The 288,358-nt window shown below is 37.8% G+C and overlaps 1 protein-coding gene and 2 pseudogenes across 6 annotated transcripts; 2 read left to right on the top strand and 1 right to left on the bottom strand.

The window, feature by feature from the left end:
• The first annotated feature begins 37,068 nt into the window (after nt 1-37,068).
• On the top strand, nt 37,069-38,291 carry LOC142441105 (elongation factor 1-gamma pseudogene; annotated as a pseudogene).
• A 7,465-nt stretch (nt 38,292-45,756) lies between these two features.
• LOC142441104 (V-type proton ATPase subunit E 1 pseudogene) lies at nt 45,757-46,386 on the top strand (annotated as a pseudogene).
• A 46,593-nt stretch (nt 46,387-92,979) lies between these two features.
• Nucleotides 92,980-226,538, bottom strand: GABRG2 (gamma-aminobutyric acid type A receptor subunit gamma2). 6 transcript variants are annotated; one of them, XM_075543188.1, is made up of 12 exons: nt 226,432-226,538; nt 190,934-191,085; nt 189,249-189,316; nt 186,397-186,617; nt 184,173-184,255; nt 178,726-178,863; nt 169,286-169,324; nt 103,841-103,846; nt 102,849-103,001; nt 96,823-97,028; nt 94,671-94,694; nt 92,980-93,255 (listed from the first exon to the last, which is right to left on the bottom strand). In XM_075543188.1, exons 1-12 carry the CDS (start codon nt 226,536-226,538, stop codon nt 92,980-92,982), a joined length of 1,473 nt encoding a protein of 490 aa, XP_075399303.1. The 6 variants fall into 6 exon arrangements, with proteins under 6 accessions (XP_075399303.1, XP_075399304.1, XP_075399305.1 ...); XM_075543189.1 differs by lacking the exons at nt 103,841-103,846; nt 169,286-169,324; XM_075543190.1 differs by lacking the exons at nt 103,841-103,846; nt 169,286-169,324 and having other exon boundaries at nt 102,849-102,998.
• Nucleotides 226,539-288,358: the final 61,820 nt, after the last annotated feature.

The following is a 288,358-nucleotide window of genomic DNA, read 5'->3' as shown; positions in this document are numbered from 1 at the left end:
GCAAGTGCTGCACTAATGGTGCTTCTTTCTTTATGGTCCTGGCATTTCCTTTTCCCGTTTCTGAGATGGCTCACTATTGTACCTAACAAAATGGTTTATACATCCTATGTGGCAGTTACATAATCTCCTGTCAACTTAAACAAAGGGGTGGAGTCTAGCCTGTTAATCAGGTCATAGCCAGTGCTACCTCTGTGTGAGCATGACCTTCTCCTGAGGAGTCTGAAAAGTCTTGTTTCCCTCTCTGGATTTCTCTCTCTCTCTGTTTCACATTCCTAATGACAAGCCACATGGAGTGACACTGATGGCAGCCATAGCCTGGAGATGCTTCCACCACCATTGGATCCACAGAATTCCCACCCACTGGCTTGTGATCTTCCTGTCTTCTGCATCATTGCATGCATTGCATGAGTCAAAGAGGAATTTATGGACTAGTATCAGACATATGGGCTAATATCAGAATTATGATGGACTTGATCTAGACTGGGCTGGGGTGTTTTCTTAATGTATAATTACTCTTTGATATAAAGTCCTCTCTTATACACATGAGTGCCTCAAGATTTGTTACTCTAGTCATCCGGGACTAACACACCCTATTTGCATACTACCAGACATTTGGTAGGACTTACAAAGATGTAGAGACGAATCATAAGTAGGTAATTTCACTTTGGCATGACATGCATTAAATAAACACATTCGCTTTTAAATAATTTTACCTTATTTGTAAGACTAAAGCCTAAAATACTTATAACCCTTAAAATAGGCAAATTTCTTAATGTTGAAGTTACTCTTCTTTAGTCAAATTGGAAAGAGTTTTAGCTTTTCAAAATTTACATCTACATACATGTATTATATTAATCTATTAAAATGCAAATATTCAAATAATATAGTATTTCATGTAAATATTAGAAATACAGATATGTTACACACCCTCAGCATTTCTCAAGCTGAAAGAACTAAAGGAAAAAGTCAGTCCTCAAATTTAATATTGAATGATTGCATGGGGGGAGAAGTGATGGAAAACAAACGAAACCCACCTCCCTTGAAGAGTTGATTCTGACCCACTATGATCCTGTGCAATGGATGCTAGATATTGTAAAACGTGACAGGAGTAGTTAGTCTCATCTTTATCCCATGGAATGGAGTGGTGGGTTTGTTTAACCACCAAGTTTGTGGTTAGTAATCCGGGGCTTACTCAACAGTGTCTCCAGGGCTCCTTATTAAATGGTGCCATGAAAAGAAAATGTAAAGGAAAACAAAATCACAATGTAGAAAATATTTGGTCAATATTCAAACATTTAAAAAAGTACATATGATCAAGGACTGATGGTACTGAAGGGAGAAGTCCAAGCTGTACTAAAGGCACTAGTGAAAAACAAGACTCCAGGAGCGGATGGAATTCCAACTGGAGTGTGCTAACAAACCCGAGAAGCAAAGAAAGCACTCATGCTAACCTCTCCCAGCTACCTGGCCAGCTGACGGGAACATCCATAGTATACCTATTCCAATGGAGATGACCCAACAGAATGTAGAAATATTTGAACATTATCATAAATATCATATGCAAGTAAAATCTTGCTGTGAGTATTTAAAATTTTGCAACAGTACATCAGCAGAGACATTAGATATTCAAGCCAGAATCAGAATAAATTGTGGACCAAGAAATATGGCAGCAGAAAGATCTTTCAGGAAAATGAAAATATACCAGAAACTTGTGTTTTATTGACTGTACAAATGGATTTGACTTTGTGGATCATAAGCTGTATATAACATTGAGAAATGGGAATTTCAGAATACTGTGTTCATGTGTAACCCATACGTAGACCAAGAACATTTATTTGAACAAATCAAGGGTGCGTGGGTCAAAATCATCAAAGGTGTGCACTAGGGTTGGATTCTTTCACCATACTTTCCCTGTATGCTGAATAAATAATCAGGGAAGCTGGATATGCAAAGAGGAATGTTTCACCAGCATTTGAGGAAAAGTTAATAATAACCTGTGTTATTTATATAACCTTTTAACTCCCATTCATGCTAACACAGAATATTGAAAGCACCATGGATTTCCAGAAAAGTAAATAAAAGCATCTTGCAAGAAATACAACTAGAAAACCCTTTAGAAGAATAGTAAGACTTTATCTCATGTATTTTGGTCATGTTATCAGGACAGATTAGTCCCTTGAAAAGGCCATCATGTTTAATAAAATCAAGGGTCATTAAAAAAGTAGAGGATTCTTCAAAATTAATATAGTGGCTGTAAGAATGGGCTCAAATATAACAATTTGGCGATGTTACATGATGAGACAATGTTTTGTGCTGTTGTACTATGGGTGGATGACAACTCAAAGGCATCTACCAATAGTAACTAATGGCAAATTCAATTCAAATCTATTTAGCCTCATGGACAGCAAATAACCTAGATGACAGAGAATGTACATGTCATATTGAAGTAAAGTAAAAGTGATATATAGTGAATTCTGTATTATGCAAAATTGAAATATAATATTAAGTTTCTATAGACTAGATGCTGGAAGATATGCCACCAATATACCAAATACCAATAGTGGAGAGGTTCTAGCCACACTTCTAAGAGAAGTCTAAGACGGATGACATGAGACCTCCAACTGAAAATATCTGCCACTGAAAACCTGTGTACAGCAGCAGAGCCCTGGGTGATAAAGGCTGTAAGAGGAGCTCTTCAGGCTAGAAAGCACTAAAAATATGATGTGGAAGAGCTGCCTCCTCAAAGGAAAGTCAAACTTAATAACATAGTGACGTAACAGACCGTTGTTTGCTGACGTTGTTGTTGTCAACTCATAGTGATCCTACATACAACAGTGTGAAGCTGCCTGGTCATGTACCATCCCCATAACTGTCATTATGTTTGAGCTCATTGCTGCAGCCACAGTATCACCCTTTATGCTGAGAGTCTTCATCTGTTTTGATGCCTCTCTACTATGGAGTTGCTATGAGTCATAATTGACTTGACAACATTGAGTTAAACATTTTTTGAATAGTGTGACTCAAAAAAGACAGAAAAAACCCAAAGCTGTAATAATCCCCTAATTGAATATGGAATTTATTATGCATGAATCTATAAAAATTGCATCTAAAAATGTTAGGGAACACATAAACATCCATAGCTTACACTACAGTGAGCTAAAATGGATGGGTGTTGGTCATTTAAATTGGATAATCATATGGTCTACCATGCTGACAAGGATAAACTGAACAAGAACAGCATTATATCTATCAGTAATAAGAACATTTAGGTCCAGTTGTTAGGACTTTGGTCTTCTTTACATTGAGTTATAATTAATGCTTAAAAATGGATTTCTTGATTTTCATCTGCAAGTGCTTCAAATACTCCCACTTTCAGCAAGCAAGTGTGTCATCTGCATATCGCAGGTTGTTAGTTAATAAGCCTTCCTCCAATCCTGATGCCATATTCTTCTTGAAGTCCAGCTTCTCTGATGATTTGCTCAGCCTAGAGATGGAACAAGTATGGATAAAACCCTGACACACACCTATCTTGATTTTAAACCCTTTAAGATACCCTGTTCTGTTCACACAACTTCTTATTGATCCATGTAGAAGTTCCCTGTGAAGACAATGAAGTGTTCTCGAATTCCCATTTGTCACAAGATTACAGATGGTTGGCTATGATTCACACGGTCCTGTGTCCTTTAATAGTCAATAAAATAAAAATATACATCCTTTTGGAATTCTCTAATTTGAGCCAAGGTCCTCTGACATGAGAAATGATATCCCATATTCCACGTCCTCTTCTGAATCCAACCTGAGCCTCTGGCAGCTCTGTCAATAGGCTAACATCTAGTAAAAGTTTAATGGAAGACAGTAATAAGGGATCTGCGATGCATTTCCTTTGTTCTCCCCCTTTTCTGTTCCTTGCACCTGAGTGATGCTTGCTTGTGAGGACCAGCACAACGAAGCCCTCTTAACTTCTTTGTTATTTAACCCAAATGCAATTCTTGGGGAATTCTTGCGTGATGCAAATTATTAAGTACTAACCACAAGTTTGGCATTTGAGACCTATCAATCTGCTTCCAAAGGGTAATCTAAACTCAGCAAACTCCCGGCCATCAAGTTGATTCTGATTCATAAAGAGTCTATATACTGTTTACTACACTGTACATCTTTCCAGGAGCTCATGGTTGTGAAGCATGGACTTTATTATCAGCAGCTCAATTATTCCAAAATATCGCAGCAATTAATAATTCTGTGAGTCCTTTAAAAGTGCACCATCGGATCCACCTGCATTCAAATAGGAGGATATTCATATGGTACTTTGTGATTCTCAGTTACTTCACCCACAAACATGAATAACAATGGCAAACAGATACATTTGTTTCGATGACCAATACTGTTGTCTTGTTAGGTCCCTACAAGATAGTTTCAATTCCTAGAAGCCCTATGGGAAAAAAACAAAAAACTGTCCAGTCCTGAACCACCCATACAACTATCATGTCATGATACTTGTCTACTCTTTTACAATACCATCATTCAAGTTTCCTAATAGAAAGTTTGAATGTTTTCTTCTTTACTGTTAGCTAGTCAGAGGCTGGCAAGGGGAGAGGAGGTGGTGATGGCAGGGCTCTGGTAGAAACTTCAGCACAAAGGAAAGGTATCGACATCATGCTGCATCTATCTCCCCAGGATAAAGTAAGGTGACGTGCAGATGAGACACTCAGTGCCATCAAGAGCGTATGCCAACTCATACCCTACATACATGCTCTTGTAATTAAAAGAGATGCGAGATAGTGAAAAGAATGGGTGGAAAAAGGATGATAGCAATGCCCCAGGGATGGCTGAATGTTCTCTTGGGTTTTAGAGCTGATACAATAGCATCACATGAAGCCTGGGGTGCTGGAGTGCTGGCATGTACATTCCTGGAAAGAGGAAGTACACTATAGAGGACCAGCCAATAGCAGAAGACGCATACGAAAAGCAGCCTAGGGTGGAAAGTCCACCCTAAGAAGAACATAAGCTCTGGCTATCATTTTGCCAGGCATTTAGACTAGCTAAGGGCCCTTTGGACTGACTTCTTTTTCAAAGTATCTCCTACAATAAGCACTCATTTTGTTCAAACTTTTCCTCTCACTTTCTCTGAATTTTATCACTGGACTGAAATCTTTCTTGTCAACAGGACCAGGAAGGAGAAGTGTAGAGGCGTGAAACTCTGAACCTCTTCCCAGTAACACTTTCTCTATCCCGCTTTTTACTTGTACTGGTCTCCCAATTTATCTGGACATACTTAACGTCCGACAGAAAGATCTAGGCTATTGTAGCTATCAGATTCCTGCTTCTTACATGGCTATCCTGTGGTTTAAAGAGTGTTCCCATGAGGCAACAGTGAACATTTTAGTTGTAAAAAAAAAAATCTCCAAGTTTAATTACATGAAAGAGCTATTGTAAAGAACATGCGTCGCAATTATCTAACAAATTCTTAGCAAAATCAGGGTAAACGGAACATTTGCTCATGTGTCTTGTGTGGAACGTGTTTCAGCAAGTTGCTACCGTCTACAACTTTCACTCTGAAGAGGCGTCTGGCCATATTCACTGTACTTGAGAAGAGCATGATTTTACCAATAGCACAGTGTTTCACAGTGTTATGGTACCTACATTCTCTTCACATGTGAACCTCTAGGATGAACAGTGACCTGGGGGTTCTAACCTTGAAGATATTTGGTCATTAAGGCCTATTTTGCTTGTTATTTGAGTAACCACCCAAAAACAAGAGCTTGGCTTTGGTTTCTAATTCATTTTTCTAAAAACAACCTATTTGGGAGTTACATAAAAACAAAATCCTGTTGATTCTTAGAGTGCCCCTACAGGACAGCGTAGGACTGCTCCTTAGGCCTTTCATCTGCCATCTTTGTAGAGTTGTAAAGTTTCAAGCTGTAATCTTCATGAGAGCTGACTTCTTCATCTTTCTCCTGCTGAGCAGATGCTGGCTTCAAACTGCCAATCTCTCAGTGTTCCACTAAGGTGTAATTCCTTAAGTTTGGGATTTAGGTGAGGCTAATCTTGCTGGAACTTTTTATATTCGTTTTTTTCTTGGTACATACCTCTGCTACAACTCTACAGTTTCTACAGCTCTCTCTCTCTCTCTCTCTCTCTCTCTCTCTCTCTCTCTCTCTCTCTCCCTCCCTCCCTCCCTCCCTCCCTCCCTCTCTCTCTCTCTCTCTCTCTCTCTCTCTCTCTCTCTCTCTCTCTCTCTCTCTCTCTCTCTCTCTCTCTCTCCCTCTCTCTCTCTCTCTCATCCCTCCTGGCTGAGGAATTTGGAGGTACCTTTCTTGGCCCCAGCTCTCCTGATCATCTGGGCCTATTCTTGACATAGACACCCCTATTACTCTCAGGCAAGTGAGTTTTTTCTCTATCTTATTATCTCTGTTCTTTGCTATTTAATGTGTTCATTTAATTATACTCACTCTCACTGTAATGGACACTAGCAGATATAATGCACTCCCCCCTCCCTTCAAACTTACATCTCATTAGAACAAATTTAGCAGGTACCAATTGCTATCAAGTCAAGTAGACTGATGACAACCGTATGTGTATCAGAGTAGAACTGTGCTCCATAGCGGTGCCATAGATTGCTTTTGCAGAAAAAGTTCAGCAAAAGTTGCTTGCCAGGTAACTATAGCTGACTTCAAACTACCAATGATTCCACTAGGAGTTTGTCTCAACCAGGAACACCGGAATTCACTTTTTGTAACACCTTCCTGGGGGCACAGTTGTTTTGTGTTGGGCGGTGAGCCAAAAAGTCTAGTTAGAAACCAGCAGCCACTAGCAGGAAAAAGATGTGACTTTTATTCCACTGACTAGTTCCAGTCTCAGGAACCCACAGGAGCCAGGAGCAGTTCTATCCTGTCTTATGGGGTCACTATGAGCTGGCAGTCACTGGCTGGCCATGAGTTTGGTTGCTTTTTGTTTTGATATTTGTGGTATCTTTCACTGTCTCTTGAGAAAGTGTACAAATTGATATTGGAACATTGGTACTAAGACCACAGAGCCACTTCTTTAAAATGTAATTTCAGATGATTCCCTCCTACTTCTGTTTCCAAGAAAGTGATTAACATAGCTCCGGTCTGTTATCTTGCCATTATAAAGGTTCTGAAACATGAGGAGTTTTATCGTGAAAGCATGACGATAACGGGTTATGTCCTCTTAGCTATGCAAAGCAAGTGCTTCCCTTCTCTTTAGCATAGTGCCTGTGGGCACGATCACATTCTGGTTTAATGTTTATTCAATAATAAAATTTGTCTCACTTTTCTATGTTTGTGGAAAGTATTTCTGGGTTGGGAGTAGATTTTGTTTTTAATTTTATTTCCCGTGCTTGACTACTGTATGATCCTTGGATGTAGGAACTGTATTTTTCAAAAGACCAAGAAATTGTTTAGCATTTATTCAATGAATATTTATTAAAAGTTTAGGTGAAGGTTTAATAACAGGCTTCTGGCCTCCAGCTTACGACTTAGGTTAAAGAAATAAGATATTAGAATGATTTGCAGAGGCTCTGCACTGTTTATAATGCCCATTTGTTCCTTAATGTCTAAACCAACAGTGCCTCCCCCTCCTGTCCCTTTCTCCCATAGAAGGCCTGGCTTCCCTGTGGGATAAGCATTGGATTGGTAACCACAAGGTCCCTGGAGAAAGAGAAGGCTGTTTGCTTCAATGGAGATTTACAAAGCCTCTGAAACCCCACAAAGGATCCCTATGAGTCACAATGGACTCCCTGGCAATGGGTTTGGTTTGGGGGTGGGGTGGGAGAGGGTTTTCTTCTCCCAAGCCTTTGTGAAATGTCTGAAAACAATTGAATTTCATTGTAAGCCAGAGGCTGCTCCTTGGAGCTAGTGGGTAGAGAACAGGGATGCTGGTGCTTAATATAGTTCCACCCTGTCCTATCGGATCACTATGAATCAGGAGAGACTCAGTGGCAATGAGTTTTTGGTCTGTAACTTTTAGGCTTTCATAAACCAAGTACTTTAGAATTTAAGGTCTTATAAATAAAATAGTGACCATGAAAATTTTCCAGCTCTTGGAGTATAACGAGTATTTCAGCAATCGTCATACATAAAAATAAAAAGTATAATATCTAATATCATAAAATAATAATAATTTATAAATTATCAAGGTTTTGGTTCATGAGGGAGGGGGAGTGGAGAGGGAGGGGAAAAATGAGTAGCTGATACCAAGGGTTCAAGTAGAAAGCAAATGTTTTGAGAATGATGATGGCAAAAAAAATGTACAAATGTGCTTGACACAATGGATGGATGGATGGATTGTGATGAGTTGCATGAATCCCCAATAAAATGATTTAAAAAAAGAAAATCAATTAAAAATAAATAAATCCAATAACAGGGGCAATTACAAAGAAAAAATAGTTGCAATTATTGTCACCACATTACTAATAATAAAAGCAAAATGAAAACTACCTATTTTAATTGATTGTTTATTATGTGCTTTATGGTTTGGCTCCTAGGAAGCAACTCTAAGATGGATATTAGGGCATAGAACATCTTTTGGGATGTGGCAGCTAGATAATTTCATGTCAGCCTGAAGATATATAAAAGTGTAAAGGTGAAGTTTAGCCTGTCAATCATGTCACATCCTGATGGTGACTCATTGTGTCCAAAGCTTTCTCATAAGGAGGTACCCGGAAACTTCCTTTTTGTCTCTCTTCCTTCACCTTCCTGCTGGCTGACCCTGGTTGCTGCCAGAGTCCTGAAAATGTGTCCATCACCATTACATCCACAAAACTTTGTACCTTCCGGCCTATGATCTTCCTGGATTTGGTATCATTTAATGTGACTGCATGAGTCTGGCAAGGGGCTTATAGATTAATATTGGACTTATTGACTTAAGTTGGACTGGGCTGAGATGTTTTCTCAATAAATAATTATGTCTTATATATATATAATTATTTCTTATACATATGAGTGTTTCTGGATTTGTTTCTCTGGACAACCCAGTCTAACATAGGGATAAACATTTGAAAAAGGAAACATGCAATTCTGAGTAGAGGGAAAGGAGAGCTGTTTCGCAGTGTCAGCATATCTTTCAGAATTCCCTTGAGTTGAGGAAAATGAGAGTGGACTTTTATTTATTCTGTTGATTATTATTCCTTGGATCTTCTTGGAAGGAGATAGGACCTGGTGACTTCAGTCTCCAGTGAATGATTGCTAAGAGGAAAAGGGGGAAAAAGGCAGCTCTTTCCAAAAATTAGTTGAGGTGATCCATTCATCATTCTTCCCCAACAATGCCCCTTACCGGCACCTGTGATATTGTATGAGAAACTAGCCCTCACATCTAGCATGAGTTGTCTTCTTTACTCCAGGCCATAGTTGAGATGCTGCTGATGCTCAGTTCACTCAGACTCACAGCAATCCAGTGTAGAACAGAACAAAACACCACCCAATCCTGTGTTATATTCACAATCATTATGATTAAGCTCATTGGTGCAGCAACTGTGCCAATCCGTTTTCTTTGGGTCTTCCTTTTCCCACTGTCCATTCATTTTATAAAACATGATGTCCTATTCCAGAGACTATTCTCTGTTGATAACATGTCCACCGTACATGACACACATTGGTTATCCTTGCTTCCAAGGAACATTCTGGCTGCATTCATTCCAAGACAAATTTTTTTGTCCTTTTGTGAGTCAATGGTAATTTCAGCATTCTTCACCAGGACCATAATTCAATTGAATTAATTCTTCTTCAGTCTTCCTTATTCAATGTCCACTTTCAAAGGCTTTGAAGAAATTGAAAACACTATGGTTTAGGTCAGGTACATTTTAGTCCTCAAAGTAAGACCCTTGTTTTTCAACACTGTAGCGAGAGCTTGTGCAAAAGATTTATCAAATATAATGAATCATTGGAAGTCTTGACTGCTGCTTTCAAGAACATTGACTGTGGATCTACGCAATATGAAACCCTTGACCATTTTAATGTTCCCCATTGATCGTGATGTAAACAATAGGTGTAGTTGCGAGGGTTTAGGCTTTCTTTACATTGAGTATTAATCTATATGAAAGGCTACAAGTCTTCCTCTTCATCAACAAGGGCTTCCAGTCTTCCTCACTATTAGTAAGCACATTGATATCATCTACATATCATAAGTCATTAATAAGTCTCTCTTCTATCTAGATGATACCATCTTCTACATGTAACCCAGCTTCTCTGATGATGAGTTCAGCATAAAGATTGAAAAAATATGGTGAAAAGATGCAATCCTAATGCACACCTTTCCTGATTTTGAAACATGCACAATACCCTTGATCTGGTCACACTACTACCTTTTGATAAACATACAGGTTCTACATTAGCACAGTGAAGTAATCTGGAATTCCCATTCTTCTCAAAATAACTCATAGTTTGTTATGGATAACCCAGTCCAAAGCTTTTGCATAATAAATAAACAACAAGTAAACATCTTGATGGTTTTCTCTGCTTTCATCAAGGGTATGTCTGACTTCTGCAAAGGCACCCCTTTTCCATGTCCTCTTCAGAATCCAGTTTGTATTTCTGACACCTGTCTCTCGATATAGTGCTGCAACCATTGGTGGATTATCTTCAGCACAATTGTACTTGCATGTATTAGGAATGATATTTTTTATAATTTAAACATTATAATGGGTCACATTCTCCAGAAGAGGTACAAATACGGATCACCTCCAGTCAATTGGCCCAGTAGCTTTCTTGCTAATTTCTTGGCCATAGACAAATGAATGCTTCCCCTGCTTCACCAGCTCACTGATACATTCCAAATGGTAGTCTAAAAATCCTACATCCTAGTTTGGGGCCAATGTCTCCTTGAAGCTGGAATTTTTTCCTTCAGTACCATTGATTCTTGATCTTAGAAGGCAAAATGTTGAGACTTGTGTCACATACTTTGAACATGTTATCAGGAGAAATCGATCCAATATCTGGGAAATCACATCATGCTTGGTAAAGTAGAATGTCATTGAAAAAGTGGAAGATCCTTAAAGAGATGGATTGACACAGTGGCTGCAACAGAGGACTCCGGCATATTGATTGTGAAGAGGCTGCAGGACCAGGTCATGTTTCATTCTGCTAAGATCTCTCTTTGTCAGAACCAACACAACAGCAGCACATAACAGCAACAGAGGGATTCTAAAAGGCATATCCTCTACCACCATGGTCAGTCAGCAAGCATCATAGGGAGCATGTCAGAATGCAAATTAATGGACCCTGGTCGCAGAACTGTTGGATTAAAAAGGCAAGGATGGCTGAGTTATCTATAATTTTTAGGAGACCTTTAGGTGCTTCTGTCCCTTGCTTTCTTTTGAAAACTATAGGAATGATTATGACATGGGCAAGAAGTTTCTAACTAACCTTTTTATGCTTAGGTTTGCATTTATTTGATAGCCCAAGGCCAAGTTCCCCAGCCAACAGAGAGGGAAATCTAAGTTTAACATTGCAGGTTTGGAAGCTCTCAGGGCCCTAGTGAAATAATGCTTCTACTCTGGGCTTCTCTGACTCACAGTGACCCTTCAGGACAGGCTAGAACTGTTCCTGTGAAGTACCAAGATCGGGTAACTTTAAGGTACTAGAACTCTGTTCTTCACCCTCTGAAAAGTCACATTTTCAGAAACTTGCAGGTCAAGTTCTATCCTGTCCTGTAGAGTTGCTATGAGTCAGAGCTGACTCAATGGCAGTGAATTTGGTTGGGTGATCAAATGTTTCCATAATGCTAGGCCTTACATGCTTAAAAATTCTCAGTTTCTTTGTTCTGGTTTCAAATAGGAATTTTGTATGAACTCCAAGAAGCTAGGTGACCTTCAATGGGTAAAAATGGAAAAGGGGGTTATATTATCTCTCTAACTCTCCCTTAGGTTTTACATGAATATCAAAGAAAATCACATAAAGTCATTTATAAACTGTGAAGCGTTCTGTCATCATAAAGTAGGATTACTAATAGCATAGATTTTTATTATATAGAGTTTTTTTAGCTCATAGGAAGCAAAATTTTTTGCTTGATCTATTTATTTTTTAATTTTTTTTATTTTTTAACATTTTATTAGGGGCTCATACAACTCTTATCACAATCCATACATATACATACATCAATTGTATAAAGCACATCCGTACATTCTTTGCCCTAATCACTCTCAAAGCATTTGCTCTCCACTTAAGCCCTTTGCATCAGGTCTTCTTTTTTTTCCCCTCCCTCCCCGCTCCCTCCTCCCTCATGAGCCCTTGATAATTTATAGATTGGTATTTTGTCATATCTTGCCCTATCCTGAGTCTCCCTTCCCCCCCTTCTCTGCCGTCCATCTCCCAGGGAGGAGGTCACATGTGAATCCTTGTAATCAGTTCCCCCTTTCCAACCCACTCTTGATCTATTTATATGGAATGTTTGTAGGACTAGTTCATGAAAAATAAGAGTTTCTTCAAAGAACAAATATTGTATGATCTCACTATGGACAAACATGTACAGACGAAATCTATTACCAGTTCACAGGAATGTGATAGAAGAGGAAAATGAAAGCAGTTGTTTAGGAAGTAGTGGGCTTCAGCGTATGATGAGAGGAACTTTGATATTGATTAAGGGTACCCTATGAAAATGTTGAATGGGAAAATTGAGTTATGCATTCTTTTACAGTAATAAAAACAGTGTCTACTGTGAATGTTTTCACATTTTAAATGAGACGCACACAGAAAGAATAATAACACATTGCAACAGCAACAAATATTAATACTTCTTGTCTTATTTAAAAAATATAGCTTCCTAGCTGACTGTTGGAACAGAATCTAAAGCTTTTAATAAGTATCTAACTTAGAAGATCTCTGGTCTTAGGGGCACAGCATTCGTTTCCTCCAGGGCATTCAAAAAGCACCAGTTGGGAAAGATGAGGAAAGGGCTAAAAGGTAATCTCATCATATTGTTAGAATTGCAAGAGGGTTAGGGAGACCATCCGAGAAAATGAAACCAGTCTCTGTAGACTCTGCAGTCCATCTTTGTACTCACTAGACACTCCAAAGGGTCAGATATTTTAACAGCATTAACTGATGCTGGTCCTAGGAGGGGTGTGCTGCGGGACAGTTAGTTGCTACTAGAGACGAAGACAGTGGTGGGAATCAGTCAGTTTGCAGCAGAACTGATACCTAAGTTTTCATTGAGATCGGTCAAATGCTTGTTAAAATGACACCTGTCATCCGGGTTTCCTCAGGTGGGCAGCTGGGCAGGTGCTCAGTGTGTAAATCACAAATTTACATTCCTGTGTTCATTGTTATCTGAGCAGCAGCGTATTCTAATCACCTGTAGTAATGCTCCTTCTGTCCATAGGTATTAAAATTAGATGGGACAGTGTGTGTAGTATTAATTTATTAATTTCATGAAGCTTGTTATACTTTTGATGAAATACTACATTTCTATTCCCTTGCTTTAGTAAACAAACATATAACATAAAGAAAAAATGTGCCCAACAACCACAGTGCGGCATACTGTAATTTGTTTCAGTTTTGTATCATGCCCCAAATTCCCACAAGATATTATGAATGAATTATTCAATTTCTGAAAATGTCCCAAGAACTAAAAATTATTGTCAGGACAGTTGCTTTAAGCTCAGCAGAAGTGGAAAGGAGCTTTCAAAGACGAAAAAGGAGTTGCCTAAGTTTGCAACCCATCAAAACAATGACGATGTCTTAGTGGCGGGGGTGGGGAGGGAGGGGAACAATGAGGAGCTGATACCAAGGGCTCAAGCAGAAGGCAAATGTTTTGAGAGTGATGAGGGCGACATATGTACAAATATGTTTGACACAATGGATGGATGATGGAATGTGGTAAGAGTTGTATGAGCCCCCAATAAAATGATTTTTTTAAAAGGATGATGTCTAATTTGCCTACTGCTAAACAAATGGGCTCCTAGCGCTACATTGAGAAAATGTATATGGATAAATTACACAGACCATGATACTAAGATAAAAATGAAGAATACTGCAAGAGAAGATGCCAATCAAGAAGTAATATGGAAATATCTTAAATAACAGTTTTATTTATTTACTTTTTTCATTAATAATTTAAAACTCTGTCTTCTAATCCAGATGTGTGTACCTCTTTTGTGGGGACCTTCTACTCCCACAAAGAGTTACAGTCTCAGAAACTCACAGGGGAATTTCTATCCTGTCTTTGGGGGTCACTTGAGTCGGCATCAACTTGATGGCAATGAGTTTTTCTGCTTGCTTTTAGTTTGAGCAAGAAATTATAAACTAGCTTTAGGTACATTGTTTTTTAATATTTGAAATAGTCATTAGGGCAGCAAAGGGGTTGATAGATTGTTTTAATTCCGCCACTCATCCAAAGTATGATCTTGATTCTCTTGACCACTAAATTGAATTCTTTTGTTATGGCTTCAAAAATATACAGCCTAAAACTTCAATATTCCTTTCTACAAGGAGGCTAAATTTAACGAGTTTTTTAAGAGGTAGAATAAAGTGGAAGTGATGGTATATGACCTGAAAGGGGTCCTACTAAGTATGAGAACAAGCTCATTCTCTTTCTCTTGAATATCATGCTACAGGACATGCAGCTACCAGGTGGTGAGCCACCCTGTGTAAAGGCTCACATGACAAGGAACTGAAAATTTTACCAACCACCTGTAAGAACCAAGACCTGCCAACAACCATCTACCTTCAAGATAACTACATTCCCATCCTAAGCTTGACTGAAGCCCTGAGTCAGACTCATTCAGGTAAACTGCGCCTCGGATCCCCAGAAAGTTTGTTGTTTTAAGATACTAGATTATGGGGAAACTTGCTATGCAACAAATGCTAGCTAGTATAAAAATAGCTTGTTACAACTTCCATCGCTTAAATGGTGGTTTTCATTTAATTCATTAATTTAATAATTCACCTAATTCTCAGATGACTGAGGAAGTGTTACATGTAAGACATGAGTAAAGATCAGCACTGATTCATATCTACTTTACAGACTCTTTCTTACTACAAACCTTTCTTACTGAGAAACTTGAATCTTCCAAACTGCCTATTTCTTAACTGAAACTTCATAGCTTCTTTGAACTGCTTATATAGTGGATGTAGTGGGTGTACTTATAAACACTTAGGATCTGACTGTGAACAAGACAGGTCTCCTTCTTCATTCTGCAGTTTGCAACTTACCTGATTTTCTCCTACTTCCTACTGAATTTCAAGAAATCCGAAAGTTATTCTGATATAAATTATATATCAAATTCCACACACCTCCATTTTCTCCCCCCCACACACACACACATTATTTTCTGCAAGAGCAGAAATTATTGATAAATGAAGATGAGTGTTAAATGATGATGGGTATTACAATCTGCATTTTATTTTCAGAATGCCCTTCCCTTATTTTTATTACAGAATCAATGCAGTGATTCATATTTATCTTGTAAATCACCAGAACAAAATATATTACATGAGTATGAACACACTATTGTAATAATAATAAGTTTGATTGTCTTAGCAGTGCTGCCTGTAGTTTCCACTCTCTCTTTTTCTGTTTCACAAAGGTTAACTCTTAGTTATGTATTCATATGAATATATGTGTGTTCAATGGTGAAATACAGTGGTGAATTCTAACATTGACATTTTTGAGTTATGATGAATCACATCTTTTATCATCAGTGTATCTGGAATAAAGAAACTTCTTGTAAGGAAGGTACAGGAAAATGACTGCAGGAAATATAGGAAAAATGAGTTATGTGACTATGAACACATAATATGTGTTCAGGGTAACTTGAAAGAAGAGATCAGTGAAAATATGTCAGAAATCATACCCCTACAGAGGGGTCACAGGGAAGAAATGAGTCAGTCAGGGGGCAGTATAGCCCCAGTGAAACATACTACTTTCCTCTTGTTCTTTGGTGCTTCTTTCCCCCAACTATTATGACATCAATTCTATCTTTCAAATCATTTTAGACCAGAACATGCACACTGATATCAGGGACTCAAGTGGAAAGAGAATGTTTTGAAAATGATGATGGCAGCATAGGTGCAAATGTGCTTGACACACTGGATAAATGTATGGATTGTGATAAGAGATATAAGAACCCCCAATAAAAGTATCAATTATAAAACGAAAATATTTCAGAAACAGAATCCATATATAAGAATGCTGAATTCACAATTTGCTGTCATCAATGTGGACCAACTGAGAGATCACAAATGAGAATGTGTATATCATAATGGATTCTGAAGAGGAAAGAAACACTTAACAAGAAGTAATAAGGAAGAGGAAGAAGAAAGTCCTCATGTTTCTGTGTTCATCAATGAAAAGATTACCTGGAGTCATATTCTATACTAAAACAGTTTTTCTTGGTAACATTTGCCTGAAAATTTTGCTAAAGGTGGAAAGCAGATATGGAAAACAGTGAGACATTACCAAAAATATAAAAATAATTGTAAAAGTTGACCACTCTCATTAGTAATCTGATTAGAAATACAATATCCTTTCCCAGGGATAATACAGATGATTCAGGACATTTTCCGGGGTAATCCAGATGACTCGGGACATTCCACTGCAACTGACCAAATGACAACATTTTTTAATGCAGATATATGTATTTAAATATATCTTGAATTATATGTAATGTTTTCAACCTCTAAAGACAACCAAGTTTATATTTATAAAGATGACAGAAGACAATCATAAGGAAAACTTTAAATAAACAAATGATGTTTATTTAATAGTAGGACTGACTTATGACAGAATACTTACAGGGGAATCATGTCATACTGGGGACTCTGTGGTGTTTCACCTCTTGAAGATTATCTTAAATAACCAACAAGAGTCCAGTAAGCTGGTTAGTTGTCATAGGGCCATGTTCCATGTTTATCATAATGCCTAAGGAGCCCTTGAGGCACTGTGAGTTATGTTTTGTACAAATAATGACGTAGTTTGATGTTTAAACCCACCTGATGCTCAACAGGAAAAAGATCAGCCTGTCTGCTCAAAAAACATTTCAGTTTCAGAAACCCTACATAGAGTCACTGTGTGTAAAACAAAACAAAACCCAGCACCTTGGTAGTGGCTTTGGTTTGGGTTATCATAGTGCCTAATAGGCATCATGAATCCAGTAATTGTTCAAAGTCACAATTGTTGAGCGAGGTAGTCAAGGTCACACAAAGAAAAAGCAAAAAGATTTATTCAAATTGTACAGATGATTCTTAATAGATTCAGGATAAAAAAAACCACTATAGCCTCTACAACGTTTTTCCACCAGAAGGTAAATGACTGCCCTTGGGAGCTCAAGTTGCTTTCTGGAGGAAAGCAGGTAAAAGGGGATGCATTGATATAGACAACCAAATCAAACAGCAAAACTGTACAGACTGGAGTGCAGTTGTCATCTGGTTCCAGCTTATCCATGCTGCTTTGGAAAATCACAATTTCATTTCTCCAAAGCTCATAAAAAACTAGAGCCAGACGGTACAGAAAGTAGTTAAAAACAAACTAGACTGTTAGAGTCTGCAAAGGGTGTGTCCTCTAGAAAAGTAGGATGCTTTCATTTCCAATGTATTCTTTGCAAACTGTTTCCAGCAGATAAAACTTATATTTTAAAATATTTACTTGATGAAAAGGCTATTTCAGAATTCCTCTCAATGCTATTTACTCAATCATTCATTCACACCATCAGAGATTCTGTCAGAACACATCAGTTTCCTTTAAGCAAGGCTATGACATGGAACGACTTATTCTAATCATGCTCACATTCAATTTGACAGGTTTAGGATATCGGTGTGTCCATTGTACCATCAGATAATTAATTTACAACCAAACATTTTCTTGGAAGTTTTGACAAATTCTCACCCTCTTTTAGCCTAATATGTGCATAGCAAAAAAAGCATATATAAACACATAATAGTTCTCTCTGGATAGTGTGATATCAGAGAATCAAACACAATTTATTTTATAGAAGAGGAAAATAGCATAAAGATTCATGGAAAATAGCATAAAGATTCTTTAAAACTCACAGAAAATTGAATCCTAAATCTTACCATTCTTTTGAATCCTATTTTTTCCTCAAACAATAGATTACATTAATTGAAGTTGGTTATGTTGGCATTTTCAAAACGCTTTAAAATGCTATTTTAAATGGTAGAATAATAATTATTTGAAACCCCACTGGGATAGTTCTAGCCATATCTTTAAATAATCATAATAACCAATGAAGGATATTAGTGAACATCCTGCTTTAGTTGTTCAATTGGTGGGGCTCTTAATGATGTTATTATCACCTCATGGCTTGACTATAGTTTTGCCTTGAGGACTCAACTTGTATGATATAATATCATATAAATACACTATGAAATAAAATGATCTACATTTCGTGGAAGAGGAGAATGTGCTAAAGAGCAGTCAAGAATATCGTTTTAGGTTGTTATGAAGAAGATTTCTCTCCAGGAGAAGGCCTTCTAAGAATTTTCTATGTACACCATTATCTACCTCTGTAGATCCTTTTAGAGAGATAAAGACGCAGATGAGTGCTTAATTATTTGCTGGAGAACTAATAATTTCTTAGATGGTCTTAGAATATTTTTCACAAAGTCACCATCAGAAACATATTTCAGTGAATGTTATCAGTCAGCTGCCACTCATGCTTAAGAGAATAAGATGCTAGCCATCTTTGTGCCACCTTCATGATGATCTGCTTGTTTAACTCCATTGTTGTTGCTATTGCGTCAACCTATCTCATTGAGAACTTTCCTCATTTTTGTTGGTCTTCTGCTAAATATGATGTGTTTTTTTAAACAATTGTTCTTTCTTGATTAGGCATCTAAAATTAGCGAGTCATAGTCATGCCATACTCACTTCCAAGGAGCATTCTGGTTGTATTTCTTGTAAGATTGATATATCAATTATTTTGACAGTTGACACAATTTTTCATCAGAATCACAGTTCAAATATTTTTTTATTCTTATCTTTTTCATTATCTAATTTTTGTGTTAAGTACAATGCTGCCAGTGATAGGATTATATCCATCCCCCCTTTAAGGAAATCCAGTAAATACAAACATAATTCAAATTTATTGACCAACCACAAAAGCTAGTGATAAAGGAATGGAAGAATTCTAGCAATAACTTCAGTTTGGAAATGACCAAACATGCCATTAAAATGCATTAGTTATTATTGATATTTGGAATGCAACATTTGGAAACAAGGAGGAAGGAACAGTAGTTAGAAAATATGTGGTGGATAATAGAAATGAAGCTGGGTATTATATGATAGAATTTTTCAAAATCAATTACTTATTCATGGAAAATACCTTTCTCAACAACACGGAAAATGACTATATACATGGACTTCTCTGGGTGGAATACACAGAAATCAAATTGACTAAAAGCCCAATGTCAACAGCTATAAGCAGGCCAGGACTGACTGTAGAAGAGAGGATCAGTTACTCATATGTAAGTTCAGAATAAACCTGAAGAAAATTAAAACAAATCTATGAGATCCAAAATATAACCTAGAGTCTATCCCACAAGAATTTTGAGACCATCTCAAAAATAAATGTAATGCAGTGAACACTAATGGCAGAAGACACAATGATCTATGAGAAGACATCAAACTATTCCTGAAGAAAGTAAAAGGTTATTTTTTTAAAAAGGAAAGGAAAAATCAAAATGGATGCTAGGAGACCTCTGTAACTTGCTCTTAATTAAAGAGTAGCTACAGAAAATTGAATAAAAGATGAAGTCAAAGAGCTAAAAAGAAATTTCACAGGTCAGCCTAAGAAGAAAAATCCAAATATAATGAACTGTCCGGTCTTAAATTAGAAAACAAAAGGGAAGAACATACTCAACATATGTTAAAGTGAAATAAGGCTAGAAAAAATTCAAGCCTTGAGTTGAAATCTTGAATATGCTATGGAAAAATATGGACTAGTGCAGAAAGCATCAAAAGAAGGTGTAAAGCATGCACTGAGTCACTGTACCAAAAAGAAGTAGTCGACATTCCAGCCCTTGAAGAAGTAACATGTGAGCAAGAACCAATGGTGCTGAAGTAAGACGTTCAAGCTACACTAAAAGCATGATCTAACAACTCTGCACCAAGAACTGATGGAATAATAAATGAAATATTTCAACATGCTGTTAAAGACCTGGGAGTGCTCACTCATCTATAGAAGAAATGTGGAAGATATATATTTGCCTAACTGGATGAGATCAATATTTGTGCCCATTCCAAAGAAAGATGATCCAACAGAATGCTTGGACTATACAATAATAGCACTGATATTGCATGCAAGTAAAATTTTGCAGAAAATCATTCAACAGTGATTGAAGCAGTACATTGGAAGGGAATTTACAGATGTTCAGACAAGATTCAGGCGAGTACTTAGAATCAGATATAGCATTACTGATGCCTGATGGATCTTGGCTGAAAGCAGGGCATACTAAAAGGATGCTTACTTGTGTTGTATTGACACAAGTATAAAAACATGAACTCTATGAATCATAACAAATTATGGATAGCCTTGAGAAGATTGGGAGTTTCAGAACACACCATTGTACTCATGCAAACTTGTTCATGGATCACGTTGTGTGAAGAGAAGCAGGGAATATGGCATGGTTAAAAATCTGGAAAGGTACGTATCAGAGTTGTTTTGTCTCACCATCAGAAGTCAATATATGCTGAGCAAACCATCAGAGAAGTTGAATTATATGAAGAAGTATGTGATATTATGATTTGAGGGAAGTTTATTAACAACCTGTGATATGAAGAATATACAATATTTCTGTGAAAGTGAGGAGGACTTGAAGCATGTGCTAATGATGATCAAGGATTTACCTTCCATATAGATTACGAGGCAATGTAAAAATCCTCACAAATGGACCAATAAGTATCATCATGATACACGGATAAGAGATTAAAGGTGTCAAGGATTTTACCTTTTGCTTCAATCCACAAACAATGTTAAGGGAAGCAGCAGTAAAGAGATCAACCGATGTATTGTATTTGGTAAATCTGATGTAGAAGACCTCTTTAGAGTATAGAAAAGCAAAGATGTAACTTTGAGAACTAAGGTGTGACTGACATAAGCCATGGCATTTTTATTGCCTCATATGCACGTGAACCGTGGGCATTAAAAATGAGTAATAGACATGCATTTGAATAGTGGTACTGTTGAAGAATATTGAAATTACCATGAACTGCTAAAAGAATAAAAAATTCTGTCTTGGAAGAAGTAGGGCTAGATGCAAGGATGACAAGACTGTGTCTTACATAATTTGGATATGCTGTCAGTGATATCTATCCTTGGGGAAGGACATCATGCTTGGTAAAGTGCAGGGACAATGAAAAAGAAGGTCCTCATTGAGATGGATTGAGGCAGTCGCAGCAATAATTGGCTCAAGCACAGGAAATATTTTGAGAATAGGTCAGGGTTGGGCAGTATTTTATTCTTTTATGAATAGTCACCAGTGGTTGGAACTGACTTGAAGATACGTTACTATAGCAACACTTTTTCCATACATATAAGCAAGTTAAAAAGAACATAACTTGGAGTAGACATACCTAATAATCTTTAAAAATGTAATCATTTTATTGGGGACTCTTACAGATTTTATCACAATCCAAACATACATACCTTGCATGAAGCACATTTGTACATTTTTACCATCATCATTTTCAAACATTTTCTTTTTACTTGAACCCTTGGTATAAGCTCCTCATTTTTCTCCTCCCTCTTTCACCCTTCCTTCTTCATGAACCCTTGATAATTTATAAAATATGTTTTCACGTCTTACATCGACCACTGTCTCCCTTCACCCCCTTTTCTGTTGCCTGTCCCCCTGGGAGGGCTTATATGTAGATCATTGTGACCAGTCACTCCTTTCTCCCCCCCACCTCTCCCTTCCCCTCCTGGTATCGCTATTCTCATTATTGGTCATGAGGGGTTTATCTGTAGTAGATTCCCTGTGTTTCCAGATCTTATCTGTACTGGTGTACATGCTCTGGTCTAGCTGGATTTGTAAGGTAGAATTGGGTCATGATAGTGGGTGGGGGATGGGAGGAAGCATTAAAGAACTAGAGGAAAGTTGTTTGTTTCATTGGTGCTATACTGCACCGTGACTGGCTTGTCTCTTCCTTGTGACCATTCTGTAAAGGGATGTCCAATTGTCTATAGATGAACTTTGGGTCTCCACTCCATGCTCCCCCTCATTCACATTGATATGATGTTTTGTCCTGGGTCTTTGATGCCTGACACCTGGACATCAGGTGTTGTTCCATTAACACCTCGTGATCACACAGTCTTGTGTCTTTCCATGTGGACATTGTTGCTACTCATCTGGATGGCCACTTGTTTATTTTCAAGCCTTTAAAACCCCAGAAGCCGTATCTTTTGATAGCCAGGCACCTTCAGCTTTCTTCACCATATTTGCTTATGCACCCATTTTGGCTTCAGTGATCATGACAGCGAAGGTGAGCATCACAGAATGCCAGGTTATTAGAACAAAGTGTTCTTTTGTTGAGGTGTACTTGAGGAGAGGCCCAATGTCCATCTGCTATCTTAATAAGCAACATAAAAATATATGTACATAGATATATTTCCCTATTGTTATATATAAATATATTTACATATATACATGCCTGTATTTAGAACTCTATAAATGTCCTTTGCCTTCTAATTCTTTCCTCTATTCCTTTTACTTTCCTCTTGTCCCACTACCGTATTTGGTCTTCATTTGGGTTTAAGTAATTCCTCTTGGTTACATTGCTTTTGATCAAGGCCCACCAGGCATCCTATGCCCTCCTCACCATCAATTTTAGATCACTTGTCTTTCCTTTGTCTCTGGGTTTGTTGACATAGCCCTTTCTTTTCCCCAAATCCCCCTTTCCCATGTCCTCCCAGAACCTTTGATCCCATTGTGTTATCCTCCTGATTGTTTATCCTGCCTATCTTATGTAGATAGACCAGAAGGGACAATAATAAGCACAAAAACACGGCAGAGCAAAAGAAAACAACACAAGAAAGCAAAAAAAAAAAAAAACAAACCAAAAAACACCCCAAAACAACAACAAAGATAACCAATGAAAAATTAGAAAAGCATATAAATAGATCCTGTTTTGTTCATTGAACTTTAGGAGTATTTCCTGGTAGAGTCTGATGTGTACAACGCTCTGGCCAAAAAGTTTATTTTTGATATTCTGCAGGACTTCCTTGCTTTGCTCCCCTTGCTCCCCTGTTGCACGACCTTAGTGTTTTGCCCTAGTATGGTGGGTCAGATTGGGCACACTTCCCACACTGTGCCTCCAGTGTTGTCTCCTGCAGCACTATGGGTCAGGGAGGGAAGTTGTGTTAATTTCTGGTTTTTTTAATTGGGCTATCTTTGAGGATATTGGTTGTTTTCATTTGCATTTCTCTTATGGCTAATTATCAGGACCATTTTCTTTTTTTTAACATTTTATTAGGGACTCATACAATTCTTATCACAATCCATACATACATCAATTGTATAAAGCACATCTGTACATTCTTTGCTCTCATCATTTTCAAAGCATTTGCTCTCCACTTAAGCCCTTTGCATCAAGTCCTCTTTTATCCCCTCCATCCCCGTTCCCCCCTCCCTCATGAGCCCTTGGTAATTTATAGATTATTATTTTGTCATATCTTTCCCTGTCCAGCATCTCCCTTCACCCTCTTTTCTGTTGTCTGTCCCCCAGGGAGGAGATCATATGCAGATCCTTGTAATCGGTTCTTTCTTTCCAACCCACTCACCCTCTACCCTCCCAGTATCGCCCTTTACACCCCTGGACCTGAAGATATCCTCCCTGGATTCCCTGTGCCTCCAGCTCCAATCTGCACCAGTTACATCCTCTGCTCTATCCAGACTTCCAAGGTAGAATTCGGATCATAGTAGTTGGGGGGGGGGGGAGCATTTAGGAACATGAGGAAAGCTGTATTCTTCATCGGTGCTACATCGCATCCTGACTGACTCATCTCCTCCCCTAGACCCCTCTGTGAGGGGCTATCCAGTGGCCCACAAATGGTCTTTGGGTCTCCACTCTGCACTTCCTCCTTCATTCACTAAGGTAAGATTTTTTTTTTCTGATGATGCCTGATACCTGATCCCTTCAATACCTCATGATCACACAGGCTGGTGTGCTTCTTCCATGTGGGCTTTGTTGCTTCTGAGCTAGATGGCTGCTTGTTGACCTTCAAGCCTTTAAGGCCCCAGACACTATCTCTTTTGATAACCAGGCACCATCAGCTTTCTTCACCACATTTGCTTATGCACCCATTTTTCCTTGATGATCGTATCATGGAGGTGTGCACCCAATGATATGTTTTTTTGTTCTTTGATGCCTGATAACTGATCCTTTCAGAACCACGTGATCACACAGGCTGGTGTGTTCTTCCATGTGGACTTTGTTGCTTCTGAGCTGGATGGCCACTTTTTTATCTTCAAGTCTTTAAGGCCCCAGACACTATCTCTTTTGATAGCCAGGCACCATCAGCTTTCTTCACCACATTTGCTTGCTCACCTGCTTTGGCGTCAGCGGTTGTGTCGGGAGGGTGAGCATCACAATGCCAATTTAATAAGAAAGTATTCATGCATTGAGGGAGTGCTTGAGTAGAGGCCCAAGGCAGGAACATTTTCTTATATGTTTATTGGCCATTAGGATTTCTTCCCTTGTGAAACATGTGTTCAGATCCTTTGCTTAAAAAAATCTTTTTTTTTGTAAGCTAGCAGAGTATTGCAGATTTTAGTAATAAGACCTTTGTCTGATGTTTCATTGCTAAAGATGTTTTCCCAGTCTGTGGGCTCTCCTTTTGAATTCTTTTGATGTACACAGGTGCTTTATCTTCATTATATCTCACTTGTCAATTTGTGCCTCCTCTGTGTTTGTGTCCTTCCCCATTTCCAATACCCTATGTATTCCCTGCACCAAAGTTCTCAGATTTGTCCCAAATCCCCCATTGATGACTCTAATAGTTTGGGGTTTTACTTCAAGGTCTGTGATCAACCTTGAGTTTATGCTCATGCAGGGAGTGGGGTAAGGGTCTTGTTTCATTTATATATATATATATATATATATATATATATATATATATATATCCATTTTTTCCAGCAACACTTGTTGAAGAGTGCATCTGCTTCCCATTTGATATGTTGGGGGCCTTTGTCAAAGATCAGTTGTCATGTGTTGATGATTTTATTTCTGGAATTTCAGTTCTTTTCCATTTTTCTGAGTATCTGTCATTATACCAATACCACACTGTTTTGGCCACTGTGGATTTATAATATGTACTAAAGTCAGGTAAATCAAGCCCTCCCGCTGTGTCCTTCTTCTTGAGGAGTTCTCTGCTAATTCTGGATTTCTTCCATCTCCACATGATGTTGGTAATCAGTTTTTTTCAGTTCTTTGAAGAAAGAGGATGGTATTTGTATCAGGATAGCATTAAACTTATATAGTATCTTGGGCAAAACTGACATCCTTACTATATTGAGTCTTCAGTTCCACGAGCAGGGAATATTCTTCCATTTGTAGGGGTTACTCAGTTTCTTGTAATAGTGTTCTGTAGGGTTCTCATTCAAAACTTTTGGGTTTTTTTTTTTTTAGCCAGGTATATCCTTTGGTATATAAAATCATATTGCTTTTCAAGTATTTGTCCATGTCTTCCAAGTTGTTGAATTCATTGGATTACAGTCCTTCATAGTACTGTGTAATTATCCTTTCAATTTCATTAGGGTTTGTTGTAATGTCTCCGGTTGCATCCCTCATCCTTGCTATTCATATTTGTTCCTTTTTTTCTTTGGTTAGGTTTGCCAGTGGTCTGTTGATTTTGTTAATCCTTTTGAAGAACCACCTTTTACCTGCATTCATTTTTTTAAAATAGTTTTCTTGATTTTTATTATTTCTTTTCTTTTACTATTAGTAGGAGTGTCCTGTTGGCTATGCTCTAATTACTGTAAATTTTGTGTCAGCATATTAATCATAAGTCTCTCTTCCTTTTTCATGTGTAAACATATTGCTATTAAATTTCCTTTGATAACTGTCGTTGCTGTGTCCCTAAGGTTTGGCTATGTTTTGTTCTCATCCTTGTTGGTTTCTAGAAATTTCCTATGTCCTCTCTGATCTAGGCTAGTACCTATTCCTTTTGTAATAGAGTTATTCATCCTCTAATTGTATCCCCTTGTTTCCTTAATCATCCTCTTTTTGATTGCCAGCCTTATGGCATAGTGGTTGAAAAGAGAAATCTGTATGATCTCTATGTGCTTGATTTTATACAGATTCAACTTATGCCCCACCAAGTGGTCTAAATTCAAGTATGTGCCATGTGGGCTTGAAAAGAATGTGCTTTTTTTGTTGTTGCATTTGGGTGGAGAGTTCTGAAAGTATCCATAAGATCAATTCATATAAATTTAATGTCAAATCTGTAGTCTCCTTGTTCAGCTTCTTTTGCTCTGAAGTATCTTTCTTAGAGATACTTAGAGTGGTGTATTAACATCACCTACTAAAATTGTCGAGCCTGTGATTTATTTTTTCATTTTCTGAACCATTTTCTTGATGAATTTTGCTGGTTTCTCATTGGCCATGTATATATTTATTATGCTCAGTGGTTCTTGGAATGGGTTGTGTCTTCTAAGCCAGTCTTCTAGCCTCTATCTTTTAATGCCTGACTTAAGTCCATTGATATTCAGGGTTATTACATCCATCTGTGGATTCTGTGACATCATATTGTAACTTTTGTGTTGGGTGTTTTCCCTCCCTTTTTTAAAAGTGTGTTGTGCTTGTATATGTGTGTATGGTTCATTCTTGCCTTCTTCCAGAGCCAACCCTATCTTGGGGGCTGTTTTTTCTTTGTTTTCCTTTGGGTTGAGATGTTCTATGTGACAGTTTCTTATTTGTGCGTGGTGAGTGCTGTTCTACTCATGCTGGGTTGGTAAGGATCTTTTGTAGGGCTGGTTGCTTTTAACATATTCTTTGAGTTTTTTCTTGTCTGGAAGACTCTTACTTCTCCAAGTATCTTGATAGATAATTTGGCTGGGCAGAGTCTTCTGGGTTTGCATTATTTTCCTTCAATTTTGGAAACATGTTACTCCATTCTCTCCTCGTTCATAGTGTCCCCTGATAACTCTGAGCATATTCTTATTAGGGTGCTTTTATAGGTGACTGCTTGTTCCCTAGCTGCTCTAATTATTTCCTCAAAGTTGAATAGTGTAGCTATTACATGCCTTGATGACAACTTGGGATTCATTCTAGCTGGTATTCTTTCAGTCTCCTGGATGGTTTCCTATTTTTCAGTCATTAGGTGGGAGAAATTTTCCTCTAAGAATTCCCTCATTATTTTTTCCATTTACTTATTCATGTTTCTTGTTTCAGTAGTCCAATTATTCTACTGTTCTTTCTCTTCATAGCATCAGATATGGCTCTCAGGTTTTCTTTAGCTTCTCTGCTTATTGTATTGGACTGCCTTTCCCGCTTGTTGAAGTCTGCCTGGTTCTCCTCTAGGTCACTGGTGTGATAATCTGTCTCCTCAAGTCTACTGGTAAAGTGTGTTAATTTGCTGCTGGCTTTTGTTATCTAATTCCTTAGATCTTGAATTTCCCTTGGATGTGTGGCCTTTATCTCCCTTATCATTTCATTATTTTTCTGTATTTCTTCCTTCATACCCTGTATGACCCTAAGCAGCATTCTGAAGATTACTTTCTATGACTGATCAACATCTGCTTCTTCTGTGCACATTGTTAGGTTCAGAACTTCTCCAAACATTGCTTTATTTTGTCCTCTTTTTTTTTGTTGAGGTTGTTGGGGCTGGTTGCTGTTTGTGTGTCATTTTAGAGCACCCCAGTGCCATTTTCCAGAGAGTGGAAGAACACTGGGCTCTCTCTTTGGCACTCATAGAAATGAATCTTTGAACTGCCAGCATCTAACTGCTCTGAGGGTTGAAGGGGGGCTAGTGGTCTACTGCTTTATTCTCCTGTGGTTTCATTCTTTCCCTAGCCAACCAGAATTCTGTTATTTGGAGGGAAAGTTGAATGGTCCTCTCAGGGGACGCTGGTGGGGTGGTTGTGAGCCCATTAGGTTGGCGGTGCATTTGATGATCTTACAAGGAGCCATGGTGGTGTAACCTACAGTGTACAGTGTTCCCCCAGCCATTTGAAGGGAGTATCATCCATACATTTGGGGTTCAGCGAAGGTTGGTGGGATTTCCCCAGCTTCATGTAATGCTGTAGAGGGTGGGCAGGAACTCCCCCAGGTGGATTGAGAGTAGGCAGAGTTGCCCTAGGCAGAGAGGGGTGGCCTGGAGTTTGACAGTGGTGTGTGAAAAGAAAAAAGGGGGAGGGAGAAAAAAACCTGAGCTTTCTGAGACTGTCTCAGGAAAGGAAAGAGAGAAGAGAGAGAAATAACTGAGTCCTGATCACCTAACTGTGGGCTGAAGGGGGTTGAACCCTGCCTAAAGGTGGCAGCAAGTTGTGGTTTTGTTGAAGTAAACCCCTTGGCTGGCAAAGTATCCTGGTGCTGGCCAACACTATGGGGCTATGGCTAAACCCCTGCCAGCCTCTGCAGTTCTAAACCAAAAGTCCACAGCTCTTCAAAACCTAATGTATCTGTAACTCCTGATCTTTGTGATGCTCTTTCTATGACCTGGAAGAATGGAGTTTCCCTGTGAGTGGGTTTCCTGTCTTGGTTTAGGTGCGTGTTACTTGGTTGCAATCTTTCCCAAACTCAAACCCAATTATCAGAGTGACATAATAGCTTTTCAAAATATTAAAGAAATATTTTGCAAAGATTTGATGAATGCAATGCATTTTTAAAATTTCATAACTGCTGTTTCTATGCATATTAATTGCTGGTCTACTTAGAATTAATTAATTGACAGCTTCTATTACCTTATCATTTATTTTGTTGTTGTTTATAAATCCAATGAGGAATTTTTCTTTATTTACTTTCTAGTTAAATTCATTCTGATTGTAATCTTTAAACTTCATCAGTCAGGGCTTCTTGTATGTTTAAGTTTTGGCAAACAATGTTTTGTAATCTAAATTACAGATTAAGTGAGTAAATCTTCTAATTCTGATGTAGTGACTTCTAAAAGATAGCAGCATTCATTTTACAGGTTCCTGGTATCAGAATTTTGTGCCTAAATATGACTCTGGAATATCTAAAATTCTTTACATCATGTAACAGTCTGTATCAGAGGGATATCCATGCCTTAACAACCAAATTAAAGTACCACCTTCCATCCAGTTACTTCTTGGTATTGACACCCCAAAATAGCTGTAGACATTGAAAAATTATCGTGGTTGATGAAAATCAGCTAATCCACTAACTGCCATTAATTGATTTCAGATTTGTAATGAATTTATGAATGTCAGATTAGATTTATATATTGTAGGAATTGTAATGGTTGCTTATTTTTCCCCCCAAATAAACTGATTTATCTGTTTTCAGCGGTATCTCTTGGTGGTTGAATGTTTCAACTTTTAGTTAGCAGCTGAATGAGTTAACCTTTTGTGTCATTCTTGGATATTGGTTGAGCACAGACACTCACGAAGTGACCCACAGCTGGGAAGCCCTGGCTTAGATGAAGAATACCCTTCTTTAGGTGCTCTTTCTTTTAAGGGTTTCACAGACAAAAACCTATTTCTTTTCATTTATAGGCCAGGATCAGACACTATATACAAAAAACGAAAATTAGTGTCAAGCAGCCACATTAGTATTGGTGACAGAAGGACACTAGGGTCAGGAACCAATAGTATGCAATATATCATCTTCATTAAGCAAAATAATTAACACTAGCTATCAACACAGAAAAATACAGAAATAGCAGTTTAACACAACAAAAAAGACATTTCTTCTTCGCTTAATATCTTATGTAATCATGAATTTTCTCCCACTTTGGGAAAAATATATCTCATGATAGAAAACATGAAGTATGGAAGAGGCACACTGACTATTTTTCTTTATAATTATGTGTTTTATCTATATTCACACATAAGATTCCATAAGAAATACAAAGGACACCTTATCATCCCTTACTCAGCTTCCCCAAGTGCCACATATTACACAGTGCCATTATCAAAGATTTCCGGTGACACCGTGGGCCAGGCATTTCACTGCTAAATTCTAGTTCAGTGGTTCAAACACACCAGCCACAACCCAGAAATAGATAAGACAGTTCCTGTAAAATTAACAGTCTAAGAAACCTCATCTCAACTCAAGCTCAGCATGCTTCCATGGACTCAGCATACTCACAGTGACCTTGCAGAGCAGGGCAGATTTGCCTCTTTGGATTTTACAAGAGCAGAAATAAGTTTTTGGAAGGTCTTTCTCTCTTGGAACCCTATAGAGTGTCATTATTGGTTGAAATGAACTTTATTACAGTGACTTTTTGGTATAATTAATTAAGATATAGTATTACTGTAAGATATGGTATTAATGCAACTGCTTATTAGATGTCTAACAGTCTGTAGAGTCATGTCTTTTTCTATTACTCTCTTGGTCTGAATTGACGGATGTTTTCTGCTTAAAGTTCATTGATGAAAACTCATTATGTTACCATCAGATATGGCTAGCATTTCTATCTCCGAGTTTAATCAGCAGTCAAATAGTTGTAGTTCTACTGCTTTCTTGCTATCTGAAATTTGCTGGCTTTATTAAGAATCAACTTTATCCTTTTCATTTGTCAAATGAAGACATTAGGTTACAACTTGAGTATGTTTATAATTCAAAATTGAATTATATAGATGAATGTTATAATGAACACTAAAAATTGGCTTTTACTCTCTTTATATGCATGCGTATATATGAGAGTTAAATTTATGACCACAGGCCATTCAAGGTTTCATATGCAGCTTGATAATTATAAGGATGCTATTATAGCAGCACTTGATCTGCCACCTATAGAAATTGAAGATTCATTAATACTTTTCCAGTTTCGGAGTCATAATGAAGTATAAAGAATTTCATTTTAAAAATAGACTTTTAAAGAGCAGTATCTTAAGATGGGTTGACTAGAGAAGCAAATCTGGGGACAGTCATATATATGTAAGAGTACTTACATATCAAGCAATTATAAATTACTTCTTAATTATAAATAAAGAAGTATATATAAATCAAGCAAATAGTCCAGTCCAGCCCAGATCAAGTCCATAAGTCTGATAATAGTCCATAAGTCCTTCTTCAGACTCACACATCCATATGCAATGATGAAAAATTCAGGAAGATCACAGGCTGGTGGGTACAAAGACTTGTGGATCCAACGGTGGTGGATGCATCTCCAGAACTCTCACCAGTCTCCATTTTCCAGGACTCTCCTGATGAGGAGGGCATGCCCACAAGGGGGCACCTTTGGGCTGTGACTGGATTGGCAGGCTGGACTCCACCCCTGCACTTCAAGTTGAAACAAAATTATGTAACTATCCAAGTCAGAGAATATAGAAAATGATTCCTATTTTTCAGAAGGCAGGGATAGGTCTATGTAAAGAGACTAATGTTCATTGTTGGTTACAAGTTAGAGGAGGGAGGTAGGGTAAATAAGCTTTAGATCAGCAGTTCTCAGCCTGTGGGCCATGACTCCTTTTGGGGTCAAACAACCCTTTCACAGGGGTCTCCGAAGACCATTGGAAAACACATAAATATTTCACAAGATATAATTGCATATTGTTTTGTGATTAAACACCATGCTTTAATTATGCTCCATTTGTAACAATGAAAATACATCCTGCATATCAGATATTTGCATTATGATTCATAACAGTAGCAAAATTGCAGTTATGAAGTGGCAACAAAAATAATTTTATGGTTGGGAGTCACCACAACATGAGAAACTCTATTAAAGGGTTGTGGAATTAGAAAGGTGGAGAACCACTGCTTTAAATTATGAATATTTGTTATGACTGGTGACAGACAAGGTGAAAGTCTTTCTCTTAGTGTAAAGGAACACAGAATATTGCAATAGTCCTAGAATTTCGGGTGTCATTCTTATAAAAATAGATTATTGAGAAATTAAGTAAGTGCTATATTTAGAAAAATTTTAGCGTAATATAATGAATAGCATGTACTAGGATTTAGAGACTACTATTATTTCAAATTCATTTTTTCCTGTATATCTATTATTAGGATGGCCATAATAGAAGATACCTCTTCTACCAGTAGTTCATTTATACCATTTAGGAAATGGAAATTATGCATGAATTTTTATTTTTTCCATTGATTAACTAAATTTATCCATGAGAATCCTTTAATAAGAGCAAGAATGAACTGAAGAAAAGTGACTTAACTACATTGCACATAGCTAGAAAACTCAATCCTTAAATATCCTTCTTATCACCCTTGTCACATGGTCACCTACAATGAGATTTTACACCGTGCTTTGACAGTAATCCTTTCAGAAATGATGTACATAGTTCAAAAGGAGTTGTAATTGAGCAAATGAGGAGATTTACAACAATTTATCTATTATGTAAGCTGTGAGAATGAACTATAATTTCAGAAAGGACAATTGAATAATCCCTAAGAATTTTATTCAATGAGTCAACACCCTATTGTTATATATTTTTTATTGCCAGTTGAAACATTTTATAGCTTTATAACTAGAAAAATGGCCAAATACATAGTTATTTTATAGGAATTACAATACTATATTCACATGCTTTTTTTCAAATTCATTAATATATTTTCCTTTATTTGTAAAGAGGAAAATAAAATTTTGGGCTATGTGGCCAAATTATAAACAAAGAAACAATAATACTCACTGTGATCTGAAAATTCAAAATACATTTGTTTTCCCTGAAATTGTTCTTCACAATTGAATTACACTTAGTGAAACAATTCAAAGCTTTCAACCATCTGGTATTACATTATTTAGAGTGAAATGAATATAGTTGTCTTCTGGAAACTTAACTATTTGGTTCTTCTGAAACAGTATAGAGGTTCTTAGAAATACATGATTTTAAGAATATGATATGCAAAATTTCAAAGGAATAGGCCATGTATCCAAAAGGTCTAATTTTATTTACCCAATTTACCCATGTAAATAAGTTTGAAAAATAAGTTCTGTGAATAAGGAAGAACATTGTTGTTAATTTTAGGTGTCCTTAGTTTCTATAACCCAAAGTGGCCCAAGAACAATAGACTGAAACACTGCCTGGTCCTGTAACATCCTCACAATTGCTATGTTTTTAAGCCCATTAATACATTGACTGTATCAATGCATATTGTTGAGAGTATTCCTCTTTTTTACTATTCCCACTTTACCAAGCATGGAGTCTTTTTAAGAGGCAACATTTCTGTATCTTTTCTTTAAAGAAGCATTTTAACTGTACTTCTTCCAAACCAAATTTGTATATTCTTTTGGAAGGCCATGGTACCTTCAATATTGTTCATCAACACCATAATCAAAATGCATAAATTCTTCCTCAGTCTTCTTTATGTAAGGTTCAACTTCCACATGCATATGAAGTGATTGAAAATACTTTGGCATGTTTCAGGTGCAACTTGCTCCTGAAAATGATATTCTTGTTCTTCGACACTTTAAAGAGGTCTTGTGCCACAGATTTTTACAGTAAAACATGTTGCCTGGTTTCTTGAGTGCTGCTTTGATTTGCTTTGATTGTATTGTTAATAAGCCTCCTTCAAACCTCGATGCCAAAGCATGCTACCATGGTCAGCTCCACTCTGAGAAACCAGCTCCTTTTCAATTACATTCCTCAGGTCCTCCCTCTCTCGAAGCGGCTTCCCTCTCTCTGCTTCAACTTCCTGTTGACAAGACATAATTGAGACACGCTGAGACCTGAGAGCCATGGAGATGCTTCCACTGCCAGTGGATACACAAGACTTTGCACCCACTAGTCCGTGCTCGTCCTGCATTCTGCAGCATTGCATGTGGCTGCAATAATCTGAAGAGTGATTTATGGGTTGGTAGAGGGCCTATGGACCAGTATCAAACCTATAGACTTGGTTAGGATGTTTTCCTGATACACAATTACTCCTTGATATGAAGCTTTCTCTTACACATATATGTCATTGGGTTTGTTTCTCTAGTCACCTAACACACTGGACCAATAGGTAACATAGTAAAAGATGGAGAAAAGCTTGAAATTGTCAAGGATTTTTCTAATCCTACTTCACAATCAATGCTCATGGAAGCAGCAGTCAAGATACCAGAAGACGTGTGGCATTAGGTAAATCAGTTACACATGACTTCTCTAGAGTATTGAAAAGTAAGGATATTACCTCGAGAACTAAGATGTACTTGACTGTGGAAATTTTGATTGCCCCCTGTGCATGTGGAAGTTGAACATTGAATAAGAAAAGTCAAAGAAGAATAGATGACTTTGATTTGTAATGCTGGAGAAGAATATTGAATCAAGCAGGGACTACTCACAGGACAAACAAATTTGTCCAGGAATTTTCTGACCAAAGTGCTCCTTAGAGACAAGGATGACAAGACTTTGTATTACATACTTTAGATATACGAGTATTGCCAGGAAAGACCAGTTTCTGAAGAAAGACATCATGCTTAGTAAAGTAGAGAGGCAGCTAAAAAGAGGACCGTCCTCAAAGAGATGAGCTGACACAATGACAGCACCAATGGGCTCTGGTGAGGGATTGGTTGTGAGATGGTGCAAGACTGTGAGTTGTTCCATTCTGTTGTGTGTGGTGTCACTGTGACTCAAAGCTGACTGGATGGTGCCTCAGAACAACAACAGCATTGTCAACGAGTTCTGTGTGGTCATGCCAATGAATTATCAAACTCAGCACAGCTGTAAAGTAATATGAAAGAACAGTCCCTGTCAGAAGAGGTAAAGGATGCAGTGTGGATGCAGGTGCAGCTCCTGCCTCATGGCAATGGAGAAACAAGAGGAGGCCGCATATGGTCCACCATTGCTGCTTTTTGCAGTGTAGGTGAACAGAACTTAGTCTGAGCACAGAGAAGAATCAGACATCAGTTTGTAAAATAAAATTAATGAAAAGAAAATCCCTATCAAAGCAGCATGAATTCTATTAAAATTGGGGCCAATGATTACTTGTATAAATAACAGCCAACACAATATACATCTCATTTGGCTCACCTTATATAATTTATCCTGAAAAAATAAATTTGGCAAACTTTCTACTTTTTGGGTGACAATCATTGTGCCTATATTAGAACAGTGCATGTGATGGAAATTTTAAATAAGTAGGATCAATATACTGAAGTATTTTTTCCATGAATTCTAGCTTCAGATGAAGCATGATTCTACCAGCAAAACTGGAAGAAAAAAGTGCAACCAATGCTTATGGAAATTGTGTTTGAGAAATCAAATGATATATTGCATTAGGCAAATCTGCTGCACAAGGTCTCTTCAAAGTATTGAACACCTTGAGGATCAAGGTGCCGCTGACCAAAGCCATGCTATTTTCAGCCACCTCATATACTAGTGAAAAGTAGACAATGAATAATAAACAGTAAAAAAATAAAGTATATGAATTATAACACTGGTAATAAATATTGAATATTATATTGAATATTGAATAGTTACCATGGACTGCAAAAGAAAGAAAATATTTGTCTTGAAAGAAATATATTAAGAATGCTTGTTTGGAAGCAAGAATGGTGAGATTTCTTCTCACATACTTTGGAAATGTTATGAAGAATGACTAGTCTCTTGTAAAAGGACTATGTTTGATCGAGTGTCAGTATAAAAGAAGATGACTTCAGTGAGATGGATTGGCACAGTTGCTTCATCAATGAGCTACAATACTGCAATGCTGGTGAAAATAGTGCAGAGCTGGCCAGTGTCATGCTGTGTACAAAGATGCTGTGAATCAGAACTCAGTCAAGACAACTACTACTATTACTAATTACTGCTACTAATACACCAGAAGAGAATTGTATAACATTTGAAGATGAAAATGAAATTCTTCCTTTCAGCCCCCCCGCCCCTTTCTTCCCCAAATTCCTACTTGAGATAGTTAATGTTTATTGTGCCAACATGGCCAATGAACACATGTGGGACTAATTGGAGGGCGGAGAAATTAATGGCTAGGTAAGCTTCGCCTTTTTTGTCTCTTTCTCTTTGACCAGCGGACCAGTGTGCGGCTGCCTTGCTTGTTCTGTGTCTCAATTTGCAAGCTACACTACCTGTGGGACACCTAACCTTTGGACTATGTTGCTAATTTGAGGTTCCTTCAAGACCTCCTTTGCCACACAATTGGAATTTACATCTCTTGAGCTGGGGAATGTTGAACCCTGTAATCTGGCTGACTGTTGGTGACCTAACTGTGCCTAGATAGCCTGAATTGCTCTACAAAGGACTACCTGGCAGCCCTCAAGACTTGAAGGACTGCCAGTGTCTCACAGGAGTGAGTTGCACTGAGCCATTTGTACTGCTTTATAATATAATTAACTGTTTTTTTCTTATATTATATGTCTATCTATCTGAATAAATATATATAAAAGTATTAGTATTCTGGTTTTGTTTCTCAAGAGAGCCCTAACACACTTCTTTAAATGCTACATTAAGATTATGGCTCTAAGACTGTGGTGAAAAAAGCAGTTAGTTCCTAGTTATGAGAAAAACATAGTGACTGGATCCTTAAAGGCTTGTCTTAAAACAAACATCCATATACGTGATATCTCATGTAAATCCATGAGGCAAGAACATGTAAACCTTTGAGATCCAAGGATTGTAAATAATTAAATCCTTTACCAAAGGAGGGTATTGCATTAGAGTTTAAATTCAGAGCGCCATTTATGCAGAAAGCTAGAGATGGCAGTGAAAATTCAAAATCTACTAGCAAACTCTGTATGCGCATTAAATCTCAAGCGAATTCCCTAAGACTCTTGTCCAGATATGTGGATAATTTTATCCTCTGACAGAATGCATTGGAAAATTGATCCTTGCACATATAGTTGGCTTAAATTTTATCATCTTACCATTTGTTTCCCCTTTTGTAACATTTTTATATATTTTTAGTTTAATTATTTTCTGCTTCTTTGTGGATTGGAGTTTATCTGTAATTTTAAATAACTCACTTGAAATAAAATGTGGGATAAAAAGTTTTTGAAAGATTACTACTCTTCTTTTTCTCTGCGGAATCATCATGGCGACTGGGACCCTATACACCTATCCAGAAAACTGGCGGACCTGCAAGGCCCTCATCGCTGCTGGGGCTCAGATCCGCGTGCTCTCAAAACAACTCCACCAACCGCACCCCTGAATTCCTCCGCAAATTCCCGGTGGGCAAGGTGCCAGCCTTTGAAGGTGATGATGGATTCTGTGTGTTTAAGAGCAATGCCACTGCCTACTATGTGAGCAATGAGGAGCTACGGGGAAGCGCCCCAGAGGCAGCAGGCCAGGTGGTGCCGTGGGTAAGCTTCGTGGACAGCGACATAGTGCCCCCCAGCCAGTACCTGTGGGCATCATCCATCACAACAAGCAGGCCACCCAGAACGCCGAGGAGGAGGTGCGGCGAATCCTGGGCCTGCTGGATGCTCACTTAAAAACCAGGGCTTTCCTGGGGGCTGACCGAGTGACCCTGGCTGACATCACAGCTGTCTGCACCCTCTTGTGGCTCTACGAACAGGTCCTAGAGCCTTCTTTCCACCAGGCCTGCCCCAATCCCAACCGCTGGCTCCTCACCTGCATTCACCAGCCCCAGTGCCGGCCGTCTTGGGGGAAGGGAAGCTCTGGGAAAAGATGGCACCTTTTGATGCTAAAACGTTTGCTGAGATCCAACTTAAGAAGGACACCCCTCGGAAAGAGGAGGCGCCGGGAGGAGAAGCAGGAGGCCCAGGCGGAGCGGAAAGAAGAGAAGGCCGCGGCTCCTGTCCCTGAGGAGCTGAGCCCAAGGCCAAAGACCCTTTTGTTCACCTGTCCAAGAGTCTCTTCGTGCTGGACAAGTTCAAGTGCAAGTACTCCAATGAGGACACCGTCTTGGTGGTGCTGCCGCATTTCTGGGGGCACGTTGACAAGGAAGGCTGGTCCCTGTGGTATGCTGGGTACCGCTTCCCGGAGCAGCTGACCCAGACACTAGTCACTGGAATGTTCCAGCGACTGGACAAGCTGCAAAGAATTCCTTCGTCAGCGGTATCCTCTGGCCAACCAATAGCAGCAGCTCCATTTGGGGGGGGGGGGGGTCTTCGGAGGCCAAGAGCTTGTCTTTCTGCTAAGTCCAGACTGGCAGGTGGACTATGAGCTGTACACTTGGCGGACACTGGATCCTGGCAGTGGGGAGACACAGATGCTGGTCCGAGATGGATTCTCCTGGGAGGGGGCCTTCCAGCACATGGGCAAGCCCTCAACCAGGGCAAGATCGTCAAGTGAACGGCCTCTACCTGCGCTGTAAGGCGATGGATGGGGGATGGAGGGGTGTCATTAAAAGAAGCTGAGCAGTGAAAAAAAAAGATTACTGCTCTTAAGATTTTAGTATAAAGTCTTCCATGTATTTTTAAAATTGTAGTATTTCCATATTATCTCATTATCAATTTAGTTATTTATATAGATACACATGCATATGCTTTTTTAACATATGAAATATGTTTGTGTATGTATGAGAGGATTTCCAAAAGTTTAAAAGACAGAGAAATTTTCTAGGATCTGTTATAATATTTTGTTGTTAATTAGGTGAATGTTTACATAGAACGTCAACAATTACACCTTAAGTGATTCATACACATTATGTTTCATCCATTTGCATCTCCCGAATGTCTCACTACTTATGTCATTCTTTCCCCTTGATTCATTCCACAATTCCTTCTCCTTTAATAAAAGTCTGAACTGTGTTGCTGGGCAAATGCTACCCATTTGACTTTAAATAGTTCATTATTCTAGCATGAGTTGGGTGTGTGTTCAGTTCCAGACCTTAAGGCTGAGTAACAGCTACAATCTAGGGGAGTCCACACATTTCTTGGAAGCTATTGTGTGTGTGTGTATGTGTGCGTGTGCGTTTGTGTGTATTTTTCACTAAGACTATATGATGGATTCTTTGATTTCAGATGACCAGGAACTTACATCTATGTCGTATCTTTAAGATATGTGTATTTGTTCATTGAATGGATTTGCCATGCTTATAATATTCAATACCTTCCTGTCATTGTTGTTAGGTGCAATTGAATTTATTTTGCCCAATAGCCACCCTATGCACAAAAGAACTCAACAATGCTCTGCCCTGCATCCTCCCCATAATCATTAAGTTTCAGTTAATTTTGCAGGCCTGATGTCAACTCATCTCTTTGACAAGCTCTTATTTGCTGTCCTGCTGACCCTCTTTTGTCACTTTACCAAGTGTGTTAGTCAGGGTAGACTAGAGAAACAAATCCATAGAAAATCATGTATATAAGAGAGTTTTACATAAAGGGTAAGTGTACATTAAAAAAGCATCCCAACCCAGTGCTGTCCAAGCCCATATGTCCATTAACCCATATGCCAAACACCAATCTAGAAAGCCCTCCTCAATCTCACAAAACACCCACAAGTGATGCCAACTGCAGGAGGAAAGCCAAATCAGTGAGCATGTAAGTATCTCAGCACTGGAAGGGGTCTCCACACGGCTGCTTGAGTACCCAGGGCTGCATCGGGGTAGGTCCATGCAGCTTCTCTTTGGGGATATCTTTCAGGAAGTGAGCTTTGCCAGCTGAAGCAGGGAACTGGCTAAGGAGCTGCACTCTGGTCCAACCATCAGAGAGTAAGAGACCTGAGAACCAGAAACGCGAGACTCACTGAGCCATTTATCTCACCTCCTTTCAATTAATCCCACATGTGTTTATCGGCCAGCTTGGCACAATAAACCTTAACTATCTCACCAAGCGTAATGCCCTTTTCAAGGGTTTGGGCTCTCCAGATAGCATATCCAAGGTATGTGAAACAAAGCCTCAACTTCTTTGCTTCCAACGACCATACAAGGTATACATCGTCCAAGATAGATTTATTTGTTTTTCTGTATGTCCATGGTATTTACAATAATTGTCACCAACACCATAATTCAAATGTACTAGTTTTTTGGTCTCCTTTATTCATTTTTAGACTCTCACCAGAATATTAGGCTATAGAAAATTCTATGGTTTCAGTCAGGCACATGTAAACCCTGAAAGTAACCTCCTCAATCTTCAATATTTTAATAAAGCTGATTGCAACAGATTTTTCCAGTGCCATCCATGTTCTGATTTCCTGAATGTGAATCTAACCAAATTAATTTTTTGAAATTTTCTTATATTATATCATGATTTTGTCTAATCATGTTGCTCACTAGCAGCAAACAAGGGTGTTTCAATCTGCATACTCAAGATTGTTAATAAGCCTTGCTCTAATCGTGATACCACATTCCTCTTTATGTAGTCCAGCTTCTCAAGATTGTTTTCACAGTTTCTCAATTGAATAAATATGATGAGAGCATTCAATACTGGAGCACATTGGTCTTGATTTTCAGCCCCCTTTATTCTGTGCCTCTTCGTCCCTGCATAGAGTCTGCATGAGCACAATGAAGAAGTCTAGAATTGACATTCTTCTCAACGTTCTCCATAGTTTCTGTTATCTACTATTGCATTACTTTTGCAATGCTTTTGCATTGACAACAGAGCACAAGTAAATATCTTTCTTGTATTCTCTATTTTCAGCAAAGGTTGTATGATGTCAGCAATTATATTTCTTGTTCTATGTCCTTTTCTGAATTCACTTTCAATTTCTAGCAGCTCTCTGACTGTGTACTGCTAGAACCATGTTGAAAGATATTCATCAAAATATTACTTGTAGGTGATATAAATGATAATAACCAATACTTTCTGCATTCTGTTGGGTCATCCTTCTTTGGAATGGGTACAAATATAGATTACCTCACTAATGACTATCTATACAAATTTACGTTATTAACAAAATCAGGGCCACATGTGGAGAGATAGTGAGTTTTTTTTTTAATGAGGCTCTTATGGCTAAAAATCTATAACTTCGACCAAATAACTATTCCCTGCCTGGGTATGCTCCAAAAGAAGATCATGATAGGATTCATCTGTGAGTAATTGTGAACAGGATTCCCTGGAATGTCATCTTGCAGTGTAAAATGAGCCCGCTGAGAAGCAGAAGGAAGAACCTCATTACCAGTAAGAGCCACGAGTGGAGCGAGTCCTCGGGACCGGAGACTCAATCCTGCACAGTGAACCTCCAGTATCAAGAAGACAGCTGTGCCATTAGATGAGCAGCCACACAACCCAGAATACGGAGCCAAGTAATGAACTTCCCAGACTGTGGAGCAAGTAAAGCTGAGTGCTTTTGTGCAGGAGATTGGCTTGTAAAGTGGGGTGTCTCTAGGCACTTAATTGGAAAGTAAGACTTTCCGATCCACCGAAGTGGAGCTGACTGCCTCTGGGCTGAGTCTAATTGGAGGAGGGACTCTGGGCACTTAATTCAGTGAGTTGGTTTTGCTTACTAATGGATCCTGAGGGGATGGGGTTGACAGCAGATTGATATGCCCCTCTGGGTATTTATTAGCAGACTTGAAAGAACTTTCTAAAATGCCCCATTAAAAAAACTCAACCCTTCTTATTTCTCACTATCATTACAACATGTTAACTTTTAAAATAAAACCTTTAATCATGAATTTTGTCTTTAAGTCCTACATAGCACTTAAATTGGTTATTAGAACTCAGATAACTAAAATAGAGGACATAATAAAAGCAATATAATACTAGAGTTAATGTAGAGAATATTAATGGAGACATGTTAATGAAGAATGTTAATGAAGACAAATCTTTATGCACAGATGTAAACATTATGTTATGCTGAAATAGTAGGTTAATCAATTGATTAATCAGAATACATATTCTAGAAAGATATAATTAGGCATATAAATTTGTCTTATAAGAAAAAGGTAAAATATAACTTGGTGGGAAAATAACTAATTAAAAGCATTTTATTATAAAATAGTGCTTTGTACTTAAAACTTCTGCATATGTAATAAATTAAACTAGGTCTTTTATATAATATTAAATTCCAAATGTATTGTCTTAATTAAAATAAAACACTATAAAACTATCACAATGCAACAGAGAAATAAACTACAATACATAGACTTGTTAGAAGAAACATAAGCAATCTTTCTACTAGACATGATAAATATGCAGACTAAAATGCACATACCTGCATGCAAATAGGATCAAAGGGAAAGAAGAAAAATGAATACCCGATAAAAAGTTTTAAGTCCTGGGAGTATTGGAGTGACCATAAACATATGAAAGGTTCTAAACCTCATGACTTAAAATATAAATTTGAATAAAGTAACAATTTCATATCCAAAAGATTAGAAAATATTAATATAGAAAGAGTACTTATCATCAAGATTCTCAGAAAACCTATCACGGTGAAAGTGTAAATTGATGCATTTACTTGGAAAAGAAGTTTGTCAGTATGTAAATGGGAATAGGTTGAGCCTGATAACCCAGCGTTTCTTTCATGATGCACGCTCACTGCAGTCTCCTTGCATTCACTCAAGTTCAAAAAGAATGGCATGTAAGCTCAAAGGATTCATGGAAACACTGAAACCTATTCACAAATATTCTTTAGTGACCATTACCTCCTCCTCCAATGATCCTTGTGTTTAATCTCCTTGTTTGTGAGCTGAAGTTTATATTTGTATGTAATGCTCACAGACAAGCAGATCCTTTAAGGGACTGACAAAACTTAGACAACTCCAAGCATTTGCAGAACAAGAAACAAAGGTTTGGGAAATACTTTTCATAGTTTAGTGGATTTCTAAGTGTGAGATAGTTAACCAATAATATTTCAACATTCTCTAAAATGTCAGTTAAAAATAAACATGTGAAAACCTTGTCCCAGGAAATACATATAAATAAAAGTGGAATTTGGGCTTCCGTTGTCATCCATGGCTTTCTGCAAACCTCTGATGCCATTTTATCCTTTAGACATTTGTGTCAGTTCACTTCCTTGGAGACACTCTCTTAATGAGACGCATGGCACACACTGCAAGACCCTATGCCCTGGGAAGTGGAGGGGCCACGTGGAGACCCCTGCCAGTGCTGGGATGCTTCTATCACCACTGGATCTGAAAGACTTTCTAGACACTGGCCTGTGATTATCCTGCATTCAGCATCATTATATGTGTTTTGTGAATCTGGAGAGGACTTTAGAGAATGGTACCAGACATATGGGCTAATATTAGATTTATGGGTTTGGGCTGGACTTGGTTGGGATGCTTTCTTAATGTAAAATTATTCTTTATATAAAACTCTCCCTTATTCAAATATGAGTTTCTATGGATTTGTTTCTCTAGTATACCGCGACCACATCCATCTTCAGAAATTCGGATTGTACAGATCTGAGTTGGTGTCCTGAAATTGATACAATTTTTATTGTGTGTCTGTGTATGTGTGTGTATGTATTGTATCACTATTTCCTTCAGTCTTTTCCAGCTTCATCTTCCTGTTTATATTGCAGGTCTTATCAATTACATTATAGTCATTCTGAGAAATCACTAACACACTTTATCACATCACATTGTTTTTCTCAAACTCCTCCTTCTCCTCCTCCATTTTCTTCTCTTCTTTCTTCTCTCTAATTATGATAAAAACTGAGTTTTTCTCCAGCCAGGGCACTATATCTCACACTCCATTGAGCCTTCCTAGGGTCTTGGATCATTGATGATCTGATATATTATTAATCTATTTCTGTTTCTCTTCAAGTTGCTATTCTCTATTGACTTATCTTTATTTAAAATGTCAAAATTCCTTTCATCTTTAAAATATGAAACTATAATTTGACTGTTTCTGACCTTCTGGAGCTAATTTTAAAAACATTTTCCCCTCCATTTACAATAAATGTCTTAAATAAATTGAGCACGATTGCTGTCTCCATATTTTCCATAGAGATTCAGAAAAGCACAATCTGGTTCTGCATCTCTCAGAAGATGGAATGCTTGTACATAAAATCATCTTTTGTTTGCAGTCATTTCAATAGAATATTATCGGGCTCAGTTTTAGTTAACCTTTGTGAAAAATGTGCTTTGTTGGTAAAGCTCTTCTTTCAGTACAATGCATTTGCTAGGTTAGGGGTTTGGTTGTGAAAAGATGTTGATGCTGCAACAAAACTTCTGTTTTCTATATCCTCCTGAATCTTATTCATTCATTTTCTCCCTCTTCCTTACACAGTCATCGTCTTCCTCATTCTAAACACATTGCTTAAGTGTTTTTTCTAGGTTTATGCATTGAGTGATTTTTGTTTACAACCTGGTGTTTGCATAATGATTTAGAATATCTTCTAAATAGTAATATCTTTATTAAACACAAGAATCATGACATTTGAGAATTGACAATATACCAGCCTCTCTTCTAAACCAAGAACATTCCAAGATCAGCTTAGCTACCATGTCCATTTTAAAGCAGAGCCAAATTAGTGCTAGAGACATTTAATAAATCACTCAATCCGCACAGTTAGAATATATGTATTTGGAAACCAATGTCAGATTCTCATCCATTTTCCTTACTGTTTATAATGAAACCTATGCAGAGCAAACACCTAGAGCAGCAACTCCTCACAAACACCTAGAGCAGCAACTCCTAAAATGGCATCTTACATTTATTTCACTGTTTCAATGATGGATTAATTCTCCACTATGTAAGAAATTGTGCTTTATTTTTTAGTTGCTTTACAGATGATACCTAGTAAATGAAAAGTTATAAGTATTCTATTTCCTTAATAATTTAAAAATAAAGAGTTCTCCTTAACCTCACTGTTGAAAACACCATTAATACTCCCAGAATCTAGGGTACAGTATTCTCACTTGGGTCCATGTCGAGAATCATGATCTCTCCAATCCTTTTTCCACAATGCCATCTGAGGGATTTTTGGAAATAAAATCTAATTATGTAACACCCTTGCTTGCTTAAAATGTGCCAATATCATTCTATTGCCCTCCAGATAAACTCTAGACCCCGTACCAGCGCATAAAACATCATTTTATCTATGACTTCTTTTTAGAATCAATTTATTCTAAGCTTTAACTATTGGACACTGAATAGGTCATACTCTATCTTACTTCAAAAAGTTAAGAGATATTATTTTCCTTTGCTTAGTAATTTTACCTCCTCCCCTCATCAGTAGAAGACTCTGCTTCAACCTACATAGTTCAGTCCAGGGGTCATTTCCTATTGAAAGTCTCTTATACCCACCAAGATTACCTTAAGTCCTCTCAGAACCCGTGTTGTTGTTCTCATCATACCTTTCTCACTCCAGAAAAAGAATGCGTTTACTTGCCTGTCTCTGCCACTGTACTTGATGTTCCTTCATGAGTCAGCATCTTGAACTCTTCTCTTAGTTTAGTTTTTTTCCAGAAACAGAGCACAGGGGAAGAATTTAAGTGTAAATAATTTTTAAAGTGATTCCAGTATGTATACTCCTGGTGAGGCAAGGCAATGAGATAGGAGAGAATATAAAGCCTTTGCAATCCTCCTCATTAAGTGCATTTACCCTAGTGATAAGATAATCTTTTATTTTTAAAATACAATGTAATATTTATAGTGAAAAAATTTAGTCCTATCAGATCATAAAATCTTTTTTTAAGCTGAAATTTTCATCATTCTTACAATGGTGGCAGACTTAACAGTTATGCTGGATGATGCAGCTTTGTGAATTGAAAAATAAGACTCTTGAGAAACCGGAAGTCAGTGTTATAAAGCGAAGGAAGCCAAGACCTACGCTGACTTTTCCCTGCCTTTCCTTTCCTTGCCTTTCCTCCTTCAAGCCAAAGCCTGAACTTGTCTCCTGCCAGCCTAGCGGCGCGTTCGCCATGGCCCTCAGCGATGCTGATGTGCAGAAGCAGATAAAGCACATGATGGCTTTCATTGAACAAGAAGCCAATGGGAATGCAGAAGAAGAAGAGTTCAACATTGAGAAAGGTCGCCTGGTGCAAACCCAGAGACTTAAGATCATGGAGTACTATGAGAAGGAGAAGCAGACTGAGCAGCAGAAGAAAATCCAAATGCCCTATTTGATGAATCAAGCACAACTAAAGGTTCTCAGAGTGAGAGATGACCTTATCATGGACCTGCTCCGTGAAGCCGAGCAGAGACTCAGCAAGGTGGTGAAAGATACGACCAGGTACCAAGTGCTGCTGGACGGACTGGTCCTCCAGGGTTTGTGCCAGCTGCTGGAGCCGCGGATGATTGTTCGCTGTAGGAAACAGGATTTCCCTCTGGTGAAGGCTACGGTGCGAAAAAAGATGTGGATGTCCAAATCAGGAGACCTACCTGCCTGAGGACACAGCTGGTGGCGTTGAGATGTGTAACGGGGACCATAAGATAAAGGTCTCCAACACCGTGGAGAAGCGGCTGGACCTCATTGCCCAGCAGATGATGCCCGAGGTCCGGGGAGCCTTGTTTGGTGCTAATGCCAACAGGAAGTTTTTGGACTAAGCCTTTTGAAGACAGAGTTCACTCCTCCGCAGATACCATCTGGAAGTTTCCAATATTTGAAGAACCAAGATTATCTGTGAAACCTCTCTGCTGTTCTAATATTCTGTATCAATGGGATCCCCTACTGTAGCCAATGCCCTTGGCCTCATTGTTCCCAATAGGCGCAAGTTTCGCTTGAAATGACGGAGAACCAGTCCATCCAGAAACTACATGCTTTCCCTTGGTTCCGCAGGAGGGTGGGGGTCAGATGACAGCTGCGTGGACTTCACCGGACCCTCTGCTCCCTCAAGACCCCCGTCTCCTGTAGAGGGCCGGTGTAGTGTTTTCTGCCTGCAGGTCTGTGTACTTTCAGGTTAAAACGCATCTGAGGCATTCATTTCTTCACCTAGAGCAGCTTCACCGTGTGACCTAGACGGGCGGGGATGTTGTCCCCATTTGTAATGTGACTTAAAAGCTAAACCATGAATATGCTTTATTAATTAAAAAGGTTTATGTGGGGAGAAAAAAGACAAAGAATACTCTTACTTCTTGGAACCCATGGGGCATCATATTTACCAGTTAACAAAAGACACAAAATATTCAGTAAATGTTATCTTTAAAATATTCTGCTGAGCATATTTCTCATTATGGTCTTGAAAATTAGTACCAGATTTAAATTGAAATCTTCATTCACATTCACAAAACTACTTTCAAATTGTAAAAGGTAAACTGAGTGATTTGACTCATGGCAGTGCTATTTTTATTGACAGAGAATGCCTCCGAGATAGCAACTACTGCTCCAGGAAGAACTAGTAACCATAGACACAGCTCAACAGAGCCAACACCTGAGTGTTCACTTCCGTCCCATGACACTGTCCTCAAAAATATGGTCAAAGTTATCTGACCCCAGGTAAGTGCCCATAAGAAAACGTCAACCACACTACACTTATACTGTATTTGCTTTTGAATCATTGCGTCTTCATGATGTAACTGCACCTCCCAGACTGCGTTTTGATATGGAAGCAGACTTTTAGATGAAATTAAGAGACTGAAGAAAATATTTGCTTTCTATGGAGTTTATGATAGACATCAAAATATCTATAACTTTTGGAAAATGTCATGTGTACGTGACTGGGATTTTAATATGCTAAGGCATTCCTGGAGCCCCCATAACATCTCTGTCTTTAGTCCACCCACTCATTCAGATTGGGAGTCCCGGATGGTGCCAGTGGTTAATGTGAAGAAAGAGGCAAACATTTCCTGGTTATCTACATCCCAAAATATCAACACTTCAAACCCTGTGAAGTCTGTACTACTCTGATACACATAGGATTGTGTGAGTCAGAATCAGCAGAAACCAGAAAAGCTTTGTGCATAGTCACATAGAAATCTGTTCAACCAACATCCTGGTTGCAATGAAAGCTCTGGTTTCCACGTTGAAAGTCTCACATCTAGGAAACCACACCGTTCCAGACAAGCCAGGTGGTTAGTCACCCTGACACCTACTCTCCTTTCAGTTATGGACTGAAGAAAGCTAGGAGGCAGGAGCTTGGTGGAGTGGATATCTCAATGTTTTGACAGTTTTTAGTGCTGTGTGGACAACAAAATTAGCACTAATGACTCAAAAACCCTCAGAGAAACAAATGCAGGCATTGGCAGTGAAAGATGAGGTTGTGTGTACTTCGTATAGACAAGAGAGCAGAGCAAAGACATATACTTTGACTACGCTATCAAGAGTGATCAGTTCTAGAGACGAATGTTTGGTGCTGACCAGCTGGTGCTGACTGAACGTGACAGGACAAATCATCACCAAGGCCTTTGTCATTGTCACAATCATTGTTGTGCCTGAGCCCATTGTTGCAGCCACTATGTGACTCCATCTCCTCAAGGGCCTTCTGTTTTTTCACTGCCCTTCCCTTTACACACGCGTGGGATCTTTCCTAGGGACTAGTCTCTCCTAATAACATTACAAAATTAGTGAGACAAAGTCTTATCATCCTTGCCTCTAAACACCATTCTTAGTATACTTCTTTCAAAGTAGCTCTTTTTTTTTCCCTTCAGTTCATGGAGCTTTCAAAATTTGTTGCCAACATCAGAGTTCAAATGCATCAATTCTTTCAATTCCTGAAAATAATACAGATTGGGTCAGGCTCACCCTATTCCTCAAAGTAACACTTTTGCTTTTTAAAGCTTTAAAGAGATCATGTACAGTATATTTACCTAACGCAATGTGGCTTTGAGTTTTTGACGACCTCTCTCATAAGCATTGCTTGTGGATCCAAGCAAGGTGGAATCCTTGACAATGTCAACCCTTTCTCTGTCATCTTATTACCTATTTGTCACATCAGTTGTACTGAGTTTTGTTTTCTTTACATTGAGTTGTAGTCCATACAGAAAGATACAATCTTTGATCTTCATAAGCAAGTACTTTAAGTTTTCCTCATTACCAGCAAGCACAGTTGTATTATCTGAATATCCTAAATTGTTGATAAGCCTTCCTCCAGTACCGATACTGTTTTCTCCTTATATAATCTAGCTAGTCCGATGATTCGCTCAGCATATAGATTGAGCAAATATTGTGAGAGGATGCAACCTTGAGAAATGCCTTTCCTGATTAAAAACAAAAACAAACAAACAATATTCCCTTGTTCTGATTACACACCTGTCTCTTGGTCCTTGTATAGATTCCACACAAACATAAGGCAGTCTTCTGGAATTCCCATTTTAGTAATATCAAGGCTATCCATAATTTATTATGATTCACAGTATAGTCAGTGAAGCACAAGAAAGCATCCTTGTGGTCTTCCCTGCTTTCAGCCAAGATCCCACCATTTGACAGAAGCAATAATGTCTTGTTTTACGTCCTTTCCTGATAGAGCCTGAGCCTCCTGCAAAGCACTGCTGCAACCATTTGATGATCTTCAGCAAAATTTCCTTCTGTATTATCTCAGTGATATTCTTCTTCAACATGAGTATTTTATGTTTGGCACAATTATTTGGGAATGGGTATAAATGTGAAACCTTTCCAGTCAGTTGGCCAAATAGCTGTCTTCAAATTTCCTGGAATAGGTGAATGAGTGATTCTTTTGTTTCATCAGCTGGTGGAAACATTTCAGATGGTGTTCCATCAACTTCTAGAGCCTTGTGTTCAGTTAATTCTTTCAATGCAACTTGAGGCATTCTAGCAAGATGGCATGTAGGTAAGCAATATACAATGGGGGTTACCTGGCGATCAGTGAACTTGGTTTACAAGAGGATGAGTGGTGGAATTCTGGTGAATGAAAAGACTCCTGTGAGAACCTGAGTGCTTCTTTCAGACCAGGAGGTGACCTTGACCCCCTCTCCCCCCATGTAGCCTTCCTCTGGAGTCCTGTGGATCTGAGAGACCTGGTCCCAGGTTCCTTGGCCTCCGGTGGCTACACTACTTTGGACCCTACCATGGCCACCACCCCCCTAAGCCTGATCACTGCACCTGGAACTTGCCAGTTGCCCTACTAAGTACCCTACAACAGTGACTGGACCCCACACAGCAACTGTCTGCCTATGGCTCTCCACCATGAGCAGCTCCCTTCTCCTGAGGTTCCCTATCCTCACATGGTGGCAGGTCCCACTGCAAAGCTCAGGTCCCTCTTGCCACCCACCCTTAGTTCTAGTGGCCATGGCTAGACCTATCTGCAGTCTCCATGCATTAAGTTTAGTCACTCGTGGCTGTGGCAAGAGACCCCACCATTGCCTAACCCTCCCCACCCAACCCTGCAGCAATGGCGGATTCTCCTACCACAGCCTGGTGCCCCTGTTCACAGCAGCAGCTACCTCCACTGTTGCCTAGCACTACAACCTGTTACAGTGGGGTTTTTCCAACTGTCTCCCAGCACTCCCACCTGTAGTAGCAGGACCCTGCCTGCCTTTGCCCAGCACCTCTACCAATGGCAGTTAGGATTTCCCCAGGTAGCCTGGCATCTCCAGCAGTGGCAGCAGGGCTCTTTTCTCCTTCTCCAAGCACTCCCTCCCGTGGCAGTGGGTCTTCTTCCACCTTTGTCCAGCACCTCCACACAGAGAAATACTCACTGCTTGCAACTGCACTGCCCATGTACCCTGAGAGGGACACCAGATCTGTCCTCCAAATAGGGAATCACATCTGTCTAAGGAGAGTGTGTTATTCTGGGTAAACTAGAGAAATAAATCCATGGACATTCATATGTGAACAAGGAAGAGTTTTATATACAAGAGGAATTGAACATTAGGGAAACATCGCAACCCAGTCCAGTCCAAGGCCGTAAGTCTGATATTTGTCCATATGTCTCATACCAATCTATAAAGTCTTCTTCAGACTCACGAAACACATGCAATGGAGCCAAACGCAGGATGACCACAAGCCAGTAGGTAGGAAGTCTTTGGATACAGTGACGTTGTAAGCATCTCAGCTCTGACATGGGGCCTGTCTCTCTGTGGCTTCTCCAGCATCAGAGGTCTGGTTGCATCCATATGGCTTGTCCGGCTCAGGGAACTAGGGTAGTTCCATGTGTCTTGTCAGCTGCAATGTCTCTTAGGGAGTGGCAGAAAGATATAGTGTCTCCTGCCTCCAGAAAGAATACCGGATTTCCCAGAATTCTCAGGAAAAGGCCAGGCCCACACAGAGCTCTCATTGGCTATGTCTAGATTGACAGGCTAGACTCCACCCCTACACTCTTAATCTTCAAATTGACACCAGATTAGGTAACTATCACAGAGAGTAAAACCCTAGTGGATAAAGAAGTAGCCAGACCACCCAATGCAGTTGGCTATAGAAAATCCATAGAAATATTCCCATTAGTCTCACAAAGAGAGAGCCCAGGGTTCTTTGACTCCTTGGAAAATGTTGCCAAATCCCTCCAAAATGACAAGCAAACAGCAATCACCCACAGACACATCAATTGAGAGAGAGAGAGAGAGAGAGAGAGAGAGAGAGAGAGAGAGAGAGAGAGAGAGAGACTGAGAGAGAAAAACAAAAATCCTGAATGTAGTGATGTCATAGAACAAACAGAAGTTGAGCTACCACAGAAGAAATCTACAGAACGCTGCTTGGAGTCATACAGGATATGAGGGAACCATTACAGAAAAAGGATGAAATGATAGAGGAGAAAAAGGTCATGCACCAGAGGAGTATACAAGAGTTAAGGGTCAAGCACCAAAGGGAAATACTAGAATTAAGGGATGATGAAACAAAAGCAAATAAGTTAACAGGCTTTACCAATAGACTAAAGCTGAATATCGTACCAGTGACCTTGAGGATAAATAGGCAGACTTCAAAAAACTGGAAAAACAGTCAAATGGGGTAATCAAAGAAACTGGGGGGGGGGGGTCAGTGAGGGGGACAACCTGAGAGCAACGCCGGAGGCTGAAGAGGAACAACTTTAAAATAATTGGACACCAGAACAAAACACAACAAAGAAGTCAATGGGAAAAATAGTGAGGGGACAGTTAGAGGAAAACTCCCCTAACATAATGAATGAGAATCAGGCATCCATTCTGGAAGCAGAGAGGACACCAGCTAGACTGAATCGAAGTATTAATTTGCCAAGGTATGTAATAGTTAAACTATCCAACTTTGAAGAAAAGGAGAAAATCATGAGGGCAGCTAGGGGGAAAAAAAGGCAGTCACCAATGAAGATACCCAAATAGGAATATGCTTAGACTTATCAGCAGACTACATGAAGAAGAGGAGAGAGTAGAATAACATTTTACAAAAGTTGAAAGAAAACAATGAGAACCCAAGAATCCTCTATCCAGCCAAATTACCTAAGATAGATGGAGAAGAGACTTCGGGACTAGGAAAAACTCAAAGAATACATTGAAAGAATCCCAGCTGTACAAAAAGTCCTTGCTGACCCAGTGTGGTCAGAAGAACAACACTCACTGAGCACGACTAGGAGACCACACATAGAGCAGCCCCACCCAGTGGTCAAAACATTGAAAACAGCCCCCAAGACAGCATCGGCTCTATGGAGAAAAGAAGGCAAGAATGAACCACACATTAATTCACACAATGCACTGATAAGAGAGCTAGCAAGCATTTCAGTTTGCCCACGAGTTCTCTTTAACAGTTCTGTCCTAGAACAGAGCTCCTTCCATGTTCCAATTTTTTCCAGCCTCATGCAAAAACCACTAGTTCAAAATTCAAAAAGCCAGATTTCAGGTTTTTCTTCAATCTATCATCAGCCCTCTAGACACATCTCTTCATCTTCCAATGCCTTGAGCACTCGAGACACTGGGTGGGGCTTACCCTTTTAGAACCTTCTTTGCAGGTATGTGTCCTAACCCATTTAAATTCCATTTTAATGGTTGAAGGCAAGTAGTCTTACAAACGCTATTTTTACTTCCCAATAATTTCTATCAATCATTATATCAATAAAAATAGGCTGAAGGAAATAGTATAAACCTAGGTGGGCTAGATCCTAAACTCAATCTTAAAACAATCAAATTCTATCCTTATCTAAACTTAGCCCATATGGCCTTAGACCTCTAGTTGCATCGCCTCAAGCCAGGGCGGGACCTTATGTCAGTCATGTTGACACCAGTTAGCCATTTTCACTAAGCAACATGGTCACAGAGAAGTTCAAGCAGCAATTTTGCCACTAGCTCCAGATTCACATTTTTCACAATCATTTTCACCATTTCACATAGGATTAACTAAAGAGAATTTCTAGGGATCATAGCTGTAAATTCGACATTCTTTCTAGAAATCAACCCATTAAGCTGCATGGCCATATCTGACCTCTGGCTAACCACAGAAGAAAAAGCACCAGGCAGAGGTCAAACATGCATCCATTCTCCATCTTCATTTGTTTTTCTAACACCACATTCCCAAGGTACCATAAAATATTAGTCCAGGTTGCCTAGAGAAACAAATTTATAGACACGCATATGTATAAGAAAGAGTTGTATCTAAAGAGTAATTGTATATTAAGAAAATGTACCAGCTCAGTTCAGATCAAGTCCATAAGTCTGATATTAGCCCATAGGTCTGCTACCAGTGGGTGGAGAGTCTTATGGATCAAGTGGTGGTGAAAGCATCTGGTATGCTGTGCTCTCCACGTGGTCTCTCCAACTCTAGGACTTTGGTTCCATCAGAGTAGCTGCATGTGTCTTGTCATCAGGAATGTGAAGCAGAGAGAATGTGTCTGACTGCCAGTGAGATATTTATCTCCATCATGCCTCCAAATGAGGTCATCAAACTGCAACTTGATTGACAGGTTAGACTCCACCCCTTTCTCAAGTTGACAATAGATTATGTAACTGAAATAGGCCCTAATGAAATTAAATGGCTAATTACACAGTACTGTGAAGGCTTGTACTCCAATGAATTCAACAACTTGGAAGATATGGACAAATACTTGGATAAGCAATCCCTTCCTAGACTATGCAAGATGGATGTCAAGAACCTCAACAGATGCATAGCAATAGAGGAAATAGACTAGGTTATTAAGCAAATACCAACTAAAACATCCGCCGGGCCAGATGGGTTCACAGGAAAATTCTACCAAGGATTCAGGGAAGGACTGAAACCAATCCTACACAAACTCTTCTGAAGCATAGAAAAAGGTAGCAAAACTCAAGCTCTTTCTATAAAGCTAGCATAAATCTGATACCAAAAGTAGTCAAGGATCCCCCCAAAATTGAGAACTATATAGCAATATGTCTAATGAACATTAATGTAAAAATTCTTTAAAAAATATTGTCCAATAGAATACAAAAGTTTTTTAAATGATTAATTCATCATGAACAAGTGGAATTCATACCAGGCATGCAGGGATGTTCAACATGTGAAAATGCATCAGCTTTATTTGTCACATTGATAAGAAAAAGAATGAAAATCACATGATAATATCAATCGGTGCAGTAAAAGCATTTGACAACATCCAACACCCATTCCTATTTTAAGACACTCAAGAAGATAGAAATGGAAGAAAAATTCCTCAATATACTACAAGCTATATATGAAAAACTGACAGCCAACATGGTAGTCAATGGAGAAAAGATGAAAACAATCCCACTGAAAAAGAGGAACAGAACAGGAATCCCCCTGTCCCCACTTCTATTTAACATCAAACGGAGGTCTTATCTAACAATCTATGGCAAAGGAAAGACATCAAAAGTATTCATCTGGGAAAAGAAGAAATGAAATTATCATTATTCACAGATCATATGATATAATATATGGACAACACCAAAAGATCCAAAAGAGTAATGCTGGAAGCGATCAAGTAATATGGCAGCGTGGCAGAATACAAGATCAACAAACAGAAGTGTTTTAGACTGCTATGTACATCGGAGGAGACTGGAAGATGAGATCGAAAAAGTAGAACCCTTCACAATTGCCAAGCACAAATTGAACTGTCTAGGGATTTACCTAACCAAAAGAATAAAAGATGTGTATGAGGAGAACTACAGAACACTATTACATGAAACCTAGAGTGACTTCCACAAATAGAAGTTTATCCTATGCTAGTGGATCAGAAGACTTAATATTGTAGAGATGTTAATCCTACCCAAGGCACTAAACAAGTTTAATGTTATCCCAATACAAGTTCCAACTGACTATCAAATTCATATGGAGAGGGAGGAAGCCCAGAATTAGAAATGAACTCCTCAAAAAGGAGGACAAATTAGGAGGGCTTGCTTTACCTGATTTTAGCACCTACTACTGTGACTACAATCTCAGTGGTCAGACCAGCATAGTGCTGGTATAATGACAGATATTCAGACCAGTGGAAAAGAGCTGAAAACCTAGAAATTAAATCATCAACATACAGACAACTGATCTCTGATAAGGACCCAAAAAATATCAAATGGGAAGCAGATGGTCACTTCAACAAGTGGTGCTGAATAAAATAGACATCTACCTGCAGAAAATTGAAGTAAGATCCTTACCTCAATCCATGTACAAGAATAAACTCAGGATGGGTCACAAACTCTGAGGTAAAACCCACAAATATTAGGGCCAGCAGTGAGGCAATTGAGGCAAACCTGAGAACTTTGACACAGGGGATATATTGACTATGAGAAATACAGAGGGATGCAAACATAGAGGAAACACAAATCGATAAATGGGATATACTGAATAAAACAGCTGTGTACATCAAAATACTTTGCCAGGAGAGTAATGAGAGAGCTCATAGACTGGGAAAGCAACTTTAGCAATGACACATTCGACCAAGGACTATCACTAAATGCTACATTACACTTCTACCCTACAATAAGCAAAGCAAAACAAAACAAAACAAAATTCATTGGGGAGATGGGCAAAAGACCTGAACAAAAGTTTCCCAAGGGCAGAAAGCCAAATGGCAAACAAACATGAGAAAATATTCCTGATCATTAGCCATAAGGGAAATTCCAATTAAAACAACTATGAGATACCACCTAACACCCTCAAAGATAGCTAAATTTAAAAAAATAAAATAAAACCACAAGTGTTCGAGGGAATGTGGTGAGATCGGAATCTCAACCACTGCTGGTGGCTTTGTAGGTATATGTAGCCATTAAAGAAATTGATATGGCGATACCCAAAACAAATGGAAATTGAGCCATCATGTGACCCAAAAAAAATCTCCCTACTGGGTATATACAGAGCATGTACATTGATACAAATATGAGCTCTCAAAACACAGAATCCAGGACAGATGAACCCCCAAGACAGCGGAGAACTGGGTGAGGAAGATGTCGGATGGTGTAAGATATGATAAAATAATAATTATTTATAAATTATCAATGGTTTGGGGGGCAGGAGGAGCAGGGAAGGAGGAGAAAATGAGGAGCTGATGCCAGGGGCTCAGGTGGAGAATGGGTGTTTTGAGAATGATGAGGGCAACATATGTACAAATATGCTGGAGACAAATGATGTATGTACAGATTATAAAAAGAGTTGTATGAGCCCCTAATAAAATGATTTTTTAAAAAGAAATAACTTTATATACAAGAACAATTTAATATTGAAGAAACATCCTAGCCCAGGCCAGACTGAGTCCATAAGCCCGATATTAGCATATAAGTCTTGTACCAATCTATAAAGTCTTCTTCAGACTCACAGAATACATGAAATGACACCAAATGCAGGAGGATCACAGTGGCATTAGTGGGTGGGAAGTCTTGTGGATCCAGTGGCATTGTAGGCATTTCAGCGCTGGCAGGGATAATCCATATGGCTTCTGCAGCTCAGGGCACTATGTAGATCCATGTGTCTTCTCAGGTGCAATATTCTCCCAGGGAGTGAGTAGAGAGCATGTGTGTGTCTTCCTCCTCTAAGGAGAAATACAGGATTTCCCAGAATCCTCAGGAGAGGCCCATATCCACCCAGAGGCCTCATTGGCTATGACCTGATTGTCAGGCTAGGTCCACCCCTTCACTCTTAATCCTCTCAAATTGACAAACAATTACATAACCACCACAGAGATGAACTCAGTTTCCACAACAGTGAGCTTAAACAATGTTTGTCAGAATTGTGCAGGACTGGCAGTATGCTGCTCTATTGTACAGGGGTCTCCAGGAATTGGAACTGACGTGGTAGTGCCAAGCAACAGCATCAGTAACATTTTCTGTAGGCTTGTTTGCATGTTTCCTGTAGTGGTCACACTTCACTGTGTCTGGCACATAATATAAGCTCAAAATAATGATTTTATTCTCTTCTCACTATGGGACAATTTTCTATTACTGAATACATGTTTACTAAATATATTTGAATGCATAAATAAGTGAAAAGAACTCAAGTGAACAAGGTAGATTGCTTTCAAGGTTCTTCTCAGTGATGAGTGTCCCAACTCTAAAAATAGTTATCATTTTAAAATGCAACACACACCATTTCCTCTAGAAGGCATCACTTATGATCTCTGCATAAGCACTGAGGAGCACACAGCACATTGTGTCGTCATTATTAACCAGTTCTCATTAGGAAAGGGGAAGTTGTGATGTGCTCTCATGAGTCTCAAAGCAGAGTGTTGTGACTAACTGGGGAAAGGCCACCATGCCCCAATTTTTAGGTCCTGGTATTTCAAGAACATTTTAAATCACACCGGGATGGTGCACCATAGATTGGCTTTGCTAACTGAACTCCAATAATGATGGAAAAGTAAAGAAAACCCACACTTTGGAGCGATTACTCTGGCACTCCACATGAGCACTTTCTGTATTTTTTAAAAAGAAAAGGAACTGAAAGTGGAGGTGTGGGTGTGCTAGGGGTTGAGTCTACAAATAGCTCCCTGAAATACCATCTGTAACAGGAAGGGTCTTGAGGAAAAGAAAAGGGAAAGTATTTTAACAATAGAAAGTGGATGTACTTGACTCCAGGTTTTTAAGAACATTTTGACATTTAAGAAAGTTTTTTTTTTTCCTTTCTCTTTATTTTTTGCTTTCATGAGCACTGTGGTCTAGTTTCTGGGTGGTGATTTTTAGACACACTTTCTTGGTCTTTAATAAAAGCTCGCTTCCATACTGACCTCCTATTTTGAATGTCAAGTTCTTTATTTGAGTAAAAGAGTCTTGGTGTTCTAGTGTAACCCCCAACTGCTCCACAGGAGAACAAATAAGTCATCTCCCCCTGTAAAAATTTATACCCTCAAAACCATGAATCAAAAATGAGTTGATAATAGTTGTTTGTTTCATCATAGTAAATTAATTTTCCCCCTTTTATTCCTACTTTGGCATTTATACAGCAGTTCTTGGGCAACATAGCATGGATTCACCCGTCTTACATGTTACCACTCAACACCTTGCACCTCAGTGACCAATTAAAGGCCCTCAGTGACCAGAGGAAAGTACTGCCATGTGTCCAGAAGCCCGAAAGGCCCTGAAAATAGTTAATCAGCCCTTGAATGAGGCAGTGCTTTGCATTACCAGCCTGAGGGACCTTTGTTAGCTTGGGTGCTACCAACTAAAGGATTCCCCATGGGAGCCCCTTTTCAGGAGAAAACAGGAGTGGCATTTTGGGTTCACATGGCCTACTCCACCTCCCCCACTGTAGCCCCCTTTTTGGACAATGTTTTTTATTATGGCAAGAAAGGTATTGAATTCAGCTAAGCATCCCCTTGGCAAGGAAGCTGATGCGCTGGTCGTAAATGTTTTTTAATTTAATGACATATCCCTTTTAAGATGATCAAACTAAATCATGGGCATGAACTCATAGAGAAATCTTAAAAATGATAATTTGTCGAACTGTGTGATTATTATTAGCATTTATGTTATAATCTATCTTTTTTTTCACAGTGGAAATGAATTATTTAATGTGACACTTCTAGCCAAAGTCTCCAACTCTCACCAAACCACCACCCACTGAATGGATCTGGTGAGCAGGTGAGGGAAGACACTGATAGGACTCAACTGTGAGTAAATGTGAACAGGGTTCTCTGGAGTGCCATCCTACTGTGTATGAAATGAGCCCTCGGGAAGCAGGAGAGGGATAGCAAGAGAGAAGTGAATCCTGTGGACCTGCGATTCTTGCACCATGAACCTCCTGGATCCAGAAGGAAGCCAGCTACAGAATCAGAGGTGCAGCAGCAGAACCAAAAGTCAGAGAATGGAACAAAGCTATTAATTTCCCAATTCGTGGAGCAAGTAAAAGTGAATACCTTTTGCAGGAGGTTGGCCTGTGGAGTGGGTACCTCTGGGAACATACTTGGGGAAGGTGGTCTTGCTGATCCATGCAGGTGGAGCTGAGTGCCTAGGGGCTGAGACATACTGAAGCAGTGTGTCTCTGGCACTTAGTTCAGGCCACTGTGTGTTCTGACTCTTGGAGCTTAAGCTGAATTCTATGGATTGAGCCTTATAGCACATTGATATGAGCTTTGGGCATTTGTTAATAGAATTGACAAAACTTTATAATATGTCTTGATAACCCAACCTTAGCATTTCTGACATTACACCTTGTTAACTTCCTTATAAACTCTTTAATCAAGAAATTTTTTTGTGAGTTTTGTGTAGCCATTGCAGTGGATATTAAAAGTCAGAGAAGTAGAAAAAAGACTACTAATTAAGATAATACTCTATCTATCATCTATCTATCTATCAATCTATCTATCTATCATCTATTATCATCTATCATCCATCAGCCTACACAATTGCTACATATCTATTTATATATCTAACAAACTTATGAGTTTTCATTATTATTTTATAACTTAAATTATGTTGAGTAGCATACTCAAAATTTACTATGAGAGAACCAAGACAAGGCAGTCATAAAAGTTTCAGGCTGTGATTTACTTTGAACATTATTGACTCTTTGGAGCAGACTCTCAGATATATGACAGAGGGCTTGGCTCTTTTCTTTGGTGGCAGCTCCACAGCACACACTATTTCTCCTTGACAAATGCACGTAGGGCACAGCAGTGTCATGTTTGAACACATGGTGGCAACCACCGTTTTCATCCATATTATTTAGAATTTTTATATTTTTATTCTTTATTGAACCTCTATTTTACTAAGCATTATATCTTTCTCCAGGAACTACACCTTCCTTATAACATGTCCACAATACATTAGATGAAGTTGTACCATTCTTTTTATAAGGAGAATTTTACCTGCACTACTTCAATGAATAAATGAATGAATGAACTCAAATGAATGAGGAAGATTGCCTTAAAGGTTCTGCTAAGTGATGAGTGTCCAAAATCTAATAATAACAATATTTTTAAAATGCAAGAGACACCAAGTCCTCTCAAAGTCATCACTTATTATCTCTGTATAAGCACTGAGGAGACTAAAGCATACTATTTACTCATTATTAACCAGAAAGCTGTACATCCTTTTTCTAAAGAGCATTTTACCTGTACTACACCGGTACTTCCATGACAGATTGGTGTATTTTTCTTTTAGGATTCTGGTTTATTCATTATTATTCTTCAATATCATAATACAAATGTATCAATTCATCCACATTCCTTATACATTGTCTAGTTTTACCTGCAATGAAACAATTTAAAATATCACAGTATTAGCAGCCAACTAAATAAGAGGGGTAAAGTGGAAAAAAAAGATATGGGTCAGGGGGAGCAGGGCACTAACTCACCCAAGGGGAGGGTATTGTTTATGTCTCCACAGGAGAGGGAGAGGGAGACCAGGCTTCAACTCTGATGCCCCCAAGATGTGAAAGCAACATACCGGCAGGTACCAGGAACCAATAGAGAAATCTGCGGGGTCAGAGTCGATCCCAACTATGTGAACTGACCCGCACCCCCCATTCCCCCTCTCAGAAGAATGCATTTCAGAGGACAACACTGGGGCTACAGGTTGGGGAGAGGGGCGTACCAGATTAGAGCACATGGGATAAATGAAAAGGGATGGAGAGGGAGGAGAGGATATCCCGGCCCACCAAGTCCCGAGGATGATGTTCCTGCTGAGAGCAGACAATGAACAGAGGACCATAGGGCCGGCCCCACCAGGAGACAAGACATCCTTCACTAAACCTTAGCCCTATGGGAGGCAGCACTGGAGACACAGTTCAGGAATAGTGCAGTCTGGCCCATCACTCTGGGGTGAAACACTAAGGACATGCAACAGAGAAGCAAGGGGAGCAAAGTGATGAAATCCCTGAGTAATACCAAAAGTATGCTTTGGAGGCAGAGTGTGGCACCAAAGCTGTCTCAAAGGCCAACAAACAGACCTTGAACTATTTTATAGACTTCAATTTTTGTCAGTGGCTCTCTTTGTGTTATTGTTATTTTGTTGTTAATGTTTTGTTGGATTTGACTTCCCTTGATGTTTTATTTGGATTTGCCCGGTTGTTACCCTCATTAATATATCTGCATGTCTATCTAGATAAGACAAGCAGGAAAACATAATTTGGAGATGAAAAGATCGGAACCAGTGGTTCCATGGGGATAAGGGAGAAGGGAAGGTGGGAGGAAGGAGAAGGGTGAGGACCAACTCAGGGACAAGGGAACAACAAGTGAATTAAAATCAATGGAAAGAAGGTCCAAGCATGCCTAGTGGGACTTATTCAAGGGCAATGTAGCAGCAAGGAATTACTAAACCCTAATGAAGGCCGAACATGATGGTGGGATAAGAGGAAAGTAAAAGGAAATAGAGGAAAGAACCAGGACACAAGGACATTTATAAAGGTCTAAACATAGGCATGTACATATGTAAATATATACATAACGAGAGAGGAATAGAATTATGTACACATATCTATATGTAAGAATAAGAATTAAGGTTGCAGATGAACATTGGGCCTCGACTCAAGTACTCCTTCAACACAAGGCCACTCTGTTCTAACAATCTGGCATTCTGTGATGCTCACTTCCCTCACACGATCACTGAAGACAAAATGGGTACACAAGCAAATGTGGTGAAGAAAGCTGATGGTACCCAGCTATCAAAAACTATAGTGTCTGGGGTCTTAAAGGCTTAAAGATAAACTAGCGGTCATCTAGCTGAGAAGCAAAAATGGCCACATGGAAGAAGCACATCAGCCTGTGTGATCATGAGGTGTTAATGGGATCAGATATCAGGCATCTAAAGACCCAGAACAAAATCATACCCATGATTTTGAATTGGGGGGGGGGCATCAAGGAGTGGAGACCCAATCTGTAGGCAATTGGACATTCACTCACAGAGGGGTCACAGGGTAGAGATGACCCAGTCAGGGTTCATTATAGCACCGATGAAACACACAACTTTCCTCTAGTTCTTTGGTGCTTTCTTCCCCCCACTACCATGACCTCAATTCTACTTTACAAATGGGATTAGACCAGAACATGCACACTGCTACAGATAAGAGCTCACGATACAAAGAATTCAGAATCTATAAACCCCTCAGGACCAACAATAGGAGTAGAGATACCAGGATGATTTAGGGAGGGTGAGGGGAGAAAGAGGAAATCAATCACAAGGATCAACAAGAACCCTCTCCCAGGGGGATGAATACCAGTAAAGTGAGTGAGGGGTGATGGAGGACGATGTGAAAATAATAAGATATGAAAATAATAATCTATAACTTATTAAGTGCTTGTGTGGGAGGCCAGATGTGGGGAGGGAGGAAGAAGAAATGGGAAGCAGATATCAGGGGCTCACATGGGAAGAGAATGCTTTGAAAATGATGATGGTGGCATATGTGCAAATGTGCTTGACACGCTGGATGAATGTATGTATTGTGATAAAAGATGTAAGAGCCCCAATAAAAGTAAGGGAAAAAACGAGGGGGAGGGGAATCCTGGCTTAAGGCAAGCACTCTTGCCTCAAATCAGATTTTTTGCCTTTTAAATCTTTCAAGAGTTTTTACCAGCAGCTTTGTCCAATGAAACCTGTCATTGGTATTTCCACTGCTGCTTTCATGGGCATTGATTATCAAGACAGAAATTATTTACAACTGTCATATTTTCTCTATCATGATATTGCTTACTATTCCAGTTGTACTGGTTGTTTTTATCGTTATATTGAGGTGAGGTATGATTATCATTGGACTAATTTTTGCCATTCATCTGTAAGTGCTTCAAGTTCACTTCCTTTTCAGCAAGCAAGGTTGAGAAATCTTCATATCATAAGTTATTCGAAAGTCTTCATTTTATCCTGATAACATACTCTACTTCCTGTAGTCCATCTTTTCAGCATACTGACTGAATAAGTCTGGTGAAGAATAAAACTCTGATGTACATCTATGCAAAGATTCCATTATTCAATCAATGTGCTGTGTTTGTTTCCTCGTGCATCTTCCCACTGTTTTGCAAAGTGTTACACAATTTTCACTTGCATAAACAGTTTGAGAGTTACAGTTACTTTACATCCTTGTCATCACTTGAATTAGCATTTTTTGCTGCTTAATGAAATTAGTTTATTGGTGATGTGCATATATGCATTTGTAAAAAAGCCTCTTCAAGTAATTATGCATTTCAAATTAGATTTTATTTTATTGTTTTGTAAGAGCTATTTAATTCATTCATTATAAAATTATATATGATTTTATACCTATATATTGTCAATCATAAGTTGATTTCATAAGTTTGTTTTATGAAGAAAACACATTTAAAAACCTTAATGTGACACTTTTTATCTTTTATACTCCAATTTATTACTTGTTCCTTTAGAGTGAACATTCCTGTGTATTAAGATTTTTTTCCTTTTCTCAAGGCCTTTCTAACTTCCAGCATTTATAATAAAGGAAGTGAGTAAGACAATGTGACTCTGCTAGGGAAAACTCTAAGGATAGAGCTGGAAAAATTTGGGAATATGGAAAAGTTCTAGATAAATAGCTCAAATAATTACATAAAGTAAAATTTATAAACAAAAATATTAATTAAAATATAAAATATAACTTCCTAATTATATATTCCATGTATTATTTGTAGCAAAGTAACCAATTAGTGAAGACTAGAAATGAAGAGCAAACTGTGATTTAACTTTATTATAAACAGTAAAGCTTTTTAGAAAGTCAGAAAGGTTAATTTTTTTTAAAAGGTAAGTGTTCAAATTATTACAAGTATTATATGAAGGCTCAAGTGAATTTCAATAATAAAAAATCTGATAAGTTTCTTTAATTTTAGCTAAATTATTATCAAAAACAATTTGTGGTCTGTAAATGGAGCCTTTTTACTCCCATAAACTGTTAGAATCTCAGAAATCCACAGGGGCAGTAGTATCCTGGCTTAGAGGGTCACCATGAGTTCAAATAAACTCAATGACAGTGCGTTTTTGAGTTTAACATAGAGATGACATAATCCTTTCTCCTGTGTACCCTTTATTCTCTCATTCCCGTCTTCTTACTATTAGTATTATGCTAACTCTTACTCACTGTGTTAGTCTGAGTACATTAAAGAAACAAATCCACAGAAATGCATATTTATAAGAGAGTTTTATATAAAGGGTAAGTGCACATCAAGAAAACATCCCAACCCAGTACTGCCCAAGCCCACAAGTCTGACATTAGCCCATAAGTCTGACACCAATCCACAAAGTCCTCCTCCATCTCACAAAACATATGCACTGATGCCGACTGCAGAAGGAAAGCCAAAGCAGTAAATGTGTAACCACATGACTGGTCCAACACCTGGGGCTGCAACGAGGTAGGTCCATGTGGCTTCTCCTCAGGGATGTCTTGCAGGAAGTGAGCCTTGCCAGCTGAATGAAGTAGGGAACTGGCTAAGGTAGCTCTACTCTGGTCCGACCATCAGAAAGCAAGAGACCGGAAAACTAGAAAGGGGAAGCTCTCTGAGCCATTTATCCCTCTGCCCTTCAGTTAACCCCACATGTGTTTATTGGCCAGGTTGGCACAATAGACTAACTCACTCATTCTGAAGAGCTAAAGATAACCTATATTTTAATAGAGTAAAAAATCAATATTAAAGATTTTTACAGAAAATCATGTCATAATTAGTTAAGCCTTTTTGCTGCTAACAAACATCCAGAAATTGTAACCCACTGTCATATTCACAGAAAATGCTGTGGCAATCTTCTTCTGTAAATATTGTTGTTGTTGTTGTTAGGTGCAAGCCCATTGGGTCTGAAGCATAGAAGCTCAATATCTGCAGCTAAAACCAATCAAGAAGCTGACTGTGGAATATACCATCAATTGCTGATATGTAAGTTCAGGATAAAGTTGAAGAACATTTTTAAAAATCCACAAGAACTAAAATATGGCACAGAGTCCCTGAATTTCAAGAACCTCTAGAGAGCAGATTGGATGTATTTTACACCAATGGCGGAAGATCTGATGACCTAGGGGCTGACATCAAGACCATCATTCATGAAAAAAGTGAGAGGCCATTAGAAAGATAGGAAAGTCGATGTCAGATGAGACTCTGACACTTGCTCTTAATTGTAGAGTAGCTGGAGAATTTAGAAAAAAGGATAAAGTCAAAGGGCTAAATAGAACATTTCAAAGGGCAACTCCAGAAGACAAAACAAAATATTCTAATGAAATATCCAAAGACTTAGAATTAGAAAACCAAGATGGAAGAACATGCTCAGCATATCTGAAACTGAAAGAACACAAGAAAGAATTCAAGCCTCGAGCTTCAATCTTAAAAGTTTCTATGGGTAAAATACTGAATGATGCAGGAAGTATCAAGACAAGATGGGAAGGATACAAAGTCACTGTACCAAAAAAAGAACTAGTTGACAGACCACCATTTCAGGAGTTAGCATATGAGCAAGAAAAAACAACCCTAAAAGAAGTCCAAGCTGAAATGAAAGCATCAGGGCAAAACAAGTTTCTGATAATTGATGGAATACCAATTAAAATGCTTCAACAAGCAAATGAAGCCCTGAAGATGCTCACTCGTCTATACAAAGATATTTGGAAGATAATTACATGGCCAACTGACTAGAAGTGGTCTATTTTTATACCCATTCTGAAGAAAGGTAACCCAACAGAATGCCTAAGTCACAGAACAATGTTATTGGCATGGCATACAAATACAATTTTTTTGAATATCATCCAAGAATGATTGCTGTAGTATATTGACATGGAGTTGCCAGAAGTTCAAATGAGATTCAGAAGAAACCATGGAACAAGGGATATCATTGCTTGAGTCAGATGGGTCTTGGCTCAAATCAGAAAACACCATAAAGATCTTTCCTTTTGTTGACAATGCAAAGGAATTTGACTGTGTGGACCATAATATACTATTCACAACTTTGAGAAGAATGGAGATCCAGAAAGCTTAATTGTGCTCATGCAGAACTAGTGCATGGGTCGTTATGTAATTGTGTGAACAGAACAAGGGAATACTGTACAGTTTAAAATCAGGAAAGGTGTGTATCAGGGTTGCTTCCTCTCACCATACTTGTTCAATCGGTACATAATCAGAGAAGCTGACTTATATGAAGAAGGATGTGGAATCAAGAGTAGAGGGAGGCTTATTAATAACCTGCTATATTCATATGCAGATGACACTACCTTCCTTGCTATGAAAGTGAGCAAGACTTGAAGCATTTGCTGATGATAATTAAGGAGCGCAACCTTCAGTAGGGATCACAACTCAATGCAAAGAAGACTAAAGGCCTCACAATTGGACCGATAGGACCAACATAATGAAAAATGGAGAAAATATTGATGTTGTCAAGCATTTTGTCTTGCTTGGATCCACAATCAATGCTCATGGAAGAAACAGTTAAGAGAACAAAAGATTGGTTGCATTAGATAAGCCAGCTGCTCGAGATCTCTTTAGAGTGTTGAAAAGCAAGGATGTTACTTTGAGGACAAAAGAATGCTTGGCCCAAGCCATGATCTTTTCAATGGCCTCACACGCACATGAAAGTTGGACATTAAATAAGAACGGCATAAGAAGAATCGATGCATTTGAATTTTGGTGCTGGAGAAGAATAGTGAAAGGAGCATGGCCTACTAAAAGGACAAAAAAATTGGTCTTGGAAAAAGTATGTCCAGAGTGCTCCTTTGAAGACAATATGGCAAGACTTTGTCTTCCATACTTTGGACATATTGTTGGGAGAGATCAGTCCCTGGAGAAGGACATCAAGCTTGGTAAAGCACAGGGCCAGTAGAAAAGAGGCAGTTCCTCAACCAGTTGGGTTGACACCATGGCAGCAAAGATGGGCTCAAATGTAGGAAAAATTGCAAGGATGATGCAAGACTTGCGGGGTTGCTCCATTGTGCATAGCGTCGCTATGGGTCAGAACTGACTTGATGGAGCTTAACAACATATCAATATTATCAATGTGTCTATTATATATACACATTGATATGTAGAAATATAATACACATGTATCTAATATATATTATAATATTATATATTATTATATGGAGCTCAGTGGATGCTGTGTTGGGCTGCTAACCAAAAGTTCAGCATTTCAAAAACTCTAGACTCTTATTTGGAGAAAAATAAGGGTTTCTATTCTTATAATGATTTATAGCCACATAAATGTAAATGAAGCAGTTCTGTCCCATCCTATATGGCTTGAGTGAATTATAATAAACAATATCAGTGGATGCATACCACATATTCCATATATTTGGCCATTAAGTGGGGCCACACTTAGTTGATATTTTATTTATAACACTAGTTTAGGCTGAAAGTAAAAAAGAAAGAACAGAATGAAAAATAGAGTAATAAAAGGGTCATCCAGACCTATAACTTTAAATAAGTGATACCATTTAAAAATATATACATATTTAAATAAAAACAATTTAAGATATGTATATGCAAAATAACAGCAATTTTATAAATACCCTAAAATGTGGTTAATTTTCCTGATAATTTAGGAGGTTAAAGTGTTTATATGCTAAATAAAATGCTGATGATTCAAATCCAATAGTTTCTCAGGAGGTGAAAGATGTGCTAGTGTAATTTATAAATAATTTCAGTCTTGAATACTCTATGGTTATTTTTATTCTGCCCTGAGTGATTTCCATGAGTCAGAATGAACACTTTGGAGTTGAGGTTATATTTGATCTTTTTTCTTTAAAAAAGTATTCAAATTTGAAATGAAATTTTACAAATAAAAATAGTCTAACAGCATTAGTTTCACAGTTTTTCTTTTTCTCATATTGCTATCATGGATTGAGATAAATATTAAAATGTGATAAGAATAGGATCAATTTTATAGTTTACTGCTTTATAGGAATGATGTCAGTTAAAGATATGCACCTGTGAATGTATCTAAGTTTGTAATGTGAAATAATTTCTTCTTATGTGTCACCGTTATAGGTTTGTAAGCCCAGAGTCTTCAGGGTAACAGTGAAAGTTTATCACTTTAATAGTTATTAGTAATTCTCCAGTTCAAAACTGAGGTGGCCAACTATTTAAAATAAACATATTTCAAAGTGCTTTTAAATTTTTTTATCATTTAGTCCCTAGGTAAAAATGTGAATCACTATCACTGTTTCTGAAAATCAATATCTGTTTACATGAAATGGATGTTGAGCATGTAATTTCATACACATGACATGAAATTCATTTTTAAAAGGAAAACATTAAGTATTTTAGACATTAGAGATATTTTATTAAGAATGTTATCTAGAGGAATCCTATGACTGACTCACCACTTAATTGTATTCTATTTGTAAAGCATGAATGCTTTAATATGAACGAAGAAATACTACCTAAGGCTATCTCTCCTATAGGAGGATCAGGGATACTAAAAATTTTGTGCTATAATCGCTTCTTAATTATTAATTCCTGCCAACCATTGACTTTCAAGTTTATTAATTTTCTGCACTCTGTTATTAGTGGTGAGGACAGTGGTTAGTGCCAAGAGTTACTATGATAGTATAGTGTCCATCATGTTGTAGTCACTCAAAGTATTTATTGAATTGAATCATTCATTTGAGGAAATGTTCATTTCCACAAAATGACAAAGAAAAATTGAGTAAGGGAATAAAATGCTAGGAAAAGGTCAATAAAAGCTTAGAAATAGAAAGGAATAAAATTTAAGTTCCAAATATCCTCTGTTCAGAAAGAGGAGCCTTGTAATTGACATGGTTAAAGTACTGGGCTGGTATCCGAAAGGTTGGCAGTTCAAACCCACCTAGAGAAAGCTGTATTGAGCTGCTTCCATAAAGCTTTCAGCCTTGGAATCCCGATGGTACAATTTAATAGGCTTGCAACGAGTAGGAATTGACTGAAGAGCAATGGATTTCTCAGTTTTAGTTCAATAGGGTTCAAATTTGGCCCCAATGACGAGTCAGTTTTACAGTGAGTAAGTCTTAGTCTTGAATCCTATTGGAGCCTATGGCAAAAGCAGCCTGGTGTGTTCTCCCAACAGGCTGACTGTGTTCATTATAGGTTCAGTTGTGCCGATTAAATTTGGATCACTCCTGCAGGCATTCTGTTCAAAGAAATAGGAATGTGCCTTTCCTATCTTTAGATTTAAACTCAGAATGGAATTACTCCCTTACGCAATCAGTGACTCAGAAGTCCTATCGCTTTTTAAGTTCAATTATACGAAATGAGGAATGTTAGCACAGCATATCCATTGCTTTATTTTATAACAACTAAAGGTAGTTTGGGTTAGCAAATGGCTGAGTGTCTTGCTGCTCTTTTCATGGGACTCTTTGAGGAGACATGCGTATTAACCCACATTAACTCCCAGAAAATAACATTTGCCTTGGTTGTTATAAACTCATCTGGAAAGTCATTTTGGTTGAATACGTATTGTTTGAGGACACAACCTGAAACATGCCTTCCTGATTTAACTCATATAATATTCCCTTATTCTGTTTGCATGGCTTCCTCTTGATCCTGGTATGGATTCCACATAAGCACAATGCAGTGCTCTGGAATTCTCATTTTTCTGGCATGGGCATAGCATGGGTATAGCTTAGCATTTTCACCTCCCCTAAACTCTCATTGCTGCTAGATTCACTGAACGTTGAAGCAAGCACTGTAGCAATGAACCAAACAACTTCCAGAAACCCTGCAATTATCACAAAGTACAAATCTCAAACGTAACCTAGTATCTAACAATTGTTGATCCGGGGTCCTAGAAGACCACGGGAATTCAAGTATTTGGCAAAGATAAAGAATCCCCTCCACACCAGCTTGGAAACTCCAATAAATCATTGCCTTTGGCCCAGCACCTAGCCTATTGCAGAACCTTTCTGTCTATCTTATAGACATGGTAAACCATTCCTTGGTGATTTGATATTTTAGTGCCTTGAAAAAAATGCCTAGAACTCGAGGTTACAGATACCACATTGGTTGTAGACAACATTTTCTTCAAGCTTGTAATGACTGAACCCAATTTTGAGACAGTCACTAAAATGACTCTGAGGCAGTTAGCTTATTTTGCCAACCTGGCCTATAAACACATGTCGGGTTAATTGAAGGGCGGGGGAATAAATGGCTCAGTGAGTCTTGCCTTCCTAGTCTCGAGCTCTTGCTTTCTGATGGTCAGACCATGGTGCAACTGCCTTAGCCAGTTCCCTGCTTTAGCTGGCAAGGCTCACTTCTTGCAAGACATCCCTGAGGAGAAGCCACATGGACCTACCCTAATACAGCCCTGGGTGCTAGAACACCTGTGTGGAGACCCCTGCCAGTGCTGAGATGTTTACAGATTCACTGACTCGGCTTTCCTCCTGCAGGAGGCATCTTTGCATATGTTTTGTGAGATGGAGGAGGACTTTGTGGATTGGTGTTGGACATATAGGTTAATATTGGACTTGTAGGCTTGGGCAGCACTGGGTTGGGATGTTTTCTTGATGCACACTTACCTTTATATAAAACTCTCTCTTTTACATGTGTTTCTGTGGGTTTGTTTCTCTAAAGTACCCAGACTAACACCGACACCAATTTTAAGTCTGTGGACAATGTAGTCCCTGAATTAAATTACACTGACCTCCCTTCCCAAATTGATCTACAAAGAAAACTCATAGAATATCATAAACCACCACTATTTGTTTGTTAGTTCGTCATAATGTGCTTGTTTGTGTATTGCTGTGATGCTGAAAGCCATGTCACCAGTATTGAATACATCAGCAGGGTCACCCAACATGAGTTGGCTACACAGAGCTTCCAGATTAAGAACAGACTACTAAGACGGAATCTGCTGTCCACTTCAGAAGAACTAGCCACTGACAACACTTTGATTAGCATTGAAACACAGTGAGTTACTGAGACCTAATAAACAGAAGCAGAACATTGTTGGGCATAATGCCAGAAGCTGAGCCCTCAGGTCAAAATGCACTCAAAATATGCCTGAGGAAGAGCTGCCTTTTCAAAATAGAGTCCATCATAAAGACACAGGGAGATTAGTTTGTGGGAGGAAAGCCTTCAGGATCTTCATGTGCTGATGGGGGATGGTTCAAAATGAGAAGACATAGTTCTAGCTAATTATTAATTGGAACATGGAATGTACAAAGCATAAGTCTAGTAAAATTGCAAGTGGTTAAACATGAAATGGAAATCATAAAGTTCAATATTCTAGGTGCTAGTGAGCAAAAATTGACTGGTTTGGGTAATTTTGAATCAGAAAATTATGCTTATTGTTAGGAATGAAAGATTCAAGAAAAATGGCATTGCATTCATTGTCAAAAAGGATATTTCAAGTTTTATTCTGAAGTACAATCTTGTCTGTTCTAGGTTAATATCTATCTGCTTTTAAGGTAGTCTAATCAATACAAGGATTATTCAAATTTATGCACCAACTACTAAAGCCAGTGATACAGAAATTGAAGAATTATAACAAAGTCTTCAGTCTGAAATAGATGAAACATACAAGCAAGGTGTGTTGATAATTATTGATGATTGAAATGCACAAAAATGAAAACAAAGAGGAAGAAATTGTAGGTGGAAAATATAGTCTGAATGAGATAAAAAAAACGAAAGTTGGTATGATAGAATTTTGCAAGATTTACTTGTTCATTGCAAATTCCTTTTTTCCACAACACAAAAATTAACTAAGCCCTTGGAATTTTCCAAGTGGAATACACAGAAATAAAATTGACTGAATCTGTGGAGAAACAACAAGAAGCTCAATACCAACAGTTACAAGCAGGCCAGAAGTAAGCTGTGGAATAGACAATCAATTGCTCATATGGAAGTTCAGATTGAAGCTGAAGAAAATTCAAATAAGTCCATGAGAGCCAAGATACAACCCTGAGTGTATCTGACCTGATTTTTAGTACATTGCAAGAATAAATTTCGCACATTGAGCACAGATGAGCAATGACTGAATGAGCTCTGAAATGACATCAAGAACATCATACATGAAGAATAAGAAAGGTCATTAAAAAGCAGAAATCAGAAGAAGCTCTGAAACTTCGTCTTATAATAGATCAGGTAAATGAAATAAACATTGAGGACAAAGAGCAGAAAAGAAAATTCCAAAGGCCGTTTGAGAACATTAAAAATCTTATAATGAAATGTACAAGGACCTAGTGTTAGAAAACCAAAACTAAGAACACACTAAGTGTATCTTAAACTAAAATAACAAAAGAAAAAATTCAAACCTCAAATTTCGGTCTTGAAAGGCTCTATGGGCAAATTGTTGAAACGACGCAGGAAGCATCGTAAGAAGATGGAAAGAACACACAGAGTCACTGTGTACTTGGACTGTAAAAAGAACTAATCCACCGAACCTGTGGTACTAAAAGCATTAGCCAAGAACAAGGCTCCAGGAATTGGTGGAATACCATTGGAAATGTTTCGTTAGGCTGAGGATACATGGGAAACACTCACTAGTGTATGCCAGGAAAATTGGAAGACAGCTACTGGGCCAACTGACTGGCAGAAATCCACATTTGTCCCCATTCTAAAAAAAAAAGGAAACCAAAGCGAGTTGGCCCAACAGAATGCACAAGTTATAGAACAATATCACCGAAAGGTACAACAGTTACGCATGGTGGCCGCAGATAGAAACCAGCAACTGTTCTGCTGGAGAAAGATGACGTTTGCTTTACCATCTCTGAAACACACAGGGGCAGTTCTACGCTGTCCTGTGGGGTTACTATGACTCTGAATCAACTGGGTCTCAGAGAGTTTGTTTTTCTGTTTTGTTTGTTTGTTTGTTTGTTTAGGTACTACATGCAAGGAACTATTTTGCTGAAGATCATCCAACCATGGTGGTCGCCGTTCAATGACAGGCAGGTGCCCCGGTTCAGAACAGATTCAGAAGAGGATTGTGGAACGAAGTAAATCATTGCTGATGTAAGATGGGTCTTAAGTGAAATCATAAAATACCTGAAAGATGTTTTCTTATGCATTTGGATCATAATTCAGTATAGATAGCCTTGAGAAGTTGGGAATTCCAGAACAGTTCATTGAACTCATGTGTACACAGATCAAGAGGCAGTTCTGTGAGCAGAACACGGGATACTGCACGGTTTAAAATCAGGAGAGGTGTACATCAGGGGTCTGGCCACTCACCATTATACTTATTCGATCTGTATGCTGATCACAGAATCTGGAGTACATGAAGAAGAACGCAGCTTCAGGTCTGGAGAAAGAATTATTAACAACTTCCAATATACATATAACACAATCATGCTTGCTGAAAGTGAGGAGAACTTCAAATATTTACATATGAAGATCAAGTAATGCAGACTTCAGTATAGATTACAACTCAATGTGAAGAAAATAACAATCCTTACAATGGGACAAATAGTAATATCATGATGAACAAAGAAAAAAATCAGTTTTTCAAGGATTTTTTCTGTTTTGAATTCACAATCAATATGCATGGAAGCAGTATTCACAAAATCAAATAATGCTTCGCACTGGGTATATCTCTTGCAGTAGGCATTTTTAAACTGTTGATAAGCAAGGATGTTACTTGAGGACTAAAGTGTGCCTGACCAAAATCATGGTGTTTTCAATGGCCCCCTATGCATGTGAAAGTTGGACCTTGAATAAAGGCCTAAGAAGGGTCTATGCATTTGAACTATGTTGTGTTGGGAAGAATATTGAAAGTTCCGCGGCCTGCACAAAGACCCAACAAAACTGTCTCAGAAGAAATATATCCAGGATGCTCCTTAGAGACCAGGATGGCAAGACTTTGTCTCATGTACTTTGATTGTGTTATCAAGAGAGACAAGTCTCTAGAGAAGGACACCATGCTAAGTTAAGTGGAGGGCAGTACAAACGAAGAAGGCCCTCGTAGAGGTAGAGTGACACGCTGGTTGCAACAGAGGCTCAAGCATAAAAGCAAGTGTGAGGCTGATGCAGGACCTGTGCTTTCCTTCTCCTGTACACGAGTCAGCGTCGAGTCTAAACTGTTTCAATGGTGCCTCAATACAACTAGTGCAATCCAGAGGGTAGCCCCACCCTCATCCTGCTGTTATTTTGACCTCGGTCCCCACTACTGTATGGATTCTGCTTGATAGACATAATTTATCAGGGCTAATTTCTCTCATTTATCTGCGTTTTTTATTCATAATTTACCCCGTAATGTTTTTCTTGCCAACTGCCCATCATGATTGCTGATGTGAGAAGTCCACAGATTGTGGAGTGTGTGGAGACATCTTTAGCTGTTAGCGTCCTGTGAAAAGCTGTTTGGGCCAATACCATGGTCTGGGTGTGCCTACTGGACAGGCATAGCTTGAGCAGGGAGTGAAGCCTCTTCTCCATTCAAGCTACCTGATTGTTCTGCCCATCGATTCACTTTCTTACTGATTTAATTCTTTATCTTTCACCCGTGAACTGTGTTCTTGTTCATCTTGGGACTACTGGGCCTCAGGGTGGTCTTTTGTCGTGGATTTATTGCTGCTGAGGTCTCTGACTACAAGCCTCCCTTGATGAGGACGAGTCATGGGTGCTGGGGTGGTTTGGAGGGATTTGAGTTAATGCTCCCAAATGGCCATGCTTTAGCTATGCAGCCATTTCCCCATGTGTCCTTTGGCCCGCCCAGAAGACCTCATGGCCCAGTGGTGTCCAGGGCAGGGCACAGCCAGGTGCGTAGTGACTTTGCCGTGTTCACAATCTTTGCCATGCCTGAACCCTCTTTGGGGCTTGAGCCAATACAGCCACGACTTTGTAAGTAACCCTCTCATCGATTTCTCTTCATGTATCCCTTTGAGTATACTCTGTGTTTTCTGCCCAAACTCTGATTATTGTTTATTTTGTTGTTGTTGTCAGGTGCTATCAAGTCAGTCCCAACTTATAAGAGCCCTATACACATCAGAATGAAACATTGCCCAGGTATGTGCGTGCCTGTCCGTCTTTGCTATGTTTACACCTGTTATGTCATCCATGGCACCCAGCCATTTTATTGAGGAGTCATTTGACCTTATCCAGTACGATATTCTTCTCTAGGCATTGGCCATACATGTTTAAATGGTCACATGCAATGCTTACATTTCCTCCTAGAAAAATCACTTTAGAAATATAGTCTACAGGTTTATTCTTTCTCAATGCCTGAAAATGTACTCTTTCTAATATATTGATAATAAAAATAAGAAATTATATAAACTTTTAGAAATAAATACTGGCTAAATAGATTGATACAGACATATTGTATAACAATGGAATGTTGGAAAATATTTATTCAATGAACACATAATTGAAAGAAAAAGAGGCTACAAATTATGTACTTATCTACCACCTGTATGTCATCTAGATTCCTATCACTTAAATACCTATACATATATATAGCATTTATACAACTATAAAGGTATATGTTCTATGTATAATATAGATGTTATATATAATAGATATATAAAGTGTATATTATCTATAGCACATATATAAGTTTGAAAGGTAAGAAAAGGAGGATAAAGAGATGACTAAATGATCTGTTCAGTAGTTAAATCTTGCTAGAGAATTAAAGATTCTTTTTTCTTTTTTTATAGTTTTCAGATATTCTACAAGTTTTTCATTGTTAATCAAAAAGGGAAAAAATGTGTTAAAGCGGGAACTGGGGTTTTGACAATTGGTGGAATACTATATTTTTATTGCAGAGAAGGGCTTTACTGACCTCACTCACAGAATGGGTCTTCTTCTATAATTGTATTTCTGAAATTTTATTCTAAGTATTTGGATTCTTATTTTATTCTACTATCATATTATGGATATTTTAAAGTAGAGAATTTACTTCTTTTGCACTCACTTTGAGGACCATAGTACTTATTTACTAAAATAATTATACAGCATTTAATTTATAGAAGCTTAATCAAAACTGCTTTGATGAGGGGCTTGTTTCCAGGTTCATCAAAAATACAAAGTGATAATGAAAACTGAGACAAATTTATATAGTGGGGAGATAGAAATAATATAAACAACCTGATGTAAAATGCAAATGAACAGTTAATTATTTATATCTTATTCTTTGCATAGAATTGTTCATCTAAAATATGATTACTAAGAGAACCGAGTGAATGCAGGTGCTTATCCAGGGTAAACAGTAGGATTGCAGCTACTCAAAAATCACTTCAAGTTGAAGGAGAGACTAAAAAAAATAAAATACGGTAATGCAGTCAAACAAGAACAAAATTCATGCACCAGTAGAACTTTCATCCAAGATTATTCAATGTGGTAAGCATTGTATAAAATAAGGAAACGAGACTCCGTTGCAGAAGGCCCAAATATGGAAACAGGACACATGGAAGGGGAGAGCTGTGTGGATATATGACATGGCTTCATCGAGCTTGATTATGCGAAATTAAAACAGACATATTATATAGAAGCAGTGGATACTAGAGAGAGAAGGGGCAAACCCACTCCTGAAATATCGAACCCAAGCAAATTAAGGATATTTAGAGAAACCACCAGATGTGAACTTAATTCTCTAATCCTGGCCCAGTGATAATGTTTCCCTTTTTTGTGAGAAAAGGGTTTTCTTCAATTATAATCATTATTCTTAAGCACCATTATTCTTATGCAAAGTAAATCATGATCCTTTTGACCTTCTTTTTGTAATACTATATATCTGTGTGTATACTGAGGAATGGTTAACATACAACTGTAACACGATGATACCTCCGTTACGCTTTAGAATAAAGCTAGGATTTGTACCCTTATTACCACCACCCCTAGTCTGTCTGTTTGTCATACTGAGGTGGCTTGTAGGTTGCTCGGCTGCTGGCAGTTATATGACCAGTATTTCAAATATGAGTAGGGTCACCCATGGTAATGAGCATTCAGCAGAGCCTCCAGACTAAGAAAAGAATAGGAAGAACGAAGAGGAATAGGAAGAACGAAGAGGAAGTGCACTTCGGAAAAATTAGCCAATGTAAATCTTATACACAAACTGTGAAACATTGTCTGGAAGCTAATTCAGAAAAGGTTTCTGTAGTTCATCAGCAGGGAACTGAAAAAAATATGTCAGATTCAGAAGAGTAAAAGGAAAAAGGGATATCATTGCTGACATCAGATGATCTCACTTGAAAGCAGAGAACACCAGAAATATATTTGCTAGGTTTATTGCCTATGCAGAGACATTTGACTGTATGGTGCACCAAAAAACAAAAACTATGGTTAATGCAAAGAACGGGAATCCCAGGATACTTAATTGTGCTCATGTGGAAACTGTGCATCAACTAATAGGGAATCATCTGAGAAGAACAGGGGATACTATGGTTTGAAATCAGGAAAAGTGCTCATCAGGGTGTACAGGTTCAACCATTCTCATAAATCTGTGAACTAAGCAAATCATCTGAGAAAACTCTATGAAGAAGATTATGGCATCACAATCAGAGGAAAGCACAACAACAATTGCAATATGCAAATGACATTCCTTTGCTTGATGAAAGTTAAGAAGACTTGAAGCACTTACTGAAGAAGACCAAGGTCACAGTCGGCAGTCTATTTTATAACTCAATGTAAAGAAAACCCAAATCCTCACAATTGGATCAATAGAAAACATCCATTTTTAATCATTTTATTGGGGGGGGCTCATACAACTCATCACAATCCAGATATACATCAATTGTGTAAAGCACATTTGTACATTCATTGCACTCATCATTCTCAAAACATTTTCTCTCCACTTAAGCCCTTGGCATCAGCTCCTCATTTCTCTCTCTCTCCCTGCTCCCCCTCCCTCATGAACCCTTGATAATTTATAAATTATTATTCTTTTGTCATATCTTACACTGTTTAACATCTCCCTTCACCCACATTTCTGTTGTCCTCCCTAGGGGAGGAGGTTAAATGTAGATCCCTCTAATCAGTTCCCCCTTTCCACCCCACCCACCCAGGCAACATCCTTTTAAATGGCAAACAGATGGAAAGCTTTGGTAATTTAATCTTGCCGATGTGTAAAGTCCACACTCAGGGGAGCATCAGTCAAGAAATTCAATGGAATATTGTGTTGGGCATGTCTGAGGTTCAATATTTCTGTAAGGTGTTAAAGAGCAGGTTAATGGGGGTGGAATAATAGAGAAAGGGTATCAATAATGGTTACATGGCAAGGAGAGTATACTCAATGGCACTACATTATACATGTAGTGGTAGTTTAATTGGAAAATATTTTATTGTGTGTATTTTTACTACAATTAAAATAATAATCATACCAATAAAAATGGGTACAAGAAAGAATACAATGTTCTAAAATTGTGGTCATGATAGTACAAGTCTTCCTGTTATGATTGAACCATTGCATTATATGATATGAGACTGAAATGCCAATAACGCTTTTTAAAACATTAAAAATAAAGTGCTAAAGAATAAAGTTGTCACTTGGAGGACTAAAATCACAAAAGTTATTCCAAGTACCATGGACTGCCAGGAGAATGAACAAATATGTCTGAAAGAAGTGCGGGTAGAATACACCTTCCTTTGAATCGTGGATTGTGAGACTTCATCTCATGCCCTTTTGATATGTTATAGGAGGGAGACATCACCAGAGAGGGAGATCATACTTAGTAAATTGGGGGTTAGTTAAAAAGAGACTCTAAATAACATGGTCTAACAGTGTCTGAAGCAATGGTCTCAAACAATTGTTAAGATGAAACTAGACCAGGCAGTGTTTCAATCTCTTGTACACAGGTTCTATATGTTTTTAAGCTAAATCTGCGGCAACTCACAATAGCAACAATAAGATGTGACAATAAGATGTGGAGCTAATCTAGCTCCAGTGTTATATTTTTTTTTTGGTGAGGAAAAATTATTTTTCGTCAGTCATAACCATTCTTTTTAAACAAGATAGATCCTAATCTTTATGTCCTTTGATGATAGTTTGGTATTTTTACTGAAAAATGACTAACATCCAATTTTCTCTTGATAATACCTCAATTACTTCTTAAATAAAACTGTGAATTATATGTCACTAGTATCCTTGTTTTCCATATGAGAAAAGCTATATGCCAGAGCTTGAAACTATATTGCCTGAAACAAAACCTAGATTTTTCATTCTTATACACACAATAATAAGAAAAAAACTTTGCTTTAATGTTTATAATATGAGCAAAGGTAAAGTTACAAGTGTACTTTGCAATTGGCCTACAATTTATAATATTGTAATAATTTACAATAATTATATCCCTTCACCTCTTTGCTAAAACGATGACAAAGATGAGCCTGCAGAGCCTAGTGTTGGGAAATTCCCAATTTGCTAGTGTAATATGTTCACTGAAAACAAACATGCTTCAGGTACAGAGTTTGTCAGATAATTAAAGATCATCTTATTTAAATAGGATACTGAAAACAATGTTTCTAATGTTTGAATAGCATCTCAACACATTCACTCACTACCACGGAATAAATTCCAATTCTTAGCCACCTTAGAGGACAAGGTACAAATGCCCCTGTGAGTTTCCAAGCCTGCAACCCTTTATAGGAACAGAAAGCCTCATATTTTTCACATGGAGTGGCTAGTGGTTTTGAATCTGACTTTGTAGTAATCAGCCCAACACATAACCACTATGTCACCAGGGTTCGCTTCATGCCTTATATGGACTAATCATTATATTTGATAGGGAATGAATGAAATGCAAAACCCACTAGTTCAGTTCTTTTTCTTGGCATTCTAAATATCTCTCTATTTAAAATAAAAATGATCAAAATAAAGTCATGCTGAAAGAGAGTAGGCATCACCAAGATGGGCAGATACTAGTGTATTCATTGAATGACAATGTAGTCTAGATTTCTAATTCCCAATCTTGAAAAACTGTGGGGCATAGTGGAAAGAGCAATGCTTGAATGTTTCTCCCAGATCCAACTCGCTAGACCTGTGACTTTGGAAAATCACAGAGCCCAGAAAAATAAGTTCCCAGCCATTCTTTCTCTCTGACAACTTGGACAGCAATGCAAAGCATAGAGACAGCAGAATGTATAATTTGATTAATTTAATTTTACCTCCACAGATTTTAAAACAAAAGTTATTAATAGACTACTTCTGAGACTTAAAGAGTAGAAAGAAGGACAACCGTATGATGAATTTGTACTCCATAAAATAAAACTATTGAATTAGAAAGCAGATGTCATAAATAGGAGATCCTCATTTTACTGGTCTAGAAGGTGAAAGCAGATGTTTAAATTGGGTGTGAGGATGGAGGGGACAACAGAACGACAGGCAGAAGAAGGTTAGGGTGTCTGTGTTTGTAACAGACCACATTATTCTATACTTTGGAGGATCAGGGTGCTTCAAGAAAATAGAAAATATGTCTCTTCAGAATGGATTATAATAATCAAATGTTTACTTTTTAAAAAAGTTTTAATAGTACAGAAGGGGAACTTAAAATATTTGCAATGTGTGATTTTTTTCAGCTAAGAACTTTTAATGTATAGTTGCAAAGAAGAATTACAATGCAACACTATTCTCTTCTGCATCATAGATTCTACTTTAGTGCTTCAGAGCTTTTTAAGAAAATCTTTTTATTGGGTGCTCAAATATATTATATAATCTATAAATCAATTAGATCAAGCATAATTGTACAGTTACTACAACCATCATTTTCTTCTTTTTTTTGTTTTAAACGTTTTATTAGGGGCTCATACAACTCTTATCACAGTCCATACATATACATACATCAATTGTATAAAGCACATCTGTACATTCTTTGCCCTAATCATTTTCTTTTCTCTTTTTTTCCCTTTTCTTTTTTTACATTTTATTAGGGACTCATACAACTCGTATCACAATCCATACATATACATACATCAATTGCATAAAGCACATCCATATATTCCCCGCCCCAATCATTCTCAAAGCATTTGTTCTCCACTTAAGCCCTTTGCATCAGGTCCTCTTTTTTTTTCCCCTCCCACCCCGCTCCCCACTCCCTCATGTGCCCTTTGTAATTTATACATCGTTATTTTGTCATATCTTGCTCTATCTGGAGTCTCCCTTCCCCCCCTTCTCTGCCGTCCCTCTCCCAGGGAGGAGGTCACATGTGGATCCTTGTAATCAGCTCCCCCTTTCCAACCCACTCACGCTACACTCTCCCAGCATCGCCCCTCACACCCTTGGTCCTGAAGGTATCATCCACCCTGGATTCCCTGTGCCTCCAGCCCTCATATGTACCAGTGCACAACCTCTGCCCTATCCAGCCCTGCAAGGTAGAATTCAGATCATGGTAGTTGGGGTGAGGAAGCATCCAGGATCTGGGGGAAAGCTGTGCTCTTCGTCTATACTACCTTGCACCCTGACTGACCCATCCTCTTAACCCCTCTATGAGGGGATCTCCAGTGGCCGACACTTGGGCCTTGGGTCTCCACTCTGCACTTCCCCCTTCATTCAATGTGGTATATATATATATATATATATATATATATATATACACACACATACACATATTCTTTTTTTTTTTTTTGCATGATGCCTTACACCTGGTCCCTTGGGCACCTCGTGATCGCACTGGCTGGTGTGCTTCTTCCAGTGGGCTTTTTTGCTTCTGAGCTAGATGGCGGCTTGTTTATCTTCAAGCCTTTAAGACCCCAGACACTATCTCTTTTGATAGCCGGGCACCATCAGCTTTCTTCGCAACATTTGCTTATGCACCCATTTGTCTTCAGCAATCCTATCATGGAGGTGTGCAGCCAATGGTATGATGATTTTTTGTTCTTTGATGCCTGATAACTGATCCCTTTGGGATCACTCGCTCACTCAGGCTGGTGTGTTCTTCCATGTGGGCTTTGTTGCTTCTGAGCTAGAAGGCCGCTTGTTTATCTTCAAGCCTTTAAGACCCCAGTCACTATCTCTTTTGATAGCCGGGCACCATCAGCTTTCTTCACCACATTTACTTGTTCACCCACTTTGGCTTCAGCAGTTGTGTTGGGAGAGTGAGCATCATAGAGTACCCATTTAATAAATGAAAGTATTCATGCATTGAGGGAGTGCTTGAGTAGAGGCCCAAGGTCCTTCCGCCACCTTAATATTAAACCTATAAATGTAGATAATTAGATCTATTTCCCCATCCTCATATATATGTTTGCATGTACATGTCTTTGTCTAGACCTCCATAAATGCCCCTTGACTCCCAGCTCCTTCCTCCCTCTCCCTTGACTTTCCTCCTGCCCCACCACCATGCTCCGTCCCCACCTGGGCTACAACTATACCTCTTCTCTAGGAAACCTTACCCTTGATCGTTCCCTATCAGGCCTGTCACTCCCCCCCTCACTACCATTTTGGGTCCCATGTTGTTCCCTTGTCCCTGTGTTTATTAACACCACTTCCTTACCCTCCTTCTCCTCCCCCACCCGGATCTGTCTGTCCCCCCCGGAACTGTCTGTCCTATTGTTTTTCCTCCAGATAGTTCATCCAGCCTGTCCTATTCAGACAGATCTGTGGAGACACTAACATGCAGGAAAACAAGACAGAGGAAAACAAAGCAACAGTATACAACCAGACAATAAAACAACAAAAACAAACCACTGACAAAGAACAAAACAAAACACTTCACAAAAGAAAGGCTTGTAGTTCGTTCAAGGATCGTTTGCTGGCCCTTAGGAGCATTTTCCAGTCCAGTCTGTTGGGGCACCACGCCCTGGCCCCAAAGTCCACTTTCAGCATTCCCTGGGGACCTTGCCACTCCATTCCCTTGCTGTTCCACTGCACTCCCCCAGTGCTTTGCCTCGGTGTGGTGGGATTAGGTCAGGTGCAATTCCCACACTGTTTCTCCGGTGCTGTCCCCTGTATCGCCCTTAGTCACTGAGGGGCATCATGTCTCATAGTAGGGCCAGCCATGTTGTTCTCTCTGTGGACTGGCTGCTCTACTCAGGAACATCATCCTCACAGCCTCGTGGGCCAGGCTGTGTTCCACTGTCTCCTCCTGCCCCTTCATCTGCTCCCGTGTGCTCTGATCAGATATGTCCATCTCCTGGAGTTGCAGAATCAATGTCATCCTTTGAAACAAATTCTTTTCGGGGGAGGGGCAGGAATCCACTTAATTTTTGGTGCTGGGCCCTACTCCACGCCGGGATATTGCATTCACACCTTGCGGCACTGGGTTGAAGTCTGGTCCCACGTTCCCTGTGGAGATATAAACAATACCCTCCCCTTGGGTGAATTAGTGCCCCATGCCCCCACTTCCCTTTTCTTCCTTATATTCATCCTTTTATTTTCCTTTCCCCACCTCCTCCACTGTTGTCTACCATGTGCATCCCTGGTTTTGATCTGGTCTCTGCCATACTACACAGTCTTCACCCCAGAAATGTTTGTATATAGTATCTTTTTCCCCTATGCCACTTTTGCATTAAAAAAATTTTTTTTAATTAAAATTTTTTTTAATACCTCAGCGGGCTCATGTTGTACTTGTCCTTTTGTGCCTGACTTACTTTGCTTAGCATGATTTCCTCCAGTTCTTCCCATGCCGCTATGTGCCTCATACGTTCATCACTGCTTTTTAGTGATGCGTAGTACTCCATTGTATGTATATACCACAGTTTTTTAATCCAATCGTCAGTTGATGGAAATTTGGGTTGCTTCCAACTCCTTGCAATTGTGAACTGTGCCGCAATGAACATTGGAGCACAGATGTCTGGTCTTGGTTTGTTCCTTGCCTCTTCTGGGTATATGCCCAGTAGAGGGATTGCTGGGTCATATGGTAACTCTATTTCCTTCTGTTTTAGGTATCGCCAGATTGATTTCCATAGTGGCTGTACATACTTACAGGCCCACCAGCAGTGGATGAGAGTTCCTGTCTCCCCACAGCCCCTCCAACACTTGTTGCTTTCTGATTTTTTGAATTGGGATACCTTTGAGGGTGTCAGGTACAACCATCATTTTCATAACATTTTCTTTCTTCTTGAATTATTTGATATCAACTCCTCTATATCCACTCCCTCCTCCACCCCTCTACCCCTCAGGAACCCTTATTTACATATTATAGTTATTATTATGCGATATCTTAGACCTTACACTGTATCTGTTCCCTGCAATTGTTTTATTCATTCCCTTGAGTGGGGTTACAGTCTTCTTTTCTATTGCTTTCTCTTTTCCCCCATTCCCCTGCCTCCTCTGGTCATACCCCAGAGATTCAGTGCTTCTGTTACTATTTCTGATGGGTTTCTGTATCTTGGATTTCATGCATCAAGAGATCTTCATTACACAAATTAATTTTCACAGGTCTAACAAGCCTAATGAAGTAAAACTGGGACCATAATAATAAGGTGAGGAAATATTGAAGAACTAGAGGATAGTTATGTGTTTTATCAGTTCTATACTGCATTCTGGATATATCTTTCCTCCCATACGGCCATTCTGTGAGGAACTGTCCAATTATCTTACAGGTGGGACTATACTTCTTCACGTCCATTTGCTTGTTTTTGAATTTCTGGTACCTCTTCCAGCTGACACCTCATGATCATGCAGGCTGGTATGCTTCTGCCATGTGGACTTTGTTGCTTCCCTGCTACATGGCTGTTTGTTTAACTACAAACCTTTAAGATCACATGTGTTCTTGATAGCTGGGTGCCATCTGCTTTCTTTTTTATGCTTTATGCTTTTAAAAACAATAATTTTATTAGGGGCTCATACAACTTTTATCACTATCCATACATACATCAATTGTGTAAAGCACATTTGTACATTCATTGCCCTCATCATTCTCAAAACATTTGCTCTTCACTTAAGCCCCTGGCATCAGGTCCTCCATTTTTCCTCTCCCTCCCCACTCCCGCCTCTCTCATGAACCCTTGATAATTTATAAATTATTATTTTGTCATATCTTTCTCTGTCCGACGTCTCCCTTCACCCACTTTTCTGTTGTCTGTTCCCCAGGGAGAAGGTCACATGTAGATCCTTGAAATCGTTTCCCCTTTCAAACTCACCCTCCCTCTACCCTCCCAGTATCGCCACTCATACCACTGGTCCTGAAGGGATCATCTGCCCTGGGTTCCCTGTGTTTCCAGTTCCCACCTGTACCAGTGTACATCCTCTGGTCTAGCCAGACTTGCAAGGTAGGATTTGGATCATGATACTTGGGGCGGGAGGGGGGGCGGGGGAAGGAAGCATTTAGGAACTAGAAGAAAGTTGTATTTTTCATCGTTGCTACATCGCACCCTGACTGGTTCTTCTCCTCCCCAAGACCCTTCTTTAAGGGGATGTCCAGTGGCCTACAAATGGGCTTTGGGTCTCCACTCCTCACCCTCCCCCCTCATTCACTATGGAAAGATTATTTGTTCTGATGATGCCTGATACCTGATCCCTTCCACACCTTGTGATCGCACAGGCTGCTGTGCTTCTTCCATGTGGGTACTGCTGCTTCTGAGCCATCAGCTTTCTTTAGTATATTTGCTTATGCGTCCATTTTGTCTTCAGCGATCATGTCAGAAAGTATGTATCATTGTCGCATTATTAGAATAAACCATACTTGTACTGAAGTAAGATTTTAGAGACCCGAGGTCTGTCTGCTTCCTTATTACATATATATATATTAGTACACATCTTTATATATTTACATAATATAGGTCTATATTTATATTTATATATATGATTATTACTTTCTAGTTCTTTCCTCTTTTTCTCTTTTAATTCCTCCTGCCCCACTATAATGTTTACTTATCCTTCATTTCTCAGTTATTCCTCTCATATATATTTCAATTGATCAAACACAACTTGGAATGTTACACCCTTCTCCCAGTCAATTTTATATCCCTTTCTTTCCCCCTGCCCCAGTCGCTATTGGATCTTCACTCAATCCCTGTGCCTCCTCTTCTCCCATGCCACCCTGACCTTCAGTTCCATTGCTGCCTCCTTGGGATTGCTTATTCTGCCTGTCTTATATATATGGACACTAAAAGAGACACGCAAAAAAAGGAGAGATCATACAAGTAGTTGCAAGTCTAGCTGTTGTCCTGACCCAGAGTTGATGACTATCCCTCTTATCTGTCTGTTAAACAGTTAGCATTCCCTGTTATGATTGATCCATTGGTCCAATCCCCTTTTCTTTCAGAGACCCCTTTCCAAAGACCCACTTACCTAACATCCCTTATACCATTTTAGAGCTCAGCATTACTGTCCAAGTGGTGTGCTTTCTATAAGACCCCATTGTCCTTTCTGCAGTCAAGGATGGAGGTGTCTAGTTCCTCACCCCCCACCCCATTACACCTTTAGATTTTCTGTGTGGGCCCCTTGTGAGTGTGCTCTAACCAGTTCAGATGAGGTGCCAAGTGCTGGCCCCTGGGTCAGAAGTCTACAGTTGAGCTTCTTCGGGAACTTTATGGCTTTGCTCCCATAGCTGGTCGGTTGTATTCCCCTCTTGGTTTTCTCCAAGGTGGGTGAGGTAGGCCTGCCACACTCCTTGAACTGTACCTTCATTGCTGTCCCCCAGAGCGCTGTCGTCTAGAGTCTAGGGAGGGGACATCATGTCTTAACAGCTGGCTAGTGGCCACTCATAGTACAAGGATTCTGCTTGATTTTCTGCAACAGTAGAGGAAGCAGGAGAGTGAGTACATGAATATGTGGTTAATTGCTTCGTGAGCAACTGTTTCCCTTGTCATTAGAGCCAAAGACCTGGATCCTACCTGCTACCATTTAACATTTGAATATAAATTCTACAGTAGATCCCAAACGAAAGGGGAAATATGTAAACCAATGAAACATTTTCCTGAAATGTAGGCTTTCTGGAGCACCAAGGCTAGAGGAACCTCTACAATTACTGTCTTGTGAGAATCTTTAATGGCCTTACACAAAACTACTCCCTAATATCATCTTTAAATGAAACAATAAAAAAATGAAAAATGAGGAGCTGGATCCCAGAGCCCAAGGGGAAGCAAATGAGAATGATGAGGGCAACAAATATACAAATGTGCTTTACACAATTGACATACGTATTGATTGTGATAAGAGTTGTATGAACCCCAATAAAATGATTGAAATAAATAAATGAAATAATAGATTATTGTCACCAATATATAATACTTGTATTGGATAATTTTACAAAGAGATCTTTTAAGGTCTATATAGGACCAAATTTCCAACAGCATCTCAAAGGATTAGATAGGAAATGTAGAGGCAGTGAGTTTATTTTATGGGAGGAGGAAAAATTGAGAAATAGAGGGTGAAAATGATTGCATAGCTTGAAAACTTTAATCAATGTCACTTAATTGCACATGAAGAAGTTGTTAAATTGGTGTATATATTCTCAACAAGAACAACACGTAGATCTTTTAAGGTCTGTATAGGACCAAATTTCCAACAGCATCTCAAAGGATTCGATAGGAAATGTAGAAACAGTGAGTTTATTTTATGGGAGGAGGAAAAATTGGGTTCTTTGGTGTAAGACTATTTTGATACCTGTGGGAAGAGCGTAACAGCAGAACATAGAAGACGTGAGGGTGATATCTTTCAGCCATTAACTAAATGCTCTTACATGTTCTTGATAGCTACCATTGAGTCAATTCCAGTGCATGGTTCCCACTACACGGGCAGTGAACTATGAAATGTGGCTCCTCTAGTGAAGCTGTATTACTCTCCCATATGACCTTTTCCAGCAGGGGTCTAGTGAGAAGGAAAATGCTGCTAGGATTCACTTGTGAGCAACTGCAAACAATTTCACTGTAGTTCCATGTTGCCGTGTATCAAATGAACTCTTTAGGAATCAGTAGGAGGGATCTCATATCAGCAGGGGCCAGAAATGAAGCAAGTCTTATGGACCCAAGATGCCCAGGCAGTAACTTCTGGGACCAGAAGACAACTACGCTATCAGAAGAGCAACAGCAGAACCAAGAGCCAGAGCATGGAACAGAGTAATGGGCATTCCAATGACTGGAACAAGTAAAACTGAGTGCTTTTGTGCAGGAGTCTGACTTGTATAGTTTGGTGCCTCTGGACACTTATTTGGTAAGTTGGATTTGTTGACTCATGGATGTAGAGCTTTGTGCCTTTGGAGGGGGGCTGTCTCTGGGCACTTAATTCAAGGAGCTGGTATGCTGAACCATAGAACTTGAGCTTAATGTCTTAGTGTTGAGGTTTACAGTCCAGTGGTAAGGCCCTTTTGGAATGTATTATCAGACTCGAAAGAACTTCATAACATGTCCTGATAAAAAATGTTATCATTTCTCACTGACAGTAAAATTTATTAACCTCCTTAATAAACTTTTTAAAAAAATATCAGCTCCCCCCTCTCACACTCGTCCTCCCTCATGAACCCTTGATAAGTTATAGATTATTATTTTTATATTTTAAATCATTCTTTGTTGCCCCATTTTTCTGTTATTTGTCCCCTTGGGTAGGGGTTGTATGTTGATCCTTGTGATCTATTTCCCCTCCCCCCTCCACCTTCCCCTTATCTTCTTGGTATCTCTATTCTCATTGTTGGCCCTGAGGGGTTTATCTATCCTAGGTTCCCTGTGTTGTGGGCTCTTATATGCAGCAGTGTGCATGTTCTGGTCTAATCCAATTTGTAAGGTAGAATTGAGGTCATGATAGTGGGGTGAAGGAAGCATTAAAGAACTAGAGAAAAATTGTGTGTTTCATTGGTGCTATACTGCACCCTGACTGGCTCATCTCTTCTACATGACTGAACGAAGGCTGAATATGATGTACGGATGGTGATAGGAATTGTATGGCTCCCAATAAAAATGTTTTTAAAAAATAAGATGGGACAAGAGGAAAGCAAAAGGAAATAGAGGAGAGAACCACAGGAGGCAGGGGACATTAATAGAGATCTAAATACAGACATGTACACATGTACATATATTTATATATAATGAGAGGGGAACAGTACTATGCACTTATATCTATATGTTGAGCTAAGGTTGCAGATGGACATTGGGCCTTGACTCAAGTGCTCCTTCAACACAAGAACACTTTGTTATAATACTCTGGCATTCTATGATGCTCACCTTCCCGACACAATCGCTGAAGACAAATTGGGTGCATAAGAAAATGTGGTGAAATAAGCTGATGATGTCCAGCTATTAAAAGACATAGCATCTGGGGTCTTAAAGTTTGAAGGTAAACAAGCGGCCATCTAACTGAGAAGCAACAAAGTCCCCATGGAAGAAGCATACCAGCCTGTGTGATCATGAGGTATTGATGGGATCAGGTATCAGGCATCTAAGTCCCAGAACAAAATCATACCCAAAGTGAATGTGGGGCGTGGGGGAGGCATGGAGTGGAAACCCAATGCCGATCTGTAGACAATTGAACATCCCCTTAAAAAACCTTTTAATCATGAATTTTGTTTGTGATTTCTGTATAGTCATTGCACTGGATATCACAACCTAGAAATCAAGTAAATACTATTAACACATTGAAACTAAACATAGTCCTCTATGTCACCTTTACAAATTGTTATGTTCTAGTCCAATTTCTGGCCACTGTATATTTTGAATCTTTCCAACAGAGAAGGCTCATCTTCCAGCAATATTGAGAACAAAATTCTGTGTGATACATAGGATTTTTATGGCTAACTTCTGAAAGTAGATCAGCAGGTCTTTCTTCCAATAATGTCTTATTGTGAAATCTCCACTGAAACCTTAATACTATGGATGGTACTGCTAGTATTTGAAATTCATTTTGCATAGCTTCCAGCATCATAGATACATTTAATTCACCACAGTATAACAGATTTTTGGGGTTACGTAATCTCCTGTCAACTTGTGAAGGAGTTGAGTCTAGCCTGTAAATCAGATCTGTCAATGAGGCCTCCATGTTGCCATGTCCTTCCCTTCATGAGTCTGTGAATGCCTCTCTTCGACCCTGGAGGTGGGAGATACATTCTCTTCTTTGTTTTACTGCTTACACTGGAGCCCTGGAACTGGAGTTGCCACATGGAGACCCATGCCAGTGCTGAGTTTCTTCCACTGCCACTAGATCCGCAAGACTTTCCACCCAATGTGATCTTCCTGAATTCTGTGTCATTGCATGTGTTGTGTGAGTCTGAAGAGGAAATCATAGACTGTTATCACACATGTGGGTCAATATCAGACTTATGGGCTTGATCTGGACTGGGCTGGGATGTTTCCTTAATGGAAAATTATTCTTTCATATAAAGTTCTCTCTTGCACACCTATGAGTTTCTCTGGACTTGTTTCTCTAGTCAATCTGGACTAACACAAGATTGTTACACGGGTGATGGCTAATACAAGGAGAGACCTTACTATACTCAACCTGTACTCTACATGAGATACATTGACACAGTAAGCTACAATCATTATCATGGTTTCAATCATAATAATAATTTTAGAGACTGTGCAGGACAAGGCAGTGTTGCTTTCTGTTTTACAGAAGGTTCCTATGAGTCAGAACAGACTTGAAGGCACCTAGTAACAGTGACACCAGCATACCCTGCAAAGCAGATGCTCTGAGAAACTCAGTGAGTTGGCACTTGACATAAAATGCACTGGGAACCCACCTCTTCTTGAGAGGTTCAAATGCTTGACCACATCAAGTGAATTGAGGTACTGAAGACTTGAAATTGACTTTATGCCAGGTCTGCCTTCTTTATCTCCACTCTACACTACAAACACATACCGGATTATTGGAAATGAATAAGGCCATTCTACCAAACACACAATCTCACAGCTTACAACTAGGGGTCACTGAGAGTGAACACTGTAGTAGGGAATAAGACAAGAAAGTAGGTCATGATAGGTAAGTCAAAGCAGTCCACCAATTCACTGAGATGTCATTATGTATGATGAAGCAGCATTTTTATTGTAAAAGTCCACAGCTTAAGCAATTTCTTTGTGAGTCGGGTTTCAAATACATAGACGGGAAACAGCTGATAATTAGTCAGGTTATATGTAATAGTTATTTGTATTGCCAATACTAAGCACACATTGGAAAGCTAGCATTGCAAGAGTCAGTACAAAATAGGACACATTTTGAATGAACAATAATAATGCATTTCTCACCATTAAAATTTGCCAACAACTCTCCCAGAGTCAACATGTAATAGCTTGACAGCTAATAAACAAGAAAATAATGAGCTCTATTTACATATATTTGAGGTTATATGCTAGAGCACTGGTAAATTAAATGGTCTGTGAAATCGGCAGCTAGATGTGTTTCAAGATTCCTCCAGATGGCATGATGATGACGTCAGTGGCATTAGATTAGAAAACCATTCCCATTTTGTACTGTTCCAGGATTTTGTATTAAATCTCTACTAGCCATGATTTAGTTCTGACTTAGAGCAATGATGGCCATGAAGAATAACTGCCAGATGTCAGTTTCTAACAATCAAGATGCAGGATAAGTGCAGGAAGATGGGATTTGCATGATCATATTTGAGGTCAGGGATGGCAGTTTCATTTAATGACCATGTCGCCCAAAGAGGCTACTTCTCCAGGAAAGCCATGGATTTGTTTTCTCATCCTTGTATGATGAGGCTTCAAAAATTTGTGAAAACAATAGAATTGAAAGAACGGATTTTTTTCATGAACTTTTGAACTTTCCTTCTATGAACTTCTCCATTGTTTTTTAATTAAAGTATTATAGAATACTATGGTCTGAATAAAAATCAACTACTAATTTTGTGTATGCTTTCCTTACATATAGAATTGTGGATTTATCAGGGCCAGCTTATCTCCAGCTCTGGCGGAAAAATTAGAAACCACACACTTTAATTATGCCCAGTAGAGTCATCTCTATACACAAACAGTAGACATAAGATTGCCTTTAAAAAGGAGCACTGTTTATATTTTGCTTAAAATAAAATTTTGATGATGAACAATAATACCTAATGTTCTCTGAAGTCATCTGATTATTTGTTAAAGATACAACATCCACTGACAATGCCTACATGACAAGATGAATCATTGGTTCTGAGTCAAAATAGAGAGATTCACCAAGAGTCCATGAGTGAATTCACATCAAACTATATTCAATGAGCACCAGCCATGTGCCAGGCACTACGCTAGGTGCTGAGGACCTAAAGAGGAAATGACAAGAAGTCTGCCCACAAGGCACTCACTTCACTAGAAGCAGATCTTGAGATAAAGAGTATATCTTATTATATGATCTATCATCTTAAAAGGAAGGAAAAACAGCAGCAAACCTGTACAATTATTTTATATACTATTTATGAAAATGGGCATATTTAAAGGTGGCAAATATAAATTATTTAATCTATATTTTATTTAAAATGGTGTAGTATGCCATATAAAATTTTTAAGTAAGCTATTCATATCTCCATGCATGAGGGTGAAGGCAGCAAAAATTTCTCCCTCTCATTGCAAACCCCAAATCTTATAATTACATTCATGATTCTTTCATAGCCCAAAGACACAAAATAAAAGGCAGTTCTTTCTGAGGATAACTTCAGTCCATTTATTTTTGGCTCTAAAGAGATGCATGCATTAAACTTGAAGCAGTCTAAGTTAGTGATATATTTACATCATTGTACATGGCATAGGATGAAAAATTCCGCCCTATCTTGGGATAGAGGTGTAATAGATTTCTAGTCTAGGTTCTTACATTTAAAGGGTATTTGGATTATTCTCATGTAAGTATCCTATTGATATCAGGTTTATCACAACTTGACCCCACATGAACAGAAGGTACATTTCTTGTACCTTTTTCATCTAATTGTATTATGAATCGTGTTAGGATACCACCATTTTAAATATTCCTGGCTTTCACTATTTAAATATCTGTTCCTATATAATATCGTATGTCAAAATTTTAAGGTTCTCGCTCTAATCTCACTTTGCCTTGCAGGTTCAAACACAGCAAACATTGAAGTTCAAATTACAATAACCAAAGGAGAGTTGGGCCGAGACAATATGACATTAGTACAATTTACTCATAAAGACCAAAACAAATTCAGACCACAATAATCCTTATTGGATAGTACATTAAGTGGATTTAGAAATGACATCTTCTCGCCATGAGCTTCAGTGAATAAGACTCATCTCAATACCCTGTCTTCTTCACAGGTAAAGGTAGGACACCCAGTAAACTAGATTGAACAAACAAAAAGCTGTGGGAAAGAAGATCCGAGCATAGGAGTCCATTTTGGCAATGCGGATGTGGATCCTCCCGTGTCTCCAGGCCCCTGTCCGGCAGTCTTCAAAACAGCAGAAGAAACTGGCGCAGTCCTTGCCATCCAGACACTCATACCCATATTCCTCATCTCTCTCTTGAAGATGTGCAGCGTTGTTCATTTGAATGGTGGCTGATCGTGGGCGGATATCAATGGTGGGAGCCTGGGACAAGTGTGGGGAAGGGGAGGAGCTAGAGTTAGTTACACTTCGTAGATCCTAGGCTATTGGTTCACAATATCACCCATGTGAATGATGACATCTGAAAATGGGTACTTAGGAAATTGCTATGACATCGTGATCTACAATGGTGAAATTGAAATCAGAAAGAGCACATTTGCCAATTTCAAATTTTGAGCTTAAGCAGTGCAGCTGAAAATAAGACCACCAAGCTAATAGCTATAGCAAGAAGATTGAACACCAGAAAAAAACAACAACAAAATAATTTTAATTGAAAATTTCAAATCAAACAACTACATGGCATTTTATTCTAGTAGCTGGTAGATATGAAGTTAGAAATATGAAGGGATGTAATGGTGTTGCATGTGAGTAAGACAAGAAATAAAAATGCATCAATTTCAAATTTTTATCATGCTTACTTTTTGGCAAATTGTAAACTCTGTCACACTGAGCAATATAATGTTAATAGAAAAATAGTTTTCATATAAAAGGAAAAACAAAATGAAGGACTAAGTACAAAAATTCATAGAAAATTGGCAGCTAATACCACAAAATCTGATTTTTTTTTGTTTTAAGGGCATATAGTGTTTTATGTAACATTAACCAACTTGAGTTTCAGAATGTCAGCAATGTTCAATTATGAATAAAATGTTACACAAAATATTACTACCTAAATGTCAAACTCTTTTTATAAGTGAAGAAGAAGCTAGTAGCAATTAAATGCATACTAGTCTCATCTTTGTTACCAAACCAATTGTGAAATTGCAATAAAACTAATAGATTTAGTAAATGTTGATTTAAATGACTATGTTTTAGGCTAATATAAATATACATACTTGTATCTGTGAAAAAATGAATCTGAGTTTGACTGAAAATTGAAATGTAAGTGGCTAGGCTTAGTGACCACCTCTGAAGTAAAGGATAAGTGTTTTAACTTAGACATTTTCAAAAAGAACTTTATTCTTATAGGACTGAAAAGTAGAGTTCAGATGATCAAATCTACTTACTAAAAAAGATAATCCCATCTTAAGTTAGTATTAACAGTTACTTTTTTAATCCTAAAGGGCAGGTGTACTGGTGCAGCTAGTGAAACTAGGTCCCATGTTCATATGAGAATCATCATCAGTCCTGGCTTTGATGTTTAAAAAGGGTATCTTAACTAAGGATGCTCTACAGGGCTGTATAGTATTGGAACTTCATGCAAGCCCAAAACTTCTGTGAATTAGCACAATATGGATGAACCAGATGTAGATATCTATAAAACCTCTATTACCTTGCATGTGGTATATCTAGTAAAATATTTAAATGTTTAATCATAAATAAAAACAAAACACCATGTAAGCATTATTAGTTAAATTCAGCAGTTGCATGCAGTGAATTTCCATTCCAAAACATTATACCTTGAAGGAAAACATCCGAAGAAGCTTTGGGTTTGTAGACAGAAAAGAGAATCGCATTTAAAAAATAAATAAAAAATTAAAAGAAGAAATAAGTTAAAAGGAAAAAAAATAAAAGAGAGACAAAATAAGATAAATTAAAATACATTTTGAAACCATAGTAAATGGATTGAAATTATAAACACAAAAGGACAGTACTGATCTTAGGATAAAGTATATACTTAAAGCCATAACAAAATTTTGTGATTTTTCGTTAAAACTAGCCAGAATTATCTGACTATAAATGACAGTGATGTTCGATTGTAAGAGTATTAGTACTTGTTTATAGAAATATTATAATTACTTTTCTAATTATCATCAAAGAGGCCTCAATAGGTGAGTATTGAGATAATTAGCCAATAAAAATTTAGTTTTCTACAAAAGACTGACATTCTTGCGAAATACAAAAGGAAATGCATTGCCACTGACCGCAAGCCAACTCCTACCCACTCTACACAGCCTCATTTTCTTCCTGACAGTCTTCGGGGTTGAAACCACCGACCTCGAGTCCGAACCTCAATGCTCCCCTGACAGAGCCAATGGTGAATTTGGATCAATTACTTAATAGGCTTCAAGGACTGGCTTCAATGAAATTTCTTTGTGGCTTAAGAAAAATTATTTTTTTTAAAGATTGCTTTAACGTCTTTTTGCCCGGCTTCCTCTTTATCTTCTGCCATCTATGGAACCTAAGTGTTTCCATTCCTGCAACCAGATCCATTCCTCAATGGCATACTTGTTGGAAGGAGTCAAATAAGTTTTTTTCCAAATAATTTTTCGAAGCTTTCTGGGAGCAAGTAATAATGCCTACTGTGGATGGAGTCATGTTCTCTGGGGACAATGGAATCAAAAGAGGAGGAGGGACAGCACATGAGAAGTAACAGGACAAAGAAAACCAAGAGAGAGAAAACGGAACGAAAGAGGAAAAGCAGACAAGGAGAGGAAGGGCTGCACAGTCATAGTAAATATTGTAAATAAAAGACAAGCATTTAAAAATAATCATTGATATTGGTGCTTCTTTCTTTACCTGTTACAAAGGATTGCGTTTAAAATCGGTCACTTGTATAACTTCACTGAGGTTTCTGTCATTGAATCGAAATATAACTTAGAATCAGGAAAACTCCCTGATCATAAATAAGTCCCCAGGGCCGTAATTTAAAAAGGTAGCTACTCGTGAAGTCTTCAGGACACTTAGAGCAGAAGACCAGGAAAGACCATCAAGTCAAGAACATAGGGACATTCTCTCCATCTTATCTTGGAAGCACATTAACCACTAAGGTCATGGGACTTCCTGTGACCCAGATATTTGGTTCTACTAGATAACGCCAGCAGTGAAATACTATTACTTTACACACGTGTACGCTCTGCTAAAGTTCAGTGGCAAACACACACGTAGGCTCTGCTAAAGTTCAGTGGCAAACAAGTCATCTTACCTGTTCCCAAATCGTGCAGAAACTAAAATCAATTCAGGATGAGAAATACATGTTGCGATATCAACTATTACGATGAGAGTTTCCATGTGCCCAAACTCCCTACTATGTTTTATCTCCATTAGCACATTGATTTTTCACAGGAGCCCCATAACTTATGCATTTTCATAATATCAATTTCATATTTGGGAAAACTAGGACACAGGGAGGTTAAGTAACTTTCCCTAACAATAGGTGAGCCATGTCCCTTCACAACACATCGGATATATTTTCAGTATGAAACATCCATTTTTCACATCAGTGTGTGCACACGCTCACATATACAAAAGCACAGTGCATCGTTTACATAAAGGTGGCCATGCTTGCAAGTTCAAGAACCTTTGTCTTGAACACCTTGGATGAAAAGTTCAATGTAAAGCATTCATGATTCTAAAACACCCTATTCAAGGTATCAGGACAATGGAAATTGGGAAAGGCTACTCTAATAGTATCTGAGATGCACTTCTCAGGCATGGTTACCTTCCTCTCTCCATAATGTATGCTCACACTCACACTCACACTTTCCGTTTCATCTGGATGCCAGAGTGCTGAAGCTTACCCTGCACAAAAGTTAGCAAAGAGCAAATCCAAACTAAACCATGTGTTCTTTCTATATGGTTATCAAAGCATCAAAGGGAAAAAATACATACAGGGTTTTTCTTCTTTTTGTCTTTTTCCTTGCTTGGTTTCCGGTTGCTAACAAAATAATGTAGGGTGCCATACTCCACCAAAGCAGAGAAGACAAAGATGAAGCAAACAGACACGAAAAGATCCATCGCTGTGACATAGGAGACCTTGGGGAGCGATTTCCTGGCAATGGTGCTGAGGGTGGTCATGGTCAAGACAGTGGTGATACCTGGATCGAGGGAGAATAGAGCAGACGGTAGGAGAGCAACACCAGGTTCAGTAACGTGCCCTCAATGCAGTAGAATTGGGTTTGTAGTTTTTGACAGGCAACCTCGATACTTGAACAGAGCCAAATAAGTAGAGAAATAAGTACATAGGCAGGAAGATAGATGCTGTACAGGAGAACGAACACCAAGGAACTAATGAAATGAAATTGAAAAGTGGCAAGGATTTCCGCTAGAGTTTGCAGAGAATGGAAGGCCTTGTGGTGTTTGTTTTTGAGCAAGTGCCCTACATTTAGATGTTTAGTCTCCTAAGCTTTCAGGAAATAAATTAATGTTGATTGGAAACAGCTACTTGCAGTCTTTCTGCTAGGAGACCCAAGCTGGAAGCATACTGGAAGTTACTCCTTTCTACTATGTACCAGCCACCGCGACAGCACCAGCTACATACTGAAAACGAAAATACACATGCTACGTGTATACTGAAAACGAAAATACACATTACCTGTATACTGAAAACAAAAATACACGTTACCTGTATACTGAAAACGAAAATACACGTTACCTGTATACTGAAAACAAAAATACACGTTACCTGTATACTGAAAACGAAAAAACACACGCTACCTGTATACTGAAAACGAAAATACACACGCTCCCTGTATACTGAAAACGAAAATACACGTTACCTGTATACTGAAAACGAAAATACACACGCTCCCTGTATACTGAAAACGAAAATACACGTTACCTGTATACTGAAAACGAAAATATACGCTACCTGTATACTGAAAACGAAAATACACACGCTACCTGTATACTGAAAACGAAAATACACATGTTACCTGTATACTGAAAACGAAAATACACGTTATCTGTATACTGAAAACGAAAATACACGTTACCCGTATACTGAAAACGAAAATACACACGCTACCTGTATACTGAAAACGAAAATACACACGCTACCTGTATACTGAAAACGAAAATACACACGCTACCTGTATACTGAAAACGAAAATACACACGCTACCTGTATACTGAAAACGAAAATACACACGCTACCTGTATACTGAAAACGAAAATACACACGCTACCTGTATACTGAAAACGAAAATACACACGTTACCTGTATACTGAAAACGATACACACGCTACCTGTATACTGAAAATGAAAATACACGTTACCTGTATACTGAAAACGAAAATACACACGCTACCTGTATACTGAAAACGAAAATACACGTTATCTGCTCCCATCTGCATTATATTTTAATGAGAGAGATACACTATGAGTTAAGTATATGTATTTTCAAAACATATAATTACAAAAGTTTCTGTGTGCCATGTAGAAGAGTGGTAATGATAAGCAATGAGAATGATGGAGGAAGGCTTCTTTTGAGAAAAGGAAAGCTGGTCTTTCCATTGGATTGCTAGACTACTTGTAAATGGGGGGGGGGGGAGCCAGACTTGTTGAGGTGATATTAGTTAAATAGGAGTTACAAGGAGGGTTGAGAACACTCATGGAAAAATTCTGAATCCTCCTTATATATTATGCAGCACATAAAAGAGTTTGTATTTTACTCAAAGTGCAAGTGGAAATTATTTAGAAGTGCTAAACAGAGAAGGAAGGACCTCTGGCTGCATCACGGACTACGCAGCGAGTTGCTAACCCCAAGGCCAGGGGCAGGACTACCCTAAGTGAAAGAGTCGCTGTGAGTCAGAATCCACTTGATGACTGTGGGTTTGGGTTTTTAGGAAATGGAGGAGGTGGGTGACATGGTCTGATTAATAAAAAAATTTAGACCTTTGTATAATGGCAGTATCTTGGAAGTAATGTAATAACTAACATTTCTCCAAAATGTTCTACCCCAGGTATTCTGCTAAGTACATTAACTAAAAACAAACTTATTGTTGTTGAGTGGATTCCAACTCTTAAGGAAGTCTGCTAATAGGTGTCTCTCCCACAGGAGTGGGTGGTGGGTCAGACCTGGAGATCTTGGGATGAACCAGGATTGAGTCACTGGTGTGTGCGGAGGGATCCTGTCACAGACATAAAGTATATTGTATCTCAGGATTTTCACATCCGGCATGTTCATCTTGGTTTTCTGTGGCAGACCATTAAGTCTGACGGAGTAGCTCTGTCCTCAACAGTCACTGAAGAAGAAATATTTGAATATAAAACTAAATGTCTGATGACAAAATGTCTCATTTTACTTATTGTCAAGTAAACTGGTCCTCCCACAATGATTTTTTAATGACATGATTCAACCTATATGCTTCAACCAGGGAACAATCGATGGCTTTCTTTCCATAGAAGCAATGTTGTTTTCATTTAGTGTTAGAAAAAGTTCTGGCAAGTTCTGCCCGCATTTAAACAATTTCTCAGTATCAATATGTCATTAGTAATTAGTATAATTATTATATCAATGCAATATGATATTAATATTAATGATCTTATGTTCTGTTTTCCTCTGTTGGACCATATCTTTTTAGGCCAAACATTTCTTACCCTTCCATCATTTGCACGCATGACTGGTAGCATTACTTCCTTTGCCATTTCTAGCTTTCTGGTTTTTGGTTCTGATGCAGGCTGAGCGGGAGAGGGTCCATCATTTAATACTGCTTGCCAAAATGTTTCCAAGGGGTAATCTGCTCCCCCCAAAGTTAATTGGCCTAAAATAGAAGCTCAGGAGGAACTCAGAGGACTAAGAATCAGGAACCGGTTCTTGAGGAAAATGGGGGTGGGTGGGGGGCGGCTACAAAACAGAGTGGCTGTCCTTATTTCTCTTGAAGTCCTAGAGTATGCAGTGTTATTGTTAAGAGCTGAAATCAACACCAGGATACCGAACAAAATCAAGATGTCAGTACCTGGAAGAGTATGTAAATATATATTTCAAATTAGTATGGGTTTTCTGAATGTCTTAAATCATGAACACTCAAAGTCATTTTGGAATGGTTGCAGGGACCCATGTAGCTTTCCTAGGTAATTGAATCTTAAGAACAAGTTTCTTGAGAGTATTTTGTGTATGTTAGATTGCATACACAAAAAGAGTTTAAGTGTAAGTGAAATAACTTTAAATAAAACAACAGATGTAAATGGAAGACAAATGTTATTTAAGCCACAGCCTTTTTCCTCCACTATTTTTTATTGAATGTATAGTCATCCCGCACCCTTTTCCAATCTCCAGATTCTGGGAGTCTTGTGTGGATTCCTGCCTACATATGTTGAGGGGTGGGTTTCCCAATTAGCAAGGTAAGCATGGACTAAAATGCTTACCTCCTAATCTGCAGTGAGCAGTTTACTACAGAGTAGTAAGTAAGCACAAATAGGTCCATGCTTACCTTGCTTACTGAGCATTATAGTCCCATCGTTGATTGTTCATTTGAAAGGAGGGTTTGATTCTATAATAAAGTGCTATAAGAAAGAAGGATGACAGCCATATCTAGAGGCGGAAACTTTAAGTTGTTGTAAAATGTGAAATAATTGACTATCAATTAGTAAATGAACACTAATAAATCCCGTTTGGCCTGCTCGTAAGGCAGTTTGACACTGGGATACAATGTGAGTCTGGGAGTCTGACATAGATTGTCCTGGCGGGACCTTGAGAAGGTCCAAGTTTTTCAACTGCAAACAGAAAAAGAGAACCAAATAACAAATAAAATAACTGATAGGACTCTTGTGGATATTTAAGTTCCATGGCATGCATTGCATTGGAGTGTCAACAAATGCAAGGTATTATTAACACTTATTCAAAGTAAAACTGGTTGTTGAAAACAAACAAACAAAAGCACACGAAATAACCACTTATTTTAGGATTCCTACGCATTATTTAATGTAAGCTTTTATAGTTGTACCTAATTAACAGCTGACATTTTTATGGAGAAAGTAAACCCTAAATTGGTATCTTGAGGTTCATAACCTATTTAGGCTTTAATCCACATTTGGCATATGAGCAATGAAAATGTTGCTATCTGTTATATACACATAAACATATACACACACACACACCATGGATAAATTAATGTAAAAACTCTGGCACATCAAAGTTCAGAGGAAACAAATTCTGATATATGGGTTAAACATCGATCTTACAAACTAGGAAGGTGTTATTTGGGCTACATGGAATATCATTGCAAACATGGAAAAGTCGACTGCAGGAGGATGGCTTCATGTTAATCTCAGGTGTCTGACCTAAGCCCCAATGATGAACGGTAAGCATTGGACTGTTAACCACAGGGCTAATTTAAACCCACCCCGTTCCTTGGGAGGGAAATGAGGTTGTCGCCATAATGATTTATGCTATAGGATAGGATGCCCAGTAGGACAGCTCCATAGTATTTCCCAGGCTGAAATGTCTGTGGGAGCAGATTCCCAGGTCTTTTCTCACTCATAGAATGCTGGCGATGGGTTCAGACAGTTGACTTAGTAAGAGGTTAGCAGCCGAGCTTTCAGCAGTTACTCCACCAGACTTCTTGAGCAGTAACTAGGATTTTTTTCTTTTTTGCGTAGAGACCTCATCCTTAGTTCTCAACTCACATTCATTCTTTCTTACACCATGTTCCTTTTACAGTGAGCAAATGAGCCAATGAGTGAGATGACCTACCACAGCATCCATGGTGGGAGTTTGAAAAACATCAATTGTGGCTCAAGAAGCAAAATAGAAGTGAACTATTTTCCTTAAATTATTTTGTGATGTAATTTGAATGCCTCACATAAATTCACTTACACAATCCATTTATAAAAGCATATATTAATTGCACAATCATTGAAGGAACAGTTATTGAACCAAACCCTGCTAAAGATGAAGAAAGTGTTTATATTTTGATGTTTGAGACAGACAGCGAAGCATCTGATGTAATACATTTTAATAATAGTGACAAGAAATAGTCCTAAAGTAATATTCTCAGTATATTTTGGGTTTGTTTCAGCATGTAGCATTACACAAGATATAAATGTTAAATAGAACTTTAACACAGTGTACTGCATATAACAGAAGTCAAAATAACTTCATTTTAAAACAGATGGAAAACTAAATTGGGTTTGGAATAGGACAGATATGCAAATGATGTCCTTTTTCTTTTATTTCCCTTTTTTCCTCAATAATCACTTCTACCCTCAGATTTAATAACTTGCTACAGAAAATAAATATAACAGCTAACATTTCTAAGCCTTAGTATGGCAAAGAATACCTTATTTGGCCTTAGTAAAATCTCACAGGGTTAGCATAGGAAATTATACATATTTCACGCATAAGCAAACTGATATCAAAGGGAATTTTTATCATTATCTGTATATGTGGGGTAAAAATCTACATTTCATGGTTATTTAACCAATGCTGCTATAGCAGAAATTATACAAGGGGCTGGCTAAAACAAAGATATATTTTATATTCTCACTGTTTGGGAGGCTACATATATGAATTCAAGGTGCTAGATCTAGAATAAGACTTCTTTGGCCACTCTGAAGGAAGACCTCATTAATTTCAGCTCTGCTCCTTGGTGGTATAGATAGATGATAGCTAGCTAAATGATAGATAGCTAGATGAGAAATAGATATAGAGACTTTTAAAAGTTCATGGAATATTCCATTATCTTTTAATTTCATTTTTCCATGAATTTTTGAAGCCATCTTGTATATAAGGTTAAATATATATATATATAAATTAAATTTATTAATTAGAAACTAACAGAAAACAAAAAAAGCTGACATTTCTAAGAAATTGTTGGCAGGATTTAAAGCAAACCCACTTATTGACGAAAAGTAAGCACTTGTATTGGGTACTTGATATATTTTGGAATCAACATCAGAAAGGCATGTATCTCACCTAGAGATGTTCTTGCTGGAACAGCATCTTTATTAATCCAGAAAGACACCCATGATAGGACCACGATGAGTGTGCAAGGGATGTAGGTCTGGATGGTGAAGTACCCCATTCTTCTGCTCAGCTCAAAGTAGACAGCCATGATCACGTAATCTCCTAAGACAAAGTAAAGATAACGCCATGACATTTGACCACAAACTGCTGTGCATACTTTTAAATGGAGAGTTTTATATAGGAGGTTCGTGATTTAACCCCTACCCCCCCCCCAGTTATTTCACTGGAGAATTCTGGGGCAGGCTGATGGTGCACACATTTACAACTTGTAATCTATGGGGCAATTCTATTCTGAACTAATGGGTCACTATCATGGGGTGAAAGTTCTTGCTGAGAAAAAGTGTTACTATGGACCAATGACTGTGTCCTCACTGTTGACTGATCCTATTAACTTCCCTAATAAACTCTCTTACACATGACTATTGTCTGTAAGTTTTGCATGGCCATGGCAATGAATTATAGAACCCAGTATAGATGCAGAGTGGTATGCAAACTGGACATCCCCTTACAGAAGGGTCATGGGGAGGAAAGGAGCCAGAGTGCAGTATAGCAACGATGAAACATACAACTTTCCTCTAGTTCTTAAATGCTTCCTCCCCGCCCCTATTTTGATCCCAATTCTACCCTACAAATGCAGCTAGACCAGAGGATGTACACTGGTGCAGAAAGGAACAGAAAATAAAGGAAATCCAGGACATATGAACCCTCAGGACCAGTGGTGAGAGTGGCGATACCAGGTGGGTAGAGGGAAGGTGGGTTAGAAAGAGGGAACTAATTACAAGGATCTACATATAACCTCCTCCCTGGGGGATAGTCAGCAAGAGTGGGTGAAGGGAGATGTTGAACAGTGTAAGACATGACAAAATAATAATAATCTATAAATTATGAACAGTTCATGTGGGAGGGGGTGGGGATGGAGGAGAAAAATGAGGAGCTGATACCAAGGGCTCAAGTAGAAAGCAAATGTTTTGAGAATGATACAGGCAATAAATGCACAAATGTGCTTGACAAAATGGATGGATGTATGGATTGTGATAGGAGTTGTATGAGCCCCCAATAAAATGATTTTTTTTTAAAGAAAATAATCAACTGAAAAAAAAAGCATGTTTGGTGTCAGAATAAATAAAAGGGATGAACTATGGAGCATGTCTGAGTGCTGCCGCAGGGCACTAGGTTAGACCCGATGCTTTCTATGAGTCAGAATTGATTTGAGGGCAATAGGATTTCAAACAGAGGGTATGGCATACATATGATTATGAGCTTGATTACCAAAATATAAGATATCAACACCATGAAGCCCCTTGGGATGAACAACCAGTAATCTTTTCTGAAGTTTTGTGGCGCACACTTCTGTTCTGACATACATGGATTCATCAGAAGTCAGAAAACATTCAAGGGCAATTGGTTTTTATCATTTCAGAAGGATTGTTATATCCACTTACATGGATAAACAAAGCAAACAAACAAACAATAGACATTCTTAATTGAATGCTTGTCTACATGAAAGTATTGAAACAACTGAAGAAAAAAATGTTTACCATAATAATCACCATTTCTTCTTTTGGGGGTTTTTGTTCTTGATATCTGTTCTTATTAAGGCATAGATTATAAATCACTTTGTTTGATGGGACAGCAGAGAAGAGCCCTTCTATACAGTTCTTATCTCACTTGCAATAGATCTTTCGATTTGCAAAAATTTCTTGTTGTTCTTATTGTTCTACTTAAACAAACCCCGGGGCACTATCCTGGTACTTGACATTAATAGATGAGTATATTACTTAGTATATTACTTTGCATTCATAGCCTAACTCAATGCTGAACCATATTTCTTTCTTATTGAATTTTTATTGAATCAGACGCTTTTCCTTTATTGAAATGTCTTCAATTTGTTATTGTTCATTATCATATCTGTCTTTCCTACTGGATTTTAGCTGCTTGAATTAATGAACAGTGTCAATTTTATCCCATTGTTGAATCATTGCTACTTAGTGTATATATTGCTTATCCCAAATACATAAGCAAAAAATGAAAGAATGCATTTATAAATTTTAGATGAAAGACAAAAAGAAAACACACAGAGAAATCAACAAAGATTGTTGTGAAACATTTGGATCAAAATAGAAATCTCTGTAGATAATCCAGAGCATATACTAATAAAAATACTAATAATTAAAATAATCATTACATAGTTATATTTTATGCTTACTATATAATATAATGTTTAATTTACTATACTTTGTCATTTCTGATCTTTTGAAATGATTCAAAAGTTGCCTTTAATATCTCATGCCACTAATTTTGTATGATTTCCAGTGAAATTGCAGATTTAAAATTTTGAAGTTGGAAAACATAATATGGCAATATAACCCAGTTTTTCTAAAATTTTGTTTTCTGTATGCCCTTTGAGAATAACAGGTTCACAATGAGAAGTAAATAAATGAGCTCAACTTTCAAATGTGTCTTTTTCCTTTATGAAATTATATTTTGCTCTAAAACACATGGATAATTAAATCCAAATCATGTGTTTTAGTTAAATTATTTGGCTTCCTGCCTGTGTTTCTCTATGTACCAGGCTGATTTAGAGTTGATTTGAAAATAAAGTGTTCTAGAAGCCACCCTCAGTGTAGACTGATATAGCTGGGTGTGTTATCACATATATGCCAGTTCTTCTTTCCCTCACAAGCTGTACCTCATCTTCTTCCAGGCTGCCCAGAAGACCTTCACTGGATACTCTTTGAGGAGTAAAGATTCTCTCCTAAACCTGTAATGTTTCCTGAGTGGGCTTATGAATGCCTTCTAACCTCTATTTGATGGAATGACTAACTAACAATCTTTTGAGTAAGGCTCGGCTGAGGCAAGGTTAGAGACCATTGACAATGGAGTTGCACCTCCAAAGGAACGCCCACTCCTCCAAGGCCAATTGTTGTTAGCTGCCCTTGAGCTATGCGATGTTGGTGGCAACCATTATAGCATCTCTTCAGTGGACCCACAGGCTGGATTCAAACTGTCAAATCTCCAGGTTAGCCACCAAACACGTGCTGCTTTCACCACCAAGTCTCTTAAAATACAATTTTGTTTGAGCAATTATTCTTGAAAAGTTGAAAGTAGTAATGTTTTGGCTTTTTTTCTGATGATAACTGAGTTTTGGTTAACTCCATGATACAGTGTTGTTGTTAGGTGCCATTCATCAAGTTAGTTCTGAACCAATAGCAACCCTACATATGACAGAAAAGAACAATGCACTGTCCCGCACTATCCTTGCAATTGTTCCTTTGTAGAAGCCTATGGTTGCAGTAATTCTCGGCATTCGTTTAACAGAGTATGGCTACTTAAAGTCACGCTTCTCCAAAAATTAGTTTGGTCTTTGTTTTTATTCTAATTTAGATTAGGGCAGAGATATTTTGAATTAGAATATCCTTAATTGCAGTCTAATTTAAAATAGAGATAGAATGGTAGACTTTTAAATACTAAAAATGGTTGATTTTCAATTTGATATGACACCAATTAATATCCATCTTCTTTATTTTCTCATGTCTTTGATCGGAATATCAAAAGAAAATATAAGCTCAACTATGTTAGGTGAAAACAAAACCCCAAAAATCAAACCATGAAAGAAAGTTATATTTCTGCAAGTGATACTATTTTGTGATTCTTTCCCTCCAATTTTTCAAATTTCTGAGTTTTCTGCACATTTTAGATGTGTATAAGTCAAAATTTACAATGCATCCCATTTAAAATAAATCATAATAACCTTTAGCAACTTCTTTACTCCTCCTGTAAGTAAATGAAAATCTACACCTTGACCTTCATGATCTAATTTTTTTAAAGGTGAATTCTAATTAGGCATTACGTTAACAAGATGATTATCTCAATGCAATTCTCTGCTTTCCCTTAGGTCAGAGTCTAAACTTCTTTGGCCTGCTTATCTATCAATTTCTATTATAAGGAAATAGCTTTGGAACATCTTTCATCTTTGGCAGTAAATCCAAAGCTTTGCTACCACTGGATTATAGATTCAAACTTGGAAACAGGCCATTTAAAAGCAAAGCGGTTTCACAGTGTCAGCCTGATGCCAGTCTTATCTTTCAGGCCACATCGTTTTTTGTATACTTAAAAACTCTACGGCTGAGGAGCCTATAAAATCAAATCCTCTTAAAGTACCGCATCAGTGATCCCCGAAGCCCCAAAGGTTTAAATGCCAACCAAGTCAAAAGTGGTTATTTCAGTCACTTCAAATCCATTCTATTGATTCATCTTAACATTAGCTATTTAAGGTCATAGTTTATAAATTAGTTTGGCCTTGCTTTTGTCCTAATTTGGAATGTAAGACACAGGCAACAATGGAAGACAAAAGTAATATAATTTAAAATTACATCCAATAACAATGTCCACCCTTTTTTAAAGCTTCAATTTTTTCAGACTTAGCAACATTAGTAAAAAATCATGTTTTTAAATAGTGGTGCTAAATTGCCCTGCGAACACTTTTTCATTCTTATGTTGATTTAGGTTGTTCAGACTTTTAATTCAAAATTGAAATGCTTTTAAATTTTAAATCATTCACATTTTTTCTCTTCACTGAGTCCCTGAAATGATCAAAAGGATGATCTTCTAGCCTGGTTGTGGGGCCTACTGTGAGCACTAACTAGTCTGAACGGCGTCCATACACCACCTCTCAGTAGGTGAAGAACTCTTTCAGGACGATGAGAAAAACGAAGAGTCAGATATACTTTCACCTATTTCCTCTCTCATCATCCTAATTTTTACTTAGTTGTACGCTTTCAGGTAGATTCTGAACATGACCCCATGTGAGAGAGTAGAATTGAATGATAGGGGTTTCAGGACAGTAATCTTTATGGAGGTCAACAGAGCTTTCTGCCATGAGCCCCGGGGTGGGGCTGAACCATGCACCATTTGTTCAACAGCCAAGCACTTATCCATTGTGCCACCTAGGAGCCTAATCCTTCTCTTATTCAATTTAAATATAATAATAGAGTTTGTACTGTGTGGAGTAGGTTCCAGTTGAATGTACAATTATGTTATACTCTGCTTTAGATTCATTTTTCTATTATCTTCATTATATATAATGAAATAATTATTTTTAATCATCATTATGCCTAGAGCACTCTGAGGTAATGTGAAGATTTAGATGATCTATGAGATTTCACAGCTGATTTTAAATTCAGAGGGTTAAAAATGGGACCATGATGAAGGAATAGACTGTCCATTTTTGGGAAGTTAGTCACTGAAAGACTTATGATTAGCAGCAAAACATTGTGTGCTATTGAAAACCTCAAGAACAGCAACAGCACATTGTTATCGATAGTGCCAGAAGATGAATGCCTCTGTTGGAAGGTTAAATTTGACTCAGGAAGAGCTGCCTGCTCAAAGTAGAGATGACCACAATGATGAGTAACGTCTTTGTGAACTTCCTGTACTGATGCGGCATAACTCCAAGTGAAAAGAAATAATTGAAAACATCTATTAATAGTTGAACCTTGGAATGTATAAAGTATGAGTCTAGAAAAATTGAAAGTTTTCAAAAATGAATGGAATGCACAAAGATAGCTAGGTAGGCATTAGTGCTGAAACAGAGAGGTAGTATCCATTTTGAATCAGATAATCATAATCCAGAATGGTACATTCAAGAGGAATGGTATTGCATTCATTGTCAAAAAGTATATTTCAATGAAAGGAAAATACATATTCAAATAAAAAGAAATTCAGTCAATACAACTGTTATACACCAATAATCATACAAATTTACGCACCAACCACAAAAGTAAGTGATGAAGAAACAAACTGAAGAATTTTCCAACATTAATCAGACATGTAATCAAGATGCAGAGATAATTACCAGTGATTGGAATGCAAAAGTTGGAAACAAAGAGGACGGAACAGTAGTTGAAAAAGATGGTTTGAAGCGGCGATCTAGCTCAGAAGCAACAAAGCTCACAAGGAAGAACATACCAGCCTGTGTGATCACGCGATTCCAAAGGGATCAGTTATCAGGCCTCAAAGAACAAAAAACATATCATTGGCTGCACACTTCCATGGTACAATCGCCGAAGACAAACGGGTGCATAAGCAAATGTGGCGAATAAAGCTGATGGTGCCCGGCTATCGAAAGAGATAGTGTCTGAGGTCTTAAAGGCTTGAAGGTGAATAAGCAGCCATTTAGCTCAGAAGCAATAAAGCCCACATGGAAGAAGCCCACCAGCCGATGCGATCACGAGGTGCCAAAGGGACCAGGTATAAGCCATCATACAAAAAAAAAGAATATATATGTATATATTTGCGTGTATATATGTATATGTATGTGTGTGTGTGTGTATATATATATATATATATCATAGTGAATGAAGGGGGAAGTGCAGAGTGGAGACCCAGGGCCCAAGTGTCGGCCACTGGAGATACCCTCATAGAGGGGTTTAGGAGAGGAGATGTGTCAGTCAGGGTGCGAGGTAGTACCGATGAAGAACACAGCTTTCCCCCAGATCCTGGATGCCCTCTCCCCCAGCTACCATGATCCGAATTCTACCTTGCAGGACTGGATAGGGCAGAGGCTGTACACTGGTGTATATGGGAGCTGGAGGCACAGGGAATCCAGGGTGGACGATACCTTCAGGACCAGGGGTGTGAGGGGCGATGCTGGGAGAGTGGAGGGTGAGTGGGTTGGAAAGGGGGAACTGATTACAAGGATCCACATGTGACCTCCTCCCTAGGAGATAGACGGCAGAGAAGTGGGGGAAGAGAGACTCCGGATAGGGCAAGATATGACAAAATAACAATCTATAAATTATCAAGGGCTCATGAGGGAGGGGGAAGCGGGGAGGGAGGGGTTAAAAAAAAAGAGGACCTGATGCAAAGGGCTTAAGTGGGGAGCAAATGCTTTGAAATGATTAGGGCAAAGAATGTACGGATGTGCTTTATACAATTGATGTATGTATATGTATGGATTGTGATAAGGGTTGTATGACCCCCAAATAAAATGTAAAAAAAGAAAGAATAATAATAAAATAAATTTTTAAAAAAGAATTGTACAAGCCTCCAATAAAACGATTAAAAAAAAAAGAAAAAGATGGTTTGGTGATAGCAATGAAGCTGGAGATCACATGATAGAATTTTGCAAGACCCATTGCTTCTTTATCAAAATGAATCTCCTTCATGTTATTTTCTTGACAACGTAAAAGAAATTATACTGAGGCAATTAGTTTATTGTGCCAACCTGGCTGATAAACACATGTGAAAGGCAGAGGGATAAATGGCTCTGTGAGCCTCACCTTTCTAGTCCTTGGGTCTCTTGCTTTGTGATGGTCGGGCCAGGGTGCACCTGCGTTAGCACTTTCCTGCTGCAGCTGGCAAGGCTGACTTCCTACAAGACATCCCTGAGGAGAAGCCACATGGACCTACCCCGATGCAGCCCTGCGTGCTGGAGCAGCCGTGTGGAGACTCTTGCGAGTGCTGAGATGCTTACACATTCACTGACTCTGCTTTTCTCCTACAGTTGGCATTATTGCGTCTGTTTTGTGAGATAGAGGAGGTCTTTGTGCATTGGTGTCGGCCATATGGGCTAATGTTGGATTTGTGGGCTTGGGCAGCACTGGGGTGGGATGTTTTCTTGATGCACACATAACCTTTATATAAAACTCTCTCTTATATATGAGTTTCTGTGAATTTGTTTCTCTAAAGTACCCAGCCTATCAGATGTACATACATAGAATGCATAGAAATCTCACTGACTACATCGGGCAAGAGACAATGGAGAATTCAATATCAATAGCTAAAGTAATGCAAGGACCAACTGTGGAACGCACTATCAGTTGATTATGTAAATTCAGGTAGAAGCTGAAGTAACCTATAAGAAGTCTATGAGAGGTACAATATGACGTAGAGTAGATTCCATCTAAGTTTCTAGCATATCTGAAGAACAGACTTGACACATTGAACATTAACGGCACAACACTGGATAAGCTATGGTATGAAGCATCATGTAGGAAGAGACAAAGGTTATTTAGACAAATAGGAAAGAACGCAAAGATCAAAATGGATGTCAGAAGGCACTGAAACTTGCTCTTAATCATAGCATATCGAAGGCAAACGGAGGAAATGATGAAGTCAAAGAGAAAGGATGTTAGCTTGTGGAACCAGTACATGGATCTAAAGGCAGTTGTTCAAAAAGAACTAAGGTATACTGTGTGACTTAAAATATGGAAAGGTGTGCAACAGGATTGCAACCGCTCATCATTCAATCTGATTCCATCTGTGCGCTGAGCAAACAAGCAGGGAAATCAGGTTGTTGTAGAACTGGGCACTGGGATTGGAGAAAGGCTTATTAACAGTCTGTGATATGCAGATGACACAACCTTGCTTGATCCATTTTTTCGTGTAACAACAACAACAACAAAAGCACCAGAGAGGTTATTTATTCAAGGTCAAGAATGGATTTTACTTGCATGAGATATTTGCAATATTATTCTAATATTTGAGCATTTCGTCTGGTCACGTGTCCTTGGAATGGGTACAAATCTAGATCTTTCCCAGTCAGTTAGCCAATGGCTATGTTCTAATTTTTCTAGCATAGACAAGGAAGTGCTTCTGGTACTTCATCAACCTGTTGAAACGTATCCACGGGAATACTCTCGTATCCCGGAGCCATATTTTTCTCATTGCCTGCAGTGCAGCTGGGTCTTCTTTCAGACCATTGACTTTTGCTCACATGCTTCCTCCTGAAATGACTGTAGGTCGGCCGGTACATTTTGGTACAGTGACTCTGTGAGTTATTTCAATCTTACTTTGATGATTCCTGAATCATTCAGTGTGTTTCCCATATAATCTTTCAGTATTCCAAATTGAGGCTTAATATTTGCCTTTAGTTATTCCAGTTTAAGATACACTGAGCATTTTCTTCCCTTTAGTTTTCTAAGTTTAGATTTTTGCACATTTTGTACATAATATTTTACTTTATCTTCTCAAGCTGTCCTTTAAATTTCCTATTCACTTCTGACATCACAGTTTCTTCCATTTGCCTTAGCTACTCTGGGATTAACATTAAGTTTCAGAGTCTCTTCTGACATCCACTTTTATCTTTTCTTTCTTGTCCTTTAAAAACCTTTTACTTTCTTCAAGAATGATGTTCTTGATGTTCTCCCACAGTTCATCCGATCTTTGGGCATTAGCATTCAATGTAATGAATCAATTATTGAGATATACTCCATATTCAGTTGGGATAGACTCAGGTTATATTTTGGCTCTAGTGAACTTGTTTTAATTTTCTTCAGCTTCAATATGAACTTACATATGAGCAATTGATGGTCTTTTCCACAGTCAGCCCTTGGCCTGGTTTTAGCTGCTGATGTGGAATTTCTCCGGTGTCTTTTGCCATAGATATAGTCAATTAGATTTCTGTTTATTCCATTTGAATAAGTCTATGTGTACAGTTTCCTTTTGTGTTGCTCAAAGAAAAGGTATGTGTTAAGAAAAAGTCATTATTTTTGCAAAATTCTATCATAAGATCTCCAGTTTTATTTCCATCACCAAGACCATTCTTTTCCAGCTACTGTTCCTTCCTCTTTGCATTCCAGTCACCAATAAAAATCCATGCGTCTTATTTGCAAGTTTGAACAATTTCTGACAGAAGACACTGGTAGAATTCTTTAATTTGTCATCACTAGGTTTGATGGTCGCATAATCATAGTTTTATTGGTTGGATTCCCTAGAAGGCATATGGATATAATCCTATCACAGACAGAATTTGTATTTCAAGTTATGTCTTAAAATGCCCATTCTGACAATGAATTCAATGCCATTTCTCTAGACTATCGATCTCAGCATGGTAGTTACATAATATGTAATCAACTTGAGAAGGGATGGAGTCTAGCCTGTCAATCAGGTCATAGCTCGATAACCTCATTTGGAGGCACCGTGGAGATAAATAGCTGACTGGAGGTCAGATACAGACACACTCCTTTTGAGACATTCCTATTGCAAACCAGATGGAGCTACGCTGACGCAGCCACAGCCCTGAGCTGGAGGATCCACGTGTAGGCCCATGCCAGTGCTGAGAGCCTTCTACCACCACTGGATCCACAAGATTTTCCACCTGCTGACCTGTGATCTTTCTTCATACATTCTTTGTCATTGCATATGCTGTGTGAATCTGAAGAATTTATAGACTGGTAACATACATATGGGTTAATATCAGATTTATGGACTTGACGTGGACTGGGATGGGATGTTTTCTTAATGCACATTTGCTTTTGATGTAAATTCTCTCTTACACACATATTAGTCTTCCTGAATTTGTTTTTCTAGTCCACCCAGACTAACACACTTAGCATATGAAGTCATATGATTTTGTGATTAAAAATGGCCATTACCAGTTCACTTTAGCTCAGTAATGCATAGGATCTCAATCTTTATGTGTTCTATTTCATTTTTGATGACTTCCAATTTTCCTAGATTCAAACTTCATATATTCCAAGTTGGAATTATTAATAGATCTTCGAAGTGTTTCTTCGTACCTTGAGTTGTTCCCTATGAGCAAATGAAGATCCCAAATTCCCCATTCCCACAGGCTTTAATCCATCCACATCCCCTTAGGTGACTCCACTTTGAGAGAGAAGCTTCTCATCAGTCACATTTTGAGTGACATCTGAGCTGAAAGGCCCGTCTTCCTGTACTATCTCTGATAATGTTCTGCTTCCTTTCATCAGGCCTTTAGTGTTTGAGTTTCCATGTTATCCATAACGTTTTCAGCAGCTACTTCCTCTGCAGTGGGCAGTTGATTCCTTCTTTGTGATCTGTTCTAGTCTAGAAGCTCTGCTGAAATCTGCTCACTTTGAGTGATCTGTGGCACTTGAAACACCAGTGACATAGCTTCCAGCATCACAGCAACACACAAGTCACCACAATATGCCAAACTGACAGACAAGTGGTGGGATTATAATAGGCCCAAGATTTTAAACCTCATTTTATCAATTTTAAATGTAGGTAATTTCTATTTATTTTAATGTGTTGACCTTCCCATAAGGCAAAACCAAAGTCAAGCAATCTGATTTTTTTGCCTCAGCTACAGCCTATCACCTGGAAGCAAAAATTCTCAATATGCCAATTTAGGCAAATAACTTTGAAGTAACCACCCACTGACCAGTGTTGCTTCTGCCGCTGCTTCTGCTGCTGCTTCTTCTTTAACATATGTCCTTATAACATTAGTGTCTTTTGCATGTCCTTTGGAGCTGTTGTCTGATTTCCAGACAAGACACACTTTCCAACATTAATGAATTACAAATACATCTTAGTGAATTTGTACTTAAATTTAATCTGTGGAAAATTTCATTTCTAACACTACCTTTCCAATGCTGAAAACTCCTCTGCCTGAAACACCCGTCTACCTGTTCCAGAAAACCACAGAGAGTGTTCCTCTTGTAGAATACGTTCAGATGAAATGGAAGCGCAATATTTGCACAACCTCCAGAGAATGATGGGATTCTAGGTTCACAGAGTGAGCGTTTGCTATTATCTCAGTTCTCTGCGCTTATTATACACTCTTCTTTATTAGCACATTAGTTTCTCATTCTCACCGTGTGAAAAAGTCACCACAAATACTTAGCTCAATGTGCCCTTTGGTAATGTGATTCACTAGTCTGAGCCCGTCATCCGGGTCTAAAAATGCAACAAAGGACTTCACCTAGGGATCTAAATAAATACAATAACTCTTGCTCAGATATTCTAAAGTTCAAAATACAAATGAACACATTTTTCACCTTGATCCATCCACAAGAAGTACAATTTCCAAGCAAAATTAAGATGAACTCTCACAAATATATGACTAGATATTAAAACATTTTTATATACAGACTAGTTTATAGCAGTATGCAATTTGTACAAATTGAGTTCTAGGATTCAAATCCTACAAGGTATAGGGAGTTGGTTAAGTAATGTAATTTCTAAAATAGATATTCATATGTATTTCTAAGGCTACTGAGAACACGACATTTGCTAATGATAAAGAAAGTGTTTTGTAATCTTTCAGACACCTTGTCTAGAGGAGAGGAATTGCAGCCTCCTGAAGACAGTTGTTTCACAAAAAAGCTTCTATAATTTTTTATAGAGATGCTGCCTTGGAGTAATACTTAGTGTCCATTATTAAGCAGCTATCTATCTAATGGTTTCAACAAGTGGAGTTCACGGAGCTATCAGTGGATATCCAGCAAATTCTTAGAAAGTTTATAACAACTTAACCTCCTGTTAGATGTGCTTTGAGGTGGAAAGATTACATGATATGTGGAGGCAGAAACTGTAACTGATTTTTCACACTTGATGTCCTTGAGCTACAGTTTTGGGAATAAATAAGACATGTATTTCCTTTCTTACATAGAGATAATGAGACTACACTTCATGGTGGAAATTAATTGAGATGCTCTTTTGTGACCTATGGAAAGTCCAAGATTTTCCAGTAAAAAAAAATCGTCAATAGAAAATTGTGAAGGTACCATTTGAAATAGCACCTTTTGCAAAGGACAGCTGCTTATTCCACTTACTCCAAGAGAAAAGCGCGTTCCCGGAGCAGTTGTTCGGCGTCCATCAATGTAAATGGGGAAGAACAATCACACAGAATGTCTGTAATAAGGAAATGGTTTTCCAAGCTGATCAAAGTCTACATATGTGACATTAGGGGATCATTTAAATGAATCACTCTTATTTTCAGGTTTTTAATATGACATAGAAACTTCACAGAATAATTTCAAAGACCAAGTCTATAATTACCCCAATTTTGAGCATTTCTCACATGCTGAAGACTACCAAGTACTCTGTCAATCTAGTTTTGTTTGAATATTATTAGATATATTTTGCTAATTATTATGTAAATGTGACCAGATTTGTGGTAGGTAGCTAATAAAATACACTTCCACTGTTACTGAGTTGAATCCAATTCACAGCGACCCAAGGGCAGAATGGAATTGCTGCCATAGGTTTCCAAGATTACAAATCATGTGTCTACCATAGAGCAGCTGATGGGCTTAATTGAAGACCTTGTACTTAGCAAGCCATTGCTTACCTCACTATACACCAAGGCGCCCTATGTTGCTTATAGATACTTAAATAAGAATAGGCATCAAACCAAAATCTAGCTCTAAATTTAAGGTTGGCACACTAATCTCCACTAATTCTAATAAGACAACAGATGCAATAGATTGAAAAGTACAGGTAAGGAAGTTTTAATCTATGATATATGGTCTCAAATTACAATGAGTGGATGTTGCCTGGCAGATCCCTGTGGCGACGGAGGTGAACATATCCAACCTATTCTGGTTCCCATATTACCAGGAGGCAAAAGTCAAACATGTCTCCATTCTCCATCCTTTTACCTATTCTGATACTGAGAGTTCCTCCCTTTCCACTATACATTTTTGCTGAGTTGATAATCCTTTGCAATGGCCACAGAGCACTCCTAGGTAATACTAAAAATTAAGGGCAATTAAAGGGGGCTGTTAGGGAAGGCAATAGGTTACCAGTCTGTATCAGCAAATGTAAGGATACACTTACTAGTCGCCTCCAACAGCAGCCTCATCTCTCTCTCCAGGTCTTAGCCTCTCACCCACACGGTACTTATGTCTCTTTCTAGCCCTCAGTCTTTCAACTATATGATCCCTTGGCCTTGGCCTCAATGGTCACAGAAGCCAGCCTCCTTGTCAATCTGTTCCACAGTTCCATAGTCTTGAGCCAGATAAGGAGAAATTTTCCAATAGTCTTGGCCCTGCTCCCCCAAGTTACATGCTACATCTCTTAGACATCTGGTCTTGATGATCTCTGCCACTTCAGAGATCTTGAATGTTTCCTTCCATGATCCTGGGGGTTTCTCCCTCTACTTCTCTTTCGAAGATGGCTCATCCTTACAGTCAAGGGAGGGTTAAATAAACTCACCAACCCTCTGTTACACATACCAACCGTCTGTTACACACACCCTATTTGCACAACCCCACACAACAAATGATTAACTCCTGGGTAAGTCATGGGTAAAAATGCCACACAAGAAATTTCACCCCACCAAAATCCCCCCAAAATTACTTTTTATTCTTTAGAGATCTTTTTCATATAAATTTACTCCTTAAATATGCCTTTAATTTTTATTAACTATACTTTTAAGATAAACATTTTTCTCTTTTCACCACTTACTCTATCTCAGTAATTATTTAATATTTTGCCAAAATTTGAGAAGCACCAGAAATTAAAATGTTATAGAAGAAAGAAAATGAGGGAGAGGAAGGTACAGAAGGAAGAGACCATTATTTGGGAGCACTCTCAAAGCAATGCTTCTAAAAATGCACTGCAGGGAGCATTGATTTCACAGGATACTAAAAATAACGGGTCTCTCAATTATGAATATTTGATTTGGGTTCATAGTACGATACTCAAGTCTCCAGTAAATTCGCTGTCCCCATTAGCATCAACGTGACTCATCACTATGCAAAGACGTGTGTCTTCCACCTAGCATGTCCCAAACATATATGATCATGGCAACTTTTTTTAAGGAAATACTTTTTACTGTCCACAAAACATACATCCAATAATACTTGCCATGAGACACACTCTTCTTGGTGCGGTCCGGGAGGTGTAGGGGCAGGCACACATTTCCCTTCACCTCTTAACCTATTACACAGGAAAATCTACTTTTGTAGAAGAATTGGGAAGAAATGAATATATTCTCCCACCTGTCTACTTTACTTATTTCTCTATACCATATTTGTGAGATTAGGAGAATTGACAATTTAGTTATCTCTTAGAGTCAAGACAAAGGTTATTTTCAGAGTATCATCTACACACTTGTCTCATTCAGTCCCCACTCTGGAAAATCATTAAGTGCCTGGCAACTATTCTTCATATGTTTGTCTTATACACCCACCTCTTTCCTATGTTAGTTAATCCTGAGTTTAGATTTGGAAAAGAAATAGCAAAAATCTCATTTGTAGCTCTAAATCAACTTTACAAATTAATGCTATGAGCAATAAAAATGATATTTGAGTCTAATTTATAAATGTGTCTTGTAACGTGTTCCAAAACCAGGAAATGAAGAAAAATATTATTTATGATTATAACCCAGAAACCACATCTGGGAAATAAGCCTGTTGGAGAGCTTCATTTTGTACTCTTTCAATGAGCCTTGTTTAAACTTTGTGTTGGAAGCCAGACCTATTTGTCTAACCCAAGCGCTGACATTTTCTTAAAGAAAAGGCTTCACAAAGGTTGAGAAACTTAATGTTATCAGAATAACAAACTTTCTAAAACAACTGTAAAAGCAGCTGGAAAGAGAATGTTCAAATTTGAGGCAACTGCATGCAATGACAGCAAAAGGTCAAATAACAAAATGTTCCCAAGGTGTCAAATCACTTCTGGGGTATTCTGCACAAGTGTAGGCTTAACATCACGACCTCACTCGCTCGCTGCTCCATTCTGAAGCACTCAATTTTAAGGTGCGTTTCTGTGTGTGTGTGTGTGTGTGTGTGTGTGTGTGTGTGGTGTGTGTGTGTGTTTGTGTGTGTGTGTGTGTGTGTGTGTGTGATAGAGAGAGAGAGAGAAAGAGAGAGAGAGAGAGAGCTTCCCTCCTTGCTGGAATTTCGCACACTTCGATTTGATCATTTCATCATATTAAAGGATATTTTTTACAGTATCTATTGAAAGATCATTACCAATCTGCAAAAAACATATAGCATATTAAATAGTTCTTGAGCTTATTAATTATTGGCTTAAGCAATTATTTTGGGAATTTTGTTCACTTTATGGAGATAATTCTAAAAAGCTTAACTTGTTTGAATAAGAAAATGTTATGTTTTGGGTGGAAAATAACGATTTTAAAGTCAAGAGGCCTGGGTCCTCAATGCCCATTCATTAGTTGGTTAGGAATCTTATGTAAATTCCTTTTCCTCTTTGATTTCTTTTTCCTCTTCTGTATAAAACATATCTCAAAGAGACCCTGGATCTAGTGAAAACTCTTTGTAAAATATAAAGTGTGATTTTAGTGTTAAAACATTAGTATTAATGTAACTGTATAAATCTACATATTCAAAACATATCTAAACCTTACCAAGAAACTATATAAAATTTATAGTTTCTAACAAAGGACCAAGACATTTGACAAAAAACAAACATATAAATAAACAAAAATCCAGCTATTTTCTGGTTTGCAATTCATTACTTCTGCGACCTTGAAAAAATAACCCCTCTGGTGTTTATTTTGTGATATGAAAACAGGGAGAAAACAATCCTCTTTACCTCACAGTATCGTGATAAGTGATAAAGAAGGCCTCTTTTAAGAGTATTTAGGACAAGATGGAGACATTATAGAAAATAAATGTTGATTAATAATATTATCATATCTATATCTACATGTATCATTTTAATTATGCTTTTACATAGCTCACCTGGTCTTGTAAGCTTGAGACTCTGGTTGGCAGTTAAAGCTGTTTATTTGTACTTGTATTTATAATAAATAACTTCCTATTTTGTCCACTTGTCCGAAAATTCCATCAGAAATCCTGTAATTTCCTCCTCCACTTATAAACAAAGATGCTACAGCTGTCCATGTGACAGGACCCTTTGTTTGCACGCAGTGATTGCTACTGCTGTCTCTAGGTGCTATTCAATAGGGTCTGACTCCGCGTGGGGCGGGAAGCAGGAGAGGGGAGGAAAGGGGAGGAACAAAAGTCGGAGGGTTGGTTTATGAATAAATAAAGGAGAAGTGAATGAATAAATTACTGAAACTTAAAACAATAAATAAATAAAATGATTGCTTCATGGCGTGGGGGTCGGGGGTGGGGGGATTCCTCCAGATTCCTTACCAGGTAGATCTACATGTTGGTCTGAGGGGCTGAAAAAGGAGGAAAAGTAAAACGCAAGTGGACTGGAGTTTGTCATGGCATACAAATTCATTTCAAACATTAAAAACAGAAAAATGATTCTGACTCAGAGTGATCCCATGCGTGTGACAATAGGTCATCCTAGAAGCAGACGCCCAGGTCTTATTCCTGTGGAGACACTGCTGACTTGGGATCAGAGTCAAGAAAGGAGAACCATATCTCCGCGTCCTTCCGTGTACAAGAGTGCATTACAGAATGGACCACATCAGGAGGTCACAGCGTTGCCGCGTATGCTTTCTTGGAAGTCTGCAGGTTTTGTGTCCTGTGTGGCAACGTTTTGCAGGTTCATGAATGTGCCCTGGGGCTGGAAAATGACATCTGTGCAGCCCTAACTCCTCTTCCTAGCCAACAAGTAGCTTTTATTTTGACCTGACCATATAATGCAAGAAAGTACTAGGAAAACTCCAGGGAAAGCATGCAACTATGTTCATTTACACATTATGTTTGCAATTCTAACCTCAGGCTATCTGGGTTATATATTTGCATGCCCTAGGAGGTATTCTAGCACCATTTTCTTCTTATTATTTTGAAATGAATGCTGTGTCTCTTTTATCAGAAAAGGGCAAGCTAGCAAAAGTGCCCGGATTCCGATGTAAAATATTTGTGATCCATAGGTTAGGTTTTTGAGTAGAATGCTGGACCCGGCCAAAGAGACCTCTGGGTCTGAGTAACTTCGCTAAGAGAGGCATCAGGGAAACCTGGGTGTGGAGATGTGTCTACCCCACATCTGGCTTCGGCTACTGCAGGGATCAGTATAAGGATTATCACAGGCCTTGCGAATTTGCTTTGGAGTTGGCATTTGCTTGATTTTCACAGATGGTATTCTGTGTCTAATCAGCACCAGAGACACTGGCACCACATTCGCTAAAGCTGAAACGGTCTCTGGCCTCATTATATAGGGAATTTGCAGTGTTCTCAGCACTGAATTGGAATTTTGATTTACTTTTACAGCTACAAGCTGAACAGGAATTGAGAGAAGCCCATCCCTTCAGTTTACAGTTGAGACACAAGCTGTGAGAGTTGTAGGAGTTTTCCAAGGGTCAGGGATCAAACCTCAAAATCAGTGCTGTTTGTCAGTTCTCTCAGTTCATCAGAGAGCATTTTGCTTTGTTTTCCTCCTAAACGTTGTCATTTAAATAACTATTCTATATGTTGACCAACTGAACTCTGGTGCTATTCATTAAAGATATGTTCTCGCTTCCCTTTTCCCATGTGGGAGTTCCTAAATAAACTGCAGAGTGAATCAATTCTGCTGGAGTACAGTTCTTTGAGGAATTTCAAATAAAGGTAATAATAATAAACACTTAATTTTAAAACCTACATTATTGCTGAGGATCCATGGTGGTGTTGTGGGTTAAGCACTAATCTCCTAATCTCAGTAGGCAATTCAAACATCCCAGCCACTCCATGGGAGAAATTTAACATTATCTGCTTCCTTAAAGTTTTATAATCTCAGAAATTCTAGATGGACTCCCTGTGAATTAGAATCAATTGGAGAACAGAGTGTACATTGTTTGCTAAAACAGTTCTGTTTTTCCAGCACTGAGAAAACTTTTTAGCAATTTATTTAGGAGAAATTTCTGAAGGAACATTTGATAGTCACGTTAGCGTAATTAAAACCTAATGGAAGGAGTTCAGTGTAAAAATAAGAAGCTAATTGAACTTCCTGTCTCCATTTTTATAGCCTTCTCTGCCAGAGAAGAAAAAGCAACAAATAAAGAAGAGTTATTTGTGTGTGTGTGTGTGTCACTGTATCTTTTCAAGTAGTTTCTACGGGCTATGCTCTCAGTAGAATGTATTCACATTAGTATAGACCTCCTTTCCCTGAAACATGTCCTAAATATTGGCACAAGGATAATGAGGGTAGGATGGGATTTCTGGCTTTGGGTCATTATAGAATGAAAAATAACTGCTTTAAGATTAATGTTAGTGCACTTATTCATTTCAATGGAGAAGACATTTTGGGTGGTGTTTTAAGACGTGCCCCTGGAGAAGAACATCATGTTTGGTAAAGTAGAGCGACAGCCAATGAGAGGCAGACCCTCAAGGAGATGGATTGCCACTGTGGCTGCAACAGTGGGCTCAAGAAAAGGACCATTTGTGAGGCTGGCTCAGGACTCAGTGTTTCATCTTGTTGTGCCTAGGGTCTCTTTGGATCAGAACCAACTTGATGACATCTAATAGTGATTCTTTTAAAAAGGAGAACTGTTGGCTCTGTCAGGTAAAAATTGGACTAACAAGCAGGTAGGCAGTTCAAAGTCACTAGTCACTCCTGGGAGAAAGATTGGACTATCTGCTCGGATAACGCTTGACAGCCTTGGAAACACTATGTGTAGGCGCTATGCACCAGGGTGGACTCAATGGCAATGAGTGGGAGTCCTTCAGAAGAAAACAACTCTCTTTTCTTGTTTGCATGTATCAGCTTGTGTGGACAATGTATCAATTGCTCTGATGTCAAAGTAACCAATCATACATACAGTCTATCTTTGTGTAGAGAGACAAAGAAATGTATGATGGCCTAGACATTCCCACATCCCCACGTGCTCACTTATGCCCACCTGGATATCGTTCTCAGTCAAAAGAGACATTGCTAGACAGAGAAGAGAATATAAGTAGAATCATTTTTTCTGGTTTTAAAATCAGTTTTTCAAACCACTGTCACTTTATCATTAATAGAAAAACAAAACAATCCACTCTCATTATGTCCAGCTTGACGCCTATTACCCCTACATAGGGTTTTTGAGGCTGTAAGTCTTTGAATGCAGCCAGCCTCTTCTCTCTCTCTCTCTCTCTCTCTCTCTCTCTCTCTCTCTCTCTCTCTCTCTCTCTCTCTCTCTCTCCAGGTCCAGGATATGGCTTCTGGGTTTCACTGACCCTCTTGCAGTTCTCAGTCCAATGCTACCTAAGTGCATAGCCAATAGGAAAGAAGAAGGAAGCCTGCAGTTTAGTTAGACTCAAGAAGAAGCTCAAAGGCCATTGACTCAGCTATGACTGGAGCTCTGAGAGTTAAAATGATATATTCATGGGCATACAAATAGTCAGTATAAGTTTAAGCTTAAAGAAGCGTAGCTGATAAAGTTTACTTTTTTAGGTGAAGAATTATAGGGCATGTTATTTAATTTACATTCAATCCTTTATAAATGCTTTATTGACTAATCCACCAAAATTCCCTTATTATGCTATTACTTAGTCTACTTCCTCCTTGTGCTTCCATTCCTAACCCTCTGAAATTTGTGCTTGGGTAAAATATTAATGTTTGATGTTAAATATTGGATTATCTAACATGAGGGTGAGTTCATTTTCAGAATAAAATATGACTAAGGGTTATAGTCAGGTGGTCTTATCAATCTCTAGCTGCTTTATTCTAAATTTGAAATAATCTCATAGATATCCTCTTTTGAAAACTGAGCAGGTTTGTCTCATGCATTGAATACAATACCACAATAATCATGACTATTTTGTTAATTTTTGGACTTAAGTAACTTCTGTTTTATGGGCATTTTATATGACAGACTAGAACTGCCATATAGAGTTTCCAAGGATTTTCACTTTTTAGTGAACTTGTAACCTATGGTCACTCTAAGTCAGAAACGGCCCTATGAAAGTGGGTCTGCTTTGGCCAATCTACATGAAAGCAGACTGCCTCATCATCCAGAGAACTGTTAGAAGATTCCAACTGCAGACCTCTCAGCAGCCGAGCGCTTCATCACCGCACCACCAAGGCTCATTAACAATAACCATACAAGTATTCACTTTTAAATATAATCTTATTTAATTATTCAGCTTATAACTACAAAAACTTAAGCTCTAAGAGAGACCTCCACTCTCAGTGAATTAGTAGCTATCAGTCTCCTATCGTTTCCCACATGTCACATGGCAGAGGAAAGATAGGAGGAAGAGAGAAAGGAACTGAGCATTGGGGGAAATTGATTATCTGACTGCAGAGAGTTGTGCTCATATCTACAACTTTTTTTGCAAGTCTTGATGTTTCCCTGCCAGTCTTCCAGAGAAGGGACGCCAGGGCCATTTCCATCATTGTTCCTTGAAGAGCTGTGGCATGCGTGCGGCTGTGTGAAGCAAACCCAAACAAAGGAAGAGCGCCAACAAACAATCTCATCCCATTTAGTCAACTGTCCCCCAGAGAACAACCGAGGGTGTCTTTTTGCATCCAGGAGTGGAAGAATGCCACTAGTTGAGTGCGGGTTGAATGACCCAGATGGGAATCTGAGCTGAAATCAATGTAGTGTTCTACTGTAGCTCAGCCAGGAAAGAGAAATCGCTGTAGCAAAGCCCAAGAGAAGCTGGGTTTGGCATGCAGCCTTGCTTGCTAGGCCCTGGGAAAGGATGAGCATTCAGGAAACTGGGCCTGCAATTACAAGAAATGATCAGGCTTTTCCCTCTGACTGATAATTCTGAGAACACAGGCAAAAACATGGCAAAGGCTGACTTTATCTCACATGTTTCACATTTCATTGGTATTTTTCTCGTATTGTTCTCTCTCCAATGAGAGCAAAGATCTATTTTCTACTTTCTGCCTAAGTTTAAACAGGTCCTCTAAGAACTTGATTATTCTTAGGATATTTGAAAAATAACACCCCCCTCCCCCAAAAAAGGTTGTGGCTGAGTGAATTCAGATTTTTGATGACCCCATATGTACTAGGGGTACCCCCCAAAACATAGAATTGTTTTTTTTCAAAGGTATGCCTTTAATATTTTTTACAAAACAACCGTATCACCTTCAAAGTACTCTCCTTTACATTTAATACATTTGTCAAATCTGTGGTTCCATTCTTGGAAATATTTTACAAACTCATCTGGTTGGATAGCTGAAAGCACTTCCCGCATTTTTTTTCCTTCATCTCTCCTATGTTGTCAAATCGCTGTCCTTTCATATCCCTCTTCATTTTGGAAACAAAAACAAATCACACCTCCCGGAGAGAGGTCAGGTGAGTGTGCTGTGTGGGGCAAGAGAGGCTGCTTTTCGCCAAAAACTGGTGCAGTGAGATGGCTGCATGAGCAGGTGTGTTGTTGTGGTGGCAAAACCAGTTTCCTGTCTGCCACCGATCAGGTCTTTTTTGCCGCAGACTTATATGAAATCTTTTTAGAATTTCTAAATAGAAAGCTTGATTAACAATATGACGTGGTGGAATGAATTCCAAGTGCACTACGAGTTGATATTTTCATCCATTCAGGAAGTTCACAGATGTCCTGAACGAGGTTTGCCATCAATTGACATTTCACCTTTTTGAAATGAGAAAATCACTTGTACACTTGAGCTTTCCCCATCGTGCTGTCCTTGAAAGCTGTGTTCAACATCAGAACAGTTATGTAGAATTTTTCCTGATCCAGAATCAAAATTTTACAGCTATCACAAAAGATGAGATTCAAGCAAAACTGCTTTTTAAAAAAAATCACTGTGGCCTAAGAGAACCTCCCAAGGCAAAGTCACTTGGTGTCCTGACTTGAGCAAGTTAGTGGATGCTCAACTAGGAGGAAAAGAAAAATGTGTATTATGAAAGTTCTTCTCCACCCAGTGCAATTCCAATTTTGGGGGGTACCCAGTTTTATGAGACTAAGGTTTTCAATGGGTGTTACCTTGCAAAATTAGCTAACACACACTCCTTCCTACCTGAAGGTCTACTGGGTGGATTTGAAAAAGCAACTGCTCAGTAGCTGAACATTTAATCATTTAGGCCTCCTAGGGCATTAGAGAAGAAGCCCTGCTGGAACAGTGATTACACACTGGACTGGGAACTGCGCCAGGGGGGACCACTCCTAATGAGAGAAGCTGGCTTTCTACTCCCACACTCCAAGACACTCACAGGGCCAGTTCTAAACTGTCCTACAGGTTATTATGACTCAGCCTGGACTTGATGGCTATAAGTTTGACAGGGCAATAGAAATAGGGATGGCTTTGAGATCATTTTTGGAAATGTATCCTAACTCTGATTCTTATCAGGTATGTAACTTAAGGCAAGTGATTTAACCCCATTTAAATTGTTTCTGTGCCTCACTCTGCCTTCTGGATAAGCTAGTAGAAAGAGCACAAGGTCTACTGTCTAATAAGGATATGATCTTAATGCATTGTGTAGCGTAGGAGTATTTATATTCCACAGAGAATTTCTATAGCACATCGTTTAGGTCAGTGGATACAATTTTTAATAGTGGGTGTTTAGATATCATTGCACAAATAGTCTCAGATGTTTCCAGGATCTCAAAAACCTGATATGGAAAAGATTGACTCTTCAATCTGTCCTAAAGATTAAACTCCATTATTGCTCACTTCTAATGATGATTTGGCTACGTGATAAACCATGGTACTTCTAATCCTAAGATTTTATATATAATATTAGGATATATATATATATATATGGCTCATTCATTAACTTTAAAGTAGGTGAAGAGGATATAGTAAAACATCCTCATAAAAACATGGAATAATTTTAATGTCTTCTAGCATAGGATTAATTTGGTATGGAAATTCATTTATATCAAATATCTAATGTGCAAGCAATTGTGAAGGAATTGCCATTAATATTCAAACCACATAGGTCTTCTAGTGTGGGAAGATTTGATAACTTTGCTTTAACAAAATCCTTGACAATTATCCAAGAGCTGCAGGCAATCTCGCTTTCCTAATTTTCATTAGGTACCTGTCTGCACTTGAGGATGCTTCCCTCTTTTTCATCCTGTGAGAACGGCACAGTTGAATTCTACTGATGGCCAGTTTGCAGTGGTAAGAGCATCTGGAAATTATGTCTGGGAGTTTGGAATTGTGAATTTTCAAAAGTTAAGTAAAACCAATTGCTCTTGGAAATTACTGGTAAATCAATTTTATTAAAACTACTGTTTATTTATCGGTTGCTCCAATTCAATTCCGTGCTATGGATTAGAGATACTGGGTAAATAAGATTGTTCTAGTTTTCAATATGCCATGCATGTGTGACAAGACACTTGAGGTAAATAAATGAATCAAATCATCAGTGCAGGTACCAGGGAAACCAAACCCAAACCAAACTCTCTGCCATCCAGATCATTCTGACTGACGTTGACCCCAGGCAACAGGGTAGAACCAACCCTGTGCATTTCTGAGACTATAATTATTGGGGGGAGTAGCAAGTCTCATCTTTTTGTCTGTGTATTAACTAAGGGTTTTAAGGTGCTGACCTAGCAATTAGCTGACCAACACACAACCACTATGCCTTGATAGCAGCAAAGAAGGGAATAGAGCTATGCAAACCTATTCTCAAAAGCTACTTTGTCGAAACCTGAAACATCATCAAGTACATAAAGGAGTTGTGAATTAAAAGTGAAGGACGACCATTCTTTGCAGAATAAAAAGCAAGTGGAAGGAGGCAGGGAAGGAGCTGTTGTAGTTGTGTCCATAGTGGTAATGTTAGTTTTGGATAAAAATAACAGTAGAGAAATATGAATTTGAAAATATAAGTACTAAATTTCATTTTTATGCTCTGGGGGGCAGATGGTTAAGTTTTGTCAGTTGTTAACTGAAAGGTCAGCATTTCAAATTCTCCAAAAGGATCCACTGGAGGACAATGTGGTAATATACTTCCATGGAGTAGATAGCCTTCAACATTCTATTGGACAGTTTGACTCTTACTGTGGTGTCACTATGAGTCTCTAGACTAACTGGTACTCACAACGAGTTTTTTTAAAAATGATTCTAGACAAGCAACTTTCCATTCTTAATTGCTAGTAGTTTTTTTTCATTAATGGGAATTAAATTCTATATGTGAGAAAATAATATGAAAGGTTGGATTGTACAGAGAAACATGCAGCATCAGAATTGAAGGAAGGGTAATACACAATCTATGATATGTTGAAAGTCAGAAGGACTTGAAACACTTGTTTTTAAGGTCTAAGACGACAGTCTTCAGTTAAATGTAAAGAAAACAAAAATCATCACAAATGGACCAATAGACAACCTCATAATAAATAGAGAAAAGGTTGAAGTTGAGAATAATTTATTTTTACTTAGGCCCACAATCAATGACCCTAGAAGCAACAATCAAGAAGTAAATTATCGCACTGGGGAAATTTCCTGAGCAGGAAGTATTTGAATCCTTTGCCTGACCCGATCACCTCATGTGAATGTGGAAGCTGCACAATGAAAAATAGACTTGAGAAGAATGGACGTATGTGGATTAAGATGCCAGTGAAGAATATCTAAGGCAAAAGGGATAGACAGAGAAAGAACAAATCCATCTTTGAAGAAGCACAGCCAAATGCTTCAGAGAACCTAGGATGTCGAGAATGAATCTCACACACTTCAGACATTTTATCAGGAGGGGCCAGTCCCTGGGAAAGGACATCATGTTTGGTGAAGTAAAGGTTATTGAAAAGGAGGAAGGCCATCAGGGGTAGATTGACACAGTGGCTGCAATAGTAGGCACAAACAACAACCATTGTGTGGATGATGCCGCATCGGTTAATGTTCATTCTGTTGTTCAGAAGATCTCTATGAATCCGATTCGACTCAATGACACCTAACAACAGAAATTCTCATTAATTAAATTGTCAACAACCATTGATATAATTGTTTGCTATAGGTTTCATGATTGTCATAAATTTGAAATATATTTATTTTGTAATATTAAGTCAGTCCTGCATCCCTTGAAAGAAACACTTTGTTCATAAACAAGAATTCTTTTTTGTTTGTGTTTTTTATTTCTTTTAATCATTTTATTGGGGGCTCTTACAACTCTTGTTACAATCCATACATCAATTGTATCTGACATATTTGTACACATATGCCATCCTTCTATTCTAGATATTTACTTTTCATTGAGCCCTTGGGATCAGCTTCTCTTTTTTCCCTCCCCCATGCCACCCAACCCTCGTGGCCCCTTGAGAGATTATAGATTGTTAATTTATTTCAAATCCCACACCAGCCACTGTCTCCCCTCCCCGCTGGTTTCTGTTGTTCTTCCCCTTGGATGAGGGTGTGTGGTTATGTGCCATTCTTTCCCATCGGTGCCAACCTCCCTCCCCACCTTTCCCCAAATTCCCCCTGCCCGTTTGGTATTTCTATTCCCATTCCCATTCCTGAGTTCCATGTATTGTGAGTTTTATCTCTTGCCTATACCTATGTATATGATCCCATCTAGCCTAGATTAGGAAGCAACACTGGGCTCATGACAGCAGGGGGTGAGGAGGCCTCACGGGACCAGAGGTATATTGCATAACCCATCACTGCGCTACTGCACCCTGATTGACTCATCTTCTCCCTGCAACGTCTCTGTGGGGGGATGTTCCACTGTCCTAGATGGGCTTTGGGTCTCCGCTCCAACCCCCCTTCATTTTCATCAATGTATTTTTTTTGTTTTTTTGTTTACTGTTTGTTGTGAATCTTCTGATGCCCATTGCCCAGTCTCCATGACACCTGATGATCGCACTGGCTGGTGTGCTTCTTCCATATGGGCTTGTTGCTTCACTTGTTTAACTTCAAGTCTTTAAGACCCCAGATACTATATTTATTAATAGCCGGCACCATCCTCTGTCTTTACTACATCTGCTTATGCACCCATTTTATCTTCAGAGATCATGTAGGGGGAGGGGGAAGAGCATCACAGAATGTCAATTTGTTCGAACAAAGTTTTCTTGTATGGAGGGAAGGTATGAGCCGAGTCCATGGCCTATTTGCAGCCTCAGAAAATTGCCTTATAAATATATGTACACAGACCAATACCATTATTGTTATGGATTAATTTTTTGCATAAATGTATACCTCTGTTAAGCTCCCTATCCATGCCTTTGCTTCCTAGAGCTTGCCTCTGTTTCCTTTTTGCCTCCTCCTGCCCCGCCATCACTTTCCCCCTTCTTCCACCTCTTAGTGCTTCCTGTCCACTAGCTTGGTGTTGCTCTAATACTCACAGGCTCTCTGCCCTCTCCTAGATGCTGGTTCTGCTTCCCTAGTTGTTCTCCTGTCCGTGATGCCATCTGCTCACCACACCCTACTCCCCACCTCCTTCTTTCCCCTCTATCTTCCAGGGCCATTGACCCCATAGCCTTCTCCCAGAACTTCCCTCTATGTCCAACCCATATAATTAGGCAAACCATCCATGTCTGAGTCCAAACAATAAGAAAACATATGGTTGAAGAAAGAAAAGGAAAGAGAAAAAGACGAGAGAAAGAAAAAACCCTACATAGGTCCAGGTCTGTAAGGCCTTCCCCCCTGGTCCTCAGGGAGATCTGGGGGCTGCCCCTCCTAGCCTGAAGTTCATTCTTGGGTCTCCTCAGGGTTTCTGTGGCTTGGCTTTACGCCAATTGCTGATCTGTTATGCTCCATTCCCACACTGTCTCCCGCTGTGTGTCCCCATATTGTCTCCTGTCTCCATATGCTCATTAGGGGACAACATGTCTTGAGCTATTGGTAGTCCCACAGTCCTCTCTGTGTCCCAGCAGCTCCATGCAGGGGTCTCATCCTCTGGGCTTGATGTGCCCATATGGAGTCTAGGCCAACTGCCCCTTTCTCTTTTGCCTTCTTGGTTTGCTTCTATATGGGTCTGGTAGGTCGGTTCCTTTCGCTCATCAGAAGGTCTTCCAGGGCAGGGATCAGGCTGGTTCTGGTTGGGGCCCACCCTGTCGTCCAGTCTTTTCATGCACTCCCCCATGTGTTCCGTTGCCCTCTTGCTTGGTATCTAACACTGTAGTAGATTTATTAGCACCTTGACCTTGGATAGTATTTTTGCCTCCATGTCCATGAGAAAGTGGCTTGCACTATATTTAAAAAATATGTATGTATGCCTTTTAGGATATTAGGTTCAATGGTCTAGAATGAGTGATTGATCTTTCTATTTTTACTAGAATGGTATTAATTTCCTCCATGTTTAAATATATGTTTGGAAATTTCTTTAAGAGACCTTTCTTCCTTCTTAGAATTCCCAAGTTTGTACTCTGAGATTATATTTGACACAATAAAAAGATATACAATTATGTATTTTTAACTTTTCTTGTCACATTTCATATTAGGTGTTTTTCAAGTAATTTACTGACTTTAAAAGTTCTATTATTTGAAGATTTTCATAAGGTAATCATTATTTAATATTACAGTATTTGCAAATAAATTTTCTTTCCTGCTACTAGAGTGTTTGTTCCTGTTTTTCCCACTTTCCTTAAAGTGCTTTAATAGAGGTTAATCAATGTTATTTACTCCTTTAGGCTTTATTGAGCTAGTCTATTACAGTACTACTCTCTATTTCACTGAGTTTTGGTCTTTGCTATTTTTTGCCTTCTGTTCTTGGACTTAATTTGAATTTTTTCCTCCAAAGACTACTTTCTAATATGTATATTTAAAGCTATAAATTTCTTGACATGTAGGTTGTAGCACTGGTATCTAAGTCAAGTGTTGTCCAATTTCTATTATTGTGTCATATGTTGTTTAATAACATATTACTTATTTTATAAATATTTTTGAAACATCAGTAACATGCTCTATTGATCTCAGTTTAACTCCAGTATCATGAGACAATATACTATGAAAACTGTCCATCCTTTGAAATATGTTCTCATTTATCTTACAGACTAGCATATGTTTAACTTGAGAACTAGTTATAAAAAAAGTTTTATTCTGCACAGTTTCAATAAAATGTCATATTAGTCCACTTTGTTGTTTGGGTTTAAATCTGTTATAGTCTACGTGTTTTCCCCATTTTGTTTTATGAGTTACTGGGAGAATTATTAAAAGGTCAAAGTAAAATGTGAACTTTCTCTCTGTTCTAGTTAACTGTATATTTTGTTAAAATATCATGTAGTTAAGTTATATGTTGCTTAAAAGTTTTAGCTTTACATATATTCCAGATAAATTGATATTTTTATTATTATGAAATGACTTATCCCTGGTAATGTGTATTGTCCTACAACATATCTTTTCTGAAATTTGATAGTACTAAATCTCCTTTCTTTTACAAATCTTTATAAATAAGTATCAAAATATTTTATAACCATATAATGACAACAGAAATTGGAAAAATCTAAATATAATATATGACTTATTGGCATGAAAACCCAGCAAAGAATAAGGATTATTATAGTGGAAAAATATGCAGAACCACATTCTCTCTCTCTCTCTCTCTCTCTCTCTCTCTCTCTCTCTTTCTTTCTCTCTCTCTCTCTCTCTCTCTCACACACACACACACACACACTCATATATACCATAAAGTATTATTCAGAAAACAAGTTTAGATATTATAAATAATTGAAAGTAAACACCTTCTTAATAGAAACCTCAAAATGGTAAAGAGGTCAGCTGTCAAAAAAGTGACCTGTAAATTCATTTTAATTTCAATCATTAGTCCAAGATTTCTTACTAAAAATTATAATATTTTAACTGTATATCAAAGGGAAATAATGAATACCATCCCAGACATATATGTAAGAAATTATACTACTAGATATCAAAATATTGATTACCTGGAGTAAAGCAGGGAATGTTATACAAACACAAAAATAGGAAAGTAGACCAGAGTTCATCTCAAAAACAGTGATGTGCTGAAGAAGGGGAGGAAACCAACCCAAGGACAAAAACAAGTGAACTAAAATCAATGGAGTGAAAGGCGTAGGATGCCTAGTGGGGCTTAGTCAAGGGCAATGGAGCAGCTAAATTACTAAACCTGAATGAAAGCTGAACATGGTGAGATAAGAGGAAAGTAAAAGGAAATAGAAGAAAGAACTGGAGGTAAAGGACATCTATAGAAGGTCTAAATACAGGCATGTACACATGTAAATATATTTGCATATAAGTAGAGGGGAATAGATCTATGTACTTACATCTGTATGTTAAGAATTAAGGTTGCAGATGGACATTGGGCCTCAACTCGAGTACTCCCTCAACACAAGATCACTTGGTTCTAATTATCCACGCTCTGTGATGATCACCTTCCTGACGTGATCACTGAAGACAAAGCAGGTGCATAAACAAATGTGGTGAAGAAAGATAGTATCTGGGGCCTTAAAGGTTTGAAGATAAATAAGTGGCCATCTAGCTGAGAAGCAACAAAGCCCACAGGGAAGAAGAACACCAGCTTGTGTGATCATGAGGTATAAATAGAATCAGGTATCAGGCATCTAAGACCCAGAACAAAATCATACCCAATGTGAATTGGGGTGGTGGGGGCATGGAATGGAAACCTAAAGCCCATCTGTAGAAAATTGGACATCCCCTCACAGAAGGGTCACAAGTAAGAGATGAGCCAGTCAGGGTGAAGTATAGCACCGATGAAACACACTTTCCTATAGTTCCTTAATGCTTCCTTCCCCCAACTATCATGACCTCAATTTTACCTTACAAATCAGATTAGACCAGAACATACACACTGCTACAGATAAGAGCCCACAGCACAGGGAATCCAGGATAAATAAACCCCTCTGGACCAAGAATGTGAATAGAGATACCAGGAAGATAAGGGGAAGGTGGGGGGAGAAAGAGTCAACATATAAACCCCTCCCAGGGGGGATGAACAACAGAAAAGTAGCTGAAGGGTGACCAAGGACATGATAATCTATAACTTTTCAAGGGTTCATGAGAGAGGGAGGGAAGGAAGAGAGGGGGAAAATGAGGAGCTGATATCAAGGGCTCAAGTAGAAACAACATGATTTGAAAATGATGATGGCAGCATTTGCACAAATGTGCTTGACACAATGGATGATTATATGGATTGTGATATGCTATGTAAGAGACCCCAATGAAAGTATTTAATTAGAAAATAAAAACATTTGTGTAATCAACCCAATATATTACTTGCTTGCCACTAAAATGCACTTACCTAAGGACAATCTTTTTGATAAATCAATATGCACTTGGGAATTTGGAATCTTGATACTGACATTATACCATCCCTAGATAATTCCAGGTGGAATGAGAAACTAAGTATGGAAGAGTTAACAATTTAGCCTCCAGGAGATGGCATGGGAGAATTTCTTCAAAACATTAGGAGTTGGAAATATTTTTTAAAGAAGGTACTAGAAATAATAATACAACTTTAAAATTCTGTACGTTTTTTAATTTATTTAATAACTTCTATTCATTAACACACACACACAAACTCTCAATGCCATTCAGTTGTTTCCAACTCAAAGTGACTTTATAACCAAAACCAAACTCACTGCCATCAAATGAATGACAACTCAGAGCAATCCTATAGGATAAAGAATTCCCCCTGTGAGTTCCCGAGACTGGCACTCTTTCAAGGTTGAAAAGTCCACTGTAGAGGGGCTGGTGGTTTCAAACTGCTGATCTTGAATTTACACCACAACTCATAATCCCTACGCCACCAGGACTCCTAGCTACCCTATGGTAGCTACGGTACCCCAAAAAGCCCCTTTGGGTTTCTAAGACTATAACTCTTATCCTGTCTTTCCCCATTGAGAAGCTAGTAGTTGTGAAAAAACTAGGAACCACTACAGCAAAAGGGCCCCCCTGCTCACTAAAAGTCCTCCCTGAAGAGTAAAATGGCGGATAAGAAGATGGGCGAAGACAACTACAATTAATGCATCTGGAAAAGAGCTACATCCAGAAAAAAGGCTTTATTTGCGTTTTATAGAGTTATGCTCATCTTCACTAAAATATTCACGTAAAAAGAGTAAAATGGTATTTTTATTTAAAAGCTGTATTGATGCCAACTCTGTTAAGGGGGTGAACAGAAAGAATGATATTATTATTAATATTATTTATTATTGTTTAACTTCTCTGCATTCAAGTCTAAGAAGCTATAATGTGGCATTTTCCTCACCCGAGCTCTTTCTTATGAAAATGCATGGTCCCTGATAGGCCCGTCAGTGTTTGTTCTTCTCTTCAGTACATTCTATACTCACAGCAATCCTACCGGACAGCGAGAACTGCACTTCTGGGTCTCCCAGACTATAAGTCTCCTTTGGAGAACGCCTCACCTTTCTCGCAAAGAGGAGCTGTTGCTTTTGAACTGCTACCTGGCAGTTAGCATTAGTGGGTATTATAAAGACAATAATGAAAAAGAGACAGTGTATATGATAATTGATTGGTGTTTGTAAAACTAAGTAATAAACTCCAAAAGTTAACATTTTCTATATTTATGATGAAAATTATGTGACAAGACATATAAGGAAAATAATATTCCTTTTAATTCTCCTTTTGTGCTATTAGTCTGGTATTTTGGAAGTGCTACAGGGCTCATCTCTTATGGATTTACTGCATAACCTGGCTTTTAAGCAGAAAAATTCAAAATCTGAAGTATAAATAACATGTTTATGGTATCTCTTTTAACGCCAAGACAAAAATGAATAACTTGTAAATTGAACTATTTTGGAATTTACCTTAAAAACATTCTTACTCTACATTTGTACCCATAGACCTATCCAGATCCTGCCATTTATGGGGTTGATGGCCACAAACGGGTTTAGAAATCACCATTTGGGGCACAGTTTCATTCCCATATTCATCCCTGTCGATCATTCATGTTGTCACAAACACCCACAGATATTGTTCATTAATAGAGCAACATACAGTTTACTTTTGTGTTTAGCATGTAGTGGTACTCACATGCTTATCTGGATTATTTTTTTTCCAAAAAAGATGGGTTAATGTAAAATTATTGAAGCAAGTCTTCTGTTAAAACAAACAAGCTCTATATTTTTCCTTTATACTATTTATTTAATTAAAATAAGCTCTCTGGTAGGTCTTACTTTCTCTCTCTTATATATGGAAAAAATAATGCACTAAAATTGTTAAATGAACGATTAACTAAACTAGTAACTACGGATTTGGGGTTCAAACTTCAATTTTCTGGCTACAAAGCCCCTTCTTTTCCCACAGTTGTTTAAACAACCACATTCAGATGGATGTTAACCGGGCAAAAAAATTAATATTTACCTAGGTATTACCTGTGAAGTGTTGGACCACATTATGGCAAACTTCTGTTGCTAATTTTGGTTAGATAGTATGGTAGGAAAGAAACTATGCACCTGTGTATTTCTGTACCTTCTTAGAAAAGAACAGGTGTATACTTGGCATTCCAAACTCCCTGGTTAATTTGTATGTGTGTGAAGAAGGTTAATGGACTCTCTTCCTTTTCTGAGTGTTGTTCCAAGACCTCTCCTTAGAATTCCCCAGGTGGCAATCCTTGGTACTAAGAAAATCACAGGGAAGAGTACCAGGGGACTCCAGAGCCTATGAAATACAATTGAAGAGGCTTTAAATGATACTCCTGGAAGGAGGAACACAGAATGCAATGCACAATGTGATCGTGAGAAAGGAAATTTGTTAGGATGATACTGAACCAGTTATGCAAGGGGAAATTTAAAATAAAGCAAGCTTATCTTTAGTATCTGAGGCAGTGCTTCTCAAACTTCAGTGTGCCTAAAAATTACCCTAGTGTCCTGTTTAAAATGCTGAATCCAAGACCCTCACCTTTAAAGTTTTTCATTTGAAAGGTCTGGAGTAAGACCTGGAAATCCATAATTTGACTAAGTAGTTTAGACAATTATAATGCAGTAACGCTAGTAATGCATAGTAAGAAATTATGCTGTTATGTAAACCAAGGAGACAAAAGGTCAAATATTTTTAGTAAAGCAACAATAATAAAGTTTTCTGAGTGATTCAAGTCCTCCTTATTTCAAAGCTCTTCCAGTGCCTTAAACAAGAGATAATTAATTGTCCCTATAAGCCATTTTAAGGACCATGATGAGGGGAGAAAACTATCATTTGTCAAGAATGATGAGCAGACAAAAAATTCTAGATCTTACAACTCTTTGGGGTAGATATATTTAAAACTATCAACATATTTTTCACGAAGGTTACATTATGCATATGACATGAGCTATGTAATAACCCAAAGAAATCTAAAGCTATATAGTATAATCAAATATATTATTGTTTTGGCCAGTTCACATTGAACATCTATCAAAGGTCTCTCCCCAAAAAAGATGAAACATGAGTTCAATATTGAACTGTTTCTATTGAAATTACAATATATTTGAAGAGCCAAAAAATATGACATGCTCATACACAAGCTTCTTAGTTTCATGGTGTTCGCTCTATATGCAATAGAACCATGAAATGTAAAATGTATGCAGCACATTCAATGTGAATACAACTGGTGGCAGGAACACCATGGTTTGTTATGGTGTACTTAGTCCAATGCCTTTGTTTCATCAACAAACACAAGTAAGCATCTTTCTGGCATTCTTTGTTTCCAACAAAGATCCAGCTGACATCAGCAGGGGAATTCACTGTTACATGTACTCTGCTAAATCCAGCTTGAATTTCTGAACGCTCTCTGTCCATATACTGTGAAATCATTTTTCCATTACCTACATCCAAGTTTCGCTACCATGTGATATTAATGCTATTTCTCTATGATGTTGGAAATTCAGCTCAATTCATTGGAATGTCAACAAATATTGATCTCTTTTAGTTGGTTGGCTAGGTATGGGTCTTCCAGCTTCCATGGCTATGACTAGTGAGCGATTCACTGCTGCAAAGGTTGCTGAAATATTTCAGATTATGTTGTGTCAGTTCCTGGAGCCTTGCTTTTCACTAATGTCTTCAGTACAACTAAGGTCTCTTCCTTCAACAGCATTGCCTCTTGATTATATGCTTTCTTTTGAAGTGGCTGAATATCAATGAATTCATTTTGATATAGTGGATTTGTTTACTCCTTCCGTCTCCTTATTATGCCTCCTGCATTGATTAATATCGTGTCCAAAACCCAAACCCAAATTCACTGTCAATTGTGACTCCTGACTATTCTATTAGACAGAGTAAAACTGCCCCTGTATGATTCTCAGATTGTAGCTCTTTATGGAAGCAGAAAGCTCCATCTTTCTCTGGTGGAGTGGCTGGTGGTTTAGAACTGCTGACCTTGCATTTAAGGACCCAACACAACCACTATCCCAACAGAGCTCTCTGATATGTGATAGGATAGTAATTTTATGCTGACAGGGAAGATTCACTTTTACAAGCTTTTCAATATATGGATTTATCAAAGTTTTTTCAACCACTTATTGATGATGTTTGGGTTTTCTAGGTCTTGGTTGATTACATATTGTTATTATGAACATTTATAAAAATAAATGTATAAATTGTATAAAGGCAACACTGTTAGAGATCATTTTTCACTTTATGTTAAACTGACAGACCTTTTCAAAGTACCATTTTTAGTCCTGTTAGTAATGTATGTCGTTTCCCCTCTAGAAGTGTCCCAGTTTCTTGATATTGTTATCAATGTTTTTATATGTTTCTTTTTATTCTCTTAAACTTTAGCGATTTTAATAGATGTGTCAAAGGATCATAGCGACTATTTACTGCACTGGCAGATGTGCCAGGGCTGTGAGTCCTAAAAGTTTACTCTTCAGATACCATGGAGGCCGTCATTGAGGGTCGCTGAAAGTTGGAATTGACTCTACAACACATAACATAATAAAGCTAATAAACTTAAACAAACAAAAAAAAACCTTCACAGCCATCAAGTCAATTCTGACTCATAGGGACTGAGGTAGTTAGTTTATTGTGCCAACCTGGCCAATGAACACATGTGGGGTTAATTGAAAGGTGGAGGGGTAAATGGCTCAGTGAACCTCTCACCTTTTTAGTTCTCAGGTTTCTTGCTTTGTGATGGTCACACCAGGGTGCAACTGCCTTAGCTGGCAAGGCTGACTTCCTGCAAGACATCCCCAAGGAGAAGCCACATGGACCTACCCTGATGCAGCCCTGGGTGCTGAAGCAGCCATGTGGAGACCCCTGCCAGCACTGACTCGGCTTTCCTCCTGCAGTCGGCATCATTGCGTGTGCTTTGTGAGATGGAGGAGGTCTTTGTGGATTGGTGTTGGACATATAGGTTAATGGGTTAATGTTGGACTTGTGGGCTTGGGAAGCACTGGATGGGGATGTTTTCTTGATGTACACTTACCCTTTATATAAAACTCTCTCGTATACACAAGTTTCTGTGGATTTGTTTCTCTAATGTACCCAGACTCACACAGGGACCCTTAAGCACAGGACAGGACAGAACTGCCCTGTGAACTTCGGAGTCTGGAGCTCATTACCGAGCTGGCTGGTTGTTTCAAAGTGCTGATCGTGAGGTAAGCAATCCAACTCATAATTACTGCATCACCAAAGATCCAATAACATGATAGTGGCATCAATGAATATTTATCTAATCCTTAATAATAATTAGCAAATTTTAATATGTGTATTTACTCTCTATCTATGCACATATTCAAAGTATGTGTCCAGGATTAAAGCTACTTCCTTATTTTCCTAAATTAGTTTTTTGTGGGCTCTTAATATATTTTAAGGTAAAATAATTTATCTGACACAGATTCCACAAATGGTTTCTATAAGTATGCAGCTTGTCAATTATTCTCTGAACAATGTCTTTTAAACATTAATACAATTTGATGAAGGGATCATTTACCATTTCTTTTCTTTTATAGTTAATAATTTTGATGTAGTAGGTATAAAATTCTTGTCTAACTCAAGGTCAAAGACTCTCGCCTAAATTTTTTTCTACAAGTTTTATGCTTTTAGACTTTACAGATACAATGCTACTTTTAGATCCAGTGCAATACGTGTGTCAGCTATTGGGGCTGCTATGACGAAAATACCATAAGTGGATGCCTTTACCAAATAGAAATGTACTCTCTCACAGGTTAAATGCCAGACATATGAATTGCAGTGCCGGTTCTTGGGGAAGTCTTTCTATTTACCAGGTCTGGAGGAAAGTCCTAGAATCCGTTCAACGTCTGTGGATCTAACATGTTTTGGAGATCTCCACATGGCTTAATATTAATCTTCTGAATTTAGGAAGGTATTATCAAAGGGACCCTGTGCCCAAAATATGTGGCTCACAGCTCTATTCCTTGCTGGTAATCATGTCCACCTTCTGTTTCATTCATACTCCTTTAACTCATATAAGATAATGAAGATTGAACTTCTTATATCATATAAGAATAGCAAATCCATTACAGATGTTTTATCCCACGCTAATACTTTATCCTACTGACTGGTTTATCACATCAGACCACGTCTTATAGAATTACTACAGCATGGCATAACTGCCAAATTGTATCATAGCATGATATTAAAACTTCCAAATTATATCATTACATGATAATAAAGCTGCCAAATCATATCATTGAATGACATTAAAGTGCAACACCTGAGAAGCATGACTCAGCCACAGTGACAAATATTTAGAGGAGGGCAGAACCCAATACATTACAGGATGTTTGTTCAAATGGAATCTGCTCTTTCACTCTGACAGAATTTTTATTCTTCACCACAGGTGTTGAAAATTGGACTATACTATACTTTGGTGTAGATGTCACCACGTTTACTAGACTTAGATTTCAGGGAGCCTCTTAAATCTTTAAATTAATATTTTTCATCAATTTTTTAAAAAACACTATTATTTCTCCTTATTTAAAACATCTTTTTTTATATTCCCATCTTTGTATCTTTTTTTACCTTCCCCTCTTTTCTCTATTGAGAACTACTAAGGGTCAGATAATGCTATAATAATTATAGTTGGCTGTTTTAAGCTATCCCACATTTCGTTGAGGTTCTGTTAATTTTTATTAAATTTTCATTTTTCTCTATGTTTCATTTTGGATAGTTTATATTACTATGTCTTCAAGTTCACAAATATGGCCTTTACTAATATATATGCTATCATTAATTTCGGTATATCTTGTTTTTTTTTCTCACACATTGTAGTATTAATCTAGTTGTTCTTTTTTATAACTTCCATGTCCTTAATGTTGGAATGGATGAAATAGAGTTATAATTATTCTAAAGGTTTTCTCTGAAAATTTTAATATACCTGTCTTCATATTAGATTAAATAATTTTCTGGGGTCTTTTTGGTTGTTGTTATAAATATTCTTGATCTTTGTTTTGAGATACAATTAAGTTACTTACAAATATTTTTATCGTGTTCAGGCTTTTAAAAATATTTAGTAGGTAGAGTCAAGACTTTGTTTATTTCTACAGTTGCAAGATAGTTCTGAGTATGCTCAATGGCCCATGTACTAAGGTTTTTCAGTCTAGCTAGTGTGGAGCAACCATATTATTAGACCTGTGTGAGTTTCAAGTCCTGTTACCTTTCATACTTCCAAGTAGTCATTCGCAGCTTCAGTATATCTCTAGAGTTCTATGCGCCAGCATCTCCTCTCCTCTATCTTGTCTTGTTCTCTCTAAGTCTTAGTATATCCTGTCCAGCACACTGTTTTATGAACTCCAACTATTTCAGTGTTCCAAGATTTTCATCTCCCTTAAATCAGTGAATCTGCCAAGCTCTCCCACACATTCCTCTTCCTCTACCCAGCTCTCTAAAATCATAAAGCTGAGACAATAATAAAACCATACCATTTGTTTCACATTTCTCAGTGATCTGTGCAACAGTGTTTCTACATCTTTCATCCTAAATTTATCATTTATTATTTTCTCTTGTATCTATTCTCTTTCTGAAAATCCTATGAAGCATAAAGAATTGAAAGATCTTTATAAGTGCTTATTTTAAGTGAATTATAAAGTTATTTCTCGTATATTATATTTCCAAAAAAGACTTTGACAAAGCCTCTATAAACTTACAGAGTAAACTACTGATTTTCAAATTTCAATAACCTACTGGTTCTCAAATTTCAAAAATCGTGTAAAAAGGTAAAGGAAGATACTGTTGGATGGTCATCTTACGGGTATTTATTAATCTGTGCATGTACGCTGACCTGAAATTTTCAGAAGCCTGGAAGATCACACAAAGTCATGTGCATTGACTTGATGGCAGTGAGATAAGATGAACATCAATTTTCCAAAATCTTACAGAATCACTTTTCAAATTAGCCATGATATTGCAGGACATGATGTTTCAGTGTAACCTAAATGTATGACAGTGTTAGAGATCTCAAGCATACAGGACTCTTTTTCCCCTTCTGCATTTGAGAAGATATTTTTTAAAGGACTGGTATCCTCGCATTGCTTCTGATAACCAAGGCACTTTTCCACAGATATTGGAAGACAACAGTGACATCTTCATGAGATGATGAACACAATGAATGAGAGGCAACACTGCACATTTATTTCATAATTTGAAATTTTGAGTCAGAGAGATCCTTAAACCCCAAACAAAAGAGCATAGGACACCTAACCTCATAATTCAGTCAGCCCTGAGATCTAGTAAATGGAAAAGAGCAAGGAGCACCTTCATGGTAAAGCCTTGCAAGTGGTACTCGGAGATTTCCTGCCCCAGCACACGCTGCGCAGTGATTTTCCATGAGGAAGTTTAACCTGCAGCAAGTGTGCTGACAAGCACATTGTGGTTTTAATAGAAAGAGAAAAGTTCTGGATGCACTGAAGTATGGCAAGACATTATTTTTAATCACCTTACTCTGATTATTGTAACAGCAAAAGTGAAAGTACAGCACAGTCTTTCCAATCTATATTAATAACAATTGAGATGTTTCAGGGTAATTTCAAATACTCCACGGATGAATTTTGATTTATAAATTTTAATAGTTAAATGTCCTTTAAGAAAACATTTCTTTACAGTTTCCATCAATGAATTGCTTATCCTTAGGATAAATAATAATAATGACCATAATAAAATTACAAATGCATGTGGTAGAGTAAAATGTCTTACTGTGGCTCTTCTACACAAGTCTCTCCACCAATGACTGAGGGAGACAGTACAGAGAGGGTATGTGTAGCATTGATAGAAGGCTGGGTGAGTTTTCATGACCACCTCCTGGCTATAAGGTTGAGGCATTTTTGAAGCAGCAGAGAGAGAGAAATTCTGAGGACCTTGGTGTTTGACTCAAAATTTGGAAGGGCCCATTCAAGGTCTGCTCTGAAATGGTGGAGGCCACTAGACCAGTGCATCAAGACTGTGGCATGGGGACTCAGAGGAACAGCAATGAGACCACAAGGTATATTCTCCACTGCTGTCCCAATGCTATGACATAGTGGGACAGAGGAGCAGACAAGTTGACCTTCTGGCCCATGGAAACAAAGTTTAAGGAACAATGGGGTTGAGAGACTGTGTACCAGAGAAAAATTTCGCTGCTGGTTGAGAAGATCAATAGTAAGTATATCCTTACTATTTGCTTTTCGAGACTTGCGTGAATCTATTGACTTCCCTAGTAAACCCTTAAATCATGAGTATTGTCTGTGGGTTCTGAGTGGTCATTGCCATGGCTTATCGAACCAGCATAGATGTAGAGTGCCATGGAAGGACCTGCTGGTCTTAGGAGAGGTGATGATGGATGGACCATAGAACCTTGTCTGACAACTAGGAAGTCAGGCAAAGGGGGGCAGATAGGGCCACAGACATAGTGTTTATGAGCACCTTACCTAAAATCTTCAATGGCTCTTTTCACAGTCCTATGAACCGTGTGCTATTAATGTTCCTACTGTTTCAGATGAAGAAATTGAGCTCTGAGTGGTGTCATAACTGGCTTAAAGTTAGTAGTGAATCAAGAGTTCAGTTCGACTCAAAACTCTGTGACCTAACCATCACATCATACTATGGTTTTAAGTTAAAATAGTTTTTTAATAAAAATATAATAAATATATATTAGAGGTGGTAATTGTGTTAGTGTTAGTGAAGATTCAGTTTGTGGGTACAGTGAACAATGGATAAAAAAGTGATTTTCCTTCCCTGCTTAAATGTGAAGTCTAACTAGGGTCTGAGAAGAGGATGAATGCAATAACTTACCCCCTATGTATTAAATTTGTATTTGTGTGTTTGTTGATATTTGTTAATGCCTACCTTTTACACTTGCCTATAAGTGGCTAAGAAAACAGAAGGAAAAACAGGGCTCAGGAATCAAAGCAACTTACTTACTATTATTATACAATTATTACTGCACAATAATATACTTCCAACTAATAAACTAATGACAATCTCCAGTGCTATGCTGTTGTAAAGATTGTTGTTATTATTTGGTGATGCCAAGTTTATTTGACTCACGTAACCCTTCTATATAACAAAATATAACGTTACCATGTCCTGCCCCCTCTTTGCCCTAATTGCCACGTTCCAGTCTATTAGCGCAGCCACAGCGTCTACTTTGTGAAGGTTATTCCCTCTTCTTCTTAGGAACCCTCTACTTATCCTGCATGCTGTTCTTCCCCAGGAACTAGTCTATCCTTATAATATGTCCCAAATACTTGAGATAAATATCACCATCCTTGTTTTTAATGAATGATGTTCTTCCAAGAGAGATTTATTTGTTCTTCTAGAAGTCCATGGTCTATTCAATATTCTTACCCAACACCCCAGTTCAAAGACATCAATTTTTCTTCAGTGTTCCTTATTCATGGTCCAGCTTTGGCATGCATCGCACCCAAGAAAATCATAAGGAATTCAGTACCACTGTGTAGCACATGAACTAGTCATGAGTCAAAATAGACTAAGCACCAATGGGTTTAATGATTTATTCAAGATTCTAACTAACTTTTTGTTTCTTCATTTTGCTATTATAGTCTAATATCTGAAATTTTAATTTAGACATGATATGCTCTATTGTTGAATGAGTAAAAGTTGAAAGTTCCATTGAGATCAGAGTTGTATGATTTCATTCACATTGCCCAGATAAATTATATATTCAGGGATTAGTAACTCAAAACCTTTCAAGGGCCAGGAAGGTTGCATAAATGAGTGAGATGTCTGTGTGAAAACAAGGGTTGTGATAAGTCAATTAATCCAGCTCAGTACGATGTGTCAGCTGCTGAGTAGGTCAGGATAATTGTAACTACTTAAGAGAACAGAGCCAAGATGGGCATTATCTTTTGTTTACAATCTGAAAATCTAGCAAGTATTTGTTTATATGTACATATTTTAGATCAAAACATGGCACAAACCAAGCACGTTATTTAGTTGAATTAATCGCAAAGTTTCCAGGGAATGATGTCAGGATTTGGGTATTTGAACTACTTAGTTGTTCATGTTGTCAATATTCTGGTACATTCATTTGCATTAGAACAGCAGAATACACACAGATTAAAATTCCAGACACACTCCAAATTTGTATCAGATATTTCTCCAAGTATCTGAAATATGTGAAATGCTGAGGCACAGATGCATTAAAATATTATCAGGGAATTATTCAGATTTTTCATTCAAATGGACTCATTTCAAATTCTAAATCATTGACATAAATGTAGCGTGAATTTAGTAGATAATAAAGAAGATTATTCTATATAAACATTTATGAGTTCAGTGGTTGATTAAGGAAGATCACTGAGTTATTCCCCATGTGTAATAGAAAGACTTTATCTTATATTCTTCGGACATATTTTTGGAAAGACCAGTCCCTGGAAAAGGACATCATGCTTTCAGAGAAGCAGCTAAAAGAGCAATTGGATGGATTGTCATGGAAACCATGTGAAGGTGGTGTAGAACCATGTGATGTTTCACTCTGGTGTACGCAGGATCACTGTAGGTTGAAACTGACTGCCTGGCACCAAACAACAACAGCATAAGGTTTTTGACAGTGAGATCTGCACTTTATTTAAATTTGACCTTAGTATCCCTTTATAAAGTGTTTTTATATAATGTGTACTCAGAAATTATTAAACAAATAATTTCTAACTATGGAGTATTTTGGTCTACAAATGAACACTGAAATTTCCCTCTGTGTATAAACAAGCATTTGTAAGTTAAAATATTTCCTTTGTTTTGTGATTCAGTAAAAATGGTCTTCTTGTTATGTCATTTGCTGTTGATTCAATTCTCAGTCATAACTATCCTACAGGATGAGTAGAAATACTCCATCAGAATTCTGTGACTATAAATTTTTATGACATCAGACTGACACTTTCTTCCATGGTTGGTGAGTTCAAACTACCATCTTATTAAAGAGTAGCATAGTACTTCAATCACTGTGTCACTGGGGATCCTCACAGAGTGACATTGTGTTTTGAGGCAAGCCAATCTCAAACCTAGTACCTTCACGGGGAAAAAGTTGAATGTAAGGGACTTAGGAAGAAAAGTATTCATTGACTTATGTAACAACTATCTCAGCATTAACCTGATAAGAAAATGCCACTTTTTCCATTGGCTGAGATTTCAGCATCAGCTCCCTAGAAAACTTCACTTATAAGAGTACTGGGATGACAGGTGACCCTGTAGACATCCGTTCCCCACCAATACTTGCTGAGAGACTCTAGGCTTTGTAGTCATGGGGCGAGTGTGCCATGATTGCCACAAAGAGGAGTGGGTGGCACTTGGCAGCTCATTATAATAAACCAACTCAAGCATTCACAATTAGGAATTACAAAGGTTCTTAAATAGATAATGACTATGCCGTTACTCTCAAATTACATCCCAAATGTATACTAAGGTATTTGAAAAACTGAAGATATTTTTAGGATAATGAGTTTTTCATTCAAAGAATAAATGAGGGTGACATGCTATTAAGCATGTGCGCACTGATGTGCTCTGGAGTAGTAAAAATAAAGATTTCTCTGTGTGGTGCTTAATCAGGCTTAAAATATATGGATTCATGTAGAAAATATTTAAAATGCATTTAGTTTCAGTTTATTGTCATGACAGTTGACTATGAACTGTGAAAGGGCAATAACCATATCTAATTATCTTCTTGATTGCTGCTAATTTTACTGAGAACATAGTCAGACAACTGAACGAGTCAACCATGAAAGAGGCAACCAGCGTTTCTGGATAGTTCACTATTGCTTAGTGGTGTGGGGCCAATGTCTACAGGCAACTTTGCTGTCTGAATTGAATCTGAACTTCAGCTCTGTTCAATTATCATGTGACCCTCGGCAAGTTACTTATGATTTTAGAGCCTCAATTTTCATAGCTGTACTATGACTGTAGTAATACCCACCACAGCCCAAACCAACTCATTGCCATCAACTCAATTCTGACTCAAAGTGACTCTGTAGGATATAGTATATTTTTCAACTTAAAATTTAACTTTTAAATCTTTATGAGAGCAACAGTCTCATCTATCTCCACTGAGTGGCTGGTGAGTTTGAACCACAGACCTTGTGGTTAGCAGCTCAATATGTAGCACACTACACCACCGGGGCTCCTTAATAGTTACTGCAGCATGAAGTATTTGAGAACATTAAATTTTCTCTTAGGTGCTATTGAATTGATTTTGTCTCAGAGTGACCCCATATGCACAGCAAAGCTAACCACTGCCCCATACGGAGCCCATTATTGCAGTTACTGCATCAGTCCATCTCATCACTGCCCTTCTACTTTAGCAAACGTCATCTTTTCCAAGGAGAGATATCTCCTGATAGCATGTCAAAAGGATCGGAGATAAATCATTACTCTCTCTCTACTAAGGAGCATTCTAATCGTACTTCCTACAAAACAGATAGGTTTGTTATTTGGCAGTCCATGACACTTTCCCTATCTTTTTCCAGCATCATAATTTAAATACACTAGTCCTTCCTCCGTCTTCTTTATTCAGTGTCCAAGTTGCACAGGTGATTGGAAATATCATGGCTTGCGTTAGGCACCCCTTAGTTCCTCAAAGTAACATCTTTGCTTTTCAAAATTTTGAATTGGTCTGCGCAGTAGAGTTACCATTGCAGTGAGTCCTCTGACTTCTCCACTGCAACGTGCAAGATTATATAGTGCAGATCCACGGAAGATTACATGCTTGATAACTTCAACCTTTCCTCCATTGATCATGAAGTTATCTTTTGGTGAGAATTATGCTTTTCTGTAGATTGCCTTTTATTGAATTTTGAAACCTGGTATCTTTAATCTTTCTCAGCAAGTGTTCCAAGTCCCCCCAGTTTCAGCAAGCAACTTTATATAATCTGCATATCACAGCAGGTTGTTAACAAGGCTGTCTCCCACCCTGATGCTGCCTTGTTCATATTATTAGTCATCTTCAGATTAGGCTATCTTCTCAGATTCTTTAATTGGCATACAGATGGCAAAAGTATGGGGGAAGTACCAACTCTGATGTGTACCATACCTGTTTAACCCCACAGTATTACTTTCTTCTGTACGCATACCTGCTTCTTGATTCATGTACAGATCCTGCATGAACACAATGAAGTAGTCTGGAACTCTCATTCTTCTCAATACTATCCATAGTTAGTTATGGTACACACAGTTGAATGATAAATTAAACACAAGTAAATATTATTCTAGTATTCCTGGCTTTGACCTAATATCCACCTGATATCTCTTTTTCCATATTCTTTTTAAAATACAGCTTGAATTTTTGTTACCTCCAGGCCAATGTGCAGCTGCATATGTTTTTAATATTTAGGAAAAATATGTGCATGTGATAGCAACACCATATGCATTAAATTCCACATTCTGTTGGGTTACCTTTCTTAAGAATGGATCTAACGATATATCTCTTCCAGTCAGTAGGTTAGGTAGATGTCTTCCAATTCCATGGCACAGACTAGAGTACTTCCAGAACTTCGTTAGCATGTTGATCGATTTCAACTGGTAGTCTGTCAATTTCTGGAACTGTGTGTTCTCTAATGTCTTCAGTGCAGCGGGAACTTCGTCTTTCAGTGCGATTGAATCTAGATCACATGCTATCTTTGAAATGGTTGAATGTCAACGAGTTAATTTTGATATAGTAGTAGGTATAGTCCTTTCTTCTTCTTTTAATGCCTTCTGCATCTTAATATTTGCAATACAGTCTTAAATGTTGCAATTTGAGGATTGAATTGTCACTTCAGTTATTTGCCCTTGGTGTACACTGAGCACGTTCCTCCTTTGCTTTTCTAACTAGGGGTCTTTTCACATTTCATTATCATACTTTACTTTGTCCACTTACGTTGCCCTTTGGAATAGTCTGCCCAACTCTTCTACTTCATCATTTCTTCTATTTGCTTTAGCAACTGTAGTCGTTACATTATCTGTTGTCACTTTGAGACTTAAGAGTGAAGGCGTGGAGTTCAGCCTGTCAATCAGGTCAAAGCTTGATGACCTCATTTGGAGGTGCTAAGGAGATAAATAGCTTGCTAAGACATTCCACCCACTGGCCTGTGATCTTCCTGCCTTCAGTGTCACTGCATGTGTTGTGTGTGTCTGAAGAGGAACTTATAGATTGGAATCGACATATGGGCTAATATTGGACTTATGGATGTGATCTGGACTTGGCAGGGATGTTTTCTTAATGTATAAGTACTCTGATAGGAAGCTCTCTTACCCAACATGAGTGTCTCTGGATTTGTTTCTCTAGTCAACCCAGACTAACACAGCAACTCTATGATAAAGACCAGACTTCATAATCTATTTTGACATCCGCTTTTATCATTTCTTTTTTTCATGCTTTTTAAATGATCCTTCGTTTTCTTTGTATGTGACATTCTTGATGCGATCCCAGAGTTCATCGGGTATCATGTCATTAGGGTTCAATACAGTAAATATGTTCTTGACATGGCCTCAAAACTTAAGTGAGATATACTCAGGGTTATATTTTGGTTCTCTTAGAGTTGTTTTGAAATTCATCAACTTCAGCTTGAAGTTGCATTTGTGATATTGATGGTCTGTTCCACACTCAACCTCCTTTTGACTGCTGATGTTGACTTTTTGTATTGCACTTTCCTACATGTGTGATCGATTTGACTTCTGCTTTAGAGGAGATACCCCTTAAAAACCAGAATTGCACTGGGAGAAGTGCAGCTTTAGTAGTATGCACTTTTAATGTTAGGCGAACATCAAACAGCTCACTCTGAGGTAGTGCACCCAGAGGCGTTGCATGGAAAGGCTCTTTCTGGTCACAGTGAATGCTTTTGTAAAAGCAGTTTCAGTGGGACCATGTGTTTTGTGATGGACAGTTTAAGAGAGCAGCACGGGAATATTAAGTTTTGTTTCCTGCTCTGGAAAAATACCACAGAAACTGTTGTGATGTTGAACACAGCTTACAAGGACAACGCTATGGGAAAAATGCCAATGTACAAGTGATTTTCTCATTTTAAAGAAGGTGAAATGTTTATTGATCAGAAATCTCATTATGGACATCTGTCAACTTCCCAAATGGAAGAAAATGTCGACTTATAGTGCATTTGGAGTTGGTTTCACCAGGCCAGACTACTAATCAAGCTTTGTATTTAGAGGTTCTGAAAAGGTTACTTAACAGTGTGAGACAAAAAGGTCTGATTTGTAACAGACAGGGGACTAGTCTTGCCACTACAATAATGCACGTGCTCACCCAGCCATCTCAGTGCGTCATTTTTTGGCAAAAAAAAACATAGTATCCCTCTCTTGCCCCACACACCTTACTCACCTGGCCTTGTTTCTGTGAATGAAGACGGATATGAAAGGACAGTGAGTTGATGACATATAGGAGGTAAAAAAAAAATGAGGGAGGTGTTGTCAGCCATCGAAACAGATGAATTTGAAAAATGTTTCCAAGAATAGAATCATAGAGTACATTCTTTAGTAAGGAGAAGGGAAAGAGGCTGTGAATTTTTTCATATGAGTTATTCTTGGAGAGCTTCAAGATGGCTCCAAGGTAAGTGGCCCATATGGAGGGCTTCCGTGAGTCTGGGGTCTGAGAGGTCAGAGTGGAAGTGTTCTGGTGAGTGGAAAGGTCTCCACTAGGGGCTCTCCCTGTCCAGGAGGTGGCCTTGCCCACATCTGCTTTGTTTCAAGCCCCAGCAAGCTGGGTCCATACACCAGGGGTTTCCTGTTAGCTGTGCAACCCTTGTGCACCTCGGTCACCACCAACCAGTGCCCCACCCTCCCATCCACCCCCTGGCCATGTTGCGACCCCAGGAACAGGATGGCTATTATAAAGAGCTCTCCAAGCCCAGGCCTGGCCACCACATAGCAGCTGCCCTCTCGCGGCTCCCACCTGAGGAGCTATGCCAGTCTCCCACGGTTCCCCACCCTCGACGGAGCTAGGTGGTGATTTTGCCTACAGGCTCTGGACCCTCCTGGCAGCCACCCAGGGTCCCAGGGCCCCAGGAGATAACTTGGCACAGGTTTGATTGCACCAGTGCCTGGGTCACCTCCATCCCCTGTTCAGTCACGTCTGCCCTGACAATGGAACACACCCCCCTCGCCCACTGCCAGGGCGCCTCAGCCCATCATAGCCCTGGCATCTCACCATTCACAAGGAGTGGCACCTATACTTCCCGCCTACCATTTCCCTAGCAGGGTAGCTTCTGGAAGACCCCGCACTTCCCAGCCCAGTGAACTGTACAGTGCCCTGCCTCTGCCTGAGCCCAGGAAGTCCAAGTCAAGGACCAGGGCCTTGCAGACCTGCTGCCAACCACTGTGCCCAGAGCCGCGGGAAGTCTGAATTACAGAATGGGCCTACAGGCCCACTATGAGCCACTGCACCTGAAGCTGTGGGGGGCTGGAAACATGGAACAGGCCCTTGCAGGCCCCATGCTCACTGCCTTGCCAGACCACGGACTGTCTTTGCAGGCACGCTGTCTCACCCAGAGTCATGGGGAGTCAGAAACCAGGTCCTTGTAGGCCCATCATTTGCCATTTGCTTGGAACCATGGGGAGTCATGGTCTGGGTCCTTGCAGATCTGCCAGGCATACACCCAGTCCCCGGCACCACAGATAGGTACTGTTTGGGTCTATCAAAGCTTGGGGATCATTGCTGTCCTGTCCCTCCCAGTTCATGCAGCGAGTGGAATACTGGAGAATACATTCCCGGCCCAGAGGGCATCCTTCCCTCAAATTGAGCCTAGATCCAAAATCTAGGGGAACAGCAAACCTGCTCTGGGAGCTTCCCCAGCTCACAACAGTCACACCATCCTAGACCCCAACAGGACCACCACCCGTCCATTGGCCCCTACAGCCCTATCACTGTACTTGGAGCTATCCACCAGTCAAAATGAGTTCCCCACACGTGTCCCCACCGGTGCTCACAGCCTCTCATTGCTGTTGACCACTGAGTTACCACGGCATGTGCCTAAACATCAGCCCAACCCACCTCCAGAGTAGGCCACAAACAGTCCTTGAAAACACCATTGCCAGTCACACAGTAAGAGAATGGAGGGCCTCTTGAGCTCACAGAAATGTGGCACTCAGCTTTTTGAGATCATCATGTAAACAATAGCATACAGCATCACTCCCAACAACAAAACAAGAAAGACAACTCACAACATCAGAGCTAATGGCACTCATAGAAGAATGTGACTTGGATCTGCCACAAAAAGAAATTTTCAGAAGGCTACTTGTAGTAATACAGGAGATGAGGGAAGCTACACAGAATAAGGATGCAATAATTGAGGAGATGAAGTCCATGACAGAGGGCATGAAGTCCATGATAGAGGGAATGCAGTCCATGCACCAAAGGGATATATAGGAGCTAAGAGACGAAGTAGCAGGAGTTGCACAAAAGATCACGCATCTCACAAGCAGACTATAGGAGGCTGAGAACCATACCAGTGATCTCAAAGACAATCAGGCAGACCTCAGCAAATGATAAAAACAATCAAACAAGATAATAAAAGAGGCAGAAGAAAACATCTGACCAATGACTGATGCCAGGAAGAGGAACAACATCTGTATTATTGGCCTTCAATAACAAGACACAGCAAAGAAGTCAACAGCTAAACTAACAAGGGAATTTCTGGAAGAAAACTTACCCACCCTAATGAGTGAGAATCTGTCCCTCATACAGGAATCAGAGAGGACACCAAATAGTCTAAACCCCAGGAAGAACTCACCAAGGCATATAATAGTTAAATTATTCAACTTCAAGGAAAAAGAGAACATCCTAAGATCAGGTAAGAATATGCTCAGACCTATCAACAGAAACCATGAAGAGGAGGAGAGAGTGTAGCAATATCTTCCAAAAAATGAAATAAAAAAATGCCTCCCCTAGAATCCTTTACCCTGACAAATTATCTATTAAAATAGAAGGAGAGATAGTGATCTTCAGGACAAGAAAAGCTAAAAGAATATGCTACAAGACACACAACCATGTGGAAGATCCTTGCTGACTCACAATGGCCAGAAGACCAACATACACGAAGCACAAACAGGAAAACACCATATAGCCGAACTCCAACCAGAAGCCAATGAGCCAATACCATTCTCCATGATAACATGACCTCATGAGGTAAAGAAGGCAATAAAGAAGCCCTCCACAAAGAAATAGTGATAAGAAGGGTGATAGGAAAACAACCAAATCAAAAGTCAAGAGATGTCAACAATGAACTATGCTAAAATAAAAAGGCTTGCAGACTGTCTTGAAAAGCATGACCCATTGATCTGTTGCCTGGAGGAAACACACCTTTAGCTCCCAGACAAGAATAAACTAAGTATAAAAGGCTGGAGGTAACTCAAAAAAAGCAGAAGTCACAATCCTAATCTCAGACAAAACCGATCTCAAAGTTCAAATCATAAAAAGAGATAAGGAGGGACACTTTAATGCTCAAGGGGTCACTGTGAGTGAGCATAATAAATATATATGCACCAAATGAGAGACCCATGAAATATGTCAAACAAACTTTTCAAAACATGAAAAAAGATATCACGGATTCAAAAATTTTAATGAGTTTAATATACAACTTTTAGAGAAAGATAGATCATTGGGAAGGAAGCTCAGCAAAGAGACTAGAGAGCTAAACACTATAATTAGGCAACTAGTTCTGATAGACATATTTAGAGCTTTCCATCCAAATGCAAAAGAAAATACACATTTTTCTCAAGCGTGAATGGCTCATTTTCTAAAATAGACCACATGCTGGCACAAAAGTCAAGCCTGAGTAAATTCAAACACATAGAGATTTTGCAAATGTCCTTCTCAGATCACAGTGCCATAAAGCTGTAGATCAATAACAGGATGACCAGAAAAACAAGAGCAAAAATATTGGAGGATGAATAATGATATTCTGCGACATGAGTGAGTACTGACCTAGATTAGAGCAGAGATCGGAAAGTTTCTAGAAGCTAATGGAAATGAGAATACATCGTATCAAAACCTATGAGATACGGTGAAAGCAGTCATCAGAGGTTGCTCGATAGCAATAAGGGCATATATGAAAAAGGAAGACAGACTTGATACTGATACGCTTTCACAAAACCTCCAGGAACCAAAACAGAGTCAACAGAACAATCCCTGCAGTAGCAAAAGGAGAGAAATAATTAAAAAAAATCAGGACAGATTTGAACCACTGGGAAGACAAAAGTATGATGCAGAAGATTAATGCATCAAAAATCTGGTCATTTGAAAGGATCAACAGAATCAACAGACTGCTGGCAAACCTAGCCAATGAAAGGAAAGAGCAAACAACAATAGTTAGGATGAGGAATGAAACAGAGCCTAATGAGACTTAAAGGATAATCACAAAGTACTATGAAAGTCATTACTCTAATGAATTCAACAATGTGGAAGACATGGACAAATACATGGAAAAACAATCCCTCCCTAGACTCTCCCAGATAGAGGTCAAGAGCTTAAACAAACCCATAGTAATAGAAAAAATAGATATGGTTATCAGGAAGTTACCAAAAAAAAAAAAATGCTCCTGGACCAGATCACTTCACCAGAGGACTCTAAAAAGCTTTCAGGGAAGAGCTGAAACCAATCCTCCCCAAAATATTCTGAGTGTAGAAAAGGATGGCAAACTCCCAAACTCATTTTACAAAGCCACTGTAGCTTTAATACCCACACAGGGCAAGGATCCCACAGGAATTGAGACCTATAGATGGATATCGCTAATGAACATAGATGTAGAAATTGTCAACAAGATATTGGCCAATAGAATACAAAGTATATAAAATGCATCATTCGTCCGGCTCAGGTAGGATTCATCCCAGGGATGCAGAGATGGTTAACATCCAAAAATCCATCAATATTATACACCACATCGATAAGAAAATATATAAGAATGATACGATGATATCTATAGATGCAGAAAAAGCATTCGACAACATCCAACACCCATTTCTAATTAAGAGACCCAGGAGGATAGGAATGGAAGGGCAATTCCTCAAATTAATACAAGATATCTACAAGAAGCCAACAGCTAACATCTTAGTCAATGGAGAAAAGACAAAATCAATCCCACTGAAAAAGGGGACCACACAAGGATGTTCCTTGTCCCCACTTCTATTCAATATCATACTGGAGGTCCTAGCTAATAACATAAGTCAACGGAAGGACATCAAAGGTATCCAGCTGGGAGAGAGGGAAGTGAAATTATTATTATTTGCAGATGACATGATTCTGTACATTGAAAATCCCAAAAGCTCCACAACTGGAGTAATGACAGTGATAGAGGAATACGGAAGATTGGCAGGATACAAGATTAACAAACAGAAGTTGATTTGCTATATAAACATATAAAACCATGGAAGAGGAGATCAAGAAGGCAGTACCCTTCACAATAGCCAAGAACAAAGTGAAATATCTAGGAATTTATTTAACCAAAACTCAAAATACCTATGCAAGGAAAACTGTAAGACCCTACTACAAGAAACCAAAAACAACCTCCACAAATGGAGGAACATCCCATGCTCATGGGTTGAAAGACTCAATATAGTAAAGATGTCTATCCTACCCAGGGAACTTTATAAGTTTAATGCTATCCCGATTCAATTGCCAACAACCTTCTTCAAAGAATTGGAAAAACTGACCACCAATTTCATATTAAGAGGGAAAAAAAACAAAATTAGCAGAAAACTCAAAAAGAAGGATATAGTCCAAGAGCTTGTTTTATCTGACTTTCACACCTACTACACAGCCACAATGGTCAAAACAGCATGACACTGGCATAAAGACAAATACACAGACCAATGGAAAAGAATAGAAAACCCAGAAATAAAACCATCAGCATATAGACAACTTATCTTTGACAAGGACCCCAAAAGCACCAAGTGGGAGGGCAATGCCCTATTTAACAGGTGATACTGGAAACAATGGAAATCCACACTAGGAAAATGAAACAAGATGTCTACCTCACCCCATGCACATGAATATACTCAAGGTGGATCATGGACTTTGAAGTAAAACTCCCAAATCATCAGGACCATTAGCGAAGGAATAAGGACAAGCCTAAGATCCTTGGCCAGGGAACACAAAAGTTAACTGTAATAAGTCATGCTGGGGAATCTGAAATTGACTAATGGGATTTACTAAGGATAAAGCACCTGTGTGCATCAAAAGACTTTATTTACCAAGAGGGTAACAAGGCAAGCCACAGACTGGGAGAGGATGTTTAGCAACACAAAACAAAGGACTTACCCTGAAAATCTACAATACCCTCCTTGCCTGCAAAAAGAGTAAACAAGTTAATTCTTTGAAGAAGTGGGCAAAAGAACTGAAAAGAAGTTTCACTAGGGAGGAAACAAACCATATGGCCAATAAGCATATGAGAAAATTCTGCCAATCCCATCAGAGAAATGCAAATCAAAACAACCATGAGAAACCATCTAACACCTTTGAGACTAGCCCAAATCAGAAAATCCGAGAGCAACATATGTTGGAGGTAGGGGAGATTGGAACTCTCCTACATTGCTGGTGGTCTTGTAGATATGTACAGCCATATGGAAAGCGATGTGGCAATCCTTAAAAAAGATGGAAATTGATCTACCTTATGACTCAGCCATACCTCTACTGGGCATATACCCAGAAGAGGTAAGAAATAAACCATGACCAGTCCAATGAGTTCCAATGTTTATTGTGGTGCAATTTACAATCACAAAGAGTTGGAAATAACCCAACTTTCCATCAGTGGACAAGTGGATCAGTAAACTCTGGCACATACACACAATGGAGTACTATGCATCACTACAAAGCACTGATGAACCCATGAAACGTCTTTTCATGGGAAGAGTTGGAAGAAATTATGCTAAGCAAAGTCAGCCAATCACAAAAGGAGAGGTACAGGATGAGTCCCCTGAGGTAAGTGCAATCAGCATATTAGGTATAGAAGAGAAGCCACCTATATGATAAAATATGGGTTGATACAGGGAGTTGGGAGGAGGTTGAATCAAACCCAAGGAGTTCTGGTCTTGTCTCCACAGAATCGGGAGTGAGCATACAGACCCTACCACAATGCAGCACCCCATGAGGATAGCACGAGAAATGCATGAAAAGAGAGAGCTGCACAGCGGGCTGGCCCCAGCCAGAGGCAAACTGAGCCGCTCCCTGGAAGTGGGTGTGGCGGAGAGCAGCACTGAGCCTACAGGTTGGGGAGAGGGGCCAGCATGCCACGCCCACTCGGACACAGTCCAGGAGGGAGGAAGAGAAAGAGAGAGTTGGACTCGACCTGATGCTGGCACACCAGGCCTGGAGGATGATGTCTCTGCAGGGAGATAATGGAACACAGAGGGGACTGGGCAAAGACAACAGCAAGTGTCATGCTGTCCCCTTACTGGAGCAGACCGAGACAGAGGATTTCTGGGGTCACATGTTGAGGAGGTACTATGGTCTGCACTCCCCAAAGTGGAGTGAATGAAGAAGGGAGCATACCAGACCAGCAGCTGGAGCAAGGCAGCACTACAAAGTCCCTGAGAAGCCCCCAAGGGGGCGCTCCAGGCCAGTAGGGGCAGCTCCTGGAGAGTCATGAAGGCTAGTGAACAGACCCAGGAATTTTGTATATTTCTACTCCCTTAATTTTTTTTCTTTTATCAGTCGGGGCTATGTCATAGTCAATATACCTACTTATATAGGATAGGCACAGCAAGCATGCCTGCAGAGAGAACAGCAGGACCAAAGGTCCCAAGGAGACATGGGAGGTGAGGGTTGTGGAGGAAGGGGACGGTGAGCAGGCTGTGCCATGAACAGAGGAACCAACTTGGGTGCTGGAGTCAATTAAAGGAGGAGATAGTGTTACAAGGGGCGGGTGGTGGGGTCAGAGCAACAGCAAACTAGCTAAGAGGAGGTACCAAGAGGCGGAAATAAGGGGTAAGTGACAGGGGGCCAGGAGAAAGGTAAAAGGAAACAGAGGAAAGACGTAGGAAGCAAGGCAATGGATAGAGGTATAAAGAGTGGTGTACATATGTAAATATATTAATCCACAAAAATAGAGATATTGGTCCATGTTCATATATCTATATGGCAGTACACTAAGGTAGGGGATGGACTTCAGGCCTCTGCTCATACCCTCCCTCAAAACAGGAACACTTTGTTTAAACTAATCAGCAGTCTGAGATTTTAACCCTCCTGACACAATTGCTGAAGACAAAGCGGGTGCATAAGCAAATGTGGTAAAGAAGGCAGATGGTGCCCGGCTACTAAAAGATATAGTATCTGGGGTCTTAAAGGCTTGCTGTTACACAAGCCGCCATTCAGCAGTGAAGCAAGTCCACATGGAAGAAGCACACCACCGGTGCAATCATGCGAAGTCATAGGGACCAGGTAATAGGCATCAGCAGACACACAACAAACAAAAACATATTGTTGAGAATGAGTGGCGCTGGAGCAGATTCAAAGTCTATCTGTAGACAATGGAACCATCTCCCCACAAAGGGGACACAGGTAAGGGATGAGTCCCCAGGGTGCAGTAAAACATCTATGAAACAAACGATATTCCTCTGGTTCCTTGAGGCTTCCTCACACCCCACTACCAGGACCCCAGTACTGCTTCTCAATTCAGACTAGACCGGAACATGTACACAGGTATAGAAAGAGATGGGAGCTCATGACACACAGAATCCAGGAACAGGAGTGGGAATAGTGATACCAGAAGGGTAGGGGGAAGAATGGAGGAGGAAAGGAGAAAGGGGGAACCAATAGCAATGATCGACACATAACCATACACCCCTCTACAGGGGGAAGAACAACAGAAAAGATGGGGGAAGGGAGAGAGTGGTCAGTGTGAGAGATGAAAATAACAACAATGTACAATCTATCAGGGGGTTAGGAGGGAGGGGGCAATAGAGGAGCTGATATCAAGGGCTCAATAGAAAGTAAATATCTAGAAAAGAATCAAGGCAATATATGTACAAACATGCCTGATTCAATTGATGTATAGATTCTGGTAAGAGTTGTACTAGCCTCCAATAAGATGATTTTTTAAAAAAAGAAATCACAGATTTGACAAATATATTAAGTGTAATTGTCAATACTTTGAAGGTGATAAGGTTGTTTTCCAAAAAATTAATACATATCTCAAAATAATAATACCATACATACTCGAATATAAGCCGACCCGAGTATAAGCCGAGGTACCTAAGTATTACCTGGGAAACCAGAAAAACTGATTGACTCGAGTATAAGCCTAGGGTGGAAAATATAGAAGCTATTGGTGAGTTTTAATAATCAAAACAAATGAAAATAAAATTACTAAAAATTGAGACATCAGTGGGGTAATGTATTCAAATATTTAAATAAAAAACATAAATAAAAGGACACCAAGTCATTTAACATTAGGAAACCAGCACAGGAAGTGGAAAATAGGTTCAACAAAAACAATAAGGTATCAACAACCCTGAGCTCAATCAGCAACCAAGCTAAAATGTAAGGAGTTAAAATCCTTGAAAACTGGGTTCCTCATCATCGTCCGTATCCCAATGCAGAGCTTCAGCTGGTGTGAGGTCAACATAGACGCTGTCCTCACTGAGATCGCCGTCATCCCCATCACTGCTGTCATTTTTATACAAAGCGCAGTCTTCACTGCCATCCACAGCATTACTAATACTACATTTTTGGAAGGCACGTCGCACCATGTCTTCTGGAATGTCTCCCATGCATCTCGAACTCACTTTGCTATTAACTCTATGTCAGGCTTCATGAGATCTCCTCCTTTTGTTAGTCAGGCTTGACCAGATGTCTTCCATTCATGCCACATCCTTCGCACACGGTCTTTAAAAGGCTTATTCAAAAATATATGTCATAGGACAGCTCTGATTGGTTAGATGTGAGTAAACAAATATTCAAAGTGCTGCAGTGTCAGCGGGGCTTTGAATGAACAGCAGAGAAACATCAATCACCCGCGAGATAATGGGCGCTCCTCCCTTTACCTGGGGGGAGGGGGGGCCGGCAGCGAGATGTTACACCTCGCTGGGGTACCACTGACCAGTGTATAAGCTGAGCCCCAGTTTTTCAGCACAAAAAATATGCTGAAAAACCCAGCTTATACACGAGTATATATGGTAATTTATGATTTATCAAGGGGTCATGAGGGTGGGAATGTGGGGGAGGCAGGGAAAAAAAGGAGATGATACCAAGGCTTACATAGAAATAAAATGTGTTGAACATGATGATGGCAACAGATGTATAAATGTGCTTGATCCAAATGATGTGTGGATTGTTATAAGAGCTGTAATAGTCCCCGATAAATGATTTGTTTTAAAAATTCCATTTTAGAGGGGGACCCACTCGTATTCCATCTGAAGAAGTCTATGTTTATAGTCATCATTTATATTGTTGAAAAAAGGTATTGACAGTGAAGAAGTCATTGTTATCACAAAATTCTGGTATGCAATCTCCAGCTTCATTTCTATCACCAGTGTTATTCCTGCTTCTCCACCACCTGTCTGTCAGTTTGCTGTAGTGTACTGGCTTGCATCGATGTGGTACTTGAAACTATTTCACTGATATTCCAAACACCGGCCGAGTCATTCAAAATGAATAGGTTTCAGGGGAGCGTCCAGATAAAGAACGGACTGTGGAGAAAGAATGAACTGCCCACATTGGAGTAAGTAGAGGCTGAAAACTTTATTCATAGAAATTTCCATATAATGGAGACCTCCTGAAAGGAAGCAGAACATCACTACATATAGAATTGGAGTGTGAGCGCCTCTGGACGGAAGGCACTGGACATTGACTGAGGAGGCACTTGTTTCTCAAAGTACAATGTGAACATGGTGTCGTGAATGGAGTGAAGGCTGGAGGGCGGGGGGGGGGGGGGGGAGGGGCTTGGCTCTTCTCTTTTTGATAGGGTAGAATCAATGTGAGGAGAAACAGCTACACAAATCTAATAATTGGAAGTGGGAATCTACAAATTGTGAATCTAGGATTTGGGGACGTCATTAAAAATGAAATTAATGTCCTAGGTGTTAGTGAGCTGAAATGGACAGGTATTGGCCATTTTGAATCAGAAAGTCATGCAGCTTACTGTTCTGGGAATGACCCGATCCAGAGGGATGACATTGCATTAATTGTCAAAAAGGTCATTTCAAGCTCCATCTTGAAATACAATGCTATTTGTGAAAAGACCATAACTATCCCCAAGCAAGGAAATCAAATTAATACAAATATTCAAATGTATGTATGAACCATGAAACTAGTGATTAAGAAAATGAAGAATTCTACAAATTCAGTAAGAAATTATTCAACTATGCAACCAAATGCATTGATGACTACTGGTCGTTGGAATGCAAAATTTGGAAACAAAGAGGAATGATCAGTTTGAAAATATGATGTTGGTGATAGAAACAAAAATGGAAAACTCATGATAATATTTTGCTATGCCAATGACTTGCTATAGCAAATATCTTTGCTCAACACATGAGAGGCAACTACATAAACAGATTTCACCTGATGGAATACACAGAATTCATATTGGTTGTATCTGTGGGAAGAACCTCTGGAGAAGCTCAATATCAGCAGCTAAAGCAAGGCTCTGGGCTACGACTGTGAAACAGACCATCAGTTGCTCATATGTAAATTCAAGTCGAAAATGAAAACAGTTCCACTGGTGTTAAAATACTATTTTGCCTCTATCCCACCTGAATATATAGATCATCTCATGAATAAATTTTCTACGCTGAACACTAATGGCAGAAGACATAAAGAAGTGTGAAAAGACACCAAGAACATCATTCATGAAGAAAGCAAAACTCATTTAAAAGACAGGCAAGAAAGAAAAGATAAAGTGGATGTCAGAAGAGATTCTGTAACTCACTCTTAATCATAGAGTAATTAAGGTAAATAGAAGAAATGATGTAGTTAAAGAACTGAATAGAGATTTTCAAAGGGCAGCTCATGAAGACAAAGTAAAATATTATCATGAAATGTACAACGACCCTAAAATTAGAAAACCCAAAGCGAGAACATGCTCAGCACTTCTGAAATTTCCAGAACTCAAGGAACAATCCAAGCCTGAGTTTCTATATTAAAATATTTTGAGGCAAAACGTTGAATAATGTAGGAAGCATCCAAAGAAACTGAAAAGAATGTGGAGAATCACTGTAACACAAAGAACTCATCAGCACGAGCTAATGTAAGTCCCGGGAGATAATGTAAGAGCAAGAACCAACAGTGTTTGAGGAAGAAGCTCAAGTAGTATCGAAAGGATTTTCCCAAAACAAGGTTTCAAAAATTGATGGACTACCCAATGAAATGTTTCACCAAGCTGATGAAGCACTGGAAGCAATTATGGGTCTGTGCCAGGAAATTTGTAAGATATCGACTTGGACAACTGACTGGAAGAGAACCCTATTTGTATACAATCCAAAGAAAGGTGACCAAACAGCATGCTCAAAGTATAGAAGAATATCACTGATATCACATGTAAGTAAATGGATGATTGCTGAGATCATCCAACAATTCACAGGGACCCTAGAGGGGAGAGTATAGCTCCCTTTGTGGCTTTGCAGGACCGTGACTTTTTACCCGGCAACTACCAAAGCACGATTCCTTTTATGTGAATTATTTTCTTGTATTTCTAACTAGTGGTTGTATTTGAATATGTGTCAAATACACAAGTTGTCCTTTCACAATTTACTAATTTCACTTAGAATATAGATTCACCTGTGTTAGTGGTTGTTTCCCATATTTGTGATCATTGTTTTTTAATGTTGCATAGCATTCCATGATGTGTATGTAACAGGTTTCTTTGCTTTTTTTTTTCTTCAATCACTGGGCACTTAGGTTGTTTCTATATTAGGCACTATACTGAAACCTACTGATTTCCCCCTTTTAATTGTAAAAGCATGGTGAAGAGCTCCTTTAAGAAATAAAGCCCTTGGCTTAATCAACCTTTGGTAAAGCCTAGCAGCACCTTGGCACACACAGCCCAGTACTGCTGGGCCTACATTTAATGTGCTTTTATAGTAAATTTCAACTGCGAGAACATTTTATCTTCTTTAGATCTCTGTATAATTCTCCCATCATAAATCATCATAATAAAGTCTACAAAAGAAAAGAAATTCTGCAAAGCAGAATTTTTTTTGGTGATTAGCTATATTTTATTCCAAATGCCCCAGTTTCTATTTGCTGTTATACTTGGATTCATTTTACAGATTTCCTCAGTTATAGTTTTCTAATCTCTGAAATTAGGAAAGTATTCAAATCTGCCTTCAGATTTTTTTACAGGTACTTTATAGAATCTACTCTGAAAGTCTGTTAAAATATTATGTTTCAATATAAAAGAGATTATTAATTTTTGAAACATTGAGTAATTCTGGGTTCTTAGTAGAAACACTAGATCTAGGTTCAGCCATGCTGCAAATTTCAAAACGAAACAAGAATGTATTTCTACCAGTGGTAAACAGAGCAAGCACTCACATGAATGTGATTTTTCTCCTCTTTAAATCTCCATTTAGACACAAAAGAACCTTTGGATATTTTAAAATAAAGGGTACTTCTGTTAAACCAGTTTATACATGTCCTTCTGGTATCTAATTTCAAGTTGCTTGCCATTTTACAATCCTAAAATTGTAACTTTCAATTCCAAAGAGACTTAAATGATGGTATTTATGAACTCAGGGGCTTCACACTCAACCAGAACTTCAAATTCTCATCTGATAAAAGCTACTTGTTGACTTTCTCAAGCTGCCTTTTGAAATTTTCTATTCAGATACTTCATCCTTTCTTCCTTTTGCTCTAGCTACTCTATGATTTGGAGCAAATTTCAGAGTCTCTTCTGACATCCACTTTGTTCTTTTCTTTCTTACCTGTCTTTTAAATAAGTTTTGCTTTCTTCATGAATGTTGTTCTTGGTTTCCTCTCACAGTTCTTTATGTCTTCTGCCATTAGTGTTCCACGTAGAAAATTTCTTCTTGAGATGTCCTTTATATTCATAATACCATGCACAATAGCCACCCCAAAGTTGAAATATCTAGGACTACCAATAACCAAAAAAACCCCAAAATATCCGTACAAAGAAAACTACAGAATATAAATAAAAGAAAACAAAGAGACCTGCACAGATGCGAGAGTGTCCCGTATTCATGCACAAGAACACATAAAATTGTGAAAACATCAACGCTAACTAAAACAATCTACAAATTCATCACCATCTCAATGTAAATCCCAACATTATTCTTATAAGAAATGGAAATGCTAATTATTAACTTTATTTGGAGACAGGAGAAGCAAGAACTTCTCAAAAGGAGTATCAAATCAGTTAGGCTTGCACTGCCCTGCCTAAAATCCTACCACATAGCCATAGTTGTCAAAACAGCCTGGTACTGGTTCAACGATAGGCACATAGACTAATGAAACTGGACAGAAACACAAAAATAGAAGTCTCCGCCTACAGACAACTGATTTTTAACAAAGGACCAAGAAACATTAAATGGGAAAGAGATGCCGTCTTCAACAAATGGTGCTGGGAAAAATGGAGATCCATTTGTAGAAGAATGAAAGAGAACGCATACCTCACCCCATGCACAGCAATGAAGTCAAGGTGGATCAGAGACCTAAATGTAAAACCCAAAGTTATCAGGGTCATTATTTACTTTTAATAATTTTTATGGAAAAAAGGCATACATTTTTGAGTCATTTTTAACATTAAGTACAAGAAAACACTTCTTTTATTATTGAAGCGATTTGACAAAAGCCCAACTTTCAAACGGAATCATTGCAGATGGAGTCCCAGGTGGGCACAAACATCTTTCAGCTACTTAATGGTCCAAACTCGAGGCACCACACGGGAATGGCCTGGCAAGCTACTTCCATAATGTTTCGACTTGAAATGCTATGGAGTACAGTGGAAACATGACACACCCGAGGCAATATGAGAGGGAATCAAATCAATGCGAATGACTTGGTATGGTGTTGGACATACAACTTTTATCGGCACTGCCTCCATTATTTTAGGCGGATACGTAAGTGTCCATTACTACCAGGTATACATCATTCATGCATAAAACAGAGAGTATAATGTTCACTGTCATTATAAAGTCAAACTCTTAGATAATGTTATAGTAAACAAAAATGCGTTTATTGTACTGAAAGCTATACAACCAGCATTTAAAATAACAACAGGATCACTCGTGTTGGACAAGATTTAAGCAGAGCTTTCAGACCAAGACAGATCAACAAAAAAGGCTCAGGGGTCTAATTCCAAAATGTAATCAATGAAAACCTTACTCACAACAGTTCATGTTCTAACGTACCTGTTTTTCATATATGATCAAGAAGAATTGGTCACAGAAGGAAATCATTTTGGGGAAGTAGAGCACCAAATAGCTAGGCCTCTTGGTGAGATGGATGGGCCTAGTAGCTTTAATGGTGGACTCAAACACACAGGGAAGTGGTGGCAGATCCTGGGATAGCGGAATTGTGTTCTGCTGGATTTGGAGTTGCCGCGAATTGGACTACATCTTAGGACAGCAACTTTAGAGAGAGGGTGTAAACAAACACACGCACATATAGTTTATATATAAACAAATATGTACGCTGCATAAAGGAACGGCAGATTGGCCAAGTATTTCTGCAAACACAAATAGCTTCTAATAACTCTAGTAACTCAGAAATAACTCTAATATTTGAGAATTATGCCACTGAAATGGATTAAATGTATCTGTCAGAAAAAAAGAAAGTCAGCTCAGTAACTTAGTCTATGATCATCAATAAGGTCCTTATATCTAATTATATGAGGGGGAACCCCCAAAGCAGATCTCTTCTCAAAGCGATGTATTTAAATGTTTGTACGAAACAACCTTATTGCCTTCAAAGCGCTCTCCATTGCACTTACTGCTACTTTTGTTAAATCTGGGATTCCATTCTTGGAAACATTTTCAAACTCATCTGTTTGGATGGCTAACAGCACCTCCTTCATTTTTTTAAAGAACTCTTATATGTCTTCAAATTGCTGTCCTTTCATATCTCTCTTCATTCATGGAAACAAAAAGAAGTAACCTGGAGCGAGGTTAGGTGAGTAAGGTGCTTTGGTCAAGAGAGGCACACTGTTGTTTTTGTTTCTGTTTGTCAAAAAAATGGTACACTTAGATGGCTGCATGAGTAGGTACATTGTCCTGGTGGCAAAACCGGTTCCCTGTCTACCACAAATTAGGACTTTTTGGGGGGTGGGGGTGGAGAGGGTTACACTCTGTTATGATATATTTTCAGAACCTCTAAATAGAAAGCTTAATTAACAGTCTGACCTGGTAGAACAAACTCCAAATACATTATCCCCCTAACATAAAAAAATGAGTCCTTTTTGGTGGGTGGGGTGTCTGGGGGGCGTATCCTCTCATATATCTACAAAGCTGGTATTACAAGATAATTTCTTTTGAAGAACAGACAACCCCTCACATAATTGTTGTAAGAGGTGAGTTAGATTATGCATATAAAGACATTACAATAGCTGGGGTGTTCTATTATTATTACACTGGAGATGATAGTATTCTTATCATGTAGTGCTGGTACAAAACACCATCTATACATCTACCCAAGCATATATTTAGCTACTAAAGATGAGGACACTGAGTATCTTTCTTTCTCCTCTCTGAAACCCTAGTCACAGCTGTAGTCCTATCTTAAACCCCTTCCAAATTTGCATTCACAGTGAATTCAATTAGCACTAGCTTCACACCTTACACCCACAGTGGACTTATTTTGCCAAATTTGTTATATCTGAGCCAAGTTCTCCATGGAAATGACCTGGACCACTTAGCCCAACAGTTGCCACTGGCAACCTCTAAAGCTGACAATTAATACAGATTTGTTAGTATCTGCATTTTATATAATAAGAACACATGAAGAAGTTTCTGGTAAAAACTCTTGGAGACAGAAAATACACCACAAGAGTACTTAAAACTGGATGGTTTAATATAAGTAAAAACAGAGTTTCATCTTACAGGTGGAAAACCTCACTGCTAACAAGTCATATCCATATCATAGCAACCCTATGGAGGATTTCTGATTCAGTAAATCTTTACTGGAGCAGATAGGAGAATATAACTTCGCCTTGGGTCATCAGAACAGCTTGAACCACTGACCTTGTGGTTAGCAAGGTCCTATCTAAAACTCTTCTAATTTTGTATTCACAGTGAATTCATAGCACTATACTCACACCCACAATGACAAAGATTACCCAACTGTGTCCTTCAAAATCAAATTAGACTGCTCCCCTATTTTATAGATGAAGAAATTATGGGTAAAAAAGAAGTTGTCCAAGGTCATTCAAATATGCACTGAAGAAACAGTATAACGTGCCTTAGCTGGGATCGATTAATTTTTGCACTATACTAAGCTGTCTCATTTCACCAGATAAAATGAAGAACAGTGACTTATTGGAGAATAAACTATTGTTCACTATGTATGTCATCTGATAAATACAACACAACAGAGTGTTAAATGGATATGCAAGACTGCTAATAAGTGATATGCAAGAATAAGTTAACAAAGCTTTTAACTACTCAGATGTAAGCTGAAAAAGAAAGAACAGTACATAGAAAATTATATGCATAGATGCTTGATTCTAGAGCTTCACAACTATGTTTAATTTTAAATGCATTTCAAAGAAGCCAGATACTAGAATTAAACTGAATGAATTCATAATTGCCTTTCAGTTTTTATGCTAAATCCAGTTGTTGAATGAAAAGAAGTGGACCTGTATAGATAAGATTTGGGCTTCTCTGGAAATTACCATTTCAGTCCAATTTTACTTGAGGTCAAAAGTTTCACATAATTCTCATAATGTTGTTTTTCTATTTGCACACTGAAAATAAAGAATATTTGTTACTTTCACGACAGACACAACATATGTCATATTTTGAATTGTTTTTCTCTTAGGAGTCGCTGTCTGACATTAAGAGTTAAGCACCGGGTACTAGCCAAAAGCTTTAAGTACAACAGTGCAACCCAACCAGGGGTGCTTTGGGTGAAGGCTCAGTGATCTCTTGGTGGTCCCTCCTAAAGACTCGCAACTCTAAAGCTCTGCAGACCACAGTTCGACCCTGCACGCGGAGAGCCTCTGTGATCCAGCATCATATTTGTACAGCAGCTTGTCCTATAGGATTTCCTTCATTCTCTCCCACTTTTGATTGAGACAAAGCTTCATGTAACTCACGTCTAAAAAGACAGAAGAGACTGTTCTTGATAAACTGGACTGTGTGTATCCCCCTCATGCCCATGTGCTGGGATAGGTAATGATCGGCTCTAATGAATTATTTACTGATGGAAACGATAGTCCATCATTTCTTAAGAGAAGAAAAACATACATATATTCATGCAAAGCCCCTCAATTTTTCATTATTAATAGAAATAAATAAAACGTAAGTCTGTAACTATGGGTCTGAGAGAATTCAAGTTCATGGCTATGTAGGTGGGATGCTTCATGGAGCATGTCCTCAGCTGGAGCGAGGCAATTGGCTGCCAATTTGCAACCTCTGACTTCGTGTGGATTAGTTTTGCTGCTAGCTAAATTAGAGTTGGACTTGATATCAAAACCTGGGCCCTAAAATCTTATTCTTGAATAACCTAATTTCACTTTCACTCACTTATACGGGCAACAGGAAATCACAAACTAAGAAAATGCGATTAGTAAATGATTACAATTGGATTACAATTGGTGTCCGTTAGTATATTTTCTCTTTAACAAGGAACTATTACACAGTTCATGAATTACACATTTACTTCTATATTACAAAGCTCTTCACCATTTACAGTGAACAATAGAAATAATGACTGAAATCAAGGTGCGTAATACTATTAGTGATATGAGAATAAGCAGATTAGAAGTCCTGTTTGGAAACCACTCCAGTGAATCCAGTTGTTTAAATTGCAGCTTGCAGTTTCACAGCTTGTCCCTGGAGTCACTTGTTTTCTGTTTTAATGAACAAGAGCATCATCTTACAGAGCTATCACACTATCACATATGGGTAAGGCAATCTGGTTTATATTGGGAATATGAGAAAATGTTATTTGTTATTATCATGCTTAGAAATGGCGTCTAAAGGGAACAATTAATTTTACAACAGATAAAGTGTGAGGAAAAGAAATATGAAGCAAATAGATACCTGTTATATGATTTCTGTGCTCAATGCAATATAAACTGGCACAAAACCTATACCAAACCCATTGCAAGCTAGTCCAATTCAATATATCGAGACCCTATAAGACAGAGCAGAATGACCCATAGTTTCCATAGCTCTACGCTTGATGGACACTGACTGCCACGACTCTCTCCGTTGGGTAGTTGGTTCAGACCCTCAATCTTTTGTTAGCCAAGTGAATAATTACTGCACACCCCTGGTTTCTTAAATCTGCATTAAACACATTAAATTACATCGCAAAGTATTAAGAATCTTACTCGTTGCTTTCCAGTCCTTTTTATATGTTCAAATTTAATTATCTGCCATGATAATAGCATTTAAAATACAAATTAAGAAGATGACACAATCATTCAATTACGTGAAAGTGGTCTTCAAAGAACTTAAGCACAGTATGATCTCATGGACTCTGTCTCCATCATCTCTTTTACATTTAGTACTTTAAAAAAACTAAATATATGAAATGTATTGGGGAGCAAAAGCTGGACAAGAGGGAGAAAATAAAATTATCCTTTAAATATAATAATATAGAGTTGCCAAGTTGCTTGAAAATATTCTTTTTTGCCTAGCTAACTTTGATAGCCTGTTAAAATAAGATATTAAACATCTAAAATAATTAAGAAAAACTTTTCATATTTTTTTCAAATGATTTTCTTCTTTATGAAGCAATTTAAATAAAAATTTTCCAATGATTTCTTAAGAACAGATTTGTATTGTCACCCTAGATCCACTTGGTAAATGAATATGAATTCCTCTTAAAACGTATATTCCGGAAAAAGAAAACATTACCTGTTCAATTAAGTTCCTCCGTTGTCCTAAATATAATTGCTATTCTTACATGTTAATGTTTTAGTGATACATAAAATAATTTTTATATTAGGTGTTAATGCTTAGTCACATTGTATTATGCTATCACTGTAAAATTGGTTATTATCAAGCTTACAAGTTAAAATGCTTATTTTTAAAATATATATCGTTACCATCAGTTGTACTGTTTTGAAAATTTGAGGCCTGAATTAATTACATTACCTCTTTAAACTGCAGTTCCCTTTATTGTCAAATGAGGAAAAAAAATTTTTTGTGTGGCTTAAGTGAGATGCCTAAACCAAAAAAAAAAAAAAGTAAACTTCACTTCCATAAGTCAATTCTGTGTCTCACAAGCATCATAGGGACAGAGCAGCACTGCTCCTATGGGTTTTCCAAGGTTCTAACTCACTGAGAACAGAACATCCCACCTTTCCCCCGTGGAGTGGCTGGTGGATTTGAACCTTGCGATTAGTAGCCAAAGCATGATCCAGTACACTATCAAAGCACCTCATGCGAGTTGGGAATTATATCCTCTATCATTAGTGGCTGAAAAGTTGTAAAAACACAACTTCCTTCCTTGCCCATAAACAAGCTACACTTCCCCATGACATTTTATGTCCATAGGACATGTAGCTAGTCCTTGCCAAGGAAAGTATGCAGAAGTGATGTGTGTCACCTTGAATGCAAGCTTTTTGCTTTTTAGTTTCACCTGACTTCTCATGCCCCTTTCCCCCACTTCTCAGTTTCTATCTTCTAGGTAGATAATGTCCAGGTATCCTTGGAATTTAAAAATTAAATAGGCGATTAAAATGTAATGCATTAATGTTTTAGTAAGGAAACAGAAATAAAATACAAATTGCCACTGACATAATTTTAACATACAGTTTTATATTTTTAATAATGTATCACTCAAAATCAGTTAGATGGAGAAAAATGTCATTTCTCTTACATTAAAAACTTAAATGTCAAGAGTTTTTTTTGCATTTGACTTGCTTTGAAAACATTGAAAATGTGATAAAGGAAAGCTGTTCTAAGAAACACTGATGTATAAAGAGACAGAGCTTGCATTTCCACATCTGCATATAACCTTGAGTATACAAGAGGTTATTCATATGAGCTAAGGGCACGGGCTTTAAAGCGTATGCAGGCAAATGCATTTATGTCAGATAAGGGACCTTCACCCCAGAAAGGACAAATGATTGCTCCATGCCCTCCCCTGTCCCAGGTCTCTTTAGAGAATGCCTACATTTTCCTCTCCAGAAATCAAGAGTTAACTTTTCTAAATTGAAACTTAAAAATAAAATAAAATCTATTACTAAGCAGTCATCCACTGACTTATTTTAAGATATTACATTGCTTCAAGTAGTTTTAAAAGTTTATTATTGACTAAAATAGGCTCCGACGTTTCTGTAACTCAAAAAGTAGCTGCAGGATGACTCTGTAGTTATTATTGCTACTGTAGCATTTAGATTTTCATTTTTCTTTCAAATTTCATTAACTTGTATTCTTTTGCGCTTTTCCTTTTCCAAATAGCTCACCTCAATGAGAAGCTAATCCTTCGGTGGGGTCTCTTCAAATGATAAAGATTTTTGTATTGATTTAGCAAAAATATCGCTATTGTTTGTCTCTAGAGATGCATTTGAGCAGTAAGTTGATAGGAACACACTGACATAAGCAGAGAAAGCGACAAGGAGAAAACGGGAGTTTCCATCGTGATAAATATAGAAAATAGGGCATTCAAGTGAACTTAACCACGGACTAGGTACAACCTCTCCAGTAACCTCAGCCAAGGGAGCTTGTGGTAAGGTAAAATAAAATGGTCAATGTTTGAAGATAGATGGTGTCTTAATTACAAAAAGCTGCTATTTACAGGTGAATGACTTTAACAAACCTAAGTTTATTTTCTCAGTGCTATGAAGTTGTTTAAAAGCTTGGTGGCATAGTGGTCATGTGTTGAGTTGCAATCCAAAAGGTCAGCAGTTGGAAACCACCAGAGAAAGCTGAATCATTATACTTTCCTAAACCATGGAAATTAACAAGGGTAGTTCTATCTGTACTACCAGGGTCTCAAGGAATCGGCACTGACTTAATGCTAGTGAGGATTTGTTTGTTTTTTTTTTTTTGTTGGGTTTTGTTTGGTTTAAGAAGATAGACTCAGAACTCAGGAGTGCTGGCTCTAGCAGAAAGCTATCTCTCTGTGTGTCTCCTAGTTTTAAAACAGTCCCAGTGCTGGGGACGAAGGTCCAAAACAGACATTTCATCCTCAGCTTGTCTTTCTTGGTGGTAGTAGATTCTTCTGATTTTGACCTCCATTTTGGAGGTCAATCACTTTTAACGTCTGAAAGAGATGAACTAAGCATGCAACCTTATCCTGTAGATTGCACCCGCCCTCACTCACACAACTGCCACTGGTCTTGCCTCAATAACATTATAGAGGTTATAATATGTAGGATAATTACACCAGATGACTAAACACAGATAGCCACACACAACTGAGAGTTATGGCCTAGCTACATTGACATATATTGTGGGGTACACAATGTAATCTGTAGCAGGCACACTATAGATATATTAGCAACCAGACAATGAGCATGGGCTATGAATCCAGTGTGCCAGTGACGTTAAGGTGAGCTGTGACTCCCAGGGGAAGAAAGTAAGGTTAGATGTACAAAATCTACTTGTATAATAGGAAAACTATATCTCAGTGATCAGTGGTGATTTTGAGCCAACTCTTTTTCCTTTGTAGAGGCAAAAATGAGTTTGGTTTATTTTATTATTACTACCATTGCTTCTCAAGTGACACAAAGGCTTTTGTACATATCAGGATCATGTGTAGCAATATAAAAACAAGAGTTGACAAGAAGTCAATTATGCCTCCGGATGATACCATGTGTGTCAATAACTGGTTTTTGGAGCTAGGTCACCAAGCCATATTTTTCTGGAATTGTGCTTCCTTTGAGGCATGGGGTTGGCAGTCTAAGGTAGCTTTCTTGAGATGTGTTGAAACTTGAAAACTCTGCTTTAAAAAGACCCATTAGGCCACAACAGGAGAACAATTCATGACTTTGCATGGGCTCAGAGAACAGGCCACTTTTGTTCATGTTCTAACTCTCTCTTAATGATAAGTAGACAAAACCCTCAAAATTCCCATTTCCTCATCCGCAGTAGTACATCTGTGCTAATGGTAGTAAATATGAGAATCAAAATAAGCCATTTACATAAAATGCCTGCCACCTTGCACACAGTTCACACTCAATACATTGTAGCATTTATTTCGGATTCATAAACATAGGACCGATTGTAGAGGAGATAACCACAGGGATGCAGCTTCATAGGCTACTGACACAGTCCAGATGAGAAGACAAAATCCAGAACTGGGACACTGATGATGACAACTGAAAAGGGGACATTGTTACACAAGATATTTTTGAGCATAAGTGCCTTCATGATTCATCAGATGTGGGAGGCAGAGACATGAGTCTCGGAGGGCTCACTCCTGGCTTGCTGGTACAATGATGATGCTACTACCAGAAATAGAACAATCAGGAAGAGGTGATGGCTTGAGGAGGGACATGACAGACCCGGAATCTGTTTAATATATTGGTTATGATTTAAGAATATTCTCTAAATCTCAGTCATATGCAACCCCCAAAAATAGAGTTCTCAAATAAGGTTATAGACACCACTCAAGGAGATAATTTGGATGATGGGTGTAAGGATTATCAAGTATCACTGAATTATACAGTGAGGACAATAATTTTTGAGAAACATCCTTTTTATTTTCTATTTACTTCATAAAATATCTTTTATTTTTATCCTATTTTAATATTATTATTTCTTTAATACCTCTCTTTACCAATATATTCTGACTCCAGGGAACTGAAAATTTAAGAATATCATTTTGTTGCCACTTTGCTTTAATATAACCATCTATTTATGCTGGATGACTTTTTACTTCAACTATGGTCCTAACAGTAATTTTCCTTTTAAAACATATCCATTTTACTCAAACTAACAAACCAATTTAAAGGAAAAAACCAACAGTGCAGCACTATTTATACTTGAAAACCACATTACAAAGTGGACTTGAACAAAATGGAAAAAGCTCCACACGAAGCAACAGCAATTTTAACTAATGATCTTCCACAGATACAACAAGGATTCTCAAAGAGGATACATTTACTCTAAGTGAGGAAGCAAACAAAAATGATTAAGCTCTAAAATGATTCAAACATCTATCTATCTATTTATTTATTTATTTATTTATTTATTTATTTATTTATTTATTTATTATGGGTTTTACCAGCAAACCGTACAGACAGTAGCCCAATACTCATCCGACATCCCAGGAACACACAGGAGCAAGAGGAAAATGTTGACAAGGCTGTGGTGAGATAGGAACTCTCGTCCACTGCTGGTGGACTGTTAGGTATGTACAGTCACTATGGAAATTGATTTGGTGATATCTAAAACAGATGGAAATTGTGCTACCATACAATCCAGCAACAAGAAACAAACCACGGGCAGACATCTGTGCTCCAATGTCATGGTAGGGCAGTTCACAATTGCAAGGAGTTGGAAACAACCCAAATTTCCATCAAGAGATGAATGGAATAAAAAACTGTGGCATACGCATCCAATGGAGCACTACGCATTGCTAAAAAAGCAGTGATGAAACTATGCAACACATTGCTGCATGGAAAGAACTGGAGGAAATCATGCTAAGCGAAGTAAGTCAGGCACAAAAGGACAAGTACAACATGAGTCTGCTGAGATATGCTCAAAAAATCCACAGGGGGCATAGAGAAGAAGCTACTATATATAGACATCCCTGGGGTGAGGTCCAGGTAATATGGCAGGGGCCAGATTAAACTCAGGGATACATATGGTAGCCAACTAAAAAGGAGCGGGGGAAGGCACAGGTAGCTGGGGAACAGGGCACTAACCCACCCAAGGGGAGGGTGTTGTTTATATCTCCACAGGGAAAGAAAGACCAAACTACAACCTGGTGCTCCAAGACAAGAACACAACACACTGGCATGAAGCAGGAAACCAATAGAGAAGCCTGAGGGGACGGCCCAATTACCACCTCTGTGGACAGCCCTCTCACCAACCTTCACCCCAGCAGAAGAATTCACTTCAGAGGATAGCACTGGAGCACATGCTGGCGCACCAAGCCCAGAGGACAGTGTTTCTGCTCAGAGCAGCCAATGCACAGAGAGCACGATAGGGCTGGCCCCATAACAAGACAAGATGTTCCTCACTGACCCATAGCACCAAGGGGACAACACTGGAGACACGGGGCAGGAATTGTGCCCGCCCTGACCCCACCACACCGAGGAGAGACGCTGGGGCGTGCAACAGAGCAGCAAGGGGAGCAGAGCAGTGAAGTCCCCATCGAACACCAAAAATAGACTGTGGGGCCAGGGCGTGGCACCCCATCAGACTCGACTGGAAAACACTCTTAAAGAACAACAAATAGACCTTGAACTATTTATAGACTTTTTTTCTTTTTTGTTGTTGCTTTGTTGTTGTTGTAGCTATTGTTTTATTTTCTATTGTTGCTTTATTGTGCTCGGTCTTGTGTTTGTGCATATTGTTGTCACTGTGTGTCTATCTGGATGGGATAGGCAGGATAAACTAGCCAGAAGACAGAACTATAGGATGACAGTTCCGGGGGACATGGGAGAAGGGGAGGCAGGGGAAAGGAAATGGATGATAACCAACCCACGGACAAGTGACAGAAAATCAATGGCAAGGATGGTGTAGGAGGTCTGGTAGGGCTTGATCAAGGGCAATGTAACCAAGAAGAATTATTGAAACCCAAATGAAGGCTGAACATGATAGTGGGATGAGAGGAAAGTAAAAGGAAATAGAGGAAAGAACTAGAGGCATAGGGCATTCATAGCGATCTAAATACAGGCATGTACATATGCAAAATATTTATATATAATGATGGGGAAATAGATTTATGTACACATATTTATAGGTTTAGTATTAAGGAAGCATATGGACATTGGGCCTCTATTCAATTACTCCCTCAACTCAAGAATACTTTATTCTAATAATCCGGCACTCTGAGACACTCACCTTCCTGACACGATTGCTGAAGACAAGGAGGATGAGTAAACAAATGTGGTGAAGAAAGCTGATGATACCCAACTACCAAAAGATATAGCATCTGGATTCTTAAAGGCTTGAAGATAAACAAGCTGCCATCTATTGAGAGACAACACAGCCCACATGGAAAAAACACATCAGTCTGTGTGATCATGAGGTGTCGATGTGATCAGGTATCAGGTATCAAAGACCCAGAGCAAAAAATCATAATGTGAATGACAGGGGTGGGGAGTGCAGAGTGGAGGCCCAAAGCCAATCTGTAATCAATTGGACATCGCCTTACAAAAGGATTGTGGGGAGAAGATGGATCAGTCAGGGCGCAGTGTAGCACGAATGAAGCATACAGCTTTCCTCTGGTTCTTTAATGCTTCCTTGCCCCCCACCACTATCCCGACCCTAATTTTACTTTACTAATCTAGCTAGATCAGAGTATGTACATGGGTACGAGTAAGATCTGGAAACATAGTGAATATAGGACAAACTCCTCAGGACCAATATTGAGAGTTCCCACCCAGGAAGGGAAGGGGAAGGTTGAGGGGAGGGGAGGAGGAACCAATCACAATAACCTACTTATAACCCCCTCCCAGGGGGATGGACAACAGACAAAGGGGTGTGGGGAGACAACAGACAGTGCAAGACATGAACAAATAATATTAATTTGTAAATTATCAAGGGTTCATGAAGGAGGAAGGGAGGGAGAGAGAGGGAAGGGGGAAAATGAGGAACTGATACCAAGGGCTCAAGTAGAAAGAAAACGTTTTGAAAATGATGTAGGCAACATATGTACAAGTGTGTTTGACATGTGTGTATGGATTATGATAAGAGCTGTACGAGCTCCCAATAAAATGATTTAAAAAAACAAAATGATTAGGCTCTAAAATGATTACAATATTTATTTATGTATTTATTCATTTATTATGGATTTCAACATTGAAATTTACAGACAGTAGCCCAATACTTATCTGTAATCCCAGGAACACACATGAACAAGAGAAGAAGTTGATAAAGAAACAAATATAAAAGACTAACCTATCTATCAAAATTCCCAAAGATTTTGACAAGTTTAATCCAATTACAAGACATGAAAGCAAAGCAACCCTGATGGTATGGTTTTTAAGCTGACTGAGAGATCAAGGCTGACAGGTGGAGCCAACCAACCTCTCAGCAGGAGAAAGATGTGGCGTCTGCTTCTGTAAAAAGTACAAACTTACAAACCCTTCTGAGCAGTCTGCGCTCACTGTAGGGCCACAGTAAGTCAAGGTTGCCTCAAAGGAAGGGGTTTGCAGTTTTTATTTGCTCAATAATTATTATCGTATAAAATACATATTTTGGTGGTTGATTTCTATTTTACACTTAATAGGATTTGTGACATTGGTAATTCACCTTGTTATGACTTAAGTGGGTACCCAATTATTTTTTCAATAAATATTTCTAACTCACTGTAAATGTACCTGATTATTCTCACTATGCAATATTAGGAATGAAATATTAGACTCTGAGATGTAAAGTCAATCCCCTTATCCTCATTTTTGTCTTGATGCCACTTTGGTCTCAAAATTACTAAATAAGATACATGAAGATTGAAAACCATTGATTTTAAGAGTATTGTGTTGTATATGTTTAGGTGTTGTCTTTATAATACTATAGAAATATGAACATTCAACAGAATTTACTGCCTAATTTCTCATTCTGAAAGCATAAAGAGCTAGAGATTATTTTTCACATGTTGCAAAATAAAGAAACCTTTAGGATAAATGTGCAAATGAAGAGAACAATGCGAAGTCAATATAACATTTCGATTTAGAGTATGATGTATATGAGGGTAGAATCCTAAATTTCTATTTTTGTGTAGGTCCTAATTTGACATCTCTTTTGTGGAATAGTACAAAAGCTTATTCCTAATTTAGGCTATACAAAAACGTCTATGCATTCTATAAAATAAATTAGATATGTGTAAATAAGTCAACAGAAAACTGTTCAATATATAAACATTTATTTTTAAATATTTTTCTTAATAGACAGTTATCTGGCAGCATGATGTTTATATTTGAAATTTAGATATATTCAAATTCATATAAGTTTTAGCAGAACAACTAGAGAATTCTACATATAGTCGATATTCAGCATTACAAAGACTTCAAACTTACTACCTCTGTGATAGATCTGATTTGAGAATATGTTTAATTGTGTCAATTTGGAATTTTAAAATAAATGGCTTTAATCCAGTAAAAAGATGACATTTCATAGTTTTAGTTTTTGTGATAAAACCTAAACTCTAATAATTATAGCTAATATTATAAAGTATTCCTGGTTTTAAAGTATTAAGTAAGTATCAATCTAAGAATTTTGCTCCATCCCCTGCCATACACACACTTTCCCTCTTCTGTAGCTATTTCCTTCCACGCTGGCTATTTAATAGAGTTGATCCATGAAAGATTCAAGAACATATTTGAGATCTATAGCCAGTAACAACTAATAGAATTTGAATCCTGGTCATTATGACAATAAATTCTAATCTCTTACCCAGTGGGGAGTTAGTTTGAATTTAATATTAGTAAGTTTCTGGGTACAGCGGGCTCACCTTTGCTATGATATCAAAAATAGAAAAGTGAACCTCTATGCAACACGCTCCATTCCAGCAAATCCTTTTTTAAAAAATACTAATTTCTCATTCTTACATTAAGAATTTCTGCAATTATTTTAATATATTTAATCAAATTGATAAAATATACTTCCATTAATCTGTTTTACTAGAGTAAGCATTATCATGTTCTCTACATCATTCAATTGCTTCTTTTAATATTATGAATATCATTTGCGCACAGGTATTAAGAAGTCTTCTTACTCACATAACCCAGAATTTGAACCCTCAGAATTATTGTGAAGTATGTCCTACCTGAAGTTGTCTTCACTACATTAGTAGTATTTCTCAGTCCAACAAATGAAAATTGATACAGCCTCCATGACCTTGTGTCACCCACTTCAACAGAATTACGCTTCCATTGATAGATAATTTCTTCACGGGGATAGCCATCTGCCAAGAGATGAGATTGTACTCCATGAATGAGACACGGAGGTAGGTACTGAGTGACAAAGTTATGAATAAGATGATAATCCTGTACTTAAAAAAATAGTAAAGGAAATCAGTAAAATTATATTACTTCACAAATTCAAAAGAATGAAATCTATAGCCAGACTTAGAGAATCCTTGAAGATGAAAAAAAGATGTCAAACATGGTTTCTCAAGTACCACATGCAATCTCTCTTTTATCTGGAGTAATATATAAACACACCAATAGATAATAATAGTAGATATGCATAATAAAATATAATAGTGAAGATAAGTCATATTTTGAGGACCATGAAGAATAATAATAATAAAACAAAATATATTTTAATTACACTTCATGGCATGCTTCTGATGCAGAAGTGGCTAGGAAAACTTTAAGTATTTACATTATTCTTTGCTGAAATTCCATTTTAATATATATATATAAAGTTACAATTAAAAGTGGTAAGGGGAAATGGCTGGTTTGATACTTGAAATATTATAAGAATAATAACATATTATTTTATCAGTAGTCTATCACTGTTAGGTGAAATTAAGTCCGTTCTCCTTCATAGAAACCCTATAGCCAACAGAGTCAAAAACACTGCTTGGTCTGTGCTACTTTCACAAATATGAAATGTGAACTCATTGTGCACTCTCTGTTTATAAGCCTCTGGTTGAAGTGTTCCAAACTTTGATTGACCCTCTCTTTAACCAAACACGATGTCCTTTTCCTCTGTCCAGTTTCTTATAAAACATCGCCAATGTAGTTTATAAGGAGTCACCAATCTAATTCTGAAGGAATCCTCTGCTTGCCCTTTTTCCGGGATAGATTGATTTGCCCTTCTGGTGTTCTGTGGCATTTTCCATATTCTTCCCCAATATATTGATAATTCAAAGGCATCAACTCTTCCGATATCTTCCTTATTTCTCTACCTTCACATATATCTGAGGTCTTTACAAATAGTTTGGGTCAGGAGCACCTTAGTCATCAAAGTGACATCCAGTATCTTGAACACTTTTAAGAGGTCCTATAAAGCAGATTTATACAATGCAATATGTTATCTAATTTCTTGACTGCTGCTGCTATGCGGATATACTGTGGATCCAAGCAAAATGAAATCATCAGCAACTTCCATTTTAAGTTTATCAGGTTATCGTCTATTAGCCCAGCTATAAAAACTTTGGCTTTCTTTATAAGGAGTTGTAGTCAATATTGAACACTGACATCTTTGCTTTTCATCAGTAAGGGCTTCTCAAGTCCTGTGCATTTTCAGCAAGAATTAAGTTGCCAGTTCTGATGCGGCATTTTTCTTTGTATATTCCAACGTCTCAGATTATTTGATTAGCATACAGATTTAATAAACCAGATGAAAGGGCACTCCCCCCTGAGAAAAACTTTACTGATTTTAAGCCAGGCAACATTTACTTGTTCTGTCCCAATGACTGACTGTTGGTCTATGGGCAGATCCTACAGGAGCACAATGAACTGTTGTAGAATTCCCATTCTTTTCAATCTTCTAGAGATGGTAATAATATAGCTGGTTGAATGCCATTTCATAGTCAATAAAACACACATAAACATCACTGTGGTATTCTTTGCTTTCAGACAAGATTGACCTAACATTAACAATGACATTGCATGTGTCCTCTTCTGATCTGACTTGCATGTCTGGCAGCTGTCAATTTACTGCTAAAAGAGTTTTTCTAATTATCTTCAGCAAAATTGTATCTGCAGTGACAATAGTGATACCGAGAAATACTCTCCACGTGATTAGCATGTTCTTTCTTATTTTTCGACTTTTTAACTCCAGGTCTTTTCATATTTCATTATAGTACTTTTTATTTTTCCTTCTAAAGCTGCTCTTTGAAATTGTTTGACTTTTCTACTTCACCATTTCTTCCACTAGCTTTAACTAGTCTAAGTTCAAGAGCAAAATTCTTAATTCTTCTGCCACCCACTTGGAGCCTTTATTTCCTGTCTTTCAATGATGTCTGGCTTTTCTCATCTCTAATGTTGAAAGTGCCAGCCTACAGGTGCTGTTACAGTCTCAGAAGCTCACCGGACCTGTTCGACCCTCTCCTATAGGATCACTATGAGTCAGCATAGACTCATACCAGTGAGTCTGAAGTTTTGATTTATATATCTCTACCCCTACGAGGTGGTTCCAACTCATAGTGACCCTTTGTATAAAAGAAGGAAATACTATTCAGTCCACATGTTCTAGCTACTCTATGTTCATTAGCAAGTTTCAGAGTCTCTTCTAACATTCACTTTGACCTTTATTTATTGTCTACTGAATGGCTCTTTTCTTTCTTCAAGTATGATGTCTTTGATGCTGTCTCATAACTTATAATATCTTTTTTCAATGTGTCAAATCTATCCTTGAGATGTTTTCAAGTTCAAGTGTGATATGGTATTTTGTCTATCATGGACTTCTTTTAATTTTCTTCAATTTCATTCTGAACTTATGATGATTAGTGGTCTGGTCCACAAAAGGCCCCAGTTTCATTTGACAGCTGATACTGAGTTTCTCCACCAACTCTTTCCACAGATGTAGTGACTTGATTTCTGCATATACCATCTAGTGAAGTCAATTTTATAGTCACACTATGTTGTTGAAAAATAATGGTTACACTACAAAAAAGCTATTGGTCTTGAAAAATTCATTCATGCAATTTCCAACTTTATTTGTATTATCAAGATCATATTTTCAACTACTATTCCTTCCTCTTTGTTTCAAAATTTTACATTGCAATGGAAAATAGTTATTAATGTATCTTGATTGCATCTTTGATCAGATTTAGACTGAATAAATTGGTCAAATTCTTCAATTTTCCACCACTAGCTTCAGTGGTTAGTGTGCAAATTTGAGTAATAATTGTATTGAGTAAACTTCCTTGAATGTATATGAATAGATATTATCATATCACAAAGAGCATTATACACCAAGACAGATATAAAAGTGTGTATTTTGACAATGAATCCAATATCCTTCCCATTGAATTTGTCATTTCTGGCATAGAAAACCACAAAATCGTCTGACTCAAACTAGCCAATACCCATCCATTTTGGCTTATCAGTGCCCAGTATATCAATCTTTGTGCATTCCATTAATTTTTTGATGACTACTAACTTTCCTAAATTCATACTAAATGTACTCCACACTCAAATTAGTAATATATATTTGCACCTTCATTTGGACATTAGAATTTAGTTGTTTATTAAGAGTATTTTTATGTCCTAGCAATTAAATGTACAAAAATTAAAATTCCTAAATTATTTTAAATTTTTCATAATATAAATAAATTTCAGGCTAAAAATAAGGAAAAGGTGAGCTACAAAACATTGATACTGGCCAAACATTAAGTTAAACATTTTCAAAAAGCTGATGTTTATGTTTGGTTCAGGCAGGAAACATTTATTTCTCTATCTATCTATTTATTTATTTATACTGGTTCTTTTAAAATAAAAATAATTCACTACTCTAACCAGTCATATAGTTTGAAAATATAAACAGATTTAGGAAGGGTTTAAAAATCAGTACCAAGATAGTTATTTCTAGCATATGTTATAGGAGATATGGGATGCATCATGAGCTTTTTAAAAAATTATTTTATTGGGGGCTCATGCAATTCTTATCACAATGTATACATCCATCCCTTGTGGCAAGCACATTTGTACATTTGTTACCCTCATCATTCTCAAAACATTTGCTTTCTACTTCAGACCTTGATATCAGCTCCTCACTTTTTCCCCTTCCTCCCCGTTCCCCTCTCCCTCATGAACCCTTGATAATTTATAAATTATTATTTTGTCATATCTTACACTGCCTGGTGTGTACCTTCACCCACTTTTCTGTTGTATATTCCCCAGGGAGGAGGTTATATGTAGATCCTTGTAATCTGTTCCCCCTTTCTGTTCCGGTATCGCCACTCTCACCACTGGTCCTGAAGGGATCATCTATCCTTGATTCCCTGTATTTCCAGTTCCTATCTGTACCAATGTACATCCTCTGATCTAGCCAGATTTGTAAGGTAGAATTGGGATCATGATATTATTGGGAGGAAGCATTTAAAAAACATGCAGGAAACATTTCTGAACTTTACTGAAATTTAATTTATGGAACATCATTCAACCTCTTTCTATAAAGTATATTATCTGATAAAAATAATTAACTAAAAATATCCACAGCCATCAAGTCCATCCCTGTTCATCGTAATCATTTTAAACAGAGTAGACATGCTCATAGCGTTCTGATGGAAATCTTTCCGCAAGCTTCCTCTTTCTCTTTCACAGTGGCTGATCGTTGACATCCCTGACTTATTGTTTTAACACCCCGATGCTAAACCCACTGAACTAGCAGTGTTACTTGTAACTAAATACTCATGAGGTTCAGTGGAGCCTAGTGCATATTGGAAAAGTCCTGGGGGCACAGTAGTCTTTCAGTTCGTAACTTCTAACTGAAAGTCCGGAGTTAAATCTAGAAGCCTCTCTAAGGGAGAAAGATGTTGTGAGCTCTTCTATAAATATTACATCCTTACCAACACTGTGGGACATTTCTACTCTTTCCTAAAGGTTTGTTATGAATCAAAATTTAATTGATGTTAATGGGTTTTATGTGTGTTAGGTAGCTTACTACTTGTTTTCCACATGTCATATCAATCAAGCAATACCGTTGTGGGATAGATTTTATCATCTCCATTGGCCAGCAACAAAAGCAAATACTCTGGGATGATCAACCAGTTATTTGCTCAAAATGTATATATAGTTTGTTAGTGATGAAGTTAGAATTTGAACTAGATGCATCTAAGAGCAAAATCCAATCTTTTACTGATAAATAACTAATTGTAGACTGAATTAAAACTCCAGATAAGAGTGGTACTTACAATTCTGCTATCTCATCAGGTATGTAAAAATTAACATCAGTAAATGACACGTTTGATCTCCATGCTCCTGGTTTTGTAAGTAACAAGCAAATGTGTTGGTATATGATTCTCTTTGGCCGATGAGTGAAGTCACATGTGGCCTTACAACCCTTCTCAAGAAAGGACTCCGGACAAACAACATCAGTTTATAAAATGTTTGAACAAATTTTTAATTAATTATTCTGTCATAATTTGTCTCAAAGATATGGTGGGCTTATGATGAAAGGGGCTGTGAAAATCTTTTTAGACAACAACATCAATAAATGAAATTTTGTGGGTCTTTGTTAACCCTCCCAATTAATTGAAACTACAACTACAGATATTAGTGAGATAGTATACAGAGTGAAAAAGGAAGCATTACTTACAACTAGAGAACTCCAGCGGGCAGGAATGCTCATCCATTGGGAAGTTGTGCAGCTGTAATTGACACTCGGCATCAATTGTCAACCTAAATAGGATGATTTAAAATATAATATCTACTATTTAAAATATATACATAAGCAAAATTTATAATGACCAATAGTCTGCATTTGTGAAGAGCGTATCTCACCTGTTGGTTGCTAACACAAGGTGAGCTCTTGTGAAGAAATCGCCCAGGTTCAGGAGGCATTTATTTAAAATAATATCTCACTTACAACAATCCCATTTATTCAGGATTTATGACCATGTAACCATATATGTGTATGAAAACATGTATATGCATATATAACTATTTAATTGTGTTTATAGATTAGAATACATTAATCACCTACAAGAAATGTTAAACACATACCTATTGAAAATGTTTCTCAGTTATTTGTAATGAGCTCTGTCAAGCATGCTTACTAAGCAGACTTTCTACATCTCAATATGTGCTGGGACTCCCGAAAGAAGAACTTTGGCATTCCAGATACTGTGATCATATTTGGAGAAATATGAAAGTAGTACAAGTCTCTTACTTGTTAGCTTTATTTTTATAATGTACAACAGAGATTAATGTTGAAGTAATTTACATTCTATTTTTCAAAAAAATGATTCAATTTAAAAGCTTACCAAGTCAGAATAATTTTCAATTGTGAAGTTTTTATTATTCTGTGGTTTAAGAACTACTGTTTTGTGAATCTCACTGCCATTGAGTCAATTCCAATTCAGTTACCCTGTAAGACAGTTGAACCCCACATCTCATTTCCCAGGTCCTTACATTCTCACAGGTGCAGGTAGCCTTGTCTTGCTTTAGGAGTGACTGGGGGGGCTTTACCACTGGTTAGCACATCAATGTGGAGCCAATTATGTCATATTGCCTCAAGTAGATTGCTTTCTCATGAAATGTTATTATCCTTATCTTGTAGCTGAATTTGTCTAAAGTTACATAGTAACTCAGATGACATTAGAATATCTCTCCACAAGTGAGTATATTAATTACTTTAGTCATATGTATCAGCTCTTATAAGTAAATTGGTAATTTTATTCATAAAACAGCAATCACTTGATATTACATTATCTACATAAAAACAAAACCAATAATAAAAAGGCCACTGTCTTCAAGACAATTTATGATCATTGGGAGCTTATATAAAATTTCTGAGACTTAGATCTCTACAGGAGCAGACAGCTTCATCTCTCTCCTGGAGAGCATCTGAGAAGTGCGAACTTCCAGCTTTGAAGTTAGCAGTCTGAACACAACGCCATTGAGCTCGTTATTTTTTCTACATCAAAATTAAATATGATTTTAAATGTGTATGATAACATATAGTAAAATAATACATATATAAACTTCATATACATAAGCCAGAATTATATATAGCTATTTCTATAGAGTATTGTGAACAAATTGAAATCTATTGAATTTCAAGATTGAAGTCTTTGAGATGTTTTATTATAACTTCACAAATCTTTAAGTGATTCATACATTCACAGGATATATATATATATATATATATATATATATATATATATATATATATATATATATATAATGGGGAAAGAGATTTGAGGTTGTAAAAGTGAATTAGAGTTTCAAAAAAACAACTGAATTCAAATTTCAGTTATTGCCTGATCTCAGATGTAATGAAATGCATGATTCGGTTTCAAAATCCTTACAATAAATACCTTTTCATATTTCCAGCGATTTGACTTGATATCTATAGAGAGCACGTAGTGCAGTTGTGAAAATATTAAGCTGTTAAGAGCAGTCTAAGCCTCCCTGCTACCGAAAGAAGGATCTGGGAGAGTGCTTGTGAAAGACGCAAGCCTTGAATACCCTTTGGGGCAGCTCTACTCTGTCCTCGAGGTCAGGGTTCATTGCATGGCAAGTTTGTGTGTGTGTTGTTTTGTTGATCTAGTACTTAAATACGCCGAGAGAACGTTTTGGGGACATATTATTTAATTAAAAGTTAGACCAATTTGTAAAGATAGGTGAAATATCATGCAACTTATTAGAGAATAGATTCTCACATGAGTCACAGAAAGTAAAATGTGGTTAGTGTTTTGAAAAAAGTTATTGAAATGAAAAAAACTAATTTTCCACTGTATCTTACTATTTTGATAAAACTTTTTTTGCTGTTTGTTTGAAACCATTTCCTTTACCCCTTGCCTTTTCCAGAAGCATACCTTAGCGTGTAGAGTACTCGGCCATCATTCCAAATTCTCAGCATCCTGTTGGGAGTCGTTATCCAATGTGCATCAGCCTTTTTTGAGTTTCTGAAGAACGTATCTGGAATCCAGATTTTCCCCACCATGTTGCTATTTAATCGAAGGACTTTGATGGTGCTGTTAAATTTCAGACGTCTGTCATACCATGTTTGAGCAAAAAATATATCAATCGTGTATTCCTGGTTTCAAGAAAAAAGAATGAAACACAACATTATGGAGAGTAGGGAAAATTCATTTTTATTTTATTAAAATCATCATTAACTCTGCTATATTGATCTGCATCACAGAGTATGGTATTCAAATACTATGATGACAAATAACTGTGTAATAATTTCCCTCTTGCATGTATGATAGAATTCAAAACCTCACTGCTACCAAGTTAATTCTGGCTCATTGCAACCGTATAGGCCAGGGTGGAACTGGGCTTTTGAGTTTTTGAGACTGTAACTTCACCGGAGTAGAAAGTACAGTCTCTCTCTTGAGGAGCAGTTAGTGGTTTCCAACTGCTGACCTTCTACCTACTACACCACCAGGGTCCTGGTTGACTTCATCAATGAGAACTTGGTAGATTGTGAAACACAACCCATTAATTGGGCTGAAAGCAACTGAGCTCGAGTTTGATTATTCTACTGAGAAGTCTGCTTTTTGGGATTATCCTTAGTTTCTACATCTCATTTTTCTATTCTATAAAAATCACACATTGATCCAAATAAATAAGTGCATCCTCTTCAGTTTTACAATGCAATGCTCCATTGCTTTCCAAATCAATCGTCAAAATTATCATCTCGTTATTAATCAAAAGTTTACAACTGTTTTTAATTGTGCTGGTCTTGCCCAGTACTTGTTTTGTGCCCAACCACCTGCTAAATAGATTTCATGCATCATCTTATCTAATAACCACCTTATGGGAGAAATATAAATAATAAATAAATGATAGTTATAATAAACAACATATGAAATTATTTGGTATTTATAGCATTTAAATTAGGTAATCATAATTATCCATTGTATTATTTTATAACATGGTCTTAAATGTGCCTATAAATTGGAAAATAAAAGGAAACCGTAGCTTCTTAGTTTTCCCCAAATATGAGAGTTGGTGGACGAGAGAACTTCCATAAATGCTAGTTTAGTTTCCTCCACGACACCCTTTAACAGGGAAAGTCCCAAAGAACTAAGGTATTGATTTATTTACTGTTTGTCCTCAAATATACAGTCAAGAATAAATCTCAGAGCGCATAAGAGATATGAAAAAGTCATGAATGCAATGGGAAACACAAAGAGGAAATTGGAAGAGTGTTATGTTATAGAACAGCAATCAATGTCATAAATCTATAAACTTGTTCTGAAAACTTTTACCCAAATCACAGGAAAAGTAAAATGAACTGGTAAACCTATTATATAAAAATCTTTTCTATAAAAATTTGTAATTTTCCAGGACATATAATAAATGTTTAAATACTCAACCTTTTAATATACACATGAAAACTTCTATGATTTTTTCCTAATAAATAATTTAGAAACAGTGATTATAAGCATTTGGACAATAATTCTGGTGACAAGTATCCCTAAACCAAAGAGTTCTGCATGGATTAAGAATTTAGTGATATTCCTATTATTGCAACTAAGAGCAATTAATATGTTTATTTCTCTCTGACTTAAGAGGATGTCCTTATGGCTAGCTTTGTAATCACTGCTTTCAAGTTGTAGAGTCATTGGTATGTCATAACTTGTCATGTGATGCTGTATTGCCTTGTATTGTGCTGCGTTTATTAGATTGATGATATTATGTTAGCATGGACTATATTAATTCAAATCTACTTTTATTTAGTTTAGGGTAGGCAACATATTCAATTACAAAAAACATTTATTATTATATCTGGTGTGCTATTTCTTTATTTCTGACTTGAAGCAAATTATGTTCTCCCACATGATCAGTGTTCTAAAAACTATTTGAACACTGTGTTTTATTTTGTAGTAGGTTGCACTTACCAAGTACAGATGATTTTGAGTTACATACTTGCAAAAATTCTCTTTTTATTCTATCTACTATATATATGTGATTTCAATGAATTCCATAGAAACTACCAAAAGTTCATTACTTTATATAATGAGGACAAAAGATATTTAATTGTTGGTACATTCCAAAATTTGGTAATTTATTAGGTCTCTGGTTCACTTTAGAGACATATTATTATTGCTTCTCAGTCTTTTGGCTAAGATCAATTGTAGAGACATCATTAGCATTTTGTAATATCAAAATTATAAATTATCCCCATAGGGCATACTATTCTATTGATAGAATCATTAAGCTAGCAAATGGTAAAGACTGTAAGACACTGTTGAAGAAAGAAAATTAGACATATAACAGGCTGGTTTTTCAGACCACAGTACATTAATTGTTGACTTGCACAGATTAAGACCTGAACCTGCTGGGCTTATCCTCTGGCACAGTCTCAGACAATGTCATACTCCATTCATTACACCTTCAGTCTCTGACAATGCTTCAAAGGTATGCAGCCCCCTTCTTCTGAAGTGGGGGGCAAAGTCCACCTTCACTGTCTATTTGTAGTCAGGAAGTCCACTGAAACCTGTTCCCTTTCAGTGACCCTGCTGGTATCGGAAATGCCAGTGACATCGCTTCTAGCATCCCAGAAACACACAAGCCATCACCGTACAACAATCTGACCAACGAGTGGTGATTTGCATGATGGTTACTCAATTCGTATTATTATTGAACTATTAAACTTATGATATGTGAATTATATGCCAATATGACTATTAAAATAGACACAGTATTAAAAACTTACCATATTTATAGCATTCACTGGACCAATGCTATTCACATACATGTCTGTGTGGATTAATGTAGGTTTCACTGTAAAGAAAAACAGAGACATGTGCACATTGAGAATACAATTTCTAAAAATGTTTTAGCCTTTGTTATTCTAGAAATAGATGTATGTACTTATATTAGAAGTAACTCATTCCCAACTAATTTGGTGCCAGTGATTGTCACAATTTCATCAATTGAGGAATCTTTTTTTCCTCAAAGAAGTACCTACTTTTAACTCTAGAGAAAATGCCAAATGTAGAGTTTTTAAATGATTTTTTACATAAAGTTAATAAAGCCAAAAACACTCATTTTTTCTCCTCTTTCTGATATCTTAAATTTTAGTTTATATTTCAAGCTCCAAAATCTCTTTTGGACATTTTGTGTGGCATGACTATACTAGAAAAATAACTACTTAGTGGTCCCGAGAAAAATATGCATTGAGAACATGAATTAGACATAAAACAACAGCCAAATATGAATACATTTTTGAAGTATTGCTCCCAGTTGATCATTTTATGACTACTTTGTCATAGCATACTTTTGTTACCATAAAATCAATCTTTTCAAATGACTCATTGGAAACTGTGACTCAACAAATATGAGCAACCATAGGGACTCCCATTCCATATATCTTTTCAGTAAGGACAGATATTAAAAAGCTGTAATACAACTACCATGGCCAAATTGACATTCTCCGTTTTCCTTTAACATTTACTGAAGAGAAATTTATATAGTTCTGGGCTTCAGTTCAACAGGAACATTTGTCTCATCTTTATTCCTTTTCCTTGAAAACGCTCTGTCTTTGTTTTCTGTCATAGGTTGTGTTCTTCATTGTTCCCCAGCATGAACATCTTTGCCTTTGCCTCATTCAGGATACTCCCAAGCTTATTGACTTTGAACTTGCCCAGATGAACTACTTGGGCCAATAATATATGAACAGAAGTCGTGGTGTATTAGTCCTAAACTTAGTCACTATGAAGTAAGTTTATAGTTTCTCTCTTGTGTTTTACTATCATGAGGAAACTCACAGTTAGCCAGCTTGTTTCAGGAGTAGTATGAGAAGAAATTAGAGGAAAATGTCCCTAATAATCAGTCTTCTCAGTCTAAACCATAACAATATTTTTAAAATTCTAAAGAGCTGTTTGATATTACTTAGAAACTGTGACTACTCAGTAACCAATATATCTTTTCTTTACTACTTTGTTCCTGATTATTTGGTGTTACATCATGAGCAGGCAACCCCTTTTATTCTTCACCCTTGGTATGGGCTCTCACATTTCACTTAAAAAACATAATTTTTCATTTTGAGCTTCCAATAACTTTTCCCCAGACCTGAATGTCATTTGTATACTTTTTGTTAATTTGTTTTCATCAACTATAAGAAAGAAAAATAAAACCCCTCCAAACTCACTACTGTTGAGTTGATTTCAACTCCTCACCACCCGCTAGGACTGTGGTTTCTGTCCGTGGGGGAGAAGCGCCCATTCTTCCCCTGTGAAGCGGCTGATGATATCGAACTGCTGGACTTGTGGTTAGCATCTGAAGCCTGAGCAAAGTGTCATTTCACTCTTTCTGGCCTTTTCAAGATGGTGATGAGTGTGTCTAGTAGGAAGGGCCTGTGCTCCCTGCTACTCCATACCACGGCAGCTCTTAACGTACCTCCTATATCAGGTCGAAGTTTATTGTCGTAGCCTTCCAGCAGGTTGTTTAAGATGACAGTGACATCACCCTCAGGAACTTTTGGAGTCAAGACCCATGTTTTATTAGAAGCATAATCTTCGTAGTCATCATCAGATTTTTGGCTAGTGAGACTGAAAAGACAAATTTTGATGAAAAAACAGTTAGGCTACAAGATAGCTTTTCCCCATGGGTGACTGATAAAAAGTGAAAATGAAACAGGTATCTGAGTATATAAAACCTTGAGAATTTCACCTCAAGAACATTATAGTAATAAAAATTTACATATAGAGATTAAAACTTATTCATATTAGCTTCTCCAGTCACCCAGGGGCTTTTCTTTGACATCTCTATGTACTATGTTCTACAAATTATTATTGTTGCTTCCATACTCGATTTTCTTAAGGCCCACCTCCTCACTTTCATTATGGACTTATAAAGATAATACTGAAATCGTCAGAACTTCTTTAAGAATCCAAGAATAATGTCTAATTCTTCCTTCTTTGAGAAGTTAACTTGTTCTAACTTATTAATGAAAGTAAGAGACTGATAATTAGATTCACTCCCACAAACCGCCAGACTGCTTCTCCCTTCTCAATTGCAGTACTAAAGAGAGCTCAGTCTTGCTGCCACTTCTGCCCTCAGGGTGTGTGTGTGTGTGTGTGTGTGTGTGTGTGTGTGTGTGTGTGTGTGTGTGTGTGTGTATTTTTTCTCCTCATTTGCACTGAAGACAAGGATGGTTCATTTATCTTTGCTTGTTAGGGACCTGGTGCTAAGAAGCAAAATGTAGTCGTAGTCCTTAAACCTCCCTTTAGTAAAGCAACAGTTCCTAAGCTGGCAAGCTTACACTAATGGTTCATGTACTATAATCAATGAAACATAATTACCTATTTTTTATTGATCAAAAGCCATATTGAAAACTTGGCTTCTCTTTTATATGCTCAAATCTCTTGGGAAATCCGTTAAAATTGATCAGGCAAAGAAGGGTGTTCGGGAGAGATGATTAGGATACGATTATTCCTGCACCTAGAGTTCTACCCAGCCCTTCATGAGACGATTACCTTCTCCAAACGTAGATATCATGTAAACTCTTGCAATGCTACCATGCTCATTTTTATCAGTACTCAGTATATTGCTTACTTCTCTGGTTTATTGTGAATTATAAAAATGCACACTTAAAATATAAATATACCACCTTGTGTCCAGCTCTGTTTCCTCTTAAATATATTGTACAAAATTGATCTTCCCAGATATAAAATCATCAGCATATTTTTCTAAATATATGATATAGAACACATTTTTCTAGATATTGGATCATTGGCAAATTAACCTAAATATACATATATAATATCAAATGAGAATAATCACCTTTTTATCATAGTCAATTATTAAGTCATAGAGACAGATATATGAAAAATAGCTATAGTGTGTATGCATGTGGCAGAAAAAGGTTTTAAGAACAAGAATAGATTATGAAGTTTTAAAAGTAATCACTACCATGTATACTTTTATTGGACAATTACACAGCTCCTTTGTTTTAAAAAAATTCATTTAATGTTTCACAAATATGAAACAGTATAAAAATTTGCTGCACAAATGCAAACAAAACTAACATAGCTAGTGCCTTACATTTTTGCCCTTCATTTAGCAAAGGAGTTTAAAACAAATGGAGCATTTTATAGAGAAATCATAAAAAAAAAATATGACGAGAGGAGAAAAGCAGCAGCCAGTTCTTAAAGAGAAAAGCCACTGGTTAAGTTACAGAAACCCCCTTTTCAGCTAGGGAAATTCCTCTTGGTCCTAAATTAATTTATTCAGAACACGGTTAGACTCTAATATTGACCAACATATTAAAATACACAAATTTATAGACAATATACAACTCTCTGGTAATCAATAACTTCATACCCCTCCTAAAAATTCTAAGAGGAAAGCATCAGCTTGTCCTTCAGTTACCATCATAATAGAATTGTACAGTGGTTTCCTTGCTTATGTTATAGTGCCTGTCAAAACAGGATGAGGGGAAGGCATTGAACCTTCTGCGACTTCAACGGGGGAAGAGAGGGGCCACCATCATTAGCGGCATCTACCCATGGCCATTTCCCAGGAGACAGAAGACAGGAGTCAGGCTTGCCTCCCAGTTCCAACCTTCCTTACCAATTCTCCACTAGGTTGAATCATTCCTTACAATGACTACACAGAGCGCAGAGATCATTCTCTCAAGAACAGGACTAATTACTCAGGATAAAATTATTTAGACGGGGTAGCTTATTCCTCCTTTGTCTGTAAGCAGACCTCTCTCTGGCCTGGTTCCTTAGCCTATTTGGGGAAAGTCTCAAAGCTCTTTTAGTGTTGCCAATCCATGCTCAAAGAGCACACCACTCTACCATAAATCTCAACCGAAGTCTCTCAGTTCTCACTTACTGGGTCAGCAGAGAAGTGCCTGGTGACATTCCACGCAAAGTCAGATGCCAGCCAGAAGGCAATCAGCTTTGCTTGATCCAGAAGCAGCCAAATCTCCCTTTCTGTCTTATACTCTGGTTCTTCGTTCAGCTGCTGCCTTTCCTCTACTCTCCTCTGTTTTTTCTCTGAGACTACACCTGCCTCCTTAATCATTGAGTCTCCATGAGCACGGCCCTTTGGTCCAAAATGCATGCTCCACTCTGGCTCTTCTTTCTTGGGTGAGATTCTCCTTTTCTGCTTCTGATAAGGTGTATTTTATAACCAGAAGGAAGACAATCTCAATTAACCCTGTAAAAAGCACTCAAACCAGAATCAAATAATCTATGAGATTCTTCCCCAGATGCATTGGGGACAGATTTAAATTATTTTTGTAGGAGTAATTATGACATTGGCTATAAGAGCCATATTAAATAATTCTCTATACTGGAGTGCCATTCAAAATGCTTTTCTCTCTACTTATGTTCCCATATCTTCATTTATATTTATTTCCTTCATTTTTTTTTCACATACATATATCCTACTAAAGTTTCTTCCTTGAAGATGGTATGTATTTGATCGTTTGGTTTGGCTTTTTTGGCACATTCTCATACTGAGAGATAAAGGATCCAAACTCTATGGAGTTGTATGACTGTTATTACTGTTACTTAGCAGATCAAATTAAGCTGCATGATCTGTAACATACACTGCATGACAAAAATAAGGAACATTACCTTCTAGAAGTGAACCACAGGATCTCTAAAAGTCAATACATAGGCATTCCTGAGGTGCCTTTAAATCAGGTCCAACTCATAGAAATCCTATGTACAACAGAACAACGTGCAACCTTAAGTTGTGCACCAGACTCACAACTGTTCATATTGTGCATAGGTTTGAGCCAATTGTTACAGCCACTGGGTCGACAAATCTTGTTGAGGGTTTTTTGTTTGTTTGTTTGTTTTGTTCCTCCTCTATTATAGAAATCATGGCTTTCCTTTTCCGGGAACTGGTCTTTCTGAGAACATGTCCAAAGTATGTAAGGCAAAGTCTTTCCTTCCAGGCCCTCTAATCAGGCTGTACTTCTTCAAAGAGATTGGTTTGTTCTTTTTGGCATGAAATGTTTCCAATATTTGTCACCAGCATCCACCATAATGTAAATGCATCGATTCTCCTTCACTCTTCCGTATTCATTGTCCAAGTTTTACATGCATACCAGACAGTTGAACATAACATGACCTGGTTCAGGTGCACCTTAGTCCTCAAAGTCATTCCTTGCTTTTCAATCCCTTAAACAGAGCTTGTGGGGCAGATGTCCCCAGTGCAATGCATTATTTGATCTCTTGGCTGCCATATTCATGAGCATTGATTGTGGATCCAAGCAAGACAAAGTCCTTGACAATGTCAACCTTTCCTCTATTTATCATGACATTACCTATTGGTCCAGTTGTGCATATTTTGGTCTTCTTTACAATGAGTCACAAACCATAGTGAAGGCTGCAAATCCTTATCGTCAGCAGTGTTTCAAGCTCTTGCTTTCAGCTAGCAAACGTGTCATACACATTCAAAGGTTGCTAATAAGTCTTCCTCCAAACTCGACGTCACATTCTTCTCTGTCAAACCAGCTTTTCTAATTATTTGCTCACCACAGAGATTGTATAAGCATGGTGAAAGTGTGTAACCCTGACACACATCTTTTCATACAGTAAACTTCGCGGTATTCCCTAATTCTGTTTGCACAACTGCATTTTGATCCACGTACAAGTTCCACATGAGCACCACAAAGTGTTCTGGAATTGCCATTTCTCTCAAGGTTTTCATAGTTTTTTATGATTCACACGTTCTAAAGACTGTCATAGTCAATAAAAAACAAGTATGCATCTTTATGGTATTCTCCAATTTGAGTCAAGATCCATTTGACATAAACAATGATAGCCTTTCTTCCACATCCTTTCCTGCTCTAGGCTGAAGCTCTGGCAGCTCCCTGTAATGCTGCAACAATTGATTGATGATCTTCAGCAAAATTATTTGCATTCAATATTAATTATATTCTTTCATCGTTTGAGCATTCTTTTGGGTTACCTTTCTTTGGAATGGGTACAAATAGGGATCTCTTTTGGTCAGTAGGCCAAGTAGTTGTCTTCCAAATTTCCTGGAATAGACAAGCGAGTTCTTCCAGTGCTTCCTTGGCTTTTTGATACATTTCAGTTGGTATTCCATAAATTCCTGGAGCTTTATTTTTGATTAATGCCTTCAGTGCAGCTTGAACTTCTTCCTTCAGCACCATCAGTTCTTTCACATGCTACCTCGTGAAATGGTGGAATGCCGAGAAGTTCTTTTTGGTAGTGACTCTGTGCATTCTATCCATTTTTTTTAAAGCATAGTAAGCTATAGGTAGATGATAGAAGATTGTAATAACAATGACTTGTTTACAGGAAATACATTTTATCAACAACACAAATGGTTAATATATACATAGAATTCTTCAGCTAAAATAACAGATAAGAAATTGACTACATCTATGGAAAAAAATAATGGAGAAATTCAATAACAGCAGCTAAAACCAAGCTGTGGGATGACTGTGGAACCGAACATTAATTTCTCATAAGTAAAGTAATGTTGAAATTGAGGGAAATTAAACATGTCCCAGAAAGCCCAACTATGACCGTGAGTCTATCACATTTAAATTTGGAGAACAAATAGGAACAGATTTAATGCATTGAACACTAATGATAGCTGACATGATGAATTATGGGAGGACATCAAGAATATCACTCATGAAGAAGGCAAAAGGTCATTAAAAACAGGAAATAATAACAACAAAATAAAATCAAGGGAGATACCAGAAGAAACTCTGAAACTCCCTCTTAATCATAGAGTAGCTCAGGCAAATGGGAAGAATGTTGAAATAAAAGCACTTAACAGAAAATTCAAAGGGCAGCTTGAGAAGACAAAGGCAGATATTGTACATACTCTACACATCTGAATCTGAGGGAATTCAAGAAAAAATTCAAGCCCTGAAATGCAACATTGAAAGATCCTATGAGCTTGACTACATCGTGAATTATAACAAACTATGGATAACTTTGAGAAGGCATTCCAGAACACTACATTGTGTTCCAGTGGAACTTGTACTTGGATCAGGAAGCAATTGTGGAAAAGGAACAAAACAATGCTCTATTGTTTAAAACTGGGAAAGGTGTGCCACAGGCTTGTAGCCTCTCACCATATTTACTCAATCTGTATGTTGTGCAAATCGTCAAGTAGCTGGATTATATGAAGAAGAATGTGGCATCAGGATTGGAAGAAGGCTTATTAACAAGCTCTTCATTTTCAACCTTTACATTCCAATTGCCAATAATTATGGATGCATTTTGATTGCATATTTGATCAATTTCTGGTTGAAGGCATTGATAGAATATTCAATTTCTCCAGCACTAGCTTTAGTGGTCAGTGCATACATTTGAATAATGGTTGCACTGATTGGATTTTCTTGAATATACATAGATATAATCCTATCACAGACAACATTGTACTTTGAGCTAAATCTCGAAATGCCCTGTTTGATGATAACTGCAGCACCATTCCTCTTGGTTTAGTCTTTCCCAGCATAGCAGACCATATGATTTTCTGATTCAAAATGGCCAATACTAGTCCATTTTAGCTTGATTACTCCTAGGATACAAATCTTTTTTTATTCTTTATCATTTTTGATGACTGCCAGTTCTCTAATACTAATATATTAATAAATATATATTCCAATTCTGATTATTAGTTGATTTTTCCAGTTGATTCTTATCCTTTTGAAATGTGCCTGATCAGAAAATGAAGCCCCTGAATGCTTTACTCCCACGTGCATTACTTCATTCATTATTGTCTATGCAACTTTGTAAAGAAGGTTCTTAATGAGCCATATTTTAAATGCCTTCTAACCTGAGGGAGTCATGTTCTGGCACTATTTCTGACCATGTTCTGCCTCTGTCATTAGGCATTCAATATCTGACCATGCTTGAAGGTTATCCATCAGTTTTCAATGGCTAATTCTGCTGAAGTAGACAATCTATTCCTTCTTCATAATTTGCCCTTAGTTTGGAAACTCTGCTGTAACCTACTCACTTTGAGGGAACTTGCTGGTATTAGATTTATCAGTGATGTAGCTTTCAACATCACATCAACACACAAGCCATCACAGTTGGAAAGCTGACAGGTGATGGAGACTCAATATATAATAGATGCCAAAAGTCAATACATAGTTGATGTTAGAAAGGATAAAATTATTTCATATAAAAAAAGGTTTAGCACAGACTATTTTCTGTGTCAGGTAATACAAAGTATTGAAATTGAGACTGTAATTGAGATTATTATCTAGATCTACTTTCTAGACTTGTGTATTGTCTTGCCACTTAATGTTTCATATGCAAGTTATTTAACCTTGATACGTTTCAAAATCCTCATTTTTATCCTCATTGTAGACCTATGCATAATAATAGTACTTATATCCCATTGTTTGTGTAATGATAAGATCATCTTTAATAAGTAATGATCATAATGCCTGGCACAGAGCCCTGAAAATAGGTCCATTATAATTATTGTTAGAAAGTGACCATTGCTAGACTTCTGACAAAAGCTCCAACCATGTTGCTAAGTCCTGACTCTTTAGAAACTGCTTCCAGGCCTGTGTCCAATATGGGTTGAAAGAACTAAGAACAGATGTTTCCCAGGAAGAAAACTAATGAACCCTTACATTATAAATAAATGAAGGTTTTACTCTGCAGTCTTCCCAGCTGAGATCTAAATTAAAGAGGCTGAAACATAATCTGGGATGGTTTCCAGAGTCTAAAAGCACAAAATAAATTTAAAAAAACATACAAAACAAAACTAAAAAAGTTCTCTCATTCATTGACGCATTTCTCTTGAATTCTCAGTCACAATGGCAATAATCATGTATTCATGAAGCCCACCTATCAACATAGACAGTCAATGGAATTGGGTGCTCCATGTGAAAGCCTGTCAGGAGTAGATTAAGGATGGTTCAAGAAAATTGAGTTATCCGTTCAGTGGTATGGCACCAGACATAAACTTGGAACTTCTGGTTAAAGGCATCTGTCTGAATTTATAAAACTTTAGAAATTATTACTCCATTTTCCTTTTGGCTTAAAATAACAACAATAATAATTATAGCCACAAAATAGAAACAAAGGTAATTAAAATTTTAATTAACTTTAATGATATTTAATTATTTAGATAATGAGTGATAATTTATGAGTCTATAAGAAAAAGTTATGGATTTTTCATCTGTGAACTTTAAAAATTATTGAAACGATATATTGGTGTGAAAAGCATCTCTTATGAACCTCCTAGATGAATTGGACTCTAGCACACACCAGGTATTTGAGTCAAAATTTTATGTTAATAATATCTTTGCATAATTAATATGCATATTATTTGGTAATTTCACTTACAGCATGTTTAGGCCAATTTAGCTGTGTGTGTGTGTGTGTGTGTGTTTGTGTGTGTGTGTATGTTTGATTGGATTCTCTGATTTCTGTCTTGGATCTAAATCTAAATCTCATTTCATAACAGATTATTTATTTTGATTTGCCTCTTCCTAATTAGAATACACAGTTCATATTTCTGTAATGAGGTTATTTCACATTTGCAAGTTAGAAACAAATGATTATATTTATACAAGAGTGGGTATGGAAACAAGACAAATACTGAATAAACTTTGTTCAGTTGAATGTTTGTTCATAGTTGATAAAGAATATTCTAAATATTTTGATTTGGGCACATATTCTATATGCTTACAAGTGTGAAGCAAAATCATACAATGTATAGAATTTTAAATTTGCCCCATATATTTTAAACTTCCAAAGATTTATAGAGCTCTATCTCTCTGGAGGGTAGGGGGATACACATTCATCTCTTCTTGGCTTAGTGTAATAGCAAACATTTGATTAATAAATAAAAGCATGTGTCTATTCATCTAGTTGTTTCCTCCCAATCATTAGTGGTTGACATTACTGAACTAGAATGCTATTTTTCTTTCTCTAAGATAGGTAGATTGCTAGTTCAATATAAAACTAAACCAAACCCATTTACCTCTTGGTATATATTTTAAAATTTAGGTAGTATTTTATTCTATTTGATGTCAGTTTCACACATATTTTGGTCCACACTTTTTAATTAATGGTAGGGTGTTTTATATGTTAAAATAAAACTCCCTAGATATGTACACCATCTAAATTAACCCTTTGAATCTTTTTATGAAATATCCTCATGCATTGTGTTTTTGGCTCTGCTATTGTTAGGTCTCTTATAAATCACCACTGCTGTACGCCATACGTTTCTATTCCTTTCTTTTACTACACTCACAGAGATCCCTGGCTAGCTAGTGAAATTCCAGAGAGGCGGTAGAAGCATATGTTGATTCCACAGACCAAACGCAACTTTGAACCCATTTTCCTGTTTCTTAGAGTATCATGTGACCTGAGAGTTTGTGAAGTTCACAGAAGCAGGCCGCATTCCTACAGTTGTACATATCTGTCTCCAACCACTTCTCTACCCCATAACCAGCCCAATGCCAGGTATAGCATATTCTTATCTTTTAAGTTTCAACAGACATCACCTCTCCTGGAAACCATCCTTGTTTCTCTTAGTTACATATCCTACACGCCATTGTTTTCATGTTCTAGTCAGTTCCTTGACAGTTTCATAGCATTAGTTTCAATGAATAATTATGGATTTTCTCATTGAATGTCTCCATTACTAACCTATAAGCTCTGGTGTACATAAATAATGAATAATTGGGGAAACAAAATATTGGTTGCTTCCTCAGGAAATAGCAGTATCTACAATAAATAGTGCTTATTCCTAGTCATGATTACATTTGTGAAAAAACAAAATTTTTCACACATATTATCCCTTAAAATATGGAGAGCAAATGCTTTGAAAATAATTAGGGCAAAGCAGGTAGAGATGTGCTTTATACAATTGATGTATGTATGGATTGTGATAACAGTTGTATGACTCCCTAATAAAATGTTTTTTTTTAAAATTGAGAGACATATCAAAAAATATAGAGAGAGATATTTCTATAATTATTCCCATCTTACAGATAATGTGGCATGATAATATTTACCCTTACTTACTTGAGTTGCCAAAGCCAAGATGTCGAATAGTGATGGAATATGGCTTTGAAAAGGGAATTGAAGCCAGAAAAATCTCTTACTGTACAATCATCAAGCATTAAGCAGATCCACTGCAAAAGATTGCTCCTGCTCACTTCCCCTTGAGACGATCAGTTAATTTAAGCCTGCTCCTAATAAGAGACGGTCCCTTTAGCACAAAATTAATAATGTTCAGATCTCATAAATTCACAAGTGTCAAAACAAATGAGTTGATCCCTGGACTGAAAAATAAAAGCAAAATTTTCAATCGAAGTTAATGGATGTCATAGCTTGCTTTCTTGAAACACTTCTTAAAATTTAAAAGCAGTATACATTGTGGTGGGTAGAAATATATATGTGGAGAAAGATAATTTATTTTAAAGAGTTCTCTACAGCTATTGCAAAATGTAGATTTGATTAAAATTTCAGGAAAAGGTAGGGTAGATAAACATTGTTTAAGAAACTCATACTAGACCAGAGGAGATGATGAACTTTTTACTATCCAGGACTGGAACCCCTTCAAAGTCATGCGTGGTCAGTAAACAGGAGCTTTTGACACCAGTGGTTCTTTTATGTCCGGCCTTCAGGTGATATGTGGGATTATGTACCTTTCAGAAAGCACATGTAAGTGAACCATGAACAAAACCAGTTGCATTCATCAGTACAATAAAAAAACTATATATTAAGAAACAACTATACATCGTAAGGCACCCTAGCCCAGTCTGTGGATCTGGTATTAGCCCTGTCGGTGATGCAGAATAGGGAACCCGAAGCCGAAAGACCACAGAGGCAGCGTGGAAGGACCCAACGTCTCTGGAAACACGCCAGGGGACTGACAGCAATTAGGGTTAGGTTACCCATGTGGGGCCGCCCCTGGGGGCAGGCCAAGAGTCCCAGTGAACTCCCAGGGAGGAGCATAGCAGAAGAGGCACACAGAGAGGGGGGTTCTCACCTCCCAGGGGGCTTCATTAAGCCGTGGTCTGCTGGATAGGTCAGACTCCACCCCTACACGTTCATAAAACCACAAGGGGACATAAAATTGTCTAAGGAATACAAGTGTTTGATTCGTGAGGGCACACATACGCAAACAGCATGGGATTAAGACAAACACAAAGACCAAAGACTGAAAGCTCTCTGATGGTTGATAGTCCTACTTAAAGTTAACTTCTTTATCTCATGCCTTCTTTTTTTTATTTGTTTTTGGTATTGGATTAATAGCTCTATGTAAGTATGTTAATATGCATTCCAATATGTAAAATATAAATAGTTTATTACTTGTCATTAATGGCCAGTGGCAGCTATGTCTCTGGGAGTTTTATTCACTAAAATGAATTTGATTGAGTGCATCAAAATATTCTCAGTAAAGTTCATGCACTGCTCTGCATATAATTACAGAGCCTCCTTTAGAATAAGCTTCAGGGAATTTGGCCTATCATGTCAATTGTGCATTAAAAAGTTCTCCTGTCCTTCTCTTTTATTTTCCATGATGTCATCTTCAAAGAAAGGATAGCTAATGTTTTCACTAGATGCAGAAGACAACAATTCCTGACATCTGAAAATTTCCTAAAATATCCAAGCAAATCTCATTAGGCTGAATATGGTATGTAATCAAAACCCAGGTCTAAGACTGTTGTTGGTAGCTCAACTCTTGATAGCAGCTCAGCTCCAGCTCATAACAACCCTACTTGCAACACAAAGGAATCCTGCTGTCCCTAGCAACTTTCACAACAGTTTTTGGGAGGTTTTGGTTTTGTTTTGTTTGTTGGTTTGGTTTTGAGCCAATTGTGTCCACTTGTAGCCAATTGCAGCCACTGTGTCCATCATCTTGCTGAGGATCTTCTTTTGCACTGATCCTCCAGATTACCAAACCTAATGTCCTTTTCAGGGCTAGTCTTTCCTGAGAATTATGCAAAGTACTTGAAGAGAAGCAGCCCACTTTCAATCTGAAAGAGCATTCCAGTTTTACTTCAAAACAAATTTGCTCATTCGTGGAGGTAGTCCATGGGACTTTCAATATTCTTCAAAAAACACTAGGATTCAAATGCCTCATTCTTTTCTCATCATTCTTATTTACAACCCAAGTTCCCTATGCATGCAAGATGATTTTAAATATGATAAATTAGAACATGTACACAGTAGACCTCAAACACATTAGACCTCAATGTGGCACCGTACTCTGTAACACTTCAAAGAGGTCTCATGCAGCAGAATTTTCAAATGCAGTAAATCCTTTGACTCCCTTACTTTTGCTTCTCTGAGATTTGATTGTGGACCAAGGTAAATACAACCCTACACAAATATCAATCGTTTCTCTATCAGGATGTTGTGAATTGGTAGTTTTAAGGCTATTTGTTTTATTTACTTTGAAAGCAAATAGCTTTCTTTACTTTTGATCTGCATCAATAAGTACCTCAAGTCCACTGCACTTTCAGCAAGGAAGATTTTATTTTCTGCATATTGAGTTTGGCTGATGAGCCTTCCTTCCATCCTGATGTTGCCTTCTTCTTCATATAATTAAGCTTCAAGATTATTTCCTCCACTTGCAGTATGGTGAAAAGACACACACTTTTATTCTGATTTAAACTATGTTCTATTTGAATGACTACATTGGCCTGCTTACAGGTTTCCCAAGTTATCGAATGTTGTAGCCATCTTCCATTTTGTAACCTTTTATAGTCATTATCCATTTTCATGTTGATCAAAATGGAGAGATTGTAGTATGTTTTTTTAATACAAAATTAGACAACAAGAAATGTCATCTACACTTTTATGGGTCAGTTGCTTTGAGGGGAAAGAGAGAAGATGGAAATCAAGAGGAAGATGAGAAGATATTTCTAGGGAAGTTGGACATAATTATTTCTTGTCTTGGTTGGTTTGTACATATATGTTCCTTTCAATTAATGATAATTCATCAGAACATACTTGTGTTTTATGTACTTTTTATACCATATTTTTAAAAGACATTAGGAAATCAAACTTATTCACATGGGCTCACAGTAATACATTCACTCATTAAAGCAAGGATTATTTCTATCTTCCCTTGTGTCATTTTCAACCACTCTGCATGGTTCTTGGCCATTTGCAAGGCACAAGCTACCTACCGTAAGTAGGTTTCCAAAAACAAGTCAATCAACGAGAATATGGATTATATTTAAGAACATTCTATGGTTGTGGGGTGAAAAAGCTCAGTAAATATCCTTCATTTTCTATGTAGATATGTCTGTGGAGACCTGATGGATCCATTTGTTCAGGTAACTGAGCTATTAACTGCAAGGTCAGCAGTTTCAACTTCCAAATGCTCCCCAGGAGAAAGAAGATGCAGTCTCCTCCTGCTGGTTGTGACAATCTTGAAAATACTAAAGGAAAGTCCTCCTCAGCCCTTCAGTGACTCCATGGGTTAGACTTGAGTCAATGTCAATGGGTAGATGGAGCAGTTGATGGCAAAGGGGCTAAAACCCTCAACTAATAATCAGATGAACAGTTTAAAGTCCCTATTTGCCCTGCAGAAGAAAGATGTGGCACTCTGTTTGTACAAAGATGACAGCCTTGGAAATCCTGTGGTGAAGCTCTGCTCTCGGAATTAGGATCTCAGTGAGTGAGAATGCAAGCAATAACACACAGTTGGTGTCTGGCTATTTTTAATGTAACAACTAAGCTAATAATAAAATGAGCTGACTATATTACACACCCTCCCATGTTCGGTATCTATTTCTATTAATGTATTTAATTGAAACCTCATTTATTTATATTTAAAATACATAGTTTAATCAAAGTTAATTAGAGCCAAGACTAACAATAGAAAGCAATGCATACATAATCTTAATTATCAGAGTTTCTAGATGGTATGCAAATAAATATACTGATGATATATCACAGTAAAAATAAGTGCCTATGGATATAAATATTCATTTACCCTAAATCCTAAAACTATCTGTCAGTTTGTAGTACAGTGGTGGATTGTGCAAATCTTAATCCATTAGCACTTGATACAAATCTTATGTAGTCAATATGTCCAATGAAATGCATCATATTGTTTCTTGACTGCTGTTTCCATAAATGTTGACTGTGAATCCAAATAAAAATAAGACTCTTGATAACTTCACACTCCTCTCCATGTATTATGAAGTTGTCTATTGGACCAGTTATGAGAATAGTTGTTTTCTTTACATTGAGTTGTAATTCACAGTGAACACTGGATTATTTGATCTTTAGCAGAAGGTGTTTCAAGTTCACTTGCCTTTAGCAAGCAGTGTTGTGTTGTATCATGGTTAGTGTGTCATTCTGGGTGTTTTAGAGAAACAAATCCACAGAAACATATGTATAAGAGAGAGTTTTATATAAAGGTTAAGTGCACATCAAGGAAACATCCCAACCCAGTGCTGCCCAAATCCACAAGTCCAACATTAACCCATATATCTGACACTAATCCACAAAGTGGTCCTCTTATCTTTCTCACAAAACACACACTACAATGTTGACTGCAGGAGGAAAGCCAAATCCATGAATGTGTAAGCATCTCAGCACTGCGCTCTAGCACCCAGGGCTGCCTCAGGGTAGGTCCATGTGACCTCTCCTTGGGGATGTCTTGCAGGAAGTGAGCCTTGCCACCTGAAGCAGGGAACTGGCTAAGACAGGTGCACCCTGGTCTGACCATAACAAAGCAAGATATATGAGAACTAGAAAGATGAGGCTCACTGAGCCATTCATCTCTCTGCCCCTTAATTACTCCACATGTGTTTATTGGCCAGCTTAGCACAATAAACTCACTACCTCAGGTAGTTAATGAGTTTTCCTACAAGCCTGATGCCAGATTCTTTTTTGTAAAATCAGTTTCCTCAGATTATTTGTTCAATTTACAGATTAAATTGGATTAATATAGGATTTTCAAAATGCAATAAATGAACATAGGTCCAAAGGTATGCTGACCTCATGCAACAAAATGCTATTTATGACGGGGTAGAATTTAGATACTGTACTTTTTATCATTATTAGGTAATAATTACTTAATTATAGTTTGACGTGGCAGACTTACTAAATCGGTACAGTTTTAATAGCTTATCTCCTTCATTGCAGGAACACACAGCGGGTCTATCCTGGTTGAGATTTTCTGACAATTGAAATATTTGAACAATTTTAATCACAGGAGATAGGCAAATCATCACAACAGATAAGAGTAATCATTCACTGCCAAAAGCATACCATGGAGGATTTGTGTGATGGTTATTATGAATTGGATGCATTGTGGAGTACACACTAACAGTTAGATACAAATATAAATCAGAGGTCCCTACTTCTAACCCTAGTTAATAATTGGAGTGATTTTTAAAATATAGCAGTGCTCTAAGATTATCCCCTGCGACACTACTGGGAAGAAGCAGCTGCAAATATCTATCAGTAAATGGGATTTTTGATGTATGAACAACTAGAAGTCATAAAAATCAAAGTGTGGTCCACATACAGACTGAAGTCCTACCCAAATGGTGACTGGAGAGCAGACCATTGACTGTTTAAACTATGGTGAAAGATAAAGAAAAGTAAAAACCAAATCCACGAGAAATGAAATATGGCCTCAGTCAAGGCCGCCTGAATTTTGGGAACATTTTATTAATAGATTTGACTCATTTGAATTACTAATGTCAGAAGGCTTGATGAGCTGTGGGATAACATCAAGAACATGATACAAGAAGAAAGAGCAAGATAGAAAGAAAAGATCAAAGTGGATGTCAGAAGAAACTCTGAAGCTTGTTATTAATCTTAGAGCAGTTAAAACACTTGGAAGAAATAATGAAAAGCTGAATAAAAAATTTCAATTGGCACTTAAGTAAAAAAAGTAAACTATTATAGTGAAATGTGCAAAGACCCATTTGGAAAGTCTAAAGAAAGAACACATTCATTATATGTCAAGATGAAAGAACAGAAGAAAAAATTAAAGTTTTGTGTTGGTACAAAGAAAGATAATTTAGGAAAAATATGAAAAGATGCAGGAAAGTTCAAAAGAAAATAGAAGAATAAAAAAAATCGCTGTCTCCTAAGAGACAATAGACATTCAATCATTTCAAGAGGTAGCAGATGTTCCAGGACAAACGGTATGGAAATCGTCCTGAAGAAAGAAATGAAAGCCTGTGGAAGGCACCTAAATAACAACACAATGGGGCCAAGACCATGGTATTCAAATGATGTTAACATGCAACCAGAGTGAGATGTCAGTGCTAGAGACTGTCGCAGTGCCACCTGGACTTCTGTTCTTAGATTAGATCATGATGTTGGTAGTTACACTAAGGCCATTCCGAAGTTGCTGCCTAGAGTGCTCCAAAGTATACTGGAATTCAAAGTAGCGTGATTTTAAATGTTTATGTTCATTAAAATATTCTTCAGAAGTATTTCCCAAAACTCAAAACACCTGTCTGTAGTGCACATCAATATTTTTCCATGATACACAGGCATAGCAACAAAGGACATTGAAGCATTAAATTGTTATTCTATTCTTAAGATTTTCAGCCATTTAATTACATTAAGGACAGACTATCAGGGTTTGTTCTAATTTGTCTTCAGCCACTCTCAAATTTCTTCATTTTCTGGTGACAGCCAGAGCAAGCTCAGTACTTCTATTAGGCAATAATGTTCAATTAAAATGTGATAACGTGATACTGATTTCATTGCATTTTCTTTGCTGTCCCCTTTAGTTACAGAAAGTGACATTGATTTTCCATATTATATGAAATACTTTATGAAATGAAATAAATCAAGCAAAGTAAGTTTACTCAAATGTCATTGGTTTAGGGAAACTACTGAGGAAATAAAAGAACAAGGGTCACTCAGGTAGCACTCAATTTCTCACCGTAAGCGTGACGTGCAGACTCAGGATTACCAGACAGATTTAGAATTGCTGATCCTGTTAATCAGTGTTCACTTTTGGTCTCTATTTTATACAAGGCAGATAATCAGAAGGAAAGAAGTGCAAAGAACAATGCTGATATCAAAACTCCTCACTTCTATTTGAGGAGAAACGCCTTTTATCTATTTCAGGAAAAAAAAAAACCAAATACACGAATAGCTAAGAAAATGTGACACTTAAATAGCAAAGCAAGACAACAGTAAAGCACTGTCACATGGCATAAATGATTAGTCTGTCAGCATTTACAACTTTATTTCAAGTTATTTGTATCTGCATGTCTCTGTGTTTGGTTATAAAATCTTGATTTCTATAGGCAAGAAGCATATTAATTCTTTTGAAAACAAAACACTATCACTCACCCACTCTCACTGAGCCATTTCAACTCAGATCCTATAAAATAGAGAAAATTACTCCTTATGATTTCTGAGATTGAAAATATTTACAGGATCAGACAAGCTCATCTCTCTCCTCTGAAGTGCCAATAATTTTGAACTGTTGACCATGCAGTTACCATACAAACACATAAAACACTCATACTTCAGAGGAAAAAGTGCAGGTTACATACAGATAATTTGTTCACATATTTTCAGGAAGGCTACAGATGAATAAGACTTTTACATTATCCATGCATAAAATATTTTGAATTGTTTAATTGTCAATCACAGCAATTGTATGAAGATAAAGTCTGCTCTTATATATTATATAAAATGAATGCACATATTGCAATGTATGCAAATATATTAAATCTAAATGTATTGGGAATTATATCACTGTTATATTCTGTGACTAGAATATTCACAATTTATTTTAATATTCATGTGTTTGGATTCATAGAGTTAATACTCATAGGTGGCTGAATAAAGTGATACTTTCATAGTGACATTCTCTTAACATGCGTTTTGAAGTGTGAATGGCTGTAATTCACAAATTTTTTCTCCTCTCTTTTTATAATTTTTGCTTTTTTCTCCTTTCATACTTAAAATTGTGCTACAGTTTTGGTTTCAATATATAGTGGTATCATATTGTGACCTTTATTTGCATTTATCTAATTAATTCTATTGATCTCTGTTCATATATTTATTTGATAACTCAACAACTTGGATGAATCTCAAAGCTATTCTGCACCAAAAAGTATGATCCCATGTACATACCAACAAACAAATTAAATGCCATTGAATCAATGCCAACACATAGTGACCTTAATAAAAGAGTAGAACTGCTCTTATGTTTTTCCTGAGGAATGGATAGTGGCTTTGAACTGCTGACTTCGCAGTTAGCAACTTGATGAGCAACCACTACACCACAGGGCTCCTTCCATGTATATAACATTAATAAATATTTTTTAAAAGCCAACCACAGCCATGGATCATAGATTAGCTTTTATCAGGAATTAAGAATTGAGACTAAAAAAGGAAGTTTTTTGAGGAGATACTGTTTATTTGTGTGGCAGCTACAAGAACCAATGAGTTAGAAATCATTGAACTGCACTCCCCAAGGTTTACTTTTGTCAGAAAGCTGATCACATCGGACCACTAATAGTGGTAGCACCATGTGGCTACAAATAGGTGAACAAATAGGTGTTCAAATAGGTGAACAACTAGGTGTTCATAAGAGTAGATCTGTTAACTATTATTTTCATATCTTACATCATTTGCTGTCTCCCTTCATGAGGGAGGGAGGGTGGGGGGAGTAGGGAAAAATGAGGAGTTGATATCAAGGGTTCAAATAGAAAGAAAATGCTTTGAAAATGATGATGGCAACATATGTGCAAATGTGTTTGACATAGTGGATTGTGGTGAGAGCTATAAGAGCCCCCAATAAAAGTATTTAATTAAAAAGAAGAATAGATATATATTCTGAAGTGGGCTTTGCACATCACATGGCAGATGAAAGTTCTAAAAACACAAATAAGGGAGTGGAACAAACTGTATTGGACCACTGAGGTGAGTTTTATAGCTCCTTGGAACAAAAGATATGCCTTTCAGCCCACGGGGTGAACTGTGACTCCTCTGACAGTGTTCATCCTCTCCTTCTCCATCCTAAATCTTGCCCAGCATCACTGAACACCAGTTCTTGAGTGTCATAGAGTTCTCCTACAAACGGATGTGTTGAAACCAATACCTTTTTGCTCAACAGCTGGATATTTAACCACTGTGCCACCTAAGCTATTTTTAAGAAACAATAGAAAAATCAACAAAATCTGACCCATCAAATAAAAAGGAGGGCACATTCACAACTCCTGGTCTTAAAATGAAGTAACTTTCCTCCCATCTAAATTGTGTGCTTCTGTATGGTTCGGATATCTTCTAATACGTTCATAATTAAATACATCTTAGGAACCTTTTGGGGATATTATATCCAATCTAAAGTCAGGAAGAATAAAATCAAATGAGGAAATTTCTTTTTCCATCTAATGTTTACTCTGCTGCTAGCTATTCAGAGATTGAAAAGCAAATTCAGACAGCATCAGATCAACAAATAGATCTCCCACCTTTACTATCCTTGAATAGGTTTTGCATTAAGAGCTCCTAGAAAACTCTAGCACATGGTTGGAGGGGTATTGAGTGCCTACTTACCCTTGGCTTTATGGCATTCGTGTGGTTTTATTTACAGTTTATTTTTATTGCATAAATAATTTAGTAATGTGGTATGACTATGAAGGTATTTTGGTGGTTTGCATATAACAGAATATTTTTAATGTTCATATAGAGTAATTAGTTTACTTATAAACCGTTCACTTTCATACCCCTTTTTTAACCACAAATTAGAATTAAATAAATATTAGAAGAAAATGCAAATTGTATGAAACAGACAAAGCAGTATTGCAAAGAGAAAACAAATGTGAATGACTCATATTACCTGGTGTTAAGAATGACTATTGAATTATAATGTCCAAGGTCATATAGCATAGCCATAAGAATAGACAGATACAACCATGCAAATCATAGACCCACACATGTACACTTAAGAGCATTTTGACAAAGATACCAATGTAAATCAGAAAATTAACTCAAATAATCACATAAATATAGAGAGAAGATGAACAAAAATTATTAGCATACATGAAGATAAACAAGATGCAGAGTGGAGACTCAAAGCCCATCGGTAATGGGTGAGTGCAGAGTGGAGACTCAAAGCCCATTGGTAGCCAACCAGACACCCCTTACTGAAGGGTTGTGGGGAGGAGATGAGCCAGTCAGGGTGCAGGGTAGCAATGATGAAAATATAACTTTTCTCTAGTGCTTATTTACTTCCTCCCTCCCAGCCCCCCGCACTATCATGATCCCAATTCTACCTTACAAATCTGGCTAGACCAGAGGATGTACATTGGTACAGATAGCAACTGGAAACACAGGGAATCAAGGACAAATGACTCCTCTAGGACCAGTGGTGAGAGTGGCGACGCCTGGAGGGTGGAGGGAATGTGGGGTAGAAAGGGGGAACTGATTACAAGAATCTATGTATAGCCTCCTCCCTGGGGGATGGACAGGAGAGATGAGGGCAGGGGGAGATGTTGGACAGTGTAACATATGACAACATAATAATAATTTATGAATGATGAAGGGTTCATGAGGTAGGGGGGATGGGGAGGGAAGGGGAAAACGAGCAGCTGATACTAAGGGTTCAAGTGGAAGGCATATGTTTTGAGAATGGTGATGGCAACAAATGTACATATGCGCTTGACACGGTGGATGTATGTATGGATAGTGATAAGAATTGTACAAGCCCCCAATAAAATGATTTTTAAAATAATTAGCATAATTAAATATGAATTTTAGAAATACACAACAAATAATAAAAATAGGACAAATTAGACTTTGCAATCAAATTTTTTTTTACTTTCACTCTTCCCTTTCCTTGCCTTGCCTTCCCTTTTCTCTGTGCCTTTTCCTCAGTGCCTCACCGCTCCCCTTGCTATTGTTATTCCCCCATAAGAATCACTAATTGCCACACTGGAGTGAGCTTAGAAATGGATTGCCAGCGTGGAAGAGGACTGCAGCCTTTGTCTGAAACTTCACCGCAGCCTCATGAGATTCTAAACTGGAACCACTCAGGTTAACCTTACAGTCTTGATTCCTGGGAATTCGATTAAAACGTACTTATCTTGATGTGCTAAGTTATGGATTACTTATAACTGGATAACTAAAACAGACATAAAACTGTCAAGGATTCTCATATATTGGAAAATATGTAGAATCTTATAAAGTTAAAATATAGCTACTCTATAACCCCACAATTCTACCAAGTGAAATGAAAATATCCCACAAAATATTGGTAAAATACTGTTCTGCTTTTGAGTTTTAACCAAATAATTTCAAATACAAATCACAAAAAGGAGAGTGAGTGAGTGAGTGAAAATCCTGTATTTCCCACAATAGGACTCAACAATCAAAAGGAATCAATGGTACATGCAACATGTATCTCAAAAACCAAAAGAAGCTACCCATAAGAAAGTGTACATATCATCAATTACATGTGTATAAAAAACATAACCTATGTTTAAGAAATCAGAGGAGAGGATATGATGAAATAGAAGAAATATATTTTTTAAAAGATAATTAAGGGATTGGGGCACAAGGAAGATTGTTAAGGTGATACAAATTATTATGTATACGAATGCATGTACATATATACACATGAGCATGTGTATACTTATATATACACATTGGTATGGTTTCACTTAAGAAGTATTTGAGTTACAACAATCCACATATGGTAGAGTCATCATTCTTTGCTTTGGGGTTTTTTTAAACAACTTTTTGCCAGAAATATGTACTACTTATTTATATCTCTGTGCATAATAAATATTCTTTTACTAATCTCACATAATGCCACCCCCGACAAAGAACATAAAGGTCAGTTTTATAAAGATTGTGATAATAAAAGGAATCATCAATAAACATCTTTTTTAAATGAGGTATTCAACCTATGTCAAACTGACATAGATTATGACAATAACTTAGAATTTTATATACATATAAACACCCATGCACATGATAAATACATTGGTTGCATTTGTGTTTATAGTTGACAAAACTCACCTCCTTGTACAGTTAAATGATGAAGAGTTTGTTAAATGTAAAATGTGAATTTATTTTAAAACATAGTTATGGTAAAGAGGATCTTCAAAGTTTGTTGAATGAAATGAACAATGGCTTAAGAAAGAACCATTAGGCAGCTGATACAGTAACCTTGGTGATAAGGGTGACTTTTAGAATTTAAAGAGTTGACATTAAGTAGCAAAATCTGTTTGGATTTTCCCCTTCCTCAGTTACTCTCTAGATTTCACAGGGTTTTATTAAGTCAAAATGAACTCAACATCAGTGAGTTTGTTTGGGTTCTGCTAGTTTGTTTTTCCAATATAACTTTGACCAACACACGTATTGACATGAGTATGTTCTTAGAAATGAGTTGGGTAATTTTGCTCAGAAACTCATGGACCATGATTTTGTTCTAGCTCTAGAAAACAATACAATTAGAGACTCTGTTTTCAGGAAGAATAAACAAGTGTCAGCACATATTTCTTCTTTATGTTGGAATTGGCAAAATAAAGCCAGGAATTTAGGATTGCTGTCAGTTTTGCTTAGTTTACACAAGTTAGGACTCAGAGTAATGGGCTTATTGAAAATGTGCTTTAAGAGCAGCTTCTCTATCTGGGCTGCACACTCTTTGCTGCAATATGGGGTTCAACTGGAGTGTAGTGACTATTTGTGCATTTAAAAATATTCCTGTAGAATAAATAACGATGCTGCAATAGTAGCAGCAGTAACAGTAACAGCAACATGATAGGAATGCCACAGTTCTCAGCCTTTCTCATACCAACAGCTAACCAAAATACAATTTCAAAGAATTAATGATATCTTGTATTTGTTCAGAGATTGGGCAAAATAAAATTAAATAAATCACTGAGGACAGTTAAGTGGCAATTGGCAGAGATAGAAATTTAAGTTCTAGTCAAGTCTTCCTAGTGTACTCTGATTTAGTCTACACTAAACACTATAGTGTTTGGACCTATTTATTTGCTTCTTTTGTTTGTAACCATATATGTTGAATTTAGAGTGAGATTTATATGGAAGAGATTAAAAGATTTTTGTTCCTTTTGTAAGGAAGACAAATTTCATGAGAAGGAACCTGTAATTTTCATTATTTAATTAACCATGTGTTAAAGCATCTAATAGAGAAAAGACGCAACTGTAAAAATTGGGATTCTGCTCATGAACAAAATGGCATAGATTCAGCTTGGATCTCTCATCTCTCCTGGATCCTAGTTCAAGGGGGGATAGGAGAGGGCGGGCAGGAGAGACTTACAAGTAAACAAAATAATGAAAATAGTCACATTTCTTACTGAAGATTATAGGTAAAATATAAGAAAGAAGAAAAGAGTACGCATTTGAGGGGAGTTTACGATATTATATTTACAAGCCCAAAAAAGTCTCCTTGCTAGTTACATATCAGCAAAGATTTGAAAAACTAAATGAGTCAGTGACTGAGGTAAAATGGGTTGGATGGGGAACCAAATGTTAAGTGAGACTCTTTTGCTATCATAGTTGAGGTCATACAGCTGAGTATAATAAATGACAACCATTGCATTCCCATTTCATACAAATGCAATAGACGTTGAAAAGAAATGAAGCTTGCTAGAGAAGGTCTAATACCTTATACAAACGATCTGATTCTTCGCTCTCTGGGCAGACATATGAAAGAAGTTAACGATGCCATGGAAAGGACTCTTGTGGAAGAGGTTGCTCACCCGAGTGTAGAAGATGTGCGCAGTGTTATGCAGATCCTTTCCTGCCAAAGATTATGGGTTTGGTGCAGGATCAGGCAGAGAGTTGTTCTGTGCATAGAAGCAATATAAGAGAGACAAACCAGACTGAATCTAGCAATAACCCACAGTATTCCCATTCCCTGACCATCTCAACGTGAGTGAAAGGAAAATTAACATCACTTACAGATGGCTCCTAAACTGAAGTCTTACATAACTGATTCTTACTGTAATTGAAAAGAGAGAAGGTGCATTCTTATGAGTTGACGTGAATTCTCTAAAATCCTGGGTCATCCACAGACTTCTGGGGTCTAATTCTTTCTGAAAACTTATGCAAGCAAGATTGGCTTTCACACCTCCAGCTGTGAATCACAAGAGAAATCACTTCCATCAGGTCTTGATGAGCCCACCTGACCGCCTTCCCCCACAATGAGCTACATGGAGGCCAGAAAAATCACCAGGCAGAAGTAATCATGAAAACCATGCCCATCTTGGAAGAAAAGCTTAACACATTGTTTTAGGTGTATTTTTGGAGTCGAGCTGCGAGTTTATCAAACATCATGAACCTTATCAGGGAACATTGCATTACTAGAGATCCAGGAAGTGGGTTTTTCACAAAACCCACCAAAGCGCTTCATGAGAAAACAATAATACAGCATTATCCATCTGCCATCCAGATGGCACAAATCAGTATCTTTCTTCTTTACAACTTTCCTCCTTCACTTGAATCAGTCTTAAACAAAAGCCAAAGGTATCATAAGACAGAGATTTTTTAACTTGAAGAAATAGAATTAGAATACAGACTTGTAAAGTCAGGTGTAATAAAAGAAGAAAAAGTGGTCTAAGTGAGAATCTGAAGGATTAATTTAGTTCAGACTTTAATATATTAAAAGTAAATGTTCTAAATCCAAAGGTGATTGAAAAATGTGCTGAGAATATTGTCCAGAGATGGAAAAACTATTCAACAAAAGTGGTTTACTATGAAAGATAACTAACAGATCTTACCTTTCTGTTTCCAGTCTCTTCAATGAATTCGTTATACAGAAATTCAGAGAAAAGTAAGTGCCATAATAAAAATTATGCAACCGAAGGCTAATTTGATCAGCTAGTCTATCTACATAAGGAGTGCCATGGTGGTGCTGGCGGTGCTCAGCTACTAACTGAAAGGCTAACAGTTCAACTCGACTAAGAGGCACCTAGGAAGAGAGATAACCATAAAAACCCTAGGAGAACAGTTCTACCTGGCACATGTTATTAAATTAAAAGCAAATTTGGTTATATACAATTAATGACTTTTCTAAGAAGATTTAGCAGATTTAGCATATAAAAATAATTGCCTTTACAATAAGCTGATAATACATTAATTTTATAATTTCCAATAACTTTTCAATAAAGAGTATTTATAAAGTGTATAATTTAAGCATTTATTTCACTGCTCTCCTATGGGATTGAACCAAACAAAATCAATTCCAAATGCAAAGTAAGAACAAAAACAAAAACTACTAGAGATATCTTTGAAAATTATTTTTAATATTAAAAATGTAGAATTCTGTCAGCAAAGAAAAATTCAAAAGAAATGGTTTTCTTGAATCACAGAGGCACTAAACAACAAAGTAGGAAGTATAGCAGAAGCGCTAACAGGGATGTTCCATGAGACCAAGAGGGCGGACGGATGTGTTGTTGCTCCGACTTAGAGTGACCGCACAGACGCCAGAAACACTGCTCGGTTCTGTGCCTCATTACACTTGTTGTTCTATTTGAGTTCATTGTTGCAGCCACTGAGTCAATCCACCTTATTGGTCTCCCTTTTTGGGTTTATTTTGTTTGTTTTGATGCCTCTCCACTTTATCAAGTGTCATGTCTTTCTTCAGGGACTGGTCACTCCTGACAAAATATTCAAAGTGCATGAGACAAAGTCTCACCATCCTTGCTACTAAAGAGCGTAGGCACTTTCAATATTCTTTGGCAGCCCATAATTCAAGTGCATCGGTTCTTTTCCGGTGTTCCTTATTCAATGTCCAACTTCAGGTGCAAATGAGACCTAGTGGAGTGCAAATCGTAGTAGTAACCACAAAGTCAGCTATTCAAATCCACCAGCTGCTCCACAGAGGAAAACTAAGGAGAAGGGGGTGAAGGGAGACTCCGGATAGGGCAAGATATGACAAAATAACAATCTATAAATTATTAAGGACTCATGAGCGAGGGGAGCCCGGAGAGAGGGGAAAAAAGAGGACCTGATGCAAAGTGGAGAGCAAATACTTTGAAAATGATTAGGGCAAAGAATGTACGGATGTGCTTTATACAATTGATGTATTTATATGTATGGATTGTGATAAGAGTTTTATGAGCCCCTAATAAAATGTTAAAAAAATTTTAAAAAATAAATTTTAAAAAAGAAGAAAACAAACAAATATAGTCTCTGAAACTCAAGGAGCTGTTATACCTATGTCCTCTAGGGTTGCTATGAGTTAGTCCACTAGGTGGCAGGGGGTGTGTACAATGAAGCCATGACTTTACACCTCTAAAAAAAGAAAGCAAGTCCTCTCATGAGGTATTTGGTGTTACCACCTAAGCAGCCTCAGAAACTACTCTTTTTTGGTCCATGTAAATATATCTATCACACACATTTTACAGGTGAACAACTTCTTGGCAACAATTATAATACCATAAATATGCAAGTATAAGCCGAGTTTTTCAGCACATTTTTAATGGAGTTTTTGTGGTAAAATTAGGTGCCTAGCTGATATTTCGGACGGCTTAAACTCACGTATATATGGTAATTGACTGGGAGCTCTACCCTTAATCAATATAGGAGGAAAAAGAATGATCGAGAATAGAAAAATGATATGGAATGTGTGGCTGCTTGCCTCCGTGAATAATTTCAGATGGCAAGAATGACTGAAGGCACCCGCATACCATGATGAGACACTTTGATCAACAATTATGTAGAGAAACTCCAATAACAAAAATTGGTAAATACAGAATCTGATTTCAAATTCTCATGAACTCCAAAATTTCTAGAACCAGAATGCTGAACAAAGCTCTAAAATCTTTCATAACCCTGTAACTGTAAATCACCATACCCTAGAAATATATCTTATAATCTAACAATAATTTAGCTGAAGAAGTAAAAGGGTCTGTCTTTAGCACCAAGATCTTTTAAGAATTATCTAAAAAGGATTATATTAATAACAACAACTCAAAATCTTAGATAAGATTCCTTAGGCAGCAAACAATAAGTTAATGCTAATGGAGGATGAGCAAGTTAAAACGAGGGTGAGAATGTACAACTCAAAACAGAATGTAATCAGTCACTAAATCGTGCATGCGAGAACCATTGGTGTATGTTCTGATGTGCACTGGGTCACTCTGAGTTGGAAGCAGCTAAGTGACAGTGTTGTTCTTTTTTGCTTCGTAAATGTTGCTGCTCATATTTTCCAACAGCAAGGAATCCCACGGGGGGTTTTACTCTTAAACTGCTTGCTGAAAGAACAGCCTTGTAACCAACAGGCTTCTCTTTGAGAGAAAGACAAAATTTTCTGATTCCAGGAAGATGTACAAGCTCAGAAACTCACCGGTGAATTCTATCCTGTCCGGTAGGATCACAGTGTGTCAGAATCAACTCCCCGGCAGTGAGTTGGGTTTGGGCTTTGGTATTCTCATACACCACAGTAAAACAAATGACACAAAATTACAGTTTAAAATGAGCTAGGTTGATTCAATCATTGTTTTCACCTGTAATCATCTAGGTGTTAACAAGTTATCCCTTCATATTAACAAAACTCACTGACATCCAATTGATTCAATCTCATGCCAATCCTATCCCAAAAGGTAGAATTGCCCTCTTACTTATTCAATCTGAATGCTCAGCAAATAATCAGAGAAGTTGAATTATATGAAGAAGAACACAGCATCAGTGTTGGAAGAAGACTTATTAATATCCTGTAATGCGCAGATGACACAGCCTGGCTGGCCGAAAGTGAAGAGTACTTGAAGCACTTGTTAAAGAAGATCAAGAATTGAATCTTTCAACATGGATTAAGACTCAATATAAAGCATGTCAAAATTTTCACAACTGGGCCTGCAGGTTTGGTCATGATGTAGAGATAAGACTGAAATTGTTAAGGATTTTGTCTTACTTGGATCTACAATCAATGCTCATGGAAGCAGCAGACAAGTAATAAATCACACATTGCTCTGGACAACTCCACAACACTGTATCTCTTTAAAGTATTGAAAAGGAAGGAGGCTACTTTAAGGACTAAGGTGCACCTCATATGTGTGTCAAAATTGGACATTGAATAAGGAAGACTTAAGGTAAATACATTTGAATTACATTGTTGGCAAAGAATATTGAAAGTATCATGGACTGCCAAACACAGATAAACCTGTCTTTGAAGAAGTACAGCCTTAGAGGCAAGGAGAGGGGAATTTAATCTCACTACTTTGGATATGTTGTCAGGAAAGAACAGTCCCTGGTGAAAACTGCATCCATGCTTAGCATAGTAGCAGCGAGAAGCAAAGGCAGGCCTTCCCCAAGGTGAATGGCTTCTTCATTAAATTCCAGCTGAAGAACAAGTATGAGGCTGACGTAGGACTGGGAAGCAGTTCATTCTGTTGTACGTCGGGTCATAGGGTCGCTATGGAAAGGAACCTATTCTACAGCACCTAATAACAACCCCCCTGCAGCTTCCAGAGACTCAGAACCTCCTCGTTCTCCTGAAGAGCTGCTGGTGCTTTTGAGCTTCATATCGTGAGGTTAGTGCACAAACGTGTAACCACTAGACAATTAGGGCTTCTCCTTCTGAAGCAGTATTACGGAAAATCACTTTTCTATCTACAAGCAAGAAATATTTGAACACAATTTCAAATGTAAATTTTCGTATTTCTTCTTCCACTGTGGAATAATTTAAAAGGAATATGTATACATTTAATCTCCTTTTATTTAAAAAAAACTATCACTTTATGAGACAGAAATGCCATTACTTAAATACTGGAGATGTGTGCTTATGTATATGAGTTATATGGTTTCTTGTGTATAGAGTGTGACAAAGATAAGACTTTCTACTCTTGCAAAGAGTGACTCTCAGGAAACACTCAGGGGCAATTCTACCCCACCCTAGAGGGTCGCTGTGGGTCAGAAGTTCAGATTTGACTCCATGGCAGTGAATTTGGTTATGTGACTTTTTTTTGTATCTCATTTGCATTCTGCACAATGTTAGTTTGATAAAAATGAAAATCTTGCTTTCCTATTTTAATAGAATAAAATGTCAGGGGTCCTAGAAAAATATGGATGAAAAAATAATATTTAATTATAATCATATTTTGTTCTTTGACCAAAATATTATAACATGAATATTTTAAAGCAAAGTTTTAAATCTCTACTTTTCACATTTTCATAGACTCTAAGCAATTCCATTTTCAACTAATAAAAGATTCAAAAATTCACTGTATATTTGATTTAAATTATGAAATTAATCTCAGCTCATAACTCATTTGTGTATAAATTTTGCTCATACTTTCATTTTTCTCTATAAAAGAAATTATGATATACTTAATAATCAGAGAGCTTACTTTGTTTTGCTATTCCTTGACAAATCTTTACAGCAAATGTTGCGGTAGGAGGTGATGACAAGAAAATATATTGATGGCAACCAATAGAAAGAGCGAAGGTTGAATGTTTACATAATCTAAAGTGCCGGAGGTTGGTGGGCCATATACACATTAGCTCTCTCCCTGCAGTTCAGTAGATTCTACATGTTTGAGAAGTTGCATCTATGATAAAATAGCATAATACATCTTAAAATTGTTTTCTTTAACTGCCATGAATATTGTTATTTGTATATCCCATAGATCTGAGAAGAAGTAAATTAATAAAAATAGCTTAAGAACTGTTTAAAATGTAATCTATACATTATGCCTCCTTAATAAATGAAAACTTTTCAAATAACTTGAGAAAATAAGACATACAAAGATTATTATGATCAAATGACTGTTGGAAGTCTGAAATCACTTAATTGGGTAGGTGCTGATGAGTTTCATAGCAACTCGGTGCTATGAATTCATAGCTTCTCTGTCCTACGACTTGACCAGGCCAGAAACATCTTAAGCCATGCCATATCACTAGGTAACCTTTCTTTATTGTATTTATCAAGGTTATATTTTACAATTAGTGTATCACATTTTTGATCATCACCTGCCAGGCCATGATATTATAAACTCCAGGATGTTAATTTTTGTATCTTCCCCGCCCCATAATTATATATCCAGTTCAAACCTTGCCCAACTAGTATTCCTTTGATGAATGAGGTAATAAAATATACATTTATTCCTCTATTAATATCTAGATTTGTTTCTGTCAACAAAAGTTTAAAATGGGCTTTCTACAGTACTTCATAAGAAAGCTGATAGCCTGAAAACAACAGCAACAAAATCAATTAAGGACTCTTCATCATTTATTTTTACCAAGGTTATACTGATGCAATATATTCAGTTTCTTTTATTTAAAAATGCCTAAGGAAATTGCAGAAGCATAGTATATATTTATCTTACTACACAGACTACAGTTGCACAGCTAAACTTTGGCGGTAACACAGTTTCAGTCATTGCAAAGGAGCTTCGTCTAAAACACACTTTTTCCCCCATCATTATGCTATTTGGTATTCCTATGGTTTTCCTTATGAATGGGTGGAGAGTGTAATATCAGTGCTACTTATTTAGCATTTACATAGCAGTTTATCTATACAAAGTTATACAATGATTTTTTATAATAACATAGAATTATTACCAAAGTGTGCTCTTGTATCATTATACTATAGGGATTAATACAGTTTAGACTTAAATTTTATTGTACCCTAAACCACTAATAAGTAATTTAGAAGGAGCTTTTATTTTCTTTTTAAAGGATGTTTATTCTCTAGAACACGGAGAAAATTAATAGCAAATAACCCTCACAGTTAGACAAATCGGAGAGGCCTTTTGCAACTGAAAATCATTCAGGTGCTTTCTTACCTTTTAGGGGTAGGGGCATAAAGCACTACTATACTTGTGTAGTGTGATGTATTCTCCTGGAAATATGACCAGGGGGGATTTGATTCTGCTCTACAGCTAATACCTAAGGAGCCTGTAAATTTTCCTTAACCTCTGCATATCGCATTTTAAAAGCTGACTTCAATATGCTATGATAATGAGGATATAATAATAACACAGATTCAATAACTTGGGGGAAATTAAGTCTTAGAGAACTTATAAAAATTATAACTTTATATTCCATAGAAATTAAATTTCTTTGGCACCAAGCTTTCAAGTGAAGAAAGTGAATTAAACAATTGTGCACATGGTTTCAGTGATTAAATATATATATATAAATTTATTAAAGTCATAATATTATTTTACCTTAATGATTTATTATTATTGCCTCAAATTTGTCTTTTGCTCTTCTAAAGATTTTTACAGAGAATCTGAAGAAAAATATTGACCAAGTTAATTTGTAATTTTAAACAAGACAGGGCAAGACCTTTCTCTTTTTTCGAAATGTTGACATGGTAATCATTTGTTGAGCTCCTAACTCAATTGCACATGAACTAGTCCTTCACTTACAGACATGCCACATCTGAGGAAATCATATTTTAGACATAGTTCTTATTTATAGTTTTAATAATGCATCTACCAGGTTTATATGTCCTCATAAGAAAGATTAAGTTGTAAGAATTTTTGTCTAGAGACTTCAAGCAAATAATCACATATAATTTTAAAATGGAGTGACTCAGAATGTGAGGATCTCAAACCACAGCATTATGTTATCTAAATAATTTTTTATTCGTAATACTTAATTTTTCATGTGATTTATTGCATCTTAGTTACACTTTCTAGATTTTGTTGTCCTACACTTAGTCCAAAGCGCCACCAGGATTCCTTTATCTCCGGATAGAATAGAATATCATGAAAATAGACTGATACAAATATGAAGGATAACCTATTCCAGCTATTGCACTTTGCATTTACATACAAGCTGAGGAACCTAGTATTGATAGGTTAAAACAGTTTAAAGTTAAGTAGGGTTAACAGTACTTATGTCACAGGTGATTATAACCATTTTAGAGATAAAAAGATAGAAGTAAAAAACAGTTCTATTTATGTACAATAGTTACACGTATTAAAATTCTGAGGTGAAGGGAATATTTTGCATGATTTTATATTGTTTCTGATTTTGAAGATATCACTTAGGTCTCTTACAAGTCAGGAGCAGATGATGGATTTTCTTTTCATATTTACTCGAGTAAGGTATTGCACCTGAAGTATCCAAATCAACTGGACTTTGGACTCTTTCAAGTTGTGCTGACACCCATAATGTTAACATAATTCCTAAACTCCTCATATTATAATCTGAAATTAAATTTCTATGATCAGTTAGTTTGGCAAAATGTTTAGAGAATCATGATATGTACCATGCTAGTAGAGTCTACCTCAGACTAAACTGAAAAATGTTCTCGTTAGTATGGTTTGGGAAGTCCTCGATAGAGGTAGCCATCACTTTGGCAACGCAATAATTACAATAAATAGTGAAAAGATAAATGATTTAAAGTCAGACTTAGGCTGCACTCAGTTTTAGTAGAAATAAAAGATAAAATAATTTCAAAATGTGTGAAAACAAGTCTGTTAATATTTTTTGAGAATAGGTATTCTAAATTAAGCCCAAGGTAAAAAGTTATTTAAATTAAGACACTTTTAAAATTCCTGCCAACAATAAGAGTGTTTTATTTAGATAATGCTGGGAAGCTACCTGTATTTTAGGAAATAATGGGAGATGAGTGCTTCTTCTTTCTTTTCTCTCAAGTGGACTTGTGTATCAGGAAAGGGAAATGCTGTGTCTACTAATAAAAAATTAAATATGCTGAATAAATGATTTTTTTCAGAAAAGTTCAGTTGACACATTTAGAAAACTAAGGAATAAAAATATTTTCTATCAAGATTAAGTCTATAAACATGTAAGAATATGTTTAGGCATCAACGTATTGATTCTGCACATATGTTTGAATTATGTGAAATTTAAGTCATGGGATTAAAAACCTTTCACAGCCAGAAGGGAAGTCACCTAAAGCAGAAAAGTGCAAGACACAGAAAACACTTACAAACCTTTTACTCGGTTCTTTAAAATGCTCTTCAGAATCAGATTTAGCCAATCTCAATTATTAATCCACTCCATAATTCTGATTAATATTTGAAAAATATAATATCCGTATAAATAGATTACATGTTATTACTGGTAACATAGAAACAAATTGATCATTTATATTAGTTATTCCAATTTATTCTAACTTTATCTATAATGTTCTAATTTATTCCTTCCTGGAAATTTTTTACTTTTAGTAACAACATAGCTATACCGAGAGACTTTAAACCATCAAGATATGGGCAATAAACTTAAAATAAGTGTATGTGTAATAAATAAAATAGTGAATACTAATCATTCACACTCATTCATATATGTATTTTTAGTTAGTAATCAATGACTCCTTTTACATGATACATATTTATTATAATTTTTGCAGTTGTTTCTTATTCATTACTCTTTGTATATAACTTAGGAGTCATATACAAATAAAAAATCTAAGGGTGAAAATTTTATTATGCTTATCTGAACAATAAAATAGGCAATGAGCAGAGCTCTTGTAAACATTGAAGTTGTTGAATTTATTTTTTGAAATTTACAAAGGATAGACCCATTTAATTCGATATATACTCTACAAGGTTCACTGAAAACTAAGGTTCTTGGGCTCTGTCCTACACTAATGCGTAGTGTCCCAGGAATCTCCAGTTTAGCAGTTTCCCCAGGTGATTCTTGGACAGCACTCCTAGTAGGCATTTGACAGGCTAGAAAAGTTTGTTGTTCGGCAATCCATGATTTAACTTATAGGAATAGATATTAGCTTTTAAAATTCTTATTCCAATGATTTAATTCCCTTGTTATCTTTTCATTTTTGTTTCATCAATTTAATGAGGGGAAACTTATTCTTTAGAATTACATGAAGGAAAGTGTCTCTTGACTCCTAGGGTTTCCCCCACCCTACTCCATTCTCTTCTGCCTCCTCCTTTTCCCTTCTCTCCCTCTTCTCCTTTTCCATTGTTGCTTCAATATCAGTGTCATGATCAGTTTCTCTTTTCTCTTTGACACACTCAGCCTTTACAAGGGAACGACTTTTAAAACTGAAATGACAGCAAACAGAAACTCATCACATGCTATATCCCAGCCTGAAAAGAGTCCATTCCCTGTCACATTCAAGAACATGCAAAAGTCTCTTGACGAGGGAGTTCATCACAGTAAGACTCACTTTCATCCTGTTTAAAATGTTCATTTAGCCTGCTCTGGTAAAATTTCATTATCAATTTGATTGCATAATTAATCATATGATAATGCAGAAGACAATGCAGAGACCTTACTACAAAATAACATCTTAAGTGCTATTCTATGAACTTTTTAAAGTTCACTCCTGTTTTAATCCACAGGTTTCATAAATGATAGGAAGATGGAAATCATATTTATCAGCAACCAATCTCTCATTTCTGACATGTTAAGCTACCTGTAATCTTAATTAAACAACAAAAGAAGTGTGTAGATATTAATACAAAAATATCTGACTGAAATGTAATGCTTATATTATTTTCCATAGAAGACCCTCTCTTTTTCTCATAAAGTTACTTAATTTTATTCTCTCAGTGAAATGCATCCTGATTTTATAAGGAAGGAAGTATTTTTTAGGAGTTTTGGAAGTGTTAAGCACCCTTTTCTCTGCTCGGAAACTCAAAAAGGAAGCTTTCACTTTGTGTTTGTGCTGGGTCTCTTCTTTCTCAGACACCTGCACCTCCCATTGCCCACCTTAGGGAAGGGAAGTCTGAGAAGACATTTTTTATTAAATAAAATAATAATTTAGCTACCATCAATTCTAGCTCCCTTTAGTGTAACTGTTACATTGTAAGCATTCAAAATCAAGGATAACCTTAGGAGTGCCTTAGTTTCATCCATAGCTGTTTATATACTATGGTGAGGATGGTAATTCTAAAAGAGCAATATTTCAGAATGTCAGCCCAGAAGAAGTCAAGTATAAACAATATAATGTTTTCGCACCTACTGCCAGGGCAGGACATCCTAAGGAGGACTGTGTAGATAGTTGAATGATGAATTAATTGTGGAGGGAGTCTTTTCTGACACTTCTCTTGATGTAAAACAATTAAGAAAAATTAGGGTCAAAATACTTCAGAGGGCACCACTGCGCATCTCCACCTTCTTCTTTTCTCTATTCCACATAGCAAGACTCTAAAGAATTCATGCAGGTTCCATAATTTTGGTATAGAATTCACCTGGTTCAGTTTTTATCAATACTGCAGCAAGGCCAAGTATTTTCCAGATGTGTACCCTCCACACTGTGTACATAGTAAACTACATTCTCTTCCCCATGCCCATGCCCCAAATCCCTCTCCTATCCCACAGAAGGGGGACAGTGTTCAGAAGAGGAGTTCATTAGTTCCCCCACGCCTTTACCGGCCTTCTTTCTGCACTACACTGATGCCTGGTGTGGATTGAGATGCCCTATTTATTGAACTAGACAAGCCTCTTTCCATTTGGCCCTAATCCGGGCTGCTGTCCCTGGTGCTGAACTATGTCAGCCCATCAAGAAGTATGCTGCCGGGTCATTGGGGCTGAATAGAAAACCTGGCTGGCTGATTTTAAGAACGCCTTGGTCTGGAGCAAGTAACACACTAGTGTACAGAATGAGAGACACCCCCAATTTCTCGGTTACACATACCTCTCTGTATGATTCAGGACCCCATTTCAGATTTTTCCCCAGACCCCCACCATAAACGACTCCAACATGGCCTCAGACGCCAGGGAACATCAACACAGCCCACCTAGATAATAGATTGCAGCAATATCAAATCGCTACTCCTTGTACACAGTCTGTGTTGTTAGGCTTTCCAAATAAAACACAGCTGATAGATACATAAAATAATAAATAAATGGACACATAAACAAAAGTGACCTCTCCCTCTCTTCCCTTCCTTTTCCACACCATGTATTCAGACTTGTCTGCATTTCAAAGCCCCAAATCCGAGGAACGCATTTTCATACACTTGGGTGGTCTCCCTTAGTTCCACACCGCCAAACCCTTCCCCCATCTCTCCATAACAAAACGACGCCAGAAAGGGCACATCTTACCCTGGGTAGAGCGAGAGCAGGAGCAGCATCCACGCCGTCATTTTCTGGGAATGTACCAGAGGCAAGTAGACTGGGCTTCTTGTGCTCCGTGTATTTGGCGAAGTCATCGCTATTTTACCCTTGTGTTCCCCCCACCCCCCTCACCTCTTTCTCTTGGTTGCAGAAGAATCCCTCCCCTTTGTATTGTTATTATACGTATGATCTGATGGCGGCTCCCCCCACCTGCCTCTAGTAGGTCCCGTCGCTGGGGAGATGTATTGCTACCAGATTCAAAAATTAATATTCAGGAGGCAGAAATAAGATCAGCACAGACGACGCTTGTATCTAGATACCATCAAAGCGTCGGCTCAGGCAGCGGCTTCCAAGTCTGGGGGAATAATGTAATTGAGGCAGGGGGAGGGGGAGGGAAAAGCATGCCAAAGCAATTAAGGGAGAGAGAAACGCCTGCTTTACACATGCCCCTCACACTCTCTTGTACTCTCTGCGATCTGCCAGTAGTGTGTGCGCTTGTGTGTGTGTGTGCGCGCGCGCGTGTGCGTTGAAAAGAAGGAAGTAGACAAAAATCACTCGAGTTTTTGCGTAATTATTACGTAGATTAATTGTGAGGTCAAAGTGGAAGTACTGCGATGCTGCTACAGTGGGAATTTACACTTCCTTGGTGTCTTTCCACTGCTTTTTAACCCTTTCCTGCACTCACAAGCATACAAGGAGTGGCTTTCATGAACACAAGCTCTGCTTATTTAGCCCAGAACCTTTCAACAATGACATATTTATCAGATCTGCCAAGAATCCTTATTTTAATTTGTACTGTCTTCGAAATCATGATTAGGAGCTATGTGGAAGAGGGAGAGCAGACAGTGGGGGAGGAGTTTCCTTATAAACCATCTGGTATGAAGAGAGATTTGGTGGGTTCAATATGAATGGAGAAAAAACATAAAATCAAAAGACAGAGAAATTCTATACATCAGAGAATCCACTCTTCCCTTTGTGCTCTCCATATCTTCCTGAAAATGTAGAGATGCAAACTATTTGAAAGCCTAATGATATGAGTAACATGATGATCAGTATTAAAGAATATAAACTGCAGAACCAGGGGCTGCATTTGGAAGCACAGGGGCAAGAGCAGATGCTCAAGAGGACATTTGTTGTTTGATGATTGAATGTTTTTCTGTTCTTCTTGGTAAAAATTCTGAAAATTCCTGGTGTGAGTGAATAGAGTAAGCTGACTCCTGCTTGCCTAGACTGTTTCCATGGATACTAATACATGAGAGATAATCCACTATGCCAACCTACCTCCTCCACCACAGAGAATACCCCATTTAGTCATCACAGGGAATGAGTGGAGGACTGTCTGGTTTCTGTAGAGTCAAGAAAACACAGTAAAGGTGTACCTACAGAAGGCTAAAGTGAAAAGGAATTTGAAAAGGATTTAATCTAGAAAGTAGAGCTGTCTCAAAACCTTCTCTGCAAAGAAAAATCCTCAAAGTAAAAGACATACGAGGAGTCAAAAGACACCAGAGAGAACATGAGATGGTCATATGTTCACTCTAACATGAACCCTTGGAAAGCACAGCGACTCCCTGGTTACTGCTGACATTAGAAGGTGCTTAAGTGATGCATGCTAAGTGTAAAGCTAAAAAGACACATAGACATACCTGGAGTTCTAAATGCCATGCTGTCTTACTCTGCCTGAAGCACAGTTACTTTATGAAACTTGGTCAGAATCCAATTAAACAGCAACAAAACATTCACTGTCATCAATTGGCTTTTCCTGCTCTTAAAATGGAGCCAGGCAAATGTCAATTTCTTTCTTTGTAGCTCCCTTTTGCCTTGCTGAATTGTGACAACCTTTGACCCTCCTTATATTTACATAATCCTAAAAGAGCCTAGAATGTTTATGTTTACAACGGACTAGGTGTGATAAAGGAAAGAAGTTGCCTGGCATTGAGTTAAATAGTGCAGTGCAAGAACACAGAACACTGTGCTCCATCTGAGGGTCATCACTGAAGCTCAGTGCCAGTCCTAGCTGCCAGCATGGACTAAACACAACAGAAATATAAGTCATAACGTTGTAAGTTTAGTCATTCAAAAAGCCCTATGCAACTACCATTAAGTCAACTCATAACAACCCTCCATAGAAGGAAAAATGACTGCAAATGTTAAAACAAGAAAAAGATTAAAGCGCATATTAATGACAATTATTCCAATATATCTAATAATGAATAGTAACAATGCAGTTTACAAATAAACTTAATAACTGACAGAAGAACAAATAGAACATCTAAGGATCACTAGTATATATTAAATAAATAATATAGATCTATAGCACTTTATCAGAGAGAACACCCTTCCAGACAGTTATACTAATGAATTATGTCAAATATAAATCTCCAATTAGAATTCATTATATAAAAACTTTTTGAAAATGTGGGGATAAGGCAATTCCAAACTCATTTTAATTGGCCAGTTTATCCTCAATTCCAAATTTTGAATATTTTTTAAAAGGTAGTTACATAACAGGATATCTCATAAGTTTAGATAAAAATTCATTTGCAAAGTCATTTAAAATGAATCCAGTAGTATTTTAAAAGAAAAATACATATTTGCCACTAAGATATAGTTACCCAATAAATACAAAGTTGGTTTAATATTCAAAACTAAAGTAATATATATTACCACATTAAGATATTAAGGATAAATAATAGCCTGACTTCAATTTAAATGTAAATAAGGTATTTATAATTAAAATACCATAAATGAATCTCAATATATAAACAAAAAATAATTTAATAAAATAAGACATTCACATTCATGTGAGGGAATCTTTAACTTGTAATAACCTAAAGATATATATTTTCTCAATTTATTAAACGACATGTACAATGGATCATATGATACTTAACAGTGACATAATTAACATTTTTACCACAAGCACAATATGTGTATTTGCACTATCTATATTAATCTTTTATTGTATCATAAAGTTACCTGGTTATGCATAAAGATAATGAAAAGATAAAATTAAATTGAACAGAAATTTAAGATGTACAATAACTTTATTCAATCATGTTTATAGAAAACATGACTGCTTACATAAAACATTTTAAAAGATACTACCTATAAATTCCTAGAACTAATAACAATATCTCAGGTTTCTGTGACAGAAGAAAAGGTCTATTTCATTCTATATGTACAGCAATAATTAGAAAATAAAACTGCTATATTTCCAAAAGGATTAACATTAATATACTTAAGAATTAACATTAATTTAACTAAAGAACAGATTCTCTAAACAGTGTGCAAACATATTGCTTTAAAAATAAAATTTTAAATGACCTAAAAATTTGATAGATGGACCACATTCATGGATTAGAATGATGAATCATTGTCAAAATACCAAATATTACCAATTAAACTAACGTTGACATCCAAATGGAAACACAATTAGTCTTTTAATTAGTATAAACAAAAATATAATTTAAAATATAATTAAAATTGTGAAAAACCTAAATAATGCAACTAGAATTGAAAAAAACAAAGTATGAAAACGCATGCAATCTTGCTAGTAAAGCTCAGATAAAATAGCATTATTTATGAAGTTTCATAATACAGCAAGAGAACATAACATATATATATGCACATATATAAAATAGATAAATAAATAGACAGGAAGCAAGAGAGTGCCAGTTTCCTGGATGGTGCAAACGAATAAGCAGTCATCTACCAACCACAGAGCTGGGGGTTGGAATTCACCCAAAGTCTCTTCTGAAGACAAGTCATATGGTTCTTCCACAGAGCAGCTTGTCATTCAAACGATTAACTGTTCAGTGCTGTAACACTGCTATCTCTCCATGTCACTTATATCTAGGTATATAAACATATATATGCAACGATATTGTTGAATCTCAAAATATTATGCTAAGCAGAAGAAGGTAGGCAAAAACCCTGAACGTATTGTAATAAGTCAATTTCTAAAAGTTTCTAGGCAGTGATAAAAACGTACATGGTTCACATGAGAGCAATTGTCTATAATGCCTGGGGAATAACAGGAGGATAAGGCACGAGAAATCTCTGTGGGGTGAAAAAAGCCTGTCTTTCTGAGAAAGGTGGTTGCATCCACTTACACGCATGAGACTAGGGTACTTGAGGGTGTTCACAGCTTATCTCCACTCCTTGTCTGTCAGACTTCATCCTGTGGTTTCTTACATGTTGCAGTGTTGCTGCAGAGCACGTCACCGTCACTTCAAACACGAGCAGTCGCCCAAAGGGAACAGATTGCAGCGATGTCTCCAGATTGGGAACAGACAACCGAGAAGGCCTGGGCTCCCTATTTTGGACAAAGATGCCACTACAAGCCGAACACTGTGGAGACACTGCAAGCCGATGGGCCCCTCAAGTCCGAGGGCATGCACCCATGCCCGAGAGGAGATGGTTTCTTGGAGGGGAGTGACCAGGGTGATGTGCAGCAGCTAAAGCCTATGGGAGTGGAGTCGTTGGAGTCTTCATTTGCTGATGGGGCAGAACTCAAGGTACAGAGAAAGCTGCAAAAAAATCTTACAATGATTGGAATTTGGAATGTGTGGGGTATGAATTTAGGAAAATTGGAAGTGGTCAAAAATGAAATGGAACTCCTGAAGATCAATATCGTAGGCATTGGTGAGCTGAAATGGACTGGTATTGATCATTTTGAACCAGAAAATCATATGATTTAATATACCAGGGAAGACACAATCAAGAGGAAGTATGCAGCATTCATCGTCAGAAAGGATCTTGCTAAACTCACAATGCAGTACAAGACTATTTCTAATTAGAATATATTTATCCACCTTTAAGAAACGTCAATACAACTATTACTCAAATATATACACCAACCACAAAAGTTATTATGAAGAAATTGAACAGTTCTACCCACGACTTCAGTTGGAAACTGATCAACTAGGCAATCAAGATGCATTGATAGTTATTGGTGATTGGAATGTAAAAGTTGGAAACAAAGAGGAAGGAACACTAGTTGGAAATATGGACTTAGTGATAGAAATGAAGTGGGAGATTGCATGATAGAATTTTGCAAAACCAATTACATGTTCATAGCAAATACCATTTTTTCAACACAAATGGACTTCCCCAGATGCAATACACAAAATCAAGTGACTATATCTGTTGGAAGACCCCATGGAGAAGCTCAGTATCAGCAGCTAAAATCAGACCAGGGGCTGACTTGCTCATATGTAAGTTCAAGGTAAAGTTGAAGAAAATTGAATCAAGTAGACAGGAGCTAAAATATGACCTTGAGTATCTCCCAACTGAATTTCTAGAACATCTGAAGAACAAATTTAATTCATTGAACACCAATTACAGAAACCCTGATGATCTGTGAAGGGATATCAAGACCATAATTCATGAAAAAAGCAAAAGAAATCATTAAAAAGGCAAGAAAGAAGATCAAAATAGACGTCAGAAGAGACTCTGAAACTTGCTCTTAATCACAGAGGAGCTAGAAAAAATGGAAGAAAGGATAAATTCAAAAAGTTGAATAGAATATTTCAAAAGGCAGCTTGAGACCACAAAGCCAAATATTATATCCAAATGTGCAAGGACCTAGAATTAGAAAACCAAAAGGGAAGAACATGCTCAATATATCTGAAATGGAAAGAACTCAAGAAAAAATTCAAGCTTCGATTTTCTATTTTAAATGATTCTATGTGCAAAATATTGAATGATATAGGAAACATCAAGAGAAGATGGAAAAAATACACAGCGCCATTTTACCAAAAAGAACTAGTGGACATTCCATCATTTCAGAAGATAGCATACGAATAAGAACCAGTAGTAATGAAGGAAGAAATTCAGGCTACACTGAATGCATTAGCCAAAAACAAGGTTCCAGGAACTAAAGGGTTACCAAGTGAAATGTTGCAGCAAGCTGAAGACGCACTGGATACGCTCACTTGTCAATGCCAGGAAATTTGGCAGCCAGCTAAGTGGACAACTGTCTGGAAGAGAACGGAGAATCTTACTCCAAGATGCAATTAACAAAGTGGAGACACACTGACTGACAGAAAACACCACACCTAGCAATGACAGCGAGTAAAATTTAGACATAATTGTACATATAGATCTTTCTATGGTGTCTGGCAGCACACTGGTTACATGCTTGTCAGTAGTTCAAGCCCATCAACCTTTCCCTCCCTAGGGGGCAGCTGTACCCTGTCCTAGAAGGACAATATGTGTTGAAAGCTGTTATTAGCACATATCAAAACAAGTTCAAGCACATGCAATCTGCCTATAGAGCCAGTTCTCTTATCTATATCCCATTCATCTACATCTACCTCTCTGTATGTGGTTTTGGTTCTTGCAAAATTATACGTATCTTAATGTTTACCAACTCATCCTTTTTCTAATTGATAACTTGGTGACATCAATTTTACTGTGATGCTGTAAAAATTTCAAGTACATTTGATAATGTCTTTGATTTATTATTAATAAACTTCTTAGAGGAATTATCAAAATAGAATTTAAGGTCTTGTAAGTATATACATTTAAGCCTTTGTACTCTTAGACAACAGATATGGTACTTACTCCCCTTCTCTTTCACAAGCAGCTGGAAGAGTGTCTGCCACACCCTTTATTCTCATTGGATATTTGTTGCAATCTGAATGTTGTACCTTATAAAGTTCCTCCAGAAACATTGTGTAAACATATATTACAACTCAAGTATATGAGTGACAACTTGATTATTAAAAAAAATCACAGGATATTATCATGTTTTAAAGTAAAAAAAAATGTCTGAATTTCTAATTCATTTCCAACATTTGCAAGTGTGACCCATGATATAAAAGTTTGATCAAAGCCTTGAGGATGATGTTCCTGATTCGAGCAGCCAGTCCACAGAGAGAACCACATGGCCAGCCCCACTGTGAGACATGATGCCCCTCACTGACCCAATGCCCTACAGTGGACAACACCTGAGACAGTGTGGGAATTGCACCCAATCTGATCCCGCCACACTGAGGCAAAACACTAAGGGGGTGCAGCGGAACAGCAAGGGAATGGAGCGGCGAGGTCCCAGGAAATGCTGAAGGTGGACTTTGGGTCCAGGGCATGGTGCCCCAACAGACTGGACAGGAAAACACTCCTAAAGGCCAGCAAATGATCTTTGAGCTAACTACAAGCTTTTATTTTTTGTTGTGTTTTTTTTTTTCATTGGTTTGTTGTATATTGTTACGTGGTTTTGCTCTGTCTTGTTTTTGTGCCTGTTATTAGCTCCGCAGGTCTGTCTAAATAAGATAATCTGAATGAACAATCTGGAGAAGAAAATAATGGGACTGACAGTTCCGTGGGAGACATGGGAGAGGGGGAGGGCGGGGGAAGGAAGTGGTGTTAACAAACCCAGGGACAAGAGAACAAGTGATCTACATTGGTGGTGAGGAGGTTGTGGGAGGCCTGGTAGGGCATGATCAAGGGTAATGTAACCAAGGGGAATTGCTGAAACCCTGGTGAGGCCTGAGCATGATAGTGGGACAGCAGGAAAGTCAAGGGAAATAAAGGAAAGAGCTGAGAGGCAAAGGGAATTTATAGAGGTCTAGATAAAGTCATGTACATATGCAAATACTTTATGTATGAAGAAAGAGAAATAAATCTATATGCATATATTTATAGGTTTAGTATTAAGGTAGCAGAAGGATACTGGGCCTCCACTCAAGTACTCCCTCAATGCAAGAATTCTTTCTTCTATTTTATGGGCATTCTATGATGCTCACCTTCCTGACATAATCGCTGAAGACAAAGCGGGTGAATAAGCAAATATGGTGAAGAAAGTTGATGGTGCCCGGCTATCAAAAGATATAGTGTTGGGGTCTTAAAAGCTTGAAGATAAACAAGCGGCCATCTAACTCAGAGCAACAAAGTCCACAGGTAAGAAGCACACCAGCCTGTGCAATCATGAGGTGTCAAAAGGATCGGGTATCGGGCAACATCAGAAACAAAAATTTTACCATAGTGAATGAGGGAGGGAGGGAGTCCAGAGTGGAGACCCAAAGCCCATTTGTAGGCCACTGGAGATCCCCTGGCATAAAGGTATCAAAAAGGACACAAGCGAGTCAGGGTGCGATGTAGCAACGATGAAAAATACAACTTTCCTCTAGTTCCTAAATGCTTCCTCCCCTTCCACCCCTCACTATCATGGACCCAATTCTACCTTGCAAGTCTGGCTAGACCAGAGGATGCACACTGGTGTAGATAGGAACTGGAAACACAGGGAATACTGGGCAGATGATCCCTTCAGGACCAGTGGTACTATACCAGGAGGATAGAGGGAAGGTGGGTTGGAAAGGGGGAATCAATTACAAGGATCTACATGTGACCTCCTCCCTGGGGGATGGACAACAGAACAGTAGGTGAAGGGAGACGTCGGGCAGGGAAAGATATGACAAAATAATAATTTATAAATTATCAAGGATTCATGAGGGAGGGGGGAGCGGAGAGGGAGGTGGAAAAATGAGGACCTGATGCCAGGGGCCTAAGTGGAGAGCAAATGTTTTGAGAATGATGTGGACAATGAATGTACAAATGTGCTTTACACAATTGATGCATGTGTGGATTGTGATAAGAGTTGTATGAGCCCCTGAAAAAGGATTTAAAAAAGTTTGATCAATGCCGTGGTCTGCTTTATAATGATTTTAAAGTGTCTCATGCAATCATTACAAAGTCTGAAAACTTTCCCTATCTTATGTTCCTCATTGCTTTTGACATGCATCCCAGAGACTTTCTCTTAAATATTTCCTAGCATGTGAGTGTCATTTGACTTGATTATGTAAATGAATCGAATGGGTGGGAAAAATAAAATCAGCACTATAGTATGAATTACCTCCATGTGGTTTCAAACTAAGAACTCTGGTTTCACACTGGCTAAGCATTTGGTTTTTAAAAGGTTGAGGTTTTGAACCCAACTGCCATGCCACAGGAGACTATGTGACCATACGCTTCCATGAAGACTACTGCTTAGAAATTCAATGGAGCTATTCTACTCCGTTGTACAGGGTCACTATGAGTCAGATTCAATTTAACGATAACAGATTGTTATCTAGCACAGAAGCAACAAAACCCATATGGAAGAAGTACACCAGCCTGTGTGATCAGGAAGTATCTACAGCATCAGGTATCAGGCATCAGAAGACCCCATACAAGCATACCGCTGCAAATGAGTAGGGGCGGAGGGGAGACCCAAAAACCATTTGCAGACAATTGGAAACCCCCTTACAGAAGGATCACAGGAAGTGACGAATCAGTCAGAGTGCAGCATAGCACCAGTGAAGCACACACCATTCCTCTAGTTCTTTAATGCACCTGGCCCCCACACTATCACGACCCCAGTTCTAACTTACAAACCTGGCTAGACCAGAGTATGTACACTGGTACAGATAAGATCTCTTGATATAAGGAATCCAGAACAGATAAATCCCCCAGGAGGAGTAATGAGAGTAGAGATACCTTGAGGGTAGGGGGAAGGTGGGTGGAGAAGGGGGAGAAAGAAGGAACCAGCGGAGAGGATAGATGTATAACCCCAAGGGAGGGAGCAGTTGGTATAAGATATGAAAACAATAATAATTTATAATTTCTCAAAGGGCCATAATTGTGGGAAGAGGGGAGGGAGAAAGAAAGAATATGTTTTGAGAATGATGAGGACAACAAATGTACAAATATGCTTGGTACAATAGATGTATGGATTGTTATAAGAGTTGTAAGAGCCAACAAGAGAATGATTTCTTAAAAATAATAATAACAATATCTTTAGGTAACCACCAAGGAGGATTTTAACCCTCAGTGAAAAGAAGAGAGAGATGAAAATGACAGCAAATTATTTTAGGGATAATTTAGATCATTATTGGAAGAGGTTTTAACTGATTTCCTTTTTGTAAAAATTCAGTTGAAATTTGAACCACTTCTTAAAGGATGTGTTTTTGTTTATTTTAAAGTAAACAAAATCACTGGAAACATCCAATTTATTTGACATGATGTATTTCAACAGCAAACAAAAAAGAAAATAAACCAAAATGTGAAACAGCAAAAGCATATAGATAATTTCTTTTTCAAAAAATGCCGGTTATTTTCTTTAGGAAACTAATTTTCAATACCTCAAATTAATATTTACCACAAAAATCTGGCCAAGTTTAGAGAAAATAGATTTAAGAATTTGGCTGTTATTGTCAAGAAATGATAAGTTCCAGCATAGATTATTTATCCACATTTTAAGTCTTCTCATAAACTTTACTTGCTTAACTGACAGTTATAAATATAATTTACATTTGTCTCCTCTACATATGTACTAATAATTCTATTATTAGTAGTGTACTAATTAACACATAATAATTATATAGCCTGAATTAGTAGAGTTGTGTGTATTAAATAATTTACTATACCTAAAGCATTTACATAATACTCAATAAATATAATCCATTATTTTGATATTATCCAAAGTCTGCATTTATAAATACTATTTACCTATAGTTTGGTAATTACCAAAGGTCAGGTATCGATCTATGCTTCCATCAAACACATGTTTATTAAACCTATTTCTCTCCCTTGATAAGCTTACGGTTTTGTGAAAAGAATTGTGTCTGTGTATCAATCTGACTCTTACGAGGTGCGCTCTTTCAAATCACTCAGAATAAAAGCTAATACAATAACTACAATGCTTAGGTTCTCAAAATTTCTTTCCCACAAATGAATTTTTGTAATTGACTTCAAACATCTCTGAAGACTCACTCTTATTCCTTCCACATGAACTCCTGAGTATATGTCACAGAATATAGCACACCAGATAATACATAAATAGGTATTTGCAATTAAAATGTGCAGCTCAACTTCACATGAAATTCTTAGCACTGTCCAATGTAAAGTGTTTCCTGCTGTAAGTTTAAAATTTGTTTCAGAATAGGAAAACTGAAAATGTAAGGGGGGGGACCTAATTGACCTTTCGCTTTCTTTTAGTCTATACCCTTGAGCTTGCCTGAACACATGCAAGCATACAGGTACACACTACACAGACAGACATATTCATGCACTCACACTTAGCCTGGAGATTTTTTTAGCAAGATTTTTAAAATAGGAAAGCAAAACAAATCATTTGACTAGCTCATTTCAATCTATTGTCAGGGTTTTAGAGCATAATTATTGTATTTTTCATTTGGGATGCACTATTGGCGGTTTCTTGAAATTTTCCATGGAGGATTAACAAAACCAGGTTTTTAGTGTACATTATGTGTCTGGGTAGCGGTGATAACTCCTTCAATTTTGCCTGTTAAGGTTGACCTCAGTATTTTTGTACTCATCAGAAGCCTTTTACAATGGAATTATGTCAAGATGGACCACAGCCAGCCCTTTATTCTGGAAGCCACATCTGAGTCATGGAAAACACACATAATTTTGTTGTCAAGAACTAAAGAGCAGGCTGTTTGCACCACAGTCCCACTTCTCCCTCTATCACCAGAACGTTCTAGTGACGGCGTCGTTCCTTGAGGATGCTTTATCCAGAGTTACATAGAGACCCTTATGTCCCCCCAAACTCTCCAAAGAATGCATTTCACACTGTTCAAATAGCTCCCTTGGATTTTATTACTCATGCAGCTGAAAATGTGGGAATACTTTCTGCAATGGTGTTTCACTCAACAAAGACTGATAACACTCTAACAAAACTTCAATAAAGTCCTCACCATTGGCTCTTTAATATCGTTTAATTTCATATGCTGGAATTGGGTGATAGACTGTGAAAATAGTTCTCAGTTATATAAGATATAATCACTCCTTTTGTTGACTGATATTAAAGAAAGTATAAGCTAGATAGATCAAGATATATATTTTTAAATATACTTCTCTAATGGCAATATAGTGAGGCAAAAGAAGGGGATACTAAAAAAGTATTTACCACTGTATAAAACTTTAACATGATTTCTATAGAGGATAAAACAAAATCATGTGGCTGAACAATTGTTTAATGAATAAAATTAGATGTAAGAAACTTAAGGGATACAGCAAAGTAATAATAAAAATAGTTCAGTTAGATAATGAACAACACTAGTATCAGAACTGATGGCAAATAAAACACTTTGAATATCATGAAAGAGGAAAGTTTCCTCAATGGATAAATTGATAGCATATTATGAACTTTTCTGGTTGTTAATGTTGAAAATGTAGATCTTTTGAATGGCTACTGTTGATGGTGTTGTGTAGGTGCCTTCCAATTAGTTCTGATTCACTACCCTTCCGTGTGATTCCCTCAAAATTAGCATTTTGCTTGAAGACATTGTTGCAGCCACTGTCTCGATCCATCTAGTTGATGGTCATCCTCTTTTTTATTGACCTCCCTCTTTGGCAAGCATGGTATCCTTTCTCAGGGACTGACCACTTCTGAAAACATGTCCAAAGTATGTGAGGTGAAGTCTTGTTGTCCACATTTCTAAGGCATATCCTTGTTGTGCTTCTTCCAAGACATATATGTTTGTTCTCCTGGAAAACCAGAAATCTATTGATACCTTCTGCCAACACCTTAATTCAAACGAATCAAGGATTCTTCTGTAGTCTTTATTCATTTTCCATTTTTCACATGCTTATAAGGTGACTTAAAATATCTCAGTTTGAATCAAATACACCATATACTTCAAAGTGACATCCATGCTCGCCAAAATTTTAAAAAAAATTCAAATAACTAGCCTATATGTGTTAGGCTGGGCTAACTAGAAAAACAAATCCAGTAACACTCATATATGTGTAAGAAAGAGCTTTACATGAAGAAGCAATTATATATCAAGAAAACATCCCATCCCAGTCCAGATCAAGTTCATATATCCAATGCTAGTCCATAAGTCTCTCTTCAGACTCATTAAATGATGCAGAGTACAGGAAGTCACAGGCTGGTAGATACAAAGTTGTATGGATCCCATGACAGTAGGCACATCACCCTGGTTCTGACAGCCATCGGGATCAGCCAGCAGGAAGGTGAAGGCCGAGATAAAAGGGGAGATTTCAGGGCACTCCTAATGAAGAGGCCATGCCCACAAGAAGGCATCATCGCTCTGTGACCTGATTGACAGGTTGAATACCACCGCTATAATTCTAGATATCTTCAAGTTGACAAGAAATTATGTAACTACCACACTATATTTACAAACACATTATAAATAAATTCCTAAGTCATGACCTGATACAAAATATTATCACCTATCTGAAATCTCCCTGAAAATTGATGTTTTGGGGACCTAATTCTAAATATATATATAGGTAACATATGCGTTCAATGGTGAAATAAAATGCTGTTCTTAGCAGCCCTATGCACAACGGAATGAGCCACTACCCTTTCCATGCCATTGTCACAACTCTTGAAACTGAGGTGGGATTTTAAAATAAACTGAAGGAAATATTTTTTGGAAAACAGAGTAAGCCTTCCAAAAATCTTCTCCTCTATAAAATCAATAAGAACAACTCACAATCCTTGAAATTAACCAAAGGTCTGAAATAATCCAAGAATAGTTTATGCATGGGGGAAACCACAACAAACAAATCTCAAAGAAGTGAAATATTTGGTGCATTTTAACATTTCCTCTTTCACCCCCTCTCCCAAACTCCTGAGTAAATAAAATAAAGAACAACAATGTAAACAAATAATTAATACCCTCTTATAATAAGGGTTGAAGACTTAAATCTACTCAGAGGCACTTTAGAAGATTCAGTTGTCTATTTCCCAGAAATCAGCCATTTAAATCCCTATGCAGTATATTTCTATTGTGACACACATAAAGAACACATACTTTAAGAGACAAGTCCACAGTAACTGCTTAATGGTGAGCAGATACTTAAGAAGGTAAAACAAGTTTGAAGCTTCCCAAAAAAGGTCCCACTCCCATCCCCTTCCAGAAGTGTCGGGGGGAGGGGACGAGCTAGTCAGGGTGCAGTATAGCAACAATGAAACATACAACTTTCCTCTAGTTCTTTAATGCTTCCTCACCCCCAACCCACACCCACCCACCCACTATCATGATCCCAATTCTACCTTGCAAGTCTGGCTAGACCAGAGGATGTACACTGGTACATATAGGAACTGGAAACACCAGGAATCCACAACAGAATAACCTCTCAGGACCTTTAATGAGAGAAGAGATGCCAGGGAGGGCAGAGGAAGGTGGAGGGACAAAGGGGAAACCTATCACAGGATATACATATAACCCCCTCCCTGGAGGATAGACAAGAGAAAAGTGGGTGAAGGGAGATGTCGGACAGTGTAAGATATGATAAAATAATAATAATTTATAAATTATCAAAGGTTTGTGAGATGGGAGTCGGGGAGGGAGGGGAAAAATGAGGAGCTGGTAACAAGGGTTCAAGTAGAAAGAAAATGTTTGAAGAATGATGATGGCAACAAATTTACAAATGTACTTGATACAATGGATGTGTGTATGGATTGTGATAAGAGTCGTAGTAGCCCCCATTAAAATTATTTTTTTTAAATGTCCCTTTGGCAAATAATTAGAACTATTTAACCTGATGGAAAATTCTCTTTACAAGCCTCATCATGGGACTTTCCCTTATTGATCTGATTTAGATTTTACTCAATGGAAAACAAAAATTGTTGTCACAAACTTGCAGCAGCATTTTTAACATTGCTGCTACTAGCAATTACTAATACCATTTAGAATGAAAACACACTGACAAATGCTTAAAAGTAAAATCTAGGGTATGAGATGAATTTCTCCAATATATGCCAGAAAACCTAGGTTCAGAAATGTGTACAGGAAAAAGGCTTTGATAACTGATCTTTGTCTGATTTTGAGACCTTATACCAATTAAAAAGGAGCCCTGATTTTACAGTGGGTTTATGTGTTGAGCTGTTAATCAAGAGGTCCATGGTTCAAATCCTTCAGAGAAAAATCTTCTGTAAAGATCTATAGCTTCAAAAACTCTGTGCATCAATTTTAATTTGTCCTATAAAGACACTATGAGTTGGAATAAAGAGTTCTTTGAATGTGAAAATTATTAACACATAGAGCTATTATAACTGAGCTTAGAGATTTGTGGCATACATTAATTCTGCAGATCCGTTTCTAGAACAGTAATCAGTGAAAACCCTATGAAGCACAGCTTTACTCTGACATACACATGGGTTTGCCAAAAATCAGTGATAACTGGATGGAAACGAGTCACTGAAAACAAGTAGTGAAGTGAGGGGGCCTGTAAACTATAGAAACATTGAAGGCATCCACTAACATGCAAGAAGGCAGTTAATAATGTGAGAATAATTGGTTAAACTCACTTAAGAAAATAAAAATTCTCTGGGCAACCATTGGGTAAGCATAATACTAATAGAGCAGAAATTTCAGTAGCCACATATTATTAATGAAAACATAAGTGAATGAATTCTTTGCAGCATTAACAAGTATTTAAATAAAAGCAGGAGTAATCATAAGCTGCAACAAAACCTGCAACAAAACCTGAAAAACCTGATTTCCAGTATTGCCAAATTGTATTAAAATATTTGAGTTATATCTAATATGTACATACAAACAATGGAAATATATAGACCATACTCAAATCAATAAAAGATGTCCCTTTGGAAGCACAGATTATAAACTTAGAAGAAATAGGCAAGACTCACCAGTATAATTAAATTCAAGGGGCTAAAGGAAGTCATGTCTAAAGAATTAGAATAACTCATGGGATCCTGTTTACAAACAGATACTATAAAAAGTAATAGAATTTTGAAAAGAAAAAATAAATTGTAAAACTGAAAAGCACAATAACTAAAATGAAAAATAGAGGGTTAAAAAATAAGGAAGTATAAAGAGATCAACTGAAATAATTCAATCTGAAAGAGAAAAAAAGAATAAAAATTTAACAGAGCCTCATATGTGTGAGGTGACACCAAGTAAACTCAGCATACAGAAGATTATAATCTCTGAAGAGCTAAGAAATAGAGAAGAAATAATATTTGAAGATATAGTAGTTGAAACTTGACAAATTTGATTGGGGAAAAAATCCTCAAAATGTAATATATCCATCAAAAAAACCTCAATAAGCACTAAGTAGGAAACATTCTAGGGTATTTACTAAAGAAATGTCATAGTTACACTAGGAAAGGCAGAAACAGGGAATCTCAAGAAGAAAAGAAAAAATGAAAATCAGGTATACATTTTCAATGAAATAAGCAACTGATTTTATATCAGAAACCATCAGAACTAGAAGACAGTGAATGGACATATTCAAAAATTTTAAGAAAACACTGGCAAGAATTAGTTCTGTATCTAGCAGGAGCACTTTTCCAAAAGAGAAAGAAACAAGACATTCCTAGGTAAACAAATAGTGAGAAAATCCATATAGCCAACATGTTCTATAAGAAATTGTATGTATCAATTTATTTATCGATTTATGGATGTATCCATTTATTTATTTATTTACTTATTTATTCATAGTGCAGCTGAATTAATTTTTTCTTGCACACATGTATGAGGTATCCTCCTTTAAAATACTTTGTTAGAATATTCTTCACATATAATACAATTTAATAGTTCAATTATATTAAGAATATTTGTGAAATCATCGCCCACCACAGTCAAGAGCAGTATTTATTGTACTCATTGTTGTTAGCTCACCATTCCCTCATTTCCTGCCCTGATATGGACCTAAGCAATTTTCTATCCAATGACTATCTGTACAGTTCTACCTATCCTGAGACTCAGGCTACAGATAATCATAGAAATAAACAAACAGGAAGCAAACCCACAATAAAAGAAACAAAAAACTCAACCACAAGGACTAGACATTGAAAAACCTCATTCAAAAGGAAAGTATAAAACATTAAAAACTGGAACATATTTAAAATTAGTTAAAAGAGAAATCAAATGATAAAATCTTAGATTGTAATTTAACTACATCTACCAATATTGATTTGACAATTGTCTAATCTGATAAAAATGCTATTTACATTTCCGGACAATCATCAGAGGATGTTCATCTAAGGCATTTGGGAAACCTGAAAAGATATTTTGGGCTTCCACTATCATTCAGAGTGTTCTGAAAACTGATACCAATCAATCTTTTGGATTTGGATTTTGCTGTTTACAATTCTTGGCTCACAGAAGTTAGTGGGCTTCTGCCATGTGGATGTTTGATACCTTATTTAGATGGCTGCTTGTTTAAAGACAAGCCTGTAAGACAGGAGATCACTCTCTGGTTTGTTCATCATGCTTTGCCTATAAGCAATTTTAAACATATTCACTCAAAAGTAAAATGACATTACACAGTACTCAATTATAATTGAAAAAATAAATCACATCACAAATTCAATGGCAAAGGTACATATAAAAGTATAAATACTCCCTGTGTGCTCACCTCTCCAATACAATCGTTTAAGACAAAAGGGTATATAAGCAAATGTGGTGAAGAGCGCTGATGGTACACGACTATCAAAAGATATAACACCTGGGTTCTTAAAGGATTGAAGGTTAACAAGCGGCCATCTAGCTCAGATGCAACAAAGCCCACATGGAAGAAGCACACCAACCTATGTGATTACAAAGTGTCAACGGGATTAGGTATGAGGCATCAAAGAACAAAACTTATCGTTGTGTGCTCACTTCCTCTATATGATCACTGAAGACAAATGGGAGCATAAGTAAATGTGGTGAAGAAAGCTGATGGTGCCCAGCTATCAAAAGATATAGTGTCTGGGTTCTTAAAGACTTGAAGGTAAACAAGCAGCTATCTAGCTCAGAAGCAACAAAGCCCACATGGAAGAAGCACATCAGCCTGTGTGATCATGAGGTGTCAAAGAGATGAGGTATCAGGCATCAAAGAACAAAAATCAAATCATTGTGAATGAGAAGTGCAGAGTGGGGAGCCAAAGGCCTTTTGTGAGCAATGCCATCCCCTTAGAGGGTCTCGGGGAGGAGATGAGCTGGTCAGGGGGTAGTGTAGCAACAATGAAACACAACTTTCCTCTAATTCTTAAATGCTTCCATACCCACCCCCGCCCCCACTACCATGATCCCAATTCTACCTTACAAATCCAGCTGGACCAGAGATGGATGTTTGTACAGATGGGAACTGGAAACACAGGCAATACAGGACAGATGAACCCTTCAGGTCCAGTAGTGAGAGGGGCGATACCAGGAGGGTGGAGGGAAGGTGGTGTAGAGAGGGGAAACCGACTATAAGGATCTACATATAACCTCCTCTCTGGAGGTCGATCAACAGATAAGTGGGTGAAGGGAGACATTGGACACTGTAAGATATGACAAAATAATAATGACTTGTAAATTATTAAGGGTTCATGAGGGAGGGGATAAAGGAGAAAGAGGGGAAAAAATGAGGAGCTGATGCCAGGGGCTCAAGTGGAAAGCAGATGTTATGAGAATGATGATGGCAACAAATGTGCAAATGTGCTTGACACATGGATGTATGTATAGATTGTGATAAGCCTTGTACAAGCCCCCGATAAAATGATTTTTTTTAAATATCCACTGAAACCATATCACTGTGTCCCAAAGTTTTTGATATGTTGTGTTATCATTCTCATTTGTTTCATGTAATTTCTTAATTTCAACCCTTATTTGGTCTATTACTAAGTCATTTTTAAGTAGTATGTTGTTTATTTTCTATTTTTTTGTGTTCATGTTCCTGTTCTTGCTATCATTGATTTCCAGTCTTATAGCACTTTCAACTGAGAAAATGCATTGTAAGATCTCACTGTGTTTTAATTTGTTAAGACTTGCTTTGTAACCAAATATATTATCTATTTTAGGGTATGTACTGTGTGCATTGGAGAAGAATGTATACTGTGTTTTTATTGGGTGGAATGCTCTGTATATGTCCAGGAGGTCATGTTGATTGATTGTCTAGTTTAGCTCTCCTATTTATTTGTTGAATTATTTTCCCAATGATATGTCTTCCCATGAGAATCATGTACTGATCTGTTCTACAAAAATTGTCAAGCTATTGATTTCTCTCTTCAACTCTTAGGAATTGGTTAATGTAGATCAAGGATCTTTCATTGGTATGTATATGTTAATCGTGGTTATATGTTCTTGAATTATGAATCTTTTAATCAATATGTCCTGTCTACCTTTGTCTCTCATTATGTTAGTCGTCTGAAAGTCAATTTTGTCGGAGACTCATATTAAACTGCTGCCTTTTTATGGTTGCCATTGGATTGGTAGATTTTTTTCTGTCCTTCAATTTTCCGTCAATTATTTTTGTTGAGTTTAAGGTGCATTTCTTGTAGGCAACATATAGATAGTTCTTTTTATGTGATCCAGTCTGTTCTGTACTGTCTTTTTAAAGGTACAATTAATACATTGAGTGTTGTTATTCAATATTATTATTAATATATGTGAGTTTGTTGCTGACATTTTGCTCTTTATGTGTCTGGTGTCATTAACCTGCGGATTTATCAATGCCTTTGTTCTGTGTTGTTTTAAATGTTGTATCCATTTACTTATTTCTGGCTGTACTCTCCTGTATGATGCTTTCAGATTTGTCTTCTAATGTTGTGGAATCTCTCTTCGTCGTGATTTAGTTATAATTTTTTAAATGCCAGTCTTGTTTTTATAAATTGTTTTATTTTTTTCCTTGTTTAGAAATGCCTGTTTTCCCTCATTTTCAGTGGATACATTTTCTGGATATCAGATTCTTGATTGGCAGAATTTCATGTATTTTACTCCACTGCATGCTTGCTGCTAATTTCTGCTGAGAAATCTGAATTTATCCTCATCAGTTTTCAATTCTAGGCGACTCTTTTTTTTCTAGTTGCCATCAGTATTCTCTGCTTCTCGTTGTTGGAGCGTTTGTCTATGACATGTGCAAATGTTTTCTTCTGAAGGCTTGTATTTGGAGTTCCCTCAGCTTCTCTCCTCCTCTGTGGTCCTGATGAAAATTTCTTCCATGAATTCTAATACTATTTTTCTCTGTAGATTTTTTTTCTTGCTTTTGGATCCCAATGAGACTTTGATTCTTTCTCTTGAGAATGTCCCAAATCATTCTCAGATTTCATTGGATTCTTTCACTCTTTTTGTTTGATAATTTCTCTTAGCTGTTGTCAGAGTGATTGTCGTTGAGTTTACTGATTCTGTTTTCTTTTTCTTCCATTCTTTTCCTCAGGTCTATAACATTGATCCTTAATTCTATGATCCCATTATTTCTCTTCTGTAATTCCTTTTGTTGTAAGGACTATTTTTTTTAGCTTTTTCAATTGTTTTCCTGAGTATTCCCATGTTTATTGAAGGGAACTAAACACCGTTATTTAACTTCTGTTTAAGGTAATACCAGGTCCTCTTTTTCAGAGTATTTCACTGGGCTTGGGTGATTTTGGGTGGTTATTTTGTTTGTTTGTTTTCTTTGATTTGTGAGGGAGGGTACAGTTGGTTGATCTTTTCATGATATTGTGGTATACCTGTTAGTGATGTGTAGCTGTTGATTGTGTATATTTATTTAGCTCTTTTGGGTTAAATAAGAAAGTTTAACTATATCAGGAAATCATATGTTGGGTAAATGAAGAAAAAGGGAGAGAAATGGGTAAAAGGAGAATATGAGGGGTAAGAGAGTTAAGGTTTATTGTGCCAACAGGCCAATGAACACTTGTGGGATTAATTGAAGGGCAGAGAAATAAATGGCTCTGTGAGTCTTGCCTTTCTTGTCTCTTGCTCTTTGGTGATCAGACCAATTTGAAGCTGCCTTCTTTGTTCTGTGCCTCAATTTCCAAGAAACACTGCCTGTGGGACACCTAACCCGTGGAGTATGGTGTTGTAATTTGAGGTTCCTTCAAGGCCTGCTTCACCACACTGCTGGAATATACCTCTCGAGCTGGGGACTATCAGATGCTGTCATCTGGCTGACTGCTGCTGTTTTCTGCCTTTGCCCTGATAGCCTGAATTGCTCTACAGAGTGCTACCCAGCGGCCCTCAAGACTTGAAGGACTGCCAGTGTATTAGCTGTCTCACAGAAGTGAGTTGCACTGAGCCATTTGTATTGCTTCATAAACTAACTGTTTATTTCTTATGTTATCTATCTATATAAATATATGTAACATTATTAGTGTCCTGGTTTTGTTTCTCTAGAGAACCCTGTCTAACATAAGTGGGAAGAAGAGTATGAGTGGGGAATAAGAGGAGGAAGAGCAGTAATAAAGTATAAGCAATAGTAATAATAAGAGATCTTCTGGATAGACCAAAGATATTGTATGACAGTGGAAAAATATGTTTTAACCAGTGTAATAGGACTTAATAATTAACATGGAAGTATATTTTATGGGAGGAGAAGAGAAGGAGATAATGAGTGTGGTAGGAGAAGATTCTAAGCAGATAATCAACCCAGGTGAATAGGATGTGTGTCTGTATATGTATATATACACACACATATGCATAATCTGTATATATATATATACTTGTGTGTATGTATATACATATAAATACATATATATGAAGTAGAAGTGAAGCAGGGAAGAGGAAAGAAATGAAAATAGAGAGGGAAGGAAAAAGCAATAAAGGAAGAAATATGCTAGCAGAAAGAGGGCATGGTTGGGGTATAGGTTATGAATTATGTTGCCATGGCAATGTTAACATGGGTAGGAATGTAAGGCTTGGAAAAGAAACGTGCGTCAGATAGGGACACTGAGGGAGATGAGGTTAAGAAAACCAAGAGGACTTAACAAAAGAGCAAATATCATTGCTTTGACAATGAGAATGTCTGCCCCCGACTTTCCACAGAATCCACTCTCCACAAAAGGCTCCCAGAGGTCAGCATGTTGAGCAGCTAGGCTGGATGAATTGAGATGGGGTTTGGGACCAATTTGCTCTTGCTGGGGGAGGGACGGCACCGAAGCAGCTCAAGTTGCTTGTCAGAGGTTAATGGGAGTCAGTTTCACTCTGGTGGTTTTGCTAACTCCAACTTAAAAGAAAATAATTTTGTTTGTGTAGATGTGGTTTGCCTGTGTCTGCCTGGAAGCCATGCATCACTGCAGGGGAATGGGACTGTACAAGGAGAAGGTGGGAAGGTCAAAAGGCATGTAGATTAATTTATAATAAAATAAAAGTAGAATTAAAAAGACTAGAAGCTAAATCTAAGCCAATGGGTTGGGTGAGGCTCTCCACTTCCTTGGCTATGAGAGCGCCTGTGCATTGCTGCCAGGAAGAAAGGAATTGAAGGACAACTAGAAGAACTTGGCAAAATGGCAAAAATACAAAACCATGTTGCGTGGCCTGTGAGAAAGTCTGCTGCTTTGTGACAACATGGAACACCCTCTCCCAAGGATTTCCAGGATCGGTGAGGCTGGAGGTTTCAAGTTGCCCCTTCCAGTTTCAAGAAGCAAGAATGACCTCTCTGAGACTTCCTGAGCAAATCTTGTGATTGCCATCTGTTAGCCACCTCTCAAGATCTGATAAACTAGAACTCTTAACATGACATAGCTAAGTCCTACACACACACCTTCTCTGTATTAATCTCAAACTCCTTCTATAATTGCTTCTTTTCCTCCAACATATTGAAACTTAATAGTGAACACATTAACTTTCACATCACACTGCCCTAGAAGCTACGCCTTCACACATGCAGCTCTCTTTCAAAATATATTAGCCTGGATAACTTTTCTGCACTACATAGATATCAACTTAAATATGTTTATCTTTTATATTTTAGTGTATTTGTTCTAACATTTTATTGTGGTTTGTATAAAATTTTATAGACATAATTAATCTCCCATTAAGAAATGATATATCTTTGGGTGTGTGTGTGTGTGACATTAATTGCTATGATGAAGTGAAAATTAATTGGTGAGGCTCTACTATGCAGTCTTTGTAATTCCCACAAAATGATTGAGTTGTTGTAGTTGTTATCAAACTATGCTGTTGAGTGCCTTGGTCTTTTGTGTTGCCTCTGTGCCAAATATAATGCCTTTTTCACACAGTTGAATATCTTGACATAATGAACAAAACACAGGTAAACATATTCTCGTATTCTCTGTTACCAGTCAAGAGCCATCTAAAATTGACAATAATATCCCTTGTTCCACATTCTCTTGTGAATTTATCCTGAACCTCTGGCATCTCCCAATGAATGTACTGCTACAACTTTTGCTGGGTAATCTTCAGCAAAATTTTACTTGCATGTAATACAAATGATCTTGTTTTATAATTTGAGCATTCTGTTGAATCACCTTTCTTTGGAATAGGTACAAGTCTGGATTTCTTCTAGTAAATTGGCCAAATATTTGTCTTCTACATTTTTTATCATGGGCAAGTGAGTGCTTCCAGTGATTTGTCAGCTTGTTGAAATATCTTAATTGGTATTCAGTCCTTTCCTAGAGCCTAATTTTTGGCTAGTATTTTCAGGGTAGCTTGGATTTCTTACTTCACTACTGTTGCTTACTGTGTACATGCTACCTCTTAAATTGGTTGAATATTGACTAGTTATTCTAGGTACAGTGACTGTATTTTTTTCATCTTCTTTTGGCGCTTCCTGCATCATTCCATATTTTCCCATTGAATTTTTCAACATTGCAACTCAAGGCTTTCTTTTTTTTCTTCAGTGTTTTCAGTTTGAGATATGCTGAGTGTCTTTTTCCTTTTTGGTTTTTCTAATCCTTAGTGTTTGCATACTTCATTATTGTATTTTACTTTGCCTTTTATAGCCATCCTTTGAAATCTTCAGTTCAGTTCTTCATCCTTTTTGTTCAGGACTAAATCCTTTTTTACCATTTTCCTTAGCTATTCTACAATTAAGAGGGATCATGAAAATATAGCATAAAGAAGTCTAACTTGGGGATTGATCCGTTTTACTGTTTCATTGTGTGTGAGAGTGAGCCATCTCAGAAGCAAAGAACATTTAAAATCCTCCCTTATGAGACACTGCAGGGAAACAGTGTCCGGACTGAGGCATAGAGTTGAGCAGACTTCCTTCCAATTGAGGCAGAGGCCAAGGGACTGTGTGACTGAGAGTCCTGTGACCATACACATATGCCAATTAGCATGCCTCTAAGAAGGATTATGAACAAAAGATGTCTATCATTACCATTATGGAACCTTTATTTTCCCTATTAACCCTCCCTAATCAACAGAATGATGTGTGCCTCTCTACATTGCGGTAATATTTTAGATGTCAAAACATAATCCCTCCTGATCCAGAGTTGAACCTTGTTACTTCCTTCATATACCATTTACTATAAGTATGGTGATCAATACATTAAAAGACATAATGTGTTAGATAAATATGCTGCACAATACCTCTATATAGTATTGAAGAGAAGGGATTTTTTTATTACTATAGTGTACCTGATCCAAGCCACAGTATTCTCCATTGCTTCACATGCTATGGAAGTTGCATGTTGATTAAGGAAGACTGAAGAAGAATTGATGCGTTTCAATTGTGGTGTTGGAGAAAAATCTTGAAAGTAACATGGACTGCTAAAAGTTCACATCAATTTTAGAAGAAGTAAGGCCAGACTTCTTAGAGGTAAGGAAGGCAAGACTTTGTCTTACATATTTTGAACATACGAGGGGGTAACCCCCCAAAAATAAAATGGAGGTCATTTTTAAAGCTATGTATGCAAACTTTTTACCAAACAACCTATCACCTTCAAAGTACTGTCCAATATTTTAATACATTTGTCAAATAGGCAATTCTATTCTTGGAAGCATTTTTTCCCAACTCATCTGTCTGGATGGCCGACAGCATCCCCTCATTTTTTCTTCACCTCTTCTACATTATCAAGTGGTGTCCTTTCATGCCCCCTCTCCATTCACAGAAACAAAGAGAAGTCACACAGAGTGAGATCAGGTGAGTAAGGTGTGTGGCGCAAGAGAGGCATGCTGTGTTTGTTTTGGTTTTTTTGCCAAAACTGGCACAGTGAGATGGCTGCATGAGCAGGTGCATTTCATGGTGGCAAAACCAGTCCCCCATCTGCCACAAACCAGGCCTTCTTTTGCCCCATGTTGCTATGCTGTCTTTTCAGAACCTTTCAATGGAAAGCTTGATTAACAGTCTGACCTGGTGGAACAAAGTCCAAATGAGTGGACATTTTCATCCATTCAGGAAGTTGATGGACATCCAGATTGTGGTTTGTCATCAATCGATATTTCACCTTTCTTGAAATGAGAAAGTCACTCACACACTTGAGTTTTCCCCGTAGCACTGACCTTGAAAGCTGTGTTCAACATGACAACAGTTTCTGTGGCATTGACCCCCAAGCAGAAAACACACTTTCACAGTCGCACACTGTTCTCTTAAGTAGGCCATCACAAAAAATGAGATTTGAGTGAATCTGACTTTAGGGGAAAAAAATTATCTGTGACCAGAGGGAAGCTTCCCAGGAGATGGCACTGGGTACACTACAACAGAAATAATTATGGTTTGAATTTTATGTGGCCACTGCAATTAATTATCAAATTAAACAGAGAAGGAAAGAAGGTTGTTCATAGCTGTCAGGATTGGGGAACAGATAAGAGAGTAGAGACTTATCTGATCTTCACCTTAAAAGAATAGACTTTGAGTTAAAGCTGATTTTCTCTCCTGCTCCTAAAGTTAGAGGAATTCAGCCTCTATTTATTTGCTAGAGTATTATAAATATTTATAAAGATTGTATATAACAGTTTTATTATGTATATGATTTTACAATAGGTATTTGAGTCTCATTTAAATCTCATACAACATTTAAAATCTGAATGTGAAATTTGTTTCAACAAACATTTTTTGAACACCTGCTATGTGAAACTTTGAGCAATTGACATGAATATATACATTTGAATCAATGCTATGGAGTCACAGAGATTGAGAAATTTAATCATTATGGGAGAAAAGTGCAGGCCAAAGTCTGAACTCAAGAGCTCCAACCTGAAAGATGAAAGTAAAGAAAGAATGAAGGGAAGATGTTTGCTCCCATGACCCTTCATTAAACGACACCCATGAGGAAGCAGAGATGCGCTAGTGAAGGTTCGCGGTCCCATGTCTGTCTTTGTTTCCTTTGAGTTGTTACCAACGTAAATATCTTGTCAGCTTTAATGTAACTCTATGGTCTCATAAAATACATTTTATGGACAACTGCCAGATTTCCAAGGCTATTATAAATATTCTCTTTTAATTAGCTCAAGCTTACTTAAATGCTTCCTTAACTAATAGCTTTTTAACTATACATGTGTTGCTGAGAACCTACTACTTCCATAATTACTAAACATGAATTATAAAAGGAATACTATATTCTCAATAAAGCCAAAGGAATTCATTTATTGAATGAATCCTAGGAACAGAAAATCCAATTCAACCTCTGTATTTTACTGAAGATTAACTGGAAGTGTAAAAATAACAAATTATTTCAAGTTTACACAATAAAAGGCAACAGAAACAGGTAACAGTTTTAGGTCTTTCTGCCTGTGGTGCAGTTGAATTATTTGTCTCTTCTATCCATAGTCTTTGCAACTTCCACTAAATGACTGGGCAGGAACAGCAAATAGAGGCTCTGAAGCTAAATGAGGGGATTGGTCAGTTTTGTCATTACACCGGGTTTGAAATGAATCATCTCAGAGGAGGGAAGAGAATCCCACGACCATTAAGAAGGAAAGAGTCATGAGCAAAGTGAAAAGCTGAGCGTAAATCAAAGGAGTAAAGCTGAGTCCCTTTGGACAAGAGGCTAGCTCACAGAGCAAGGAGCAATTTGTACATTTAGTAACATGAAAGCAATTTCGAAACACTTGCCCTAGAGAGGTAGAGGCCAAGTAGCCAGGTGGCTGAGAGGCTGACAGAGAGATGGCCCAGCTGGCATTGCCGAAAACAGGTTGTGTTCACAAAATAACTACTTTAACATTTTGTAACATGTTAGTTTCCCTATGAGCCCATCTTCATGAGTGTTGTCTGAGTTCTGTGTAGCCTTTGTAACAACTTCTATGTGGCTTTTGTCTATCCTAGCAGAGAAACATTGGCATGGGAGGGACGGTGTGTGGCCAAATGGGGTAAAGAAGGTAGGAAGGTAAAGTGAACTCTGCCTAATAACAATCTACCTTGGGCACATGTGTATTTGAATCCTCCTTCTCCCTGATGGATGAAGAGGAGGTCAACTGTGACCTTCCTAACATCTCTGCCCTTCAATACCATATTTTAAGTGCCATTTTGTAGAGCTATACCTCTCTTAAGTCATATCTCCTTTCTTCTTTCTTGCTGACTCAGGGCTGAATATCGTCACATTATCTTTTATCATGTGGTACCATTTAAATAGTTTTATGTCATCAGTATATTTTATACACACTATTTAACACCCACTGTGAGTCAGGCAATGTGCTCCACATGCCCAAGCAATATACCAGTCAATAAAGCAGGCATGATGTACTTAATTTCTAATGGGAGAGGTAGACATTAAGCTAAAAACTATGTTAAATAGATATGATGAGTATTTTGCAATTAGTACCATGGAGAATTTATACAATATGCCATGAGAAAAAGTCTAGGGTGGAAAATGTGTTTATATTTCAATGAGTACCCACAGACAGCCATTTTGATTCTTGTGCCTTGATGTAAATTTTCTAACTTGTTCTGTCTTGCACATCTTTGCTCATTATTTAGAAAAGAAAACAATAAATCTATGTATGCACAATTTAAATAAATTTTCAGAGAGTTTACACGTGTGCAAATAGGCTTTGTACGTTCAGAAACCAATATTAGCTGACATTTATACAATTTTCACACATCCAGTAAACCTCATTCCATATGGGTGTTAACTAAATTCTTATTCTTTCCATTCAGAACATTCACCTGAATTTTCTCATCTCTCAGATTTGTCCTTTTTGAGGGACTGAGGATTTTTAAAACATACAAATAGAATGTATGTCACATGCTATTTGTAGAAAAACTTGAGCGAAAACACATCTATATTTAAGGTGAAAAGTCTTTGACCTGATTAAAGACAAAGTGAATCCATCCAAAAACATCTGGGTGTTTAGTTTGCCTCTTTATTTAGTAAGTCAAAGCCAGATTGATTTTTAGGGTCAGGAAAAGCAAACAAACAAACTACAACAGAGTGAAAAGAAAATTTAAAGACAAAATATGTAACAGTATTTTAAGAGATGACAGAAAATACACACTCTTATAGAATATTTTTCTAGTATCTTTATATAGTATAGTGTGCTTAAATTTTCACTCTTTTAACTTTATTTCCGTCCCTCCATACCAAAATAGATTCTAATGATCTATCGATATATTCCAATTCATTAATATTTCTCCTAAGAAACACAGATAATAATAAAATAACTTTTAGTGGTATTTTTTCAAAGGGCATTTAAAAGACTATCAACCCCATGTTGCAGAAGCCTTGCAGTGAAAATAAGAACATAATCAGATGAGCTTGAAAAAGAATGAGTAAAATGTTCCCTATTAATCAGGAATCACAATGAAATTCTCAAACTTATTTGCCCAGGAAAGCAAGTTTTCTAAAATTTTAGAAGAAATTTACTTCTGGTCGCTAATGCACTGTGCCTTGGTTAGACAAGGGGGATCTCAGCCTCTTATTTTTTTGCTAAGTACTGATAATAACCTTGAGCCTATTATAAGCGATATAAGAAGGGAAACATGTGTGAGATAAATTTAATGTTTTATAATTCTCACCACCATATTTTGGGTCTGTTGATTTTTACTTCCCTTGATGAACAATTTAAAATATAATAATAGTGATTTCGGCTTCCAGTAAAAGATGGCAGTGTAGACAGACGCACTATGCCTTCATTCCACAACAACAACAACAAAAACAGGAAGTGTGTGAGGAGGAGAAACATGTAGCTGAATAGTCAAACATACCTTTGGACAAATCAGGGAGCAGAATCCACAAGGGGTCATGAACTAATTCTCCATTTGCCAGAAGCAAACTTCTCCACCTGTACTACTAGACAAGTTCCTGCCTGATAGCCAGAAAGGACAACTGTTTTTCACTCCCTGGTCAACAACCAGCAGAACGACTCCTCCCCACCCCATTACAGAGTTGACAGAAGAGAGACGGGCTCCACCTTGCTCCACACAGACCCTAGCTGAATGGAGTAGTTACTGGGCCATTCAAGATGCACCTAATGACTGGTGCATATACACACAGCAGCAAGGGCACCCTGACAACACATGTAAGACAGGAAGGAACTCTACCAAGCACAGGGGGCATGACAAAGCAGTAAAAGGAGACATGAACTTTTTGTTTTCCATCGGTAACTCCCCAGGACTGAAACAGTTGTGCACTCCAAATGACAGACACTGGAAGCATCCAACTGGGTCTCAACCCTGGTATAGACTTCGACCTGTAAGACTTTTCTGGAACAAAATGTGGTACTACAGTTGGTTGGTTGTTTTGCTTCGCTTTTCCTCTTTCCATTGAAGTGATAAACCGCCAGCAACAACAGAGAAACTAACTTGCTAAAATGGCTCTCAGGGTCCTATCTGAACACCTCTGGTTTCCTGTTTGCCATGAGAAGGAGGTCAAAAAAGTCTTCACCCTCCAACTTTCTTTACTCTTTCCGACACCAATTTTTCCTTCCACAAACCACTACTTAACTTGTTGATACCACAATTCTATTTAATGTCCACTCAGAACTCAGGGATATTATAAATGATTGTTGGTGGTGGTCAGCTCTGACCTATAGTCACCTATAGTGACCTACAGAACAAAACACTATTGGGCCCTATGCCACACTTACACATGTCTTATGCTTGAGTTCAGTGTTGTAGCCACTGTATCAATACATCTTGTTGAGAATCATACTAATTTGTACTAGCCTGCACTTTACCAAACATGATGTACTTCTGCAGGGACTGATCTTTTCTGGCAATATGTCCACTACACATGAAACAACGTATTGCCTTGCTGGTAAGGAGTATTCTGGCTATACTTCTAAGAGAGATTTGTTGGTTCTTTTGGATGTCTATGTTTCTTTCAATATTCTTTGATAACACTATAATTCAAACACATCAGTTCTTCTTCAACCTTTCTTACTCAATGTCTAATTCACATTCATATGAGACAATCAAAAATACCATCGGTCAGGGGCACCTTAGTCCACAAAGCAACATCTTTGCTTGTCAAACTTTAAAATAAAGTCTTGTGCAACATATTTATACAAAGCAACACACCCTTGGATCTCTTGACTGCTGCTTCCATGAGCATTGATTTTGAATCTAAGCAAAACAAAGTCCTTGATGACTTCAATCTTTTCTGTTTATCAAGATGATACTTACTTGTTCAGTTCTGAAGATTTTGGTTTTCTTTGAGTTGGAATTCATATGGATGGCTGTAATTCTTGATCTTCATCAGCAAGTGCATCAAGTCTTCTTCACTTTCAGCAAAAATGTTTGCATCATATGCATATTTCAGATGGTTAGTAAGTCTTCCTCTTATCCTGATGCTATATTTTCTTATAATTTAGCTTGTGTAATCATTTGCTCTCATCAGATTGAATGAATATGACGAGAGGATATAACCATGGCATACACCTTTCCTGACTCTGAACCATGTGGTATCTTCTTGTTCTGTTCACACAAGTGCTTCTTGATCCAAGTGCAAGTTTCACATGATCACAATAAAATGTCTAGAATCCCCACTCTTCTCAAGGCTATCCATTGTTTGTTATGATCCACACAGTCAAATCCCTTGGCATAGTTGACACATCTTTCTGGTATTATCTGCTTCCAGTCAAGATCCATCTGACATCAGAAATGATATCCCTTGTTTTATGCCACTTCTGAACTTTTACCTGAACCTCTGGTAGCTCTGTGTCGCTGTGCTGATGTAACTGTTATTGGAAAATCTTCAGCATTTTTTTCTTACATATAATCTAAATGATGTTGTACGATTCAAGCTATCTGTTGGTAACCTTTCTGGGAATGAATACATATATGGAACTCTTCCATTCAGTTGATCAAATTCCACTCAGCTATCTCCCAAATGTCCAAGATTTCAATTGGTATTCCATCAATTCCTGCTGGATTGTTTTTGGTAAATGCTATCAGTGCACCTTGAACTTTGCCCTTGAGTACCATTGATTCTTGTTTGTACACTGCATCCTGAAATGATGGAATGATGACTAGTTCTCTTACGTCCAGTGACTCTGTGTATACCTTCTTTCTTCTATGGATGCCAACTGTACCATTCTGTACTTTGTCCATCTAATTGTTTACTATTGCAATTGGAGGCCTGACTTTTCTTGCTTATTGCTTTGCCTTTACGATATGTTGGGCATGTTCTTCGCTTTGGGTCTTCTAACTCTGGGTTTGTGCACACTTCAGGACAACTCTTTACTCTGCCTTCTTGAGCAGCCCTTTGAAATGTCCTGCTCAGGCTTCTATGACATCATTTCCCCCATGTTTTAGCTACTTTACAAGGAAGAGCAAGTTTCAGAGTCACTTCTGACATCCACATTGATAATTCCTTTCTTGCCTTTCAAATGAATTTTTGCACTCTTTATCAATGATATTTGTGATGTCCTCCCACAACTGCTTAGGTCTTCTGGTAATGTATGCTTAATGCAGCAAATCTCTTCTTTTTTTAAAAAAAGACTCCATGAACATATAACATATTTTTATTTAAGATTATTTTGATTTCTTTAGAGTTTGTAGTTTTACAGATACATATCTTATACAAGTTGTGTTAGATTTATACCTAGATATTTTATATTAGTACTATTTTTAATGTATTTCTATTTTTATTTATTTTACATTGATGCTGATGTAAGATCATTATCAGCCTACAAGATATTTTTATTTGAATATAGTTTTAATGACTATTAAATTAATTTACAATACACAAATTAAGTATAATTATTTCATGCAAAGGTAACATACCAAAATAACTATAAAATCACCAAGTAACATGAAAATTTCATGAATATTGTAAGACACAAAGGAAATAAAGAGGGACTGATTTATGAATGTGTACAGGCATTTTGATGTTTAACTTTTATAATGCATAATAATTTTTTTAATTGTCATGGACAGTTACATATTATCATGGAAGAACTGCAAACAATTTAAATGTAGAAGGCAGAAGAGAATGTTGCTTATTTTTTGTTTGTTCTGTTTTTAAAATCATTTTAGTGGGGCTCATACAACTCTTATCACAATCCATATATGCATCAATTGTGTAAAGCACGCTTATACATTCGTTGCCCTCATCATTCTCAAAATTCGCCTTCTGCTTGAGTTCCTGGAATCAGTTCTCATTTTCCTTTTTCCCCCTCTCCCTCCCTCCCCACTCCCCACCCCTCATGAACCCTTAATAATTTATAAATTATTGTTTTATCTTATCTTACACTGACCTGCATCTCCCCTCACCCACTTTTCTGTTGCCCATCCCCCAGAGAGGAGGGTGTATGTCGAACCCCATGATCGGTTTCCCCATTCTACCCGCCCTTCCCTCCCAGTATCCCCATTCACACTGCTGTTCCTGAGGTGTTCATCTGTCCTAGATTCCCTTTGTTTCCAGATCCCATCTGTACAACTGTGCATCCTCTGCTTTAACCAGGTTTGCAAGGTAGAATTGGGATCATGATAGTTGTGGGGAGGAAGTGTTTAAGAACTAGAGGCAGGTTTTGAGTTTCATTATTGCTACACTGAACCCTGAGTGACTCATCTCTTCCCCACTACCCCTCTGCAAGGAATGTCTACAGATGGGCATTGGGTCCCCATCACGCGCTCCCCTCATTCACGATGATACGATTTTTTTTTTGCCCCCTGCCTTTGGTGCTTGAAACCTGGTCCCCTCGGCCCTTCATGATCACACATGTTGGTGTGCTGCTTCCATGTGGCCTTTGTTGCTTCTGGGCTAGATGGCCATTTGTTTACTTTCAAGGCTTTAAGTCTCCAGATGCTATATCTCTTGAAAGCCGGGCACCATCAGTCTTCTTCACCACATTTACTTATGCACACATTCGTCTTCAGCATTTATGTGGGGAAGGTGATCACACAATGATGGTTTTTGTTCTTTGGTGTCTGCTACCTGATCGCTTCAACACCTCGTGTTCACATAGGCGTGTGTGCTTCATCTCTGTGGGCTTCGTTGCTTCCGAGCTAGAGAGCCACTTGCTTGCCTTCAAGCCTTTAAGACCCCAGATGCTGTATCTTTTGATAGCCGGGCACCACCAGCTTTCTTCACCACGTTTGCTTATGCATACATCTGTCTTCAGCAATCATGTCGGGAAGGTGGGTATCATAAAATGACCATTTAGCTAAGCAAAGGGCTCTTGTATTGAGGAAATACACATGAGGAGGACCAATGTCCGCCTGCTACCCTACTACTAAACTTATAAATATATGCACCTAGGTCTATTTCACCCATAATCATATATAGATATATATTTACATGTCTGTATTTAGGGTCTATGTATGCCCTTTGGCTCCCACTCCTTTCCTCTATTTCCTAATACTTTCCTCCTGTCGCACTGCCATGTTTAGCCTTCATTCTGGTTTCAGTAATTCCTCTCAATTACCTTGCCCTTGGTCACTCCCTACCAGTTCTCCCATCCCCTCCTTCCACTGGTTTTGTTCCCTTGTTCCTGGGTTGACCAACACCTCCTCCCTTTCCCAACCTCCCATACTCTCATGTCCCTCCGGGACTTTTGGTCCTATTATTCTCACATTGTTTGTCAAACCTAACTTATCTAGGTGGACCTGCAGATATAGTCATATGTGCATAAAATTGAGGATGGATTTGACAGTACCAAGGTGGCACACAAGAACATGGCATCAATGGCAGCAACACCGACAAGCTAACAAACAAACAAAAAAGCCACTAACATAAAAAATTTAAAAGAAGAGAAAAAAAGAAAAAAACACACACAAAAAAAAGACAGCCAAAAAAAAAGCCTGTTAGTAATTCAAGGTCTGTTTGTTGAACTGTAGGAGTGTTTTCCGGATGAGTCTGATAGGATGCCAAGTCCTGGCCCCAAAGTCCATCCTTTATACTCCCTTGGTACTTCCTTGCTCTAGTCCCCCTGCCCCCGCTCCATTGCACCCACCCCCCCAAGTGTTTTTCCTCAGTGAGGTGGAGTCAGCTCAGTTGCACATCCCCCACTGTGTCTCAGGTGTTGTCCGTGTAGGGCCATGAGTCAGTGCAGGATGTTGCATCTCGCCGTGGGGCCGGCTATATAGTCCTCTCTCTACATTAGGCCCTTTGAGCTGGGCTATCGTCCTCTGAGCTTGGTAGGCCCAGGTGTGATCCACTCTGTTCTTCCTCCTTCCTTTGCTTCAGCTTCCTTCTGGGTGTGGTGTGGTAGGTCAGTTACTTTCCCACACCAGACAATCTATTTTCATTTTCTGTGGTACTCCCTTCGATGGTGAGGGTCAGGCTAATTCTGTTTAGGGCCAGTGTATGGTCTAGTCTCCTTGTGGATTCCTCCATGTGTTACATTGCCCTCCTGGTTTGGTGTGTCATGGTCAGATTTGCATGCATGTTCCAGTTCTGTGGGGACACAACCAATACTCTCCCCCTGGGTGGGTTAGTGCATTATTCCTCCTGCGCCATCCACTCGGTTTCTCCCCACCCCACTTCTCCTTCCACCTGTCCCCCTTCTTCTTCTTTATGTTGGACTCTCATGTACCTCCCTAGGTGTGGGCTGCCCTCCGTCCAACTATCTATGCTTCCACCTGTTTATTGTGAGATGGGAGTTTATTCTTCTATTCCTGGCAGTAGCAAATCTCTTCTTGGTGGTAGTTTTTACAGTCAGCCTTTGGCTTGGTTTTTACTGCTTATATTGACCTTCTCCATTGTCTCTTCGTGCAGTCCATTTATTTCTGTTTATTTTATGTGGAGAAGTCCATGTGTAAAGTAGAAATTTGTGTTGATGGTAAAGAGTATTTGCTATGAAAAGTTCTTGTTCTTGCAAAATTCTATCATGCAATTTTCAGCTTCCTTTCTATTACCAAGACTGTATTTTCCAACTACAATGCATTCTCTGTTTCTCCTTATAGTATTCCAGCTACCAATAATAGCAAATACATCTTGATTCCATGTTTGATCAATTTCCCACTGAAGATGTTTTCAAAGCTCTTCAATTTATTCATCGTTAGCTTTTGTAGTTGGTGCATAAAATTGAATAATACTTTAATTGATTGGATTTCCTTGAATACAGAGAAATGGAATCCTATCACTGACAGCATTGTGCATCAAAATAGACCTTGAAATGTATTTTTTTGAAGTTGAAGGCAACATCACTTCTCTTAACTGTGTCATTCCTGTCACAGTAAGCCATATGGTTTTCTTATTCAAAGTACTATGGACTCTTTAAAGGATGATCAATTTGTGGAAGAATTAAGGCCAAAGAGCTTAATAGAGGCAAAGATGGTAAGACTTAATCTTAAATATTTTTGGCATATTGTCAAAAGCGTCCTGGAGAAGGACATCATGTTTGGTAAAGTGGAAGGGCAGCAAAAAGAAGACCACCCTTAACCAGATGTATTGAAGCAGCGGCTGCATCAATGGGCTCAGGCGTAGGAACGATTGTGAGGATGGCACAGGACTATGCAGTGTTTCATTCTGTGCATAGGGTCGCTATGGGTCAGAGCTGACTCAATGGCATCTAACAATAACAACAACCTGGTGAATGAAGTTAGTCAATCACAAAAAGACAAACAGTATGTGTGAGGACTGATGTAAAAGAAGATACTGCACCAAAGTTCTTTGTAACAAAATACAATACTTTGGTCATTATTGGGCGTGAGAAGGAACGCACCAGAGGATAGGCAGACAGGTGCTAACCTGGATGACTAGGAGGACAGTACCCTACAAGGGGAGACGGTAAAAAGGGAGGGCAGTGAAAGCTGTTAGGAGGTTTTATGAGCAGTTGGAGTTGTTCAATAGAAAAGTGATATGAAATGCAAACTCACACATAATTCACAACAAAAAGTTTTAAAAAGTCATTTATAATCAAATAATTAAATCCCTTTCTATTAACTGTATATATTTTATATGAAAATAAAAATATATCTTTCAACTGAATAAATACTTTGAACAAATTTCAGTGTCTGTGTGTATATATGTGTGTATATGTATACATACATGCATGTTCATACACACATGTGTACATGTATTCCAAATAAAATATAATATATAATGTTGGCTAGAAATTTGACTATTAAAGTAAAAGTAACTTGGACTAATTCTTAGCAGCTTTTCAAAATGTGGTTTATATCAGAAATATGATTCAGAGAGAGTTAAAGTGCATGTCTGCACTGCAAGTACACCATGCCCGGCAAATAGCTAAAGAGAGCCAACGCCAGGTATTCCAAATAAGCATGTTTGCTTTAGTCCGCTGATTTTCCCTCCCTCATTGCAACATTTTATGAAAGAATTCATGAATCAAAAGCTAAAATTTTCTGAGGACCAAAATAATATGATATTTCAATAAAAAACAAGAAACATAAAGGAACAGAATAGATAGGACTAAAAATCATAAGGTTGGGTGTCTGCTTCTTGTCAAAATTAAGTAACAGAAACCAGATTTAAAGTTCCTTCTGAAACAATTAAAGAAACAGTAAAATATTTAAGGGGAAAAATGTGAATCAATGCTTTTAGAAACACTGAATAACAGAAAAAAGTCAAACATGAAAAAAAAGGTTTCAATGATCCTTAAGAGTGAGAGAGATGGATGCAAATTAGGTGAATTCTGAGGCTTACAACCTGGAGAGGTCCTTTGCCAGGAGACTGGCAGAGGGAATTTACATGAAACAGCTGGGAGGTGGGGCAAAGGAGGCCTGTGTGATCTGCCCGGGCTTTTGGATTGCCTAGAGGCACGGGTCATAAAAACCTTTAACCTCCATCCTCTTGACCCTATTCTGACACCAACCAGTGCTTCCCTGGGACTCTACTGGAATACTGTGTTTGATAATCCATTGCAGTGGCCACAAAGTGCTCACAGACAATACGGGGAAGTGAACAGTAGGTTACCACGAGGCAGGAGCAGAGAACAGCAAGGACACAGTCATTGACTGGACCACGGCAACTCTTCTCCTCAGCCCGCAGCCAACGCTCCTCTGGTCCTCAGCCGCTCGGCTGTATTCTCCTTGGCCTCCGCCTCCATGGGCCAGGAAGCCCACCTTCCACTCTGCTTCAAGACCCAGAGTCTTGGTGCTCCTATTCCGTTCTGTCATGTTCCTTTGCCTAAGCTCTGGTCTCAGCATGGCTCCTGTGGTCTGTCCCATACTCTGAGCCTCAGTCTCTGATAGAGTTGGTCAAGTCCTCCACCACTTCAGACAGAAATCCTGAATGTGCTATTCTAATGGTCTTGGGGTTTCTCTCTGTGTCTCAGTAGACTCTTCTACAATGAGGCATGACTTTGGTGGAAGTGTGATTTTTGTCTTTTAGAAGAACATACACTCACACTGTACTAAAATCAGGACCTAATTCCACCTGAATCCTGACCATTAGCATAGCAGAGAATTGCCTTAAGAATGGGATGGTACGTAAATACATTGAGTTCAAAATTGCAATAAAAAGGGCCATATTAATGGACAATAGCTCAGCACTCACTGTGTATCTTATCTTATTTGTTGCTATTCTAAATCATGTTCTCACTACCATCGTATCATTTTTAAATCTATTTCATTGCAATTTTGCTTTTAGTTGAACATATTTTAATAAAAATAGCTAGTTGCAATTGAGTAGATTCCAAACTATGGGGACTCCATGTTTGTCAGAGTAAAACATATTCCATAAGATTTTCAATAGCTGAGATTGGGGAGATAGAGTAGGTATTTCTACAATGGCAGTTTCGTAACTATTTGTACTCGCCAGAGAATTCTACGTCAAAATCTCAATAGGAGGTCGTTGGTAGAGAAAAGATGGTGGAACTAAACTCAAAATCATATAAAAAGACAGGCTTTCTAATATTAGAGAGATTGGTGAAATGCCAGAGATGCTGGTACTTAAAAAACAACACAAATACAAAGTTCCATGCCTCAATCAATTCTGACTCAAAGTGACTTTATATGACATATAACTGGCCATATGAGTTTTTGAGACAATAATTGTTCATAGGAGTAGATAGCCTCATCTTACTCCTGCAGAGTGGCTGGTGGATTCAAATGGCTGACCTTATGATTAGCAGCTTAATGCATAACTACTTATGTCACCAGGGCTCCTTAATCTAAGCCAAACACATTGCAACCAAGTTGATGCGGAATCACAGTTTCCCTATAGGGCAGGGCAGAACTGACTCAAAGCATAGACTCAGGAGAGCTCTAGAGGGTTTTGGATTGTAGCTGTACTTAAAACAATGTCTCAAAATATCTATGTATATTTTACTATCCATTTTTAAAGTATATGTATAGACAAGGAGCAGTAGAGGAAAACTACTCTACAGGCATATATACTTTACACAAATCAGAATTTCTCAGTTGTATAACCAAATATCTTTAGAATCATATGTAAGCCATTTTCTATTATGGAAGGAATATTGTCTTTTCCCCAAGTAAAGTGTTTCAATTCCAATGTGTGGTTATAATCTCACTTGGATATAGATTTCTCTCATGTCATTAAGTCATTATAACTTTATGATGCATCTATAGCACAGTGTTGAACTGCCTCATGGATTTCCTAAGGGTGCAATTTTATAGATATTTTTTATAGAAATTGACTGCCGCATTTTTCTCCCTCAGTATGGTGGATGGATTTGAACTTTTGACCTTCCACTTATGAAATAAGCCTTTAATTTATTGTGACACCAGGGATTCTTGACAGGAAGATACATGCCATATAGTTGCTAATACACCTAGGAGAAGAAAGCTTCCACCAGAGTAGAGAAAGAAGCTTTCCCAGGAGCCCTGAAATTCAGTGCCCTGAATGTCAACACAGAGCTTGCTAAACTGTGAGAAACTAAATGTCTGTTTGTTAACGTTGCCCACTAGTGCTATTTCTGTGATAGCAGCACTAGATAACTAAGATCACTTTTCAATTTCTTCATTTTCCCCATTGGTGTAAAAAGGGATGTGATAAAAATAATTTGCTTTTATTTTTAACCTCAGGAAGTTAAAGGTTTCTCTTGTTGTCATGTCACATACATAGGCAAATGTAAAATGCCCACTCATTATGAAGGAATATTACTTTTAACTGTTAAAAGACTTTACTTGTATATATGATTCCGACTTAGAAACAGTGCAGTCTACTGAATGAAGTGTTAATGGATACAGAAGTTGAAGCTTGACTGACATGAGGCAGGGAATTACACAGTCACTATCTTTGTCTACTAATTTGAAAATGGCAGAAATATATGTTGCAATAAATATTCTTTCATATATTATTTTATATTTTACTTCCTTAGATTATGTTCCTAGAGTTAGTAGCTGAGTTAAAATACTTTTTAAAGTATTTCTAGTTAACCAATAAAATGTTTCAATTATTTAAATTACACTGACAGTGCTTGTGATGTTGCTGAAGCCTACTTTGGACTACAGAATACAGAATGTGTCACTTTCTATTATTTAAATAGTATGAAAACTCATTCTCAAATTATTCATTAGAAAAATGAATGGTGGTTTCTCTTAATAGGAAAAATAAAGAATAACAGTAATTCTCTATCAATTATTTAGGGTTGAGATTCACAGCGAATTTGTTTTTAATGGTATTTGTAGTTTTTTGCAGGTTTTATTTCCTTTGCATATAAATGTAGAAAGATATAAGGTGCAGGACACAAATAAAGCGTTCTTAGTAAAGTAATAGATTATAGATTCATCTAACTCTCCTGTTAAACTATACTGCCCTAGATACACACTAGTGTGCTTATGTTTGTTGATTAGAAGAGGGTGTGGTAGGAAATGGGGAGACTAGCTTTCATGCACATAGTAGTGGCACATTAAATTATTCTCGAGATCAAAAATTATTGATCCAGTTAACTGAATTAGCTTCTGGGAAAAGGACACGGAGGTCATCTGCCCTCTTCAGGCTTCAGCTGAGCGAAGGAAAGTCCACCTCCATACTAGTCCAAGGTGTGTTGCCACAAGGCGGTGTCAGCCATGCCTTCACCATCCCTCCGTTTGCCTGCACCCTCTATCAATACCAGTCATGGTGCCTCTGACACTTTTATTCTCTGCTGGGTTCCGCAATGGTCACACAAAACTGGCAGACAATATTCACGATTTTGTGGGTTTATTAGATAAGCTAACAGGTTTCAAAATGGTAAGGAGACAGTTCTTTTGTCAGCGGTGCCTCTTATCAGCCATGCTGGCAGGCATATGTCTCTGGACCGTATCCTACCAGTCATGTGGACTGTGAGTTTAGCCTCTAGGGGCTTGGACACGCTCTCTAAGCTCTCCCTCACCATCTTGGCGCAGTTTCCGTGCTCTGACTCAGAGCGTTGGCGCTATGCTATCAGCTGCCTCTGCCATTTCAAGCAGGCATCTTGATAGCACTTTATGTCATTCATCTACCTTGGTGGTGATGGGATTCCCTCTCTTCCTGCTCTAAGACGGCTCAACTACTCCTCAGAGGAATAACAAAACTGAACAGTCCTCTCTATGAGGATGTGGAAAACTCTATTTGACTGAAGTCATGAACAAAGGGGATTTCAGAAGACACTCTGAAATGTACTTTAATTGTGGAGAAGCTGAGGCAAATGGAAGAAATGATAGAGTAAAAGAGCTTAACAAAAAAATCCCAAAGAGCAGTTGGAGAACACAAAATAAAGTGTAACATAATATGCAGAGGGCTAGATTAGCAAGCCAAAAAAGGAAGAAAACACTCAGCATATAAAACTGAAAGAAACCAATAAAGAATCAAGCCTTGAGTTGTAATATTGAAAGAATCGATGGGGAAAATACGGAATGATGCAGGCAGCATCAAAAGAAGATGGAAAGAATAAACCGAGTCGCTGTAGCAAACAGAACTGGCTAGTCTTCAAAGATTTCAAGAACTGGAGTATGATCAAGAAGCAAGGGTGCCGAAGGAAGATGTCAAAGCTGCACTGAAAGCATTAGCCAAAAACAAGGAACCAGGAATTACAGAATACCAAATGAATTGTCTCAATACGTTGATGATGCGCTCGAAGTATTCACTCTCTGTGCCAAAATATTTGGAAGGTAGCTACCTGGACAGCTGACTGGAAGAGATCTACATTTGTACCTGTTCCAAAGAATGGTGACACAACAAAATGATCAAATTATAGAACAATATCACTGATATCATATACATGTAAAGTTTTGCTGAAGATCATCCAACAACTGTTGTAGCAGTACATTGGCATAGAGGAGCCAGAATTGCAGGATTTCAGAAAGGAAGCTGATGTCTTATGGGTCATGAATCAGAGTAGAGAAAATCAGAAAGATATTTCCTTGTGTTTTATTGACTATGCCAATGAATTCAACCATGTGGATCATAACAAACTATATATAGCCTTGAAAAGAATGGGAATTCCAGACCACTTGCTTGTTCCCATGCGGAAACTGTACATGGATCAAGAGGGAGTTTTGTGAACAGGGGGAACACAGCATGGTTAAAAATCAGAAAAGTTGTATACCAAAGTTGTATCCTCTGTGTCAAGTTTGCATCATTTCAATATCCTTAATCAAAATATATGCTGGGCAAATCATCAGAGAACCTGGACTATGTGAGGAACACAACATAGGGGCTGGAGGAAACGTTATTAGAAACCTTACACATTGAGGTAATTATATAATTATCAAGTTAAGGATTAATCATGTAGGGGTGGAGTCTATCCTATCAATCAGATCATAAATGAGGTCTCAGTGTGGACATGGCCTTCTCCTGAGAATTCTAGGAAATGCGGTAGTTCCTCTTTGGAGATGGGAGACACTTTTCTCTCTGCCACCACTTGGGAGACATTGCAGCTGACAAGACATATGGAACTACGCTAGTGCCCAGAGCTGGAGAAGCGACATCGACCTACCCTAATGCAACCAGACCTCTGAAGCTAGAGAAGCCATGTAGAGAGCCCTGCCAGCGCTGAGATGCTCACAACACCACTGGATCCAGAGCCTTTCCGCCCACTGGCCTGTGATTGTCCTGCATTTGAAATCATTGCATGTATTTCGTGAGCCTGAAGAGGACATTATTGATTGGTATCAGACATATGGGCTAGTATCAGACTTATGGACTTGATCTGGACTGGGTTGGAATGCTTTCTCAATGTTCAATTGTTCTTGTATATAAGTCCCTTTCTTTTTTTTTTACAGTTTTTAAAAAAAATCATTTTATTAGGGGCTCATCCAACTCTTATTGCAATCCATACATATACATACATCAATTGTATAAAGCACATGTGTACATTCTTTGCCCTAATCATTTTCAAAGCATTTGCTCTCCATTTAAGCCCTTTGCATCAGGTCTTCTTTTTCCCCCTTCCTCCCTGCTACCCCCTCCCTCATGAGCCCTTAATAATATATAAATTATTATTTTGTCATATCTTGCCCTATCCAGAGTCTCCCTTTCCCCACTTCTCTGCCGTCCATCTCCCAGGGAGGAGGTCACATGTAGATCCTTGTAATCGGTTCCCCCTTTCCAACCCACTCACCCTCTACTCTCCTTTCTTATACACATGTGTGTCCATAGATTTGTTTCTCTAGTCTACTCATACTAACATACATATACACATGACACAACCTTGCTTATTGAAAGTGAGGACTTCAGGCATTTGCTGACAGAGATCAAGAATCGCAGCCTTCAATATGAATTACAACTTAATGTAAAGAAAACAAACAAACAAAAAACTCACAACTAGACCAAGAGGTAAAATAATGCTAAATGGAGAAAAACCTTGAAGTTATCATGGATTTTGTCTTGTTTGAATTCAAAATCAGTGATAGTGGAAGCAGTAGTCAGATTAAATGATGTATTTCTTCACATAAATCTACTCCTCAAGACCTAGACTTCAGCTTACTTACTTTGGAAATTATCAGCAAGACCTGTGCCTGGAAAAGAAAACAATGCTTAGTAAAGCAGAGGGACGGTGATAGAGAAGAATGCCATCAACAAGGGGCATTGACACATTGGTGGCAGCAATGGGCTTGAACATAGTTGTAGGTGTGAGGAAGGTGTAGGCCCTTACAGGTTTTCCTTCCATTGTTCAAAGAGTACCTATGAGTCAGAGCAAACTTGAAGAAACCCAACAAGAAGAACACTTGTATGGCCCCACACTTGCATATTCCATTCTTAGAAGATTACAGGGAACAAAGCATTTAATAAATAGAGATCATGCAGGTAAAACCAGGGAATTTATTATCTGTAAAGTAAAAATTCAGGGCGTCATATTGATTGTTCATATTGATTCATGGCATATTCTGGTTGCTACATCTGAGCGCTTTGATACATTTTGAGAATTATGTTACAAATGCTGGCTATTGTAGCATCAGGTAGACAAATCATAAAGAACTTGATGTGATCATGGTAGAAGGCAGAACCTAAGCTCTTATAAATGAAGTACTTTGCAATAAATCTCCAGTAACACCTTGTTAAAACCAATAAAAATATTGAATTGAAACACTATTGCTACTCAAGATTTTAGAAATTATTTCACTTTGGTTAATAAAAAGAAAAAGACAATATATGCTGTATTTATTTAGTAATAAGAATATAGATATTATTTTGATAATGTGCAAATGAAATCACATGAAATTTAAATTAATTATGTTACTTCATAATTTTAATGAATGTTGCATATTGTTCCTTCAAGAAAAGAATATTGTTAAAATATTCTCTTTACAAATGTATTTTCCCCAGTGAATTCAACTTTCTAACTGCTTCTTGAGCTGAATTTTTATTTTATACTTTCATATGCTGTAAGGGAGTATTATAAATTTTAAAAAGTCATTCAGACATCACTTTTATAAAATGATCAGGCAATGAAGATGGCAGTGTATTAGCATGGAGATAAGAATACTATGGTGTGTTATTATAACCTAATTTATTTTTCATTTCATTTTTAGTAATCATCAGACTCATAGAACAAAGAACGTTAATCTGTTTCAGATAACTAGCAAAATGATAGGGCCAAATGACTACTGGATATTTTTCGAAGTGCCTGAATTCATCTAAAGAAAATCCAAACAAGTCCAAATAGCTAAAATATAACCTTTAATATATCACCCTAGAATTTTGAGAGTATATCAAGAACAGATTTGACACATGAACACTAATGACAGAAAACCTGATGAGCTGTGGGAATGCATCCAGAACATCACATGAAAACAGCAAACGGTCATGAAAAGGACAGGAAGGAAAGAAAAGATCAGAGTGTTTGTTAGAAGAGGCGCTGAAATTTGCTCTTAGTCATAAAGTAGCTAATCAAATGGAAGAAAAGGTGAAGTTCCAGAACTTCAAAGAAAATGTTAAAGGGAAGCCGAGACTGCAAAGTAAAATATTAAGAAATGTGTAGAGACCTAGAATTATAAACTAAAAAGAAATAACACTCAGCATATTTTAAATTGAACTAATTAAAGAAAAATACAATCCTCAAGTTCCAATATGAAAGGATTATATGGGGAAATATTAAATGATATAAGAAGCATAAAAAATATGGGTAGAACACAAAATCAGTATATGAAAAATAATTTCATGATGTTCCACCATTTCAAGAAATAGCGTGTAAGCAAGATCAATAGTTCTGAAGGAAGAAGTCTAGACTGCACTGAAAATATTAGCCCAAAATTCTGCTCCAGGAATTGATGGAAGACCCACTGAAATATTTCAACAAGCTGATGAAGCACTGGGAATACCTATCTATGCCAGGAAAGTTGAAAGACAGCTTCTTGGATAACTCGTGGGAAGCTATTCATATTTTCACCCATTTCAATGAAAGGTGATCCAATAGAATGCACAAATTAGAGAACAATATCATTAATATCATATGCAAAATAATTTTTTTCTGAAGATTTACTCAAAACAATTGTAGCAGTACATTGACAGGTAATGGTTAGACGTTTAAGCCAGTATGCTAGTCTGAGTACATTAGAGAAACAAATCCACAGAAACTCATATGTATAAGAGAGAGTTTTATATAAATGGTAAGTATACATTAAGAAAGCATCCCAACCCAGTGCTACCCAACCCCATAAGACCAACATTAACCTATATGTCCGACACTGACCTCCAAAGTCCTCCTCAATCTCACAAAACACACACTATGATGCCAACTTCAGGAGGAAAGCCAAATTTGTGAACATGGAAACATCTCCACCCGGCTACTCCAGCACCCAGGGCTGTATTGGGGTAGATACCTATGGTTTCTCCTCAGGGATGTCTTGCAGGAAGTAGCCTTTCCAGCTGAAGAAAGGAACTGGCTAAGGCAGCTGCACACTGCTCTGACAATCAGAAAGTAAGAGACCCAAGAACTAGAAAGGCAAGGCTGACCAAGCCATTTATCCCTCTGCCCTTCAATTAACCCCACATGTGTTTAGAGGCCAGGTTGGCATAATAAACCTTAACTATCTCAGCCAGATTCAGAAGAAGACAGGAACAAGAGATATCAATGCTAATGTCAGATAAACCTTGGTTTAAAGTATAGAATACCAGAAATATTTTTACTTATGTTTCGTTGACTATGCAAAGGAACTTGACTGTGTGAATTATAAAAAAATCTGGAAGCCTTGAGAATAAAGGAATTCCAAAGCATTTCAGTATGTTCGTGTGGAACTAGTACATGGATTAATAGGGTGTTGTATGAACAGAACAGCAGATTATTGCATGGTTTAAATATGTAAATGTGTGTGACAGGGTTGTATCATTTCACCATACGTATTCAATCTGTATGCTGAGTAAAAATCAGAGATGTTGGATTATATGAAGAAGAATATATAGAATCAGGATTGGAGGAAGGCTTATTAAGAACCTGCAATGTGTAGATGATACCACCTTGCTCAAAGAAGTATTTGCTTGTGATGATCAAGGATTATCAGTGTGGATTGCAACTCAATGTGAAGAAGACCAAAATTCTCATAACAGAGAAAACAGGTAAAAGAGTGAAATTGTAATGAATTTCATCTTACTTGATGTGTTAGTCTGGGTAGACTATAGAAACAAATTCATAAACATGCATATTTGTATAAGAAATAGGTTTCTATACAAAAGCAATTGAGTATTGAGAAAACATCCCAACCCAGTTCAGCTCAACTCCATATGTTAGATATTAGTCCATATGTCCAATACCAATCTATAAAGTCCTCTTCTGACTCACAAAGCACATGCAATGACCAAAAATGCAGGAAGATCACAGACCAATGGATGGGAAGTCCTGTGGATCCAATGGTGGTATAAGCATCTCAATGTTGGCAGGGATCTTCATGTGGCTTCTCCAGCTCAGGGCACTTTTGTACTTCCATTTGTCTTGTTAGTGGAGTGTCTCCCAGGGAGTGAGTCCAGGCAGGGAGGGAGGGAGGGAGAGAGAGGGAGAGAGAGTCTTCCATCTCCACAGAGGAAATACAGAATTCCCAGAATCCTGAGGAGAAGGCCATGCCCACACAGAGGACTCATTGGCTATGACCTGATTGACAGTGTAGTCTCCATCTCTCCACTCTGAATCCTCAAACTGACACCAGATTATGTAACTACCACACTTGGAACCACAACCATTGTTCAGAGAAGCAGCAGTGAAGAGATCAAGCAGTACATCACATTAGGTAAATCTGCTGCACATTATCTCTTTAAAGTGTTGAAAGGAAAGATGTTATTTTGAGAACCAAGGTGGGCCTGACCCAAGCCATGGTATTCTCAATCATCTCATATGATGTGAAAGTTTGACCTTGAATAAGGAAGACCAAACAAGAATGAATACATTCTTGTTGTGGTGCTGGTGAAGAGTGTTGAAAATACCAAGAGCTCTCAAAAGAACAAATAAAGCTCTCTTGGAAGACGTACAGCCAGAATGCTCCTTACAGACAAGGATGGCAAGATTTGTCTCTTGTATTTTGGACATACTGTCAAAAGAAACCAGTCCCTGGAGGACATCATGCATGGTAATGCGGACGGCACGGATGGCATGTGTGGTAAAATGAAGGGACAGCAGAAAAGAAGAAGGCCCTCCAGGAGATGAAGTGACACAGTGGCTGCAACAATGGGTTCAAACATAAAAAACAACTGTGATGGTAGCAGAAGCACTGATCAGGCAGAGTCACTAAGCTTCAGAACCCATTTGGTGGCACTTACCCACAACAACAACTGATTGATTAAGGCATTTTTTAACATATCAGAAGGAAAGAAACTCTCTCATGTCTCATTGATTGCCTCACACCTTTCATGAAAACAGATTATTCCCTTCTCATTTAGAACCATTATGATTATACTTGAGAAGACCACCAATTCCCAAACACATCCTTGGAAAACGTAAGGAACAATCCATGGGCGGGTGGTGGGTGATGGGAGGTGAGGGGGTGGGGTGGGAGGATCATCTCTTTCTTTAACATAGGAAGTGATTATTCTTTTGAAGAAAATATCCTTCCTATAAAGTCATATGTAATTGAAAAGAACATTAACAACTGAAGTATGCATCATTGGAGGGGCTCAATGACTTTATATGAACCAGTTGTAATGTAATTGAGAACAAATTTGAATTTCACTAACACAATACTTGGTATGGATGAAATTCGGGCTTCAAGATGTTGGCAATAGGTTTTATGTTGTATCAACTTCAATTTTACGAATGTAAAGAGATGTCTCCCTTACTTCCCTAGGTGAATTATATTCCATTGTTCTTTTCAATGTTTTATAATACTTATAAAACTCAATGCAATTAGAGCTTATTATTTATTTCTTAATAAGCTTATTGTCAGTCTTCATTACTAAGAGGTAAATCCTATGAGACAGGAATTTTCTTTGCCTTGTTGTAATATCTATTGGACAGATGCTTCTTCCCAAATATTTCACCAAAGATTTACCAAATATTTTTAACTGAATAGACATATGAATGGATAAAATATGAAGATGGATACTACATAGAGATGGAGGTGGAATATATGTAGTTTTGATTTATCTGAGATTTTAATTTAATTGGCTAAATGCAATTATATAACCTGCACTTTCATAGCTTTTCTAAAGACCAAGAAGAAAATAGCCCAAGCTTTGGATCCAAAGCAACTGGAAATTTGTATCTGTTTGACTAGCTCTCAGAATTGTGAGGAGTCGTTTAACTATCCTGGGTGTCAGCATCATTTGTTATAAGATGGGGATAACAATATTTATTTGACATAATTTACTATATGATGTGAACATTTTTGGCATATTCTCAGTTCTTAATAAATGTTTCTTTTTCATTTTAATTCTCTTCAGAAACTCTCAGGGTTCCTCCAGTACAAAGTGAGTTTCCTTGTCCATGCGTCATCAATTTCAACAACAGGACAGATACAAAAGTTTAAAATAACTCTACTCAACGTTCTTTATGTTCTAATTCTTCACAATACAATTTATATTTGGAGTTAACATCAATAATCTAAGCAATATGTTGACACTTTACTTAAAAGAAATTGCAAATAATCTTTTCTTAAAGGAAATATATTCAACTGCCCTAATATTTAGTGCTTCCATAACAGAAATAAAACAAAATAGATGACTTTAACAAAAATAAACGTATTTTCTCAAGGTTTATGAGACTATAAATCCAAATTCAGCATGGCAACTCTCAGGGAAAGCTTGTTTCTCACTGCTGTCTATGGCAGAAAGTCTTTATATCTCTGAACTTCACTTGTTAGGGAATAATCATGCAACTTGACATCTCCCTACCCCTATTTCTGCTTCTCTTGCTCAATTGTTTAATCTCTTATATATCTCAAACTACATTGATCTAAGACCCAAGATTCACTAATCATGTTCATTCACAACCAAGATGACCATTCTCAAATGGAATTATAACCACAGGCATCATGACAATGACTTGAAACACATATATTTTAAATAATACCTCCAAATTCACTGTCATGAATGCAATGCAGACCCTATAGGACCCTATAGAACATGGTAGAACTATTCCTGTGACTTTCCAAGATTGATACTTTACAAGAGTGGAAAGCCTTATCTTTCTCCACAGGAATGAATGGTGGCTTTGAATTTTGGGTGATTCAGATCGCAACCCATGCTTAACCTTGATATTTAATCCAAAGACTTAAATATTTTGAAAATCTTCTGAAGTTGTCTCCAAAATGAGGGCAATATAGCTAGGAATGTAGCTTTAAGAAAATTTAATATTCTTTATTTCTTATTTGATTGAACTCACTAGGCACATCTTAAATCATGGGCATTTACTTACATAAAAATTTTGGTTTATAAATGCAATTTTGTTAAACACAATTGAAAAGTTTTATTTTTAACATCTACAAAAATTCTTGTACTTAGCTTTGCAATTTCAGAGACTGAGAATATAAAGTTCGAGTTGATGCAAAACTTTATGTAAACAAATAACAATTAAAAATTAATATATTAAAAGTTACTTATATGAATATACCACAAAATATGTATGTATTGAACAGACATAGTGAAAAATATACATACTGTTATATTGATTAGGGAATGGCAAATATATGATTTTAAATAAATATTTTATTGTATCTAGGATGTTTGTTTAAATCAATAAACATCAAAGTAATAAAAGTATCCAAGTAACGTGCTAATAGAGTAATTAAAATACTCACACAAATCAACGGATGTAACTTAAAAAGAAAGAGAAATATGAAACACAAGTAGAAGGACAAATGTAAAAGTATAGCAGACTTACTTAAATGCAATTATATAAGTTACCAAATTAAATGACAAAATATTTCCAATTTCAACTGAGGTATAGAGGAGCTTGGAAGTTGTAACATCTATTCTTACTTGAGAAAACCAGGACACAAAGAAAATCAACTTTCCACAGATTCCTCATGGTATTCAGGGAACAGGACAGACTGATATATTGAATTCTGGAAAGTTGGGAAAATTCAGAGATCATAAATGAGAAGCTCAGTATCAGAAGCAAACTGAGTCCAGGGGCTGACTGTGAACAGGCCAACAAGTGCACATATTTAAGTTAAACATGAAGACAATTAAAACAGCTCCACAGAGCCAAAAGACAACTTTGAGTCTATCCCACTCGAATTTTGAGAACATCTTAAGACCAGATTTGACACATTGAACATTAGTAACAGAGAATCGATGGGCTATGGAAACATAAAGAACCGCACTGAAAAAAAAGAGGGAAAAAGAAAGGGACAAAGACTCAAAGTGGATGTCAGAAGATACTCTGAAACTTGCTCTGAACCACAGAGTAACTAAAGCAAATGAAGAAATAATGAAGTAATAGAGCCCAACAGGAAATTGGGAAGGGCAACTTGAAAGACAAAATAAAATATTATAATAAAATATGCATCAAGTTAGAATTAGAAAAACAAATGTAGAGCACCCACCAGGATCAGATAGAGTGCCCCAGGATGAGCCAGAGCCCCAGCAGAGGAACACCGAATGGAGTAGTGCAGTGGTACCAGGAGGAGCGCCTCAGCAGAGGAGGAGGGTGACTTACAAGTAGCATAAAATACATAGAAAACAGTACAAAGGAGTCACTGAAAAGGATATCAAGAGACCTTCTGGGAAGGTGATGCAGATGTAGGATTGCCACATGAAGAGTTCGCTGTGTGATTGCAAGATTTAGGGGTGAGGAGGACAAGTTGGAGGACCAGAAGGTGAGACCACAGCACCACTGGGTTATTTTGACAGTTCACCCACAAAAAAATGCAGCTATGCTTAACACATACCTTCCTCTTTCACAGAATGGACCAGCGCTATGCCTCCATTGTCTGTGGGGTGGCAATTCCTCCTCTCTTCCCCTTCCCTACCCACTTCCTGTTTGATGGCTAGCCAGCGTTGGAAGTTGCCCAGAACAGTCAACCCCTCAGGGGCATGGCACTGATGCCCACACACAAACGCCTAGATTCCCAGACGCTGTAACCCACAGTGGTCCACAGAGTAGTTTCCATTTTGGTTAATCCCTAGCAGAGGCCCACCTCCCTTCCATGGTGACAGGGGTAAGACTGGCCTCTGCAGATAGATAGCCCCAACTAATTGGAGAGGGATGGGGCCCCAGGGAGACAGAGACACAGCTGGAACCTGAAGCACAGCGGGCTCCAAGGAGTTATTAGATTTTTCCCTATTTTCTTTTGAAAAGGGAAACACAAAGCTCCTTTTCCCACCAGAGGAACATATATTTCTGGGTTTCTCTACAGATTTCCTGCTACATCTTACCTCCTGTGGAACCAGAGCCCACTGTTCTTACCTGATAACTCTGATCAGAACCTCTCTTCCCTTGAGCAGCCACTATAACAGCCTGTTTCCATTTTGGACCACTCAGAAGGTGAGGAGGATAGTTTTGCATATACCAGAAATTCATTATTATAAGTATAACAATGGAAGGACTGTCCTCACCTAATGTAATATAATGGGTCAATAAAATACTCTGGGACATTCAGTATATCCCTCCATGACCCAAACCACCAGAACCTCTGGAACCTGTTCTTTTGGCCTCCATGACACATATTCTCCTGTAACTCACTAAGTAAAATCACATTTCCCATAAGCCTCTTCTCCAACATATTAAAATTACTATATTTAATGGGAAGACTTCCTATGATTAATTCCATCATTTAAAACCTACTCCAGAGAACCTATATCCTAATCATCTACTCACCTACCTAATAATCCCTTATCACCTACACCCAACATGTTTTCTAGCCCCTATTTGATCATACACTAACATAAAGAGCTATTCCCACACTCCTACACATCCCCTACACCCCCTACACTATGCACCACCTTTAGCTCAACTAAGATGCAAAACAAACAACAGCCAACACCAGCAGCTGCCACAGTAGATCTAGATCAACAAAACTCAATTACTGAAGAAGACCCAATCCTAATGATTTACACAGAAGCAACAGCCCTTGAGCTGCCAGAGAAATAATGCATGAGAATATTGTGTAGGGCCATCATAGAAATTAGGGGATCAATACTTAAAACTAATGAAAAGTAGAGATACTAGAATCCTCGCACTGAAGAGACATCCAGGAGGTAAGGAATGAAGTGGCAGAAAGAGAGAAAAAAGGGGAATAATCTCAACAACAAAGTGGAAAAATGGAAACACACACACACATCAAGACATATAGTTGTCAAATTAAACAATTTCAAGGAAAATGAGAGAATCTTAACAACAGCTAGAGAGAAAAAAGCGGTCACACATAAAGGTAAACAGATAAGAATAAGCTCAGAGCTCTCTGAAGCAACCCTGCAGGCAAGAAGAAACTAGAGCAACATACTCCGAAAGTTGAAAGACAAAAACTCGATCCAAGAAGTCTTTTTCCAGCAAAGCTCTCCATCAAATTTGAAGGAGATACAAAAGTTTTCTTAAATAAGGAAACATTTAGAAAATTTGTGAAAACAAAACCAACATTACAAAAAAATATGTCCCAGTTCTTTCTTGGCAGGAAATCAACAACCGCAGCACACAACAGGAAACCACCACAGGTATCACACAATCCAGAAACCAACACACTGAAAACAGTACCAAAAACATTACAGATTCAACAGAGAAACAAAGACAAGAATAAACTCCTCACACACACACACACACACACACACACACACACACACACACACACTACCCTATAAAGGAATAGAAAGGAAAATAAAAAACACAAATAGTATGAGATGACAACTAATATACATTTCGATTTAATTATACTGAATGTTAAAGGTTTAGATACACCTATTAAAAACTCAGACAAAAATAGACTGGATGAGTCAAATAGAGTCAAAGGATGGTGAAAATTTTACCAAGCTAATGGCAATCAAAATAAAAAATAGGGGTTGAAATACTAATCTCCTGACAAAATAGAATTCAAGATACATGATATAATGAAAGATAAGACTACATTGCATAAGATTCAAGAGGTCAATTGACCAAGAACCCATAAATATAATAAATATATAAATGCCCAATGAAAGACATTTGAAATTTGTCAACCAAATCTTCAAAGAAATGCAAAGAAAAGTTACTGGGTCAACAATTATAGTAATGATTTCTTTACACTGCTCTCAAAGAAAAATCAAAAGGTCAATAACAATATAGAAACTGAAGAGCTGACTGACACAATTGAATAATTTGACTTCCTAGCCATATTTTTTATTAAAAGATCATTTACTGGGGGCTCTTATAGCAATCCACACATCAATTGTATCAGGCATATGTGTACACACATTGCCACAATTATTTTCTAAACATTTACTTTCTATTGAATCCTTGGTATCAATTCCTCCTCCCCCACTTCCCTCCCACCACCACCCTTGATAAATTATAAATGATTATTTTTTTCATATCTTACACTGATTTCTGTCTCCCCTCTCCCATGGATTCTGTTGTTCTTCCTGCTGAGATGGTGGTGGTGATGGTGGTGGTTGTGGTGGTTGTGGTGGTGGTGGTGGTTTTGTGTCAATCATTGCAATGGTGTCCCCCTTCATCTCCTCATTTCCCCACCTTCCCCCTACCCTCCTGGTATCCCTACTCCCATTCCTGTTTCTGGATACCATGTGTTTTGGAGCTCTTATCTCTACCTGTGTACATGTTCTTGTCTAGCCCACAATGAAAGACAGGACTGGGGTCATGATAGTGGGGGGAGGGGGAGGGTGAGAAAGCTTCATGCAATGATGCACAATACAGGGAGATCACAGGCCAGTGGGTGCAGATTTGTGTGGACTGCCTTGTCCCTGGCAGCTTTCTGTGTGAGTCAGCAGCAGGAGAGTAGAGCAGAAAGATGAGGAGGAGGTTCCCAGGGCCCTCCTTATGAGGAATTCACTCCCACAAGGAGGCACCATCTGGCTGTGACCTGATTGACAGGCTACACTGCACCACTACACGTCAAGCTGACATGAAATTATGTAACCTCCACGGAGGGATATAGGAGGGTGGGAGAGATAAAGGGAGATTATGTCAAGGAGTCCAGGAAGGAAAAAGTATGTTTGAAAACTGATTATGAACCAATTGTACAATTTTGACATGCTTGAACTATGGGATGATATGACATCTGCATTAAATCCCAAGTTACAGCAAATTTAAAGAAAATGAAACAAACAAACAAAAAGCATAGATCCATGAATGGAGTTTGGAATTAAGCACAATCCTAGCTCCAACTTAAGAACAATTAATTTTTACATCATGGTGCTGTTTTATACTCACTTTCAGGAAGGAAACACAGAACTTACTGGTGATATAACAAAATGTGGGGAAGAATTTAGATGGTGTTGGACTATCAGATAAAATAGCATCTAGAATCTTAAAGACTTGTCTCCAAACAAGAAGTCACATGAGAGCTATCAACTAAGTTCACCTGTGAGAAGCACGCCATCATCAGTCACCAAAGGATTGGAATCAATGTAATTCAAAATCAAAGGAGGCTACACTGTGAGAACCTAGTCTGCAGAAGGCAATGGATGACAGTGGCATCGTTTGTGGGATGAATCTTGGAAATAAGCCTCTAGAACTCCCTCTATCTAAAATTGAGGGGTGGGAGGAAAGTCACTAAGCGCTTGGGAGATAGAAGAATAGAAGATCAAAGGCATAAATCTGACCTGAACAGTTAAAATGTTGTCAGTAGATCCACCCCAACATCTACCCCCATAATGCAGGCTGGACCTGATCTGGTTCCCAAATTTTTCTTTATTTTCAGTTTGTATTATTTGTTTGGTTTTTGTTCATTCACAGAAGAGTATATCTTAGAGGTACGGTGTCAATGGAGGTCACCTATTTGAAGCTGTCTTATATGCTTTTCCATTTGGGGGCATATGATACCCAGGATTGATGAACCTATTGGTATAGCAAGTAGAAAAAGGGGTTAAAGTGGAGAGGGGGTACAATGGTGGTGGTAATGGCGATGTCAGGTAGTCCATGTAGAAAAAAACAGTTTGGAAACTGATTATGTTAGAAATTGTGCAACAATTCTATTTGCTGTGATTGAAATACAGAATGATATGTCATATGTTAAAGCCCAAAAAATAGTGGGGAAAAAAGAAAATATCAAGGGTATTAGCAGCTGGGCTTAACAGATAATTATTGAAGACTCTGTTTCACATGAAGGTACGCTTAATCACATAGAACATGCATTCACCAAGACAGCAGGTTCTTAGTCCTATAACACATGATATATAAATCAGGAAAAGCATACTTTTAGATCACGATGGCATTAAGCTAAAAGCAATAAAAATATTCATGAACAACTATTTGTAATATTTGGAAATGAAGCAATATACATTTACATTTTATTTTAGCCAAGAGGCTGAGAAGCAAGAAATAATATATTTCTATAAAAATGATTAGTCAAAAGGAAGTGTCAAAGGATATTAACACACAGGTTTAATTAGCAAAAAGTGGTAATAAAATTAAGAAAAAATGTCAGGATATTGTAAAAAGTGTTTACAAAGCAATTTTGCATTAGAAACATATATTAGAAAAGAAGAATTAACAGTCAGTAAGAGTGTGTCTTACATACTTTGGACATATTGTCAGGAGAGGCCAGTCCCTGGAGAAGGACATCATGTTTGGTGAAGTGGAGGGGCGGTGAAGAGAGGGTGGCCTTCAAGCAAATGGACTGACAACATGGCTACAGCCATGAGCTCAGGCATGAGAACAATTGTGAGGGTGGCATAGGATGGGCGGTGTTTCCTTCTATTGTGCATGGAATCACTCTGGACAGACCACCTCAACGCCACCTAACATCAAGTTTCTACGTTAGTACTCCAAAGGGGTGGGGGGAGAGCTATTTTAACTAAGGAAATGAAAAAAATATGAAAAATTAGATCAGAAATTGGGTGGGAATGATAAATATTAGACCTTTTGAAAAATCTATTTAGTATCTCTGTGGCAAGGTTGTTATGCTGGTAGGTGCCGTGAGGTAAGTCTGACTTAGCAACCCAATGTCCAACCATACAAAACACTGCCCAATACTGTGTTATCCTCATGATCATATTTTGACTGAGTGCATTGTTACAACCATCATGTCATTCCAGATCATCAAGGATCCTCCTCTTTTCCACTGGCTTATATTTACTAGGAATGAAGCACCTTTCCATGGTCTGAACTTTCTTTTACTTTAATCTGGAACTCACAAGTCTAATTTTTATGGAAATAGAAAGCCTCATCTTTATCCTATGAAAGAGCTGGTGGTATTAAACTACTGATCTCATGTTTAACAGACCAAAGCACAACCTATTATGTAATCAAGGCTCTTTAGAGTAAGAACAGATTATGAAAAATAGATTGCTTTCAATCAAGACCCATCTTCGTTATCCCTTCTTGGATATGCTCAGTGTAGCTTTTATTTATAGAGTGGTTCTGTGTTGGGCTGTGATCCATATGGTCAACCCATATAGTGTGAGATAAGTGACTTTTCTTCTATACCTACTGTGCTGTTTATACTTACAGGGGACTCATGTTGAACTTGTCCTTTTGTGATTAACTCCGTTTTGCATAATTTCCTCCAACTCTTCCCATAAAACGAAATGCCTTATGTGGTCATTAGTGCTTTTTAGTGTTGCACCAAACTCCATTGTGTGTATGTGCCAGAGCTCATTAATCCACTCATCTATTGATGAAAATTTAGGTTGTTTCCAACTGGTTGCTTTTGTGAATTGTGCCGCAATAAGCACTGGAATGGGTACGACTGGTCCTGGTTCATTTCTTACCTCTTCTGGGTATATGCCCAGTAGAGGGATAGCAGGGTCATAAGGTAGCTCAATTTCCATTTGCTTTAAATATTTCCAGATTGCTTTCCACAGAGGCTGTACGTATCTACATGACCACCAGTAGTGGAGGAAAGTGCCCATCTCACCACATTCTCTCCAACATTTGTGCTTTCTGATTTTCTGCTTTGGCCTATCCTCAAGGGTGTTGAATGGTATCTCATAGTTGTTTTAATTTGCATTTCTCTGATGACTAGTAATTGGGAGTATTTTCTCATATGTTTATTGGCCATTTGGGTCTCATCCCTAGTGAAACTTCTTTTCTGATCATTTGCCCACTTCTTCAGGGAGTTAACTGTATTCCTCTTTTTGTAAGAGGGTATTATAGATTTTAGTAATAAGCCCTTTGTCTGTTGTATCATTGCTAAAAATCCTTTCCTAGTCTGTGGGTTACCTTGTTACCTTCAAGGAAAAATCTTTCGATGCACACAGGTGATTTATCTTTTGTATATCCCACTTGTCAATTTCAGGTTTACCTTTGTGTGTACCTCCCTATTGCAGTTATCCGATGTATTCCCTAAGCCAAGATTCTTAGGTTTCTCCTGATTCCTTCCTTGATGGTCCTGATAGTTTGACCTTTTATTTCTAGGACAGTGATCCACCTTCAGTTTCTTCTTGTGCCTGGGGTGAGTTAAACATCGTTTCATTTTTATACAGGTAGATATCTACTCTTTGCAGCATGACTTGTTAAAGAGGGCATCTGCCTCCCACTTGATGCTTTCTGGGCCACTGTTAAAGATCAGTTGTCTATGTGCTGACAGTTTTATTTCTTGTTTTTTTTCTTTTCTTTTCCATTGGTCTGAGTATCTGTCATTATACTAGTACTATGCTCTTTTGACCACTGTGACTGTGTAGTAAGTGTTAAAGTCAGGTAAAGCGAACCCTCTGACTTTGTCCTTCTTCTTGCGACGTTCTCTGCTAATTCTGAGCTTCTTCCCTTTTCCTTTGAAATTGATGGTTAATTTTTCCAAATCTTTGAAGAAAGTTGTTGTATTTGATTTGGGATAGCATTAAACATATATAAGGCCTTGGGTAAGATTGACATCTTTACTATAATGAGTCTTCCAATCCATACGCATAAGATATTCTTCCATTTGTGGAGGTCGCTTTTGGTTTCCTGTAGGGTGCTATAATTTTCCTTGTATAAGTCATTTGCTTTTCTGATTAAATATACCTCTAGATATTCCAACTTTTTCCTGGATATTGTGAAGGGTACTGCCTTTTTGATCTCTTCTTCCTTGGTCTTGTTCAATGCATATAGCAAACCAATAGATGTATCTTTGTTGATCTTGTATCCTAGCATTCTTCCATACTCCCCTATCACTGTCAGTATGCCTATTGTGGAGTTTTGGGGATTTTCAATGTATAGAATCATGTCATCTGAAAATAACAATAGTTTCACCTCCTCCCCTTCCAGTTGGATACCGTTAGTGTCCTTCAACTGTCTTATGTCGTTAGCTAGAATTTCCAGTATGATGTTGAATAGAAGTGGGGACAAGAGGTATCCTCCTCTGGTCCCCTTTTTCAATGGGATTATTTTTTTTTCTTTTCTTCATTGACTATGATGTTGGCTGTTGGCTTTTCTTAAATAGCTTGTATTAACTTGAGGAATTTGCTTTCCATTCCTATGTTTCTGAGTGTCTTAATTAGGAATGGATGCTGGATGTTGTTAAATGCTTTTTCTGCATCTATCGATATTATCATGTGTTGATTATACATTTCCTTCTCAATGTGGTTTATAATATTGATAGGTTTCTGGATGTTAAACTATCCCTAAATCCTTGGGATAGATCCTACTTTATCATTGTGGATGATATGTTTTATATACTTTCATATTCTATTGGCTAATATTTTGTTAAGGATTTTTGCATCTATGTCCATTAGAGATATTGGCCTGTCGTCCTCTGTTCCTGTGGGATCCTTTCCCTGTTTGCGTATCAAAGTTATTCTAACTTTGCAAAATGAGTTTGGGAGTTTTCCATTCTTTTCTATTCTCTGGAATAATTTGTGGATGATTGGTGTCAGCTCTTCCATGAATACTTAGTGGAATTCTCATGTGAAGCCATCTGATCCGGGAGCTTCTTGTGTTGATAGTTTCTTGATAACTGTATCTATTTCTTCCTTTGCTCTGGGTATGTTGAGATTCTTGACCTCTATCTGGGATAATCTAGGAAGGGATTATATTTCAAAATATTCGTCCATATCCTCCATGTTGTTGAATTTATTAAAATACAGACTTTCATAGTATTTTGTGATTATCCTTTTTTTTTTAAACGTTTTATTAGGGGCTCATACAACTCTTATCACAGTCCATACATATACATACATCAATTGTATAAAGCACATCTGTACATTCTTTGCCCTACTCATTTTCTTTTCTTTCTTTCTTTTCCCTTTTCTTTTTTTACAATTTATTATGGACTCATACAACTCTTATCACAATCCATACATATACATACATCAATTGTATAAAGCACATCCATACATTCCCCGCCCCAATCATTCTCAAAGCATTTGCTCTGCACTTAAGCCCTTTGCATCAGGTCCTCTTTTTTTTTCCCCCTCCCTCCCTGCTCCCCCCTCCCTCATGTGCCCTTTGTAATTTATACATCATTATTTTGTCATATCTTGCTCTATCCGGAGTCTCCCCCCCCCCCCCCGCTTTTCTGTCGTCCCTCTCCCAGGGAGGAGATCACAATTGGATCTCTGTAATCAGTACCCCCTTTCCAACCCACTCACCCTACGCTCTCCCAGCCTCACACCCTTGGTCCTGGAGGCACCGTCCACCCTGGATTCCCTGCGCCTCCAGCCCTCATATGTACCAGTGTACAACCTCTGCCCCATCCAGCCCCGCAAGGTAGAATTCAGACCATGGCAGTTGGGGGGAAGAAGCATCCAGGATCTGGGGGAAGGCTGTGCTCTTCGTCGGTACTACTTTGCACCCTGACTGACCCATCTCCTCTCCTAAGCCCCTCTATGAGGGGATCTCCAGCGGCCGACACTTGGGCCTTGGCTCTCCACTCCGCACCCCCCCCCATTCAATGTGGTATATATATAAATACATATATACATATATATATATACACACACACACACACACATTCTTTTTTTTTTTTCATGATGCCTTATACCTGGTCCCCTCGACACCCCGCGATCGCATGGGCTGGTGTGCTTCCTCCATGCGGGCCTTTTTGCTTCTGAGCTAGATGGCCGCCCGTTTATCTTCAAGCCTTCAAGACCCCAGTCACCATCTCTTTTGATAGCCGGGCACCATCCGCTTTCTTCGCCACATTTGCTTATGCACGCATTTGTCTTCAGCGATCCTATTATGGAGGTGTGCAGCCAATGATATGATGATTTTTTTGTTCTTTGATGCCTGCTAACTGATCCCTTTGGGATCACTCGCTCACTCAGGCTGGTGTGTTCTTCCATGTGGGCTTTGTTGCTTCTGAGCTAGATGGCCGCTTGTTTATCTTCAAGCCTTTAAGACCCCAGTCACTATCTCTTTTGATAGCCGGGCACCATCAGCTTTCTTCACCATATTTACTTGTTCACCCACTTTGACTTCAGCAGTTGTGTCGGGAGAGTGAGCATCATAGAGTACCAATTTAATAAACGAAAGTATTCATGCATTGAGGAAGTGCTTGAGTAGAGGCCCAAGGTCCTTCCGCCACCTTAATATTAAACCTATAAATGTAGATAATTAGATCTATTTCCCCGTCCTCATATATATGTTTGCATGTACACGTCTTTGTCTAGACCTCCATAAATGTCCCTTGACTCCCAGCTCCTTCCTCCCTCTCCCTTGACTTTCCTCCTGCCCCACCACCATGCTCCGTCCCCACCTGGGCTACAGCTTTACCTCTTCTCTATGCAACCTTGCCCTTGATCGTTCCCCATCAGGCATGTCACTCCCCCCTCACTACCATTTTGGGTCCCATGTTGTTCCCTTGTCCCTGTGTTTATTAACACCACTTCCTTACCCTCCTCCCCCTCCCCACCCGGATCTGTCTGTCCCCCCAGAACTGTCTGTCCTATTGTTTTTCCTCCACATAGTTCATCCAGCCTGTCCTATTCAGACAGACCTGTGGAGACACTAACATGCACGAAAACAAGACAGAGGAAAACAAAGCAACAGTATACAACCAGAGAATAAAACAACATAAACAAACCACTGACAAAGAACAAAACAAAACACTTCACAAAAGAAAGGCTTGTAGTTCGTTCAAGGATCGTTGGCTGGCCCTTAGGAGCGTTTTCCAGTCCAGTCTGTTGGGGCACAATGCCCTGGCCCCAAAGTCCACTTTCAGCATTCCCTGGGGACATTGCCACTCCATTCCCTTGCTGTTCCACTGCATTCCCCCAGTGCTTTGCCTCGGTGTGGTGGGATCAGGTCAGGTGCAATTCCCACACTGTGTCTCCGGTGCCGTCCCCTGTATTGCCCTTAGTCACTGAGGGGCATCATGTCTCATAGTAGGGCCAGCCATGTTGTTCTCTCTGTGGACTGGCTGCTCTACTCAGGAACATCATCCTCACGGCCTCGTGGGCCAGGCTGTGTTCCACTGTCTCCTCCTGCCCCTTCATCTGCTCCCGTGTGCTCTGATCAGACATGTCCATCTCCCGGAGCTGCAGAATCAATGTCATCCTTTGAAACAAATTCTTTTTTGGGGAGGGGCAGGAATCCACTTAATTTTTGGTGCTGGGCCCTACTCCACGCCGGGATATTGCATTCATACTTTGCGGCACTGGGTTGAAGTCTGGTCCCACTTTCCCTGAGGAGATATAAACAATACCCTCCCCTTGGGTGGATTAGTGCCCCATGCCCCCACTTCCCTTTTCTTCCTTATATTCATCATTTTATTTTCCTTTCCCCACCTCCTCCACTGTTGTCTACCATGTGCATCCCTGGTTTTGATCTGGTCTCTGCCATACTACACAGTCTTCACCCCAGAAATGTTTGTATACAGTAGCTTTTTCCCCTATGCCACTTTTGCATTAAAAAAATAGTTTAAAAAATTTTTTTAATTAAAAAAAATTTTTTTTTTATTCTTACCTCAGCGGGCTCATGTTGTACTTGTCCTTTTGTGCCTGACTTACCTCGCTTAGCATGATTACCTCCAGTTCTTCCCATGCCACTATGTGCCTCATACGTTCATCACTGCTTTTTAGTGATGCGTAGTACTCCATTGTATGTATATACCA

Source organism: Tenrec ecaudatus, chromosome 2 (assembly GCF_050624435.1).
Source record: "Tenrec ecaudatus isolate mTenEca1 chromosome 2, mTenEca1.hap1, whole genome shotgun sequence".
Lineage (NCBI taxonomy): Eukaryota > Metazoa > Chordata > Mammalia > Afrosoricida > Tenrecidae > Tenrec > Tenrec ecaudatus.
This window is presented reverse-complemented; position numbering and strand designations above follow the sequence as displayed.

What these genes read in the sequence shown, in the direction of transcription:
- GABRG2 (XM_075543188.1), bottom strand. Translation starts at nt 226,538, where the DNA reads ATGACTTCGCCAAATACACGGAGCACAAGAAGCCCAGTCTACTTGCCT. An exon ending in CGAGTACTCTACACGCTAAG is followed by an intron (nt 184,256 to 186,396) that starts GTATGCTTCTGG and finishes CATCCTATTTAG; the next exon opens with GTTGACAATTGATGCCGAGT. An exon ending in TTCGGATGTTTTCCTTCAAG is followed by an intron (nt 93,256 to 94,670) that starts GTATAATGTTTT and finishes CACTTGTCCCAG; the next exon opens with GCTCCCACCATTGATATCCG.